General features: G+C 32.9%; 29 protein-coding genes, 1 long non-coding RNA gene, 1 other non-coding gene and 1 pseudogene across 50 annotated transcripts; 17 read left to right on the top strand and 15 right to left on the bottom strand.

The window, feature by feature from the left end:
- Positions 1–1,257: 1,257 nt before the first annotated feature.
- On the top strand, positions 1,258–7,360 carry LOC123910481 (probable magnesium transporter NIPA4). Its single transcript, XM_045961595.1, has 9 exons — positions 1,258–1,826; positions 2,557–2,613; positions 3,157–3,247; positions 3,320–3,480; positions 3,567–3,694; positions 3,798–3,935; positions 5,178–5,270; positions 6,577–6,682; positions 6,824–7,360. The coding sequence occupies exons 1-9, from the start codon at positions 1,664–1,666 to the stop codon at positions 6,919–6,921; spliced, it is 1,035 nt and encodes a 344-aa protein (XP_045817551.1). The 5' UTR covers positions 1,258–1,663; the 3' UTR covers positions 6,922–7,360.
- A 742-nt stretch (positions 7,361–8,102) lies between these two features.
- On the top strand, positions 8,103–12,701 carry LOC123910480 (protein EI24 homolog). Of its 2 annotated transcripts, XM_045961593.1 has the most exons (11): positions 8,103–8,552; positions 8,740–8,890; positions 8,981–9,033; positions 9,627–9,761; positions 9,847–9,910; positions 10,040–10,125; positions 10,206–10,288; positions 10,772–10,848; positions 11,230–11,345; positions 12,138–12,243; positions 12,397–12,701. In XM_045961593.1, the coding sequence occupies exons 1-10, from the start codon at positions 8,398–8,400 to the stop codon at positions 12,202–12,204; spliced, it is 987 nt and encodes a 328-aa protein (XP_045817549.1). In that variant the 5' UTR covers positions 8,103–8,397; the 3' UTR covers positions 12,205–12,243; positions 12,397–12,701. The 2 variants fall into 2 exon arrangements, 1 of the variants encoding a protein (XP_045817549.1); XR_006810224.1 differs by having other exon boundaries at positions 8,257–8,552; positions 11,230–12,243.
- A 5,636-nt stretch (positions 12,702–18,337) lies between these two features.
- Positions 18,338–20,846, bottom strand: LOC123910479 (transcription factor TCP8-like). Its single transcript, XM_045961592.1, has 2 exons — positions 18,605–20,846; positions 18,338–18,428 (listed from the first exon to the last, which is right to left on the bottom strand). Exon 1 carries the CDS (start codon positions 20,175–20,177, stop codon positions 18,630–18,632), a length of 1,548 nt encoding a protein of 515 aa, XP_045817548.1. The 5' UTR covers positions 20,178–20,846; the 3' UTR covers positions 18,338–18,428; positions 18,605–18,629.
- Positions 20,847–25,827: 4,981 nt separating this feature from the next.
- Positions 25,828–29,733, top strand: LOC123910478 (zinc finger transcription factor YY1-like). The gene is made up of 6 exons (XM_045961591.1): positions 25,828–26,117; positions 26,362–26,420; positions 27,221–27,420; positions 27,854–27,943; positions 28,517–28,660; positions 28,980–29,733. Exons 1-6 carry the CDS (start codon positions 26,032–26,034, stop codon positions 29,529–29,531), a joined length of 1,131 nt encoding a protein of 376 aa, XP_045817547.1. The 5' UTR covers positions 25,828–26,031; the 3' UTR covers positions 29,532–29,733.
- Positions 29,734–31,479: 1,746 nt separating this feature from the next.
- LOC123910477 (60S ribosomal protein L27) lies at positions 31,480–32,144 on the bottom strand. The gene has a single exon (XM_045961590.1). The coding sequence runs from the start codon at positions 32,083–32,085 to the stop codon at positions 31,678–31,680; it is 408 nt and encodes a 135-aa protein (XP_045817546.1). The 5' UTR covers positions 32,086–32,144; the 3' UTR covers positions 31,480–31,677.
- Positions 32,145–40,061: 7,917 nt separating this feature from the next.
- Positions 40,062–42,479, top strand: LOC123904560 (COBRA-like protein 6). The gene is made up of 6 exons (XM_045954209.1): positions 40,062–40,065; positions 40,245–40,339; positions 40,670–41,126; positions 41,428–41,581; positions 41,676–41,944; positions 42,075–42,479. Exons 1-6 carry the CDS (start codon positions 40,062–40,064, stop codon positions 42,356–42,358), a joined length of 1,263 nt encoding a protein of 420 aa, XP_045810165.1. The 3' UTR covers positions 42,359–42,479.
- Positions 42,480–43,959: 1,480 nt separating this feature from the next.
- TRNAR-UCG lies at positions 43,960–44,033 on the bottom strand. Its single transcript has one exon. It is a non-coding gene; the product is annotated as a tRNA-Arg (tRNA).
- A 1,716-nt stretch (positions 44,034–45,749) lies between these two features.
- Positions 45,750–47,980, bottom strand: LOC123910476 (multiple organellar RNA editing factor 1, mitochondrial-like). Its single transcript, XM_045961589.1, has 5 exons — positions 47,536–47,980; positions 47,333–47,430; positions 47,178–47,243; positions 46,296–47,011; positions 45,750–46,090 (listed from the first exon to the last, which is right to left on the bottom strand). Exons 1-5 carry the CDS (start codon positions 47,907–47,909, stop codon positions 46,079–46,081), a joined length of 1,266 nt encoding a protein of 421 aa, XP_045817545.1. The 5' UTR covers positions 47,910–47,980; the 3' UTR covers positions 45,750–46,078.
- Positions 47,981–52,807: 4,827 nt separating this feature from the next.
- Positions 52,808–57,114, top strand: LOC123910474 (MLO-like protein 4). Of its 2 annotated transcripts, XM_045961586.1 has the most exons (15): positions 52,809–53,100; positions 53,533–53,590; positions 53,953–54,176; positions 54,289–54,405; positions 54,629–54,692; positions 54,839–54,930; positions 55,146–55,220; positions 55,317–55,402; positions 55,515–55,564; positions 55,661–55,701; positions 55,803–55,973; positions 56,053–56,088; positions 56,202–56,269; positions 56,389–56,449; positions 56,564–57,114. In XM_045961586.1, exons 1-15 carry the CDS (start codon positions 52,975–52,977, stop codon positions 56,954–56,956), a joined length of 1,662 nt encoding a protein of 553 aa, XP_045817542.1. In that variant the 5' UTR covers positions 52,809–52,974; the 3' UTR covers positions 56,957–57,114. The 2 variants fall into 2 exon arrangements, with proteins under 2 accessions (XP_045817543.1, XP_045817542.1); XM_045961587.1 differs by lacking the exon at positions 56,053–56,088 and having other exon boundaries at positions 52,808–53,100; positions 56,564–57,068.
- A 549-nt stretch (positions 57,115–57,663) lies between these two features.
- LOC123910475 (ferredoxin-A-like) lies at positions 57,664–58,391 on the bottom strand. The gene has a single exon (XM_045961588.1). It carries the CDS (start codon positions 58,272–58,274, stop codon positions 57,816–57,818), a length of 459 nt encoding a protein of 152 aa, XP_045817544.1. The 5' UTR covers positions 58,275–58,391; the 3' UTR covers positions 57,664–57,815.
- A 676-nt stretch (positions 58,392–59,067) lies between these two features.
- LOC123910473 (transmembrane 9 superfamily member 1) lies at positions 59,068–64,372 on the bottom strand. The gene is made up of 12 exons (XM_045961585.1): positions 64,145–64,372; positions 62,929–63,121; positions 62,737–62,841; positions 61,988–62,005; positions 61,800–61,897; positions 61,562–61,714; positions 61,298–61,432; positions 61,032–61,198; positions 60,709–60,803; positions 60,237–60,610; positions 59,719–59,992; positions 59,068–59,595 (listed from the first exon to the last, which is right to left on the bottom strand). Exons 1-12 carry the CDS (start codon positions 64,214–64,216, stop codon positions 59,528–59,530), a joined length of 1,752 nt encoding a protein of 583 aa, XP_045817541.1. The 5' UTR covers positions 64,217–64,372; the 3' UTR covers positions 59,068–59,527.
- A 732-nt stretch (positions 64,373–65,104) lies between these two features.
- On the top strand, positions 65,105–69,607 carry LOC123910472 (transcriptional corepressor LEUNIG_HOMOLOG-like). Of its 3 annotated transcripts, XR_006810222.1 has the most exons (10): positions 65,130–65,404; positions 65,630–65,679; positions 65,996–66,048; positions 66,325–66,434; positions 66,604–66,899; positions 67,013–67,088; positions 67,210–67,318; positions 67,683–67,810; positions 67,889–67,968; positions 69,259–69,607. XR_006810222.1 is itself a non-coding variant. In XM_045961582.1 (9 exons), exons 5-9 carry the CDS (start codon positions 66,637–66,639, stop codon positions 69,280–69,282), a joined length of 600 nt encoding a protein of 199 aa, XP_045817538.1. In that variant the 5' UTR covers positions 65,105–65,404; positions 65,630–65,679; positions 65,996–66,048; positions 66,325–66,434; positions 66,604–66,636; the 3' UTR covers positions 69,283–69,607. The 3 variants fall into 3 exon arrangements, 2 of the variants coding, with proteins under 2 accessions (XP_045817538.1, XP_045817540.1); XM_045961582.1 differs by lacking the exon at positions 67,889–67,968 and having other exon boundaries at positions 65,105–65,404; XM_045961584.1 differs by lacking the exons at positions 65,130–65,404; positions 65,630–65,679; positions 65,996–66,048; positions 67,889–67,968 and having other exon boundaries at positions 66,061–66,434.
- A 2,751-nt stretch (positions 69,608–72,358) lies between these two features.
- LOC123910471 (serine/threonine-protein kinase SRK2A-like) lies at positions 72,359–75,900 on the top strand. 2 transcript variants are annotated; one of them, XM_045961580.1, is made up of 10 exons: positions 72,359–72,550; positions 72,775–72,940; positions 73,121–73,195; positions 73,558–73,659; positions 73,940–73,993; positions 74,089–74,181; positions 74,277–74,369; positions 74,868–74,972; positions 75,082–75,180; positions 75,358–75,900. In XM_045961580.1, exons 2-10 carry the CDS (start codon positions 72,821–72,823, stop codon positions 75,670–75,672), a joined length of 1,056 nt encoding a protein of 351 aa, XP_045817536.1. In that variant the 5' UTR covers positions 72,359–72,550; positions 72,775–72,820; the 3' UTR covers positions 75,673–75,900. The 2 variants fall into 2 exon arrangements, with proteins under 2 accessions (XP_045817536.1, XP_045817537.1); XM_045961581.1 differs by having other exon boundaries at positions 72,471–72,486.
- A 554-nt stretch (positions 75,901–76,454) lies between these two features.
- On the bottom strand, positions 76,455–81,619 carry LOC123910470 (thiamine biosynthetic bifunctional enzyme TH1, chloroplastic-like). Its single transcript, XM_045961579.1, has 10 exons — positions 81,487–81,619; positions 81,080–81,397; positions 80,923–80,997; positions 80,120–80,195; positions 79,949–80,024; positions 79,496–79,630; positions 79,009–79,073; positions 78,740–78,867; positions 78,312–78,568; positions 76,455–77,368 (listed from the first exon to the last, which is right to left on the bottom strand). The coding sequence occupies exons 1-10, from the start codon at positions 81,526–81,528 to the stop codon at positions 76,837–76,839; spliced, it is 1,704 nt and encodes a 567-aa protein (XP_045817535.1). The 5' UTR covers positions 81,529–81,619; the 3' UTR covers positions 76,455–76,836.
- A 382-nt stretch (positions 81,620–82,001) lies between these two features.
- Positions 82,002–83,553, top strand: LOC123910469. Its single transcript, XR_006810221.1, has 3 exons — positions 82,002–82,694; positions 82,814–82,898; positions 83,432–83,553. It is a non-coding gene; the product is annotated as an uncharacterized LOC123910469 (long non-coding RNA).
- Positions 83,554–85,313: 1,760 nt separating this feature from the next.
- LOC123910468 (ATP-dependent DNA helicase Q-like 4A) lies at positions 85,314–93,879 on the top strand. The gene is made up of 25 exons (XM_045961578.1): positions 85,314–85,637; positions 85,731–85,883; positions 86,105–86,153; positions 86,487–86,786; positions 87,263–87,433; positions 87,520–87,650; positions 87,852–88,200; positions 88,311–88,442; positions 88,721–88,807; positions 88,898–89,025; positions 89,125–89,245; positions 89,358–89,509; positions 89,582–89,717; positions 89,959–90,082; positions 90,163–90,233; positions 90,311–90,379; positions 90,465–90,593; positions 90,682–90,840; positions 90,957–91,037; positions 91,145–91,306; positions 91,478–91,533; positions 91,827–91,956; positions 92,034–92,128; positions 93,050–93,127; positions 93,202–93,879. Exons 1-25 carry the CDS (start codon positions 85,624–85,626, stop codon positions 93,584–93,586), a joined length of 3,462 nt encoding a protein of 1,153 aa, XP_045817534.1. The 5' UTR covers positions 85,314–85,623; the 3' UTR covers positions 93,587–93,879.
- Positions 93,880–94,305: 426 nt separating this feature from the next.
- On the bottom strand, positions 94,306–101,028 carry LOC123910467. The gene is made up of 11 exons (XM_045961577.1): positions 100,418–101,028; positions 99,505–99,629; positions 98,661–99,105; positions 98,426–98,541; positions 97,475–98,240; positions 96,752–97,201; positions 96,384–96,572; positions 96,049–96,276; positions 95,497–95,833; positions 95,219–95,402; positions 94,306–95,116 (listed from the first exon to the last, which is right to left on the bottom strand). The coding sequence occupies exons 1-11, from the start codon at positions 100,613–100,615 to the stop codon at positions 94,639–94,641; spliced, it is 3,516 nt and encodes a 1,171-aa protein (XP_045817533.1). The 5' UTR covers positions 100,616–101,028; the 3' UTR covers positions 94,306–94,638.
- A 10,907-nt stretch (positions 101,029–111,935) lies between these two features.
- Positions 111,936–116,408, top strand: LOC123910466 (serine hydroxymethyltransferase 6-like). Its single transcript, XM_045961576.1, has 4 exons — positions 111,936–113,353; positions 114,096–114,501; positions 114,758–114,859; positions 114,964–116,408. The coding sequence occupies exons 1-4, from the start codon at positions 112,322–112,324 to the stop codon at positions 115,185–115,187; spliced, it is 1,764 nt and encodes a 587-aa protein (XP_045817532.1). The 5' UTR covers positions 111,936–112,321; the 3' UTR covers positions 115,188–116,408.
- Positions 116,409–123,584: 7,176 nt separating this feature from the next.
- On the bottom strand, positions 123,585–125,097 carry LOC123910465. The gene is made up of 2 exons (XM_045961574.1): positions 124,552–125,097; positions 123,585–124,335 (listed from the first exon to the last, which is right to left on the bottom strand). Exons 1-2 carry the CDS (start codon positions 124,915–124,917, stop codon positions 123,715–123,717), a joined length of 987 nt encoding a protein of 328 aa, XP_045817530.1. The 5' UTR covers positions 124,918–125,097; the 3' UTR covers positions 123,585–123,714.
- Positions 125,098–129,174: 4,077 nt separating this feature from the next.
- On the top strand, positions 129,175–131,405 carry LOC123910464 (CRS2-associated factor 2, mitochondrial-like). Of its 2 annotated transcripts, none has more exons than XM_045961572.1 (6): positions 129,175–129,853; positions 129,969–130,096; positions 130,233–130,458; positions 130,543–130,670; positions 130,774–130,950; positions 131,080–131,405. In XM_045961572.1, exons 1-5 carry the CDS (start codon positions 129,436–129,438, stop codon positions 130,864–130,866), a joined length of 993 nt encoding a protein of 330 aa, XP_045817528.1. In that variant the 5' UTR covers positions 129,175–129,435; the 3' UTR covers positions 130,867–130,950; positions 131,080–131,405. The 2 variants fall into 2 exon arrangements, with proteins under 2 accessions (XP_045817528.1, XP_045817529.1); XM_045961573.1 differs by having other exon boundaries at positions 129,254–129,853; positions 129,974–130,096; positions 131,080–131,368.
- A 50-nt stretch (positions 131,406–131,455) lies between these two features.
- On the bottom strand, positions 131,456–138,443 carry LOC123910462 (potassium channel AKT2/3-like). Its single transcript, XM_045961571.1, has 11 exons — positions 137,841–138,443; positions 136,958–137,176; positions 134,820–134,978; positions 134,651–134,708; positions 134,241–134,558; positions 133,873–134,112; positions 133,245–133,562; positions 132,957–133,142; positions 132,466–132,541; positions 131,788–132,357; positions 131,456–131,641 (listed from the first exon to the last, which is right to left on the bottom strand). The coding sequence occupies exons 1-11, from the start codon at positions 138,059–138,061 to the stop codon at positions 131,502–131,504; spliced, it is 2,505 nt and encodes an 834-aa protein (XP_045817527.1). The 5' UTR covers positions 138,062–138,443; the 3' UTR covers positions 131,456–131,501.
- Positions 138,444–142,975: 4,532 nt separating this feature from the next.
- Positions 142,976–147,011, bottom strand: LOC123910461. The gene is made up of 7 exons (XM_045961570.1): positions 146,740–147,011; positions 146,556–146,655; positions 146,226–146,346; positions 145,849–145,970; positions 145,074–145,195; positions 144,828–144,987; positions 142,976–144,011 (listed from the first exon to the last, which is right to left on the bottom strand). Exons 1-7 carry the CDS (start codon positions 146,864–146,866, stop codon positions 143,903–143,905), a joined length of 861 nt encoding a protein of 286 aa, XP_045817526.1. The 5' UTR covers positions 146,867–147,011; the 3' UTR covers positions 142,976–143,902.
- Positions 147,012–150,338: 3,327 nt separating this feature from the next.
- Positions 150,339–159,504, top strand: LOC123910460 (importin-4-like). Of its 2 annotated transcripts, XM_045961569.1 has the most exons (22): positions 150,339–150,386; positions 150,419–150,764; positions 150,871–151,003; positions 151,402–151,538; positions 151,647–151,692; positions 153,793–154,005; positions 154,105–154,608; positions 154,716–154,853; positions 154,964–155,179; positions 155,259–155,348; positions 155,424–155,668; positions 155,761–155,849; positions 156,276–156,316; positions 156,904–156,934; positions 157,026–157,148; positions 157,226–157,443; positions 157,522–157,617; positions 157,720–157,832; positions 158,014–158,149; positions 158,324–158,428; positions 158,536–158,870; positions 159,248–159,504. In XM_045961569.1, the coding sequence occupies exons 2-21, from the start codon at positions 150,490–150,492 to the stop codon at positions 158,734–158,736; spliced, it is 3,150 nt and encodes a 1,049-aa protein (XP_045817525.1). In that variant the 5' UTR covers positions 150,339–150,386; positions 150,419–150,489; the 3' UTR covers positions 158,737–158,870; positions 159,248–159,504. The 2 variants fall into 2 exon arrangements, with proteins under 2 accessions (XP_045817525.1, XP_045817524.1); XM_045961568.1 differs by lacking the exon at positions 150,339–150,386 and having other exon boundaries at positions 150,418–150,764.
- Positions 159,505–162,512: 3,008 nt separating this feature from the next.
- On the bottom strand, positions 162,513–164,883 carry LOC123910459 (uncharacterized RNA-binding protein C1827.05c-like). Of its 2 annotated transcripts, none has more exons than XM_045961566.1 (10): positions 164,751–164,883; positions 164,457–164,548; positions 164,228–164,342; positions 164,073–164,128; positions 163,856–163,903; positions 163,653–163,750; positions 163,224–163,293; positions 162,991–163,101; positions 162,851–162,902; positions 162,513–162,730 (listed from the first exon to the last, which is right to left on the bottom strand). In XM_045961566.1, the coding sequence occupies exons 2-9, from the start codon at positions 164,541–164,543 to the stop codon at positions 162,855–162,857; spliced, it is 633 nt and encodes a 210-aa protein (XP_045817522.1). In that variant the 5' UTR covers positions 164,544–164,548; positions 164,751–164,883; the 3' UTR covers positions 162,513–162,730; positions 162,851–162,854. The 2 variants fall into 2 exon arrangements, with proteins under 2 accessions (XP_045817522.1, XP_045817523.1); XM_045961567.1 differs by having other exon boundaries at positions 164,732–164,819.
- Positions 164,884–165,219: 336 nt separating this feature from the next.
- LOC123910458 lies at positions 165,220–166,781 on the bottom strand (annotated as a pseudogene).
- Positions 166,782–168,996: 2,215 nt separating this feature from the next.
- On the top strand, positions 168,997–175,879 carry LOC123910457 (membralin-like protein At1g60995). Its single transcript, XM_045961565.1, has 14 exons — positions 168,997–169,348; positions 169,789–169,851; positions 170,017–170,457; positions 170,612–170,693; positions 171,419–171,480; positions 171,668–171,762; positions 171,989–172,068; positions 172,207–172,290; positions 173,137–173,253; positions 173,563–173,648; positions 173,751–173,857; positions 174,089–174,180; positions 174,282–174,358; positions 175,306–175,879. The coding sequence occupies exons 1-14, from the start codon at positions 169,196–169,198 to the stop codon at positions 175,795–175,797; spliced, it is 2,031 nt and encodes a 676-aa protein (XP_045817521.1). The 5' UTR covers positions 168,997–169,195; the 3' UTR covers positions 175,798–175,879.
- A 1,223-nt stretch (positions 175,880–177,102) lies between these two features.
- LOC123904559 lies at positions 177,103–178,876 on the bottom strand. Its single transcript, XM_045954208.1, has 3 exons — positions 178,739–178,876; positions 177,650–178,248; positions 177,103–177,550 (listed from the first exon to the last, which is right to left on the bottom strand). Exons 1-3 carry the CDS (start codon positions 178,874–178,876, stop codon positions 177,103–177,105), a joined length of 1,185 nt encoding a protein of 394 aa, XP_045810164.1.
- Positions 178,877–186,796: 7,920 nt separating this feature from the next.
- LOC123910456 (probable receptor-like protein kinase At1g11050) lies at positions 186,797–189,664 on the top strand. The gene is made up of 2 exons (XM_045961562.1): positions 186,797–189,094; positions 189,614–189,664. Exons 1-2 carry the CDS (start codon positions 187,167–187,169, stop codon positions 189,630–189,632), a joined length of 1,947 nt encoding a protein of 648 aa, XP_045817518.1. The 5' UTR covers positions 186,797–187,166; the 3' UTR covers positions 189,633–189,664.
- Positions 189,665–189,994: 330 nt separating this feature from the next.
- On the bottom strand, positions 189,995–196,687 carry LOC123910454 (chaperone protein ClpB1-like). Of its 6 annotated transcripts, none has more exons than XM_045961556.1 (8): positions 196,584–196,687; positions 196,224–196,347; positions 194,173–195,332; positions 193,865–194,046; positions 192,989–193,614; positions 192,277–192,754; positions 191,346–191,998; positions 189,995–190,687 (listed from the first exon to the last, which is right to left on the bottom strand). In XM_045961556.1, the coding sequence occupies exons 3-7, from the start codon at positions 195,320–195,322 to the stop codon at positions 191,684–191,686; spliced, it is 2,751 nt and encodes a 916-aa protein (XP_045817512.1). In that variant the 5' UTR covers positions 195,323–195,332; positions 196,224–196,347; positions 196,584–196,687; the 3' UTR covers positions 189,995–190,687; positions 191,346–191,683. The 6 variants fall into 6 exon arrangements, with proteins under 6 accessions (XP_045817512.1, XP_045817513.1, XP_045817514.1 ...); XM_045961557.1 differs by having other exon boundaries at positions 194,173–195,329; XM_045961558.1 differs by having other exon boundaries at positions 196,307–196,347.
- Positions 196,688–198,868: 2,181 nt separating this feature from the next.
- LOC123910453 (UDP-glucose:glycoprotein glucosyltransferase-like) lies at positions 198,869–214,893 on the top strand. Of its 2 annotated transcripts, XM_045961555.1 has the most exons (37): positions 198,869–199,253; positions 199,378–199,812; positions 200,661–200,814; positions 200,901–201,072; positions 201,603–201,676; positions 202,509–202,605; positions 202,714–202,826; positions 202,912–203,027; positions 203,260–203,317; positions 203,678–203,830; positions 203,927–204,025; positions 204,127–204,273; positions 204,368–204,436; positions 205,040–205,131; positions 205,560–205,722; positions 206,361–206,495; positions 206,576–206,675; positions 206,767–206,861; positions 206,986–207,098; positions 207,240–207,450; positions 207,560–207,628; positions 207,754–207,899; positions 208,339–208,440; positions 208,627–208,774; positions 209,524–209,580; positions 209,662–209,792; positions 210,944–211,032; positions 211,172–211,521; positions 211,621–211,710; positions 212,115–212,179; positions 212,343–212,445; positions 212,541–212,699; positions 212,859–212,999; positions 213,126–213,169; positions 213,265–213,379; positions 214,028–214,180; positions 214,311–214,893. In XM_045961555.1, exons 1-37 carry the CDS (start codon positions 199,096–199,098, stop codon positions 214,482–214,484), a joined length of 4,890 nt encoding a protein of 1,629 aa, XP_045817511.1. In that variant the 5' UTR covers positions 198,869–199,095; the 3' UTR covers positions 214,485–214,893. The 2 variants fall into 2 exon arrangements, with proteins under 2 accessions (XP_045817511.1, XP_045817510.1); XM_045961554.1 differs by having other exon boundaries at positions 198,875–199,253; positions 209,524–209,792.
- A 1,355-nt stretch (positions 214,894–216,248) lies between these two features.
- LOC123910452 (protein FAR1-RELATED SEQUENCE 11-like) lies at positions 216,249–219,639 on the top strand. Its single transcript, XM_045961553.1, has 4 exons — positions 216,249–216,412; positions 216,689–217,689; positions 218,106–218,549; positions 218,695–219,639. The coding sequence occupies exons 2-4, from the start codon at positions 216,709–216,711 to the stop codon at positions 219,310–219,312; spliced, it is 2,043 nt and encodes a 680-aa protein (XP_045817509.1). The 5' UTR covers positions 216,249–216,412; positions 216,689–216,708; the 3' UTR covers positions 219,313–219,639.
- Positions 219,640–221,978: 2,339 nt separating this feature from the next.
- On the top strand, positions 221,979–227,199 carry LOC123910451 (DEAD-box ATP-dependent RNA helicase 42-like). 6 transcript variants are annotated; one of them, XR_006810216.1, is made up of 5 exons: positions 221,979–222,186; positions 222,502–225,969; positions 226,340–226,435; positions 226,639–226,711; positions 226,877–227,199. XR_006810216.1 is itself a non-coding variant. In XM_045961552.1 (3 exons), exon 2 carries the CDS (start codon positions 222,511–222,513, stop codon positions 225,964–225,966), a length of 3,456 nt encoding a protein of 1,151 aa, XP_045817508.1. In that variant the 5' UTR covers positions 222,061–222,186; positions 222,502–222,510; the 3' UTR covers positions 225,967–225,969; positions 226,340–227,199. The 6 variants fall into 6 exon arrangements, 1 of the variants encoding a protein (XP_045817508.1); XR_006810218.1 differs by having other exon boundaries at positions 222,061–222,186; positions 226,643–226,711; XR_006810217.1 differs by lacking the exon at positions 226,340–226,435 and having other exon boundaries at positions 222,053–222,186.
- The last annotated feature ends 5,129 nt before the right edge of the window (positions 227,200–232,328 follow it).

The raw sequence follows: 232,328 nt of genomic DNA, 5'->3' as shown, positions 1-232,328 counted from the left end.
TTTCAATTGATCTCACAAATGACATAACGACGTTCAAAAGGGCTGAAAGTGAAAGTATTAAGTTTGACAACAAAGGTTTGCGGATGGGGTATTTTATTGTATGTTTTATTTTGTGATTGAAATGTGTTTTTTTAGAATTAGGGTTGAAATGAGTGAAAGAAAGAAGGAGAAACGTGGGTTCTAATTATTTTAGTGAAACAGTGGAGTTTGAACTTCATTTATTGTGACAAATTGTAGAGCTTATAACATATTGAATTAGTGTGCGGACTCGGAATCGATTTGTCTTATGGCGGTAGCGGCTTCTGAGTTCATAGTAGGGCTGGACATCGGTTGGTTTCGGTCGGGTTCGGGTCGAAAAACTCAATACCAACAATAATCGATCAATGAAAAATGCAACCCATCTCCGACCAATTGCTTGTGCGGTTTCGTCGGTTGGCGGAGGGATCGGGTTGTGGATAATTTCGGGTGGGTTGATCGGGTAACAAAGATCTTTTGGTGTTTTTAGTAGATCAATTAACAGAAGAAAAAAAAAAGTTAAGATCTCTTGTTAACTCCTTTAATGGACAGTGACTATAAGAAAAGTATACATAGGATAGTACACGTGACTTTAGAAGAAGATGAAGAAGAAGAAAAAACAATTTTAGATGGTGAATTTTTAAGTGAAGTTGAACATTTTGAGATGATGTTGATGGAGATGAAGTTTTTTTTTTTTTTTTTTTTTTTTTTTTTTTTTTACAGTTTTTACTAATAGTGCATAAGTTTAAGTTGTAAGAATGCTGCAACTAGCGAGATTGTGAGAGTGACATTTATTATTTTATTATTGCTAGCTAATTTATTTTATGCTGTTTTTCCAATCAGCCATTCGGAAAGACTGTTGATGAGCCATCGACCAAAGACTATAGAGGTGGAAGAGCCGCCTCATCCAACATTATTCCTAGCAGCACTGGCACAACCAAGGTGAGAATGTTAACTATGTTTTCAGACTCTTATTCATCGATATTGTTGTTGATTGTCAAAATTTTTGGATGTGATTTTCATTTTTTCTTTGTCTCCCTAAGCTCTTGGCAAAGTCCTTCTTACTTTGAATGAAAAGTCGATCGGAATGACTTTTCGTGTCCCAACTGTGGAGTATATTATATATATTTTTGGTCAACAATAGTATTTTCTTACTAGTAAAATAAAAAAGTAAATAAATGCAATTTAAAAAATATTGAGTACATAAAATTATAAAGTAAATAAATGCAATTAAAAAAAAATGAAGAACAAGAAAAGAAAAGGAGGAAGAAGAGAAAATAGAATCGTATTTGAGATTAGGGCAAACAAGAGAGTAATCCTGAATCAAAGTACTTGATTAACATAGAATCAACAATGGAGTGTACCACTCATCTATCTTCTATCTATCTACATCATTAGTTAGTGGTCTCAGTTACACTGTAAAAATTTATTATTATCATTATTATTATTTTTCCAATAATAATAATAATAATCTCTCTCCCACTTTTTCCCTTTCTGAAATCCCAAATTGCAAAGCAAAGCATTTCCGATCCATAGAAACAAAACCTTCTCTTCTCTGACAACTGTATCGACCGCAATTTCAATTTCTCTGGATTGGTTTCTTCACAAGTGGCGAGATCCATCTCGCTAGGGTTTTTGTTTCCGCGAGATGGCGACTACTTCATCATCGAGTCCTAGTTGGCGCGAGGGAATGTCATCTGATAACATTAAAGGTCTAGTCCTTGCTCTTTCATCTAGCTTCTTCATCGGTGCTAGTTTCATTGTCAAAAAGAAAGGTTTGAAAAAAGCCGGTGCTAGTGGAATTAGAGCAGGTATCATTCTTACGATCTACTTTAATTACTTTGCTTAATTATCTTTCTTTACTTGCCACTGTCTACTTCCATGGATTGTCTTATGGTAAATGGATTATTTCTTTTTCTCAAGATCTGGATTTTTGAGGTTTTTACCTTTTCTCAAATGGTTAACTTTAACTGTTTTTGAAACTGGATTAGTTACAATGTCAAGCTTTTCGTGTCTTCTCATTATAATTCACAACTTAAATTTGATGTAGATTTGGTTCATTAGGTAGATTAGTTCCTGTCTCTCAAAATCAGTATATGTTTTCAATGTATACAACTCTTTGGTACTCTTTACTTGTGCTATTTGTTACGGAATAATGAGTGATTGGGATTATTCTACCGTTGTCTCAATTGGGATTCAGAAAATGGACTTTTATTTGGCCCGCTCCTGATGTTAATGTTAAAATACGGTGAAAAAATTATCTACAACTTCAAATGTTTTTCATCTCGTTGGTACTCATCAGTATGGAGGACAAATAATTATACTATTTTAAAATTAAATGGATTCTTGTCAACTCTATTGGCTCAGCTTGGTTTATATATATTATACTATACGGAGTGAGTAGGTGGCAGGTTTCGTTTTTCAAGGAACTATGTTATCCACAAAATATCTGATTTTTGCGTTATATTTGTGTTTTTAGCATATACTTGATCAAATCGTGCGCAACGGTAACTAACTTCCGAAATAATTATCTTTTCGCAGGAAGTGGAGGCTATTCGTACTTGTATGAACCACTTTGGTGGGTGGGCATGATAACAAGTGAGTCATTCATGGTTCATTTATTGTGGAAATTAAATAGGATGTTTGTCTATATTTTCATTGACAACTGTTTGTGAGACATCTTATTGTTTGACGTTGCTGAACTGTATCTTTGATTTTTCTGTGCATCCCCACGACTCCTTTTTCAGCTTCTAGTAGTTGCTATCTAAACTTGTTTAATGTTAGTTCCACGCAGAACAAATCTAAATAGGGGGTGTTCTTCTATATGTTTTCTCTCATCTCTGTACAAATTTTTAACTCATAAAAAGTTACAAGTTTAGGTCAAGTTATTTAAATTTTTGTAACTTGTCCAGATATATCGTAGAAGGAAAAAAGTTGTTAAAGATTGCACCTTTTCTGCTTTTCCTTCTAAACCTCTTACTTCTTTTTTGCTATTACACATTTTCCATGGAATATTTCTACATTCAAATCTAAGGATACCAACAAAATATCTATGTACGCTTTATTAATCTGAGTTGCTTACAGCTACTGATACTAACCATTGGATTAAAATTTCTATTCTAACATTTGCCATTTCAACAGTGATTGTTGGAGAGATTGCCAATTTTGCAGCATATGCATTTGCTCCAGCTATATTGGTCACTCCTCTTGGTGCTCTTAGCATTATTATCAGGTATGACAAAATTTAAGCTTCATATTTGTGCTTGACTCTTTGTAAATTCTGATTTGCGATGCTGTCTTGCAGTGCTGCCCTTGCCCATATTATCTTACGGGAGAGACTGCATATATTTGGAGTTCTTGGTTGCGCTTTGTGTGTTGTGGGGTCTACAACAATTGTTCTACATGCCCCTCAAGAACGGGCAATTGAATCAGTGCCGGAAGTATGGGATCTTGCTATGGATCCAGGTAGTCTCAACCTTGAAATGTTAGTCTACTCAAAATATCATATCGTAATTGACTACTAACCAAAAGACACAATCTTTCTTTTGCAGCTTTTCTCTTTTATGCAGCTTTGGTTATAACAGCTACCTTTATTCTTGTCTTCCACTTCATTCCTCTATATGGCCAAACACACATAATGGTTTATATTGGTGTTTGTTCCCTTGTAGGTTCATTATCGGTATGTCTCATCATCTTTTTGTTGATGAATTGTCCTTGTTTTCATCTAGTTCTCTGTTTTTTCTTTCTTTCTGTATTTATATTGTCAGCTTCTCCTTTAATAGGTTATGAGTGTCAAGGCTCTTGGAATTGCCATAAAGTTAACTCTGTCTGGGATGAATCAGCTAATTTACCCTCAAACTTGGGTTTTTGCTTTAGTTGTAACTGTTTGCGTTCTTACCCAAATGAATTATTTAAATAAGGTATGATAGCTTCTCTTGTTTCTTCTTGATGTTTACATTTATTTGAAGTATCATATTGTATTTCCACCATGCACTTATTTAGTTTAATTGACTCTTCAATATGCTGTTGAAATCTGTGGAAATATAACATATTTTACATTTTATGCTCTTTTTGTAAAGTGTAAAACGCCTTTTGATTTTACATTTTATGTTTACTTTTTTCTTGATTGTACTTATAAGAATATTAAATTGTTCAAGCAGGGAGTATTTTTCTTCTCATCTGGCATATGAATGATGTTTTCTTGAACCATTACTCTCTCTCTCTCTCTCTCTCTCTCCCTCCCACCCCACCCCACTTATCATTCTAATTAGAAGTCTTTAATCACATTACTACCCCATACAACCTTGTAATCTTTTAGCAAACTTCCGCAAATGATTGAGAATTTTATCCACTGATTTAAAAAGATTTTTTTTTGTCATATCCACTGTTTAATGAATAAATAGTATAAAAAAATGTAAACAAAGGGAACATTTAAAATATACGTTTTCAAGGTTTCACCTTTGTGGCATGCCAACTGCTCAAAGCCTGTGGAAATTCAAAATGTCGCATGCTTTGAAAATGTGTGGCTTCGTATGAGTGAGATATAGGTACTAACTTGATTCATAGGAAAAATTGTTGAAATGAAATGAAATTGGAAATTCATAAAGTCACTTAATGAAAAGCAATTCATAAAAATAATCTAAAAAAAAATTAAAATGAAGAGGAAAAGTAACGAATCATTATCCATAATTCCATTTTGCACTGTGGTGAAGTTATTTTGCAGTCTGCCGTGGCAGTTAAGCTCTAATAAATAAATGCTATGATAAAGATAATGGTTTTCCTTGAACACTCCATGTTTTACGTCATTATTTATGAAAGAGAATTAGTGCATTGAAGTTGATGCCTTATATTCCAATGGCTTGCAGGTGGATAATGAATAGGAAGATCTGATGATGCAAGTGTAATGAATGGTTTAATAATTTAAATGCATATAAATGCAAGTTTAGGTATCTGAATGGTCTATGTGAAAAGCTCATTAATTCTATAGCTTAGAACTAAATGTGTAGGATTAGCACTTCAATATACATTTCCTAATTCTAGATGTTGTTTTGGCCACGATCCTGCTATATATTAATATTGTAGAGTAACTTTTACACATTGATACATCTTTTCTGAGTGGCCAGTTAATTTATGTGATACTTTTTTTTTCTTCTCTTAATCAGGCATTGGATACTTTCAATACAGCAGTGGTATCTCCCATTTATTATGTTATGTTCACAACATTAACCATTGTGGCTAGTGTTATCATGTTTAAGGTAAGTTTTGTTATGAGACCAATATTGTTGGCCATTACTTTGTTGCTTTATTTTTATTTGAATGTGACTCCATAAATTTTTTTACAATATCCAGAGTGCCTGCATAATTTATAACCTGTGTTTCTGAAGCCTATTGTCTAACTGATTTATTTAATGCATAAAACATCTTTCTGTGCACTATGTATTATGTATTATTTCATGTTTATGTTCTACTTGCTTTTAATGTAATGGCAAAATAGAAGCATTAGGGCCCAGTCCTAGCTGTCATCAGAAACCTGCTGGATTGATGTGGGATCAGCAGGAAACCTGTAAGAATGTGGGATTGATGATCTGATGGGCAATGTTGTTAAATTTGTGATTTAAATTGCAATATAGTGCGGTTTTACGATTTTGCACAAGTCTGGTCATTCAGATCACATTCAGAATTGTATTCTGCTGAGATCACAGTATTTTTTTTTTCTGCGAAGATGGTGAGATCACAGTCCCACGCCATTGTCTGGAAAACCAGTTTCCCCTGATTGTTTATGGGTCACACACACATGACACATCTCTCTATCTTTCACTTTCCATTTGTCATCTCCTGTTCTATCTCTACTGTTGCTATGCTTTACCTCTCACAACCTTTCTCCTGCCCCTATCGCGACCTCTCTATTTGAAGTGCTGCTGTTGATGGAGGTAGACGGTTAATGAGAGAAAAGAAAACCAGGGTAACTTGAGAGAGGGGTATTGGGCTATTTAGGACCAACCTTTTTCTTTTTATTATGGTTTTATTTGAAACTTTATTTGGTAGTGGCACGCCCAACGTTTGAATGGAGCATTGTGCCGTTCCGAATGCTAATTTTATTTATAGCAAACCTTATATACGATCTTTTGTTTTATGATATTTTTTCTTGACAACATTGGTGATCCATCATGTTCCACAAATCAGGTGAAAAAAAACTTTGATATTCTCTTTATTTCATCTATTCTGATCTTATTTCACGCACCCAAACATATCTGCCCTTTCAAACCTCTCAAATCCGTCTCTTGAAACTCTTCCTCTTTTGATAATCTTGCCTATGGGAAGACTTGCTGTATGATACCTAGAAGTATGGGAAGATTATCAAAGTGGGACCCACATATATCTAATAAACTGATTAAGAGAGTCAATGATTGTCTGCAGTCTGTTATTACTACCTTCAACAGGGGGTTTAAAACTGCTTTCTTTTTCCTCATTTCTTTAACAATTTACATGTCAAATATCTGTCTGTCCGTTTTTTGCTATTTTGAATATTGATTTTTGATTGAGTATTATACTTGATATCAGGACTGGGATAGGCAAAGTCCAACACAAGTTATCACAGAAATATGTGGGTTTGTGACGATACTTTCAGGAACTTTTCTTCTGCACAAGACTAAGGATATGACTGATGGTATGCTCTAGTGACCCCCATGTTGTAATTTCACGTTACTTTAGAATTCCTTCTATTGGGCTCACAATACACTTTCGGGTGTAAGGTCTTGCCATCTTAAAACATGATTATTAATGTTATCTTCTTTTACATGTTTACAAGGTTCATCTGTTAGACTTAATAAGCATTCAGAAGAGGATGACTTTGATGATGGTGAAGGGATTCCCCTTAGAAGGCAAGAATCTATGAGGAATCCATGAGATCACAATGATATATTCTTTGCACCACATCTTGAATATATCAAAAGCTTGAGGCGCTGGGGAGGGACTTTGCCTAGTCTTTGTGTATTTTTACTGATTATTTCCCTCCCCATAATATTTTTTTCTGATACAGTTTGGAAGTGGAAGGATGAGAGATTCCTATCATTGTTGTTTTGGCCTCTCCTGATGATTGTGCTTTCTGATCTTGTCTTGTACACCTCTCTACACTGCAAACAGAAGACAAACACCAATGTAATTTTCTGCACGCTGATTATATATAGTGTACCCCAGTTAAATGAAAGTATTCTTCATTAAATTTTGGACTGGACAGCGTGGCAATGTTAATGTAACTCCCTCTATTCCTCTTTGCACTCGTCAGAAAAATATTGGACTCGGATATGTAGATTTTAAAGTAAAATGAAATGAAATGTTTAAGAAATGCCAGTGCCTGATTGTTTTAAAAATAAGTAATCAGTATTATATTGATTCTGCACCTCACGAGTAACCCCTCTGCAACTGCTCTATTTGCTGTTTGGGAAATAATTAACAAAATCCATAAGCCCGTTGTTTATTTTCTAGTCACCAGGTCAATAGATTAACATTCTTCACAGCCATACCTTGGTGATGAGCTAGTTTTACAGCGGAAATCCTTTGGAAAAAATCAGTATGGTTGGTTGAAATAATTTGTCTCCATATAACACGTTCTCAAGCGCATACCCTGGGATAATTATGCACTACAGTATTTCGAAAATTGGAATCATAATCATCATAATAATAATATTAATTGGGGGGAAGTGCTAAGAACTCTCCTTTTTCAACAGACTCTCTAATAAGATCCATCATTTTATGCGAGACCCATTTTTAAAGTATGCGATTCACAACCAATTTCTATTTTATTTTCTTATAAGCAATGTTAATCGTTAATTTTACAATGTTATGTTAGTTTTTTTCTCCTTTATCATGCCTTGAATCTTGGATCCTCTACTCCTTAACCCTTAGCTCAACTAGCTTAACCAGTTGAACTACCCATTCCAACCGAACCAATTTCTATTTATTTTTTATGATGTGTTTCAACATTTCACACGTTAGGACCAATATGTGTCAGTTTTTTATTCAAATTTCACGGCCATCATGGCAAGGATTAAATTGACATTGAGCATCAAAGTTTTCTCAATAAAAACAAATACACTAAAATTCTAAAAATTAATCCAAAATCCATAAAACTCATCTCCAACCACACCCCCTTTCCCAAAATTCATCTATTCACAGCATTAATTTTAAAAAGAAAAACATAATAAAAATAACAAACAAGTCTTCAATAAAAAAAAAAAAACAATTTTAGAGACATTTTTTTTCTACTGGTGTTATTTTCCGAAGTTTGTTATACTAGATTGAAAAACAACGCTTTGATTTGAGTCTTGTTTAGTAAAGTATGAGAAAAGGTTGAAGTAGTAAGTTGCGATCGATCGATCAGGAATGGAAAGGTTAAAGTCAGGTTGTATTCTATGGTTTGAGGGTTTGAAAGAAGCTTGTTGTCTTCATCGCGTTGTTATTCTCTGTCTCCGCTCAAATTCTCTATTGCTCCGAACAGGCCAATGTTTCCTCCTCAATGGTTTCATCTTCTTAGGAAGGTTACTTACCTTACCTTATCTTTTTTTTATTATCCTCCGAGATCATTCAGTTCATAATTAGGGCCTCTTTAGATTGAATTATATTTGAGCTTATCTACTTACTTAAATCAGTTTTGTGACTTATTATGATTTATGACCATAATCTATGTGTTTGTTTGTTGAATTGAACATTTAAATTTCTGTGCAGTATATTCCTCCTAAACTCGGTTGTCATTCCTGCTTTGTGGTTGATATTACCTGATCAATGCTCACACCTGGTTTCTCATCAACTCTGTGACTTAGCTACAACTTTCAAATTTTATTCTTTCTTACGTCTTGCACTCATTCAGCTCTTTTATGTAAGTATATAATATATATATAGATTGCAATGCAAAAGCTTTGAATCAATTTGGTTTTCAAACTAAATTTTTTTCATTGTCTACTTGCAGGTGCTTTGGTTTTACCCATTATATGTGTTTAGCATAGTTCTAAGCACTATCTGGTAATTTCCACTTTTTAATCTTTCCTCCCCATTTTTTAAGAGAAGAATTAGATGCATTTTCTAAGAGATCATAGAACACCACAGAGTAGATACATAACATAGCTGTCTAATCCCATTTTTTATTCATGTATGCAATCCTACCATATGAATATCTTGGACTGTTTCTTTTTCTATCTAAACAATGCTGTATTGAAATTCTTGCTGGAAATGTTAGCTTACAACTCCCAAATAAGTGTCGAATGCATCGATATTTCCAAATAGTGTTTGGCTCCATAGGGAAATGTTTCGGTTGACTGTCATGTTCTCATTGCAATCACAAAGAAAGTATTTTTATTATTATTTTTTTATTTTGGATTTCCATATCTAATAAAGTGAGCCAATGAAATTATTTCGGAGTTCTTTCCTGCTGACATCTAAGCTTTCAAGGACTCAGATTTGTCAACAGGAATGGTATATAAGAAATCTGGCAGCTCAACCAAGGAGCAGAGCCTAGCACTATAGCAATAGGCTATATAATATTCTATTTCCTCATGAGCTAGTATGTTGTTTTGCTATGTCTTTTCTAAACGAAAGTGCTAAGGGTATGGTTTCAGGTACAACGACATTGCCAAGTATGGGTATGCTGCAATGGGAAGATCTAAGTTTACAGTGGACAAAGTTTCCAGCCAAAACAACGCACCAACTACGCAAGATGCTTATCAAGCAAAAAAACCATCTGGCCTTGGAGGGTAAAGTTCTAATTCATAGTTACTTCATGCTGCATATTTTTTCTTTCTAAATGATATCGATTCTTACCATGTCTGCTTAACCCAGGGTCATGATTGGAATAGGAGAGCAGGTGTACTCGATACTCCTTTTGAGCGTTTTCTTTCTTGAGGTAATAATAACTTATGCTCCCAAATTGATAAAGATATTATATATGCCTTATATACAGTAAATTTAATTTTGGTTTTTTTTAATCCTTTCTAGTTGACTAAAATCATGCAATTTCTAATGTTATTTCCAGGTCTATGCAACTGGTTTCATACCATACATAGGGAAGGTGCTCAATTTTTTACTCCTTTCCTGGATGTATGCATATTACTGCTTCGAGTATGTGGTCCAAATACATATTTGCTTAATGTCTTTCTTCACCAATTAGATACATGTTTTAAAGTATGCTTTTTGATTAGGTATAAATGGAATTTCAATGAAGTGGCACTTGACAGAAGGCTAGACTACTTTGAATCTTATTGGCCATTTTTTGCTGGTTTTGGTAAGATTTTTTTTCTGCAATAGTTTTATTAAGTACACCTGTTTGTTCCACTAAAGAAAAATATATGTTTAATATATTGCCATCTCTTGTTTTGATGTCCCTCAGATAAAACATCCTATTTTACAAACATTAGGAAGAAGAACAGTTCTTTTTTCTCTGTATATTTGATAATAAAAACTAAAATATAACCAGTCTTAAGATGTCTGCTGAGTGACAATATTACAGGTTGTTTGTGAAAAGATAGATTGGGTGTATGGGAATGGGGATTGAGGATTTTCAACTTTGGGAAGTGAGCAATTACGAAGCAGTATGCCAATAGTCCAATATATGTTGTTGCCTATGAGGCCTGTTGTGGTTTAAAATCCAATCTAACACCATTTTGTTGAAAAATGTTGAAAACAATTTTTTTTCTATCATGTATAATACTTTTATCCTATGATTTCCCTTCATATTTGATATTAATAATGATTTGTGCCATTACAGGAAGTCCTTGCGTTTTGGCTATATTCTTTTTCTCTCCTCTTGTTGGTTATGGGATTATGGCTATACTTTTTCCACTGGTATGTATGACTGTGTTGGGTGTGACCCTTCTATTTCTTCTTTCCTCCTCCTTGATTTGGATCTTTTGACGTTAAAATTTTAGTGTCATGTAAGTTTTTGTATCCATCTCTCGTTGCATGTATTAAATATCTGGGACCTTATTAACCTTTATTGATTTTTATATAGAGGGAGAGAGAGAGAGATACGAATTTCACAAGACAGTATTCTGAAACTTTAACATGAGAATCCAAACCCCTTCCTCCCACATTGAATTTGACATTTTATGCGCTTTTTGCATTTTTTTTGTTAATCAAAATGAAAATATCTTGTTATAGTATTATTATGAATGATATTGATAGGCTATCATATACTAAATTAGTGTCATACATTGTGTGTTTCAGTTTGTTCTAACTGCAACTGGGTCGGAGGCTGAACAAGAAATCTCCTTTGAAAAATATAAATGGAGAGCTGCAGGAGTGGAAAGGCTTCCAATATTTTACGTTGCAAATAATGTGTCGTAAGTTTTTCATTACTTATTCCTTCACTAGTGAAGCACAGTGCGTTTATCTGTAATTATTTGACAATTTTGAGGTTGTCAAATCCTTGTTAGTTGTCACACACTTGCATCATTTGACTCTCGTCTTATATGCTGTCTCTAGATGCTTTGACTTGTTAAGTTGACATAATATTAAAGCTATTGAGTACCGAGTATTGTCTGTTTTTAAAAAATATACACCTGATGTGTTGCTATTGATGAAACTTGCGACTCCTCGTGAAATGAATTGGTTCAAACTTATTGATATTGTTTGTTTGTTTCATTATTTGGCTAACATCAGTGTTCTTGAACTTTACCTTTCTTTATTTTATACTATGTTGCAAATTCAAAAACGAATTGTCTAATGTTAATTCCGAGTTTCAAATAAAAGATCAACTACCTTAACAAGTAGTTCTAACTCTAAGATATTGGTAAATTGATCTCATTTTTAATTTATGATCCATATTTTGGTGATCAAAGTATCTTTTACACCTCTCATTCTGTTTTTCTGTGAAATTAGGACTTGGTTGGGATGCTCTTAAGGGGATAATGAAACAATAATAAGTAGTTCTAATATTGGTTCTCAAGTTCTTTATCAGATATCTTTCTTATTCAGATTTTTTAATTAGGGTACAGTGCGTTTATGAAATCTTTCTGCATTTGATTACCAAAATTTCTAATAATGAATAAATGGCATGCTTGATTGTATAATAAAGCACCTGTGGAGTTATTATCATTGTACGTAGTCACATACTTGGATTTTTGTTTATGTAGGATGTGGATTTTATCTCTTTTACCCCTGGAGAAACGGGACCGTATGCAAGACATGAAAGCACAATAAGATTATTGTAGTCAACGATTATGGCATAACTGACAACTGGTAAGAAACACGGACTGCTATATTTTCCACCGAAGCCATGTCAATTTTATACTTACAGTGCTTTAATATGCTATATTCATTGGAATATTTAACCCTCTCACTACTTTTATATTTTACTTTAAGTGAGTTAATTTGTTTTGTTTAACGCTGTAGGATAAATTTATTTAACACATCGATGCGGGTTGAACTACACACTACGCGACTTCATAATTCAGGTGCAGAAGGTTAAAGGCTTAAAACTGCTGCCAGAACTAAAGTCAACCATGTTATTGGGAAATTCTACTTTGTATAGGGTCAGCACTAACTTGGAGTTTGCGTTCTAGGAGTCCTTCGACTGCTACCTTCTACATTGTATAGATTATGCTGAATTTGGTTGTAAGTTGCACTCCAAGTCTTAATTTGTGCATAACATTTGTAACTCTCAAAATATATTTATGCAAAATTAGTCGAGTTTAAAACGGTCCCTCCCCCTCCAGTAGGCAAGCTTAGAGACTCAACCAGACCAATGACCTCCACAAATCATGCTTGGTGATTCTTCTGTGGTTATATTTAAAACCTAGGTATTTTCCCACATATGAGTATTATCATTAATCTTATCATAGGCTTATCATAGTTAACTTTCAAAATAGAGCAATCACAAAACTTATCCAAAATCCCAGAAATTAAATTGGCCATAAGAGACCTTAGCCATTGCAAAAAAGGAAAGATAAAAAAAGTAAAAGAGAAAGTGTGAAGACCTTAGTCCCCATTGGCAAATACAGCCACAACCACATATTCTCATCAACTGCCTTCAAAGTGATACCAACTAATCTCTTGTGCATATGCCTGACAGACATGGAGACGGGGTTATCTTGAAGCAAACATCTCTTTGGAGAAAAGCTCTCAATCTTGTTACTATTTTTATAATAAAAATAGAAGAAGACTAAATTTCATACATAAAAGCATTTTTTGAAAATCATTTGATATGTTATTGAGACCATCAAAATTTATGTTATTGAATAAACCGTTAATCTTGATGTGTTTCAATAACGTATCAAATGATTTTCAATTTTTCTAAATTTTTCTATGGATAATCTATATGATCTAAACTTTCAATATAACGGTGAATTTTGTAAAATTCGTATTCGTTATAATGTTATTCATAACTGGTCCACTATGGATCATTTCATCAAGTGGTCCATATTAGAATTTACCATGATTGTCAACTCAATCATTAATTTTCTTCAAGTCAAGTTTAAGAATCTAGTTCGCTTTCTAACTCATTTCCTTACGTAAATGATCAACCATCTCTTGCAAAACAACACTAATATTATTTCTAGTACTTTCGCTCGAAATAAAAATTTTAAGATCAGAGTAAATAGGTCATGCTATTAGGATACATGTTAAGGAGTTAAATATAAAAATAATTTTTGAAATTTATGCTTTCAACTCTTTAGAGCACATATTAGCATTTTGCTATATCATATCCCGAATATATCAATATTTAATGAATCTAAGAAAACATATATATATTTTTTTCATATTAAAGACTATTCCTTTCCTATAACTAGAATATTTGAATTTTCTCTAATTTTTTCTCTTATATTATTGATCATGTTTTTAGTAATTTTAGCCATGAATTCATTTTGCTCTTTGTGATTTATTAGATTAGATTAAAAAAAGAGATAACATAATAAGGAAAATTCAAGAGGGTCCAAATTCTAACTAAAACTAGCAAAATTAAAACAATGGAAAAAGGACAAGAGATAAGAGAATCATTGTCCTTGTCCCATGTATGATATGATATTCAGAGCCCACGCGCGGTATTGCAACTAACACGCACTTGCGAGCCAGTCATATAATTGGACCATGTGAAGCGCGTGATACTTTATTTATCCTCATTCATTCATTTACTAGTATTTGGTGAGGTGGTCCCACACACTATACTCAATAAATCCGTGACCACAATTCATCCTGGCCGTCCTTTTCTTATTTAAGATCAACCATCAGAAATCTCTCCCTCTTCCTGTTTGCATCTCTTATCATCATTCTGTCTCCCTTTCCTGTCCTTAAAAGTGAACAATAATCAAAAAATATTTTTATTGAGTTATTATTCGGATAGTATATTAAAGATCGTAAATTCGAATTCGATTATCAGTTTTATCGTAAAATAAAAAAATATTTCATTTTAAGTGTCATTTTTAGAATAATTGACATTAACAAATGATACTCTTAACATACTTCCTCCGTTTCATAATATAAGTAAATAAAGTCAAATAAATTTGATGTATTTAATTAAAGATTTAGAACAAATACATTCACTTTTGTTGATTAACTTTTGCTTATATTTTGGGACGATGAGAGTACCAAAATAACAATAACAATTAACTAAAAATGATAAATTCGCGATTAAATGACATTTAAAAAATAACGAAGGGAATACTACATATTATGCAATCTGGAGTATATGGTGATTTTTTATGAAACTTGTTCGTCGGATACTAGGGACATCTTGTTAGGTGAGGAAATGGAAATTACTATTGTGGCTTAGTTTTTCTTTTCTTGGGATTTTGCCCTCACATGTATAAAAAAATTGCAAAAATGTGATTAGCGGAATTTGTGGTTTGGCGCAAAAACAAATGATGCCAAAGGAATCAAGGAAGAGATCAAGATAACCCGGAGAGTAAAAACTAAAAACTAAAAAGTGACTATGCTTCGTTGCCTCCTTTGTTTCATTATTTAATTAATTAAAAAAGATAATTTTTCTTGTAAAAAGTGGATGAAAGTTTAGTTTTGTCTGCTAATAAACTAAGTAGAAGATAGGTATGCTATCGAATATAAGAAAGTTGATCGTTCTAGAAAATTCATAAATAACTTTGCTTCAAATGCTGACATGTGTCTAAAGTAAGGATATTTGGTGTCCAAAATTTGTGTAACTAAACTAATATTGCTGCAAAATTAAAGAGCAAAATTATTTCACAGTTTTCTTTTAACTTTGTGAAACATTTTTATGAACAACCGAACCGATTCACAAACCAAATTTTCGTATCTCGCTGGATATAATCCTTTTCCTGGTAAATTGGATCATATGTGGTCTTTCATCTTAAAAAAAATAAAATATAGAAATAGAAAAAAATATGCGGTTAAATTTAATTTAATGGTTTGATTAAAAAAAATAACTCGGTGGTAAACTAATGACTAGAGTGAACGCAAAGTAATGCAACATCAGATCATTGAAGAGATTTAGATGAAGAGGATATAAGTTTTAGAAGAATAATTGTGAACATAATAATAATAATGATGAACATGAATATTGAGCAAAAAAGGAAACGTGATTATTGGACTAATAAAAGGAAGGAAATCATAAAACATTGTGGGAATAGTTAAAAAAGATGAGGTCACATGATTAGCAATTAAAATTGAATTTAATCCTTTAGATTAAAATAAAATGAAGGGTGAGGATGTGGAGTAAACCTAATGACTTACTCTTGGAGTCAATATATCTCTCCTCTTTTTTTTATGATATCGATGACATATATTGTTGTTTGAAAAGTATAAATTAATAATCATTCTTATTTTAACAATTAAAATAATGACTTAATTAAAATCAATTTGATTAAAAATAAAGATGTAACTTATATTGAATTTACATCAATCACGCCATTGTTTTAATCATAAAAATGAGCAAAATCAAAATTTTTTACTTTTAAAATATATTATTGATAATAGTTAAGATTTATGATAATTTTAAACATTAATTTAAATAATAGATTGTCTAGAGTTAAAATAACATAAACTGTTTATTTTATTGGACAATTCGAAGGAATAGTATACATGGCTCCGATTTTACTAGGAATGTGTGACAAAACCTCTTTCTAGAATGTGAACACAACAAACATGCAAAGGTTATAGTTATAGCTTCATGAATCAAAGTTTTTCTTGAATCAAGGCAAGATCTTAGGACAGAGTCTTTTCTTTTGGATGAAAAAAATGTTGTCCGATGAAAATATCTAATTAAAGTGGTTGATCAAATTCTCTAATAGATATTCCTCTTTGACAAAGTCGATAGCTTCATACCAAATAACATATTTTACTAATAAAATAGTAGTATTTATCTATTCAAGTCGTCATAAAAAAGATAAAAAGTATATTACATGAATACCCTCTTTTATTTAAATAAAAAAGAAGGCATGTCCAGTAGTGCAACCACATCTGAGAGCAAATACTAATAGTAATATAAATAGTAGTATTTTTGAAATATTTGGTCACAACTTGCAAGAGAAAAGCAATATAAAAAGAAAACGATACGTAATAATTTTTGCTACATGTATTTATTGGATATCTGTAAAGTTTTTAGTGTTGTACATATTAGACGCAAAAAATTACTATCAGAAATAAACTTTTCAATTCATACAGAAAAATTCAGACACTAAACTTATTTGGCAATATAATGAATTGGGAATCCAAGTAATACTGTTGTGCATAGATAGGAAATAAGGAGTAGTAAATGGTTAAAACTTAAAAGTGTGAAGTGGTGATAAAAAGGAAAGAATGATTGGGCAATGAACAGTGCTATGAAATTGACTGTTCAAGTCAACACCAAAGTCATTTTTCTTGCCCCCCTGGCTTGTAGAAAACGTTACCATCCTTTAATTAATTAATTAATTAATTATTACTACTATTATTATTTTTTATTATTATTCATATCCTCATTTTTCTTCTTGAGGTTTACAATTGATTTCGATTGCTTCCTTTTCCTATCTCCATTAAATGCTTAGCTTTTTCTTTTCGCGCAATTCATTTGACAAAACGTCCACTTAAATTATTTTATAGAATTCATTTGACAAAATGGAGTACTATATTATTTTGTTAATTTATATGGATTTATATATAACCTACATTTTCACGTAGATTATTACGTAGGACAAGCAATATATAATATACAAATACAACATTATTTTTTCTCAAAAAAATAAAATAAAAATACAACAACATTATTTGTATTTACATGAATAATTCAATTCAATTTGTTGCCTTTTTTATGCATAAAATATAAAAAGCACAATCATCGAATATGACTGGCATAATAAAGTATAATAAAGTAGTAATATATAATTGACGGTCGTCATTCGTCCTTTAATAATGTATATTTTCTAAAATTTATGACAAGGCATAGAAAAACCCAATATATATATATATATATATATATATATAAACAAAAAAGTTTTATTTTAGTTTTTCATAAATTCTCTCCACTTCATTTATTTATCAACAAAAAAGTTCTCCCTTTTGAAGTTGAAGTAATTCTATTGGATACATATCCAACATACACTAAATTGATTTGTTATTTTGCAAATTTAGCCTATTCCACTAAACTCTACTCAATTTATTACGTGGAATTTTGGCAGGGATATTATATTATATACATGCAAATGATCGGAGTTTGAACCTCGATCATCTCACTTATCCACCATAATTGTGGAATTTCTAGCCACTAGACTATTTGGCAAAAAAATAAACTCTACTCTATTTATTGGTTTTTATTTTTCAACTCAATACATATTCTCTCATTTTAGGGAGTAACCCAAAAAATAGCATAAAAATATCATTTGTGGAAAAACAAGAGGTAAAATGTTTGAAAATTGAATCAGGGAAAAAAATAAAGGAAATGGGAATTAATGCCTTGCTATTCCTGTGACCTCCCTTGTTATTATAGAGTTATCTCCAAAAACTAAGGCACACACATTAATAACTCAGATTTGTATAGTCCAGCTATGATCAATTACTATTTTCATATAGTATTCATCTCTATCCTAAATACTAGTACTATATGTTAACCTAAAAAAATAAGCAAGCAAATTTCAAATTTGTTTGAAATCCTTTTGTTTTGATGAATTATCATATGATACAGCTAGAGGCAAGAAAACAAAATAAATAAAAAATAGCAAGAGAAATTTCCTCCTATACAAACAAACAAATAAACTCTGTCAGTCTGCAAAGTTCCTTTGGACAAAAAACAAACCGTAAATAATCATACCATAACCATGCCATGTACCTCCAAATCAATATCAATAAGATTAAAAAAAAAAAAGCATCTAACAAGTCTGATGCGATATCATGATGCATATATTGGATCCATAGATGGAATTAATTTCTTCCAAAATCAAATTACTACTACTAGTTTTTTGAGATATTCAACTTGCAATCTGCAACAAAAAAAAAAAACCAATAAACTACTATAGCACTACTTTGGTGGCGCACGCACAGATTACAATGTAAACAAATTATGTAAGCAAGCGAATTAAGTAATATAATTTACATGTGAAAAACCATGCCATGCCATGCCATGCCATGCAATGCAATGAAACTTAACTAAACTAACCATGAATTGTTTGTAAAACTCTCTCTCATTGTGAGTTATTACTATTAGGAGCATCTTCTCCACTCTCATGATCATGATGATGATGATGATGATGATGACTAGGTTGTTGTTGATGATGATGATCTGAAGAAGAAGATGAAGAATTGTTGACCACATTGAAATGATGACCAGCAGTAGCTCTTGTATAAGCATTAAGAGCAGCCAACATACCCAAATTTGAATCAGACACTGCCAATCCAATATGCTGTGAAGGTTGATGATAAACAGATGAACCCAATTGTAAACCACCTGCACCACCACGTCCACCTTCAAATTCAACACCACCACTACCACCGGAATTACCTGTTGGAACATTAAACCGAGGCATGAAATGCAATTGAGACGACGGTGTTCCTTGTTGTTGAGAAGATTGTTGATTATTAAGATGTGTACTAAAAGGCCACATGTTTTGTGTCTGTACTGTCTCTGAATTCGCAGTCGCTCCGCCACCGCCAGTCACCGGTACCATCCATATTGTGTTTCCACTCCCTGCCGTGGCCCACATGGCTGTTGCCGGTAACATATTCGATGGTGGTCGAAGAAGTCCAGAAATAGAATTTCCAGCAGAAGAAGCAGAAGAAGACGATGAAGAAGCTCCACCACCACCACCTTCACCTTGTTCTCCCATAGTACCATCTTGTTGGTGGTTTGTTTTGAAACCTTTAGGAGAAGAAGAACCATCACCATCACCAGTTTCGTTGTTCTGGTTGTTATCGTCTTTGAAAAGATCTTCTCTATAGCGTTTTCTCATATAATTCTCATTTGAAAGTGCTTCACCGATTTGATCGGCGTTCATGAGTTGTTGATGAGGATGAAACCCTAACAGTGGCGCGTGTTGGTACGCAGCTTCTTCATAAGGATGATGAGCCAGTGCAAGTGCGCTGTGAAAACTATGAGGAGCTGATTTCGACGGCGGCGCCGACAGAGTTGAGCCGCTACTTCTGAGTGAAACGTTGAGCGTCGAGAAATTCGCGGGTATTGTTCCGGTTCCAGTAGCGGCGATTATCGCCGGCTCCGCTTGTTGAAGAAGCCACTCAATTGTTTCACCGTCTGATTTGTGACCTAATTCTCTGGTCAACTGAAAAACTCTTGCTGCACATGTCGCCGGCATTCGAATTCTCCGGCCACGACCGTCGACTTTAGTGTGTCTGTCCTTGGTGGATCGTTTAGGAGGATTAGCAACAGCAACGGCAGTAGTGGTGGAAGAAGAGAATTGTTGAATTTGGTTGTTATTGTTGGAATGAGGTTCAGATCTGGTAGCAATAGCAAGAGAAGCGTCAATTGCAGAAGCTGAAGCAGAGGAAGAAGATGAATTGGATGGAGATGAATTAGTGTTGTTGGTGGAGATGGAGCCCATAATGAAAGGTGATGGTCTTCCATCAAAAGGGACCACAAGATGGTGTTGTTGTTGTGAATGAGAATTTGAAGGTGGTGGAGATAATGATTCTTGTTGTTGGTGGTGGGGATGTGTGGTGGTGCCTCTTTTCTGCTGCTTCTTGTTATTGTTTTGTTGCAAATCTGATGATAGTTCCATTTATTTAGCTCTATCTATGTATGTAGGGAAGCCTCTCTGTTTACTTGCTTCAGTTTTTTCTTTTTTATATAATAATAATAATAATATTTATTATTATTATTATTATTATTTTCATTTCATAGATAGATAGATGATTCATGAGACTCATGGATGTTTCCTTTTGTTCATTGAAATTAGACTCAGAGAAAAAACAACAAAAGTGGGGTGAGAGGTGGGGGCAAGCAAGACAGGAGGGTTGATTATTAGTTGAGAGAGAGAGAGAGAGACACTGTGTTTCTGTGAGAGATAGAGAGAGAGGGTATAGAAATTCAAAAAGAGTGTGTGAACTGTGAAATGAGTGAGAGTGTGAGTTTGTGTTGTGGTTGTGGGGTTGTGATTGACTGCTGTCTTGTTCAGAGCGGAACAGACGCGCACAATAAAGTGAAGTAGTAAGTTTTTTAACTGAAGAGAGAGATAAAGTGAGTGGGGGGGCCTTATTAAGGGAAAAAACAACGTAACAGAAGGCCACTCGTGGGGTCTCGTAAAAGGAATGCCAAAAATTACCCTTTCTTCTCTTATTCTTACTCACAACCTATCTATCTTAAATGCCTGCTGCTGCAAAATTCTACTATGTGTGTGCAATAAGATATCATCTTCATCTTCTTCTTCTTCTTCTTCATAGTTTGAAAAGTCAAATTGTGTGTAGTGTGTGTACTGACTTACTACTAAAGTATAAGTAAATAAAAGTGTACATTTCCCTTTCTCTCTCACATCCAACCAAACACAAGTGGCCTAACAAATATTTTTCAAATCTTTCTTGTCTATTACTACCAAATTGCATTAGTCTCGATCTCCTTTTTGAAAGTACTATGTGAGATTCAAAATAATTTGATTCATTCAGTGTTAATTAAGTGATAATAATTAATTAATTAATTAATAATAATGATTGGGGGCAGTGGGTAGGGTTGAGTAGTGGGTGAGATGGTTAAAGGGAGAGGGAGAGTAGTAATCTAATCAAACAGTATAAATAAATAAATAAATAAATAAATAAACATGAATGAATGAAATTGCATAATAATTTGCAATATTGAAGAGAGTGGGAGTGCAGGTGAGACAGCAGAGCACAGCACAAAAAAGCATCTAATGCACTACTCGACAGCTCATCCCAACCAAAACCACATTCCTGCCTTTGTTTTTTTTCTTTCTCCTTTTCAGAATTCAATCCTTTTTTTGTTTTAAATTTCTCATCGTCAAATTTGGTTGGCTCCACCTTTTGCTAAGTGGACGGTCATAAAAGACCTAATTGTCCTTGCCCAATCATATTTATGAGTTTGATTTTTCATTCCAAAATTATTTTATGTATTCAAATTTTGCATTTAAATGATAATGTGTTTTTTTTTTATAGTATGTACACCATCATAAGAAGACACAATCAGCATTTCGAACTACTCCTCCACAAACTGTGAGAGCTCCATAATTAGTAACAGAACCATCACCATTTAATTTAACAAAACCGTCCTTGGGAGCACTCTAAGAAAAAACATTTTGACTAATTGAACTTGATTGATTGAGGGAAATATTTAAAGGAATCAGGTATGTCTTAGAAAATACCATTGCTTCCTAGACATAGCAACAACTAATTGAACACTATTAGTTACACGAGAAAATATTGATTCATTCCTCGGCCTCCAAATTCCATCAACCACCAATCTAAACACACCTCACTAATATGTCCCGTTAACAACTCTAATATTTCTAATTAACCATTCTTGAATATTTGAATTCCAAAATAATAATGCATTCATAGCATAAAATATTTAAATTTTGGATCTCTATAGTTGGATTTTACAAACTATTGGTCTTTAGGCTGAAAATGATAATTGTTTATGGCGAATTCGTGCTCCACCGAAGGCGAAGCATTTACTGTGAAGAGTATGCAGAGGTTGTTTGCCGGCTCGAGTTCGTCTTCGCGAGTGACATGTGAATTGTCCGGCCTTGTGTCCGCTGTGCTTGGGAGGGGATGAAGATGATTGGCATATTTTTTTCGGTTGTATGGAAAGTAAAAATGCTTGGAATGAAGCGGGGCTTAGAGCTGTTATTGAACCGCGGCTGCAGAATTTTAGTACAATGACAGAGGTACTGCTTGATATTTGCAATAAAGAGGACATTAGTCGCGGGCAGAACTTCTATGGTTGCGTGGGGAATGTGGAACAATCGAAACAATTGTGTATGGAACGGAATCGGCTGCTGGTTGTGCTATGTGTGCGCTGCAAAACTGGGCTGAATGGAATGCAGTTAATATCATTCAGCAAAGTCACACTGTTGCTGCTACTGTTCTTGTTATTATGCAGTGGCAGCGGCTTGCTATTGGGTGGTGGAAGTGTAATGTTGACGCAAGTATCAAATAGGAGCGTCGGGATGGGGGTGGTGTGTACGAAACGATCAAGGCCAGTTCATACAAGCTGAGAGCAGTTGGAATCGGGCTAATCTTACAATAATTGAAGGTGAAGCTATGCCGTTATTGGAAGCTATTCGTGCAGCAATCAATTAAGGATGGTCCAATATTGTGTTTGAAAGTCACTTTAAAATTGTTATCGATGCTATATAAACAAACCAAAGTGGAACCTCTAAATTTAGTTCCCTTATTTCATCTATTAAGTTGTTAACGAGTTTACATTCTAGCTTTGAGGTAAAGCTCATCAAGCGGCAAACAAACATGGCAGCTCATAACTTAGCTAGGGTGGTCATGTCTTGGCCTAGTCGCAAGTTATTTGATTTCGTTTCTCGTTATATTGAGAACATTATTATTAATGAAATGAGTTGAATTTGTTTCAGAAAAAAAAAAAAAATATCCTACGCCATTTGCAGAATTTGGTAATGTTCTCAAGCCATTTCTTATCCTTGCAACTTACGAGTACTTCACAAAACTCTACTATATTACTATTTGAAAATCACCATAGACGTAGTTGACAACAAGTCACAATAGAATCAAATAGAAATATATAAATTATTACATAACCACCACATCAACATAATTTTAATTTAAAATACACAAGATTTTAACATCATTAACATAAAGATTTGTGCTTTTGTAAAAGGAAAACATATAAGTTACGGCCTTGAAATTTATGAAATCCAACAAAACAACACGAAACAAAGACAAACAACTCGCAACACAACAAGAAAACACAAATATACAATAAGACTTGGAACCAAAATCGCTACCAACCTTAAACCAACCACCAAAGAACAACACAGATCAAAACTACAAACAATAGAAAAAAAAATATTATTTAGTTCAAATCATATAATACATAGTATGAATTCTTAACTAAAAAGGGATATATTAAATATGAGTTCTTAACACGGGATAAATTAAATATTAATTCTTAATTTATTGACGCTTAAAAATTCATATTCAATTAATCTTTTATTAAAAAATTCTAAATTTTATTGAGAGATTTTTTCTGGTCAAGTGTGGGAGATTTTTTTTTTTTTTTGACACATGCAAAATTAGTGCATTTTATCCATAATAATAAGTTCAATACAAGGTGGACAGTAATTATAAATTTGGGGACTAGCTATAAAACGAATCGCTTGAGCTAATTCATGAGATATCCGATTGGCTTGTCTCCTAACACACTATGACAAAGTGCAATAATGCTACCAAGCTCTGTGTTGTTTACAGACTGCTTTTTAATGGCTTGCTCGACCTGTAAACGATCAGTTTCAATACTAATTGGTCTTTCATTACCATATGATGTATGCAACCATTTCAATACTTCCAACATTCCAATTGCTTCAGCTTCTGCAATTTCTGGTTTGCCATCACAGCGTTTGACAAAAGCTTGCACAAAATGTCCATGTTCGTCGTGAATGCATGCACGATGCACCAATGCAATATATGTTTTGCTCCACGTAGGGCGCAATATCTATGTTGCATTTTAGTGATCCTCGGGTTTGGTCCAGCTATTTTCCTGCACACCATTACCTGTGTTTGATCTGCTGTTCTTTTCGATCTGCACCTTTAGCCAGTCATTCAAATTTTCTCTAGCTCTTCTAATAACTTCAAAAATTGTTGGGAGTTTATCATGCCAACACTTCTGATTGCGCCTCCACCAGTGTCCAAAGAATCATAGCGACATTAGCCACAGCTGTTGGCTCCAGCACGTCAATCAACTCAAAAACCAAGGCAGCAAAACCCATTGCATTTGTCATGTAGAGATTAACCTTCTGCCATACTTCCGTTTGCATCCAAACATCTTGTGCAGTTGTGCACCCAAAGAAACAATCCCATTCATTCTCTTCAAACTCTTCACAATGAGGACATTTGTTATTACAAATGTATCCCTTTCTGCACTAATCGACCTCGAACAGGAAGGCATCCGTGCAGTGCCCGCCACAACAGTAGTTTGACCTTCTATGGTACCCGCATCAGCCACAATTTTTTCCAATTCCCTTCCTCTTTAAGATGGCTATTGTCTATGACAACTTCCATGAGCTGATAGTAAGCTGACCTCACTGAGTAAGCTCCATTCATACTAAATCTCCATATTGGGACATCTTCATTATGCAAGAGATTGAGTGGAATTTTCACCATTTCATCACTATCTCTTTGGTTAAAATTTTGTTGAATTATGGCATGGTTCCACGTTCCTGTAGCTTGATTGACAAGATCAGCAACCTTCATATCCCCCCTGGGAGAAATTATTATAAACACGAATATAAAAATCAATTCAAAATATTAAATTAAAAGCAGAGACCAAAAAGTCGTGAAAAAATATATTTGTTGAGCAATTGCTTAAATTTTTTATAAGGACTAAAATCAAAATTTGAGATATTTATAGGGACTAAAAAGATATATAACTCTACTCTTAAATCTTTGGACTATATATCGGATATCTATTAAATTGGGGGTGATAATAGTAATTATATTTGCCTTAGTATAGCAAAATCAAAATTATGTTGATTTCGTTGGTGATACCATCCCCAAATCTAAACAACATCTCAGAGTTTTCAAGTTCTAAATTCAAAATATTAGTACTAATGTAATAGTGGGAAATAAAAAGCTTTTGCATAACATTAAGCTTTGACGACAACATTAAGTTTTTCATGTTCTAAATTCAAAATATTACTAGCATTGTTTTTATTAGAACCATTGTCACATTCTAATAAAACAAGTAATCACAATTTCACTATTTATAAGCAATTCACTGATTTTTTAAAATTTTTAATTAAAAAGTTATAATATTGACTATTATAAGAAATAAAAATTCAAAAAATATCAAATTTTATATTTTTGACAATTTTGATAAATAATATTTGATTATTATAATGTTTTAAATGATAGAAAAAATTATTTATTTTTAAAAAGATTGATTTACCTATCATTTTAATAACTTGATGTATCGGTACATTAAAAATTATCAAATGTACAATAGAATTTCCCTAATACAATTTTAATTTCAAACAAACTGAATTTTATAGTTTCACTTCTTCTTTTTTATTTTTCAATAAAAAAGAATAACGAAAACATATTTTACCCTAAAATAAATAACGGAAGGTTGTGGTAATAGTAGTAATTAATTAATTAATTAATTAATTAATTACAGCCACCTTAGTGTAAACGGGCCTATACTTTGAAAGTGCAGTCTCCAATAGCGGTTGAGAATTTTGTAAACCGAACCGGGTCTAGACCGGTTGAATCTTCATTTTGCGAAAAGCAGGAATTCGACATGAACATGGGATGGAACAAAGCTTCATCAACGAACAAAATACTTTCTCGTAATTTTTCTCTTTCCGTATCCCCTTTCAAACCCTAACCCTAAAATTCTTCAATCAATCTCAGAGAAACAAATTGTGAGAGAATAACTAAATGGAAACTCACTTCAATCACACTCTCTTCGAGAGGCGCCCCTTTCTCAAGTCCAAGGCTCCTGCAATTAAATGGGTCAAACAATGGTACTTCCCCTCTTTTCTTCATCAACTATTTTATCCTCAATTTTGATTTTTTTTTTGCTCAATTTGTGCTTGATCTCATAGTAGTGTGTTCGTGGTATGGTATAGAAAGAATTGGTATTTATTGGATTTATACACTGAAAGATAACATCAAAGAATTGAATAAGAAATAAGCAAAATTGAGATTTTTCTTATTAAAGTTTTGAATTCAATATGTTAATAATCAGAGAAATGATGTTACTATCAGGGTTCCCCAAGATGTTGTGGCTACTGGTGGGAAGTGCATGCTCTTAAGATGGGTAACAGGTCTGTCCTTTTTGCTCACTACTGACCCAATTATCTGATTTTATTTATGCTGTTATTATGTTCTATTATCTGATTTGAATGAGTTGAATTTGTTTCCCACAAATTGAGCCCCAAAATTTTCCCCTTAGGGTATTCATAATTCACAATGCTAATTTTTTATGGTTCATATTCGTAATGCTTCTGATTGACCTCTCCTGTTGATTAGACAATAGACACCATAATATTCATACCGTTCTTGGTATGTAGATCATGTCCTTAATTTAATGATAGTTTTTTATTTGATTTGAACTCTACACGTATGAATTGCTACTCTTCACCATAATTTGTGATTTGCTACGAAATAGCTCTATACGTATGAATTGGTTAAGACTTCTGGTGCTGATGTGAAACTCTAACAAAACTTACTATTGCCACGTAGCACTATTACAACCTGTCATATTACGTATGAACAGTAACCACCTAGATAACTATCTCAAATACTCACACACCCCAAAAAAATCTGTTCATAATGCTACATTTTTTCATTGGTGTGTAGTTTAAAATCTTTAGCATTTGTTTGTTATGCTTCTGTTATCAACTTGCTTTCCAGTTATCTTTTATAACCACCTGCAAAGTTATGTATTTCTAAATGGTTGTATTGATGCAAAAGGAGCAAATCATGTATTTTTCGTAGTTATAGAGCATGTGATTAGTTGAAGGTTATGCAAGTTTGGTTTGCATCCAAGGGACTATTTTATTTGATTTGAGTTTGTTTATCACGCGTTCTGCATTAACAATTTTCTGTGATTTGTTTTCCTTAGAGGACACTATAAAGGCCTTGAAAGAGAAGGAGAAAGAACCTTTAGCTCCTGAGCCAGAACCCGAGCCAACTACTGAAGTACTTTTCCTTTGCAGCTACGAAGGCTGCGGAAAGACATTTATCGATGCTGGTGCTTTGAGGAAGCATTCTCACATTCACGGAGAGAGGCAATTTGTTTGCCATTACGAGGGGTGTGGAAAGGTAATGAATCTGTTCTTCAGATTCACGCACTCACAAAGTGCACATATGCATGTTAAACTGTATGGTTGTAAGTTGTAACATACTAGGTTCACTGTAAATCCTTAACAATTTTTTTGAAGCTTCATAATATTTTTTTTATTCACACAATGTTTTTATTTTTTAATGACACAATGTTACGTCTTTACTCACACCTCTACTCCTGTCCTAGCTTCCATTTTTTGTAATATCAGGTCTATTTAGTAACACACATGTATACATATTATGTTGTATGGTGGTAACCCACAATTGCTCAAGATAGATCCTTATCAATTTTTCCATTTAGTTTCATAAAAAGTTTTTTCTGTCTAACGCTATGTCTCAATGTACAGCTCTTCTGTTTGCCTAGTGTCAGGTCTATTTAGAAATTTCTAAGAATATTTTGTTTCTGTTGCAGAAATTTCTTGACAGCTCAAAGTTAAAAAGACATTTCCTAATTCATACAGGGGAGAGGGATTTCGTGTGTCCTCATGAAGGCTGTGGTAAGGTGATGAATCTATCCATTGTTCTTGTTTATTGATCTCTAAGGTTTTAATGTTAGTATGTTGAATCAGTTTCATGTGTGGTATATTCATCATACCCTGAATATCAGCAATAACTCATTTTTTGTTATCATTCACTCTGAACCTAACCTACTGATCTGTTTTTACTTCCATTGGAATGATCAAATATTTGAGTTCTAAAGCTTTAGCTGCAATATGACTGTTCAGTAGTGGGTTACTTTGACTGCTGATCAATAATAGATTTGCAAAACCATTAGTTTAGAATCAATGTACCCAAAATATTGTTTGGTGGATGACTGTATTTTACTGTAAATCATTGTTACCATGGTCAACATGGTAGTTCATGGTTCCATATATATATGCGAAGATTTAGACAATGGTTCAAACCTTCTTTGTGGCAGTATAGGATCTTCTTAAACAAGCCAACACTTTGCATTCAGAAAAGACAACTTTAGTATCATATTTTCCGGATTCATTTTTAATTATATTTTTTATGAACAAATTTTAATTATATTAATCATTGGTGATTTCTAAGATTTGTTTGTGCCAATATGCAGGCCTTCTCCTTGGATTTTAACCTGAGGTCTCACATGAAGACACATTCACAAGAGAACTATCATATTTGCCCGTACCCGGATTGTGGGAAAAGATACGCTCATGAATACAAGCTAAAGAATCATATTGCTTCTCATCATGAAAAGGTTGGTTAATATTTCCCGTTTTTGAAAGCGTGATACATTTATATGCTCAATGTGCACAATAAGATAATGCATCCTGTCTTATGAAGTATGGTTTTAATACGTGCTCTTGGTTTTTCCGTGCTTTCATTTGGTGTGTGTAAATATGTACATGTTTTAATTTTAGTATTATTTTACAAGGTTTGGAATATATTCGTTGTCTATATAATATGTTTACAATTTAAACCTTGGCTGACTGCACGTTTGGTTGTAGCTAATGTGCATGGATAATGTTAAGTATCACCCAAACAATTTTTTATTGACAGTTTCAACCTCATTGCAGAGTACACCAACAATGGATGTGACGCCAAAGTATACCACTCCTCCTTCAGAAAAACAAACAAAAACTGCTAAACCTTCTGGGGCAACATACGGTTCAGCATCCTCTGATCGCCCATATGCATGTCCTTATGAAGGGTGTGAAAAAGCATACATTCATGAGTATAAGCTTAAACTGCATTTGAAGAGGGAGCATCCTGGCCACATAAATGATGAAAATGCAATGCTTGCTCTGGCTAATACTGCTGAAAATGAAATGGATGAAGCAAGTGATCATGATGCTTATGGTGGGAAACGTTCCAACGGTAAAAGTCAGAAGCAAAGTAGGCCCAAGCCAAACTTGAAAATGCCTCCTTCCAAAGTTGCGCAACGAAAAGGGTCCACTCAAACTCCTACTGCCACTTTTAATATGGTTAAAAAACCTTGGCCAGTGAAAGATGAAACTTATGATGAAGACAGCGAAGAAACCGAGGAGGATCGTGACAATGTTGAAGATGGTTGGAGATATGCTGCAAACAACGAAGATGATGATGAGGAAACAGAAGATGAAGACTGATATTTACTTGTGGCTTCTATGAATTCACTTCATTGTTACACTCCTACAATATTAGATTTTTCTCTCTCTTTCTATTTGCTTCAAGAAATGCATTTTCATTTTTTCTTGACATAGTACATTGGTTAGCGGAGGAATGAATAATAAGGTAGGTAGGATGAATTTATATTAATAATAATAAAATGTGAACTAATATTTGTGTGAATATTCTCCGAGTGATGCAATTTTGTACGGCCAAGCATGAACTATCCTAGGAAGGTTATAATTTTAAAGCAGATTTTGAATTTATTTAAATCTAAAATACGGAATATAAAGTCTGAACTGTCCAATCTTAATGGAACACCGAGTTATGTGCGAATGTGGTTAGTAATGTCAATGAGATTGAGGCCAAAAGGTTTCTTATTTCATTAATCATTTGCCATCAATTTTTGAATGTTAGTAATGTCATTAAATATAGATGTTTTTTCATTTTGATTATTGTTACATCGATTTTGGGTCTAATGATGTTTTTGGTTTTGCAATGGCTCTTGTAAACAAATTGTTGCAGCTCTTTTTGTTCTCAAGTGACAAGACCTGTTGATTACAATCTTCTGGGTGAAATTTCGCATGACTTTTAGAGGGTTTTGTTTTTCTCAAAGAAACATAAAAAGAAAAATTCCAAATGTTGGGTTCTCAAACAAAATACATATCTAGAGACAAACAAAGAGCAGGAAGGAAGAGAGATGTATGATGGTTATGACCAGAGGGGAAGAGAGGTGATGTTAAAGTATATTTGGTGTGGTAAATATAACTCTTGGATTTCTTTTTATTATTTGGTATTATATTATGGTTGTTGGATTTCTTGTCCTACTGAAGTGGCCTATCTCATGTTATATGACCTCCTGAATAATAGAATAAGTAATTGCAGTTTTGTTTTTGGACAGGGAATAAAGAATTACAATGTTAATATGATGTGTAGAAGTTAATAAATTACGGATACGACAATGTTGGTTTTTGTTACTCGCTGTTCTTATTGAGACTGAGCTTGACTGATAATTTGGTTGTTATTTAGACACAATTTGCATAAGGCATGCCTGCTTGGAAAACAAGAAACATAGTTTGCCTACAGAGGCACCATACTAAACAAAAGGAAACCAAAATGAAAGCTACTCAAGAGCAGCAAAATTACAGCACAGCCAAAACCATCCAGCCTATAGCAACTAAAGCGCAGACAGCAGCAGAGCAAAACTTTCATCGCATAGGTGAAACCCTCAACCCGCTCCATCTCCAAGTCAAAACTTTTATTTCGACGACAATTTCAGAGGAAAAAAATAAATAAAACTCAAGTATTTCTTTTTTATGATATTCACCTCAACAAGTACCATTTTGGAAGACGGAAAAAAATACGACAGTTATACCATCGCTGAATAGCTAATTCTGTATTTTAGCAGAATCCTTTCTATTAAACTTTCAAAAATGTAATTTTTACTAAATTATGACGTGATTTCACTAGACAAACTTATACTCAATCACAATTGCGCATATTCTTGCCAAAGCAAAATTCTACAATATATATGAATAAATTATGTTGATTAATTTTGATTAACAACATTGTGGCAACACATTAGGCTGACAAAGTATTACAAACAATGGTAGTATAAAACACAGGAATTGTGATAAAGAGTGGCACGCATCAAAAAAGATAAACCACACAATTCCTCATCACAAATTGCATCATTTTTTCCTCATTTAACCTTCCATATTCATCAACTGTGAAGATTATAACTTACAAATAAACCTAACTATCAATATCTCATTAATTAGTGTCGGAAATTCCATGTTGATTTCATTAGTTATTCCATCCCCAAATCTAAACAAATTCTCAGAGTTTTCATGTTTGCAAATAAAAAGTAAACACTCACAATTAGCACTAATCGGAGCAGACAAAAAGATTAATTAAAGATGCATAAAATCAATTCAAATTCAATTTAATTTCCAGCAAAATACTAAGATTCAATAAGCACGAATATCTCAAAACTGATAATATAGATCGATCATAAATCTCTTACTGATACAAAACTAACAACCACAAGTTCATTCAAGATTCATATAAAACTAAACAAAATGTATCACTGGAAATAAAACTTAAACAAAAAAAAAATTGATTGATTCAGAATCGAAGCTTGGTGAAAAACCACCTGTTCTTGCCAGTCTTGAACCTCTCCTCAAGACGCTTCTTAGTCTCCTTGAGAGCTGTAACCTTCTTGTCCTTCGCTTGAAGAACATCAGGAACAACAGTATCCTTCAGATCCACATCGAGAGTGTAACGAGTTGGCATCAAATGCTGATAGTTAACGAGCTTCACGAATGCTTTAACCCTAGATTTCTTCGCCGTCTTCTTTGCAGAGTCTTTCTTGATCACCTTGCTAGGGTACTTCTTGATTCCGGCGACAAGACAGTGTCCGTATGGCCTCTCACGGGTACCGTCATCGAAGGTACGAACAATCACCGCCTTTTTGCCGGCGTAACGGCCTTGAAGGACAATCACTGCCTTGTTAGGTTTCAAGAATTTCCCCATTGTTGCCGCAGTTTGCTCTACCGTTCTGCAAATGCAAAACCCTAATTCCAGTTTATATAAGTAGCTCTAAAACCTAATTGGATCCACATAGGGCCATTTTTGTTACCAGGCCGGTTATTAAGAGATTATCACGGCCCATTTTACATACAAAATATCTCAATCATAAAAATAAAATCAAATTCTTTAAAATCATAGTATTGATATATGTATGGGTAAACATTTCTATATAAAAATGTATTTAAATTTTTATTTACAATAAAAAGTTATATGATTTTTTAAAAATATCATTTCAATCATTTTTTATAATTTTTATTTTTTTTAGAGGCATTTATATTTTTTTCCGAGACATTTTTTCTACTATGGACTAATTAACTTATGACTTGTGAGAAATATTTCTTTTAGTGAATTTTTTTTTCTTCCTTTTTTAGGGACCTAAAGTCCTTACTTAAGTCGTCTTAACCTTAGGTTGGCGCTACTGATTTCTTGATTACTTGTGACTTACTCCCTCCGGTCCTTTTTATAAGGAACACTTTGAAAAAATCACACAGATCAAGGAAAACACATTTAACATAGTTATTTTAATTTAATACTCTTATAAATTTAAATTTATTCCATGTTTACCCTTATTTAATTACTTTTTATTCAACTAACTTACTTATTTTTAAATTCTCTTTCATAATAAATAAGGGCATAAGTGAAATTGAACATTTAGAATATTTGAAAATTGGTCAAAGTTTCTTATAAAAAAGACCAAATTTTTTTCCCAAAGTGTTCCTTATAATAAGGACCTGGAGGAGTATTTTTTAGTTTACAATGTTGATAATAAGAACTAAACCTAAGACTTAATGCATATTACTTAAACCATTTACTATTAGACCAAATCCAGTGGCTTACTTGTGAGTTATTATAATTACTTGTGAGTTATTATAACCTATGATTATTTATTTTGCATCCGTTAGTGGTGAGTTTAAGACTAAATTGGTAATACAATGTGAGCATTTTATACTTGAACTCATAATTATATAGTTTTGGGCTAAATCAGTTTTTTTTAAAGCAAAAAGATGAACAGAAAATGACCACTAGTTTTAGGTCATGGCATGTCTGGTAGATCATCATCATCATCATAAGATAAAACAAGGGATAATATATGCATTCTGATTCTACAATCTTTTATTTATTTACTAGTAAAAGGAAAGTTGAATTGCTCATAGGCCTTCATTGTGATGATGTGGCACCTCTAAAAAAAACTCCATAATTTTATTGAAAATTTACCAACTTCTCTTAATTATTAAAAAATTTACCAACTTCTCTTAATTATTAAAAATATCTAAAATAAAATTTATCCTCCACAAATTAAATTTCATGTCTAATGATTAATACATGAATAGAAAAAGAAACCCCCATAATTCCAAAAGACTATATTTTGGCATATATAAAATGATAAATATGGATTAATAGAAAACGTAAATGACTAAATAATTAAGAGTAACCTAAATATCCATATACTTGCCCAAATAAAAAACTTAATTCGTATATATGGATCAATAAAACATTCATACGTAAAAACCAAAAAAATATATCCATATGTCACTAAAATATGTACATATAAATTATATGTATATATAATTTTTAGTATTGTTATTAAATATATATATATAATCTAAATCTAATTTTCTAAAAAAACCAAGATAAATCATATTAATATATTATTACACATTGCAAGAGGTTAAATCAACAATCAAACGATTAGCTTATCAAAAAAAAAAAAAACAATCAAACGATTAATTACAAGGAATAAAAACAATTATGATTGACCCTTAGGTATTCATATGATGCAACTATAACTGCAAAATTATTATTATTATATTATACAATTAACCCTCATGATTGTTGGAGTTCCTTTCAATAATTATATATAAAAAAAAACTGTATGTTTTACCACAATGGTCTTTATAAATATTGATACTCACACATCACTACTTGCCCATGGTCTCATATTTTGTAATCTTATTTTTTTCTTTTTTGTGTTTTCTAACCTTCTTTGTAGTAATTTCATCAAGTCATGTCTACTCTTGAGTAAATCAACTACACTATCTTATTGTTTCAAGGAAAAATGTAATTCTATTTTCAAATGTATTTTTCTCATTGTTTTTGGGATGGGTTCTTTTTTTTCTTTCAAATATAGCAATGAAATGTATATTCAAGAATAACATTGCGACAATGAAAAATATATATAACTGCAATTTCTTAACTTTTTTTTAGTGGTACTTGGTTTTAATTGAGAAGATTTGGAAATGTATTACAAGTTGGTCGTATGAAGCAAATTTGGAAGAATTTAATCTCTACTTGGTTAGAGGTGTTTTCATATGCTTAATCATCTTGGTTATGATTCAAATTAGTGGATTGAGCTGGTACGAAGGTTTTCAAGTTTGCAATTGAGCTAAGTTGTATTTTAATTTCTTTATTACTTTTAGAATAAACTCATTTAAGTCACTAAGAAAAATCGTAAGATTCCATTTAGTTTCTAAAACAAATATTAAAAGTATCTCACTATCTACCTTAAATTTTGTTTGATTGATGAATGAAAAGTGGCGTAGCAATTTAGTCACTACTTTACAATTTATACTTTTTTATTACACCAACATTTTAACTACTAATTTTGATATTCCATTGCTTAAAAAGATACATAAAATTAAAGATGCAAACAAATTAAAGAGAGGATAGTGGCATAAACCTCACTAAGAAAAGTAAAATTAAACCAAAATAGAAAAGAAAAAGAATTAAGCATATGGTGAAAATGATAAACGAAACCACTAGCTAAATAATTCTGACAAATAAAAGGCAAAGAAATCTTAATAAGTAATATAAAATGTTATATTATATTTATCTATTTTATTATTTAAATTACTCTCTAAGCATAATAGTATTTAGGAGATAAGATATTATAGTTATGAGTGAGTACATAGTGAGATAGTCTTAAGAATAAGATGACATGTTGAATGTTAAATTCTTATAATATCATGCAAACTAAAAAAAGAAGAATAGTATTTCTTAATCTTTGTACTATCGAACAGGTGGAGGGCGTTGAAAAAACAGTTATACTAAAAAAATGACCAACCAAAAAAAATGTAAAAAAACAATAGACTTAAAAAATTGGGAATAGTAAAGTCTGGATAAAATTCCACAAGTCAATATGTGAAAAGAAACTTCAAAAGAACGAGAGGAAAGTTTGTAGAAAAACTACTTGATACCTTGAATTGCATAGAAGGAAATAAACAATTACGCTATTCGATATGTAATTTTCAAAAAACGAGATCACGCGGTAAATAAAAGTATTTATATATGCATGCTTCCAACTCTATTGAAATAAATAAGGGTTACATCAAAAATAAAAAGCAAGGCCACATTTTACTATACAATTGCAACTCATATAAAGAAAGCTACGATTACACTATTAAAATAAAATATAATGCATCTTTTCAAACTTATAAAATATTATAAGAGATCTATTACATTAAAATATAAAAAAAACTACAATATAAATCAATGAAAAATATCATTTCTAAACAACTTTTTTATTTATTTGTAGACACGGGCCGACCCAAGGGTAAAGCGGCCCAAGCCCTAGATTTAGACCCCCAAAAATAATTTTTTTGGTAAAGGATTTAGGCCCCAAATTTTTTTTATCACCTTTATACTATAAGAAAAGTTTACAATCTCTATTAAAAAACTTTTTCATCATCTCCTTTAATTAAATTAAATCATTTTAATTTTAATTATCAATATATCAAATTATCACTATATAATTTCTTACACAAGGGACCAACTAACTAAAATGAAAAATTAAATTAAAAGGGACCAACTAATATATAAGATTTATATAACCACAAAATATTCATGACTATTGAAATTCTTTCAATACTAATAAAAAAAAACGTGTGTCTCTCTTCATTGCATAGTTAATTGGTTCCTAAATGAAAAATTTAATTAAAAGGACCAATATAACCACAAAATATATTCTTTCAATACTAAGAAAGAAAGAAAGAAAAAAAGTGTCTAAGACTATTGGAATTCTCTTCATTTCATAGTTAATTGGTCCCTAAATGACAAATGAAAAATTTAATTAAAAGGGACCAACTATCGATATCGATTTATACATATCCATTAGAATTATCAAAAATTGGATGGATTTTCAAAAGAAATTGGATGTGGCACTCTATAAAAAAAGTTTCGATCTCTATTAAAACCTTTTCATATTTCATATAATAGAGTTACTCTAATAATAAATAATAAGCAATAATAATATATTAAAAAAAAAACTAACACAATTTATTGTTGTTTAATTGAGACAAAAATGAATTGCAAGCAATGAAAGGTGGAACGATGCATCATCTTATTGTTTTATTAATTGCATTGCAATATATTATTAAAATATATATTGTTTGTTATAATTCCCTATTAATGCAATTGAAAACAAAGAATTCTTGGAGACACTAATATTGAATATGTAAATTTAGCTAATTATCAAACACAAGCTCTATATAAAGTTAACCCAAAAGCTAATTATCACCACCATATTGAATATGTAAATTTACATTGAAGTCTAGCTTCTATGTTTTAACAAAATTTTAATTTATCTATCTCATGGCAAAAACTCTATGGTTTCTTTGTCTAACATCTCCATGAGAAAAAGTTATGCATCTTCACCTTCCATATGTTAAAGTTACACATTATAGTGTCTTGAATTGATTTAAAAGCTATCGTGTGCATATATATAGTTACATCATAAGTATATTGGTTTTTGTCCTTGGTAGGTGATAGTGTCTAACCTCTTAGAATATCAGGTATGTCTACATGTGATTGATTAAGAAATTGATATACATATATGTGATAGTTGCCTATTAATATGTTTGTAAATTGGAATTTTTCTACTACTCTGAGTTTAAAACATCTCTAATCATTTTTTATATTTCTTTTTTAGGTTGGATATTTTTTTAAATATCAACCGGTGTTTTGTTCGATGATTAATTAAACTTTGAGTTGAATCGATTAATATGAATATGACTATTTTTTCATGTGAAGGAGGAGAACAGGATAAAACATACTTCTATTTTTGCTTACGTTGCATCCTTGCTCCTTATAAAGCCTATGAAATGACACATCATGTAAGGATGTGTATTTAACTCTAATGGGAGTTTGTAAACCATCATTTTTTTTTAATTGATATAATGTTTGTAATTAGATAACTTTTCTTTTTCATTTATTATTTTATTAGTCTAATGTTTTAGCTTATTTGTTTCTTATTTTCTTTTTCATTTATTATTTTATATAAGGTAGAAGATTTGTATAAAAAATTGTTGATTAATAGGAATATAATTAATTTTTTTCATGTGAATAAGTTGAAGAGGATAAAAGAGACTTCTATTTATTGATTTTGAAGTGCCTTAAAATTTATATAGATCGAGGGTATATTGATGTTGGAGGCATTCAATTAAAAGAGGACAATCCAAATAATTTAGAAATATAAATATGTGTCTCATTTTTAAATATTATATTGTCTACAATGTGTAGGTGATCTACTTGATCTAGATCAAGAGAAATATAGAAACAAAAACAAAGTAGAAATTAAAATAAGTTTTTTTTTTGTAGTTGACACTCAAGTCATGCGGTTCTTATAATTGTAATACACGCAAGAAGTATATTGATTCAACTTGACTTAGAGGTTGTCCAAATATATAATCTTCATGCATTTATCGTATAACATTTGCCTAATTCTGGATGGTTCAATATGAATATATATGAATTTTAATAGACGGTCCTATTTTAATCTACGCATGTCATCTTATTCTTACAACCATAAAATGAATCGATGAAAATAATTGTGCTAAATACTTTTTCCTCCCACTTAGAATTGTACTAAAAACTTTCTAAATTAAATTAAAAAAAGACAAAAATTATTAAATAAAAATTGTTGATGCTCATTTGTCAAAATAAATTTTAGAAATTATTAAAACCGTAGATGTTAAAATATATTTACATATATTTAGAAAATATAATCACACATATATTTAAACATATTTACACACAACTAAAATTCATCAATAATTCAAAAATTATTAATTTAATTTACATAATAATATAATTTTTTGGATAAATTAAGTACATATTCTAAAATATTATTTACGTTACGGCTGAAAATAAAATAGTGGAATATTTATAAGAATAAGATGACATTTCTTTAAGCAAATAAGAAGATGACACATGTTAAATCTTAAATTCATCTATAAGACTTTCTTTACCTTAACCAAATAACTAAACCTAAATTCAAATATATAAAATCTTCGTCCAAACTTATATATTAACAACAACAAATATTCGAGTTTATATAATATAATAAGAAAAAATAAAATAAATGTTCAAGAAAATATTAAATAAGAGGGACAAAAACTAACAATAATTTTGAAGAGACACAAACCTCGCCAAGTAAAAGAAAAACAAACCAAAAACAAAAGGACCAAGCAAAAATAAATGTGAACCAAACAATAGACTAAAAAATTGGGACTAATAAAGTTGGAATAAAATTTCACCAAGTGAATAAGTGAGAATAAACTCCAAGAGAACGAGAGATGAGTAAGTAGATAAGCTATTTGGAACCTTAAATTACATAGAACGTAGTAAGCAAATACACTATTTGATACATAATTTTCAAAAAATGAGATCACGTGGAACAAATAGGCAAAGCCACCATATATGAATCATATTCTATAATCAAAACTTATTTTAACATTTCTCATGAGCAATATTGTCTACAAGTATAATTAGGTATGCATCCAACTCTTATTGAAAATAATAAAATAAGGAATACATCAAAAATAAAAAACAAAGTGACATTTGACTATAAAATTGCAACTCATATAAAGAAAACTAAAATCTTATATGATTACACTAATAAAATAAAAAATGATACATCCTTTCAAACTTATGAAATATTATAAGAGATCTATTACATTAAAATATAAACAAACTACGATATAAATTAATAAAAAATCTAATATTTCTAAACAACTTTTTTTTTACTCATATACTAATATTAAACATAATCATATTTTAAAATAATATATATTATTTAACTATATGTGATTATAGTTATCACAATGATTATTTTTTTATTTATAAAAATATTTTAATTATATATTTTAATCGAACCCGTGCAACGCACGGGTTTATTCCTAGTAATATATAATAGAACGGTAGGATAGGGCAACTAAATAATAGATGGATTTTGCGACATGGTGGCAGTACATGAGTTTTTTTTTTTTTTCTACAGTGAAATAAGTTTCATTCATTCGAATACTAATATAAGGATAATACAATTAAAAGGATTATGAATTGTCAAATTTTCCATCCACATTTTGAAACCAATACTAATAATTAAAATAGTCATTTACACACTAACAGTTTTATTCCTCCTTTATGCTAACCCATTATATTGTTGTGTAATCTATAATTGTGAAATCTTTTGAAATATAAATATGAAAAATGCTAACGAGTATACCATTTATAAGAACTTTAAATAGTATTGTAACTTTTTATAAAAAAGTTTATGAAAATATGTAAAGTCAAATGCATTGGAAATTAAAATATTTAATTTTTAATATATTCCAATAAATAAATAGTACTCACAAGATCTTGTTAGTTAGACATTTCCCAAGATCCAATATATTTAGTCAAAAAGGAAAAAAGATCCAATATACATGCATTAAAGGTAGCCTTAATTCCTTAATTTTTTTTTTTTTAAAAAAAATTTATTGTGCTGGATTGGTTGTAGAAAATGAACTAACTTTCATTCTGGTTGCTACAAATGGCATTGTACCTTTTAGGTTGTTACAGAATCTCCTTATGTAATGCAACACTGTAAACACACACTTAACACTGAACAAGTACACACAATTTGTTTTCCAATGTACACAAAATCAATGGGTAACATTTTGATTTTCATAGTCTTCTTCATCATTGTCTCCATAACACCCTCTTGTAAGCATTTCTATACTTAATTATCCATCCTTAGACCATTATTATTTTATTTGTTTAGGAGATACTTGTTTTTATGTAAATTAAATTAAATAACAAGAAAAATTATTGTTCTTATAAATTTTGAGTACTATTGAATGCAGATGGATATGATCCGTTGGATCCTTTTGGTAACATCACCATCACATGGGATTTCTTGTCCGATAACGAAGACACTATCGATGTAAGCATTTTCAATTTCATTTGCTACATTTTCTTGTTTGATTCTTACCAAATTTAGTTGAATAAAGTTTCAAAGATCCTTAACAACTTAAACAATGAGATTGTAAAAAATAAATAATGGTAGCTTTTACAATATGTATGACAATATAATACGTGGGGTGCACATAGTCACTTTCAAGGAGTCAAACCTTGTCTGGTGATACATAATTTATATTTATGGAGAAAAGTTAAAATTTTTAGTATTTGTTTAGTTATGAGGTAACAACCTTAATTTTATTAGGAAGCTATATTCTGATGTAGTATGGCTTTCATATATATTAATTATTTGAAGGTGAAGGTATCAATACACAATTTCCAACTATTTCGCCACGTGGAAGAACCTGGTTGGAAATTGGGTTGGACATGGAGAGGTCATGAAGTGATTTTGGCAATGTTTGGAGCAGAGGCAATGGAACAAGGAAATTGCACATTATTTAGAGGACAAGATAAACCTCATTGTTGTAAGAAAGAGCCAGTTATTATTGATCTCATGCCTGGTGCACCATACAACATGCAATCTGCCAATTGTTGTAAAGGAGGGGTCTTAACATCATTGACACAAGATGTTACCAAACATGTTGCATCCTTTCAGATGAATTATATGAAATCATCAACCTCAATTTCAGGTAGTAATTTTAGTATGCCTGAGAATTTTACACTAGGTCTTCCTGGTTATAGCTGTGCCAAACCATTTGAAGTTCCACCAACCAAATTTACCAAAAATGGACATAGGTGGCTGCAAGTCCTAGGTGAGTTGTGCTCTTGCTTTTATATCTGAGTAGTGCTCATGTGAATGTTAAGAAATCTCACATCGGTCGGTTGCGAGATGGCCTGAATGTGTTATCCTCACCTTACAAGCCGGTTTTGTAAGGATGAATAAGGCCACCTGTATACCCAATTCTAAGATGTTATTAGAGTCTCTCCACGATCCGTTGGACCACCTGTTATCAGGTTTCCGCTATCGTGGCCTGAATGCTCAGAATCACTAGATGTCATCCTTTTTTATTGAAACATGATGTTTTATTATCACATTTTGTGGACTTATTGCAGAAACTTGGAACGTGACATGTACTTACTCACCGTTTTTAACATCATATACCCCAAAATGTTGTGTCTCCTTCTCTGCATTCTACCATAGCGACATTGTTCCTTGCCCTTTATGCAGCTGTAATTGCCAAGGACAACCAAGAGCAGATTGCATAGAGTATAACTTGTTTGTTTTTCTTATTATACTTTTTGTTTTTCTTTCTAAATGAAATTCTTCTTATTAAATTACATTGTTCTTGAAAACTTTTCAGTTCTTATAAGACTTCAGTGTTGAAACTTCCACAAGCAAATGATGCAGAACCAGTTGTGAGGTGTTCACATCACATGTGTCCTATACGCGTTCATTGGCATGTAAAACAAAGTTATAGAGAGTATTGGAGGGTCAAGATCACAATCACAAATCTAAACATCATAAAAAACTATTCTCAATGGAATTTGGTTGTTTTACATCCCAATTTGCGAAATTTAACACAAGTTTTTAGTTTCAACTACCAACCTTTGCCAACTTATGGAAATTTCAGTAAGTCACTGCATTAATGCCATTTAAACATTATTTGATGATGGACTAATGTTTTGAGTATATGATTGTCAAGAATGATTACTGTTTTGAAAATTATAACATTCTTTTGTTTGCAATGCATAAATTTCAGATGATACAGGGATATTTTGGGGCCTAAAATACTACAATGACTTGCTGCTAGCACATGGAGAGGATGGGAATGTGCAAACAGAGTTGTTACTAAACAAAGATCAAGGAGAGTTCACCTTTAAAGAAGGATGGACTTTTCCGAGAAAGATTTCGTTTAATGGAGATGAATGTGTTATGCCATCTCCTGACCATTATCCAAGGCTTCCCAATTCATCTCATATTGCTACCAAAAGCCCTCTCATGTGTTTGTTCTTGATGTTACTATTAACAATATTGTTCTTATAATTTGAGTGAAAGGATGATAGTTTAATAGTATTTCATATTGTGTGAATTTTCTACAATCTTAGTAGAATCTCATTGCATAAAGTAGTATAGATAGATAGATAGTTAGATATTCGTAGAAGGATTTGTGTAATGTGCATAAATAAATTAGTCTTGATGTTTTACTTAAATCCAACTCGTCAACTCATGAGATGATTTCACTCCTCAGATGATTTCGTCAACAAAAAAAAAAAAAAAACTCATGAGATGATTAACTTGTGTGTCAATTGAGTAATGGCTCACTAACTTTTATTTCTACCAAGTTCAAAAAAAATAAAATAATCTTTGTAGTATTCAACAATGTATGAATCGGGCAAATTGGATTCCTTGTAGTCACTGACTGCACACATTCATTGACCGATTGAATGTATGATCTCGATTAGACGGTCGTGCAGTCACTGACTGCATGAATGCGTACAATAAGTGAATACGGGAAATCTTGGTCTAGAACCGGGGAGCATTTCGGAGATAGAAATTTAACCACTTTATAATTTGGAAATGATTAAATGAATGATTATAGTTGGATACCATGGATTTTGAGGGGTCAGTATAGAATGAGTCTATGCTGATATGAGTATGGCTTTTCTCCACCTTGACTAGGGTTGGGAATAGGCCAGGCGGCCTACAGGGGCCTTTGGCCTGGCCTGTATAAGTCTGGCCTGACCTGGCCTGATTATTAAAAATGCCAGGCTTAGGCTTTGAAAACGGCCTGTTTACATAAATAGGCCAGGCTTAGGCTTCTAAAAAGGCCTACGAAGCCTGATAGGCCGGCCTGTTTATAATAATAATTATTTATATAATATTATTATTTATATCTTATAAAAAAATATTATTTATAATAATTATTATTTTTCGTAATCGTATTTATTATTTTATTAGTTTTTAATTATTGTGTTAATCATATTATTAGCTTTTTCTTAATGTTGTAGAAATTATAAAAATTTAAATGTAAATTTTTTAAGGCCTGTTTAGCCTATTTAAAAAAACTATATAGAGAAGCTTTAATGTAACACAGACTTTTAAACAGGCTACAAGGCCAGGCCAGGCTTTTAAAAGGCTCAGGTCAGGCCAAAAAAAATAACATTTGATAGGCCGCAGGCCAGGCTCAGGCCTGAAAAAAAAATCATAGGCCAGGCTTAGGCCTGTCAAGGCCTGGCCTGTTCCCAACCCTAACCTTGACTCATATCTTGTGTTCCAAAACATATATTTCAGTCTTAAACACACACATTATTTTGGTTCTACAACACTAGAATACAATAATAAGCATATATAGTTCAATTTAATTACAGCAAGAACAATATAGAATTCATACAGCAGTATGATTAAAATGTTGCTATAGAATACAAAGTGACAAGCATTTTTGAAGTCCAATACCATTAATTAGATCATTTTAATACACAATAAGGACAATCATTTTAACCAGCATTCAAACTCACAAACAGTAAAAGCCTAAACGCACATTTCTATGTCTCAAAACAAACAAAATGAGAGAACTGAACTCTAATAAACAAGTTGAGCATGCATAATAACAGAGGAAGAGGCTCCAAAAAATTGAAAAAGATGAACGACCACAGTGGGAGTCGAACCCACGACCTTCTGATCCGAAGTCAGACGCGCTAATCCACTGCGCTATGCGGTCTTTGTTGTTGTTGTCTTCTCACAAATACCAAACATATAGTCTCCGAAACATGTAGCCACACGAATTAAGAAAGAAAAGTGACGAGAAATAACAAGGGGTTGTATTTTATGATTTAAGAAAATATTGTATGATTTGTTTAAAAAGAATAAGAAGAAAATATTGTATGGAAGGAAAATATTTTAACTTTTATTTCTCTACCTTTCTCTTTATCTCTCTCTCTCTAGATTTGTTTTTCTCACATTTTTGTTGTTCCATTTTAAACATCATTCCATCCTATCTATTTTATTCAAATTTTGCTTAAAGTCTCTCTACATCCTATTAGGCATGGCAATTAAAACCCATATTCGCGGATACCCACCCAAACCATACCCGCTTTGACGAGGAAAACTCGAGTTGACTGAGTTTGGGTTTGGGTTTTCCCCGATTTCAAAAGATGGGTTTGGGGCGGGTAATGGGTACATTGATACCCACCCCGAACCCGTCCCCGAACCCGCCCCGCTTATACTAAAAATTAGATTTCACCTTTTTTAAATTAGAAACGCTTAAACAATCTATTTACGTTCATATATTTATTTTTTATTTTAATTTGAGTATTAAAGAAACCATTTTCTCTATTTTTTTTTCTTTATTTAAAAAAATATTGTTGAGAGAAAATAATTTTGGACATTTAACTTTTTTGTTAATAAAAAAATACTAAAATATAATCTAAATTCATGTGGAAAAGAGGCGTAATGGGGATACCCGAAACCCGATGGGATACCCGATCCCCGTTGGGTATGGGTTTGGAGTTATCATTTTTATACCCGCTCAAATTTGGGATGGGTTTGGGGAAACCCGAACTTTATGAGTTTGAGTTTGGGAAGGACAAAACTCGTACCCGCCCCATTGCCATGCCTACATCCTATACTATACAGATGTGAATTATTTTTAAGGAATTAAAGGGTATGCATCGTTAATGTATGTTTTTTACACTAATATCCGATAAAGGGTCCACAACTTTGCTAAATTATGTCACATTTTATATGGTTAATTTGAAACAAATGTCACATGGAAGAAATGCGGTATCTTATTTGATGTTTGTAAAATGGTTTACAATAACTATGTACCCATTAAGCTTTATTTTTAAAGTGCAGTTATAAAATCGACTTATGCGACTTCACAAAAGGATAAATTGATGTTCATAAAGTGCAGAGTTATCTTTCAGAAGCAGCTTCCAATAGGGGTTTTGGAAAATACTTGTTCATAACTTCACATTTATTCAATCCAAAATTGATGTTTTTAAATGCTTTTTTATAAAGCAACAAGGAACTGAAAATGCTCAGTGTAACTCAATTCTGTATGGTGATGCTGATGCAATCCAAAATATGGGGTTCTCTTGCTTAAAGTAAAAGGGCATAGTATGATCTTATTTTATGATCAAGCACAGGGTCATTCAAGTTTGGATTAACTAGTTTATTAAAATCTATAAGTAAACATTGAAGTAGATAAAATCAGTTAATACTAATAGTCTCTAAAATATATGAAAATCTATTAATATAGTCTCTAACATTTTAATAGCATGCGATTAATATGACAAATTTATATAGTTTAGAGACCAAGTTATAGTTTATTCTTACATTATTCTAAAATGAACTACTTTTTTCCTTTAGGAATTGATTTACACAAAGGTTGCAGGGGACTTGTTTCACAAAACTTCTACATGTTATGGTAGAATCATGCAGGGAAAATTGAATGAAGTTAAAATAACATTTGGACAACAAAAAAATTGTTGTCAAATACAGTGTCATTTGCAAAGGATAAAAAAATGAGAGATAGAGAGATAAACATGCTGTCACATACATGTCCCAGTTCAAACATGTTTATCAAAACCAGGCGGCAGCTAGTAAAATCCTTCATACCACATCAACCTTTGTAAAGAAATCAAAACATGGACAGATATACAATGATAACTCAAATAGATTATATTTTTTACTCCATCGGCAACGGCAATGACATGCAATTTAGTAACTTCAATACAGGCCGCCCCAGCCAGTCTTAGACTACTATCAATATCTTCCCTGCATATGATAACAAAAACAAATCACATTTTGCATTGATTGAAACTAAGAGATTGCAATTTTTCCAACAGCACATTAACAAAAATATAAGTTCGCCATTTACAGTGTCGCATAATTCCTAAAACAAGGCGAGCATTACTTCTCTTCAAATAAAAATTGTTATTCGTACTTATATAAACTTAAATATTGCTGCATTCTACGATACCTCTCCAGTAGATTTTTCCTTCTCAACTTGTTCAAATTCTTCCATATATGATGGTTTGAAATCCCATCCACCTTCACTAGGCACAGGATCTCTTCTTTCTCCTTGTCTTGACGGACCAAAGTTCTGCTGTGGCACATAATTTCTTTCTCCCTGTCCTGGAGGTCCAAAGTTCTGCTGAGGAACATAATTTCTTCTTTCTCCTTGTCCTGGCGGTCCAAAGTTCTGCGGCGGCGCATAATTTGTTCTTTCTCCTTGTCCTGGTGGCCCAAAGCTCTGCTGTGGTGAAGCAGGACCATAGGTTTGTTGTTGGGGATAACTATGAGGTGCTTGGTTGATGTTCTGTGGGGGTGAATAATTTTGTGAAGGTTGACCATAGTTGGGTTTGGGTGGATAACCTTGTGGTGCTTGATTGTGGCTCTGTTCGGGTGGATAATGCAGCGATGCTGAATCAAACCTCATATTTGATGACTGTTGTGGAGGACTCTGCGGTGGTGGGCCATAGCCAGAGTTCTGTTGGGGTGGATAATTTTGTGACGGTCCGTAGTTTCTTCCTTCCCTTGGCACGGGACCCCGATTGTTGTAAGAGGGACTCCCTTGATTGTTTGGCATTGGATTATTTTGCTGATTGAGGTATCGTCTTCCTCCTTGTTGTTGATTTCTCCCGTAATGTACCGGTGGAGGTCGAGGGATGATTGTTCCATCAATGTACTGATCTCCTATATCACACATCAAAAATTGTTCTCATAATCAAAAGGGTGGCTTAGTATTTAAGAAATCATAAATAAAACAGCTTACATTGAAAATAAACTATAGCAACGAACGAATATCTCCAATCAACAACTAACCACAGCGCAAGTTAAGAAAAACAAATAAAATTCTTACCTCCATACTGCTTGTTCACAGGATCAATGTAGGAATCTGGTAGCACAAAGATAACTTCAGGAAGATCTGATAAAAAGCACAAAAATCCAAAATTAATTTCAATTATCTCAACTAAATTAGGTCAATGAAATCTAAGTAGGAAAAACAACAAATACTTTCAAATTTCTTGGACTCTTCTTCAGTCATAACAGCTTGAAATCCAGTGTAAGTGGTTGTGCTGCAAGCATAAATCTTCTTCTTTGCCTCTTCCACACTAAAAATCACACATTCAAAATTAAAATTTCCAAAACCCTAATACATAAAATATTCAGTATTCATAATCAAAAAATCCAATTTTTTTTTTATTAATGAAAAGAACCTGATATTGAGACCCTTAGCACAAGTTTCTTCATAGACACGAATCATTTCTTCAGGTGGAGGCTTGTTATCTCTGCCAAAATCCATGACGAAGAGCCAGTGATTGTAATCGCAACCCTCGAAGAGGATCGTATCAGGACCAAAATTATCGACGGTGATGTTTCTATCTTCATAACGAGAAGACAGAAGAGAAATCGATGTCGACCTGAATGAACGGGATTGAACGGTGAAATTGGGCGATTCAACGCGTGAAGGTGATGATGAAATCGAGTGGGTGATTGGGACTGAAAGTGAGGTGAAAGTTGCTGAGAATGAATGGTGGAGGCCGGAGAGTGGTCTCATACAGCGGCGGAAGAGAATCAGTGACGATGCCATTGGTGCAGTGATTGGAAAGAATGGGTTTTTCGGAGGTTTAGGGTTCTCAATTCTAAAGCCTTTGCGAATTGCTGCTATATAAATAAATCAATATAATAATTGTATTTTACAAATATAACCTTCACAACTAAGCCTATAGGACTGGAAAAAAAAATTCACAATAAAAAATTAGAAAAAAATATTTATTAATTCTCATGAGTTTTGCTGTAATTTTTGTTTCTAAAAAGAGGAAGACATTCGTAATTTATACTTCAATTGTCAATTTTTGAAACAAGTGTGGGGAGTATTTTAAGTGGTTGAATGTAGATTCAATTTCTTTTGAAGGAGGAATCATTTATTTGATTCATTTGGTGCATTGGTAAAAGGTAAAAGGTAAAAGTGTGTAAATATTCAACACTTAATTTGGTTAGTTATTACTTGGAGTAAGCGGCGTTTTTATAATAACATATGTTTAGAAGAGAAATAGTCAATTTATCAAAATTAGTGAATCAAATAGTTTTAATTCCCTAGTTTTAGTTTATAGGTTCAATAGAAAATAATTTTATCACATGAGTTTAACTCAAATGATAGGGCCGTTACATTATATATGTAGGGACTAAAATTTGAACTCAGATCATCTTATTTATCCACCTTATAGGTGAAATTTGTAGCCAATAAATAAATAAATACTTGATCCCAAAAAAATCTAGCAAGCTAAGCTACTTGACAAAATAATAATAATAATAATAATAATAATAATAATAATCTTATATGTGTGTAATAATTTCTAAATTTTTTTGTTTTTTTAACAAGGCAAAATGAGATATATTAACTAAAACAGCCTCCCCAGTACAAAACGTACTGAGGTCGACTACAAAGGTTTACAATGAGTCAGGGAAAAAAATCAAAAACAAATCATACAAGGCTCAAACACAACAAAGGACTAGACCACCAGCTATGGTAGTTTGAAGCTAAAGTAACACTCGTCGTCTTCAACCACATGTATGAAAATAGCTTGATCTTGTCCAACAAATGATGGGTGGTGCATGTTGAGCCTCTGAACAGACGATGATTTCTATCCGTCCACATAAGCCAAACGCAAGTAAGCCAAATGAGATGCAAAAAAGATCGGCACACCCGAGATCCACATGATGAATGAAGATTAGTGTAATAATTTCTTAGTTTGCCTTTCAATGCTCTAATGGTGATTATGAATGGTAAGGGTTGAGTGGATTCGGTTCCTCTAAAGTGAGTGTTTTTTTTTTTTTTGTGGACACTATAAACTAAGTGTTTCATTTTAGAGTGTAAAGTGGAAGATATTAAGCGTTAATTAATTAATAAAAATAAAGGTAGATATTATAGGTACATCATAACAAACCATGATGTTGTTACACTCACAACATTTGATCTTCTCACTTTAGACTTTACTCGCTTAGAAAATCCAAACCCGAATTGAGTACACCTTATACTTCTTATAAATGGATTTTTACACAAAAAGAATCCTCTGAAGTGAAAAAAACACTTAGAAAATAATGTGTTAAATTTAAATCCTTGAAATATAAAAGGAGATAATTTTATAATTTTTACAAAATGGAGAACAATTGTTTAAAGGTTGAGAACTTGAGAAAATTTTACGAGAGAAAAATTGAGAGATCCTTTTCCGGGCGCCTTAATCACCTACTAAGAGCTCGGCTTGTTTGATGGTCAAAATATGATAAAAATTTAAATTTATTTATTTTTTGACAAAAAAAAAGAGACTTAATTTATTGTTACAACGTCTTGCGTTGAGGCAATGTGTCGGGAAGTCCGGATGAACTTGGGAGAAATAAGGGACTAATGCTCCAGAACCACAAGAGAGGGAGACCACATCTCCACCCAAAACCTTAAGGTATTACTATTAGGTTAATCGGTCATCTCTCTTATAAATCCAACATTTGTGAGACTTAACCGCTAGCACTTAAAATGCAACACAATGTATGTAGCTTCCATTGTTACTACGATTAACGTGTCTTTTATACCTTTGAATTAATTGCGCATCGTGATCTTGGGTATTACCATGATGGAAAGAACAAAAGAAGAAAAAAAAAAACATTGAAGCCAAGCAAATCAAACCAGCAAATGAGATCAGTCACGATTACTAGATCAGTCACGATTATATTTTCAATGTGTAATTAATTTCTGTAGAATTTTGATTTCACGTGTCTATCTATATAAGTGAGTTATCTGATCAGTAAAAAAAAAAGGTGAGTTATCTGATGCCATGTGACATGTAGTGTTGTACGAGTGTCGGACACCGACACAGCTAACCTGAGGAGTTTTTGTTTTTGTCAATGGACTAAAGAATTCAAGGAGATCAATAGTGAGGAAAGTGATGAAAGAGCTAGAGAAGCAAAAACAACCGAAGCTTTAAACACTTTATGATGACTACTACTATGAGAGAAAGAGATTTAACATCAAAGCATATTTCATTGATCACTATCTCAAAATTTGAATGAGTATCTAACTAATCGTGCAACTGAAGCAGAAGAAATTGATGATATAAAATTTACAGCAGCTGAGACATATTAAGGTGAGCTAGAAGGAAATACTGATGGAAACAAAAAAAATAGCTCTCAAAGATAACTCTGAAACAATTTTGAAGGAAGAGAGGGAGGTTCGCGTCAAAGAGAAGATGGTTGCACACTGCATGAAGAGTTAGTAGTGAGGAGTTTGATAGACCGAGAATATGCGAGAAGAGTTTGTGGAAGAACTTTGCATATTGGTATTTATAGAAAGTGTAGTAAATCAAATGTAAGAGGTTCTAGAAAGTGTAGTAAATCAAACACTCTAACGCTGAAGTCAGTGTTTGCGTGAAGTGAGAAGTTCGAGCATAAGAAATAAGATGTTGAGAGGTTCGAGAATAATATATAAGATGTTTGATCCTTCTGCATGACAAAGATCTATATATCATCTGGCACAGAGCCAAGGCCATCAATGTGAGGGCGAATCTCGCGGCCTCAACATTGATGCCTGTGGGAATAATGGCTAAAAAGTCATGATTGGCTTCCGATGTTGGACGTTACAGAAAAGCCAACTTTTGTGACTGTTGAGCAGGAACGCGTGGCATTGGGTCCGCGACAGCGTGCTATTGGACCGAGACTGACTTCTAAGTGGGTCGTGCTCGACGCCGAGTTAGGCTTAGGTTCGGTCCATAACACAGCCTCATTATTTTAAATTCTGGTATGCAACCACAATTGCATCCGCATGTAATGTAATGTAATGTAAAGGATTTTGAAACCTCTGCAAATAGAAGTCCATCACTGATAGTAAAATTTAGCATCAGAGAAAAGAGTGAAGCAAGCAAGCATGTATTAGTATATTAGTAACTGCTATACTAACTACAAAATTCATGTTCTTTTTCTCTTTTCAGTTCCTTCTATATTGATAACAGTAAAATCTTTGTTATATAAAATAATTACACATGAATAAAAAGTAGACGGACAACAAAATATAAAAAAAATAAATACTTCTTCTAAATATTGTTTGGCCCTTCTTTTCCTTTTAAAGAGAAGAGAAGTAAAGAACAAGTTGGGCCAATCGCACATTTGACTACTTGTGTAGATTTTTTATGGTGGGGGTTGGGGAAGAATGCCTCATTATTGAATTGTGTCAAATTGATAAGTAATTGGCTGATTTTATTGACTCATTCCTAATTCATCATGGTTAAAGATCCAATTATTTGTTAATTGGCTCATTTTATGTTAAACTTTGTAATGAGACATGTATGTATATGTATGTATGTATGTAGGAGTATTATTATTATTATTATTATTTTTTCATTCATATGAATAAAAGAAGTTTTTACATTGGTTGAATAGTACTTCGTAAATGATATTACTAAATGTAGTAAAATTAATTTAGATATGCTAATGCTTCAGACCATAAAACTTGAAAGTTTTGTTTGTTTATATTTCAAGAGTCATGCTAACAATTGTTTTAAGCTTTAAAAATGTTGAATACACTACTTTTTAAGTCAAGATTATTATATTACTTCCTTAACAAAGGAGTACTAAGATACTACTCTTTAATGTTTTTAAGCCACTGGATTATGTCTAGTGGTGAAGAATTTAGGTAGTATGTTATAGGTTATGGGTTTGATCCCCAACTCATTGTAAACCAAAAAAATATTTTTTGATTCTGGAGAGTCTTGAGACAAGACTCAATATTCATTAAACTTTTATTTATAAAAATACATAAAATAAAAAACAAACCAGAAGAAACAAGAAGAAAGCAATACAATCTATGTCTTTTATTGGTGAACAAGAATTAATATTTCCATGATTAATATTCAACTTCCTTTTCCATTTCCTTTTGTTGTCTTTGTCACAGAACAAACTACTTTTTCACAGTTTGCTATATATATAAAAGAATTAATTATTCATAATGCCATATACCGGTTTTCTTTAGAGGGACCCTTTTGGTCCCTTGAAACTTACCATCTAAAGGTTGTTAGTAACAGCAACCTTGGAGAATGAGAAACTCTCCATGTGCATGGTTTGGAGATTGTGTTTGTGTGTCATAGACAGCACCAATACACTGCACGTAAGCTAGTCTTTAACTTTGACAAACAATAAACAAAGTGTTTAATTAATAATTTCTTAGATGATATCATAGCCTCTCTACCATCTGTTGGGCCGCCTGCAATCAGATTTCTGATCGGACCATCCACCATTTATATCCGCGCCCCAAACCCAATATCGCTTGCGAGATGGCCTGAGTATACGCTTATAAAGTAGAAACAATACTCACCATATAAGCTAGTTTTGTAGAGTTGAGTTAGACTTAACTCTCGATTCTAAGAAATTTATTATATGATGAAATCAAAAGTGATTAGGATCTATACCTGCAACTGCAATATTATAATATACTCTCTCCACATGCACCTTTCAACTAAACTAATCAAATAAAACAAAAAACACTCTCTCAAAGCTGCTAAGATACTTCTCTTTTCCTTCCTTTGGATCCCATCTGCTCCTCATTTCTGTGGATTCAAGAGAGTTCTTCTTTTTTGTTTTCAATGAATGGTTTCTTGATGTAAGAAGAAATAATGGAACATGTTATGGAGCAAGGTCGTTCTCTTGCTGAGACACCTACATATTCAGTTGCATCTGTTGTTACTGTCATGGTCTTTGTCTGTTTCTTGGTTGAGCGTTCTATCTACCGCCTTGGTAAGGTAATAATAACAAACACATTCAAAGGTTTAGATGTTCCTACTTGGCTTGATTGAATAGATAAGTGTTGAAAAATTGCTTTTTATTTAGTATCTTAGGAATATAATGTAGAAGTGACATAAACAGCTCAAGAAGCAATAATGAACTACTAAAAGTAATGACATGTTCCTATGCTCTCTATTATTCTGCTGGCAAATTTATTACATGCTGTTCAGATCTTAGGGTACTGTTTGATATTATTTATTAATTGTTTATTTTTTAGCTTCTATGTATGTTGGCTAGTTATTTTCAGAAGCTATCTCCTATAATATAAGTTTTAACTGGCTTCAACTGTAAAATTTAACTGTGGAATGTAACTTGGACAATAAAAATAACCAGTTTCTTGATTAAGTCTCATGAAGACGACATGAAACATATTTTTCTTGGCTGTGCAGTGGTTGAAGAAGACGAGAAGGAAGGCACTTTTTGCTTCGCTGGAGAAAATGAAAGAAGGTAAATTATACATGTTGTTCGTTCCTACCTAGCGCAAAAACCAGAATTAAGGACAACGCCGTGATTGTCATTCCACTATGCTTTATGTGATTTAGTTGCTAATTAATTTTCAACAACTGAGTGAAGATTGGAGAATGAGGAAAAAGACCGCTGAAATGTTAGTGATGTCTATGTATTTGAGAGTTCCTGTGGCAAAATTTTGATCTAATATTGATATCATATCGATAGGAGTAACGGAGAAGGCTTTTTCAGTGTGAATGTTCAATAATATGCTAATATTTTAATTTCCTTTCAGAATCTTTGACGTTTTTACTGTTTGTTTATTATGTATTTAATTAACTCGGATTGATTCTTCTTGTTAGAGTTGATGCTGCTTGGGCTTATCTCTTTGTTGTTGGCACAAAGCGCGAGGTGGATCTCTGAGATTTGTATAAGCTCATCGGTATTCAGCAGTCGATTTTATACTTGTGCCGAAGAAGACCTTCCCATGATTGAGAATGTCATAATTAAAAACTCTTCCTCTTTCTCTGATGAAACTAATATTCCAAAAGGGCTAATTACTGGTGCACTCCATCAATGTGGAGAGGTAATATAAAATGCTTCAATTTTTAACTTGTGTTGAACAAACTGAGATCAATTCTGCTTTTTCTTTGCAATACTACTAATTATCCTTATGATATGCTAATTGATAAATGCAGGGCCATGAACCATTTGTTTCATATGAGGGTCTTGAGCAGCTGCACCGGTTTTTATTTGTTCTTGGGATCACTCATGTTCTGTATAGTTTTCTCGCTGTTGGTTTAGCAATGAGCAAGGTCAGCCGTCAAAGTTTCCAGCTTATTATAAGACTATGTATACTATAAAGTAATCCACAATTGTTATACCTAAAATGTGTCAAGGTTCTTGCAAGTACTAATAACTACAGTATATGATATGAGTAGTGCCTTTATTTGATATTTACTAGCAAAGTAATTCACATTACCTACCATATGCTAAGTAAGGAGTGGTTTAGTTTTTATTTGTTGTGTGTGTTTGTAGATCTATAGTTGGTGCAGATGGGAAAATCAGGCTACCATGGCTGCTATCGACGGAAATTTGCAAGGTAAATGACATAAATAGAATGGCGCACGCTTTGTCGACCAACCTTTATATTGTAAGAACTTTATTAATGCAGAAAGAAATGACAAAAGAGAAAATTGTCTGAACTTTATTAATATTGCATATACTTTAACTAATTTTATTCTACAGGAAAGATAAACAAGGTGATGAGGCGGCAAACGACCTTTGTTTTCCATCACACTTCTCATCCATGGAGCAGGAATTCAATACTAATCTGGATGGTGATATATCGTCGACGTTAATTAATTATGCATCTTTACTTATTGTTTATCTAGCAATTGAACTAACCATCATTGCACCTTTCAATTTGAAAAATATCAATCTCAAAAGAAGTATGACAAGATAATGAAAATATTCTTTTATACTTCTAAATTCACTTAGTACACGAGCCATATGCATATTCAGGATGATGACAATTTGTGATCTGACATTGCAGCTATGTTTTCTGCGTCAGTTTAGGAGTTCCATACAAAAATCAGATTACCTTGCGCTTCGTCTTGGTTTCATCACTGTAAGTGTTTACTTGTAGACAGGAGATTCTTCCTCACTAATATATAATATTCTATACCACTGATCTTATAAGCTCCCTACTTTTGTAAATTTGCAGGAACATAGATTGCCGTTGTCATATGATTTTCATAAATATATGGTTCGAAGCATGGAAGATGAATTTCATGCCATTCTAGGAATAAGGTATGAATCCCTTTGAAATTTAATTTATGCTTATTAAGATTTATCAATCCATGCATATTTTTTCATGAAAAGCATGGTTTAGAGCTGAAAATTACCTGTTTCAATTTTGCAGCTGGCCGCTTTGGGTTTATACCATAGTCTGCATCTTTGTGAACATCCATGGTAACTTTCCTTTTCATAAATCATAATAGAGCATGTGTAGACTGAATGAAGTGTCTTTGTTGATTTTGTCTAATAATTGAATTTCTAAATTTGCAGGTCTAAATATATACTTCTGGTTCTCCTTTATACCTGCAATTGTATGTAAAATAATCTGTTTTCATTTTTCAACAAATCAAAATGAATTAGTCCATTGAAAATTATTATTTTGGATAACTTCTGATTTCGCTATGCGTAAAAGCTTGTGATGTTAATAGGTACAAAACTTCAACATGTTGTAGCCACTTTAGCACTTGAAATCTGGGAGCAGCAGGGTCCATCTGCCAGAACACAAGTAAAGCCACGCGATGGTTTGTTTTGGTTCAACAAACCAGAGATATTGTTATGGCTAATACAATTTGTGATATTTCAGGTAAAATCTTGAATGCATTTGTAATTGTTTCATCCTTCATCGTTGTTTTTTGTTCTTATTTTCTCTATTATTCATGCAGAATGCCTTTGAAATGGCTTCATTTATTTGGACATTGGTAAGATTTAGATTTTTCAAGAATGTATCTATATGCCTATATCTATTCCATTACATGAACTAATATACTAAGTGCAATCTTTGTTAAAACAAAATTGCATGTCTATTGTGTAGTGGGGATTTAAAGAACAATCATGCTTCATGAGACACCATTACATGATCATCATTCGGCTGACATGTGGGTAGGTTTCATCTCTCTCACGAATTCTTTGTTCTACATTATCGACTAATTTTCGAGATTCTACAATACTTAAATTTTCGGATTCTCTTACATTTTCTCATTTCTAAACTTGTTTTGCAGAGTTTTTGTTCAGTTCTGGTGTAGCTATATGACAGTGCCCCTTAATGTGATAGTTTCACAGGTTAGCTTAAACTTTCTAAGAAATCCTTACTCTCATATTTTGTAACATTGTTCCAACAACAATGTGACCTAAGTAAATTTATTTGATTATCATATTCATCATTGTTTACTGCAGATGGGATCGCGATGTAAGAAGGCTCTAGTGACAGAGAGTGTTAGAGATTCCTTACACAGTTGGTGTAAGAGAGTAAAACAGAAGTCTAAGCATGATCATTCTCTGCATTCACATACCGCTAGATCAATATGTTCCCTGGGATCAACAATCGATGAGAGGGATGAGATAACAGTGGTATCTGGCACTCTAACTCGAACAACTTCCTTAGACTTAGAGTCTTTGAATCAGATGACAGTAACTTCAGTAGACCAGCTGAATTTTCTGACTTCAAACAACCTCGATGATTCAACCGATTTGTCAGAATCCGTACATATTAATTCACATTACAATAATGTTGACAACGGAGAGGAAGCTAAAGTTGAGACTCTTCTTGATTTGTTTCACAAAACATGATCAATATTTTGTTTTATATCTTAAGTCCTACTGCATAACAAGTTGAAATTCTAGAGTATAGTAGAGATGTGCAAATCATTCTTAATCGCTATGAAGTATAGATGTACATTATATATATATATCACTATTAGAAGTAATAAATTTAGCACCAAAATTTGGAATATTTCTCTGTATTTTTCTCGTTGTTTTCTTCCCTCTTTTTTTTTTATCTTTAACCCTTTTGTTCTTAGGGGAAAGGGACTCTAATGCTCCAAGCTCAGACGGAAAATAAGTAATGTTGACCAGCGATTTCTCTAGATGAAATTCAAACGCGATTTCTTCCAAACCATTGGTAATTAAGTAAAACTCGTTAACCACTTGACGATAGACAATTAGATAGTATATGTCTCAATTTTAAATGATATATTGAATTATTAAAGCCATAGAAAATTGATCCCCCAACATTTTGGAAATCAAATCCTACACATAAACATCATCAGCTATTACTAGTTTTATCATCATTCAAGTTTTATGAACATTCAAGTTAAGAACATAATAGATTAGAAATGCATCATCATTCATCACCTACAATACAAGGTGAGACAGAAGAAAATCCATGCTCAAAACACAAAAATACTACGTGAGAAAAATCAAAATTCATATAATATTCAACCCAGAAATGAGGGGAAAAGAAGAATAGTGAGCAAAAAAACAAGGAAAAACACAAATAATAAAAACAGAACAACATTATTAACTTCACATGTTACAACAAACAGGTGAAGGAATTAATAGAGTTACTACTCATTGTAGAGAAAGTAAAACACAAAATTTAAAGGCAAAACAAACATATAACATAAGAGGAATACATTATACAATAGAATTAAGCAGTGAGTTCCTCTTCCTTGTGAGTCTCAATAGTAACATCAGATGTAGGGAAAGCAACACAAGTAAGAACCCAACCTCCTTCAATCTGTTCATCATCAAGAAAAGAACCATCTTCCTGATTAACATTACCATTAACAACTTTACCAGCACAAGAAGAACAAGAACCAGCTCTGCATGAGTAAGGAAGTTCAATTCCAACTTCCTCAGCATGATCAAGAATGTAAACATCATCTGGACAGTCAAATTCCTGAGGTCCTTCTGGTGTAATAAGTTTCACTTTGTAAGTAGCCATAGCAACTGCAAGGTCTCCACGTTTTGTACTAACACTTTTTAAACCAAAACCACTTGGAAATGCCTTTGTGGTGGTTGTGGTTGCTACTGACATAGGCACTGGCTGCCTCCTCATGAAGGAGGTGCTGACTGCAGTGCCATACAAAGCTGGTGTGGTTGCCATTACTATTTGTTGTTTTTTCTGTTTTGGTTTCTAAGGCAAACACTGCTTTGTGTTTGAGTTTGTGATGTGTTGATGATGATAATGAGATAGGGAATGAATAAGGGAGCTTGTGGAAATAGTGTGGTTACAACAAGCTGCTATTTGAACTGCATACAACCCTATCTACACGTGGCATCACTTTATGCCTCAATCTATCTATCTCTTTTATCACCACACCTTATTGCTCATCCTTGTTGGCAAAATCTTCACCGTATTACTCTTACTACTTTGCACTTTACAGTATAATAATAATAAATTAAAATGGAATATCATGAAGTAAGGTGGTACTGGTAACTAATTTCTCAAGTACATAAATTCAATATATCACTAATTAGTATTATCTCATCTATGTGTTTTAAGCCACAAAACTTCTACTATATGTTTAAAACGGATAGTTAATTTGTTTCATTATTATGATTATAATTAGTTACAAAGCAAAAACACTGAGGCAGTTGTGAAAATAGTTGTTTAATTTTAATTCTTGTCAAATTCTTACATGACTATAAGAGAATATCCCTGCTTAACACTTCACTTGGAAGTGGGAAGATGCTTTTCGTGTAGTCCATTGAATGTTTATCCTAATAGTGTTGCATTTATATAACCCATACATATTATTCTATACGAAACCTCCAAAATTATCTAAGCAGCAAGGATAAGAAGCCGAGCAGGCAGCAACACAGATTGTTTATCTATTCAATTGGGGCATTTCTTACAAGCTGACAGGAGACTATGAAAATATTCACATCCTCAAACATTAGAAGGCAAAAATAATTTAAAATTAAAACATGAAGATTGTGTAGGAAGTGGTCATAACAGATTTGATACAAAAATTCATTTCCGAGACTTCATCCCCTCAACGTACATTAGATAAACCGTGCAGGGGAATCCGACATCAGTTCGTCTATCGGGCACCTATTTGTAATAAAAAGATTTAAAAATAAACCACGAGTCTAATATTTTGCTAGCTACTATCTGAATTATGAATTATAAAGTTCAATCCCTGCATTCTAAATCAAAGGCTTTCAATTACTGCCAGGGGAAAAAATCTCAGGGCTTCCCAAATATAGAGAAAGAATACATTCTCATCCTCAAAACCCTGTCATACTACCTATAAACATTGCTTGGTCATCACATGACCAGAGACTTCCTTCAAGAATTCATTTCTCCAACAATAAACATATGGAACTGCTCTGGTCTCGACACACAGAGAAGCCTTAGTCACACTTGATATTCCGGTAGATTCTCCTCACAAACAAATTCGAACCAAGATGACCCACAGCTCCTGCACATTTGAAAACATAAACATTTATTACAAGGTATTCAGCAAATGATTAAGTATCTTATTTCCCTTCTACAGGGTGAATACATGATCCCAAGGAAGAGTAAAATTAAACCAAAGACTTACCACAGAGAATTCCCAGTCCAAGACAAAACATCATAGTGTATCCAAAATAGAAGCTAGTTTGGAAGAAGCCTGACATCTTTGTCTTCACATAGTAGTAGTATATTGAGTACAGATATACATAAACACCTGTTGAGGCAGCTGAAAGAAAAGATGTCCATTGCCAGTTGTAGTTCTCAGCATTTAACAAAAAGTATGTCCCCACAATTGTCACACATACAGTAACAACGATGAGAATCAGAAAAACCAGGAGCATGAAGCCATAGACATAGTACACCTGTTGACCACAGAGTGGGAGGAAAAAGAATGGGAAAAACATGTAAGATGCCAGTGCATGTGTTTATTCAGCTTTCATAGAAATATGAGAGTTACTACTTAAGAGCCATTGTATAGAAATATTTCCATGAGAAATAATTATTGGCTCTGCTCTGATATAGTGCAAATAAATCTTCACAAGACAAAATTAAAAAAAAAAAAAAAAAAAACTTTCTGCTCAAATAAGTCACGGCATTGTAATTCACCTTGTAATTCCAGAAGGAGGTAAATACAAAATACATCTCAATGAATATGCTGCCAAAGGGAAGCAATCCTCCCATCAGAGAAACTACAGAGGGTGTGAGGTACCACTTCTTCTCAGGAATGGGACGGGGAATGGTCTTAACGCGACAGGGATTATTTGGAGCACCACTCCAGTTTCTTCCAACAACTGTGCCAAGAAGTGCAAGAGGGAAAGAGATGAAAGCCCAAATAACAAAGACAACCACCATTGTACCGAAGGGGATTGCTGCTAGAGATCCATAGAATATAGCAACAGTGTTTAAGATAAATCCAATTCCAAAGCACATGAATGGGAACAGTGATGCTGTAAGGATCATGGATTTAATCCAACTTTTACCTAAAAAAGATAGCATAGTTATAGTCATCATAAAAGAGAGCAAGCCACCCAAACAAACTCAAAGAGAGCATACAGCAGAGGTCAATGCAAAGTCTTACCCCCATTACGTGAGTACATTCCCCCACTTACGTAACCAGAAATGACCGATGTGAGAGCATAACATACAATGAATGTTGTGACAATGGCTCCTCGACTGCAAATTAAAGGAAATTTGCTTAATAAAGAAGGAAGAAGAAATGAACGAAACAAAATACATTCAACAGGGAAATATAGCAATGGATCACTTGATGATAGTCAAGACATGCAACTACAAGCAGAAGATAACACATGCACCTGACCTAACTTCAAGTCCACTTTGTGCACAATCATTGATAAAATCATTCGGAGTAAGATTATAGCTAGTTTAAGGTAAAGTACTTACCCAACATACAACATCCCAACAATAGCCAACAAGATGACAAGAAGAATCAACAGTGCAAGCTGAGCACCTGTGCCCACTACAGCCGAAATAAGAGCCAAACTACGAGGAGGCCGAAAAACATCACCATGCACAAGTTTCCAGCCTGATTCTTCACTGACATCTCTTTCCTAAAAATTTCAGTGTCGACCAAGAATTGACCATCAGAGCCACAATGGAATTACCTTTAAAAATAATATAAACATGCACAAAAGTTAACAAAGCCTTACCAGAGTTTCCAAATCATCATCTTCCCGAGCATACTTTGCATAGTCATTTCTCAATGTTCGCATCAATATCATAGACACCAATCCAGTTAGGAATATGACCATCATAAAAGAGTTAAAAATGGAGAACCAATGAATCTACAAAAATCCGGAGAAGCAAAGTTTTATCAGTGGCACACCCACAAGAATGAGAACATAGCATGTAACCAATGGCGATAATAAACACCACTTCAACCTAAAATACAACATGCGGAATTTATTTTTCACCTGATGCTCAAAGAATGGATAATCAAGATATACATCAAACCGGTGTCTAAAAGTGACATTAGTGGCAATCCATTTGACAGAATATGTCATGTCCAAAGATCTCCCTACTTCCAAAGGTTTTGGGTCATCATGAGTGAGATTCACATGAATGATCTGCAAAATAAATACACCTAAATATGGCACTTCATGAACCCCAAAACAGCCAGCAAAATAGCAAAAATCCAAATAGTTTTCTCACCTGATCTTTATTGTACTTAACAATGATGTTCTTGTGTGTGTAAAGAACATGCTTGCCATTATCACTGTTCTTATCAGGATGCAGCTCCCCAACATACCCTTAAACATGAATAAAAGACCCTTTGATAATTATGAACAAGTGAAACACAAAATCATATCAACCAAGGAAAGAGGCAGTTGTAGGCATACCCCATAACGGAAGATCATCTGAACTTGTGTTTAGCGCATTGAAGACCAGCAAATATAACAACCAAGGAAAGAAACAAAGGCAAGAGTAAGTTATTCAGCATTTTTTTTTTAAATAAATACATTAAAATGAAGACAAACAATAAGAAACAACACCAGGAACGAATTCTCATTCACATTGTTATACTTATCAAGACAACAAAATTTCAATTCTCCAACAACCCCTAAGGCTGAAATTTGCTTAGTATATAACATTAAACAAACAATCTTCATAGTTTTGAAGGGAAGACTTGGTACAATGGCCTGAGCTTCTTATAACATATGTGTGGGATGGGAACGTGTGGCTTTCTATCAAATTGATATCTTTCTAACAAGGGAATCGGAAAGAAAAATTTTCAACTTTGCATAAATTGCAAAGTCATGCCGAGAGAGTCTAACCACCCAGCAGAATATTGGTAATGGATGCGAGGTTTGAGAGGAAAATTAATAGAAATAATCAAGTTAACAATCCTAGGATAAAGGCTCCTTCAAAGAAAGATATTTTACAAAAGAGAATATTGGGGAGATCCGAGGAAATGTTAACAACACGTGAAATGGGATCACAAAAGAGATTAGAAAGGTAGCCAAAGAGAATATTAGAATATAATGTAGCAAAAGCACCAACTTCTAAATATTCTTGATTATCCATAAGTACACTCGTTTTACAGATTCTCTGAGTGATAAGTAAAGGAAAGAAGCAACACATAACATACCCATGAAGAATTCAAACCAGTAATTATTTTCTATTGCATCCTTGAAATGTTTAACCTTTGCATCATCAAGATTCAAACGGCAAAAAGTGGTCTTTTCCACATTCCCTACAAGAAAAGGAAAAAACTATTAAAGCCAGTTTGTTTACTGATAGGTCTTATAGGAAATAAATAGGACAAAAGGAGCCTGCATACCTAGGAACTTTATCTCAATTTGGCTATCAATAAGTTCATTGCCCCCCAGGACCTCACCTAGACCACCCCATTTGTGTGCAGCATTACCCGGTGGACGGCAAAATGGGAGGCTGTAATAGTTGTATGTTTCTTGTGGATTATTATAAGGACCTACTTTGTTCACCCAGAGGGTAACTGGGTCCTCTGGTTGATACTGCAACAAAACAAACCACATGCTTAATGATTATTGTTCATTCAAAGCTACGTATAAAACTGTACATATTTTAATCATTATAATAAGCTCAAGAAAAGGAGAGGGGGTGTAAAAATCACAATTAGAATTGCTTAAAGACATTTGGTAGTACATTCCAGATATTAATTGAGACCATTCATGTAAGTGTGCTGTGTACAAGGAAATATTTTTATGTCATCATATGAGATTAACAAAATGTTCATACATAACACAAAGCAAAAGCACCCTCCAGCTGATGTGCGACCAAATATTGATAAATTCCTGCGAAAGGGAAGACTATGGCTCAAAGACAGAAACCCCTGTGCACTAGCTTATTTTCTAAACAATCTTTCCCATTGGACAGGTATGTCATATGTGCACCATTTCAACATTCGGAATGATAAAAATATAGCTAATAGACATGACAAAAAACTAAGTTAAGAACTCTAAAACCCACCAAAATTGCAATTTTCAACCAAGCTTGTATGTGGATATAAGCTAAAAGACTAAATAAAGCAATCAAACAGCAATGAATTTCCTTTTATGTTCAATGTCAGTAAATGCCTCCCAGAACACTAATCTTTAGGTTGATTCTTCATTCATGTATATAAAAACAATTTATGCATACAACATTACAACACTAAAATAAAAGGTGAATTTTCACACTCACACACATACACAAGTGAATTTTCATGTTTACTGAATTCCAAACGTATCAAATACTGCATAATGAACAAAAAAAAAAAAAAACTTGAAATTGAAATAACTATCTATAAATGTCACATGATAATAGCAATCATAAAAAAAAAAATTCACATGAAATAAACAAACAATGGCGTGCATGATGAAATAGAGTGAGGAAACAGTTAAGATCTGACGCCAAAAATCCAAGCATGTAACATAACACAAAAACGAAAACAAAAAGACGAAGCTGAGAAAATTGAAAGGTGGATCTAATTCAAAATAAAAGCAGATCGAGGAGTAAAATTGTGAAATCTGACTGACCTTGTGATCTGACTCGGAGGCGAACGCCGGTGAAAGGAGAAGAAGGAGGAGGAGAGAGAATCGGAAGAACATGGTGGTGGTGGTGACGGTGGATCTCCGAGAGAGAAAATAGAGAGAGAAACAAAAGGAGGACTTAACCTTGAAGAATCGAGACTCACTCTATTATCTCTCGACACTTTCTCTCAACAAAACAAAACCTTTGCAATTTTTTAACACTACTACACTACGTTCGATCCAATAAAAGTATAAATAAAAAAAAATAATATATATATATATATATATATATATATATATATATATATTAAAAAAATTGGCCGTATTATTTTAAATTAATTCAGTCAATAAATATTCATTTAATAAATTGCACAATTATATATATGTTGAATGGTCGCTCGAGCACTTTTTAGTTTTTAAGCATTCTAATATTTTTATCCCGAAAAGTATAAAAAATTGTTTTTTTAATACTGTATTAATTTTATCTTTTATTTTTGTTTTTTGGTATGTTTAACTAATAAGTTTCTCGGATACACCATTTAGGATACCTTTGTGGAAATTTTTTTTTCTACCCCAACATTAATTTTGAATAGACAAATTTACCCTCATATATAAACTTTGTTTATCTCTATCTCTATATACTAAAGGATGAGTGGTTTTTCAAGCACCAAATGCAAACCCTAATTTCTTGCCCAATCAATCTCCTACATTTTTCCATGTTGACCAATCACATATTGCCACCTCTAGGTTTCCATTTCATCTAACCTAATTTGCTTGTCCTTTGGTAACCCTAATATTCTATCCAATAGTTAATTGACACTTATTATATGCTTAGAAAACCACATGGTGGCAACTAGAAACTTCTATATGGTTGCAATGATTCAGCCTGCATCAATCCTGTTGGGCCTTTCCTTGCACCAATTGAAAAGCTCCACTAAACACAAGATGACAGCAAGTAAACCAAGTGAATCAGAGGTTCAGCCCACAGATTTCATCTCTCTGTTAAGAAAGAATCCCACCAATTCCCCAATGCTATACCCTCAAGGTTGTCAAACTCTTTCTCTCACCCTCCATCTCGTCCTTGTCCTTCACAATCGCAACCACCGCCACCACCACCACCACCTATGAGGGAGTGGCCGAGTGAGAGATTTGCCGGCGGGTGACAGAGAGTTCCGACCGATATAGAGAGTTCCGGTGGTGTTTCGCGGTAACACGGCGGTGTTTGACGACGGCGGTGACAGAGCTTCTTTCTCCTTCTTTCCTCTGGTTCGATATTTCTTTCTATACATTTATTTGCTTTTTTTTTTCTGTTGTTTTTTTTTTGTTGGTTAGGATGATTGAAGATTTGAGGTGGTGGTGAAATGTGGTGGTGGTGAAATGTGGTGGTTATGGTGGATGGTGATGTATCTCGAAATTCATCTTCTAGATTTCATCTTTCTCAATTTGTGAATATTAATCTCTCTAACTGGTTTTCTGTGTTGTTTTTTGCAGGCTCTATGAAAGAGGCAGCTCAGTTTCAATTTTTGGGTTCTCAATTTTAGGTTTGGTTTATGTTTTACTGTTTCTTTGCTGGGTTTTCTTCTATTTTTCATGTATCCTTCTTGCTGATTTGTTCATCATCTTCTTGCAAAGAAATAGAAGCCTCATCCCATCAATTTGAGTTATAGTTGTTTAGATTAAATAACATTCTACTTAAGTTATAAACAATAGAAGTTTTATCATTTCATTATCTTCTTGATTATGAATGATGACAAATTTAATAAGTTTGATTGACAGAACAATGACAAATTTAGAAGTATGGTTGATTTTCATGTTTGATAAAGGGTTCTAAAACTAAGTTTTTTTTTTTCTTTGCAGAGAACGCCAGTAGGTAAGAAACTAAGAAACAAAAGTTTCGACGGATCCAGTAGGTAAGAAACTAAGAATTAAGATTGTTGATCATTCTTTACTATGTTGTGTTAATGTGTTATCAAGAATTAGGTTAACATGTGTTTGTCAAGAATTAGGAGAGTTTTTTTTAGGTAAAGATGCAGAGAATTGATTTAATTTATCTTCTAAGCTTGCACGTATTTCTATTTAACGTTTTTTTATTTGAAATCATAGCTCAAAAGTTTAAATTATATGATATGATGAAAGCAGTGGCGCAACTGAGTATATACTGAGTTTGTAAGTTTTGTTTTTGATAGCAATTGATGCACCTGGAGGATTTCTTTTCGAGTGGTGGTCTGTCTTTTGGGATATATTCATCTTGAGAACAAATGAGAAACATTCTGAGGCTGCTGCCACTTACATTGAGGTGAGCTTATTATGTAACACATATATTTTATTTTTGTTAGGGTATGGCTACGTGTATCTATCCTCTCGAGGACCCCCCTTGGTGGGAACCTGGTGCACTGAGCTGCTTTTAGTTCTATATATTGGTTGGTAGCAAACTTGATCTTATGCATGTATTTGCATGTTGATAGACCCAGCAAACGAAGGCAAAAGAACAACTTCAAATGCAGCAAATGCAACTAATGCAACAACGCAATGTCCAGTTACAGAGAAGAGATCCTAATCATCCTGCACTGAGTGGACTGGGTGGTTCCTTAAATGCCATTAACTCTGAAGGTATGTTGGGGCAGCCACCAGCAAGTGTGTTGGCTATGAAAATGTATGAAGAGCGAATGAAACACCCTCATTCAATGGATTCAGAAGCATCTCCAAATCTTATCGATGCGAATAGGATGGCTCTTCTCAAATCAGCAACAAGTCATCAAGGGTAACTAACTTTGCTTAGTTTTATAGATTGTAGTTACCGTGTGCGAGAAAGTATCACTATTAAGTTGATCTATGGATCGAATTGCTAATAATTAGGGTTATTTTCCGTTTCAGTCAGCTGGTTCATGGTAATTCAGGGAATATGTCCAATGCATTGCAGCAACTGCAAGCACGGTCTACTTTAACCAATGTAACTACTTCAACCATATCCTAACTTAGATATTGCACATGTTTTTCTTAACTATAATTTTGAATTCTTTCTCTATTTTCACCACTACTATGATAAGAAAGTTGATAAATTAATTTTCCAGGACATCAAAGGAGATGTTAACATTGGCGCTGGTCCAAAGAATTTGCCTTTGGATACATCAGTTTATCGACAAGCAATTTTACAATCAAAATCTGGGTTAGGAAGTGCAGGTGTTGTTACTGTGCCCTCCTTCACATTTTTACTTCAAATTTCTGCTTTTTATGATCCGTCTTTGTATTAAAACTTTTTCCTTTCTGTGCGCACGTGTGTGGTGGTTTAGAGGGCCAGAGTGCTGTTTCATGCAGCATATTATGTTTTTTGTGATGAAAATAAAAGACTATTTCTGTTGATTTTCTTGATAATCCTTTTTCCTAAGTGTAAAATTATAATTTCCAACATCATCTTTAAGTGGCACGTGTATTATATGTTGATGTTAATTTTAGCTAGGGTGTTGTTGATTGGTGCAGCTGATTTTATGAAAATTAGAATTTTTTATGTTGTATATTTCAACTGGATTTTGTGACTTTGATATAGGCAAGAGGCAGGCTGAGGAAGAAGTACAGGCAGTGAGTGCAAAAAAGCAAAAGCTAGAAGAGGTTCATCAAAAGAAGGAAGCTGAGTTGAAGAAATTTAAGAATGATGAAAGTAGTTATGAGGAAGAGGTACTATTATATGCTTTAACTGTGTTTCTTGTGATGTATTCAAGATAATGCAGACTTATTTTAGTATTCTGCTTGTAGGTAGTACTAAGTTGAAAGTTGAAACTAAGCTTTAAGAATATATCATGGCTTCATTTCATAGTACAAATGTATAATTATAGGTATAGGTATTTTTTGACTCCCTCACTCATACAGTACAATTATTAGTGAAATTTTTACAACAATCTTATGCAGATTTTGTGCTCTAAACCCTATCCAAAAACAATTGCATTTATTTTCCTTGACCTCTCTATGTAATATGAAAAATATTTTTTTTATTACTATTTTTCTGAACTCATTGTTTAAATATTTGTGTAGTTTCAATTTTTTATTCAAAACATATACACATAAAAATATGATTAGAATGAATTGTATTGTGTATGCTGTCAAGTTTGTTTGGGTTTGTGGATAGTGTTTTTGTGATGCCTCTATCACCATATAAATAGATACTTTTAATTACTTTTAGTTTGATTTAGATATAAAGAATTATTGTGAGCCTTTGAATTCCTTACTTTAGTGACAATTGGTGAGGTACATAGCTTTGATTGTGTTTGAAAACTCTCTTTGATTGTGAAAGTGAGCACTCAAGGTGTTTGAGTAAATGTCTCGATATGAAAAATTGATGGCTTTGTGGTCTTACTATTTGTGCTTTTCTAAACCATCATTTGTATGCAATTAGTGAAAGAATTAGTGATAACTGATAATTTCTTAGCTTATTTATTCAGGTATGACAAAATTACTTCATTTTAGAAAGCAAAAATGTTAGCTTATTAAGTTTGCTTATTTAGAGGTGTTTCTCCATGGTGTATATATTATGCATTGGACTCCAACTTTATATGATCAGCAGACAAGAACATTAGTCCATTGTAAAAAAGCAGTGATGATGATTATTCATAGTTCTAAATTACAGCGGTGATGATTATTCATAGTTCGATGCTGAAGATAAATTTAAGGGACTAAGTTGTCCGAACTATTGAGTATCAATGCTAATTTACTCCTCTAATAAAAGCAGTGATGATTATTAATAGTTCTAAATTACAGTCCGCAATTACAATTGCAGCAGCATCACATGCATTTGTCGGTATTTTGCCGCCACAACCGGGAGTGCAACCATAGTTTAGAATCATATTCTTGCACTTACACAGTAGGGTAAGCCATACAACAGTACCGTCGCACTTATACTTTGTTTTCTGTCATAATATTAGTTGACTGTGGCAGCCGGGAAGGTTGTGTCCAGTATACCATTCACACATTAGGTCTCTAGACTCTAATCGAATAAAAAGATTCAATATAGCTATGTTTACATTGTTGCACTTGGTTGTGGAGTTGAAACCAATGATAAATCATGCTGGTAACATTCAATATAGTTATCTTTTTATCTCAGATATGATGAATTTCCAAATTTTATGCAGGGAATTTTAGATTGTAGGATATGATAGAAGACTATCAATTTGGTTTGGGGTCTTAGATCTATATGCGACATGATTGCCTAAAGAGGGACTTGGAGCTTGAAGTTATCAACCAAATTAATGGAAAAAAGGAGCTGTGATTATTTTTGAATTATTGTTTAGAGGAAGAGAGAAATAATGTACTATTGCATCCTTATTGTGCATTGAAACTTTTTTTTTCCCTTCATATTGTAATGATAATGATAATGATAATTTATGTGGTTGTTTTTGTAAATTGAATTTGGATATAATGAGATTGACCTAGAAAAGTCTCCTATATTGAAGAATACAGGAAGGATGAATTCTATTTTGGGACTTGCTATCATGTCCTTCACAAAATTCTTCTTAATTTAAAACATCCTATATTTGTAATAATATATGCTTCACTCACTTGATTGACAGCATTCATGATTGAAATAAATTTGACGTTCAGCCAAATGAACCAATTTGATTAATTTTTGTATGCTTATGACTAACTTCATTTGGCTCATAGCATCCATGATTGACAACAACCATGATTGTTATATATATGACGTTCTTCCAAACCCGTGCATCGCACGGGTCGGTTACTAGTTATAGAAAATTGAAACTATGTGCTGAAAAACTGGGCCCTCGTATTTGATGTGGGGCTAGATTGTTATCACATTTGGGGAAATGCTTCCTGCACCACCCTCTTTTTGTTTGATTTATTTTGGTAGATGTATGGGCCTAACTCCTAAGCCCACAAAATGAGGTCTTTTTTGAGAATTTCTTTTGAGCTTTGCTCCCCATGCTTCACGCATGTCTAGCTTGTTTTCAATTTTATTCTTCTGCTATTTAAATAATTGACGTTATAAAAAATAAGAAATTTGAAAGAAAAAATACATTGTCCATTACTTAAATACCGAACTCAGACCGCTACTTAAATAGCACAATAATATTTTGATCATTTCAAGAGACGCGTGAGAAAAGGGAGCGCGAAAAAAAAAACTCTCCTCTTTTTTAGGTACATCCAAACAATAGAAACTATAATACAATCTCTCAAGACCCGTAAGAAATTTTTCCACCCCCGGTTTTTCATTTTTGCCCTTGATTTTGGAATGCGTTTTTCGATTTATTCTTGCCTTGAAATTTTTTTTCAAAATGTGTTTACCGAATTTTTTGCGAAATTGAACTAAAAAAATTCCAAAAATTTTATACAAAGACAAAAATGAAAAAATGGGGTAGAAAAGAAACACATGTGATGGAAAGAAAAAAATTGTCTAGTAAAAGTCTTAGTCCTCAATCTCACATGTGATGAAACTCCGATCAAGTCCACTCATACATGTTTTTTTTAAAAAAATTTATATAACTTAATAAAAATAGTAAAAGTTATTTTAAATTCATTTGTTTCTATTTTTTTTTTTAAATGTGATTTTGATATTCAATAGATGTTCATGTAAGAGACTTTAAGGTAATAAAAATCACATTCTTTATTAAAAGATATCTCTCAAAATAATTTTTATGAAAAAAGAAGAGGGAGAAATTTATCCACTTGGAAAGAATGAAATAAGAGAAAAACTTGTAATTTAGTAAACAAAACAGTCAAGAAAAATTTTATCCACTGACATTCAGTATTGAAGTGGGAAAGGGAAGAATAAAAAGCTTGGTGGCTCTACTCTACGTCGTTTAGTAAACAAAGAAGTCAAGAAAAAATTGAAAGGAAAATCATTCTCTAATATGATAATCATGTTATATAGAAAAAGTGGATTTTGGAGTGATGGAGAAGGGAAGGAAATTCTAGAATCTATTATTAAATTGCATATGATGATGGGTCACGTTTTGGTTTTATTTTATGTATACTATATAGTTAGGAGTATTTCCTTGTTCACCTCTCCCACCAGACCGAAACCGAATGATACATGCCACTACCAGCTACGTTATTTTTGCGGCTGGTGCAAATCCACAACTCAGGTTGCCAAGTGTTCATACGACCAATCTAACATTATACATGGGTTATTCTTTCCCACTTACCAAGATTTTTATTCGCATTCTAAGTAGTGAACTTGTAGCAGTAAAAAATTAGTCTCACATGCAATCAAACTCTGGTGACATATGAACAAATGTGATTGGCCACGTGCGTGGTTGTCATATAGTATCAGCCAATCCGGTTGGTGGATGAATTATATAAATAGAAACCATTAGTGCGGGCCTGAACTTGCAAACCAAACTCTTTCATCGGACACTTGAAGATTTGTTTGGGGGGATTTTTTTTTACAAGTAGCCTAATGACTAACAATTTCACCTTAAATGTGAATAAGTAGAGTGTTCGGGGTTCGAACCCCCGCTCATGCACATATAATGCGATATATCTACCAATTGAATTAAACTAACGGGGACAACCTTTATTATTATATTTAATTAGAAGTAGAGATGCTTGATGTAATTTTTCTTTTCAATCTTTTAATAAAAATCAATTTGTCCGCTATTTCATTTTCCTTTCATTGTTGTTTTCATTTATGTTTAACCAACGGTGAAAGTGTTCACTACCTAGATATAGAACGATGTTATTTTTAAAATCAGGGTGTTGTTTCACCTGGGAGTTGTGAAGGGTGCAAAGATTGAGGTTAAGTTAAAAAAAAAGTCACCTGCTATATACGCAGCGAACTGAGCTCGCTACCCTAATAGCGAAGAGAAACATTTTGGACATTTTAGGGGATGACAAATGATGGGGCGCACAAAAAGAAGAGCATTTATATAATGCGATCAAGAAATAAGTAAAATTTGTTCAAAAATTATTTTCACCAAAAATAAGACTTAAATTCTCCTAAACAATGCGTACACACAACAAATAGTCTTTCTAATCTTCCATAAAAACATTTTCTTAATTAACAATAATAAATAAAAATAAAAAAGTTATTGATTTAAACCCAACCCATCAATTTATGTGTAAGATGTTTTTTTTTTCTAATAGTATGTTGTTAGAAATTTCACTTAAATAAATGAAGTGTTCGAGTTTAAACTCCGACTCACATGTGATGTCCCTACCGATCGAGTTTATGTGTATGAATTTTTAATTAATGTGTTTATTAAAAAAAATAAAAATATTGACGTTGATACGATTGTCGTGACATGAGAGAAAAGGAATGAATGATGAGTGAGAGGCGTGAAAGTGAAGAAGGTGCAGTTTTCAGAAGAAGAACAAGTAGATACACACTACTTCTAGTTTAGTTTGTATTGTATGTATTATTCATCTCTCTCTCTCTCACAGTACACAGTAGACACAGTACACACAGTAGTACGTCCCTTTCTCTCTTCTTGCATCGCATCATCCATCCCCATTCAAAACAAACTTCGGTTCCCATCTCCCTTTCCAAATCATTAATAATAATAATAATAATAATAATAATAATAATAATAATAATTTTATTTATTTTTTTGCTTTAATTTACTTTGCTTACAAACTCTCCCAAATCACCACGCATTAATTCTTTTTCATATTATATATATTCAAAAACGCAGAGATTGTATTGATCCGTGTAGTGTGGTAGCTGGATTTGGATCTTGGATGGAGAAGTACGAGCTGGTTAAGGATATAGGATCTGGTAATTTTGGAGTTGCCAGACTCATGCGCAACAAATCCACCAAAGAACTCGTTGCCATGAAATACATTCAAAGAGGTCCCAAGGTTCATATATTATCAATCACTCAATCCTTTCACTTTCATTTTTACACTATTTCTTTTATTTATTCATCTAATAATCCAATTATATATTAAATAAATTAACAACCCAATTTCTTATTAGATTATTACAAAACACGTGCTTTACTTTTCTTTTTTCTTATTATTAAATTTATGCTTTTCCAGATTGATGAGAATGTTGCTAGGGAAATAATAAACCATAGAAGTCTCCGTCATCCTAATATTATTCGATTCAAGGAGGTCTCTATATTTTTATATTTATATTCTTATATTAAGTGCGTGTGTGTTTGGATTCACGGTGAGATTGTCAGAATCACAAGGTTTGGAACTTCAACAAAATTACGGTGTCACTTTGGTTTTGTCAAACTCAAACCCACTATCAATCCAAACATACACTAATTTGTTTTTGGATGAACCCACCTGGGTTGGGTTGGTCTGGTGGTATTGGCTTGGGACCTGGGAGTGTGCTCCTCCTTAAGGTCTCAAGTTCGATTCTCTCTGGTGCCAATTTAGGTGGGCTAATTTAGCTTCTTCAACAAATTATTATTATTTTGGATGGGTTGGGTTGGGTTTTGTTTTAAGAAGGGATTTCAGTTTTGCAGGTGGTTTTGACTCCTACACATCTTGGTATTGTTATGGAGTATGCTGCTGGTGGAGAGCTCTTTGAGCGAATTTGCAATGCTGGAAGATTCAGTGAAGATGAGGTTCATTTCCACTCCGTCTCTAACTCTCTTTACATATTCAGATTTTCTTTCAAAGTAAATGCCATTTTATTCCAAAAGGATACATGTTAACTAACTCAAGTAACAAATTTGAACCATGATTATTACCATTCCTTTCTAACTTCTTCATTCCCTTTTCCTTTTTCTACTTGTTTGAAGGCACGAGCACGAATAACCTTTAAATTTGTACATTCTTAACAACCATGTTCTGAAAGATTCTATGATTTGTTTCTCATTATTGATGTATGCTTTACATTTGCAGGCTCGATATTTCTTCCAGCAGCTTATCTCAGGAGTTAGCTACTGTCACTCCATGGTAAATCTATAATTTATTTATTTTTCAATATGTTGATGATTTGGATTTTTGCCTCTTTTGGGGGTTGTTTTCGATGTAATTGTCCTTCTTTGCAGCAAATTTGCCATCGGGACTTGAAGCTCGAGAACACTTTATTGGATGGCAGCCCAGCACCGCGGCTCAAAATTTGTGATTTTGGTTATTCTAAGGTTCAGTTATGGGGTGATTTAAATGCCAAATGTTTTGATTAAGTTGTTGAAGTTGCACTTGAAGTTTTTCTTATGACAACATTTTGTTTTTCTAGTCATCTCTGCTTCATTCTAGGCCTAAATCAACAGTGGGAACTCCAGCCTACATAGCACCAGAGGTTCTTTCCCGTAGAGAATATGACGGAAAGGTAAACTATTCATTCTTACACGGAATAAGCTTTAAATGTGTTGGCATGGTTCAACACAGATACTTTGTTTGTCAGAGGAAATTCAGACATGGTTAACAATTTCTATCTATATGAGGCCATCAACCAGTATGCCGCGGGTAAATAAAGATGGGCATTATATTTGATGACTTGATGTATCCATATTTAACTGACAAAACAATATGGTCAAAATTGCAATCACGAATTGCTAGTCTGGAATGTACATTGTGGCAATCCATGTACCTTGTGTTGAATCTTTATAATTTTCAAACGCTCTACACAACTTAGCCATATAAAAGAATGGACATTTATTTTGTTTTTTCCCAACACGTGTTTTATATGTTAATGATGTTCTCATTTTCCGAGTTCTTCTGTTTTGTTTTTGTGGTGTTAGTCCGCCTATTCTATTATGTTTCTATGGCGTTAATGGTGTTCTGTACTGATCTTCTTAGTTCTTCTATTCTGTTTGTGTTTGTTCAGTTGGCAGATGTATGGTCTTGTGGAGTGACTCTTTATGTAATGCTGGTGGGAGCATACCCATTTGAGGACCAAGAGGATCCCAAAAATTTCAGGAAAACCATCAATGTAATATTATTGCATCACCTTAATTGTTAGTTTTATAAAATATGTATTCTTTCTAACTCTTATGTTCTTTTTTTGACCAAAAATTCTTGACCCTTATATTCTTATACAGCGAATTATGGCTGTTCAATACAAGATTCCAGATTATGTTCACATAACTCAAGACTGTAGACATCTGCTGTCTCGCATTTTTGTGGCAAATCCAGCAAGGGTATGCACACCTTATGTTGTTTAACAGCACTCCAGAGCTATTGTTTATCCAATTTATTTGAAAGGAAACATGTCACAATATTTGAAGCACATACATATTACCCCCCTCTCTCCTTCCCATAATATGGGAAATTTGCGGTATACTAAAATGTCATTGTATTTTTTTGATTTACTGCAGAGAATCACCATTAAGGAAATCAAGTCCCATCCATGGTTTTTAAAGAACTTGCCTAGAGAATTGACTGAAATGGCTCAAGCTGTTTACTACAGAAAAGAAAATCCAACTTATTCTCTTCAGAGCATTGAAGACATTATGAATATTGTTGAGGAAGCTAAAACCCAACCTCAGGCATCTAGGTCAATTGGAGGGTTTGGATGGGGAGGAGAAGAAGACTTTGATGAAACAAAAGAAGCAGAGGCTGAGGTGGAAGAAGATGAATATGAAAAGAGAGTCAAGGAGGCACAGGAAAGTGGAGAAATTCATGTCAACTAATAACAAAGAAACATTTATTTTAGATAGAGCAATAGAAGAAGATTCTTGGTTTCCTTTGCTCTTTGGTTAAGTTAAACTAGACAAGTGTGTTTTGTTAATGTATAAAATTCAGTTTTCTGCATAGGATATAATAGTTAAATAATGTCTGTAAAGTTTTTAAAATATTGTAAAAGTTTGTTAATTATGACCATATATATAAGTATTATTAAGTCATGTTTTTTGTGTGTATCATACTCTGTTTTTTTTCTATGCTTTTTTTGTGTGGTTAAAAAGTCATGGGCTTGAGTGTATTACTATTAGTATATCCTTGTGTCCGTTTTTTGTTTTCCATTTTGGTTTAGTTTTCATTTTTCATCCCTAAAGTGTTTTTTGTTGTCTAATGTGGCATTATGCCTGTTCTTACGTGAAAGTATTGCAGAAACTTTACATGGAGCGTTCTCTTGGTACTTCTAGGAAACGTGTAAAAAACTGAGGAATCTTGTTAACATCATGTGTCTTTAGGACACTTAAAAAAAAATTATATTGATTTGTTTTTTATTCTTTTTAAAAGTTGAATACACAATTACTAATACAATTTTCCATAATTAGTTCACTAATACTCCCTCCGGTCCTTATTATAAGAAACACTTTGACAAAATCACACAGACCAAGGAAGGTAAATTTTCTCATTAATGATTCTAACATTTTATGTTATATTCCAAAACTAACCTTTGACTAGCATGGGAAATAGGTCTCTCTAATTAATGCACTAGCATTATAATGAATTATTTGATTGCATTTAATAAGGGTACAAATGGAATTGTGTCAAAGTGTTTCTTATAAAAAGGACCAAATAAAAATTCCAAAGTGTTTCTTATAAAAAGGACCGGAGGGAGTATGTGCTTTAAGGGCACATGATAGATAAAGTCTCCAACACTCATTCTTGCTATGATTCAAGCATGTACCAAACAAAGGCAAACATATGAAGAACTAAATATGTTTTGCCCAGCCCAGGTATTGAGCATTACACACATTTTATTCAAAATTTGCATTTACAAGCTTAGCATGGTCTGCAAAGAATCTTCTGCAATTATGTATTTCCATTGAAGGTGAAAGCAATTAGGACTCTTGTTACCAGTAACCACTCCTTTGGTTAAATTAAATTCCTTCCACATTGCAGTTTGCTCATTGTATCAACAGTGCTGCCTCACTAAGTACCGTGTGCAAGTTTCTTGTCTCGGTCACTATGCATTCCCTATCAAATAGAGCAGACACAACAGCAACCCCTTTGAGATTTGGTACACCAAGTTCCATTACAGCACGTGCATTTGACATACCAATGCCACCAATTGCAACAACAGGCAGTTTAGAGGCCTTGCACACCTCCCTCAACCCGTCTAAGCCTATAGTACTATTGTTTGCTTTTGTATTAGTGGGATATACACCACCACTGCCAATGTAATCAGCACCACCGATCCATGCTTGATGTGCTTGTTCTGGTGTCTTGCATGATACTCCAATTATCTTTTCAGGACCAAGGAGAGTTCTAGCAAGATGTGCAGGCATGTCAGACTGACCGACATGAACACCATCCGCATCACAAGCAAGGGCCACATCTATACGGTCGTTTATAAGCAGAGGTACTCCATACCAACGGCATATTTCAAGGCATACTTTAGCAGCATCAACAAAGTCCCGTGTTTCAGCATCTTTTTCCCTGATAAAGCAATACAAGTAAAAAAAAAATCACAATCATAAGACACTTCAAACAGAGTCACACAACAAACATTTCTAATATCAAGAATATCAATAACCATTGATATGAATTAGGCTCTAGTCAAGTCATCATTGATATGAGAATTCACTAAATAACTTGGTAACGAAGGCACAAAAGGAACTAATGTCACATCGGAATGTTTTCCTTTAAAGAATAGTCTAGCATTGCTTCAACTATCAGAAAATATCTTTTTATAAGCAAGGACAAGGTTAGATGGCAAGCCAGAGATAGTTTGGTTAAGGCTAGTTAAGATAAAACCAAAGAAAGAGGTAGAGAACAAGGTTACTAAGATAATTGATTTCAAACAATTAAAGACAGCACCACAGGGAAGGTGGTATAACATACTTGCAGCATAATACGTATGCAGTAATGCAATTGAAATATAAAAACAGGTTTCCTTTGCAAGAAACAAGTAGGATTATATCATACACTTTGTGGATGCTTTTCCTGTCCTTTGTATTTAATGCCCCATAAAAGAGATGAAAAACGAATAAAAGCAGGCACCATATGCAAGAAAATAGAAATCTGGACCCGCGATAATAGAAAAGGATGCCAGGTGTAATATTGTTAGTTGATGATGTTCAACACTTAAACTAATCAGGCCACATCTGACTCTGTACTAGTGCTTATTTTATTTACTAGTTGGGGAGGGATGAAAGGGAAGAAGGTATGACAAAATAAGTCAAAAGTACAAGAACAGGATTGAACAAATAATTATCCTTATGATAAAAAAATCAAATATTAATTTCCAGATCTTTAGGACAGTCAGCTTGGCATATTATACCATAAAAACTATATATGTTAGAAAATATTTATTGCAAGAAACATTGACTGTGCATCACAATTGTCAATTAGAATATAAAAAAACAAGAAAGTAACAAACCTTAATTGAACAATGGTAGCACCGCCTTCTACAGCAGCCTTAACTGCTTCAGCAATAGAACGGCCCCACTTCCTATTCATTCCTGAATCCGTTACAGCGTAGAGAAATAAGTCATTGGGATTGAACCTATCCTGCCTACAAGAGCTCTGGTTGGTATTCTTAAGTGCCAAAAAATGGTCAAAAGGGCCTTGGACTCCATTTCCAATAACCAAGTCTCTGCTGTAATCCAAGGCAGACTCAACAAAACGTTTAGCTATCTGTCAGAATCCAGACATGTAAAGGTATTAGAATGATAACACATTCTATTTTTTATTTTCGTTTGCTCTTATCTAACTTTTTATTTTTAAAGTAAAAAGGAGAGATAAGAATCATGGTCGTTGCAATTTAGGTCCTCTGATATTTATGTGAATTGAGATAGCTGAACAAACCTTAACAGCTAAAAGCATTGATGAACCTTTTGCCAGCTCTGCTGCTATGCATGATGCCAAAGTACAACCAGTGCCATGAGTATTGCGAGTATTTACACGCGGTGAAGAAAGCTGGTAGAATTCCTTGCCTGCAAAACTCAAGACCTAGAAATGGAGTTCATTTGTAACATATATTTGGATATACATAGCGAAAAGTAAAAGCAAAAATGTTGTCTCTGAGATTTTCTTTTGGCGATTGTGTCTTTGAGAATTCAAGACTTCAACCTTACCATCATAAAATATATCAATAGCATCTGGTGAATTAGGGAGATCGCCACCCTTGACAAGTACAGTCCTACAATGAAAATTTATTATTTGTAAAAACACAATACTCTCAAGTTGGTTTTTTATATAAAAAAAATAAACATTTTTTGTGGCATCTGTACATGAAATTAGTACATACAACATAATTAGAAATTTCTGCTAATATAAAGTAAACGCATTAGTGGCCACCATTACTTTGGGAAAACAATTCAACGGTCCACTTTGGGCAGGTCAGTATATAAAGTTATGAACAAGTAGATATCGAATTAAACAATCACTTAATTTCCCAGAGGTTATCAAACTTCATCATTAGAACTAGTGCTTTCTACGAGATCTGTATAAAATGCAATGCATTCTGCTGGAGAGGTTTCTCTGATAACTTCTAAAACATGATTTAGATTGATCACACCCGAAAAGTACAAATAGTCTACAATATATTAAACAGAAACGAACCTAGGACCCAAATCATGTATCAATTTTGCAGCAGTACGCATGTCAGAAACTGACTTCATTGGAACATCACCAAGTAAAACTGATGCCTCTTTAATATTTGGGGTTACGATGTCCGCCATGGGAAGCAGCTCTTCACTGCATTCAGAAAACAAGAATTCGCACAATGAATATCCTACAGGCGACAGTTTTATTGATAAACTTGAATATTTAGAACCAGTATTTCTATCATAGTCCATTTATCCAGTGTTGTACAAATAAGGGTGAAAATAAAATAAAATTTTATATGTATACTACTTTTCTGCGTAAAACAATAAAACTAACAGACGGAAACCATATAAAAAATCTATGCATAAGATTACATAACCAGAGGATTTCAAACAGTGAAGGCTGAAGAGTCTGAAAATACTTTTATGCCACACAGATGCAGCATAGTTCAGGTTCAAAAAATCATACCGGAATCCAGCTAGAACAGAAGGACCAGCAAGTATGTCTCCACTAGTAGATATCATTACAGGATCAACCACAAGAGCTTCCTTCAGCAAAAACAAATCCAGCACATAAGTCACTCCGAATGCATATTTGCAAATGAATAAACATGTTAGAAATTTTTGTACAAGTGAATACCTTTGACAGGAAACTTCCTAAGACTCTGACAAAGGACCTTCAATACACTAAGAGAGGGTAGCATGCCTGTTTTGACCTAGAGACATAGCATAATCAATTCAGATAATGGAAAGCTATCAGTGACCACTACTAACCAAGATATCAATGGTGCATCATTCAAGGAAAACAGAAAATAAGCAACCCTCAATAACAAGTTCATGCTTTGAGAACCAGGCCCCATTTGGATAAAAAACTTAATTAACATTTATAGTATAAATGTTTATCATACAAGTGCTTACGGCATGGGTTGTCTCCCGTAGCAGTTTCACGGGAGGGAATAAAGTGTTAATCTATGCTATTCATTTTTTAATTTAACTAATAAAACACTTGCAGAAAAATATCAATGGTTGTAATTTCATGGGAGGTATAATTTCACCGGAGACAATCTCCTCCCAAGTGCTTATGTATAAGCTATTTATGTAACCAAAAAAAAAAAGGTCAAATTGTTCTCATATAAGTTTTTTTCATAAGCTATCATGGAAAACTTATGGAAATAAGCTGAAAACAGCTTATAAACATGGCATAAGTTGTTTCCAATTCCATAAAAGCTCTTCCAAAAAGTCTGAAAGTACTTAAACGGCTGTATAAGGTCAAATAAGTCGATCCAAACAGACTCTAAGTAGATCAATGTCAAGTCCCTAAAGAGTTTCATTGTTGCATAATCCGAGTCATCTTAATTTTTAAGAGTTTTCTTGAATAAAAAAATATTACAAAACAGAAAGAAAAAGTTACAACACTAACTAACAGCGACAATTTTGACTTACCACATCAACATTCATATCAGAGAGCACAGAATTTAACTGCTGTGCAACAAAATCTTCAGGCACCATGTTAACACCCTAAAAATTGCAACATATTTGAGAAAGAAAAAAAAGATGAATGAATGAATTTGTGAGAATGAAAAGAGAAGAGTGAAGTGACCTGAACTCCAAGAGTATTCTGTGCAGTAACAGCAGTAATAACAGTGGAACAGTAAACCCGGCGAGCAGAACAAGTTTTGAGATCAGCTTGAATTCCGGCACCGGAACCGGAATCAGAACCGGCAACAGTGAGTACATGTGGAATTTTAGTGTGTTGAGTATCAGAGACTCTGTTGATTGGAGTTGGAATTGAATTTGGTTGGAATTGCATTTTGAGAAAACCAAGTGTTGTTTGATGATTGGTGGAATGAGTATCAGAATTCAAAAATCTAAATCTGTTGATGACACGTTTAGACAGTAGCGGAGGAGGAGGAGTAATCTGGTAATGCGAGAGAGTGAAAAAAAGTAAGTAAAAAGGCGTGAAAAATGAGAGAGAGAGAGAGAGAGAGAGAGAAAAGGTACGCTTACGTGAGAATGAGCATGAAGATGAATCAAGTGGGCGGTGGCCATCAAATCAAACAATTCAGACTAACAAATTGTTGACTGCTGCCGATGGTAGGTATTAAGTTGAGTTCCAATCATATGATGTAAGTTGCTCAACATAAACTTTTTTTGTCAAGATAAACATTTTATTTTTATTTAAATAAATAAATTAATTAATAAACCTTCAATAATTATGGATTTCGATTTCATGATGTAAGGTGAGTTACATCTCATATTATTTATAAAAGTGAAAGTTGAATATTTTATAACCGAAATAACTCATAAATTTGATGCCTTAAAGTTTTAGGTAAATATATTATGTTAAAGTCACTCAGTATCTCATTTACTTCATAACCATCATCCAAACCCCCTTTCCGGTGACCTTCCCATTTTGGGTTTGCCTGTTGGCTCCTGCAAGTAATGGATTAATCTGCTTCGCCAAAACTCTTACTGTTAGTTAGAAACATTGATAATTATCGAGAGAATTGTTTCCGTTTTTATAACCCTGCCACTAGGAAACTTTCCGATGAATTGGGGTATTTTCGCTGCGATTTTAAGTTTCAATCTTCAATATTCATGTTTGCTTTTGGTTATGATGATTCAATTCACACTTATAAAGTTGTGGCCTTCCTTCTAGGGGGAACGGAGGTGAGAGTTTTTGACTTGGGTGCTAATAATGTTTGGAGAGATATTCAAAATTCACCTGAGGTTTCTTATTTTGGGATGAATGAATTATGGCGTGTATTTGAGTGGTAGTATTCACTGGACGGCACTTTCGGATGGCCAATTTGTGATTATTGCACTTGATCTGAGAGAACAGAGACATACACTAAGTTGCTGCTACCTAAGGAAGTGACGCTTAATGTGCCAATTCTTCGTGTTTCTAAGGGAACTCATCTTATTATATGGCAAATGACAGAATATGGAGTTGAAGAGTCTTGGACTCAATTACTTAAAATAAGTTTTCAGAATCTTAGAAATATACTTCATAACTTCGAGACGGGAAATTATTATCATTGGTTTCCACTATACCTTTCTGAGAGCTGTGATACATTGATATTGGCAAACTATTTAAAAGACCAAGCAATTCTATATAATTGGAGGGATAATGAGAGAACTAGAATTTCAATTCAAAAATCATTTTGGCATAGTGCCAAGGATTATGTTGAAACCTTGGTTTGGTATTGTTGAGAGTAAGTATCTCTTCCACAACTTACTGGTTTGAATTTGTATTAATTTGTGTATGTTATATAATGTGTTTTGTTATCGTTTTCTTATGACAACTTTGATTTAATTGTATTGTTGAATACAGTAGAGAGAACTAGAATTGCAACTGAAGAATCATTATGGATGAACGGCAACGGTTATGTTGAAAGCTTGGTTTGGTATTGTTGAAAGTAAGTTCGTCTTTGAGAACTCACTCGTTTGAATTTGTGTTAACTTTGATTTGACTGTATTGTTAAATATTTATCTATTGACAATCCCTGAATTAAATGATTTTTTTTTATTTTATATTTTTGATTGGGTTAGTCATTAGAACATTTAAATAAATCTTAAGTATGAATTTGACCTTCATTTGGGAGGATAGTGCCTTATTCCAATTTAAAATGCGAGAAACAGTTAAAAACATAACATATTGAATGGTTGAAGCAGAAACATGTTTACAAACAAGTGACCGATATCAGTAGGCTTGAAAACATTTAGTCTATCTATTGATCTATAGCTACACGAGAAAAGGGAAACAAAAAATTATTCTGTTTCTTCAAACCTATATTAATTTCATGTACTTGAAAACTTTGGTATAGATAATCCATTGAATAGACTGAAGGATCCTATTATGATTCTCAGAACTTAATTCTCTATTATACCCTATTATTTTTGTTACATTATTTCAGTCTCCACTCTAACACGAGTTGTTTTTGAATTGTAGATTTGCAACTCCAAGGACATGCAGTATTATTGACGGTACATGTACAGATTATAGGAAGAAAGGGGCTTATTGTAGATATAGTTGCTTCAGTTGTAGTTTTTATTTTCTAATTTGTTGGAGCTATTAATGATGCTATTGATTATATATCTTTTAGGTTTCTTCGAAAATATTTGTAGAACTTGCTGTGCCTAATAGTAATATCTGTTATGTTTCACTGCTCTTCTCTATTTTGAACTTCAACTCTTTATATGCAATGTAAGTGCAGTGTTGTAGGACCGTTTGGGTATGATCAGAATTTTATTGTAGTTGCACAAGATTCACTTAGCAATTAATTATCGCTAATTATGGTTGGACTTGGATGTTCTTTCTTATTTTTTCCTTCTTTTTTTGTTCCTTTGTCAAATAGCCACATTTTTACCCATTTATGATAAATATGTTTATGATGCACGTGTCAATCTTCCATGTTAGCTTAGAATATGGTTGCATAGGATAGTAGTAATACTTCTAAAACCTCAAGAAAGAACAACAGGCTAGGTTCTTCTAAAGAATAAGAGGCTTAGAAAATGTTTTATGTATTATTCATGGTTTCTACAGTTTTGAGGAAATCGTTATAATGTACAAATTTGTATGATCTGATTAAATATAATTAGATAACTATTATTCTTGTGCGAATGTGATGACACTTTTCACCAAGACATATGTGTTTTCATGTAATTTGTCAAAAAAATAAATGTGTTTTCATGTAATACTTCAACTATTTTTTATTTTTTTTTACAAATACTTCAACTATTTTTTACAAAACTGAATCATATAAATCTCCCCTAATAAATATCCACAACATGGTCTCACCTTTTATATGAGTTGGGATCCTCGCCATTTCTTATTCTTTTCATTTTTTTTATTATCAAAGTTTTTAAATATTTTGAGGTGTGTAAAAGATATTTGGACTACTTTTCCATTTATATTTTCAAAACTATATAATAATGGAGAAAATGAAAAGAATTAAAAATGGAGAGGATCCTAACCCCTTTTATATACTTTCATCTTTTATAGGATATACATGTATATCGTGAAGTATTTCATTTCATTGCTAAAATAGTTTTTTTTTTTTTAAATAAAAAACAATTTTGATACTTCTGAAATGCATGTATATTATTATTAGGGTTGATTTTCTTCGTGTGATCAATTAATTGTTATTATATTATAAATAAAAAGAAAATTAATATTATTTTTTTATTTAAAAAGAGTAGAAAATCAAACCCAAAACCTCGTGCATATTGCAACTAGACCAAACCTTTTTTTTTGGTTTACAATTTGCCGACTGTTGGGAATCAAACTCGGGACCTATAGAGTACTACCCAAACCCCTCACAACTAGATTTGACCAAATCTAGTGGTAGTTTGAAAAATTAATAGTATTGTTATTAAATACAGTAAAAAGAAAGAAAAAAAGAATATGCTATGACAATGTAAAATAATTTTACACTGACAACCAATCAGAATCATGTTTTCCGCACATCATCTCATTTAACTCCACTTTCTTTACATGACATGGAATTTGAAAAGTTAAAAGAGGAGTGCTAGCAACACACTCTTTAACAAACACACTCTAACACACTCTCTTCAATTGGTTAAAATTTATATGGGTCCCATAAAAATTATATGGGTCCACATTTTTTTATGGGACCCATGTGAATTTCAACCAATAAAAGAGAGTGTGTTGGAGTGTGTTTGTTAAAGAGTGTGTTGCTAGCATTATTCAAGTTAAAATATTCTTATTGGTTGTCAATGTAATTAATTTACACTGACGGTGTATGTCCGTTAAACTAAAAAAGAAATTAATATTATTTATTAAAAATAAAAAATTGAAAATAGGATTTAGTGGTGATTTTTGGAGGAGTAAGTTCTCCCGCCATTGAAATGCGACCGCAACGGAACATTTTTAAAACCTCTCTCTCTCACTCACTCTCTTCCACCCACCGTGCTCAATCTTCCACTTTCTCTTCGCTTCGTATTCATCCATTCATATTCATATTATAATTGTAATTAAATTAAATACTTAGGTTTTCGCTTTCTATTTCATTTCCATTCTCAAATCTCAATCGCTTCCCCTTTTCTCATTTTCTAGGGTTTCTTCAAATTTCCATTAACCCCTTTTCCCCGAATGCTTCATTGCAAATCCCTACTCAAATCATGCAACAACAACGGTAATTATTATGCTTATTTTCATTCAATCCTTTTTTTCTTTTTCCCATTTTTATTAATTTTAATAATAATAATTTTTTCTTTAATTTTCACAGTCAATCCAATTCAGCCCATGCTCCTCAGCACAATTGGTTGCAGCATGCTAATTCTCACAAGAATTTCTCCTGCCAGGCCAAATTTTTGAGCTCCAATTTCCTCTTTTCTGACCCAACTAAGAAACCAATCGATGCCGCTGCTGGTAACATCAGGTATTAACAATCTTTAGTTGAAAGTTCTTAAGCAATGCCATATCCGAATTATACATAGTAGGGATTTTTTTGCATATTATTATTAGGCATACAATTTAATTTCCAATTGCTATTCCTACTATGTTGGGAATTGGGGTTTGTTGTCTTTGTATACTAGATATAAACATAGCTGGATTTCTAACAAAATTTCAACTTGCACTCTGACACATTAATTCCATCAGGTTTGTAGTTCAACGAGGTCAAAATATTCAAAGAGCACATGTTGAGAAGGTATTGTTAAATAAATAAATGCTGTTTTATCACGAGTTATTTTCTGGGGTTAATATATTAGTGTTACAGTTTATTGGAGTTTCAACCTGCCATGTTATCAATAATCATTGTTGTCTTTGAAGTTAATATCATTTATTAAGATAATTTATAGATAAGCATAACCTGCCTTCTCTTTATGAAGGTTTTTTCCTCTATAATCACATTACTCAAGCTGAACTTGACATTTATTGGACTCTCTTTTGATTCTGAATTACTTAAATCATTGCTTAATTTTCTTATTTTAAAAAACTTCTATTGCTTGTCATTGACTTTTGTCGAAACAATTTCCAACAGGCTTGGCTTGCTCTTTCAAGTCTAAAGATATCTAGTAGGAATTATGTCCAACCTGGAAAATATGTTAAAGTTACTTCTCAGTTTCAACAAGACAGGACGACAACTTCCTTCCAAGGAAGCTATGAGAATGTCAATCTTAACCGGGCTGATGTCACCGCAACTCCAACCGTCATCAATCATACTTCTCGGGTTATAGATAGTTCAGTGAATTATCACACAAAGTACACAAGCCCACCCAACGAGTCTACAAAATGTGTAGCTGATAATATTATTAATGTCGATGACGACGACATACTCGAGGTAATTTAGTGTGCTTTGGTTGATCTGACTGGAGTCAAATTCATTTGAATATTTCTTACAAGCCCAATAGTATTGTGTCAAACATACTTGTTTTTCACGTGGTTGAACGACCCAATTATAACATCAATGGGGGTTACTAAATTTTTAGTTGACTCACTTTTAATGAAGATGGTTTAAATTTATGACTTTGCTGATGAATTAACATTTGAGTAATTCAACTAAAAGGCAATGTAGGTTTCCCAACTCTTTTGTGAAATTGAAACTGTTGAGCAGTTTTGACAATTCTATTCATTCTGTAATTCTGTCCTTTTACTCCTGCTTGTTTGCGTGGTTGTTCTGTTATCCTTTCCTTTTATTTATTTTTCCAAATCCATTACTCAAGTGTATCTTAAGTCTTAATTGCTTATATCCATATCATATGATATAGATACTGTTGTCTCTCTCTTAATTAATGTCATGTGTTTATTGTCTTTTAGAACATTGATGTTGACCAAATTGTTGAGAAATACCAGTCCACTTGCACTCCTCAACCGCCGGTGTCCAAATTTCCTCCTGTTACACCATTTGCAGATAAGGTTAATTTTGCTGGGCAGGGGGATACTTTTTTGCCACCAGAGCTGTGCTTGGATTGCATCCACGGCTACAAGGTATTGATTAGACATGTTTTTCCGTGTCATGAGTAATTATCTTGAACATGTTAGATTGATATGCCTAATTTTGAAACTGGGTGCAGTTAGGGCTATGCCCTGAAGCAGCAAGTCATTTGCAGGAATTTAAGGATAATCTTATTGCTATCTCTAACGAACTGATTGACAATGTTGAAAATCTCAGTTCTGTGCAGATAGCAAAGCTTCGTGAAGACAGGTGTGCCTTTACCTTCGAATTATTTCCCATGACATTTTCATTTTTTATATATACTGCACTCAAATTGCTAAAGGCTCCATCATAGTTACTTTCTTAACTTTTTTTACTAGGCTTCATTATTATACTTGGTAAAAAAATTGCTGCATATTGTTTTGAACTGAATGGCATTGGGGTTGAAAGTCAATTTGTTGCTAATGTTAGGTCACAGCTGAATAAGCAAATTCAACAACTTGAAAAATATATTCATTCCAGTAATCTTGAAGAAGAAAGACAAAAGTCACATTTTGCCACATCCATGGCACCACCTACATCTTTTGTTTATGAAACACCCCAGCGAAATGTCATCAGTAGTGGACCAAATAGATATGACGGCCAGGCTTATATGGGTAATGGTACATATGAGCCATCATACCAGTCTTCGTATGTCATGCCATCAGGTCCGGTGGAGAGAGAACCATTCATTCCAAAGATTATTGAAGTTAATTACATTGAAGGTTCTGGAGATAAACGGTGGAGCAGCCGGGACTTTTCTTGGACTAAAGAGTTAGAGGTATTTAAACTGAATTTTTTTTTTAACAAGATATTTAAACTGAATTATTGCCAGTTTCCAGTGTATACAACCTTAATTGTTATATCTATTTTTTATTTTGATGCTTTTAGGTTAATAATAAGAGAGTATTTGGAAATCACTCATTTCGCCCCAACCAAAGAGAGGTAATTAATGCCACAATGAGTGGATGTGATGTTTTTGTTTTGATGCCCACTGGTGGAGGAAAAAGTCTGACCTATCAGGTAATATGATTTATCAAGAGGACTTGATTTATGGCCTTCTTCCTTTCAATTTTGTCCATATTTATTATTTCATCTCAAACAGCCTTGGTATTATGATGAATTATGATATAGTTTCTTTGTTACAAATTTACAATTTTGATATTGTATGGCAATCCTCTGCACCCAATTGCTCACACAAGTCATTTAATGCAAGATCAATTTCCTATCATTACTAAAAAAGTTAGATTTTACCTCTCTTTTACTGTGATCTTACAATTTTGGTCTGTCTTGTGATACAGCTACCAGCTCTCATTAATCCTGGTATAACATTAGTAATTTCTCCCCTTGTGTCCCTTATTCAAGATCAAATAATGCACCTATTACAGGTATTAGTAATTTCCAAGTTATATGCTTTCATTCTTCATGTGTTTTTCTCAAAGATGTGTGCTTATTTGCTCCTTCTGGTTTGCAAATAGGCAAATATACCTGCTGCTTACTTAAGTGCCAATATGGAATGGGCTGAACAGCAGGATATCCTTAGAGAACTTAATTCTGATTATTGTAAATACAAGTTGTTATATGTGACACCCGAAAAGGTTGCCAGGTGAGTGTCATTGTTGATAGCTGCTTCGTATACGCTAATTTTCAATTAAGAGCCATATTTTTCATTTCATAACGCCTTTGATTTGTATATTGATTGCAGAAGTGACGTTCTTCTGCGACACTTGGAGAGTTTACACGTTCGTGAGTTGCTTTCAAGGATTGTAATTGATGAGGCTCACTGTGTGAGCCAATGGGGGCATGATTTTAGACCAGATTATCAGGTTGGAGCTTTTATTCCTTCCAACTTGATTCAATATCGTGTGATATACATTTTTCTGCAGAAGATCATGTGATATATTGTTTGAACTTTAATAGATTCTTTATTTCTCCCAGGGACTTGGTGTATTGAAACAGAAATTCCCAAATACTCCCGTTTTAGCTTTAACAGCTACAGCAACAGCTAGTGTAAAAGAAGATGTTGTGCAAGCACTCGGTCTTGTTAACTGCGTTGTTTTTCGGCAAAGTTTTAATCGCCCAAATTTACGGTATGTTAAACAAGTACCAACCTCTTATTAATAGTTTGAGTGGATGAATCATGTCTGATTTGAACATTGCAGGTATTCCGTTGTCCCCAAGACCAAAAAGTGTTTGGAGGATATTGATAAATTTATCAGGGAAAATCATTTTGATGAATGTGGCATCATCTATTGTCTTTCACGAATGGACTGTGAAAAGGTTGCTGAAAAATTACAGGTTGGTCTTTTCTTGTGATGAACTGTGTGATTTTTTTTTTTGTTTTCAAGCTTTTCTTTCTTTATCTTCCCCTTTTCATCATTCTTTGTTGTTTGTGTTTCATTGTCTCTGCATGATATGCGATCTGATAAACCATGACTGCACTCTTGTGACCTCCTCACTCTTAGTCTTATGTAAATGCGAAGGCGACATCTAATTGTGTGACTTGTGAATTCATTATCTGGTTTTGTTCATTGTTCAGGAATGCGGGCATAAATGTGCATTTTATCATGGGAGCATGGATCCTGATCAACGTGCTTTTGTTCAAAGGCAATGGAGCAAAGATGAGATCAATATAATTTGTGCTACCGTGGCATTTGGAATGGGTATGTTTGCATCTTTGCAACTTCTTTTTGCATTGATTAATGGAATGAAATCGTATTTAAATTTAAAATTGATGTTTCAGGTATTAACAAACCTGATGTTCGTTTTGTAATCCATCATTCCCTCCCAAAATCTATTGAAGGCTATCATCAGGTACTAGTAGATCTTCGAAGTATGTATTAGGCATGGATTTTGATTCATTTGACCAATTACTCTGAATTTCCTTTCAGGAATGCGGACGAGCTGGTAGAGATGGTCAGAGTTCCTCCTGTGTATTGTATTATAGCTACAGTGATTATGTTAGTATTGGTTATGACACTACTACTTGAATATAAATTTGGATGTTTTTATTTCTTATATTAGCTGTATATCTCCTGTTCACAGATCCGAGTTAAGCATATGTTAAGCCTAGGAGCAATAGAGCAAAGCCCCATGCCATCTGGATACAGTCGTTCAAATGCGATAAATTCAGGAAGGATACTAGAAACAAACACTGAAAACCTTTTGCGCATGGTACTATCTTATTAAGGACTTTGAAATACTACATTGCACACACACACACACATACATATTACTAAATCTTCATCTTGAACTTTCTCAGGTCAGTTATTGTGAAAATGATGTGGATTGTCGGCGCCATATTCAGCTCGTTCATTTTGGGGAGAAGTTTGATTCTTCAACCTGTCAGAAAACATGTGATAATTGTGTGAAGGTCACAAGTTTCGTTGAGAAGGATGTCACCGAAAGTGCAAAACAATTGGTCTGGAATCAAATTCTATCCATATATTTTCATCCCTTCACGTCTTGAAATTTCATTAGTTTGTAATATTTGTGTCCACTTGTACTCAGTTGTACTTTTGACTGTCATCTGTTTAGGTTGAACTCGTTAAGCTAACAGGACAGAAGGTCTCAGCATCTCATATATTAGAGGTGTATCGTGGTTCCTTAAGCCAGATGGTACGTCAATAAACATCTGATTTTATTTTTATTTTTTCACTCTTTGTTATTCTTTAGCTAAAAGCCTTAGTTATCTTTAATCTTTTTATTTTTAACATCAAAATTAGGTCAAGAAACACCGACATGAGACTGTGCGTCTTCATGGTGCTGGGAAGCATCTAGCCAAGGGTGAGGCTTCCCGTATATTGCACCATCTTGTCGTTGAGGATTTTCTTGCTGAGGAGGTAAAGAAAAGTGATTTTTATGGATCAGTATCATCAGTATTGAAGGTATCAGACTCAGTCTACTTTAATATGTCTGTATGCTGCAATTTTATTCCAAAACAAATAATATGTTCTTCTCACTGTGCTTCAAATATGTGTGATATAGCTTCTTAGTTACTTTCAACAAATTATATCCCAGTAACTGTGAGCTGTCTAATGCTTTAACTTGTTTTCCAGGTAAATGAGACGAAGGTCCATAATACGTTGTTTGGTGGCCAAAGAATTATATTGAGGTTTGCTCTTCCTATCAAGTTATTTCATGCTTAAATTTGTGAATCAGGGTGTCAATGCTCATTGGTTAAACAACTTTACATGAAAGTTCTTTTTTCCTTTGTTTGTGAAGGCTTGTATAAATATGATATCATTTGCCAGAGTTAGGGTGTCAATGGTGTAGGCCTCAGATATATTTAACTTGACCTCAGCTTCAACGGAATTTTTGTTTCAGCCTTCTATGACATCAAGTTCACATTGCATGCATGTTTTTATCTATTCATATTTTACTCAGTGGCATCTTTAACTTTCGCAGATTCCCGTCTTCTGTGAAAGCATCAAAGCCTGGGAAATGTGATATAACTCCAGCCAAAGGTTCTCTGACTTCTGGGAAGCTGAATCTTCCCATTGACATTCCTGACCAACCTCAAACTGAAGTAGACGTGGTATAATATTTTTTCCCCCTCCAGTTTTGTTGGAATTTCTACCTGTTTGAATTATACTTAAGAAAAATCTATTACAGAATCTAGCAGCTAATTTGTACACTGCTCTGAGGATGTTGCGGACAGCTCTTTGTAGAGAAGCTGGAGAGGGTGTTATGGCTTACCACATATTTGGGTAAGTTATTATTTTCATTGAGCAGTGCTAGGGTCACACCCTTTAACACACTCTTTTAAACACACCCACTTATCTAAAGCCACATCAGCCATTTTTTTTATTCTTTTACTTGGCTACCGGTTTTAATTTCTATCCATTTATTTTATATTATATTTTTATTTTGTGTAAAAAAAAAAAAAAACTCAACCTCTCACCTCCCACAACCATCTTCTCGCAAGTTCTCAGTTCTCACCATCACCGTGTACATGTTCAGCATAATCCAAAACAAACCCATCACCACACATGTTCCAGCACAACTTTTTTTTAAACTTTTTGATATAAACATGTGTGAACATTATAGAAAAAGGATTAAATAGAACAGGGAAAGGTTGGGGGATTAAAATAGAAGTGATTCACTTCTGAGCAGGGTATTTGCGACAACAGAGCTCACAGAGACATAAAAGATCAACGAAACGAAACATGAGACAGAGGCCGGACTGCGTGCGAGATGCGACAGATCTGAGCTTCCAACAAAGACCATAGAGTTCGCAGAAACAGTCATGTGACAAATCTCAGGACATAGATGACTGAAACATAAACGACCACAAAAGAGACTAACGGGGAGACAAAGGAACAGATCTACAAAACCATGGAACATATATGCAAAACCATGGAGCTGTTAATTTTTATTTTTTTAAACAAATTTTGTTGAAGCATGATTTTTTTTTTACGACCTGTTGAAGCATAACTTGTTTAGCCGGTAAGCAGGTAAACAAATTAAAAGAGTGGCTGATGTGGCTTTACATAATTGGGTGTGTTTTAAGGAGTGTGTTAAAGGGTGTGACCCTAGCACTACTCTATTTTCATTTTCTTCTAATACAAGAATAAAGTTAACTTTTAATCCCTTTGTATAAAAGGATCTGATAAGTTGTTTCTATTTAGCAATGCTACGTTGCAGCAGATAAGCAAGAGACTACCAAGAACAAAGGAAGAACTTCTTGATATCAATGGCATTAGCAAGTAAGTTCATTCTAGGAATTCTACAGTGTCCTTATTACTGAACCAGCTTTCATTGACGTTTTTGTATAATGTAGGACTAAAGTAAGCAAGTATGGGGATCGGTTACTGGAAACCATTGAGAAAACCATAAACGAATATTACAATACGGATAAAAACAGCAGCGGCAGCAAAGGCAGTGCTGATTCAATGAAAAGAAGACGAGAGACAAATAGAGATCCAGATTCAAATGCTAAGGATGATGATGATGATTCCTTAATCAAAAGTACCGGTCGCTCCAAGAAAAGGACGGTAAGGAGACAAACTAAAAAGGCTGAAATATATGATTCAGAAGAGGAAGATTATTACCATGGATGCCTTGATGAGGACCTAGACTGTATCAATATTGACGATGAGACAATAGATAAAATAACTGGTACAGATGCTGCAGGAAGAGTACTACCTCAATGGACAGCATCTTGATATGGTGTATATTGATTATCTTATTATTGTATATGTCCCTTCAGGATATGAATGTTGTTATTGAGTTTTTCTTGGATCAACCTCTTCCATTACATTAACTTTGTTGGAACAGAGTTTTGTTCCAACAGAGCATTGCAGTGGAAGATACACAGTACAAGCGGATCAATGAGAAAAAATGTGGATAACTTGATGGCGATGTAATAATAGTACAAAAGAAAAAAATTCTTTCTATTTTATTTATTCCTGGCATCAGTGTAATTGAATGATGTTGGTGAAAAAGTAGTCTTGATAAATTTGACATTTCAATTATGCTGTTAGTCTTTGAATTAGTCGAGACACTTTTTAGCGGGCAGGTTAATTATGTAAATGAAATATTCATAGTAAACATAATTTAATTATTATTTTTGGGATGACCCTAATTTAGACAGAATCACCTGCAACTTTAGTAAAAAACTATACTTTTGAATTTCAACAAAATATAGGCACCCCTATAATTTTCCAAATTTAGAATTATTTCAAACGTGAGCTTAATCTCCAAAAGATACTATTAAAGTTACGTAGATTTATCCATGGTCTGTTTATTCCTATACCAAGAATTCAATTTCTTATTAAAAAAGGATTTGTTTTATTCGTATAATTCTTACTATTTTTGTAAAAAGGAACATGTTGATTCACGGGCCTTGTTTTTTACGATAAGAATCATATAATAGCAAAAAAAATTTGACAAATCATATAATAGCAATTTAAATAACTCAATATTTGATTATTACATCAACAGCATTCTGCTAAAGACACGACCATGTTACTAATATTTACAAGCAGCTAAGATAAACATCTTACAACTTTATGATTAGATTACCAATCATATATTAGCAATTTAAATAACTTCAAATACCTATTTACATATTTGTTCATTATATCAAAAGCATTCTGCTAAAGACAACCATATCACTAATCTTTACAGGAACCTAAGATAAACATCTTACAGCTTTACACACTCCTATGTACATGTACGTGTGTAATATTTATTCATGAACTTGACAAATTTATGTTCATATGTTATCAGTCAAATATTTATACCATGGCCCGTGAACACCAACTGATATAGTAGCTGCTACAATCAAAACACGAGCAGCTTCCACTACCCTTTCGGTCAGAGCACCAGCCCCAACTTTCAGTAGTGCCATTTCAGCTAATTTCCTCCCATGGGCACCAGTTCCCCCAAGCACAACTCCGCGCAAAGCTGAATAGACAGCATTGAACACCCTCTCAAATACAGCATCCCCAGCTTGTAGGCTCTTTCCTAGCATTCTGCCAGCAACTGCCTTTCTTGACTGAACCTTCCCTACATCTTCACCATCGACTGATGGCAGATTGCAAATCACTCCTACAATATCATCAATATCAGCATCTTCAACACGGTCTAAGAGCTCCAATAGTTGTTCTGCACACGTGGACACTGCATTTTCCATATTTACAGAGCTTGCTACTGCCTTTTCACTCAGAATGATCTGACGGCATATAAGAACGCTGTGATTCCCAAAATAAAAGACATGTTACTATCATAACTGTATGTACCATACCATCTAAATAAAAACACAGCCTCTTGACAAAAATAATCATGCTGTTTACCTAGTAGAAATCACAACAATCTTCTGAATTTGAGCCTGAACAGACCTCAGTCTGGAGAAGTTAAGAGATAAAGTTTCTGGTAGATCGTCTTGTGTCAGACCAGATATTCCACTTACTAATTTTAGCAAACCAAGCCTCACAGCGAGATCAACTGGTTCTCCTTTGCATTCTGGTTGCTGATCACCTGATCAAATAACATACAAGCAGGTATAAGCATCTGCCTTAAAGTAAGGAACAGCTAACAGAAGAATCATAAATTAAACTTTTGTCAATATTACCCTGAGTGTTTGAAACATCAGGAGAAAAGAACATTGGACTGCCAGTACTTTTGAGCATAACATTTCCACCAGTTCTGAGAGCAGTTGAAGGAAGCCATGCTTGGGATGAATTATCAGCTAATGCTGAGGAGGAATTCACATGATCTACCCATTCCTGGTCTTTAAAATTCCAGGTAGATGAAAGCCATCTGAGTGTTGAAGGAAGAGAGGCACTGGCATCAGATGGAGAGCCATATTTGTTTGCAAAGGCGTTCCTAAGGTAGTCCACACCAGCAGGTCCCTTAAGCAAAGGCTCCATTAATCTTATGCGTGCTTTGCTTATCTCTTTCTTAAGAACCTGTCAAAAGATTTATCATGTCACATAACATACAACCAAAGTAAAACAAATATTAAAATTCCAAATCAGCTTTGTCTACAAACAAAGCATGAAAAGAAATACACATCTAGCAATGGTGTATTCAAAAGTGAAGCCCGTGCTTATAATCATCAAGGCTGCACCTGAATGAATAGATCAAATAAATTAGAGTAATAAAGGAATGATATGATAGACACCTGAATCTGTTCAAGGACAAATTGCAAACCCTTAACCAAGGCTACAACACATGCATTGTTTGATTCATCTCTAGAGTGGCACATTTCACCCAACTCACTGAGTAATGCCTTGTGTTTGGCCTTTATTATCTCCTCATTGGCTGGGGCGGAAAGCTTCTGCAAACTGACTAGCGAAAACTCGAGAATTTTACCAAGGTAATTGACATCCAGTTTACCAGATTTAAGCACCTTTAGATACACAGAAGACAAATATAATCAGAATTCAGAGAAGGAGAAATTATAGTTAGGTATATTCCAATAATGCGTCTAACAGGCTCGTGAAAAGAATATGCTACCTGAGAAAGAATATCTAAATCAATGGCTGCAATAATATCATCCTTCCAGCTTATTGGAGCCATCTCACAAATTTCATCCCTAACCTCTTCCATGAGTTGAATAATCTGGTCATAGTTGGGCTGATCTTGCTTAACAGATTCCATAACACTATCCCAAAAGGCCTTCTCCATTGTCTGCTTGATTTTCCCCTGCCAGATGAGATAAATAGTGAACAAGAGTTGGCAAAAGGATTGATTCTATATTAAAAAAAAATCTTAGTCGGAGGGATAATCTGAACAGAGTGTCAGACAGCAAAGGCATCAGGCAGAACCCCTCTTACAAAAGCATCAACCATAAGTTAAATGGAAACAAACAAAGATGTACATACCTCAATGCTGTTTTGAATGTGATCAGAGACATCAAAGTCATCAGCAAAACTACGGTGATGCTCATGGAGAAATTCATTTACAAGAACATCATTTGGTGCTACAAACTTTTCTGCGGTAGTACCGAGCTTGGTATTTGAACTGGTAATAGGTGAAGAGAAGCTTGACTCTACAGGGGAAGTGTCGGTCTCCTTAAAAAGGGAGCGAACCACCCGGCTTGTCTTATTGCTCTTATTTGAAATATTTCTTTCACTTGGGCTTGCAACAGTAGTAAGTGGAGTTGGGCTTGGAGGCATGTATTGAGTCATTGGAAACCCCACTGGGCTTCCGCTATCCTTTACTCTTATGTATCTAGATCTTGTTTCAGATAGTGCACTTTCCATGCGCTCAATCCCCGCATCTCCACTCAGATGCATCACCTTTTCTCTCAAAAGTTTTTGATCTTCAGAGACCTGTATTAAAAAACATAGAAAGAAGATAAAGTTAAAATCCTCTCTTGCAATAATAATAAAGCCAAGCCATACTTTTCAGAATTAAAATGTAACCGGGAGAAGAACATGTTTGAGAAGGGAAATTTTACTAAAAAAACAGAAGCTAATTTTTTTAAGTCTATCAATCTTAGTCAGCTTTTGGGGTCATTTTGATGCTCCATGACATTACTCAAAAAGTTTGTCAATAAAAGCTACCATTCAAAAGGAAAACTAGCTATTGACATAGGAAATTACCTGATGCTGAATAGCTTTCATATCATGACTAATACCAACTCCTTCTGGAGTTAACTTGCAAGTTTGAATCATAGAAGCCTCTAGCTGGCAAGCTGCCCTAACCAAATCATCCTCCAATGATCGAGCATCCTTAACCTTCCAGACCACAAAACAATTCAAATATGAGCACCATGCTTTATCAAAAGCAGCAAGCTGGGATCTGAAGGTGCATCGCTTCATAACAACTGAGGCAGATTCGTCATCAGAACTTTCTATTGGCCCTTCTAGTATAATCTTTATCAACAGCTCGAACATGTGGACAAATTCTTGAGCAGACTTGGCCAAAGCAATCTCGCGTTCTCCCATTGTACTGAAAACTGCATCTGGGTGACCCAGTATCATATATGCACAAAGAACAACTCTCACTTGATACCTTGATAACCTATTGTTTGTCTCCTTGACTAAATCTGCTTTTTTTGCCGGGCTTCTTGCAGAACTCCTAGGAGTAGCCCTTTTCTTGGGGGACACAACCCGTTTAAGAAGGTGATCAATGTTATCCAAGCTAGAAAAATAACCGGCAGGAACAACAGCTGTAAGCACTCTGAGGCGGCTTTCAAACCGGTCCAGCAAAGTTTTCACAGTCTGAAGAGTAGAAGCTGATTCAATTAGAAGAGCAAACTGCTCAAATGGCAATGACTTGACAGATTTCTCGTTGATCCCGAGCACAGCATATGCCTTCGTCAAGGTAAAGGTTGTTCTCTTCTGCCTCAAGAACTGCCTCCAGCACCTTAAAGAAGCAAATAGTCAGAATCAGCCATATAGTAATATCCAGTAAAACAGAATTTAAATGCAAAAAAGGTGAACTAAAACATTGCAAACAGTTTTAAGGCCTTCTCCGAAATGGTTACAATTGAGTAAACCAGTGAAATCAAAGCTACCTAACCAGAATATATGTATTTAAATGCAAAATACCTTGCTAGTTTTCTAGAAAGATATTCTGCCTGCTTTGACATTGTAATCCAATTCTCCCACACATAACCACGCAATCTTCCCCTGTGCCTGAGATATTCAGCTCTTTGCCTTTTTGCCTGCTCAATATAAATTTGGAGACTTGGTTATACAAAGCACCACTGAGGCCACCATGTAACATATGAAATTTTTGAAGCAGTGAAAAGGAACCCAAAAAACAAACAAACTAACACCATACCCTTTGTAATCGATCTTCCAACTCATCCTTCTTTTTCCTTCTCTCGATCTCACGCTGGTGAGACACAGACTTCGCCACATGTCTCGCCTGCAAGACTTGAGCGTGCGCCCTTTTCCTCTCAGCTTCCAACAACCGAAGTCGTTTTGTTTCAGCAGCAGCTCGTTTTTGGTGAATTGCAGCACGTACACGCTCCTTGTATTTGCTCTCTCGAGTCATTCTCCTCATCAATGACTGAGACGACCTTTCTCTAAGAGACGCCCTTCTTTGCCGGTGAGCCTTTAGGATAAGCATCCTATTAGCCTCTGCCTGCTGAACACGTGTTTCCACTTTTGTCCCAAGCTTCACACGTTCATTTGCATGACGCATTTCAACTCCATTTTTTGCCGCTTGACGCAGTTGATCCTGCCTTGCTAAGCGCATTTGGGCCTTTGTCAAAAGGCTCAACCTGTCAGGAAAGCAAAAACTCATCTTGATTGTAAAAATGAAGCACAAGTCACGTGAATTAAAAAGAAATCAAGTCTTTCATACTTTGAAAAATAAATTTTCAATTATCAAAACAATCAGATACCAAAATAAGATCATGTTGAATATGTAACTGCATCTTGTACAGAATTAATTTTTTATATGATTGAATTATAAAATTATTATTATATTTTTATATGTTAAAAAATTTACAAGTATATGTATGCATCCGTTTTAGTGATTTTAATAAGATGTGTAAGCCCACCCGATATCATAATGCTCCGACGGTTTATTTAAACTTAAAATTCCTTAAAAAAAGACTACAATGGTGGTTACAGTACACAACACAATACCCAAGCATTCAACCTAAAGAGAAACCCACCTCTTCTGTTCAGCAGCTTGCAACTTTGCCTCTAGTCGCTGACCAAGATCCTCGTCCTGAGACGAACATCGAGAGGGGCTTCTCGGCTTTGCACGTGCCTTGCTTGAAAGTTTCTCATAGTACTTCTGCAGTCAATAGAAGTTCAATCAAGTAACAGAAAAAACCAAACTCAATAACTAAAAATAAAAATTCAAAAATAAATACTCCCCCTAGTCCTAATTATAAGAAAAAATTCATTTTTTAGATACATTGAAAGTTTGATGTATCTAGTCCATATTATTGTCCAGATACATCAAACTTTCAATGTATCTAAAAAAGTGAATCTTTTCTTATAATTAGGGCCGGAGGGAGTAAACAATTACATGAGTAGAAATTGAGATAAAACTTAAAAAGGAATAAACCAACAACAAAAACAGAGTATTTGCCTTACAAGAAAAGAAACTATCAGTATGCTCAAATGAAAAGGAAGAACAAAAATTAATCATAATCATAACAATAACAATATGCTATACACTAAGAATCATAATCATAATAATTTGAATTCCAACAAATACGGAGAACAAAAAGGGTTGAAAGCTTGTAATTTAGAAATACACAGAACCAACATTGAAGATGAAACAAGAAAGAAGAAGAAGCCAATTCACGAGACTAATCAATCAATCAACAACAGAGAAGTGTAAAAAAATAAAAAATAAAAAATAATCCTAAATTAGAGATTGATTAATTAATCTCTAAGTACTCTGTTTTGTGGTTGAAAAACAAAATAATAATTACACGTGTTAACTAAACTATGTAAGAAGAAAAAGGAAAAAACTTGAATATTGAAGTTGAAGTCCCTTAACTTTCTCACCAACCAAACAAATCACAAAAACTTTTTACAATAGAATCGTAAATAACACACACACGCACAAACCTGTCTACGAATTTCAGCGTCACGAAGCTTGGTTTCGATTTCCTCCACCGTACTCGGTGACTTACACTCCGTATCAAGAAGCCTTCGCCGGAGTCTCTTCGGTAATCTAACCGGCGATGACAGAGATTCATCATCGCCGACCGGAAATTCCATCATAATTCCAGTTTTACCCTCCGGTAATTCAACTCCGGCAGCCATACTTCAATTATACGATTAAACTAACGATCAGGAATCAGTACCGTAACGGAGCGACGGCGATGATGAATTTATTTCAACCAACGACGTCGTACCGTACGAAAAAAAAAATCGCAACAATGAAGAAAAAAAAATTGAAATTGATGTGATCGATGATTTGATTTATATAAAGAGAGAAGAAAATTTGAATTGGTAACGATACGATAAGTGAAACCAGCTTCGAGAGAGAGAGAGCTTCGTGTTTGTTTTGAGTTTTTAGAGAGAGAAAGTAAAGAGAGAGAGAGTTTAAGAAATGAAAAAAGGTGAAGGACGTGTTTGGGTTTATAATAACCAAATGGGTTTATAATGGGCGTAATCACGTTTATTTAACACAGTAATCTAATCAACAGAATTAAGAACAATGTGTTTGCCACGTCAGCGTACACATCATAACGGCACTATGTTTTATCGCGGACTTTAATAACCTTGACAAATTCTTTATAGGTTTTTGTCTAAAACTTTCACATGTTAAAAACTTAAAATAGCTAAATTATTTTTTTTTTGACACAAAAATAGCTAAAATTGTATCATGAATTCTAACTCAATTGATAAAATGTTAATGTCGTGATCTGGATTCGAACACGATATCAAAAAAAACGGTCCTTAATATAAAAAAAAAACTACTTTTTAAATTCATTGAGAATCTAACGTATTTAGTCTAATATATGGATTAGATACATTAGATTATCAATGAATCTAAAAAATAATTTTTCTTTAATATTAAAGATCGGAGGAGATATTATTTTGTACTCCTACGGACTACAATTATAAGCAAAAATTACATTTTTTAGATTCGTTAAATAATTTATGTATCTGGACTAAAATACGGGCCAAATACATATATTAATCAATAAATCTAAAAAGAAGACTTTTCTTATATCTATAGTCGAATCGAGTACTTTTTAACATGTGCAAATTTATAATCACTCTAGTCATTATTATAAAGAAAAAATCACATTTTAAATTCATTAAAAATATAATGTATTTGGGTAAAATGTAATGTATTTGGGTAATATTATTGCTCAAATACATTACATTTTTAATTAACCTAAAAAATGATTGTTTTTTATTATAATAGTGATCGAAGTGAGTATATTATAGAAAAACTCAATTTTTATTTACTATACTGCGGCTATGGCCCCACTTCCTTCTTGATTTGGACATTAACTTTTATTTTTTTATTTTAATTTTGGAATATGATCTACTTTTACTCAAAGTTGTGGTTGTTTTTCGCCGATAAATTTAATTCAGTTGATAAAAACGTCATATTATATATCGTAGTAGTTGGACATGAATTATTATCTTAGAAGAAATATCTATTTATTAAAGAGACTACTTGACAAAAAAATATTTTGTTGCTTTTAGTTTAATTAATTGGATCATTGTAAAACTTAAAATGTCTTCAAGAAATCATTGAATTAATTAAATATTTTTTTATAAAAGAGGGTCGAAAATGAAACTACAAAATTAGACGAACATTTATAGGAATACAAAGCCAGAATTTATACTTTTGGATGCACTGCAATTCATTATCTCTTTATATTTCATATACTAAAACTAAACTAGTACTTGTCAATGTGTCATCCTTTTATTATACTCATTGGTGCCAAAACAGTCACTGTTGTATGTGAAGATGAAATGTGTGGCGGATAAGGGGCGATGTATATTTCCTTTTCCTCTACCTAGCTAGCTTTGGAGATGGGTTTAGGGTGATTCCATTTCCATCTAATGAATTGATTAGAAAATATTTTTTTGTAAAATACTATTACTAGAACATATTTTATGAATGTGTGTCAAATAGGTTTTTCGATGGAGATTAGTTATCGTTAATAATAGTGAAAATTTCGTACAAATATCACGGTAATAATAAAAAAAAAAAAGTATGTGAACTGTGAATAACTCAAAGTGGAGAATATCAAATTTCACTAATAGGAAATAATAGCTTGGGACTTTGTTAAAGTTTTGCTTGGTGAAAAACGTCAAAGCAGCTGTAAACAACTGTTAAATTTTTGCCGTTAAAGAAAAAAAAACTGTTAAATTTTGGTTTAGTAAAGTTGACAAAAGCTTTTTCTAAAAAAAAAAAAAAAGTTGACAAAAGCTTCGACTCAAGTATTAATTTTCTGTTTATTTAATACTTTTATTTTCTTCCACTTAAAGTTAAATATTGTTATAGTTAAAAATTATTTTATCTAGTCTTTAATATAAGAAGTTGACTTTTTAGATATATTGAAAAATGAATGTATCTATCTAATTTATAGTCTAAATAAACCAATTTTTCAATATATCTAAAAAGTGAATTTTTTCTTATTAAGGGAGTATTGAAAAAAATTATTTAGGAAGAATTTTACTTAGAAGAATCAAATGTCTAAGAGTTGGGAGATAAATTGTACAATAATTGTTTGATTACATACACCAAAAGAAAAAAGAAAATTTTCTCGGAATAGAAATTATAGAATGCTGCACTGCTTTGTACTCAAAGAATTTATTGAATGACACTTCAATTTGTCCTGTATTTTTGTGATAAATAGCAGATATTTGACCAAATTGATATCCATTCCCAAAAGCAAGCAAAGGTGTTATCTCACCACCACGAAATTATCATGTGGCCACCTCATGTTTACATGACTCAAACGAAACAACAAAGATAAGGGTGATCAGGACTAATTAAATAATGGGTCATGTTAACTTGTGTCCTAAGGGCACATGTTAAGCTACCTAAAAATAGAAATATAGCATTTAATGATACAAAAAATTTAATGTTTAGATAATTGAATACACCACAAGTTCAATAAATTTTTTCCACATTTATCTTCTTATCATGTGCCCTTAAGGGCACAAGTTAACATTCTCCTTAAATAATTGTGTAAAAAAAAGAGTAATTAATTGTGATCCATGATGCCTTTTGAGTATTGTTCAACTTTATGCACACACGCCATCAGAAATTAAGCTCTATGTGATCTATGGGAGTATTATATAAGTTCTTATTTTATTTTTGGTAGAAGTCTTTAAATATTTGTTTTTTTCTCATTTTTCTTAATTTAATGGTTGATAAATCACAAAGAATATAAAAGTATTTAAGAAAAGAGAAAAAAATTGAATAAATGGCTAAGATTAGTATAACATGATCTACATGAGGAAAATAATTGGAGATGATATAAATTTGGTCTTCGTACATAAAGTAAAAAAATGCATGCCATATCATGAATGAAAGTGAAATTATTTACACTTGCATCAAATAATATCTCTATAAAATTGATTATTATGAATAACTAATACATCAAAAAGATATAAAAAAATAATTGAATAAACAGGAAAAAAAAAGTAAAATGAAATTGATCGGGTTTGGCCCATTAACCCACATGGGCCGAGCCATGCTTGATAATTGGTAGCCCAATAATAATCGGGTCAAACCAATCTGACTCTTTATTTTGTCTGACCCATCAGGCGTTCAGGCTACATCAGATTGAGTCGGACCAGCCCATTTGACAACTCTAACTTGTACCTACATTTATAGATTTACTTGATTAAAAACAAAATTAAAATCAACAAAAAAAAATATTGTAAAAATGAACATGAACTTTAAAAAATTAACCATTTTTTGTTGTCAAAACTCAAAACCAAGAGATATAGGGACCTGTACTCTCAAATAAATATCACAATCTTGCATGCAAACTTGTGATAAATTTTAGAAAGAACAAAGAAAACTAAATCCGTTGTCCAAAAACAAAACAAAATTTCTATCATTCTATGTTGCTTGGTTTGTGGACCTCAAGTTTGATGCACGATCTCAGTTTTTATTACTAATGTTTTTTTTTTCTATTCAAAATAAGTTGTGATAAAACAGCCAACCAAGATCACCTACGCACGTGATGTTGCAAAATCTTAGCCGCATGAGAATGTTGGAGTCAACATTCAATTTCGATTAACTGACCTATTTAGAGTTTGCGTCGTTTAACATGATTAATTTCTATTGTAAAATTTGTAGAACATATGAAGTGAATTCTTTTTCTAATATATATATATGAAGTGAATTCTTTTTTTTAACCAATTTCTTTTCCAAAAAAATAAAATGACGCATCTCTAACTTAGAGGCTATAAGCACTTAATTAAGGAATTTTTTTTTTGATAATCACTTAATTAAGGAATTTAAAATAGTCCAGAAAAAAAATTAAAGAGTTTAAAATTCTTATATTACTTAGACCAATTAATTATTAATCCGATCAACCAATTTTATAACAAGGAGACAACAAAAAGTAAAGAGCATAGTTTTTTTTTCTCCTGTGTTAATAGGTAATTGTTCGACCCTAGTTTGCTTCACATCTTTGTGCACGATTCACCATCAGATTTGATGCAGTGATTAGGAATATCACCGTTTGAACTTTGAAATGACATTTAAGATTAAAATTTCATGTAATATAAACTAGGGGTAAACCCGTGCGTTGCACGGGTTTGATTAAAATATATAATTAAAATATTTTTATAAATAAAAAATAATAATTGCGATAACTATAATTACATATATTTAAATAATATATATTATTTTAAAATATGATTATATTTAATATTAGTATATGAGTAAAAAAAAATGTTTAGAAATATTAGATTTTTTATTAATTTATATCGTAGTTTGTTTATATTTTAATCTAATAGATCTCTTATAATATTTTATAAGTTTGAAAGGATGTATCATTTTTTATTTTATTAGTGTAATCATATAAATTAGCAGAATAACCCACTTGGGGTTGGTCGAGTGGTGTTGGTTTGGGCCCTTGGAGTATGCTCCTCTCAAGGTCTCAGGTTCGATTCTCACTAGTGCCAATTTCGGTGGGCTAAGTCCATACAGAGCAAAAAAAACTCTGGCTTTAAATGGGTCCCCCGCAAGTGGGCGGTGGGATTGGTCCACTTAGATTAGTCGGTCCTAAGGCCGGATACCAAGTTTTTAAAAAAATAAAAAAATTAGCAGAATAGTTTTTAGTAATATGAAATTTAGTCAGGAGATAAGAAATATACATCAAGTATTATTCAAATTAGAGATCAAATTCGAATACTCATAATCAATAATTTAATGTTGAATTCAATCTTAAATTAAAGATTTTACTTTTAATTTAAAAATTTAAGTGATATGAATATTAATTACATAATATATTTAAAAAAATTAATTTTAAATATTAGATATTTCAAAGAAAGTTGATTTTGTCTTATTTGCATGAATGAAATATGAATAGAGTCATGCATTTTATCAACAAAGAACACCAACAACTATATTATATAGAAAATTAATTTTATCTTATTTTCATGTATTAACATGACTCTTTAAGACATGCATGTCGTGTGAATATGAATATTATATATGACTGAAATACAAATTAATTATAAATTTTAACCCTGTTATTTATTTTATTGTTATGAAACTTATATTACATTTGTGTATTTATTATTTATCAAATAACTTATTATAATTAAATAATCGCATAAGATTTTATAATATTCTATTATCTTATAAAAAATAATTAAGTCAGATTTGAAAATGTATCGGTGTAAAAAATTGTTATACTCTGATCATTAACAAATACTATTATAAAGAGCGCTACAAATTGTTACACCTTTAACTATTAACCTATATTATTATAAAAGTGTATATATATATATATATATATATATATATATATATAGGGGTTTTCTAACTTAGACCCTAGTTAGGTCTAAGTTAGCAAGGTGCACCTTTTCAATTGGACCAAAATACCCATTCTTTTAATTTTTGAAAGAATAGAGCAACAGGGGCATTTCTGTAATTTTACATAAAAAAAAAATAACAACACGCGCCCCACCTTCTTAAACAATTAATAGACGTGGATCCAGTGTCGCGCGCGTACGGAAGGACCATGGTTACAGATCGTTGATTTCCATCAGACAGCCAAGATGTGATCTCATTAAGACTGTCTGATCAATCAGACAGCCCAGATCATCCTGATCTATCAGATCATCCTGTCTGCGCCACACTAGATTATAAGCTGGAGAGAGAAAATTTTGCTTTTGAAAAAGGCAGCCACGTGTCAGCATATGAATGGGTCTGCGTGATTTTTTTCATTTTATACTTTAAACTCGATTATTTCGTCGTAAATTAATTTTTTATTTTTTATTTTTTATACCAAAATTCATAATTTTTTTTTCTCTACAAATAGAGACTTGGTTCGTTTGATTTGGACACCGGAAAAAAAACGCAATTTTTCACTACTTTAAACTCGATTATTTCGTCGTAAATTAATTTTTTATTTTTTATTTTTTATACCAAAATTCATAATTTTTTTTTCCCTACAAATAGAGACTTGGTTCGTTTGATTTGGACACCGAAATCCTTCTGAAACCATTTATATGGTAGAATGGTTTCAGAGAGTTGTAATCTGAAACCATTTTGCTGGTAGAATGGTTTCAGTAAGTTGATTATTAGTTATTTGCTTCTGAAACCATTTAGCTTGTAGAATGGTTGCACATAGTTGTATTCTGAAACCATTTTACTGGTAGAATGGTTTCAGTGAGTAATTTATTAATTGTGTTTGCTTCTGAAACCATTTATCTGGTAGAATGGTTTCAGAGAGTTGTAATCTGAAACCATTTTGCTGGTAGAATGGTTTCAGTAAGTTGATTATTAGTTATTTGCTTCTGAAACCATTTAGCTTGTAGAATGATTGCACATAGTTGTATTCTGAAACCATTTATCTGGTACAATGGTTTCAGAGAGTTGTAATCTGAAACCATTTTGCTGGTAGAATGGTTTCAGTAAGTTGATTATTAGTTATTTGCTTCTGAAACCATTTAGCTTGTAGAATGGTTGCACATAGTTGTATTCTGAAACCATTTTACTGGTAGAATGGTTTCAGTGAGTAATTTATTAATTGTGTTTGCTTCTGAAACCATTTATCTGGTAGAATGGTTTCAGAGAGTTGTAATCTGAAACCATTTTGCTGGTAGAATGGTTTCAGTAAGTTGATTATTAGTTATTTGATGAGATTAAGGTAGTGAAAAATTGGGTTTTTTTTTTCTGTGTCCAAATCAAACGAACCAAGTCTCTATTTGTAGAGAAAAGAAAATTATGAATTTTGGTATAAAAAATAAAAAATAAAAAATTAATTTACGACGAAATAATCGAGTTTAAAGTAGTGAAAAATTGCGTTTTTTTTTCGGTGTCCAAATCAAACAAACCAAGTCTCTATTTGTAGAGAAAAAAAAATTATGAATTTTGGTATAAAAAATAAAAAATAAAAAATTAATTTACGACGAAATAATCGAGTTTAAAGTATAAAATGGAAAAAAATTAACGCAACCAATCACATCATGACACGTGGCCTGCCTTTTTCAGAATTTTCTCTCTCCGCGTCATCCAGCAAGCACCACGCGCGTTTGTCGGCGCGTGTGATGCACGCGCGCTGATCTTGTCCACTAACACGCTGCCACGTGTCCTGGGGGGGAAAAAGAAGTGGGGGCGCGTGTACTGTTGCGTAAAATTACAGAAATGCCCCTGTTGCTCTATTCTTCCAAAAAATTAAAAAATGGGTATTTTTGTCCAACTCAAAAGGTGCACCTTGCTAATTTAGACCCAACTGGGTCTAAATTAGCAGCCCCCATATATATATATATATATATATATATATATATATATATAACAGATGGATTTAATTGATATGCACCGACGGTGTAAAATAATTTTACACTGTCAACCAATATCAATCATGTTTTCTGCCACATTACCCCATTTTTTTTATATGACATGGCAAAATAATAGTTGTTTATTGGACGATTGTGTAAAATTATTTTACAATGTCGATACATATCAATTAAACTCTATAACAAATATGAACTAGTCTGTCAAATTTTAGAGAGTGAAATAAATACTTGGAATGTGAATTGCTCTCTCCTCTCTCTTGAATCCTTTGTGGATATTTTATCTCACCTGTAATCATATTTCTAAAACCCAGACAAGTGATTGATTCGGTCAAAGTACTGGGTCACTGAGTTATTGGTCGGATTGGTGAATCACTAGTCAGACCGTATAACTGTTACCCGATCTATGCAATAACAACAAATAAAAAAATCTATCACTTAAATTTGACAATTATAAAATTTAATAAAAAATTTCGTTCAATTTTTTCTTAATAAGTATTCATATATTTAAAATATAAAAGCTTATCATTTCTTTCTTTTTTTAATTTTGATTCACATATCTATTAAATCATACTTTTTGATATATAGTGTTGTCTTTACTTATTTTTAATATATAATTTGGTGTGAACTAAACAATTATATATCTAAATTAATGTCTTTTTTTTTTTTACAGAATCAAAATTGATGTCTTAAGAAAGGAACCCATAAAGTTTTTTTTTTTTGCATATAATATTGACATACGTAGCTCCATAAAGTTTTTTTTTTTTTGCATATAATATATGATTGTAAATCATGAGCATACTAATTTATATAATTATTAAAAATGATAAATCATGAATAACGACCATATTTACAATTATTTTAATTAATAAGTTATTTGTAATTAAAGTTCAAATTAATTATGAGCAACTTAAAATTGGAGTTACTTGACACCACTACTTCATAGGAATAGAAGTTAATGTTTTTACCCGATTCACCTAGGTACAATACCCTTAAGTTTTGTTCATCCTCAAAGATCTTCAACTCTTGTCTCCAAGTATCAACATTTGGTGTTAATAGGAGACTATTCTTGGGTTCAGTCCTATATTTTTTTGGCCTATTTATATTCTCATATCTCATAGTGACATCAATATCTTTCATCAACTATACATTGGGCATAATCCCTCTGCGAATAAGTGAAGAATTCTAGTCTGATAAGGCAGCATCATTATTTTTGAATTTGCAGCATTTTTAGAATCTTTTAAATAACATATTTCAATAAAAAAGAAACATTTGCAAAAAAAAAAATATACTTAAATGTGTAAGCTTAATAAAATGGACACGTTTACCTAAAATTAAAGTCTAATTGATATTAAAGATTAAAAAAAAAACCTAATTGATATCTAGTGTTGGTGTAAAAATTATTTACACTTGCATCAAATAATATCTCTGTAAAATTGATTATTATGAATAACTAATACATCAAAAATACATAAAAAAATAATCGAACAATAAGGGAAAAAAGTAAAATGAAATGGGTCGGGCTTGACCCATTAACCCACATCGGTCGAGTCATGCGTGATAATTGGTAGTCCAATAATGATCGGGTTGAGTCAGTCTGACACATTTATTTTATTTGATCCACCGGGCCAGATCAGGTTGAGCCGGACCAACCCATTTGTCAGCTTAGCCGGTACCTACATTTACAAATATACTTGATTAAAAACAAAATTAAAATCAACAAAAAAAAGAAATTGTAAAAATGAACATTAAAAATTTAACCATTTTTTGTTGTCAAAACCAGTTTTTTACCAAGAGATATAGTACCTGTCTCAAATAAACATCACAATCTTGCTTGCAATGCAAACTTGTGAGAAATAACTTTTAACTTATTTTACTGATTTATAGTTTATTTTTTAGAAGTTATTTCAAATAGCTTATGAGCTTATAGCTTCCTCTTTTACCCTTATTATTTTAACTAAAATCCATATTTACCCTTTATAATTTATTATCATTAGAATTTAAAATAAAATAAGTAAATGCATGTTTTAACGCTGCTTCTTTTAAAATCATATATATATATATATATATATATATAGTATGTTTTAACATTGCCTTATTATCTATTTTAAAACATGAAGGCTAAAACATTTTTTTTATCAATTTATAGGTACGTATCTTACTATATTTTTTTTTGAAACAACGTACCTTACTATAATTAACCATTATACTATATTGTCAATATATTTTGTTGTTATTTTTTATAAAGTATATCAACTGAAAGGAAATATTTTTTTTTTTTAAATTTAGCATATAAAAATTGGTTTAATAATAAGTCACTAGGTTTGGTCTAGTGGTGAGACGTTCAGGTAGTATGTTATAGGTCCTAAGTTCGATCATCAACTCATTGTAAACAAAAAAAATAGTTTAATAATAATATTTGAAAGATATATTTATTGAATTAATAAACTTAAAATATTGTAAAAAAAAAAAATCAACTTAAAATATTAAATTCTAAGTATCTTAAATAGTATTAATTTGATAAAAAAAAATTATTGAATTAAAGATGTCCTTTTATATCATTTTAAATGTATCAGTCAGTTGAACCGCTAATTTTACCAAATATTTCAATCAACTTATCAGCTAAAAGCTATCAGCCATAAGTTATTTTTGCCAAACAGAGCTTTAGAGTTTCCGTTGTTTAACATGATTAATAGTATTTAGTAAAAAAAAAATGATTATTAGTATAAAATTTGTAGGATATATGAAGTGAATTATTCTTTTTTAACCAAAAATAAAATAAAATGGCGAACTTCGTGCTGATTGTTTCTGAAAGTACAATAATGTCCTTATGTTACTAGATTTTTCAATCAAAGAGAAGGGTAATAATAGAAAAAAGAAAAATATCATCTGTGTTACCTGCATTATCATCTTTGAATGGAAAAGAAAAAAAAAATCATAAACATCCTACATGTTTTTATATCTATAAGCAAAAAACACATTTTAGGTTCATTATTTAATCAGTGTATCTGACCTATAATATAGAACAGATACATTGAATACGCAATGAATTTAAAAAGATAATTTTTGCTTATATATTATCACTGATGGAGTAAGATAAATACGGTCCCTTAAAATTTAGTCACAATTTGGTCACCCATATAAAAACACGTATTATTTAATTATTTTAAAACACATATTATTTAATTACTTTCTTTTTCTACCTTTTAATGAACCATAGAGATAAAAAGACCATGCAAGTATTTCTCACAAGATAAATGACCATTTATCTTCAACTTCTCTCACAATTTCTCTCTTTATCAAATCGCCCAAACCAATCACGTAATGTATTTATTTTTGCCACCAAAAAAGTTACTTAAGTTACTTATCTACTATTAAAGAATGAAAATTAGTATAAAATAATTAATAATAAAGTTCTTTTTGACAAATTAATATCCCATTTAATTGTTAATGTAAGAAAAATTTAATTTTTAAATACATTGAATAACTCAAGATTAGATACATTAACCGGTTAATGTATTAAAAAACAATTTCTCTGTTATATTGGGCTGAAAATAGTAATAAATTAATTTTGTACAAATACTACATTTATTTATCGACCAAAAGTGAACAAATACCATGAAGTATGGAAAATACAAAATGCAATGAAGGAAGTATTTGATTTAACCACATCACACAGACGTCAGATAGTATACAGCAAAGCATCAACAGCGTCCAGGTGCATCCCCTAAACTAAACTAAACTAAACTAAACCCGATTCATTCTTCTCATTAATTAATTAAGGATTAGGGTTTGGGTTTTCTTCTTCTTCTTCCTCAAATCACTTCATTCTCTTCCTTTTTCCTCATCCAATCCATATTCAATCACCACCGCAAAACCTCTTCTCACTTCCTCTGTTGTTGTTGTTGTTGTTGTTCTTCTTCTTCAAAGGCATAATCAATCAATCAATCAATCAATCAATCAATCAATCGAATTCCATTTCTTCATTTTCGCACGCAAACTGTTTGTTTAATGGACCTCTCTCACCATCAATCCAATTTATCTCTCACCTTTTCATCTTCTCACTCTTCTCCGCCTCGCCGTCCTCCGATTCCCGACGACTCCATTTCTCTACATCTTGAATCCAGTTTCCGTGATCCATCGCACCCTGTCCCTACGGTTCCTCTTCAGCTCATGGAACCTCAAACGGATGCTGAATCGAACAACAATAACAACAACAACAACGATGATGATGATGATAGAGAAGTTGAAGAATTTCGCATTTTAGGTCATTCAATGTGTCTCAAAAGACGAAGGGATTGCGAATCCTCTACAATTACGACGACCAAGAGAGCAGCTTCCCTCGAACCCAATCTCGAGGCTCGAAAGGCTGCAGTTCGATCGTGGGGGGATCAACCATTGCAGGTAGCTGATCCTGATATCTACGAGATAATAGAAAAGGAGAAAAATCGTCAATTCAAAGGGATTGAATTGATAGCTTCTGAGAATTTTGTGTGTAGGGCTGTCATGGAAGCTCTTGGAAGCCATTTGACCAATAAATACTCTGAGGGAATGCCTGGTGCACGTTACTATGGAGGAAATCAATACATAGATGAAATTGAAATGCTTTGTTGCGACCGTGCATTAGCAGCGTTCAATCTTGATCCTAAGTGTTGGGGTGTGAATGTTCAGCCATATTCGTGCACCTCTGCTAATTTTGCTGTGTATACAGGATTGTTGTCGCCGGGGGATAGAATCATGGGGTTGGATACTCCTTCTGGAGGGAATACTAGTCATGGTTACTATACTCCTAATGGGAAGAAAATTTCGGGGGCGTCTATATTCTTTGAGAGTTTACCTTACAAGATTAACCCTCAGTCAGGTTTTATTGATTATGATAAGCTTGAGGAAAGAGCACTCGATTTTCGTCCTAAGATACTTATTTGCGGGGGAAGCTCTTATCCTAGAGAATGGGATTATGCTAGGTTTAGACACATTGCAGATAAATGCGGAGCTGTGTTATTGTGCGACATGGCCCAGATTAGTGGGATAATTGCAGCTAAGGTATGAATTATCTTCCTCCCTATACCTGTTGATTGTCATGGCTTGTGTCGGTGTTCCTTCATGGCCGTTGTGGATTGCATTTAGTTAATTACTTATGAGATTATAGCAGTTGTGTTATTATTATTATTTTCCATTTATTTTATATGATATGATTATTTGCAATTTAATCACATTAGTCCTTATAGATCAGTCAATTTAGTCCATGAAATTGTTCTTAAGGGACCAATGTGATTGAGAATTTTTAATTTAAGGCTATACCGTACAAATTCAGGGGCTATATTGGTGTCCCACTCTTTTCAAATCAGTACCTAGAATGGTTATTTTGCAGTTCAGAAAAAGATTTAATTGTTGTAATGTCTCACCCATTCACAAGGCTCACAAAGATTTCTGTTTGAATTAATGTCAGAGTCCATTTATTGTGGTTAATAGTTCTGATCATGGAATATGAGAATACTGCTTAGTTTTTGAGGCTTGATATCAATTATTGGATCCCTGAGCAGGCTACTGGTTTTAATAAAATTTTCCGCTAATCTAAATAAAAATTTACCCGTATTGATTTTAACGTGTTGTCACACTTTTAAGTTAATCCTAGTAGGTCATTTTCTGGAATTACTGGACGGGTGTTTGGAGTCCATCAATGGAAGTTGCACAAATACTACCTAATACTAATTTGTGTACTTTCAATTTTGAACATATATATACCCGTTATTTTTTTTAACATATGATTCTCTGGTCTTTGCAGGAGTGTGTGAACCCGTTTGATTATTGTGATGTTGTAACTTCGACAACTCACAAGAGTCTTCGAGGTCCAAGGGGAGGTATAATTTTTTATAGGAAGGGAACAAAACCAAGGAAGAGAGGGATACTTCTAAGTCAGGGACATGAAAGTGATCAATATGACTTTGAAGAAAAGATAAATTTTGCTGTTTTTCCATCATTGCAAGGTGGGCCTCACAATAACCATATTGCTGCACTTGCTATTGCCTTAAAACAAGTGGCCACTCCTGAGTATAAGGCATACATGCAGCAGGTGAAGAAGAATGCTCAAGTTTTAGCATCTGCTTTATTGAGAAGAAAATGCCGCCTGGTAACTGGGGGTACAGACAACCATTTAATACTTTGGGATTTAAGGCCCCTAGGATTGACAGGTATTATATGGTTGTGTCATATTTTTATGATATATTGCTGATTGCATCTTTGTTTGTTTAGTTCTAACTTGTCAACTAGACTCATCTATTTTGCATGCTTTCTGCACTTCACATTGGTTTTGAGTTTGATAGCCACTTTGTGATCAAACATTATGCTTGAGTCATATGGTTCAAGCTGGACAGTTGTTAATGTTTGATTCTTATGTTTTTGTATATGGTAATAACAAGACCTGTGTTTTGTTTTTTTGGCTTGTAGGTAAATTTTATGAGACGGTTTGTGAGGCATGCCATATTACTTTGAATAAAATTGCTATTTTTGGTGACAATGGAACTATAATTCCTGGAGGAGTAAGGATAGGTGAGCGATAATTTATATGCTTGTATCTTCTATGTTTTGTATGCTCAGAATATTTGATAGGCGGTGCATTCTTATGAGACAGTTTTTTATGTTGTATTACCAAGGTACCCCTGCCATGACTTCAAGAGGGTGTTTGGAGACCGATTTTGAGACAATGGCTGATTTTCTCTTTAGAGCTGCACAAATTGCAAACATGCTGCAGAGGGAGCATGGGAAGTTGCAGAAGACTATTTCCAAGGTACTTGAGAGCAATAGGGACATTCTTGAGCTCCGGGCACGGGTTGAAGCTTTTGCAACTCAGTTTGCATTGCCGGGTTTTGACATTTGAACATAATGCATCTGGTGTGCAATGTGGTATAAAACAACAGTACATAATTGAGTGTTGCCATTGAGGTTTTTTGGTAATCAAGCAACCTGTTCCTGCCTTGATGGACCGTTCCTGCTGAACGCAGCAAGTTGGCCATTACAGGGGTTGGAACAGAGATTCTTGACCAACCAACCTGAGTACAAAATTCTTATGAGGAATCTGCAGAAAATAATTAATCTGATAAAGGTTAGTCACCTTAAATTCTTTTACCTTCTGTTTCATGATGAAAGCAATGGTAATCCTGTTTTTACTTGCTACATATTACCCGTTTTTTTTATATGATAGTTGTACTCCTTTTCAGCAACAATACAGTGCCGAGTTAATTGTTAAATATACAGGTTAATGTGTTGAATAAGTGATTACTTTGTATCCTTGTATAAATAAAATATCAATTATCATTTATTTTCTTAAAAAAAGCTTGATGATTCTTTTATAGTTGTTGGTAATGGAAACATCTTTCAGAAGCTCTTTTGAGTTCATTCAACTTCTGTTAGTGCGATATTTTTTTATTGACTTGTACTAGAGGATTGAAGTATTTTGTGTCATTGAATGGGAGTTGTTACTTGTCCGGTCTATATGTTTATTAATTAGATACTTAGCCACACTTACTATATTTTTTGAGAGAGGGTGTATTTGGCAAATAGTTGGAGATCTTGAATTAGTCTTGTAAATGTGGTAAGACTATCTAATGGATCTCAATATCTCATTTTTCCCCATAATCCCCCTTACGACAGTGTAAGTTGTCCTAAAATAAATTTAGAATGTCACTTGTAAATATCTGGTTTAGTGGGACTGTAGGAGATATGAGATGATTGTATGTATATATGTATGCGTGTAATGTAATAAACATGAGCATTTCAACTATTTTAAATGAATATAATCCTCAGTATATTTTATGACACTGAATCTTATTAGAAATTAATCTCATTTCTCCACAGCATAGTTGTATTGGTTAAGAGTATGGGTATGATCACGCTTCTTTGGTGGTGTAACATACAGCGGATTCTACCGTGGGCGAGTGTTTCATATAACTCACCGGTGCATACTAATAAAATAATAAATCAGGACCGTTCTTTTATGAGGGTACACAATAAAGTGCATGTATTTTATAATTTTTCATTATTCACACTCTCTTCCCTTCCTTTGATGTCTCAAGTTTTTCAAGCAAACAAATCATTGTAGAAAAATGTTGAATCAATAGTGTGTTTCAAAAATTAAAATCAAAAGCGAAAACAAAGCACGAGAGAACATAGTAATTTTGAAGGGTTGAAGAAAAAATAAATGGATATGTGAAAAAATTCTGGGTATTGAAAAATTCAAGAGAGGAGATTAAAAAATTCTTGTAAATAAAAAGATACCCATATTTATTCACCTCATTATCCACACTTTTTGAAGAAAAATATGTTCTTAAATGCAGCAAGGCTTAGTTTAATTGTACTGGTGGGACTGGTATGAAAATGCATGTAAGTTTTGTCCTTTCTCTCCTGTGTGTTAACCGGTAATTGTTCGACCTAATTTGCTTTACATCTTTGTGCACGAGATTCACCATCAGATTTGATGCAGTGATTGGGAATAACACTGTTTGAAATGACATTTATTTAAGATTAAAATTTCATGTAATATAAATTAGCAGATTAGTGACTTGAAAATTCTTGCTGTTTCATTCACAAGTCCATAGAGGAAATTGGTTTAGTTTGAGAAAAATTTACCCAGAAGTATTATAAAATTTCCACTTGCCATAATGAAAAACATGTTAAAATGAATGATATAGTATTAATTATTATATTAGAAAGGGGTAAAGGTCAAAGAAACTAAGCAGGGAAAGCCGACTCTCGTAGATTCGTAGAGTTTACCTCATATTAAAATTACATGTATATAATTTAATTTATTATAAATTTAAAATATATAAAAAAAAATCAGACCATTTATTTCTAATCCAAATGCTCATCATTGAAATTTTTGGTATCTTCGGCCAATTAAAATAATTGTGCCCTTTATAATCATATCATTGGAACCGTTTCTTTATACACAAAGGAAGAACTTGAACAAGAAACTTGCGCGTGTCAAAGCGAACATAAAAGTAATCACCAATGTAATTATGAGAATTGTCAATTATTCGGGAAAAAAATAATTTATATCCCTCCAATTCTCAAGGGAAATAGTTTTTAGTTTCTATGTTTAGTTTTTACTTAATTTTAATCTCTATTTTTTCTTACACAATGTTTTCTTTTGTTACCATGATACGAAATTTTCACCGTCGTTAGCAATGATTAATCTACGTCGGGGAACTTATGTGACACACAAAATGAGTTTTTCCCTTCCAACCGAATTTTCTTCGTACGCATGAGTCAGGAATCTAACCCCTAACCACATACTTAAGGAGACCAAAACCCTTTACCACTTGAACAAATTCACTGTTGGTTCTTACACATAGTTTTAGTCCCTCCTAAAACTAAATTTGTTTAATTATCATTAAAATCTTTAATTTTTAATGATTTTTTATAGGCATGTTTAAAATATCATATAAAGTTTATTTACTAAAATTTAGAATTTTTTAACATGATACGAATTAAATATGATTTTTTTAAACAACAAAAAATCTAGATAAAAGTAATGAAAATTATGACCTATAAATCAAATTTTGAGTTCGTTTTTTTTGGAGGATGATGTTTAAAATATACCTGCAAAAGAATCATTCTAAAATACAAGTTATCTTAACATTAGGGACCTAAATTGAGGGCATGATTATTTTCTAGGGGCTAAAAATTTAATAAAAAATAAATAAGGAGTAAACTAAGAAGGTCACTATTCTGTAAAGGCCAAAAACATATTTAGTCCTTAAAAATATATGCATCAAAGTGAGTTTTATAGTAGGATGAACTCATTAATTTTTTTTTATTCCACCGGAGGAACCTGACGTGACAAACTGAATTGCATAAAAATTGTAAAAATACCTTAAGTAAATTACAATATCATCCCTGTCTTATTATTTTACCATTGGATAATTACTAGTTACTAGTGTATGAAAGGTCAATCGGAGATCTTCTAAAGACAAGTGAATTAGTTAACTATAAATATTCCCTCTAATTTTTCTAACCTACAAAATATTATTAATGGATTTATCTGTATACCTTACATCTTTCATAATTTATTTTTAATGGGTGGTCCATAAAAATTATATGGTATACATCATGAAAGCTACCTTGAGCGGTAGGGTGGTAGCAGTTTAGGCTGGGAAGTTGTTCATGACTTAATGTGGTCCATTCCCAATCAATTAATCATGAAGGCAACATGGATTGTAAGATTTTGGTAACATTTGAGAAGAATAAAAGTTAACCCTATTTTGGTATTGTCAAAAAAAAAAAAAAAAGTTAACCTATTTTGGTGACATTATAAGGTCTAAGCTATTAACTCTGGCCTCTGGCAAAAGAGATTATCATCTAAGTATAAAGTATGTACTGTACTTTGGAGCCATATCTAGACCATGCATTCTTTCTATATACAGTAAATCTCGATGGCCACTTCTCTGCCATATAATTTTCGTGAATATTTCCTAAATATTTGATCATCTGCTTTCTCATCACTCTCTTTCACTTTTCTAATTGTTGGCTTATAAAACAGTATTAGTATATCAACGAGTCTTTAAATACTTCAATGAAGGAAAAAGTAAACATTGTATTTACGTATTTGCTTGATTAAATAGAAAATCAAGTAACTTTTTTTAATGACATCATTTTCCGGTAGATAAATAAGATATATAAAATAAAAAAGAGCATAATATTTTTTTTTTTTAATATTATAGAATTGGAGGGAGACATGATTTCTTGAGTGATGTGACTAATTTATTTATTTTTTTAAAATTTATTTCATCTATGAATATGAATGTGTGCCCAAATATTTTCATTTAGGCTTGTGCCTTTCTAAGTGTTTCTCTGAAAGATGATAGTTACTTGGTGTGAGTGTAATTAGTAAAGCAATGGTAGCTAGCTAGCTATAGAGGTCACTGGAAATGGAAGAGATACTACCGTGATATACAAAGTAAAGTAGTATAGTCATATCATACGCCGGAAAACATAGAATATTCTTCATTATTGCTTAGTGAATCAATGAATGAAATTAATAAATACTCAGAGAAGAATATTGTGCATTTGCAAGGGAGAGATCTCAAATTGCCAGCTAGTAGAACTAGTACTATATATCGATCTGTTGATACTACTCCTATAATAGTACTAACCTAATCAGACAAAACAAAAAGCCATGGCGGAAACAGATTTTCTCCGGTAACTACTGCATCGCAATTATAGTATAAACTGATTGATCTTTTTTTATTGCATAAACCGTCTGATTTGAATGGATGACTGAGATCATAGTAGTATATCTAAACTGTTTGGTGTGAAATGAATGGTTGAGATTGATTACTGCGTTAAACTGTTTGCTTTTTTAATTACAACAAATCTGATTCCTCTTATAGCTAGTTATTTGTGTAGTGCGGTGGATATGATACGAGTTAAAATCCTGTCCATTTTTTATTATTATTTTCATTTTCTCCATTTACTTTATTTTTAAAATATTTTAGGTGTATGTGTCAAAAAAAATATATATTTTAGGTGTATAAAAGAAATTTGAATGTATTTAATGCTACATTTTTAAAATTATATAGTAATAAAAGAAATGAAAAAAATATAAATAGAGAGGATCCCATTGTGGCATTGTCTTACTCATTGCAAATTTTCTTCATTATTATTTCCAATCACATCACTATAATATATATAGAGGCCAGGAATCTCATTATATAATAAGGTACATATATATGCATGTGTGAAGGACATTATATCCATTTCAAGGTACAATATATATATGGTAATGTCAAACATGCATATACTGCAAATATAGAATTATCACCACTCTTGTCAGAAAAAAGAAAAAGAAGAATTATCACCACAAATTCTATGTTCCCATGGAAAAATAAAAGCACTCAATTTGGTTCACATATATAATATGTGAGATCTATCCGGTGTTTAATTTGTGACACCCATAAATTTAATGTCCTAAAATTTTAAGTGAGATTCAATATTCAACCAATCGTGAAGCTCAATATTCAATGTGTTAAACTCCCCTCCCACGCCCAACAATAATAGTCAAGAGAGCTTTAATTTTATTTTCCTAAAATAGAATTTAAATATATAATTTTTTTTTGGTAACAAAAGAGAAAAAGAAAGAAAAACAAAATCAAAAGAAAGGGGGGCTACTCCCTCACAACAGATATCCCCCAACATCCTTCAGCAACAAACTGACAAGCTCAATAGGAGGTTCTGTTAACATCACCGGTGGCGAATTCGACGATGCTTCCGACTTGACTAAAAGATCTGCACACCTGTTACCCTCCCGAAATGTATGCTCAAAATTTAAATATAGAATAAAATAAGACTAACAACATCTTTTATAAAATAACACTAACAACATCTTTTATGCCTCATGAAATCACTTTTAAATGTTTTTATTTATTTGATGAAATTATGTTGAATATTGTATCTAAATACTTATAAATTAACCATAACTTTTTTACTCAATTTCTTTGTTTAGATCCTTAAAAGAAGTTATGAAGATGGTGCATCCATTTTTAATGGTTGTACCGTTTACTCATAAAAAATGTTAGCGCACTCTTAACATAATTTAATCAATTTTTTTTTGCTGTTGAGATCTTAATTACTTTAAATACAAGATTAAGATTTGTCTCATTAATTGAGTGATATTGTCCCATGAAAAGTGATATTGTCGACCAAATACTACTTATGATATATAGCAAGGTAAATACTAATCGACCATATTTAATATTTTAGTGGAGTCACAAACGTGTGGGAATGACATTCTTCTCTTCTTCAAAAGTTGAAATAGTAACATTTATTACTTTTCTTATAAGCACTTTTGTTAGTACAAATTTAATTTACAAATGAATCTGGTCTAATTGAGGGGATTATACTCTGATTTGTTTTTTAAAACTAAATAGTAAATATTATCGCATATCTTTAAAAATTAATCTCTTATATATATATATCTATGTTAAGGAGTTGACATCCCGCGCTATAGTATTATTGGTAGAGTTAAACCTAACTCAACCCTATAAAACCTACTTGTAAGGTGAGGATAAGGGTGGACCTGTAATATTAGTTTAGAGTTTATTATTAATAACCGTAAGTCTTTTGGTACATATTTTAAGTATTAATAATGTAAATAATAGTTTATATTTTATTATTGTTAATTTCAAGTCATTCGTTATACATAGTGTATTATTTTAAGTTATATACTTTATTTTAATAATCAAATTTGACTTTGTTTGTAAAAAAGAAATTTTGACAAACAAAGTTTGTTAGTTTATTATTATTTTTTTTAATAGAATTTTTTTGGATTGTTGGTGTTATTTTTTTTGGATATACATGTCGTATCAGTAGTAATTTTATATATTGTTTGTTGTTTAACCTGAATTATTGGGACGATGATGAATTTTTTTTAGTAATACTAAAAAATTTAGCCCCACTAATAATTCATGGCTGGGTCCACCCCTGGGTGAAGATAGAATTATCTCTACGTTATAATCACATATTCTAACAATCTCACAACCGATGTGATACTTCTTAACAAGCAGTAGCTTATTCAGACAACTTAAATTGAATCAGCAGTAGCTCATCACTATAATTTAAGCTAATTAAATTGGATGTGAAATAGACAATTAGACAACAAAAAAGAAGGTAATTAAAAAGGGATGACACAAACAAAGGTGAAAAAGGATATTTGTTATTTCATCGAAATATTAATTTGTTTCATGAATTTCTCACTTTGTTCAGTAGTAGGCAGGCAACACAATCCTATTTTTCAATGTTATAATCATGATCATTTTCCACTTTCTAATTTTCCATGTGGAAGCACTTTTGACTTTTACAGAGGAAGATCTTCTCTTGCTTCTAAGATATCAACTACCCTAACACTAGATACATTAGGACTTTTATTGAAAGGTAGTTTTCAAATCTTTCTACATTGAAGTGTCGTTTAAGATTATGTCTACTATTTACAAAAATTATTGATAAAATATATAATAAAAACAAATCGTTAGTTGTTTTAGTGGTGATTAACGTTGAATTTGGTAGAGAAAACTACAGTTCGATTCCCTAAAAATTTCTTCACCATATAATATTTTTGTTTCACTTTTTTACAAGAATTAATTTGGACTAAAATTTAATTTAAGTTTATTAATCGGTTTTTATGTTTTTTTTCCTTTTTACTTTTTTTTCTTCTGTTTTCAACCAAACAGACCCATAAACTACAAAGTCATATTTTAAATTCAATAAAATAAACACCACATTACTTAAAAATTGCATTCTAACTCACATATATTAGTAAGCTATATAGCTCGTACAATTTGATTGAGAACATGATCATGACAGAATAGAATCATGGTTCCGAGTTGTATAATCATAATCACATTCAATTGATTTTTAATTACTAACAGACCATAATTGAGTAAATCCTATATATATATATATAATATTAAAGATATGCTCCCTTCATCATTTTTTACACCAAAAAACACTAAATGACAGACACATATATAAGATTCATTCAGAAGTTTTATTCTTAGCTAACTTTAAACACTCACTCACTAGAATACAAAATTGTAATAGAGTGGAAATTCTGCCACATAACAGAACAAATTAGTATACTCCTCATAATATCTAGTTATCTAGTTACTTCACAAAAAGATTCTCATTGACTCTACTCAAATATTTTATATTTTAATTTTAATTTTAATAAATAAACAACTAAGCTGAGTTATATATTTTTATAAGTAAAAAAATATTTTAAGTTTATTGAATAACCAATTTAACTGATGTTGTATCAAATATATTAATTATTCAATAAATTTAAATAATTTGTTTTGCGCGTATAATAATGATCGGAGCATATATCTTCTGGTTATCAGAGGAAAGGACGCCGATAATTATGAATTCGGTCGCAAAAACATCAATTTAGCCTCCCAAAAAAGATATGAAGAAAAAAGCAGCTGTTTAACAAATACAGGTAGAAAATACTGCCCTTGGAATAGAAAGATATTTTTCTTTCTCTTGAAGTTACCAAACTTCTAAATATTCTGTATTCTTATCTAAGAATAGTAATGTTTGCTTTTCTTTAAAGCTATGGAATCACATTCTATTCTCTTGCAAAAATTTATTTCTTATACCACTACTACATCATGCATAAAGGCTTCTTCAAGGCTCAAACAAATATTCTCCTATAGCTAGTTGTTTAACAATAATTTTAAACCATATATAATAACTTAATATAATTATTTTTAAAAAATAAATAAGAGAAAGACCTTAGATTAATGAACAAAAAAGGGATTAGGATTTAGGATTACATTGCTTCATTAAAATTTTATGATAACATAAAAAAATAAATAAAAAAAAGTACTAGTTATTAATTTCTAGTTCTAGTTCTACCTATGGCTGCACATATCCAAAAGTTTCTTCCTTCCTTCAACTATTTCATCAAAGAAATCATCAAGTTGTCCTGTTATAGTCTCTACACCACATCTCAACAATCCAAAACAACTCTTCACATTCTCAACTTTTTCTTGAATAATCTCACCACCATTATTATAACATGTTATTCTTTCCAATTCCACTTTCAATTCATCCATTGCAATCTTTGCTTGTTGAAATTCAAACATCATAATCCCTTGTTGAACATCATTGTTGTCTATTTCCTCTGCCACTTTTTGTTGCAATAATGACATTGATACCATGAAACCAGATCCAAAAACCATGTGTCCTTCATGGTATCCTTGTCCTAGTCCTTGGTGAAAACAAGTTGAAGACCAACAATAAGCAATTCCAGTTAGTAGAATCATTAGAAGTAATGAACTAACACTCCTCATTGCGAAAAGAACACCTCTAAAACCACTGAATCCATTTAGTTTTGAATTCGAATCCGAAGAGATGTTCGTGTTTTGGTTCAAACATTGAGATAGTTGTTCAATCCTTGTTTCTGTTAAACTCTTGTTTTCCTCCTCCATTCCTAGAATCTCCCTTTGACAAACATTTATCGCGCGAATAATCTGTACATATTTTTGTATGCATTAATAAAAATATAGAATAAAAATATGATTGCTATTTGCTCATTTATTTATATAACAATGTCATTACTATTAGTACACATTTTTAGAAAATATTTTATATAAAAATTAAATTTATAGAAATGTTGAGAAGACAATATATGTTCACCCGTGCATCAGTTGTAAAATCATGCACGGGTGAATATATTATATACTCACTTGACGTGACAATTCTGGAGTAAAGTGATGGTAGCCATCTAAAGAAGAAGATATATTTGTGGCAGATGAGCAATAGTTGTCCATTCCAGAAATGGCAGATTTGAGGACATGACAAGAATCCCAAAGTCTTGAGCTTTCATCCATGTATTCATCAAGCCATTTTCCTCCAACGGGCAACCGAAGTTTGCGAACCAAAAGGGTGAGTTGAGAATGGAAGGATTGGAGAGATGAGATAATTTGTGAAAGGAATTGGAAAGACATGAAGTTATGGGAGAGAAAGGATTGGTGAAGCTCATTGAGTCCTTGGTTAAGCATATTGTAGAAGCCATTTATTGAAGAGTTTGTGCATGAATTTGAACTCATCATGCAAAGGTAGGTGGAAAAAGAGAGTTTGTGTGTGGAAGTTTATGATGGAGATTGGTGGATTTATATAGTTGCAAGATTAAGGAAAAAGAGTTAATTCAAGCTATATATCAATCAATTAGAAGTTGGTATAACTTAGGAGCTGTTGGGTGCAATTATGAGTGTTTCCTATACAGTGGAGGAGATGATTGGGAATCTCTTGTTTTATTGTGAAAAAAGAGAGAAAAAGAAGGAAAAAATTATTTATTTTTTTTTTTTTTTATGAAAAAAAGTTTTGGTGAGTTAAATTTTGAAAGCTCGTACTATCGTTACAATAGACTTTAAGACTTATAGAATGTCGGGTTTGAATCTTCTCCGGCTACTGAATGGTACTATTCAATCACAAAATTTGATTTTCATTAAATATTACCAGTCAATATCATAGTATAATTGATTGACAGTTCAGATTTGCGCAAGACATAAAATTGGACAGGAAGGCCAAGAGAAGAACCAGATCCGACAATATCAATAGAGATACACACTCTCACAAGTATGAGTCAACTTCTTATCAACTGAAAAAGTCTTAGTATATTTGCAATAAAACAAAAAATTTAAATATAAAATTAAGGAAAAAGAGAAGTATAGGTATAGATGATTTTATAGAGCTAGCACAAAACTATGCAACATGAAAACTTGTGTTTTTATTTTTCAATTTCTATGTCTCACATATAATTTTAATTTTATTTCCTTATTTGTTATTCCTTCGAGGGCTATAAGTACAAAGTGGTGGGAAAGGAATATTAACAAAAATTGAAGCTCTTCATATACGATATATGTTGGATTGTGTTTCTTAATTGGGGTTTCAAGTTTGACTACTTTGACTATAAAGATTCTGTTTCTCATTCTTCCATTTTGATTTGGTTCCCTTTTGGATTAAGTACAAAAAAATTCTCTTTGGCTTCATTCTTCCCTATGTTTTAATTTTCTTAAGGATATATATTGCATCCTTTGTTGTATTCTTGAAAAGAGAAGTGAATGATGATAGGTTATGTGTGTGTACTAAGTATTTTACACATAACAATGTAGATTCTTCTTTCTTCTTTAGGACCCAACATTCTATTGTGGCAATAAATTAAATCACCATTGTTTGCATGAAATATTATACTATAGAAAAGCCCAAACATGTTGCCAAATGCCAGCAATTCTTGATAGATATAGTGCACTAGCTAGTATATATCATATATGTGATGGGTCCTTCTTATATATATTATATTATATAGGTTTGAATGAATTTAATTGACAAAGATGTAACTCAATATTTTATGCTTTCTTAAGGTGATATATTTTGCTTAAGAAAAACACATAATTTTACAAACAAAATGATGCAACTAATTTTTTTTGAATAATAACTCATTTTTTTTAATTCATAAGTGTTCTGCGTTTTTGAATCGTGTGAAAACTGTCTTGACTCTGGTGAGTTTTTTAGACGCAACTCACATAATTTTATCTTTTGTATACATAGATGTGATAATAAGATGATTGCAAAATCTGCTAGCTGGAAGTTGATCATCTTCACTTTATTTGGTATGAGCAAATCAAGCCAACATTTTCACCTTATTGTTAGTATATTCACTAAGCTGTTTGCTTAACATAAAATATTCATGGTTATATTAATTAATTAATTAATTAATTGATATTTGCTATGGGACATAAAACAAAGTTGAATATTCTCTTTGAGATGTTAATTTGTGGTTTATTTCGATCAAATCATTGAAGAATTTGGTAAGGATTTGCACGGGTTGTATTGTAAAGGAAAATACAATGTACCCAAAACAAAATCATCAAAGGGATATCTTGAAAGGAGGACACTTAAATTGCTCTTTCCAACTTATTAGCTGATTTTAAGGGTAAATGCAACCTTCAAGGGAAACCATATCAAATATTCACGGATATTGATCTTGTTGCATTGCATTATAAAATCCTTCCCTCCTTTTAATAATGTAAGTCTTTCTTAAGCTAAGGTGCCCACATTAATTAAATATACTATTCCTCATATCATTATCCATTCCATGTTGGGAAATCAATTCAAATTTCCAATGAAATGTAAGAAGATATTTACTAGGTTAATTATGGCAATTCATCGTGTTGATTATTCCTAATTAGTATGACGTTTGTGAGCTTGGGACTTACTATTGGCTCCATAATGTTGGTGTGTCTTTCAATTTCATAGACACTATTGATAAATTAACATTTAAGATTAGTACTAATAATTCTTTGTAAGTGGGCTCCAAATCAGCTTGACTCACAAGCCGCTTGATGACTATTTGGTTGGTGGTAAATTAAAACGAAAGTGAAGTGTAAGCTGAGATTCTTTGTTTTTAGATCAAGTACTTATACTCCCTCCGTCCCAAATTATAAGGGAAAAAAGCCCATTTTTTTTGTCCCAAATTATAAGAGAAAAATCATTTTTAAGAATGTTTTTTTCCTTATTTTCATAAAATTAAATGCAAATTGCATTTAATTTCTTCTCTCTCTCATTTTCTCAATAAACAACAATCAATAAAAATTGTTTTTACATCTTCCTATGCAACTTATTCCAAGGAAAACCCACAAAAACATACTTCAAATTCTTATATTTTACTTTTTCTTAATAAGTGTGATTTTTTTATTTTCCCTTATAATTTGGGACGGAGGGAGTACAGTATTAAGACACCAAACAACTAGAGTACTTTAAATGCATTACATTTAGAACAACAATGAGTTAGTAAGGTAAATAAATTAGTAGTATTAATTAAGAATATGTTTTAAAAATAAAAATAAATGCATATAGAAAATTGAATTGAAAGAGAGCTTATTGAAGGACATTTTATATCTTTTTAAAAGGACGCTTATAATTGTTTTAAAAAAAAAGACGCTTATAATTAGAGACAAATGAAGTAATATTTATTTAGAGTCCGTTTGTTACGGATTAAAAAAATAGTGATTTTGATCTAAAATAATTTAGAGATTAGTTTTTAGAGATTTTTAGAAAAGTTGAATTTACTTTGTGTTTGTTTATTATAATAAAAATCATTTTTTTTCAATAAAATAATCTTTAGTTTGTTTGAATAGAACTTATAAAAGTGGTTTTTTTAATTATAAATAATTTTTTTTTTTAACATTTTTTTTCTCTCTCCTCTAAAAAAAATCTATTATTTTATAAGCTACTCTTAGTAGCTTCTTATTTTTAACTGTTTTCTGATTATTTTTAGTTTTTGATTATTTTAAAAATCTATAACAAACAAATGCAAAATAATTAAAAGTGATTATTTTTATAAAAAAAATGATTTTTTTTTCTAAAATAAACTATAACAAACGACCTCTTAGTCAATTTCTATTTGATGTGGGACTAACGATAAACACTTGAATTTCATTAATTTCTTTCTCAAGTATGTGTAACTATACTCGCATAGTTGTTATCAACCAACAAAATATGATATCTTACTCCACATGTTAAGAAGACATTCGAAACAAGGATCCATTTATAAAAATTAGACTCTAAAATATTTATAAAAATATAAAATAAAAAAACTCCAAAACCAGTTGTTGAAAAACTGAAAGAATACCGGAAGTGACAAAATGCTAAAAAGAATGAGAGTAATTTCAAAACCATAACATGTTATCAAAATAATAAAAAAAATTAATCCAAACTAATAAACCATAAAACTTATTTTAGTTGAGATGTTGTTAAAAATCTAGGCCTAATGTAGATTAACTTCTAGTTTATGGAAACATCTAAATTAAAATAAGTTTTATGGTTCATTTTTTTTTATACAAAAGAGGCCTAAGCCCAAGTGAAGAAACTAAAAAGAGATGACTCTAGGGGTAGTAACCCCCATTACATCCATAAGCAACAAACTACTCAAACTAGCCGGACATTATTCATAAACACGTAGTTCAGGTCCATGATCGCATCCCATGTTGGCAAGAGCATCCGCACATACATTTGCTTCACGGTATGTGTGACAAATTCTAATCTCTCAATCCAATGCTAACAATTGACAGATTTCCTGAATAAACCTTCATCCGGCAGTATTACCAGTATTAGTACTGTTTAGCATCTGACCACAACTCTAGAATCCACTTGCACCTTCAACTTGGTGATGTCGTGTTCCCGCGCAACTCTAGTTTATGGTTCATTTAGTTTATGGAAAAGTGTTAAGATGTCTAAGCTAATTTCATTTTATTTTTTTTAAAATTTTATTTATCAAAGAAAAAAATTTGAAAATTACAACTTGTATACAAAGATAAATTTGTTTGTGGTTTATCTTACTTAAATTTAGAGGTGAAATTACTGATATATCCCTAATATTTTAAGAAAATTCTTCTTCTTCACCCGCGGTGCAATCATCGTCCCTGCTGCGACTGCGCCACTTCACCTCATACCTAATTTTCATCATTCGATGGAGTTTCTTTAGTTTTTCAATTCAATACTAGAGAATGAATTGTTGTTTACTTTGAATAAAATAGTTGCAGAATTTGGGGTTTGCAGTTTCTTGCTGAATGCGGAACCGGCTCTTTTCCTTCCGTCGATATCTAAGCCAATCAATTCAACATGACCTATACGATCCGCCATTTTCCCCCTCTACGAAAATCCAAAAAAGATTGACTCTGAAATCATCGATGGAAGGAGACACTCTGAAATCAGATCTTCCATTCCAGTTCATGTACTCTTACTCAGAAACTGACCCCTCTATAAAACCAATAAGCTTCCGTGAATCGCCCAAGTTCTCTCCTTTTGGACCAGGCCGGCTCGACCGCAAATGGACTGGAATCTCCGCTCCGGTTCACCATGAAGTGGACCGGAAGAAGATTGAAGAGGACCGAAACAGGGTCCTTGGTGCTCCGCTGGATGATCAAGAGGTTGCGGAGCTCGTTGAACGCTACCGTCACAGTGACTGCTCTAGGCAAATCAATTTGGGTCAGTAAATTTTTTTATTTTATTTTATTTTTAGTTAAGGTTGTTTAACATAATAATATTCTTTACCTAATTTATTGATTGATGGTTGATCCATCTTGATGTTATGCTGTGCTAGGGAAGGGGGGAGTCACTCACAACACTTTGGATGACATCCATAACCATTGGAAGAAGGCTGAAGCTGTGAGGATCAAGTGCTTGGGTGTGCCAACTCTAGACATGGACAATATTTGCTTTCATCTTGAGGTCGGTCAACACAATTGTTTTGCATTTTTATTTATTTATTTATTTATTTATTTATTTATTACCTGAAGGATGATTGATTGATTGATCGATCTTTCTAAAATAGTTTGTGTTGAAATGCTTGTTTATTTCCCTATAGGACAAGTCCGGTGGGAAAGTTATCTACCGCAACATCAATATACTGCTCTTGTATAGAGGACGACATTATGATTTCAATAACCGTCCAGTTATACCTCTTATGCTGTGGAAGCCTTATGCACCAATATATCCTAAGCTTGTGAAGAATGTGATTGAAGGTTTGACACACGAGGAAACAAAAGAATTGAGAAACCGGGGTTTGAACTCCCATCCTCTGATGAAACTCAGTATGTAAATATGCGATTATCTTTTTACTATTCCGGTTTAAAGTAGTATTATTCGATATGCTAAGTTGTGGTTTTCATGTTCAGCTAGAAACGGTGTTTATGTGAATGTGGTGGAGAGGGTGAGGGAAGCTTTTAAGACTGAGGAGGTTGTGAGACTGGACTGCACTCATGTGGGTACAAGTGACTGCAAAAAGATTGGAGTGAAGCTAAGGGTATGTATGTGTGTCTATACAATTATAAAATTCAATGCTTTTAATCTTTAGATTGAAAATAAAATGTGTATGTTGTGGTTAATGTATTTTCCTATTAGCACAGGATTTAGTGCCATGTGTCCCGATCTTGTTCAAGGATGAACAAATAATCATTTGGAGAGGAAATTTAGATCAAGAACAATCTTCGGACCCATAATGGAGTGTTAAAATTAGAGATGTTTCCAAGATGGTGTTTGATTCAGGCCTTGGAAGGATGGTCTTAATTGACTATAGTGCAAAGGTAATATTCTTTTTTTAATTGAAATTGTTGTAACTTGTATGGTACCATTTCTTTGACCAATGAATTTGACATAGACATAGTTTGCTAGTCAGCATTTGTATTCATGAATCATAATCTGGTAATCTGCAGGAGGAGAAATTCATTGGTTCATGATTAAAATCACTCAAATCAGCTTGCCACCTGTCAGACAAACTGTAAGACTTTCGTAGCCGGATTATTTCCAGGAGTTGATTATTCATTTGTTTTTGAAATGACAAATGTTAGTTGTTCTTAGTTACTGTATTTTGTTAGTATCCTCCTGTGTTAGGCACCCACTGCGTTCACTGCTTTAAGGAAATGTTTATTTTGATAGCTTGAATGAAATACTATATGTTGTTATGTATTTAAAGCAATGAATCAGACCATTATACTATTCAAAGTTTTTCTTATGATGTATCAAATTGTTTATTTTCCTATGAATCAGACAAATCATACTCCAATACCACTTTTTAAGAAACCCGAACAATGAGAAACAAAAAAAAGACACAATTCTATTGTGCAATAGTATATATTTACACTTGACGTTTTGCATCAATAGGCTCTTCAACAAAAAAAAGTTTATCATTATCTCTGATCACATCAATACTGTCTATTTCTGCTCCTTCTTCATTTGTCACCATTGCACCTCTCGCATCAAACCCAAATTTTTCACCTGTGTTGTACACATGTATGATTATATATCAGGATACTAAGACCTGCATATTTTTTCTCTCAAAAATTATGGTTTCTCACTTTGCCGGGATGAAAAACAACATACAGGGACTAAAACTAAAAAAAATGGGGAATCTGAAATTTTACCTGCAATACTTTTGAGCTTTTCCAATGAATCAGGCAGCCTTATTAACTTTCCAGCTTCAATAAAACCTTTTTCTCTTCTCACTTCTGGGTGACCTCTATATATGCTTACTCTCGGACACTCTGGTCCATTAAATCTTCCCCAAATTTGCTTCTGTTCTTCTTGATTTTTCCCCTTTAATACAAACTCACTAGGCATTGTCTCACTCACATTAATTAGATGCCCGATTTCGCGTTTCTGCAGCATTTCATTTAAGGTGGATGCAGAAAATTCGTGAACATGTACATCAGCGACATCTGAACCGTTCATGACAAGCAGTTGAACCATATCCACAAGATTTTCTGCCATAGCAATTTGTATAGCTGTCATGCCATGTCGATCTTTGGAGTCAATGTTTAGTCCTTGTTTTAAAAGCTCATTCATCACTGTTAAATCATTTCTTTTTGCTGCCTCACATAGGATATTTCCTGCTGTGTATGGATCGGAAAGAGCAGATAGCTGATAGAGGATTCTGAATATTGAGTAATGATTTGATGCTATAGCATACCACAATGCAGTATTGCCATTGATATCTGACAATAATGGTAATGTAAATCACTACATGAATGTAAAATATCAACCTTAAAAGAGTAAAATAAGAGAGAATTATATGTCTAAGTTAAAAGATAGATATCTGGTACCTTTTATATGTATGTTGCATGTATGCTTGAGCAAGACTTTAACACACTCTTCATGCCCGTTTGAGGCTGCTATGTGCTGCACAAAAACCAACAAGTTGATAGTTTTGACAAATACTTGTTTGATAATCCCTTATCAGTTTTGAAGTTGTAATGATCAATACTATAGTAAAGGAAGGGAGTAACCTAAGAAGTACTCCTACAAACACAGACATCAGAAACGACACTAACACAAACACTGATTATAAATGCAACATAATGAAATTAATTGAATGCAACCACATGTGTTGGTGTCGTATCAGTGTCAAACACTAACAAGTGTCGGAAACCATACAGATCATCGATTTGAAGTGTTGTTCTACATACGAAGTAACCTATTTCAAAGGTTAAAATATCAAAAGTATTGAAAGGGCAGATACCACAGATGCAATATCAATTTTTAAATGTTAGATATTTGATTTGATTTTAAGAAATATAGACATGAGCATACATACCAATGGAGTTTTCCCTTTTGAGTCTCCAATGTCAGGATCCAAACCTGCTCTCAGAAGCTCCTCAAGAAAAGCAGCATTACCTGTGCTGGCCACAGTTAACAAATTCACAGCCATGTTAGGGTCCTCTTCTTCCACATTTTCCACCATTAAATCTTTGATACTCAAATCCTTAAGCTGCTTGAAATGCTGCAATTGAATCACATTATACATTGGGCTTTAGAATTGAAACCATAAGCATCATTATTACTAGTAATTACTCGCAAGTCACAAGCCAAGACAGTAACCAACCTGAAGGAAATTTTTGAGTATTAGTATATTGTCTTCTTTTTTAATCTGCATTGCTTCTATAAGAGTATTGGTTTTCACCCTCAGAAGCTGTGTGAGAGTCTTGGTTCTGTAGGTAAAGCTCTGAGGCCTGCAACAAAGTGCACCAACTTCTCCAAACATGTCTCCTGTTGTTAGAGTCCCTAAAGTTCTCTCTTTCTCTATAACACTATCAATGATCTCTACTTCTCCTGACACTATAATATAAACATCATCTGGTGATTCATTTTGCATTATAACATCCTCTCTAGGTGGTATGTATTCTGCCTTCATTTTTGCAACCTGCAGCACATTCACAATTTATAAGGGACTGTTTGGATTGGCTTATTTGAACTTATTTACTGACATAATCACTTGTGAGACTGCTTGTGAGAGTTCATAGAAACAAAACAACTTATGACATGTCATGAGCTGTTTTTACCTTATTTCCATAATCTCTCCAGGATAGATTATGAAAACAATTTGACTTAATTTTATCTGTGTTATGGAAATAAGCGATTAATTAAGCTATTTATCCAAGCAGGGCCTCTATCCATCTATTCATTTTGACAATCATCAATATAAGTGTAAGAATCAAAATTTAGTATCTTACTAGGGACAAAAGGATTTCTTTTGAGACGCCTTGGAAGAGATAAACTTTCTCGACAGTTGGAAAAAACAAATGCTGGCAGATGCTTTTGCAAATTGACTTTGGTAGCTGTTCAATTAGTTCGTGTTGATTCAAGCTCTCTGCCTTAAATCTTAAACACATGTAAGCTAGGATCTGTTCTTTTAACCTTGGAGGCAACCGGTTTCGGCACACAAAGTTTGATGCTGCTTCAATGCTATTTCTCTGCAACAAAATCATATGCAATAAACGGCATTGTCATGAAGTTCTTGTGACATGAAACAGTAGTATGTAATCTCTTGCAGTAGTAATGAATACTTTCTGTCAAAAAAATGTAGTAATGTAATACTTACAAATTCCATGGTGCGGCGAGTTCCTTCAACAACAAGATTTGTCATGTTACCAATCAAGTAAGCAGTTAGACCAAGGTTGAAGAGCATGTAGAAAATAATGAAAATCATTTCCATGGTGTTGACAGCATGAAGGTCACCATAACCAACAGTTGTCATGGTAGTGATGGACCAGTAAATGGCTGAAATATATCTGATTCGAGGGCTTGTCTCTCTAAAGTTTGGAATCACTGCTCCAATCCATGTCTTTCCTTCATGAGGGTACATATCAGCTAGCATGTAATACAAGCACCCGGCACAATGAACTGAAAAAAGTGTTACCTGCACCAAAATTTATCAACTAAACCATTAATTTTACCGAACATTTCATATTTATCGGCTATAACTAGCTTATACACGAAAATGTGACATACAGAAAGAAGCCTAGCACATCTGACCCAGAAATAGCTGAACCTGATGTCTTTCTCAAGCCTGGCAAAGTAAATGAATGCAGTTGAATCAATTCTATTATTCTAACGTACATTTACAAAACTATATGGTAAAGTGAATGGGACATTAATTAAAAAGAGAAAGATTGAGAACCTAGTGAAGAATTGCTTGACACGTCTGATTCTCCAAAATCTTAGCATTCCCAAGAGGAAGTAAGGTAGACCCAATTTGTGTTTTCCAGTTAAAAAAAAGCCTATTGCTTCATATGGTATAGTTGATGCCACATCCATTAGGAACCATGTTGACAAATACCTACCTCAACATTTAACATCATCATCAATTCATCATCATCATCATCATCATAGTAAAAGAGTCTTGTTAACAATTCTTTAAGCTCATGATCTAATGCTTATTTAATATAAATTTGTTTTTTTAGTTATTTCAAAAGTAAGTTTTGAGTAATTTTTTTAATTATTTTTAAAGCATGTATTACCAAATCCTTGACCATTTGTCTCAAAGGTGTCAGTTCAATGGTAAGAGTTTAACCTTGTAATCTCATATGACGAAATTCAGTGTCACTAATATAATTTCCCATATAAAAAAATATTCCCCCAACACTTAGCATATAATTCATAAAAATATGATACAAATTATTAATCCAGTGTGTATATGATGAATAATATGATGTTACCCAATGACTTAATATCACCTTTCTTAATTTTGTTTTTAATTGTATATGGTAATTCTTTAATTTAAGTCAATCTTTTGTCACATGGTTGCAACAACTAGATAGTTTCTCTTCACAACCCAAGTTTCTCTTCTGACACAAAAAATGTAGAAAATTTCGGTAAATAGAAATCGAAGTTTTCTGCGTGTTTTTGTGTGCGAAGAAAAACTTGACGGTGGGAAGAGAAACTTTCCAACAACTATTTTTGGACTGAGGCTCTAACATTTATGGATCATCCTGATTGCTTTAGATTACTGGGCCCTATATTTGAATTGGACTGGCCCACTTAAATTTCTAGTACCCACTGATTGAAATTTGGTGGACCCTGGCCCATACATATTTTTGTGGTTAAACATAGACCAGGTGTTCACTATCTTATCTTATTTAAATTTAATTTAATACTCCTACAACTTAATCATCATTATTATTAAGACAAAGACATTTTTTGGTTGGATTAGATTATTCAAAACCGACAACTGAATAGTTGATCTAACACATGAATGTTATCAAACTTAGGTTGGAATTAGGCCATAATGTTTAGCCTCTCCAAGAATATATGAATTTGGAATTTAGGAAAACGAATAAGTACAAGCAATCCCTCACGCATGAATATAAATTAGACAAAGAATAATAATAATAATAACAAATCAAGTTCTTTCTGATCAAAGAATGTCAGATAGTATTATATTCGGGAAATGGAACTTTTGATCTTTTTCATTAGAATAAATAGAATAATAATACTACTCTATTTATGTTTCAAAGAATAATAATACTTTCTTTTTCCATAAAAATAGAATAATAATACTTTCTTACTTCTGAGATTGAATAATAAAATATTAAATTGTTTTTTATGGACAAAAATATTAAATTCTTCTAGTCACCTTTTCATGTTTTTTTTCGATAGACGAAGTGAATCACCACTATAAATTTATACACGCAATTATGTTTTGAGTTTGAATTTAAATGAAAATATTCAACCTAACAATATTTACAATTATCAGTTGAGTTGAACTTGACATATTTTATATATAAATTTATACACGCAATTATGTTTTGCGTTTGAATTCAAATAAAAATATTCAACCTAACAATATTTACATTTATCAGTTGAGTTGAACTTGACATATTTTATATTCAACCTAACAATATTTACATTTATCAATTGAATTAGATTTTATAAATTTCGTGTTTTCTTTTCTTTAAATAAACTAAGAAACTAACTGAATACTCCAAAACATGCAAACCCGCAAGATCATAAAAATTTATCCATTATTATTTTGCATAAATATTTCTAGATTGCCGAATAAATAAAGTTCATAAAAAATATTTTTATATAAAATAAATAAATAAGTGAACTCTGGTCACTAGGTTACTGGACAAAAAAAATAAATAAATAAATAAGTGGTTATGAGATTTATTTTATTTTTTTGGGAAAAAGTATTGAATTGTTCTCGTCATTTTTTTTTCTTTTTCTAATTGGCGTTTACTACACAAAACAATATATAAAATCCAAGATTGCAAAATAAAATAAAAAAAGTGATTTAGTCATTTAGAAATTAATTACCTGACAGCAATTTTTTTGGAATCTCGTACAAGTAGATGAGTTGTTCGATCTATGTATGCGACGAAGAATGTCAAAACAATATCAACAGCAAAGAAAAGATCAACAATATTGTCCACCTTATAGAGTTTGCTATTTGGAGATGAATGCATGAAAGCAACTTCAAAGGGATAAACCCATGCAGAATAAGCTACCAAAATAACCATAAAACTCTCCCAACCCCTGCACATTAATTCATCATATCATTATATATCAAAACCAAAAATAATACTTTAATTTAACTAAGATATTGAGCTCAAATAGTAAATGAACTTCCCCTAGAATAGATTGTTTGAGAGAACCTGAGTTCAGTTTCTAGAAAAACAATTCTTAACCAGATTTTCCTAACCTAGCAGCCGAACTCTGGATTACCACGACCTCTTCCCTTAGATACTTTGAATTTTTACGAAATCACAATGATATATTTTGATTATGTTCAAACCTAAAAGTGTACTTTTTGTTAAAATTGGTCCAACACAAATTGAAGTGAGTTATTTAAAAATTAACTATTATAAAATTAGTGGTCTTTTGAGACTATTTAATTTTTACCAAAAATATAATTTGGACTTTTTGTTCTTACAATGTTAAACAAGTATTAAAATATGGAAAATGTTAAACGGTGCCCCTTGTGTCAGCTCAATTTTTACTAAAATTGTTGTTGAGAATTTGTCAAATTCACCGTAAATTCAAACATACATTAATTACCGTCAAAATCAAGTATTTACCTAAAAGGAAGTCCTAAATGGTATCAATATAAAATTATAAAAAGCTTAATTATAATGTTAAGAGAGAAAGGGGTTGAAAAGATTAATTAACTTGCTCTCAAAAAAATAAACTAGCTCTCTACCTGTATCTAGAATCCATTGGGGATATGATCCACCCTTTTGAGCAAACTGGATTTTGCTTTGAAACACCAAGTGGAGGAAGAATGAGCTTTGAAATATTCCTTAGATTGAAAGATGAAGAAGATGTATAATCTTCATGAAGATGCTCTTCATGATGGTGCTTTCTCTTCAAGCTAGAGGCTAAGTCATGAAGAGGATTATATGAACTGAAATTGTTCTCCATTCTAGCTACTTCTACGTGTATACAACTCACAAATTCTAAAATAATGGATATGGAGATTTGAGAATAGATCCTAAAATAATGAACAAGAAGAAGAATATATTGGTTAAAGGAGAAAAGAAAGAAAGGGTAAACTCAACACAAGGAACATGATGATATTATTGTGCGGTCCTTTCATTTAGCACTATATAGTGACCCCAAAAATTGTGGTTTTGAATATATAGCTGGTTGTTAGAAGCACATAAAATTGAAGTAATAATTGATTGTGTTATATGATATATATATATGGTATACTATACTATATAAAACCAATTTCAATGAATTGGTTCAAGTAGTAACCAGTAATGATCTTGATTCCCCTTAAGCATGTGATCATAAGTACGATGTCTCATACATGTGAAGAAAATTAAATTAAGAGGGTATAACTCATCTTATGTGTCCCACAGATTTCCCAACGAAAATTAGTCATTGTTAAATGTGGGATGAAATCTTTAATAGTGCACTGTTGGTGGAAGCCAATGTATATTTTCCATTTTTTAAAAGTAAGAGTAGAAAAAGTGGGTTATGTCCTCACGAATGTAGCTCAGTTGACTTTGATATTGCATTATATATATCCACCGTGAAATTGAAATTTCGGACTACTTTAAAAAAAAAAAAAAAAAAAAGGATTATTATGCTAAAGATATTGGTTTGGTCTATGGTACATATCCGCGTGACACTCTCTCTCTCTCTCGTATAATTGTAACATCATTTTCTGATGTTACAACATGCATTATTTGGTCGACTACTTACTGGCTAGAAAACATGAAAAATGAAAAACTCGTACAAAGTGTGTAAACTCAAAAGCAATACTAAATTATGTGGTTATTATATATTCAAAAGGTGTTACGGTAATAATAATAATAATAATAATTCAAAAGGTGTAATAAGGAAATGGAATATATATCATCTATCATCATGACCTCCATGTGTATTGCAAGAATTCATGTCATCATACAAGAAATATCTTGAGTATAATATAAACAAAAAGGTAATTTCTCTTTGTTTTTTGTGGAATTTTGAGTTTTTGGACTTGTTAGAAACACATAACATGATGTACCAAAAAAAAAAAAAAAAAAGAAACACATAACATGTGAAAAAAATAGTAGTGTTGGAAATTTGAGTAAAGTACCAATATGAAGTCCACACACTCGATCTCTTAAGAAGACAAACTCTAAGAGAAAAAACTGCAACACCATGCGCAATTGCGCATAATTCAATTATAGGCATATAAATTTTAGAAATGTTACTAAAAAAAATGTTTTGGAACTTTTTCTGAGGAGTCTCTAATATCATTATAGCAAAAAATTTATAAATAAAATTAAAGATTAGTACGTTTAACTAATTTGCGCTTTGGTTTTCTTCACATACATGTCTATAGGCTTACATAACATGGATTATTATATGAGTTTATGGATTTGGATCCTCTTCAATATTTTTTCTTTTTCCGCGGTTTGATAAATATTCATCTTTTATTTCAATATATATTTAGCTTATAGATAATAATGTTTAAATAGGTATTATGTGGTTATCACTTTGTGATTGTTTACTTTTAAGTAATTTCTATGATTATTTTCTCCTTTATTTATCTATATAAACTTATTATATTCTCTCCGTCTAATAAAATATTTATCTTGAATGGTCTTAAATAATATAAACAAATATTAACTATTTCTGCTTATTTATGTTATTATTTTTTAAATTACACTTTAATTTAAATAGTTTGGATTTTATACTCCAGTAAAAACTTTATTCTAATTAATAAAAAAAATTCCAGTAATTTAGAAAATACAAATTTTTTGAAGCAAAAATACAATTTTTTTTAATAGCCCACTAAATGCTCAAGATAAAAATAAAAAAAGAATGATATAGCGTTGGAAAAGTCTAATGGAATTTGTGAAGGGTGTCACATTAATACTCACTCGATATGGGATGGCTCAGAATAGGTATTTTCATGTTTATGCCTTCAGTCACCTCATGCCATGCCATGCCATGCCCTCCAAGTGCAGTGTAAATTACGTGTTATCGACTACTTTCATGTCTTTAAGAACCTAACTAGTACTAGTATCTATCAACATATTTGTTGGAACATTTGGTGATATGATTCTCCTTTATTAAAAAAAAAAAAAAAAACTTAGACTCTTAAAGTTATCAAATTTATAAGTGAGTCCAACTCTCTATAAGAAAATTATCAAAGTTCTGTTACTAATCTGAAAAAATTGGTCTTAAATCTATAAGGACTATGAATTATACGGGTCGATTCACTCGACAGAATATAAAATAGTGTCTTCCCTTCAAACTTGCAAATAAAACTTAAGTTTATATTCCATTTTTTCAATAGAAAAAAATGATATATTTTTTTATATTTAGAAGACCAAAGTTAATAAATAAAAGAGACCATAAACTTTGCAAGTAGAAATAGTAAAATAATGTACATGTTTGAATTTATGGTAAAATCAACAGAATCAAACTGAAACACCACAAATAAAATAACCCACTTGGATTGGTTAGGTGGTATTGGCTTGTGATATGGGAGTGCACTCCTTCTTAAGGTTTCAGGTTCAATTCTCTCTATCAATTTAAGTGGATTAATTTAGCTTCTTAAAAAAAAAAACACCGCAAATATTATTTTCTGAGATGAAGTATTGTAGTTATAATAAAACCTCCTTGAAAAATTAAATAAAACTACAATGTCAACAATCACCATAATTTAATAAAATTCACCCCACCTGCAAACATAAAAGAAAATTGCATCTGAGGCTCTGAGCTATGTTATTGAGAATGCATGTGCTTCTGTGGCATAAAAAGGGACAGCATGGTAACACTCACTATCAAGGTAAAACAAAAGGGCTTTTTTATGTGGCAATGCATCTTTAATATTCATTTGTTTATTTATTCTATATTATATAAAATAAAAAAAAGTGGGGTTGCATGAATAAAAGTTTGTCACGTAAGCATTGGTCCTTTTAATTCTGATAAAACGACGACCATATAACAATGACAAATTGACAATAGACATGTTTAAAGTTTGGCCATATACATTCTTTGGGACCTTCTTCCAACTTCAAAAGCCGTATAAATTAGTAAGAGTTGTATAATTTCAAAATTAAAATACAAACATACACTCCGTACATTTAAGTGCTATATTTAGTCAGATAATACAACCGTCCTCGTCCGTGCATTGCACGGATTCCTAACTAGTTAAAATACAAACATACACCCCGTACGTTTTCTAGCTTTTACAATGTATATAAGAAATTATTTTTTGTGTTAATCATTAATTTTTAAAATAATAAATTCTAATAATTCAGAGTTCAACCAAAAAATAAGTAAAACTTGATTAAAAAAATGTTTCACATATTAAAATTTTTATTGTATGATCTGACATGGATACTATATGTTTTTTTTTACTAAAATGGATACTACATGTTGATCACTTGGTTTTATGAAATTTTATATGGTTTGGTTTTCCTCTCAAGAAATTGTGGTTGGGTTAATTTTTCTAAAAAAATGAAAATAATGATTTTGCCAACTCCACCAGAGTATGGAAAATAGAAGATATTAGTGTCTCTAATATTAGAAGAAAACAAAAACATCAACAAGAAGACTACATCTATCAAACCCATTTTCGCTGCAAATTAGAAAGAAAAATAAATAAAAATGTGATGTGATATGAGAAAAAGAAAGAAATAAAAATGACGTAAATACCTAATGTAAAAGAAGAAAAATCGAAAAATAATTTGTATACGGAAGTACATGGATTTGTTTGGTTGAGTAAGGGGCATGATTTTCACTATGGTTGTCAACTTCTCACTAGCTTGATTTGGATCATGGTGCTTTTATTTTGTTCCACTTTTGAATACAGAATATATTACCAATGATATTGGAAAGAATACATTATGCCTTTTCGGTGTGACGAGGAGCCAGTACAAGAAACAACCAAGATGAACTTCATTCTCCAAAGACCACTATACTACTCACTAGTGCTTTTGTTAGGAATCAAAGGATTTGCGGGAAAAAGAAGAGTGAAATTCAAATAAAACCATTTCAATAAAAATGGTAAATTTTAGAAGAATGCATCGTGTATCGGATGAAAACCAAGAACGACGGCCAATCATATTACTCTGAAACACTTTGTGGCAAAGAGAACAGATGATCACCAAGAACAGTAAACCTCATCAACATAGGAATCAAAACATTGCATGGTTAAAAGTACAATGGTGATGGCTAAGAGATCAAATGATGACTAAGATGCTTTTGACATGAACAACTTAAGTCATTGAATAAACAGAGGATTCGATTATAACGATGGATTTAAGGTAAAAGGAGAAGGGGACCATTGAAAGCTTGAGGGAGAGTAAAACACACAAAGCTCTATTTATATAGAGCTTAATGCAATAACGAACTAACTAATGAACAATCTAAACTCTAACCCCCTCTTCTTCAAAACTTTAATGTTAATCTTCTGTCCTAAAAAAAGGCACAATATAAGAGTGGGGCTTAAATCCATAGCTGTTTCGGCTCCGGGGTGTCAAAAGAATACTTATTACATAGAACACAACTCTTTCCAGATTTTAGTGCTTCATTCTTTTCCTACAGCAAGATTGAAGTTTGGCTGAATAAATGACAGCAAGTTCAAATGAAAAAAAAAGGAAGTTCCCAATGTTTGTTATGTATAGTTGCTCTCCTATTTTTCTTCAAATCAAAATGGATGGCACTCCCTAATCAGTATTAACAGTACACAATCTAAATGTCCCGACCCAAATTCATGGTCGGTATGCAATGAGGGTAAATCATTGACTTAATACAATTCCAAACTATACAAAATACAAGCCTTCATAATTGGTAATTCACATAAATATTTCATAAACACCAGTGTGGTCATCAAAGGGCCTAAAGTAATTTCATATCAATTACTTCATACATAAAATTTCATCAATAATCAAATTCAAATATGCAATACACAAATAATTAAATAATTCTATAAATGTCATCTATTATTATACTATGGAGCTTCTAAGCAAATGTTTGGAAATGTTTCCCAAGTAAAATGCACTCCCCCGTAAAAACTATCTCTAATAACCTTGGATTGGAGGTGTGTTAGATGGCTTGTGAACATGGTTCCAAAAACACGCTGAATAAGATTTATAATAAATGCAAAAAATAAATGTCACAGACGATAAGACAAGCTCGCCAAGGATAATCATATCCAACTCATTTGCAGTGTCTTTGGAACCAAGTTCTGATGGAAAATCTCATGCCCCAAAGCACATTTAACCGTTAATTTGAAAAGCTACAAACTAGAGTGGTAGCTCAGCTCATGTTCTCAACGTAAAACTCAGTTTTTTCCATACGCATGCTATATCACTTTGGAGAGTAAAACCCAAAACTATTTCTTTAAGATACTTTGCATCAATTCAGAGCGACTATAAGCATATCAAGATATCAGGAATGTCCTAACATCTATATCTTACCAGGTAAACCTCATAAGTTCTGTAAGCACGGTCTAACATATCATTGGAATAGTTGGAACAATTTCTCGTGCCAACAAGCACTACAAGTGTATGAAGCAGGTGGGACAGTACCATTATTGAACTAGACAAGACATCACATTCAGATCTAAAATGGTCCTTGCTATTTGATAAGGATCAGGAACTATACATATTATAAGCTAATTACAGTTAATGTTGTATGAAAGTTAGCTTACTGTGGTTTGTTTTACCGAGTCCATGATCATGTGTTACAGATATTCTGCAATAATCTAGTATAAGCATTTCTTGTGGTTGATGGAAATGTAGACAGACATTACTGTGGCTCTTCAACCTCCACCCTGGAGTAAGTGTAGCTCTCAACATTTGAGTCTCCATCTTTGACCTTTGTCCAGGAAATCCTCCATATTGTATACAAACTTTGCCTGCATGTAGACCACAGCAATCATAAAACATCAAGACAGTGGTCAAACTATGATATTGTAATTGTAACTCAGTGTTCCAAACCAGCAAAAGAAAATGAACAAGTTCTCCAGTAATGCTACAATCATGGGTGGTCGGTGGATATTGATTCAAAGAAACAAGATAGAAACAGTTACTTTGTTGATTAAATCGGGGTTCCTAAACTAGATGCATGTGTAAATCCCCTTGCTCTTATTGACATGGGATAGGAAATTCTATAGTAAGTCTGTCGATTTTGCAACTCAGGTTTATTTGGTTAATAGTTCAAATATATGAAATATAAGGTGCAAGAGTTATAATTATATAGTATCCTTTTTTTTACAAGAGTTATACATCCTGGTAAGGGAAACAATTAATTTAAGACAGAAATAAATGCAGCAAGTACAGGTATTTAATATTTTTATAGTCCTTATAAAATTAAAAAAAATTAAGTTTAGTTCCTAGATAAATTTTATTCGACTTAAATCTCTATTTTTAGTAATTTCTACATAAAATGGGTGATTTTAGTCTCTGCATTTAGTCCCTACAAAAAGAAATATAAGCACTACAATTGAACAATTTATACAGGGACTAAACTTGAAAATTCATTAATTTTATAGGGACTAAAAACATATTTAATTCAATTTTATAGAGCACATAAGGGCCTAAGCCTGATGCCAAGTCATTTTGAGTTAACTGCATATTCCCATAATTGGGGAATGTTCTTCCACACAATTCAAGCTCGGTTATAATTAAGTCCATCAATAATATGCAGTTTACTGCTGGGGACAAGCATATACCTCTCTGGTTCCAAACTCCTCTTTGCAAGCATGAATGTCAAGAAGACAGGAACCATTGCTGCAAATAAGTGCTTAAGTGTATGACCGCTGACAATATGGTAAGTCCATTTGTAGACGACATCATCAGTGGCCTCTAGTACCTTAGCTAGAAGATAAAATCCTGCGAAGAGTTTACTGAAAAACCTTAGAACGTTGGTGTTTATAATTAATCTCGAGATAAAACAATACTGTAATAAAATAACAAACCTGCAGCCCAGAGCCAATAAGTTGAATGAGTGTACATTGGAGGCAACAAAATAGCCATGAGTGGAATGGCAATGCATGGTACAAATTGGATCAAAGCATACGGACGGAGGTCATCGAAGAACCTGAGGATAAATGTAAGACGGGTAATTATTTCATGAGTTAAAATTCAGTTGAATGATCGAGTACTTACATTAAACCTCAAATGGGTACCACAAATGAATAATAGCATTAAAAAGGACTAGTCTAACTTCTGGCATTCTGGACTATTTTGTGATCAATGACTCATATAACTATAAATAAATGGAAAATATATTTGCAGAATTCACAATGAGTTTTATGTTGTATCCATATGAAGAACAACATTCTTCACTTATCGTTGTAAAAGAATGAAACATGTCAAACAAGAGGTGAAAGTAAAAATAATCCATTACAGGTTCTTCATCAATGACTGAACTTCCAATAACAATATGAGACAAGCAAATGAAAAATTGTGAATAAACCATCATTTTAGTCCTTCAAAGTGTCAGGAGCTATCTCTATAGTCCTTGAATTAACTAAGATTACAAAACCATCCTCAAATTTGTTTCTCGTTAGTTATTTTGATTTTTGAATGTGTCTTCCTTTACTCCGTTTGATCTATCAAATTACTAACAAAAGATACACTCCATGATGCTTTCATGGACTATAGTGACACAATCTCACACTTTTAGGGACCAAAATGAGTGTTTAAACTAAAAACTGTACACAAAAGAAAATAAAAGGGCAGTGAGCTTGCCTCCAATACACAATGCTAATTACACCAGCCAAAACTAGAGGTACAATAGAGATCATTCCTTTCCTCTCATCAACCCGCTCAATGATGAATATCGCAATGATTGACGTAAAAGCAATTGTCATCTGAAGTGATAAGCAAATTAGGAATTAAAACTGACAGAGACTAAAAAGAAGGGGGGGAAGGGGTATTAGGGCCTGTTTGGATTGGCATTTTTCATAAGCTTTTCCAACTTATTTTCATAAGTTCTCAAAGATAGCTTGTGAAAACAGTCTGTAAGCTTATACATAAGCGCTCGTGCTATAAGTTGTCTATCCAAACAGGACCTAGCAGACAAAAATTGCATCTATAACTAGTACTACAGAAGGAACTGAACTCACAGGTAACCTATCCCACACAAGAGTATCATCATTTGGGTTTAGATGATAGTATGAAGATCCAAATGCAACAGCAGCCACACCAACATAGAAGCATGTCCAACCCCATAGTTCACCTTGTAAGCTTTTGGAATGAAAAATTATTCATATCAATCATCAATAATAACAATAGCAACACAACATATAATAATATTCATATGCCATCGGAGCAGGCTGAAATCACTTGATGTCAGGACTGAGCCCGAACCATATTAGACGGTCCGATTGACCGGATACTATGATGAAAACCAAAATACAATAATATTAATTAATTAATATGAAAAAATAGAATACCTTAGCTTAAAGTAGTTCCCATAATGACAAAGTACAAGTCCAATGAGACCAATAATGAGAAAAGGGAAATTGGATATGACATTAAGTGCATTAGGAATGCCTACAAATTATGAAAATAAATCAAATTAAACTAAAATCATACGCAAACAGAGAGTAGAAAATAGGGTTTGTTAGTTAGTAATACCTAAAAAGGTGCGTTGATCGGCGAAATTATGGTAATCTTGGGACTGAGGAATAGCTGGGGTTATAATCATGAGTACTATGAAGCAAATAAGAGCTACGGACCAAGCATAAACGCTGCGTTTTCTCATTTTAGCGTTCGAATAACTCAGATCAATACGATAATGGAACCAACAGACGAAGGAGGAAGAATGGAAGATATCTGAGAAATGCCGTGTATAGTGCGGTGAATACAACTCCCGTGGCGGTTTGGATATTTGACTTCAATAATTAATTATCATTTAATATTGTGCAGAATAATTTATGAAAAAAAATTTATAAAGAAAAACAAAAAAAAAAATTATAAAGACACGATTTTTGTTAGTAAAAACTTGTAAAAATTTATTTATTTAGAAAGTAAGTCAAGTTCAAACCGGTAAGGAGGAAAAAAAAACCTTAGATAATATGAATAAAAATCACACATGTAACTACATAAAAATAAATAAAAAATGAATCATCGTTTTATCTTGAGCAATTGTGCTTAGCTGATGTATTAGGATTATCTACTCCTCGTGTTATTTTCTTGTAATTTGTTTTTGGCTTATGCCCTTTCTATTGCAATAAGAAAAAAAATTAAACTATAGTGTTTTCTTTTTCTTAATGTGATTTTTTTATTACCAAATTGATGTGATTTTTTAAAAATTGCTTTTTAAGTTAATATAGGCTTTACCACTTTCAAGTGATTGTTATTGTATTTAAAAATGATATTTAAAATATCTGAAATATGTTGAGTGGTTGGAAGTATCGATGCTTCAGTCTACCTGACAATTATTTTTCTTAAGTCGGTTGTTAAATCTACTTAATATTACAATATGTAGTATACTATGATTCCCAAAATTGTTTGTGATGAGATTTAAAAAATTTAGTGTGGTTTTTTGTGGGGGGTATTGAGTAGGGTAGGAAGTCTCACTTGGTGGACTTAACATGTGTTGTCGATTTAATTCACATAGTTAATATGGTTTTAAGAGAGTGTACCTTATGAATGATATTTTTCTCGTGAAAATGATGTAGAACATCGTTAACATGCTATATGATATTTGGTGAATGAGTCTCCTTAACAAGTATGAAGAGGCACCAACACTCATCAATTTGTCATATATAGTGCACATAGGTTGCCGCATGGGACTATTCGAGCTATTGATTACCATTAAAAAACTTTGTGGGAGTATAGAGGACCCCAAATACATTCATACTTTCATATGGTCGATTGTATGTTACCGTATTATGACAAATTTTTACATGAACAAATGGAGAGTGAGAATTTCGCCTTTTTGCATTGTTTGTAAGAGATATGTTTAAACATTCATCTATGTGTTGTGAGATATGCTAATGCCATTAGGCATAGCTTCACCTTTCCTTTTTAGTTTTGGCACTAAATCCTTTTATATGGATTCTAAGAGTTGAGTTTTAATTAAATCAATAAAAGTGGGATTAAGGTTATCAATATCAACTAACATGTAACTTTGTTATTTGTCGGGTCTTGAGGATGTGGAGAAACAAAGTAATTTTTTAAGAAAGATAGATATTTGTACTACTCAAATACTTCATTGTAATCATAATTTAAATGAAAACGATTTATATTGGATTGGGGAAAAAGCTTTTGAATGACCGAATAAAGCTTAATAGTAGGAGGGCTTATATGGGTTGCAGAGATATTGGGATGCAACAAACTATTCCGCAACCTTGAAGGAAGATGAATAAAACATTCAAATGCCATTGAAGTGTGTCACACGCTCACACCCTTCCTTCCAAACATAAACTTTTAATGTATTAAAAAAGTTTTTGTATTTTCTTCGTGAATATTTGTTACTTAAAAACTTAAAGGACTTATAGATGCATTTTGCCAAATAATATTATTTAAAGATGATAAGTAGAGTGTTCGAGGTTCAAACCTCGACCCATACATATAAAATGCGATGTTCCTACCAGTTAAGCTAAACTCACAAAGTCAATACAAAAACTTTTTTAATAAATTAAAAGTTTATGTTTTCTATCGTATATTATTTTGTGAATAATTACCTTAATGTTCCGTTTAGTTGGAATGAAGGAAAGTAGGAATGAAGAGAAACATGAAAATCGATGAATAAACTTAAACTAAGGACTCGTCTGACCCAGTTTTTTTTAGAGTTTATGCAAACAACTTATACAATATAAATTAGATTTTATGCTATTTTATAAGTTCACACTAGTGAAAATTGTAATTTTATAAGTTATTTTATCATAAACTACATTGACAAACTTATAATAATATGAATAAGCTGTTTGCATAAGCTCTAAAAAAAGTTATGTCAAACAGACCATAAATCTTACTTCAAATTCATTCATTGATTTTCGTATTTTTTTCCTTCTCAATTTATTTCCTTTCAACCAAACTTACCCCTAAATGAAACCCTTTTACTACTCAATGTTTTAAAACCTGGACCGGTGATCGACCCGGCCAAGATACTGGGTCACTGGTCGGACCAGTGGGTCACTGATCAAACTGCATGACTATTGGCCCGGCTTATGATTTTTTTTTTAAATTAATGTTCATTCTCTCCCCAAAACCGGTTTGGTTCGCGCGCGGGTTTCAACGATTCCCGGTTCAACCAATGAACTGACCGGTTCAAGGCGGGTTTTCGCTGGTCATTTTGTAGAACCGGTTTTGCAGCTTATCCGAACCGCTCATGCACCCGGTTCCCGCCCGGACCGGTCAGATCGGCCGTTCCGGCCCGGTTTTATAAAACTATGCTACTACTACCGTACATAGTAGTACATACCCATAGGGGGTGTATATGGATTGAGCAAATCCGGTCGACCCCGTCAAACCCACCCAATCCAACAAAAAAAAGTGGGTTGGGTCGGACAATTGGGTTGATATGGATTTCAAAAGTGAAAAACCCATAAAAAAATTAGGTTCCGGGTAATACCGGACCCAATCCAAAAAACTCATTGACCCACTAGTGTTATGTTTTTTTGAAATATTTTTTATAAAAATACTAAAGGTTTTGTCATTTAATCGTTAAATATTTTTATTGTAAAAATAACTTATACTACTTTTTAAGAAAATAAAAAGATTGAATAATTTTTATAAACAAATATGATAATTAATCGCACTATTTAAAAAATAAATAAAAAGATTGAATAATTTTTATAAATAAATATGATAATTCATTGCACTATTTTTAATAATGAAATAAAGTTACGATATTTTTCAAGAAAATACAAGGGTGAGTTATTTAACTTATTTTTATGGAAAAATATGATGATTCTTCATTTAGATGTTTAATATTTAAAAAATAGAAAAATAATTTGAGTAACCCACAACCCAACCCAATTCAACCCGGAAATTACTGGATTTTTATAACCCGACCCAATGTTGTAACGGATGGTTATTTTATATAACCCAATCCAAAATACCCTATATGGTTCTGATTTTGGTTTTGACCAAACCCAACCCAAACCGAACCACGTGCACCCGCTACATACCCACTCGTAGAGACATAGACACACACACGGGGGCACGGCACGAGCGAGAGTGACTGATAAGTGATAAATAACAGGTGAGCAACAGCAGTAAAGTAGTAATTTACCAGAGAGAGAGAGGGGAGAACCAAAACCCTGTTTTGCGGCAGCAATATTTATTTAATTAATACACTACTACTAAAGTGTGACTATAAAACCTTTCTTCCACCAAAGTCACTTTGTGTGTATTCAAAGCAAAACCCTCACAAAAATGGCGCAGTCTCTCGAGCTTTTGTTGATTCAATTCCTTATGCCAGACAACGACGCTCGTCGTCAAGCAGAAGACCAAATCAAACGCCTCGCTAAAGATCCTCAAGTCGTTCCTGCTTTGATTCACCACTTACGCACCGCCAAAACCCCCAACGTCCGTCAACTCGCCGCCGTCCTCCTCCGTAAAAAAATCACCGGTCATTGGTCCAAACTCTCTCCTCAAATTAAACAACTCGTTAAACAATCTCTCATCGATAGTATCACCATGGAACACAGGTTCAGTAATTATCATATTTCTTAATCACTTTATTATCAATCAATTTATCACACATTTTAGCTTAATTGATTGATTAATTAATTAATCTTTTTTTTATATGTGCAGTCCTCCTGTTAGGAAAGCCAGTGCCAATGTTGTTAGCATTGTTGCAAAGTATGCAGTTCTGTCCGGTGAGTGGCCGGATTTATTTCCGTTTCTCTTTCAATGTAGTCAGAGTCCACAGGAGGATCATCGAGAAGTACGTTACAATATTTTAATTTGCTTTCATTTTACTTCAATTGTAATTTAAATCATGTATGTTAAGCGTTCCGCTAATGTTTCTGCTTACCATTTAGCTATATTTGCTTTGGATTCCATAGACTCGGTTTGGATTAAGGATTGCTCTCCTTTGTTTAAATTGATTTAGCTGCTTAATGAAGTCATTTTCCTGAAAGAAAAAAAAAAGTTAGATGAGAACAACTCTGGCATATAACTATATTAAAATTGGATATATATATTATACTGCATTTGCATTGGCTATTTATTTCATTATTTGGTGCTGCTATGTGAAATCTGTAATGGAATTTGAGAAAAAGACTTGGATCTTAGAGAAGAAAATTTCTGACCTAGCTTTTGTTGATATTGGAATGTTATTAGGTGGCATTAATTCTATTCAGTTCTTTAACCGAAACAATTGGGAATGCTTTTCGGCCGCATTTCGCAGATCTGCAAGCTCTTTTACTCAAGTGCTTGCAGGATGAGACTAGCAACCGAGTTCGAGTTGCAGCTCTCAAGTAAGTTAGCATCTGTTATTGGTTCTATTGTATATGTACAAACCTCAACGCAATTATTTATTACAATATCATGTTTTTGCTTACGAAGAACTTTGCCAATTTTGCCAGGGCGGTGGGATCTTTTATGGAATTCACTCATGACGGGGACGAAGTGGTATGTCAGTGTTGTTCATGTGATTGCAACTATAATAATAACGTTTTTTTTCCTTACCAAACTATAATAATAATGTTTAATATTTGTTGTTTCTGTTAATTTTCATATTTTTTTCTTCATGTTAGCGAACTTTGTGTGTTTCATTAGCATACAGTATCGGTATTTAATGAAGGATTTCCATGTTGGGTGTGATAAGTTCACTATTAAGAAATTTAATATGTGACTATTGGGAACTCAAAGAAAAAAGAGATGGAAAACCATATAGGAAGAACCAAAATATCAGAGTTGTGCTATTGAAAACTGAATAAAAAATGTGAATGGATGTCCCACTAGGGTTTCCCCTTCACAAAGGATCTCTTAAAACTGTCAAATGTACTGAACGAGTCTCCCTAATCTGATTTCCCCTTTATTTTTTTTTTATATCTAATCAATCTCCTCTAACCGATCTACTAATGGGCTAACTAACAGAAAGAACAGTTGGCCTTATTCTATCTGAATCTATTGTAATGATACATCCTAACAGTGACACATTGGTAAAATTAAATTTATTTACTGCAATCAACTCCCTGTCTAGAACTGTTAGAATATAAGAAAATATATGAATACTCTATTAGAACCATTGGAAAAATGGTAAAAAGAAGGAGAATAAGAAGAATAAACAATGTATAATAATTTCAACCATACCAGACAAATTTGCATTAAATTTAAAGCCTTAGATACTCCTTCATGTTTCATAGGCCTTCTAAATGTTTATTTTTTGTTAAGCTCATGCGACTTGTGGAATTATCATAGGGCGCCAAGAAATATGTTGACACGAGAAGTATATTAGGAGATTTCCACATTATGAGTGATTTCTTGTATAATCAGCATTTTTAGGAATTTAAGTTACTTTAGTGGTGTCAATACAGGGTCTTAGTGACAAAATGTTAATCAGCATTTTTAGGAATTTAAGTTGAGAAGTGCTATGGTCAAACTCTCAAACACACTCCATTCCTCACACTCTCTCTAATTGGGCCACGTCATTATTTTATTTTAATAATTAATTTGTTACAGTGGTTTATTTTATTTTATTTTATTTTTTTCTTTCTAAAAAACAAACACTCCAACACGATCTATCACCATGAGTCCATCACCCTGCAACCTCTATTTTTCTTTACTGGTGCACCAATCTTGGTATCTCTGCCGCCGCATGACAGTGCTTCCCTTTGGTGATGCGGCGGTTATGATGCTCTGGGAATTCGACAACGACGATGACAGTGAGAGGTATAGACATGGGCGACTTGTCGGTCTTGATGACATGGCGTAAGGCGGTGCCACAGTGCACGGTGGGTTGATTGTTTTGTTTCCCTAATTAGAATAAAAGGAGAGTGCAACAGCGGTAATACGACGTCGGGCGTTGTTGTGATTGTACACATGACAAATCTGATTTTGAATGGATGCGGTGGAAGAGAAGGTTTATGTTGGATTAAGGTTGTTCTGATGTTTTATTATGGAAAGATGAACAACAAATGTGAACTCAGTGTGGTTTGATGGAGGTAGATTAAGAGATTGATGAAGTATTGTAATTTTAGTTATTAACAATGGAGAAGGGTGGTTGGATGGAGAAGAGAAGACAACCAAACAAAAAAAAAGCCAATTAAAAAAAATAAATAAAAAACATTATAAAAGGTGGATGACGTGGCCCAATTAGAGAGTGTGTGAGGAATGGAGTGTGTTTGAGAGTTTGATATTAGCATTTCTCATTTAAGTTTCTTTATTGGTGTCAATACCAGGGTCTTAGTGCAAACTGCTGTACTCGCTACCCAATATTTTGCTTTCTTTTTTGGGTACTAGTGTGAGCTTTAGTGAAGAACATGTGTTGTCTGAAATGAATTTTCACCCAGCAAATTTTTTTCTTTCTCACGATGTTATACATCATTGGTAGTATTAGTAACTCAACATTGATGTTCTAATGTACATCACATTCATGTAAAGCTACAATGAAACTGGTTAGATGCTTGTAATCAACTTATCAGTGTATTGCTTATATTATGTTTGCTTTTCTGCTGCATATTGTATACTTAATTCAAGTTTAACTTGAATTTTATCATAAATATACAGGTTAAGTTTCGTGACTTTATTCCAAGCATCTTAAATGTATCAAGACAGTGTCTTGCCTCAGGAGAAGAAGATGTTGCCATAATTGCTTTTGAAATTTTTGACGAGTTGATTGAATCTCCTGCACCTCTTCTTGGAGATTCCGTCAAATCCATAGTACAGTTCTCTCTTGAGGTTTGCTCAACTCAAAGTTTAGAGCCTAACACACGCCATCAGGTTGGTTAGGATCATAAAGTATATTGCTATGACTTTTCATACCCCTGCTTTCATATTTGTTTTGCTCACTAGCTTGATGTTACTGGCTTTATCTAACAGGCCATTCAGATTATTTCATGGCTGGCAAAGTACAAGTCCAGTACTTTGAAAAAGCATAAGCTGGTCATGCCTATCTTACATGTTTTATGCCCTTTGCTTGCTGAATCAACCAATGAAAACGATGATGATGATCTTGCACCTGATCGAGCTGCTGCAGAAGTTATTGATACAATGGCTCTGAACATCCCAAAGCAGGTTTTCCCACCTGTTTTTGAATTTGCTTCTGTCAGCTATCAAAATGCAAACCCTAAGTTTCGGGAAGCATCTGTTACTGCACTGGGTGTCATTTCTGAAGGTTGTTTGGAACTCATGAAAACAAAGCTGGAGCCTATTCTCCATATTGTCCTGGCAGCTCTCAGGGATCCAGAACAAATGGTCAGAGGAGCGGCTTCCTTTGCTTTGGGTCAATTTGCTGAGTACTTACAGCCCGAAATTGTTTCCCATTATGAGAGTGTCCTTCCCTGCATTCTAAATGCTCTTGAGGATGCATCTGATGAAGTAAAGGTATACATTGGAGAAGAGAATGGTTTATCAATACAGTAGAATAATAGATTATCTGCTACTACCAAAAAAATGTCTGCACTTATGAGCATTACATTTAATCTGTGCAGGAAAAGTCATACTATGCTTTGGCTGCTTTTTGTGAGAACATGGGGGAAGAAGAAATCCTTCCTTTTCTAGATCCTTTGATGGGAAGACTGTTAGCAGCTCTCCAAAATAGTTCCCGCATTTTAAAAGAAACGTGCATGGTATGGGGAGGATTCTGCATGCTGTAAAGATTGCTATAATCACGATGAAACATCTTTTGAGTAATTATTTTGATATTTAATCTATACTTTCCTCCTTGACACCCTTGCAGTCTGCCATTGGTTCTATGGCTTCTGCTGCAGAGCAAGCTTTCATTCCTTATGCTGAAAGGGTTTTAGAGTTGATGAAAAACTTCATGGTGCTAACCAATGACGAGGATCTCCGTTCACGTGCAAGAGCAACAGAACTAGTTGGAATGGTTGCAATGTCCGTAGGGAAAACGAGAATGGAACCAATATTACCTCCTTATATAGAAGCTGCAATTTCTGTAATTACCTTTACATTATTGCTGATTTTGCATTTGATCTTCTTCCTGGAATAATTTGATTTTCTTCTGTTATTTTCAGGGGTTTGGTTTGGAGTATAGTGAGCTTCGGGAGTACACACATGGATTCTTCGGCAATGTTGCTGAGATTTTGGGTGACAATTTTGCACAGGTTTGTTTATATTGACTTAATGTAATTCCTATATCATGCTTACTCTTACCAGTGAAATTTTGTATTGTTAAACAGTATCTTCCTCATGTTGTGCCACTTGCATTTTCTTCCTGCAATCTTGACGATGGTTCTGCGATTGACATTGATGAGTGTGATGATGAAATTGCCAATGGATTTGAAGGGGTTTCATCAGATGATGAAGCTCATGACGAGCCAAGGGTTCGTAATATAAGTATTAGAACTGGAGTGTTGGATGAAAAGGCAGCGGCAACCCAAGCCCTTGGCATATTTGCACAGCATACAACCATCTCTTATGCTCCGTATCCTTTGCTTGAATTACTTTTCGTTTCATTCATTTCATGACAGATAATCAACATTAAAAGGTATATTTGGTTTCTTAAACCATGATAAGCTATTTGGAGGAGACACTAAGAATCTTAGTTAAACACTCTGGCTATTTTCACGGAGATGTCAGACTTCAGGCAATCATTGCTCTAAAACGTAGGTGGAAACTACTCTTTTTCCTGCAGTTTGTTTCATGCGTTTAATGCATGGAAGGAACTTTGTAGTTTTCGTAAGAAATTGTTTCTGGTTGTATCAGCAAAAAATGCATTTTATCATCTTTAAAATTGTTCTTAATAAAGCAGACCCTAGAATCCCATTCCAATACATTAAAACTTGCACTAGAACCATGTCATATCATATATTAATACAAAATCAACGAGGAAAAGAAAGAAGCGGATAATTTAGTAGTGGTAGTAGTGGAAGTAAACTGCCCATTCTACATGGTATTTTACAAGTTTACTTATGTAGATTGATATATGCACATTTTTCTATCTTATATGTGTTCTCATATCAGTTTTATTTTATTGACTATGTATATAATATAATCATTAAATGCTGACGTGTGCTTGATTTTAATTGCAGATGCATTAACTGCAGCCCATGCAATCTTCCAAAGCCAAAATGTAAAACAATCCCCCCCTCCTTCTTTTATCATTCACCTTTTCCTTTTTCGAAAATGAATTTTTGTTTAATTACCATTTTGTTTCCTGGTCCTATATTTTTTTTTCGTATACACTTACAACAGTATATTACAAATACAGGTGAGAAAGTCAATGAAAATGATAGGAAGTGAGAGAAAATTTTAGACAGAACCTGAGAGTTTCTTGTTGTAAACTTGATCTGAAATTGATGACTTTAATATAGAATGTAAATAATTACCCGAATTACTGACTAGCAAGTGAACTACTGACTAGCAAGTGTAGAAGCTGCTGAAAGCAACTAGACTACTCTACCAGCTAAATGCACTACTAAGTGCGATACATTTCTCATAAACACACCTCTCTCTAACACATTTGCAATGAGAGTTGTCATTTTGATTAGTTGACCATTGTTTTTCTTTTGATGATTGTTATGTGGAGAGGGTTACTACATAAAAGTATACAATAAAATGTGTCTTCTCTCTGAATTTAAATGTTTGCTCTTTGGTTTTAATTCTTTTTCTTACTGACATCAATCTTACTAACATCAAAATTTGCACCACGCTTTTCAGGAAGGGGCTGCCAAAGCAAAAGAAGTTCTTGGTGAGAACATTACCTGGAGTCTGGAATTTGTTTTTAATGTTATTGGATGATGTGCTGTTAATTTATCTACCGAGTCTGATTGATTTTACAGATACTGTGATGGATATTTTCATCAAAACTATGGTTGAAGATGATGACAAGGAAGTGGTTGCTCAAGCTTGCACTAACGTGGCCGACATCATTAGAGATTATGGTTATGCAACTCTTGAGCCATGTAAGCACATAATTATTTGACCTATCACTTAATGTTGTTTTGCTGAGTTGTTGCTAATGTGAGATTTGTGATACCAGACTTGCCGAAGCTTGTTCACGCAACTTTATTGTTGCTCCAGGAGAAATCTGCTTGTCAGGAGGTAGAGTCAGACAGTGAAATTGATGATGAGGACAGTGCACATGATGAAGTGCTTATGGATGCAGTTTCTGATCTTCTCCCTGCATTTGCAAAGGCCATGGGTGCTCAATTTGATTCCATTTTTGCACAGCTATTTGATCCTTTGATGAAATTTGCAGTGAGTTGGCAACCAATAAGTTTTACAGTTAGAACCTAGAATTAAATCAAAAACTAATGTCTTCATTTTGAAATTCAGAAAGCATTTCGTACCCCTCAAGATCGGACCATGGTTGTTGCCTGCCTTGCCGAAGTTGCTCAGAATATGGGTTTTCCTATTGCAGTTTATGTGGATGTAATTCTGTTGCTTTTTTTTTTTAATTTCTAATTTTATTTATCTGTATGAGCATTTTGAGAATTGTAATTGTTTTGTAAAATGTGATATTATATGTTTCAGAGAGTGATGCCTTTGGTGCTTAAAGAATTAGCCTCATCTGAGGCAACAAATAGAAGGAACGCCGCATTTTGTGTTGGAGAGTTGTGTAAAAATGGGGGCGATTCAGCTTTGAAGTATCCTTTTTCTGCTACCCATTTGATTGGTGTACACTAATCTTTCTGTTATTTTTGGTCTGCTTATGGGGTATGTTTATATCATTATTTATGTCAATCACCATTAGTTGTAACTTGTATGTAATTTATGATTGAATCATGTACCTCTGTATACATTGCATTTTCTTTAATCCAATACTAGATACTATGACAATATATTACGTGGGCTTCACCCCTTGTTTGGTGAGTCTGAGCCTGATGATGCAGTTAGGGATAATGCATCCGGTGCTGTGGCAAGGATGATTATGGTACACCCTGAGTCTATTCCTTTAAATCAGGTAATTTCCTGCTTTATTTTTTTTCCTTCTTTTCACTTCTCAGTTCTCACTTAATTAAATATGAATTTAGGAACACTGTAGCAATATAGCATATTTCACTTCTAATTTTGCTATGTTTAATTTTGTTTTTTTATACTTGATAAGGTAAATGTTTTGTTGTCTTTTGTTTTACAGGTTCTGCCTGTTTTCCTGAGAGTTCTTCCATTGAAAGAAGACCGCGAGGAGTCTTTGGCTGTCTATAGTTGTGTCTCTGCTCTTGTATTCTCATCCAATCCACATGTAATTGCTTCTTTATAGAAATGTTGAGATTCTTTGCTTCTTTTCTTGTTCCTCCGGCAGTAATATTGTCCCTACCTAATTATGTTTGTCCATTTTTAAACGCCCAGATCCTTCCCCTCATCCCTGAATTAGTCAATATTTTTGCTCAAGTGGCGGCATCACCTATCGAAACTTCTGAAGTCAAAGCTCTAGTAGGCAGAGCTTTTTGTCATCTAATTTCACTATATGGACAACAAATGCAACCCATTCTGAGCAACCTCTCACCAGCACACGCAAATGCATTGTCAGCATTTTCCACACTGAGTTGACCGTGCAAGCAATGAGCAAATTGAAAATATTATCCAATTCTTTGTTTTGCGTATCAAGTGTTTTGTGAAGAAATGACATGTTATAGTTTTAAGTGGAGCTGTTTGGGATGGCAGATGATCACCGCCTTTATCAGGTATGCTGCCTTTGAGAAATATTTAAAATTGTTTGACTGTTTAACGTCTACAGAACACCATACACATGGATTTGGATCCTCTCCTTCACTATTTCTCTACACGTCTCTCCCAACTCTCTTAACCTCACTCTCTTCATTAAAAAATAATAAAATTATTAAGAAAAAGTGAGGTTAAGAGGGAGATAAAGTTGGGAGAGAGATGTAGAGAAATGGTGGAGAGAATCCAATTTCTACACATATCTCTGTCCTTATGATCTTGACTGTTGTAGCAATTTCTAAACCCTCGCCTTTAAGTAGCGATTGTTGCTTTTTATTCAACTACAGTTTCTGTTCAATCAAACAACTTAACATGAAGGTTATTACTTTTATTTTTGCAGGTTGCTGCTGTTCCTTTCGGTGTCTTCTCAATATTTATTTTGGAGTCGCTGGTTTTTCTTCATGATTTTATTTATTTGTGTTATTATTTTGTTTTTGGTAATATTCATTTTTTCCTCTATCATGAAATTTTGATGTTGTCTTTGTTTTCACTAGTTTGGAGGGGTGAAAGTTGTGTCCTTGAGGTTTATGTCGAGAATCTGAATGTTTTAAAAAAGTTATACGTGATATTTTCACTAGTTTTGTGCGTGATATTTCATTTGTTGTCTGTTTCCAACATTTTCTTAAAATCAAGTATGGTTTCGATAATGTAGTTTTTGAATGAGGAAAAATAATCGAATTTTGGTCCATAAATACACAAAAAAAATAACGATTTTTTTGGATGTGCACTTCTAAAATGACTCTGGATGGAAAATACTTCCTCCTAAGAAATATTACTTCAGATCATTAGTTTTTGAGTCAGATCCCAAAGTTTTTGTAGAAGTTAGAAGTAGATCTTAGAACTTCTGATATGATCCCATAAGTACAAAATTATTTGACAACTACTTTGAAATTAGAACTCATCTTTTTTGATGTAAAAAGTCGTAAATTTTATGGCAAAGTGCATAGATTAAGACCAAAATTACAATACATATAAAATAAAGCCCAAAAAATCTGACTTAAAAAAATGGTCTATAAAATGCGATTCACAATATTAGCTTTAAATTTATCTTATAACTTGTTATATATATATATATATATATATATATATATATATATATATATATATATATATATAGAGAGAGAGAGAGAGAGAGTGTATTCGGTGAGAACTGATAACTATTGTGAGAAACGAGAACTATTATTAATAACCATCAGATTTAATTGACGCAATAGGTTAAAAATCTTCCACTCAATTAAAATCTCGTGTGATTTTATTTGTGCAAATTGAAAAATCTTTCTATATATATACTTTCCTAATTTACTTCTATAATCTTTACTAATTTATATTTATGCATCTATCCCACCAAAACTTACCACTCTTTTCTTTTGTGCCGAGAATTTATTTCTCTGACTTTTGGCCTTTTTTTTTTTTTTTGCCTTGTTCGTGTACGTATCTCTTTCTTGAGTCTTTTTTTGCATGATTTGTGTATCGAGCTCTTATTCTAGGGCCCTTTGGCTTGACTTTTTAGGTCTTATAAGCTATCAGAAAGATAAAAGTAAAAATAATAGTTTTATAGAAAAAAGCTAAAGTTGTTTTGGTGGTTGTTTTTTTAGCTTCAAAGCTACTCCCTCCGTCCCGATTTATAAGAGAAAAAAAAAACACACTTATTAAGAAATGCATTTAATATTCTAAAATCTATCAAAAACATAATTTTGTTTCCAAAAGTACCCCTATTAACTTATTCAATAAAAAAGCAAAATCATTTAATATCCTACTCCTAATTTCTAAGTACCCCTAATTTCTAAGTGCATCTCGGTACTCCATTTAAAAGTAACTCTGCAACTCCATTATATCATATTCATTCCATTTGAGAATTGCAAAACGTGACCCACACAAAATTAAACTCCAACATCGGTACTGTATTACCAGTAGCACTGCAATCCTAATAATTAATTGTTTTGGAAAATATAACAAGGGGTATTTTTGGAACTATAAAATTAAATTGGTCAAATTTGAGTATTTTTCCTTATAATTTGGGACAAAAAAAATGGTCTTTTTTCCCTTATAAATCGGGACGGAGGGAGTATTTTTAAGCTATAAGTTATTTGGTAAAATATATTTTTAAAAACTTAGTTTTTTTTTTGACAATCAAGCGTATAAATAAATATTTTAAAAATAAAAGATAAGTATTAAAGTATGTATAAAATTTCATAAATTATTATACAAAAAAAAACTCTGAATATTTTCTTAAAAGTAGGTTTCAAGCTAGCTTATTTTATTCAATTTTCCACATTGAAAAAAAAAATTGCTTTTTATAATTACGAGCTTTATTAAAAAAGTGTTTGGCCCAACTTCTCATTTTAAAGAGAATAAAAAGCTAAAAAAAGTTAGGCCAAACGAGCTCTAATAAATTTTTGTAGTATTTAGAAAACGTCTTCGATGGTATTTTGAAAAGTATAGTGAGAGCTTGATTGAATATGAATTACGAATACTACTTAGATTAGGCTTGGGCTGCCGGCTGGTACACCGACACGACGCCAACACTTCTAATTACACTGAATTTAATTATATCATTTTTTAAAATTATTATATATGTTGACGTGTCAGTGTCTGTGTCTATATTTGTGCAGTTGAAAAATCCTAAATTTATTATCACGATGTGAATTGTTATAATGAGCAGTTTTAATTTGAACCAAAATTGCTTTTGGATACATAATTACCAACTTGGATTTTAATGTGTTTTTCATAAAACAAAATTACTTAGTTAGATATAATATTTAAATAAAATCATACCCTTAAATTAAATTAGCATAATAATTAAATATTAGGGATCTAAATAAAAATAACAAATAAAGTATTAGATCTCCAAACTTTTTTTTTTCTAAAAGAAACAGTTAAAAAAACAACAAAAATTTAAAATAAAAAACTATCAAAATGTTCTTTTCTTTAAATTTGTCATTTAAGTTAATTAATGGGCTTGTGTAAAGAAAGAAAATTATCGGGCTTTTAGAGCCCAATTCCATCTTCTCTAACCTAGAGAAAGAGAGAGTGCTGTAAAATTGTAGCCGCCGTGCAACTGAGAAGCAGCGCTGCTGCACTCAGTGTAAATCTGGTAAGCTTATATACTAAGTGTTGCTGCTGCACTAATATTTGTTAAGTTTAATTTATTATGTTTTTTCCCTCTTCTCTTTGTTTCATCTACAAATCTGAGAAATTGAAGAAGTTATGGGTGTTTTGGTAAGTAAACATGTCACTGGAAAGTTGAAGATTGTACTCGCGTTTGATCTAACGCAGAAGCTTGGATTTGTGGCTTCAGTCAAACGCACGTTTGGCACTTGACGTACGATATATAGACTCACGTTTAGGTTTGGCCAAACATCATATGAAAAGTAAAAACTCACGGTCTGGAGAAAGAAACATGAGTTTGGAGATTATACACGCTCAACCAAACATACACTAAGTTGTATAATAACTATTAGTAATCAAGTGATGATGTACACTTGTATATAACTTTCTAGATTACTTGAATAATTAGTAGAATAAGTGAGTTCTAGATTTGTATTAGGATAACTATCAATTCCAGTAAACATGTCATTGCTAACGACCTACAATTTAGGCAAATATAAAGAGAATTCAATATTTATCAACTCGCCATAACGAAGGTGTTTAACTGCAACAAACACTAATGGATAACACTTCTACAAATATTTTTCATAATGTTTATAAAGTCTCAAAATTGGAAGCTCTTGCCCCTCCAAAGAGGATATTACATTAGTAATTTTTAAAATCCTAAGAACACTTGTCATCCCTCATAACATGATAGACCAGCATCAATCTTCATCTGGGGAAAAAAGGTAACAAAACTAAATCAGTTAAATGTGAACACAAAATAAATTCAGGATATTCTGAAAATCATCTATTTTGGAGCAGGCTGGAGGTTACACAAATGTGAACATGTTACCTACTCAGTCTTCGAACTTTATCTTCTTTGGAGCAGACTGGAGGTTACCGACCTAAACAACAATTAGACATAACATGAGAAAAATTTACGACATGGACTATCAAAACAACTAATCAGTAAAAGAAAGGCAAAAAGCTCACAATCTTGGGACATTCATATTCAATGCCAGCAGCCTCTATCCTTTTACGTCGTTTTTGGTCACGTTTCATAACCCTGTCGATCAACTTTCTGTGTTCTGCCAATGTTCTTTCCTGTAATGACAACAACAATGAATACACTTTCTTTTTATACAAAGCATCAGACTAACAGGATACAAAAGATATACTTTCACTTCTTTAAAAATACATATATACTTTCGCATCACACTAGATACCTTGTCATGTCGCTCTCGTTCAATTTGGAGAGAGTCCACGGGTTTGTAGCGGTAATTGAATCCTTTCCATCTACAAAGAAAAACCTCACTTTTCATTTATTCTTCTTGATGATATTCAGGAAAGAAACAAATTATTTAACCTCGGGAAAGAGATCAAAATAAGCATCATGTTTATCTAATATCTAGAATGATAGCTAAGCTTGTCTGCAGATATCCTTTCCTTTCCTATGACTCTAACCAACCCCCTTCCCCCAATATCCCCCCACCCAAAGATTGTGTATCCTCCCATAGAATTTCTTATTTTCTCATAATAAACAACTAGAAATAGAAAAGAGAATATAACAGTCTAACCATTAAGAAACTTGTGATGAAGCCTTAACAAATATATGTATCAATAAAGATTTAATGAACTACTAATTAGTAACTTACAATCTGGGATGAACATGTTCTAAAGGTACCACGGAAACCTGAAGAAGGTGTTCGAAAAGCAAATAATTGTGCATAGTATCGGCCACAATTTTTGCTACCTGCAAAACAAAGTAATATTAGCACAAACAAAACTTTACAATAAATATAATAAGCCAAAAATTAAAATTACAACACAATAATCAGAAAGATGAAACAAGTTTTACCTCAGGAGATTCAAATTCAATGTACCCAAAATGTCTTGACTTTCCAGTCTGTTAAACAGAAAAAAGACATGATCAATATCAATCGACAAGGAGCAATATATTAAATAATAATTAGATACAGTAAACAAAGCAAGCCACAAACAATTAAATTGATCACATGATACAGTACAAGTATAAGCAAATACAGGCACAATGAAAAGATGTTTATGAACTTCACCTTTTTATTTCTGGCAATTCTCAATCTCTTAATGGTACCAAATTGTGCGAAATAAGCTGCAAAAATCAATTCATAAGCATAGATCCCTTCAAGCTAAATCAAACAACAATCTAGAAATTGAATAAAAACAATAACCATAAACTGTAATCAACTACCTTCCATCTCCTTCTCATAGAATCCATGTGGAATCCTACCAATATACAAAACAGGGGAAGCATTTTCCAATGGTTTAAGATTCGGAAGTTTGTGAGCAGGACCGCCTTCCAACGGCTACAAAAAATCAGAATCACAATAATAAGCAAGCAACTAAACAACTATCAAATACACACACTATAGAACAAATATACAAAAAATCAAAAATTGTGATAAAAAGTGTTATCATACCAAAAAATCAGCAGCTTCAGATGGTTTAATAGCATTAGCCTTTTTCAAACTCTTCTTGACAGTAGCTTTCTTTGCTTTGGTCCCCATCACAACTATTAAAAATTGTAGAAACAACTACTACATAATTAGCGATAAATGAATAAGAAAATGGAAAAATCTAAACTTATGCTTAAAAACCCTAAAAACTTGGTTTTCAATTGATTTTACTAAAATTTTGACTGTGATAGCTTGCTCTACTGATAGTGAATGATTATTATTATATAGAATTTGATTACCCTTTCGGAATGAACGAACCTGAAACGGTGGTTGAAGGTGGCGTTTGTAACTGTGTTAGGGTTCAGAGCAAACACCGATTTCGTTACTTCAACAATTTAACTGTTTTCTTTTTCTTTTTCTTTTAACGACGATGAACCGGGCTGACCCGCTTCAGTGCTGCTGGTTAAGTGGGCCGAATCAAAAGTTGTATATAAAACTACTTTTACTCCCCCACCCCTTATTTCTATATTTATTTTATTTGGAGGATATTGATGTGAAAATGAACTAATATAAGATATATTCAGATAACTTTTTTAAGGTATTTTTGTTTCACTAGAATATCGACCCGTGCGGTGCACGGGTCTGATTAACTGTAAGATATATAATGATTAAATAAGATATGATAATTTCAATAATGCAAGGTATATGAAAAAAGTTGAGTAACATTAAACGATAGTTCAACAATAATTTTGGATAAATATTCATACAAAGAAAATTATGTTATATTACGGAAGACTTCCTTATAGACCACATTTGAAGTCTTAGTCGTATCTTCACCTTCGTCATCGATGATCAATATTTTTAATCCTTTTCTAGAAGTAACTCTTGAAATTGCAACATACAACTGACCATGTTAAAACACTGGCAATAGAAGATATATCACAACATGCTTAAAAGATTGTCCCTGACTCTTATTAATAGTCATCGCAAAAGAAATCATTATAGGAAATAGGAAATTGTCTCCGTTGAAATTTAAGAGGAATTCTCACGTCAGATGGTGTCAGAAAAAATCTAGGTATGAAAACCTGATCACCAATATTACTTCATAAAATAAAATTTCCTTCAATAGGACGTTTTCCCAATCTCGTAATAATAGGTCTTGTTCCATTGCATAATCCTAATTTTTTATTCAAATTCCTTAATAGCATAACTGGAACTCCAACTTTAAGTCTCAACTTGTGATTTGGAAGTCCCGACGTAGAAATTGTGTTCAAAAATTCGGGAGTATGAACATCATCCACTGTTTGACTGTCTACATTTTGTGTGAGTGGAGTATCATAACTCAAATATGTTTTTTCTTCACCAGGAATTAAATCCAACATATAATCATTTATTGTGTCGACTATTGAATTTTTAGGAGCTAGTATAGCTCTATTTTGGAAATACATTATATCGTTCATGTTTTGTAAAAGTTGAGGATATGTGCTTTCAACGATAGAAGCAAAATGATCACCTGAATTTGGAATCAATAAATCTGATGGAATGTCGAGTTCTAAATCATCGTCATTACCATCTCTAATTTCTCCATCGCCAACACCCAAAACCCTTTCAGAAAACAATCTTCTTTGTTCAACGTCTGCACTCGAAGCACCACCGAGAAGCCTCATGTTTTAACTCAATGTTAAAACTTCACAAAAATTCCAAAGAACCGAAGAATTAATAGTAACATGAACAACTTCGGGCCTTGTACCTTTGGGTATTACTGGTAGAATTTGTCTAAAATCTCTGCCAAAAACAACAACTTTTCCACCGAAGGGAATGTGTTTATTTTTTTTCATCAACAGACTTGAGAATATCTTTTAAAATTCGATTAACAGCTTCGAAACAGTGTTTGTGCATCATTGGTGTTTCATCCCATATAATGAGTTTTGCTTTTTGTATTAATAGCGCCAAAAGGCTTTTAGGAACTATGATACATGTTGAAAACTCGTCAACATTTAGAGGAATACAAAACCTTGAATGTACTGTTCTACCGCCAAGTATAAGCAATGCAGCGATCCCACTTGAGACAACAGTTAAAACTATCTCACATTTTGAGCGTAATGCGGCTGACATGGCCCTCAAGATAAATGTCTTCCCTGTACCGCCATAGCCATAAAGAAAAAACACACCAGGTTTGTTTTCGTTAACTCTTGTCATGATTGTGTCATGTACTTTACGTTGCTCTGAAGTCATAGTTGACATCAATCTAACATGTTCCTCAGCTAATGATTGTTTGTTATAATTCAATTCGTCGTGTATTAAACTATTTTGTATATCAGAAACTAATGATGTGTCTGCTCTAGGCATTGGAGGATAATCTTTTAAACTATTCCCACAACTACGTAACATCATCTCAATTTTTGCTAGTACATATTGTATCAATTGATTATCGGATAATATTAAATCTGCAATGTTAAAATCAAAATAATGAATGTGATTAGTGACATGACTATGGTTGTGTTTGGTTGTATTGCAAAAAAAATTGATTTAGCAGAATTGAGTTTGATAAATTTAATTTCGGTTAAAAGTGAGTTAAACAGAATTGATTTATGTTTGGATATATTAATGTAAAAATAAAGGGTATTTATAAAAAAATATCAATTCTTTTTCCATTATTTTTTTTGACAAAATTCTTTTTCCAATTTTAAAAAACTATAATTTAATAAACTGCATAATAAATATTTTAAAAAGTGATATAAGCAAGGTTACATGAGATATTGAAATGTGAAAGATGTTTTTTTTTTAATAGATTTCAATATTGTTGAAGGTGTTATAGTATGAGAATATATATATAACTTTCTAAATCACACGTGATGATAACTTTCCAAATCTCACATGATAATTATTCTCTAAATTTATGATCCGGTAGAAAAAAAACATTGATCAGGAAAGACATAAAAATATTTCGTGATGAATAATATAGTCAACAATAACTTCGATATGATATACTTTTAAAATTTATGGTGCTTATCAATTATTGCACATAATTTTAATCACAATTGGTATACTTGCCATAATGGTTGGAAATATTGCCTTGCACTAAAGGGTTGCATGTTCGAATCCTAGACAAGACAAAATTGTATTATTTTTTAATAAAAATTACATGATAAAATGGAGGGAAAACCGGTAAAACAAATTAGGGTTTAAGATTTGCTTGTGTATACAAGCTTATAATATAAAAAATATTTATTTTACTATGGATATTATGACATTAATTTAACTTTTTTTGTTTGTTTGGCGGGCAATTTTTTTTTTTTATAAAAGTTTACACACAAGTCTATATTTTTTTTTTTGTCTTAGATGAAGTGACAATCCGCTGAGATTAAACTCTCATATAATTGTGAGATCCCGGATTCGAACCCGGGTCACGATGTCCGGCGTAACAATTTCGGTATTTTGTCAGTTGAGCTAGCTAGGACTTATGGGACCACAAGTCTATATTTTTACGTATAAGATAAATGATTTATTTTTTTGTAATTTATACGGGGCCTACTTTTTTTTTTGTGATTTACACAAGAACTATATTTATATATTAATACAGGATCATATTTTATTTAACTTTTGACAAATACGGGATCCTACTTTTTTTTTTTATGTTATAGTTTTTCATTTTTCATTCTTTTTATTTGAGAATTATGAAAATTTTAATATTAAAATGTTAAATTTTTGACTCATTTTACCCGTGCTTGGCACGGGTCCGGATACTAGTTCAGATAAGTTCGCGGTGCGGTTTGTATCAATTTTTAGATAAACTGTTACCGGTTTCAAAAATAAATTTATTGTCACATGAAATATAAGTATTAAGTATTAGATTATTAGTATTTTAAATATTAGTTTTATTATATTACTCAAACGGAACCTAAGAATGAGAAAATCACTTATTTAAATAAAAAGAAAGATAAAACATCTGTTTGTTGAAGTCTAAGTTGTAATTTAATCATGTATAATTATATGTTGATCAACAATGTTGTGCGAATGTAACTTTCATTTTATACCTAATTCCATATTATGTAACCAAAAGAATGATTCGTATTTTTACTTTATATTGACATTGATTTGTGTCCGTGACGTAATTCGTATTGATATGTTACAATACTTTTTTTTGTTATTCAATCATATTTTAAATAATCATATTACTTAAGGAATTCATCAATATATAATTTCATTGATTTTCTAATGTCAACTTATCAAAGTCTAACTTAAAATAAATAACCCGTAACGTTACGACCCGTGCTATAGCACGAGTCTATTACTAGTTTAAATAAAAAGAAATATAAAACAACTAAGATGGTTGATCCGAAATCATCCCTCTTTAGAAGATGAACAAGAAGAAAAAACAAAAATTATCAGTATTTTTAATAGGGAAACAATTTTAAATTATTATCATTATTTTCCGTATGTTATCAGAAAAAGTATTAAATCATTAGATGAATTATTAAACCATTTTAAAATTTTATAAAAATTTGTGGAATTGATGTATTCAATGATATCTTTGAATTCAAGGAATGCGTCCTCTTTCATTATTATTAATCAGATATTATTACTTTACTGACTGAAATCAGATCAGAGTTTGGTCTAAAAAAACAATTATAAACCGCATCCATGTTTTAAACGCGAGCGAACACGATGATCATTATCAAAATCACTCGTTGGAAACAAAACCTTTAATTTTCTTTCCATCATCACTTTCTCGAGAAAATTAGTATTTTGAATTTGTTCCAATGGATCCAGAACAGACCTTCATCCGTGTTCAGGAGAGGTTTTCTCAGATGCTAACTCCAAAAGTCAGAGTTACTTTGGAGTATTTATACCTATTCATCGCCATAACCTTGTTCTGTATTCTCGTTGTTATGCACGCCAATTACGTTCAACAGGTTTCTATTTTTCCATCTCAATTTCAATTACTCAATTACTACTAGCTTTTCATCATACTACTTCATCATATAATAATAATAATCACCCTCAACATTGATTTTTGAATTGGAACTTTATTATTAGTGTTTTTGTATAATAATATATGTTCATTGGAATTAGTTACAATTTCTATAGAGTTTGGTTTAGAATGTTGTCATGTTATTTTACTTGCTATTTTGGTGCTGCTTTTGCTATCCATAACATTCAATATGTGATAGAGATTATTAGTAGGGTTAGGGTTCTTTTCTTTTTATGTTCATTGCAACTAAGTGAGAGTTTCTCAAATGAAGGGGAAATCATAATTATTCGCTATTTTCTTCTTGAATGTGAATCAACTGCAATTGTTTTTATTCAGTATTTTCTCTTCTGGTTTGATAATTTTATGTTTCTCTTTGTGAAGCCTGGGTGTTCAGGTGAGCTATCTGGAGTTCTCACATCAGAAGCCCAACTTATTCAGATTAAGGTATATATTGCCTGCCATTCTTTAAGTGTACATTATAGTTTTTGTTCTTTTACAATTTTCCATGAATCAAACTACGTCAATAGATAATAATAATATATACCTTAAGGTAATTAGAAATTTAGGGTTTCGGGTGAGATATTTTTATCTATGCTCCTTTGGTTGTAGATAACCAGTGCCGGCTTGTGGTATCACAACGATTCTGAATCAAACATAATAGATCCTCCTGAAACAAAAGCTGCAAAAGATAAAATCGAGGTTTCTGATGTCAATCAAGATGAATCAACATTATTTTTAGGGTCCATGTATTTGTGGAATTGGATTGGTTCAGGTGCTAGGAGGGGAAAATTGGCATTCAAGTTTTGGAAGACTGACACTGAATTTCTTGAACATCAAGCCGAGACCTCTACAAGCAACCAAAACTCCAGGCCACTGGTTGAAGATGCTGTCATCAAAATTGATAAAGAGGAGCCACAGAGTAGTTTTACCTTATCAGCCAAAGAGACACTAAAAGCGGCAATTATACATTTTGGTAAAAAGTGGTATAGGCGAATCTCATTCATTTGGAGACACACAATGCAGATAATTGGAAGTTTCCAGAAGCTGTGGGTAAGTAGAAATATGTTGTTTATTGGAGCTCGATTAGACCATATTCCAATTATTATGTTGCATTCTGGTTATTTGTAGCCTGGATTTTTGTAAAATTTAGAGCTAATGATCATATTTACTCAAATTTCTGCTGAACTTCAATTTTCAAGTGTAGGATATTGCTGGTGTACACCTAAATCTTGATATTCCCAAATGGATGCATATCCTTCATTTGGACAAGGTTAACTCTAATGCAGGTAATTACAATATTCCTCACTTTGAATCATAATGCATGTCAAAGTGGCAATTTTAAATACTAAAATATTTTAAGATTTGTATTCGAACTTTTTATATGAAGAGAAACAAAAACATGCTGCGGTTTTGTTCAATTCTTCAATAGCTCTGTGTGTTTGTTATGTTTTTTTTCCAATAGAGTATGGGTTTATATAGCTAGTATGTTCCTTGAAAAGTTCAGTTTAGTTTTTGGTAGTTTTCAATTTTACTTGTCTATTGGAATAAAATATATAACATGAAATACAAAAGACACAAGGCATAGGGAAGAGTGTCACCTTTGTAACGCTTTAAAAGACCGTATTATTAAGTTATGTATGCTGCTTTGATTTATTCCTATGTGAGAGACCTAGATGTAAAGACCTTCACTCTTTCAATGTTGCTCACTTGGGAAAATTGACATGCTGATTATGGTTGCATAGTGCAAAAATGGTTTCCTTTAACATTGAATTCTTTGAAATAATTTACATAGAAGTTTCATTATGAAACATAAATGATTTGTAGATGTTTTATTGTCGTCTTGTTACTTAAGTCTAGGATGCTTTACATAATAAAATACCGAGCATTTCATTATGTAGTTTTCCCATGTGAATCAATATGTGATTTTTGTCTCTCTTCCTCTTTTCTCTATCTTTCTCACGTTTTTATTTTGTTTCTATTATTGTCCAATAAGTTGTGTTTTCAATTTCAGTGCAATGGCTTAAAAAGAAAACCAAGTTGTCTGAACCCACATATTTGTACACTATGGAAAAGGTATATCAATCGTTATGTATTCATTAGACAATACAATATACAAGTTGATTACGTTGGACTCTGCCAGATATATACTTAATATCTGAAGTAGATTATGTCTGTTTGTTAAAGCTTCCTTTTATGTCGATTCTGTGACTTATTGAAGACTGGTCTTCTCTATTGTTGATCATGGAATATTGTTCTGCAGGGGTATTTCTTGTTACCTGAAAGTGCCAAGTCTCATCATAATATATGTACTGTGAATGTTAGCATATCAGCCTGGCACTCCTGCTTTGGAAATAGGTAAAGACTATAGCATGATTATCTGGTTTTGGTCCCAAAATTGACATGTTATCTCCAATGGAGACCGGAGAGCCACTTTTATGTAGTTTTGTTACTGATGGGTTTAAATTGTTTTGCTAATAGGGAAGTTGTTCTCTGCATTTCATTGATGTTATACAGTAATGTTTAAAATGTTCACAGTATTTGTTCTTTGTATTTTTCAATTGAATATGTTTTTCATTTCCAGGTGGCAACAACTACTCATAAACAGATTTGTAGGATATGATACAATTTTAATCAACAGTTTATTGAGTTCTCCTGGTCAAGGTAACTGCCTGCTCTATGGAAGTCTGGATAAAGTAGTGTATATAATTGTTCCACTGAAAACTACTTTAAACATTTATCGTCCACATTGAATATCCTGGATTTAATTATGGCTCAAATTCTTTTGCGAGGTAATGGCAGGTTATCTTTATAATTATCAATCAAAGGAATTCTATAACCTTAGTTTTGCACTCGAAGTTCCTGAAGTCCCAGCTAAGTTTGGAGGTTTGTTAATTTATCCTTCTATCGGCTCTGTGCAGCACTCCTCATTTGAAGAGATTGTTCTCAGGGTCTACTTTTGTTAATGGATTTCTTCTGTTTACCTGTGGATCTCCTGTTGGCCTTACTTGAATAATTTAGAGTGAATGACTTGTACAGATTTATATACAAGAGAGAATCTCTCAAGAATGGAAAAACATGAAAATAAAGAACCTGTATCAAGTTATTAACCATAATAAATAGAGAATAATCATATTTATGACTATTGTTTGGGTCCTTAACAGATTACAGTAGAAAAATTGAGAGAAAAGATAGAAAAGAAGTATGAGTATTATTGATCGTGGGGAGTTCCCCTTCAAGAGAATGAATGCATAGTCTCTCCCTCTTACTTCTATTTATACATGTCTAGGCTTTGTATAGTGCACCTTTAAAATGGGTAGTCTTATATTCCTAACAAATATAATCAACACTTCCCCTCAAGCTAGAGTAGATATATCATATGCATCCCACTTGTTAGTTGTTACATATATAATCAGTCCTAGGTCCCCGTAGGGATTTGGTGACTGCCTATTGCTAACTGCGGTCTCATCTGATCCGCCTGCTAACTTGCACTTGCCTATTGCTCTGATACCAACTTGAATAATTTTGGGTGAATAACTTTTATTTCACAACGAGGTTGTACTGATTTATATACAACAGAGAATCTCTGGAGAAAGAAAAATAGAAACTATATCAATGATAATAAATAGAGAATAATCATATAATCAACAGCCTTTTATAGGGACTTTCGTAAAATGTGAAACAGAACTTTTACTGTTGCCTTGTAACTTATGTGTTATTTTGCATGTGCAGATTACCTTGTAACGAAGTGTGGCGTGCTTATGATGTCCTTGTTTGTGTTTTTTACTACCACAATGTCTGTGTCATTTACATTGAGAGAAACACAGACCCGCATGCTGAAGTTTACAGGTAGGCATTACTTGCTCTGTGTACAGATGTTTCGGTATATTTAAACTGGTTTAGTGAGTTCTGCTTGCGTTGCATCTGTTATGTTATTCAGCCTGTTGCTCCATGTATTAATCCCTTGCTATATCTTATTCTAAAAAATAGAGATAAACTCCCCAATTACAATGATGTTGTTAACTTCTGAGTTTCTGCACCTCCTCAGCCAAAGGCTTCGATACTATCTCAAATGACAATATACTTCCCTCTCAAAACCTTTTGTTATTAATAATGTTATATTAGCTTTTCACATTCGTTAGTCATTACTCTTTACAGTGCAACTTCAACACCATGCTCGACATCGGCTTCCAACATTTCAGTTGATCTTTGTACATGTCATCGAATCACTAGTCTTTGTTCCTGTAAGCACTTATTTACCAATATTATTCATTTGAATTGCCTGTGATTTGTGCTATTTCTTCTTGTACTAGCTTTGCTGATAATTTTCTTATTGATTTCTGCAGATTATGATTGGTATTCTGTTTTTCCTCTTTGAGTTTTATGATGATCAGCTTCTTGCTTTCATGGTCTTGATTCTTGTCTGGTTGTGTGAGCTATTTACTCTTATTAGGTATCTTTATCCCTCCTCTCTCCCTATGCTATGAATCATAAAGGTTGTTGAGATTGAAACCACTGCTGAGACAGCATGTGTCTTTGTTGCTCAAAAACTAATTTTGGTTTTATAACCAGTTGAGGCTTGGTTGTGTGCCATTTCAGTAATGGATCACTGTCACAATCTTTCATGCACATCTATATTGTTATTCTATGATCAGCTAATGAGTGTCTTTATTCTAACTTGCAGTGTCCGAACACCAATATCAATGAAGTTCTTCCCTCGCTTCTTTCTGCTGTATTTTCTGGTCTTTCACATATATTTCTTCTCTTATGCTTATGGTATGTTGATACTGTTTTTTGTTTTTTTAATTTTAATTTTTTCGGTGTAGTAGGATTAAATTAATCTTATTTGGAAATGATGAACTTGTTTAAATTTCCAGGTTTTTCATATTTGGCTCTCTCTACAACTGCAGCTTTTATGCAACATCTTATCCTGTATTTTTGGAATCGGTTTGAGGTAATGATAGTAATTGGCTTATTAAAAGCCCAATATTTATTTTCCTCGTGTTTTTATTTTTTGCGGGGGGGGGGGGGGGGGGGGGGTGGGGGGTGGATCAAGAAAAGGCTGAAATCATTTCCCCGTATTAAATTCTCCCTCAGTTAGTATTAAACTTGATGTTTATCATCTCGGTTTGTTTGAAATTCTGACTGTTTTCTCTCCTATATGGGTGGTGTTTCGTTAAGCGTGTATGGGCTTATCTTGTGGCATAAGTGCTTGCATACATATTTGAAAGAACTTATGATATGTCCACTAGTTTTCAGCTTATTTTTAGAAGCTCCTCCAGTGTACTTATTGTCATAAGTTGTTTTAGTTTATGCTGAGTTTACCCCCAATCCCTTTCCGATTATAGAAAAAACTTAAGCTTTTAAATGATAAGCACTTCTAAGTGCTAAATTAATTGTATATCTAAACACCCCCATAGTTAAATTGCTCAAAATAGAATTGAGAAAAGGTGTACTGCCTTACAAGGCATCATGTAAATGCTACTTTATTATGTTGGTAATTTGTATAACTATAGACCCAATCAACAATAGCAAAATTTTATTTGTTGCAATAGGAATGTGTTTTCTTGTCTGGCAATGTATTTCTAATGTGAATCTTCATTGCTAGAATGATGGATTTTTATGTCTTAAGGGAGTTCCCAAGACTTGATGAGGACGATTTAGGGAAATGTGGGCTAAGTGTATGCTAAGAAACTACAACAAGCAAACAAATTCATTCCGGGATTAGGACAAGGAGCATAACTTTCAGATTTTAGTTCTTTTTTTTTTTTTTTTTTTTTTTTTGAGAAATCAATTATTATAGTTATTACTTTTTAGAAGCTTTCTTTCTGTTCATTTCATTATAGGTTTGCTTACATATACTCAATTGAATTTCAACCTCTGCTATGTTCACTGGTTTAGGTACCGGCATTGCAAAGGTTTGTGCAAAATCGACGTTCACAACTTCAACAACACCCAGACTTCCATATTACCTCATCTACTATTCTTGCATCAACGCTACACATCACAAGATTGAACACAAGGAACCAGGGATTAAGTGCCACAAATTTGCCTTCCGGGACAGGGTTCAGACCTGGTTTTGATCAATCAATGCCTCAGAACGGACCAGGAGTTACTGACCCTCAAGGGCAGTCAGAAAGTAATTCTGATAGGGTTGCCAACCCTACACAGATTCCTGGCCAAGCCGACATTCGACAAGCTGAAAGGGGTCCTAACCCTGGATCAATGAATTCAATTAGTTCTCTGTTATTATGGATATTAGGAGGAGCTTCATCTGAGGGCCTCAACTCGTTTTTCTCCATGTTCAGAGATGTGAGGGACCAAGGACAAGTATATACTGAAGCTCCTAGGCATGATAACCGTGAGAATCAGGAGAATGACAGACAACGATGAAAATATTCAGTTTAGTGAAGAACTTGTTAATACAGGAATGCCGTGATTGATATCATATATATTATTTATATTTTTTTCTTTATACATCGTGAATTTTATGCAAGTTTCGTCCCTGTGATAGTTCCAGGCTAAATAGAACAATCAATGTAAAATGTATAAATTTTAAAATATAAATTTCATTCAGTAGATAAGATTAACAAATATTTTAACCAAGAAGAGAAACATAGAAATAGTGCAAATTTTTTGGGTACACAAGATAGCATGATTCTTCTAAAACAGTAGTTACAATGCATATTCTCTCCCCCCCCCCCCCCCCCCCCCCCCCCCCCCCCCCCCCCCCCCCCCCCCCCAACCCCCATCATTTTCGACCTACGTTCTTTACTTATTTTTCCTAATCTATATGATTTGTTTGCTGTTATTATATTGGAAGCTTCACTGTGTACACACTTCCCCTTTCATTTTGTTCCACACTTTGCAATTTTGTTAACCACATGCTGTCTTTTTGCTAATGATATTCCAGCCAAAAAATTTCCCCTGCAAAAGAGTCTGTAGGTGTAGAGGGAAAGGGGCTAGCCCGAAAAATCAAAATATACTTGAATATTTCATATTCACAACCATACTATATTTGGATTGAGGTTGCTATACCTGGAATCATTGTATGAAAAAGGTTGCTAAATTTTCGGTTAATTTATTTTTTTAGATCTATCTCATGTCTTGTTTGGCTAAAATGAGGAAAATGGACATTTGCATGAACTAATTCCCAGCTGAAGTAGAAGTAAAAGAGACCAATTAGAAACTGTTGTTACATTTGTTAACCATTGTTTAAGAGAGATAACTGATATATTTGGAGAAATCCATCTCCTTAAATAATTGGATAGGTAAACACAATATATGGCCTATATGAATCAGTAACCTAGTGGTTAGTGCTGATAATGTTGAGTTGCATTCTGTAATCCCCACTTTTGCCTTGCATGGAACAAACTATGCTGATAGGGGACACTGTGACCGAAACTCTTGAAAACAACATCGACGAAAACAGTGTTGGAAGTTTCTTTCTTTTTCATCAGCGCCCAACAGCACTTCATATGAAGGCTAAACCAACATCTTCATTCTTCGTATGTGAAATGTGTGCATTATTGATGTTAATGGATAGAAGTACAAGACTGCAAGAAGTTATCAGACTATGTGGATGCATGCATTATACCAGTAACTTTTTTGATCTGATAGTAGAATATGTTTTGTCCTCTATCATGTTAATTTGTATCACATTAGTGCATCTTTTCATACATACAACTATAGTCATTATTAGCAGCAATCTTGTAAAATACTAACAGCTTCTTTCCTTTTTTCATCACTTAATTCTGTGGGGAAGTCAACAAAGAATTTGACATGAAGGTCACCTCTTGTGCTATTATCTTTGGGGTTTGTCATTCCTTGACCTTTAATAACTTTCTCAAAACCAGGATATATAACAGTATTCTCAAATGATAACTTCAGTTTTTCTCCTCCTAACAGAGGAATTGGTATGGTGCATCCTGCAAGTGCATCTACTAGAGGAATCTCAACACAAATTTCCAAATCATTGCCATTTCTGCTAAACAAAGGGTGTTTCTTTTCATCAATTAAAAATACTATGTCAGCAGGGAGGTAACCAGGTTTCTCATCACCAACTCCCTCAAATGTAATCTTTGTTCCTTTTCTCCATCCTGGCTTCACTTCAATTTTTAAAATTTCCTCCTCCTGGATGATCACCCTGTTGCAAAATGCATTGCATTTCAAATTTGTAAACTTTATGTTGCATTGCATAAATCATATATGTTAGTTTTAAATATCATTATACAAAAATACATACCCGGGGTGTCTGATAGCATCTCTAGTAACTTTAATCTTTTTGACACATCCAAAGCATAACTCCTCAAGTGTGAATTCAAGTGTTTTCTCAACTTCTGGTGGTTTCCTTCTTGTTGTTGTCTGTGAAAATATGATAGGTGTTGTGGATCTACGGCTGAGATTGCTTGAGAGAGACACTTTATGGTCATGGTGTTCTTTTTCTCTTAAACTTCTTATTACAAACTCCTGTATTGGAGAGGCTGCAAACTTAGGCAATAGCTCAGGTTCAGAAATCTCCAATTTGATATCGTCTCTTGATAAAGAAGCTGAAGAACTACTTCTTCTGCTCATAATTCTTTTGAGAGATGATGCAGCAATTTCTGTTGCACTTTTTCGACTATTACTCCGCGATAATGAGGTTGGTGTTTTGCATCTTCTGCTTTCATTTCTTGATAGAGGCCTTGTTCTTGGATTTGGAGTTTTTGATCTTCTACTTTCACTTCTTGGATTAGGAGTTTTTGATCTTCTACTTTCACTCCTTGACATCAATTTAGGACTCCAAATGTCTTCATCCACTCTTCTATTTTCGTTGTGATCAAAAGCTAAGGGTGTTGTTGGTTCCTACATGCACCAAAGATCATCACCACAGCATGCAATGATTTAAAAACCTTATATATATGCACAATTAATTAAGGCAAGAAATTATTGCGGCTTTGAATATGCGTCCCAACACATCAAATGTCTCACAACCTTTTACCATCTCCACTTTTATTACATTACATGCTTCTTATTTTGTTTTGTTTCTAATACTCAAATGAAATTTTAAACCAAATTTATTTTTTGTTGATGATTCAACTTTTTCTAGTAAAATATTGTCGAATGTTTATTAATTCATATGACATGTTTAGGATTTAATTTTTTTTTCTTTGAATGAATGATAGGATTTGTTACGTACCACAAAAATATATAGGTTGCATTTTCCATGGAGTTTTTCCTAATTAAATTATATATATGTGTGTTTTATTCCAAAATGAACCAACATTTGAAAAATGGAGTTGAGGAGCATATGCATGAACATATTATATATACATAATAAATTAATTAAGATTACCTCATTGTGTTTCTTGTCATGGTGCCGTTTTGATACAAATGTTTTGTAAACCTTGCTAACATCTTTCAAAGATTTAGTTTTTGGCATCTTAAAGATGTTGTGTAAATCCAATGGTGGGGAGCGTGGATGGTCTCCCATTGCATTGGAGAAAGAGGGGGGGTGCCAATATCAAAGGAAGAAAACAACAATAAAGATGATAATGGGAATGTAATAATAAGAAAGAGAGATGAAGGAAGGTAACAATATTATTATTCAGACAAAGAAAAGAGGTTTGATGGAAACAATTAATTAAGGTGAAGAAGCGTTTGAACAGGCATGTTTGTTTGTTTGATTGTTTGTGTTCATGTTTTTTCATATTAATTACGTGTACTTTATCCTATATTTAGTAAACACTACTTTTGCTAAAACGAATGAGCAGATTTACTGGGTATTTCAGTTCCGCGATTAGTCGTGTTGTAGTTTCCTTTCTTTTTAGGCTTTAAGGTAATAAAAAAAATAAAAAATCATTTCAAAATTTACCGAGGCTCCCTATCCCAAAAAATTAGAAGATTAACAGAAAGAAAAAAAAATCTGAATGGAGAACCAAACCATAGGAGTCCAATTGCACCAAGTAGGCGATTATTTTTGCCACCCTACTGATTCTGGGACGTGCTCTACGAAATTATCATACTACCTCTGTCCACTACTTAGGTCACGGAATACTGTTTGAAAGTTGTACTTTAAATGTGAGACTTTCATTGATTCTGTAAAAATGAGATTTTTTTGAATAAAAAACACCCTACCAAGATATTTATAACGTCCGCTACTTTGGTAGGGTGTAATTACTAAAAATTACTTATTTTTTACATGTCCGCTACTTAAATAGCGAAAAGGTAAAATGAAAAACTCGTAGGACGCGCGAGTAACCGGTAGAGTGGCAAAAGTAAATGTCATAAAAGTATGGTTTATAGTTTCAACCTTATTTAAGTATTAACGGCAACCAATAGGGCTTCTTACTTATCCAATACAAAGTATATCAAGCTCTTATTGGCATAAGGATAATTTTTTTTAATGAGAAATTGTTAGTACGATAATTGTTAAGTTAATTATTTTTACATCTTGTTAAGATTTGAATCATGGATTTTCAACTCAGGTAACTTTAGCTCAACGAGCTACCCATTCCATCCACTGGCATAAGGATGATTCATTCAATAATAAAAGTGTATGGATCTTATAATTTTTTATTTTTTTTACAATCAAACAATTTTCTAATTAACTTATTATATTATTTTTTTGACAAATTAACTTATTATATATTTTTCTTTATGAGATATTGACTCCAAAAGTAACTCTAAAGATTTCGTCAAAAAAAAAAAAAAGTAACTCTAAAGAGTTACTCCAACACACGTTAGACGCCATTAGTTTAGAAGATGATCAATTAATATAAAGCTAGCTTTTATGCTATCGATTTTGTTTGTCATTGGCTCTGGTTATGAAAGAGAATACCCATCTCCTATCAATATAGATTTCGAATGTCAAGAAAGAAAACAAAAACTTGGGAATTTTGGGAATTAAATCAAAAGGTTTACTTTTATTAATGTATATTAATCTATATAGGTTGGGTATTGAAAGTTGAAACTTATAACCATGACTGGGTAGAATAATCTTTTGATAACATAGTTTATGGTTGTGAAATACATTGATCGGATCGGATATTATATTCTCTTTTGTAAAAATTATACCTAATTTTTGTTTTCACATGATATGTATAGCCTTGATATTTAGAAAGGGAATGAATGAAACATTTGATTTCAATGATGCAATACATTTCCTTTGAGGGTGGGGATATGGAGTAAACTCTATAGAGTTAGTCTTGGAATCGATCACTTTCTTATTTTACATAAAAATAAATGCGGTAGCATATAGTATCACTCACTGGTCACTATTACAAGTAAATTTGACTGGAGGGAGTATGTTGATACAAATTATTTTTTATTTTTTTAAAAAACAAAGGAGGAAACCAAGGAGGCCGATCTCTAGAAACATATTATAAAAAAGAGAGAAGTAAATCTAAAGGAGTGGGAAACAAACCAACTTTTCTCAAGGTTAGGAAAAATAAAAATTAAGCAAACAAAACTATTTCTAACAAGGTTACTCCTAAAAACTGTGGGAAAAATATCAAACCATAATACATACTTCTCACCAGATACAAGCAATTGTTCCAATGAATGACTAGCCGAGACTTGAAAGCTAAAGTCAAGAGCTTGGAATCACACTTCAACCAAAGATGATTTCAACATCTCCTATGAGTAATTTCAGTACTAGTAATTGAACCAATAAGCTCAACAGAGAAAGTGTTCCTCGCACCCAGATTGGAAGCAAAGCAGTCTAGATCATTAGTTTCATTGTCTCTAAAAATCCTTCTACAAGCAGAAGAGGCAAGAGTTACCCTCTGAAGCACCATCTGAGTTACACTTAACCCAACTAAGAGTGGGAGGTTGCCAAATAATTTCAGTAATGATAGGGGCTTTAGGAGGGCGATTATGCACATTGAAAATTTTTAGAATATCAAAATTAATAATTGCAGGACCTAAATACATTGAAGAGTGATTACCCGACAAAGAAGCATCGAAAATGATCATAGAGATGGAAGATTTCCAATCAATAATTTTGTTTTTGAATAATTGATCATAGAATACAAGGCTTTTTTTTTTCTTTCTTTTTTTTTTTCTAATGTATACAAGTCTATATTTATTTACATATGTATTAGGATGTTGGACTATTTTTATTTTGTTATTAATTATATGTGGTCTTCATTTTTGTAATTTATGTGGGACCTGTATTTTTATTCATATATTAATATGGTGTCTATATTTTTTACTTATATATATATATATATATACACACACGGGATTTACTTTATTTGTAGGGTATTGATGTGTGCAATTAAATAATATAAGCTATTTTTGGGAAAACAAATTAGGTTATATTTTTCATATTTATTTTACTTTAAATATTTAATATTATGGAATTAATTTAACTTTTTTTGTTTTCTTGGGGGCCTATTTTTTAAAACTTTTATACAGGACAATATATTTTTACTCATATATTAATACATGAACATATATTTTTGTATTATTTACGGGGCCTATGTTATTTTATTTTATTTTTTGTAATTTATTTGGGGTCAATTTTGAAAAAACAAAATCATATGGGGACTATATTTATATATCAATATGGGGATCTATTTTATTTTGTTATTTATATGGATCCTTTTTATTTATAATTTATATGGGGTCTATATTTTTGCTCATATATAAATATAACAATTGTATTTTTTATTGGTATATTGATTACATGGAACTTTTTTTAATAATTTAGACGAGGTTATATATTTATTTATTTTTAGAAGAAAACTATGTGAGGTTCTATACTTATCTTAATTGAAAGGTATTGATGTAGAAATTAAATAATATAAGATATATTCAAGTAGTTTTTTTTTCATATTTATTTTACCATATATATTATGAGATTAATTTTTTTTTGTTTGTTTGGGGACTTTTTATAAAATGTATATACGAGTCTATATTTTTAATCATAAATTAATACAGGAGCTTATTGTTTTTTATAAATTATACATGACCTGTGTTATTTTTTTTTTTGTAAATTTATATGGGAAAACTCTTTTTATTTGTAATTTAAATTGAGACTATATTTATATATTTAATTTATGTATTAATACGAGGGTGAGGTTTGTAAAATATTATAAACATGACACTTATTTATAATTTTTAGAATGAAATAAATGTGGACAATGTGTATATTATTGCTAACTTTGTACTCAGGATGATGTCAACATTTGTTCATAGCAAGGTTATTAAAATCGGGCCGAACTACATGTTACTTATTTATAATTTTGAGAAGAAAATTTGTACCAAAATTTTTTTAGAAGGAAATAAAAGTGGACAACATGTATACCATTGCTAACTCTGTGGTCCGACCAGTTGAACCGGAAACTAGACCTATGTAAAATATAAATTAGGCTAAACAACCAACCAAAAATTAGAGAAAATTCGACAGAACGACGGTTCAGTTTATGTCCACTTTATTTTTATTTATTTTTCTGAGATAGATTTATGTCCCCATAGTTTCCTATTTTCCCTTTTTTTTTCTTAATAAATTTTTAGATTATAAAAAAAAAATTAAACAAGTAACACAATAATGATAAATAAGTAACACAATATTTATTAAATCTATTAAAAAAACATTCAAATGGATTTCTAGCCGTGCTTGGCACAGGTGTTCATACTAGTATATATATATATATATATATATATATATATATATATATATATATATATATATATATATATATATATATATATATATATATATATATATATATATATATATATATATTACACCGGTGTAACATTTGAGTAATGTTACACCGCTCAATAACGCTTCAACGAATAATTTTTTTATAAAATCCACCGTTGGATTGAAAGTTTATATCATATAGATCATCCATGTTCAATTTTACAAAAATCTAAAATCGTTTCATATGTTATTGAGACCGATCAAGATTAACGTTTTATGTGTTTTTATTGAATACCGTTAAGCTTGATCAATCTCAATAACATATCAAACGATTTTAAATTTTTATAAAATTTAACATGAATGATCTGGGTTTTCTAACTTAGACCCTAGTTAGGTCTAAGTTAGCAAGGTGCACCTTTTCAATTGGACCAAAATACCCATTCTTTTAATTTTTGAAAGAATAGAGCAACAGGGGCATTTCTGTAATTTTACCAACCATATACACGTGCCCCACCTTCTGAAACCATTAATAGACGCAGATCCAGTGTCGCGCGCGTACCGAAGGACCATGGTTACAGACCGTTGATTTCCATTAGACAGCCAAGATCTGATCTCATCAAGACTGTCTGATCAATCAGACAGCCCAGATCATCCTGATCCATCAGATTCCAGCGCCTGCGCCACACTGGATTACAACCTGGAGAGAGAAAAATTTGTTTTTTAAAAGTAGGACACGTGTCACACAATGGTTGGCTGGGCGTGATTTTTGTTCATTTAATACTTTGAACTCAATTATTTCGTTGTAAATTAATTTTTTATTTTTTTATTTTTATACCAAAATTCATAATTTTTTTTTGTCTACAAATAGAGACTTGGTTCGTTTGATTTGGACACCGAAAAAAAAACGCAATTTTTCACTACCTTAATCTCATTTTTTGTCTACTAAATACATTACTTGTGTGTTGTAATTTAACACGCACCACTCAACCAACTCACTGAAACCATTATACCAGGAAAATAGTAGATAATATTCTGGAACTTTTGGTATATTTTATGAAATTTTTGGAGACCTGAAACTATTTGTAGTTAATTAAATGAGATAAAACGGTAATTAAAAACTAATGTTTGCTTCTGAAACTATTTTACTGGTAGAATGGTTGCACATAGTTGTATTCTGAAACCATTTTACTGGTAGAATGGTTTCAATGAGTAATTTATTAATTGTGTTTGCTTCTGAAACCATTTATCTGGTACAATGGTTTCAGAGAGTTGTAATCTGAAACCATTTTGCTGGTAGAATGGTTTCAGTAAGTTGATTATTAGTTATTTGCTTCTGAAACCATTTAACTTGTAGAATGGTTGCACATAGTTGTATTCTGAAACCATTTTACTGGTAGAATGGTTTCAGTGAGTAATTTATTAATTGTGTTTGCTTCTGAAACCATTTATCTGGTACAATGGTTTCAGAGAGTTGTAATCTGAAACCATTTTGCTGGTAGAATGGTTTCAGTAAGTTGATTATTAGTTATTTGCTTCTGAAACCATTTAGCTTGTAGAATGGTTGCACATAGTTGTATTCTGAAACCATTTTACTGGTATAATGGTTTCAGTGAGTAATTTATTAATTGTGTTTGCTTCTGAAACCATTTATCTGGTACAATGGTTTCAGAGAGTTGTAATCTGAAACCATTTTACTGGTAGAATGGTTTCAGTAAGTTGATTATTAGTTATTTGCTTCTGAAACCATTTAGCTTGTAGAATGGTTTCAGAGATTTGTACTCTGAAACCATTTTCCTGGTAGAATGGTTTCAGTGAGTTGATGTAAGGTAGTGAAAAATGAGATTAAGGTAGTGAAAAATTGGGTTTTTTTTTTCTGTGTCTAAATCAAACGAACCAAGTCTCTATTTGTAGAGAAAAAAAAATTATGAATTTTGGTATAAAAAATAAAAAATTAATTTACGATGAAATAATCGAGTTTAAAGTATTAAATGGAAAAAATTAACGCAGCCAATAATAGCGTGACACGTGGCCTTGCCTTTTCAAAAAGGTTTCTCTCTCCGCGTCAACCTTCACCCACGCGCGCCTGTCGGCGCGTGTGATGCACGCGCGTGATTTTTGTGCAATCAGGAGCTGCCACGTGTCCTGGGGGGTGGGAAAAGAAGGTGGGGGCGCGTGTACTGTTGGGTAAATTACAGAAATGCCCCTGTTGCTCTATTCTTTCAAAAATTAAAAAAATGGGTATTTTTGTCCAACTGAAAAGGTGCACCTTGCTAACTTAGACCCAACTGGGTCTAAGTTAGCAGCCCCCATATATATATATATATATATATATATATATATATATATATTACACCGGTGTAACATTTGAGTAATGTTACACCGCTCAATAACGCTTCAACGAATAATTTTTTTATAAAATACACCGTTGGATTGAAAGTTTATATCATATAGATCATCCATGTTCAATTTTACAAAAATCTAAAATCGTTTCATATGTTATTGAGACCGATCAAGATTAACGTTTTATGTGTTTTTATTGAATACCGTTAAGCTTGATCAATCTCAATAACATATCAAACGATTTTAAATTTTTATAAAATTTAACATGAATGATCTATATGATATAAACGTTCAATCCAACAGTGGATTTTGTAAAATTTGTATTCGTTGAAGCATTATTGAACGGTGTAACATTACTCAAATGTTACATCGGTGTAATTTAATCCCTCCCCATATATATATATATATATATATATATATATATATATATATATATATATATATATATATATATTTGTTCGTTTTGTCTTTCACATAAATTCAAATACAATAGCATCATCACATATGCAATACTATATCAAAGTATTTGGATATCGACAAAACAAAACCATGAAATGAAATCTCTTATTATGACTCATACCTATCATTGATCATAACAAGTTGATAAATAGTATACCATTTTTGTTAGTATTTGTTGTAATAATTCACATGGCCCAAAGTCAGAAGAACACCTTTAATTTCTTGCTTTAGCAAATACTATTACCAATAATAATATAATATTTTGTAGCCGCCCACAAACTTCCAATTGCAACAGCGCGTGCATGTCACTACACTCTTTCTTTTTAAATTAATGCTTATTTTCAACTCCATCGTCATCTCCAACTTAATCAACATCTTTTATATATATCTTTTAAATAAAATCTCCAATTTCATTCTCTTACATATGAAAAATGTGATTAGGAGAAAACAAATGATAAGTGGATATTCGCTTAAGTGTAATAGAAAGAACAAAGTAACTGAGAGTTAAAAGTGCATAGTATTAACACTACACAATTGCACAATGGAAAAACTAAGAATTATATCATAATTTTTTTCTAAATATAAATTATCTAAAATATTAAAATATAGACTTGTTGACACAATTAAGATATCAATCGATAGTTGGTTCAGTAGTGATTGACAATGGACTTGACAGATAGGACCACATCAGAAGAAAACTAAAATCACGTGATGCCAGAACTGACCTCCGAATCAAATTAGACGGTCTAGTAGACCGGATTATGATGGTGAAAATAAAAGTAACACAATTAAGATCAATCAAAATAGTCAAACTGGTTTAGTCTACATACCAAAAGTAAACCAATTTGGTTCACTTCTTGAACCATCACTAACAGTTTGATTCTTTAGTGATTCAGTTTTCTTCATAAAAGCAACTCATGAAAACAATTGAATTTTTGTGATGACATGATGATTAGAAACAAACAAAATATCTGCAAGTTGATTTAGCGCGTGGTGTACAATCTCTTGTTGAAAAGTCAGTAAAACAACTTACACACACACACACACGACACACCTAACAACACAACCAGCAGCCAAGAAAAATGACAGAAATGAAAGATCAGATTTTGACCAAACTCACTCATTGATTGTAGTATTCATTTTCTCAACTCATTCATCTCTCTCACTTTCTAGATTCTTCATTTTTTTCTTCACTCACTTACCCTTTTCCTCTTTTGACTCATCAATCATCACCCTCACTTTCCTAAATACAAAGAAAGAAACTTTTCAAACAACATAAGAAAAAAACATCTACCTAAGATTGTGTGAAAAAACACAACACAATCAAAAGATGGAGAAGATTGTTTTTTTTATGTTTATGTTTCTTAGCATAAACATGATGAGTATTTCAGCAGCTCCATCTACATGTCCTATGGACCTTAACTATGTCCTTAGAATCCATTGGAATTCTTCTGCTTGTCAAAATTTTGACTCAAAAAAAGAAGTAAATTCACCAAGCACATGTTGCATATCACTTTTGTCACTTTTTGGAATAGGATTTGCACAACATCTTAAAGAAACTTCTCAATTCAATCTTCAAGACCTTCAAACTTCAATTTCATGCATGAATGATTTTCAATCAAAGCTTAATTCTTTATCACTTTCAAACAACCTTGCTAACTCTTGCTTTGACCCTCAACAATTTGTTATCTCTCGTAACTTTTGTGCAGGTATTGAAACTGTTCATGATTGGAATGAAAAGTTGGGTCAGAATACAAGTTTGAACACTGCTTGTAAACCAGACCTAACTGATCTTTCTCAGTGTGATGTGTGTTTAGCAGCTGGTTTACAGGTTAAGCAGAAGCTTGCTTCAATTGATGGTAATTCTGAAAATTCATTGAATTGTTTCTTACTTACAATTCTTTATGCTGCTGGAATTGTGAATGAGTTTGGACCTGAAAGTAATGGTGCTGTTACTTGTGCTTTTAGTGTACCTGTTTATTCACAAGTTGGTTCTGGTTCAAAGGGTCATCAGGGTCTTGTGTTTGGTTTAACAGGAGCTGGTGTTGCATTGTTTGTTATGTGTTCTTTGTTGGGTTTATATGTTTGGTTTGATAGAAAACGTATGAGGAAGCGAAAGCTTGAAACTTTTCAATTTGATTTTGATCCTGAGGAACAAGGTTCTAGGCGTAGACCAAGGCCTAATACAGGTTCAATTTGGTACAAAATTCAGGAACTTGAGAAAGCTACTGATAAATTTTCATCCAAAAATTTCATAGGGAGAGGTGGGTTTGGTTTGGTTTTTAAAGGAACTTTGGCTGATGGATCTGTTGTTGCTGTTAAGAGGGTTTTAGAATCTGATTTTCAAGGGGATGCTGAGTTTTGTAATGAAGTTGAGATTATTAGTAATCTTAAGCATAGGAATCTGTTGCCTCTTAGAGGTTGTTGTGTGGTTGATGATAATGAGAATTATGGTGATAAGGGAAGTCAAAGATATCTTGTTTATGATTATATGCCAAATGGAAACTTGGAAGATCATCTTTTTGTATCAAAGGATCCTCAAAAAGCAAACAAATCATTGACTTGGCCTCTTAGGAAAAACATTATTTTGGATGTGGCAAAGGGTTTGGCTTATTTGCACTACGGAGTTAAGCCTGCAATTTATCATAGGGATATCAAAGCAACCAATATACTACTTGATGAAGATATGAGGGCAAGAGTTGCTGATTTTGGACTTGCTAAACAAAGTAGGGAAGGTCAGTCTCATCTCACTACTAGAGTTGCCGGAACTCATGGATATTTAGCACCGGAATATGCGTTATATGGTCAACTGACTGAGAAGAGTGATGTGTATAGCTTTGGTGTGGTTGTTTTGGAGATAATGTGTGGGAGGAAGGCTCTTGATTTGTCTTCATCGGGATCACCACGAGCGTTCTTGATCACCGATTGGGCTTGGTCGTTGGTGAAATCGGGGAAAATAGATGAGGCTTTGGATGCTTCTCTTTTGAATGACGATAATAATGCTAGTGCAAATCCTAAGAGCATAATGGAAAGGTATTTGCTTGTTGGAATTCTATGTTCTCATGTAATGGTTGCTTTAAGGCCAACAATTTCTGATGCTTTGAAGATGATGGAAGGTGATATCGAGGTTCCTCAAATTCCAGATAGGCCAATGCCTCTTGGACATCCTTCGTTTTATAATAATGATAGTAACTGCAACACTTTTAGCATATCCCCGGCATTAAGTGGCCTCAAATTGCAAGCTGGAGACATGCTCAGGTAATTAATTAAGAAGTTACCTTAATCCTTTGTATCGCTTAATAAAATGTAGAAAGGTGGAAGCTGTTTTCGATCTATGGTCTGCCCCAAATATAGTCAAATCGAGGTTAATAAACAGTTGAGAATCTGTATCATGTTACAAATGAATTTACTTCCACCTCCACAATCTGTTCTCAAGATCTCGCGCAGTCACAATTGTGCATCACGAAACTGTATGTAGTGTTTTAAATAATGTCAACCATGAAGAAACTTAGCAGATAGGAGTAGATGTAATAGTTAGAATACTATCTTGTAAGAAGGTTGCATTAATGCCTTTCAGTCATTTTCTTGTAAAACAAGGCATGTGAAAATAAACCTGTATATAAAGGAAAATGTTTTGTTTGGTGAAAGGTTAGTTAGTTTTATTGGTGTTTTTACAAGTTTAACATGTTTTATAATGTTTGTTCTTAATTTGTCATGTGTATATTGATTGGAATTAAGTAAATGAAATGATATACCGTTTTGCTATGCTTAAAACAGGTCCATTAGTGAGAGATGAAATAGCCTCAAAGGGATCTGCAAAGTCAAGGATCTAGCTTATTTTGTGTATATGAAAACCATTAAAATGGAGCAAAAAACAATGATTTTTTTTGTCCCCTTAATTTTCTTTTTGCTTGTTCCCTATTGAAATAGTTTAGGTATACTTGTAAGTAGTTTATATAGCTTTGAAGGTTGGCAAAGTTTCTGTATAAAAAATATGTATATGGTTATGTTTTGAATTAGTGGTGAGAGATTTGGTGGTATATGGTTATGTTTAGATTCAAACCTCTCATTCTTTTGCACCTTAGTTTGCAAAGACACAAATTTGATTATTGCTCTAAGGACAACTTATAAAGGCATATATACCAACAATGTCAGCCAAGAACCTTATTAAATAACAAACAGATGGGAAATTGGTAGCAAAATACACTCACCCCCATGAAAATATTTTGAACGAGACACCGCCCGCAAGTTAAAATGTGAACTCTTCCTTCACCCATGAAAATATCTTGAATGAAGCACCATATGAGTAAGTGATTGAAAAATGCATATTAATATATATGCTATATACCTCCTGTATGTGTGTTTAAAATGCATAACAGAAAAACAATGAAAGGAGGAAGAACCTTGTGTTTCCACTCAACTACCAAAAACTACACAGCATGCTCAAATTTCTTCGCAATCTAAAAACTAAAATAATCCATTGTTCCTCAAAAACTTTTCCTGCCATGTTTCCAACATTTTCATTCTGGTTATATCTTCTTTGTGCTTTCAACTTTTCGTCTAAAACACAATTGCCTCTACCTTAGGAAAGGAGACAGATAACTTGGCATTGCTCAAATTCAAAGAATCAATATCTAATGACCCATATGAAATCTTGGCTGGCCTCTTGGAATACTTCAACTCACTACAAGTTGCATGGCTTCATATCTCCCCATGTCGGCAATCTCTCTTTTTTGATAAATCTCAACCATGCAAACAATAGTTTCTTTGGAAAAATCCGACATGAACTAGGTCGATTGTTCCGATTGAAGAAACTCTCACATACCAATAACTCCACGACAGGTGAGATTCCTACAAAATTGACAATTAAGAGATCAGAAATTTATTTATTTAACTTATTATGTTGTTTTTATGTGCCATGAGCATACATATGGTTACCAAAGTGTTTAATTTGTAAAAGCATGCGTTTTCACTTTTCAAAACTGCTACATATTGGATTAATTAACAGGAATATTGAACAAGAAAATTATGATCTATATCAACTAACCATATTAACTTAAAGAAAGAAACAAAAAGAAAATAGACCAAAAAGTACATATGAAAAGCCATAACATCAGATGGAGTACATGTGAAAAATATTATATAACTATCATGTAATTTGGATTTATGGATGTTTTCTTACATTTCTTATGATTCATGAAGGCTTCTTGCATGAGCAGACATGTTAAATATATAAAACCATTTATAAATTTGATGTGTCTCCATCCACTCAACAACTTTAAGATTTTGAGTTCCCAACAGACTCTAACTATGAAACATGTGATTTCAATTTTCAAAACTGCTCCATATTGGATTTGACAGAAATATTGAACAGAAAAATTATTATCTATATCAACCAACCATATATTACCTGAAGGAAAGTAAAATGAAAAGGACCCAAAAAGTACATATGAAAAACCATAACATTAAATAGAGTTCATAAAAAAACTCATAGCATCAACATATATACCTTGCAAAATGTAAATGATGCCATTCATGAAGCCCTTCTGGTGACTCTTCCATTCAATTTTTCTATCTGTTGGGGCAGAAAAAGATACTACTAGTTAAGGAATTGTGTTGTCCTAATAATATTTGATCTTCTGTGTTAAGAATACTTGATATGCTCAATGTGAAAACCAGCATAAGGAAATACAAGTTCTTTTATAACCATAAACTAAATTTATTGATGACAAAAAGCAAGGAACTTTCCATTCAGATTCATAACTTTAACAAAACTAATGTTCAAGAAGAACACAAACTAAACATGAGTAACTGTCCACACAAAAACTTGAGTACAACTAATAAAATTTATTCAAACATGTGTTTTTTCGTTGGCGGTAACTCTATCATTAAAAGGCCTTCGTCAATTTTCCTTTTATTGGAAGGCGGAGTAGAATCATTTTCTGGTGCATTTGTTATCTGAATCAAAATATCCGAGTTCATCTCAGTTTCAGCATTAATCCCTCCATTATTTTCTACACGGTATACCAAACGACTTCCCTCAGGATCAGCATCAATGTAAACCGTTGTATTCTCATCAATTTCTTTTCTTATAAGCATCCTCGACAGCTCTGTCACTACCTTCTTCTCAATCCACCTTCTAATTGGTCTAGCACCATACACCTACACAAGAACAACAATAAAACCTAGTTACAAGCCGTGATGTCAATCGCGGATAGTGGATTTGTTAAAATTCCCCTATGTAATAAGGCTATAGTACAGTACCACTAAGCCACTATTTGACAACATTTTATACTAAATAGTGTATTGCGAAACATTAGGGGTTTGTCCAAATCATGCTATGCTATAGTATAGTGCCGCTATAGCTGCTATTTAACAACACTTATAAGTAACTTTTTTTTATAAGAAAATGATTAAGATGATGATATAATAACACTTACAGGATCATAGCTCTGAGCAAGTATATAATCAAGTGCTGCATCTGTAACTGCCAATGCAACTCCTTTCTCAGCAAGACGATTAGCTACATCCTTCATTTGCAACCTTGAAACCTTCCTCAATTGCTCGTGAGAAAGAGGATCGAATACAACTACTTCGTCCAGACGATTCAACAATTCTGGCCTGAAATGCTTTCGTACTTCCTGCATTACTTGGTTGCGAGCAACTTCCATGGTACATTTTCCTGAAAGTCCACTTAGGAGATACTCAGCGCCGAGGTTTGAAGTCATGATAATGACTGTGTTCCTAAAATCCACAGTTCTGCCTTGTCCATCAGTTAATCTCCCATCATCTAAGACTTGAAGTAGTGTGTTGAATACAGATGTATGCGCTTTCTCCACTTCATCAAACAGTACCACGCTGTATGGCCTTCTCCTTACAGATTCAGTTAATTGTCCGCCTTCCTCATGTCCGACATACCTAAAAATTCAATTCAAAATAAGGAAGAGAGACACAGGATGCATATTTTAAACTCAAATTTAGTGAAAGACCGACTTTGCAACGAAAAGTACAAGGAGAGAAAAATTTAAGTTATTATAAGGGCCGTTGTTTCTCAGGACATTCAAAATCTCAGAACCGGTCTTGTTTATCTCCAAGCATTAATTTAGGCTTTCACTATAATGAAATTCAGCAGCTGCTAATCCAATAACTTACCCTGGTGGTGCACCGATCAATCTTGATACAGAGTGTTGTTCCATGTATTCCGACATGTCCATTCTAACCATCTGATTTTCATTATCAAAAAATTCTTCAGCAAGAGCCTTGGCAAGTTCTGTTTTACCAACACCAGTTGGACCGAGGAATAGGAAGGAACCAGTTGGTTGTTGAGGTCTTCCTAAACCGGCTCTTGATCTCAATACAGCCTCAGCAACAGCATCAACTGCTTGGTTTTGTCCCACAATTCTATTGTGCAATCTCTCACCAAGTCTGACCAACCTTTCTATCTCATTTTGGCCGAGCCGGGTCACTGGTATACCCGTCCATCGGCTAACAACCTCAGCTATTTGGTCTGGTCCAACAGTTTCTGTCAACATCAAGTTCTCCCCATCAGTGCTACCTTCAAGCTGTTTAATTGCATTTTCCACCTCGTCGATTGCACCATAACGTAGGTCTGCAGCTCTTGCAAGATCATACCTCCTCTCGGCCTCCTCTAAAGACAAGATCAGCTCTTCACGTTTCTGCTTCAGCCTTCGTTTCTCATTGATCCTCTCATTCTCTTTACTATGCTTTGTCTTCAGAGGTTGAAGCTTGTCTCTTAAGTCACCAAGTTCTTTCCGCACCTACAAATAATATCAACAATGAACCATCCAAGTAAGTCAAAAGTAAATAAAAACTAATCTATACTGTGAAAAATACAGTTTAAAACCATTGTCTCACAATTGCAGAAGCACAACGATAATATATTATAAACTTAAGGTTAAATGAATAATATTTGATTAGTAGTGTCAATCAATCGATAAATAAATTTTAATTGTCAAATACATCATCAAAACTTACAAGTTAAAACAAAAACTCAACATCCATACTTACATCTACAAGACGAGCTTTGCTAGCTTTGTCGTCCTCTTTTTCGAGAGCATGAAGTTCCACTTCCAATTGCATTATCTTCCTTTCAAGGATGTCAATTTCCTCTGGCTGACTATCAAGTTGAACTTTAACATTTGCACAAGCCTCGTCAACTAAATCAATTGCCTTGTCAGGAAGTTGACGTCCTTAACAAACAAAAAACACAAACATACCATCTGTTACCAAAACCATCCACATTCAATACATAGATAATTATAGTTAATATAAACAGAAACAATCATCAATCAAGAGAGTACAAAGAGCACGCATACCAGATATGTACCGACTAGACAACTGAGCTGCAACAACAATTGCGCGATCTTGAATTCTAACACCATGATAACCCTCATATTTCTCTTTTAATCCACGAAGAATACTGATGGTATCAGGCACACTAGGTTCATCAACATAAACCTGTTGAAACCTTCTTTCAAATGCTGCATCCTTTTCAACATATTTCCTATATTCATCAAGTGTTGTTGCACCAATGCATCTAAGTTGGCCGCGAGCAAGCATAGGTTTGAAAAGGTTAGCAGCATCCATTGCTCCTTGAGTTCGACCAGCACCAAGAACAAGATGAATTTCATCAAGGAAAAGAACAACCTTCCCTTCGGCATCTTCCACTTCTTTTAAAACTGTCTTCAACCTCTCTTCAAATTCTCCCAAATACTTAGCACCAGCAACTAATGCTCCCATATCCAAAGCAATTAACCGTACATCAGATAGATCTCTAGGAATATCTCCTTTAACTATTCTCTGAGCCAACCCTTCAACAACAGCTGTTTTACCAACACCTGGCTCACCTATAAGTACAGGATTGTTCTTAGTCCTTCTTGACAATATCCTCACAACCCTTCTTATCTCTTCATCGCGTCCAATAACAGGATCAAGTTTACCTGCTTGTTCAACCAAGTCTCTACCATAAAGTTTCAAAGCTTGAATTGTGTCACCATAAGCACTATCACCTTTCTCCCCTTCCTTAGCACGCTGCTTTTCGACCTCCGATTTAACGTTAGAAACATCCACATTAGATTGCTTCAAAAAGTCTTCAATTTGAGAATCCTCAAGAAGTCCCAATATCAATTGATCAACTCCTAAATGAGTGTCGCCGCATGACTTCTGTGCTACCTGTGCTCTCTTCATGACATTCATAAGCGAAGTACTTGCAGGTACATCATTTGGCGGAGGAGATTGAGTAGGCAGTTTCTTCAATGATTGTTTTATTACTCTATCGAAAGCGCGTGCAGATTCTTGACCACCAACATTGGAAATTGCTTGAAAAAATATACCATTGGGTTCAGAAATTAGAGTTGATGCAAGGTGTAGGGGATTCAGCAGAACATGTCCTGAAGTTATTGCTAGTTCATGAGCACTGGCAACTGCTTCATTTGTTTTTTGAGTAAACGTTTCTGGATTAATCATTTTTTACCTACTACAACACCAAAAAATATGCAAAATAAATAAATAAAAATACTAACTTGACCAAAGAATCATATATTTGTGAACAAAAAAAAGAAGACCTAAAACACATGCATGTTTGTTGTTGCATAGAATCATTGGAACCACCGTGATTTTGCAAAAACTATACCATAGTCACTCATATTATTAAATTTATGTTAATTGATATTATCAATCTGAAGTTTATATTAATCATAAATTAAGAGTCAAATTTCCATCAATGAAAAGTTGAGTGTAGACTGATAGCACATGAGTTTTGTGTATCATAGAGAGAAAACAAGTCACACATCAGAAGTGTACTTAGGTTCCTAAAGCAGTGGTTCGCCGGTACTTAGTTAGATTTAATGAATTCAAAGAGAATTTCGACGAACCAATTCTCAAAAGTACCGCGAACCGGTAGGCGCGAACCTTCGCGGTTCTTCACCTTTTGGGAGAATTATGTGACTATGAACTATACTCTGATTTTATTTTATTTTTGTTGCAAAATCATAGTGATTGGTGGCTCACTGGGATTCTAATACTTGTCGTGATACCAAGCATAGAGTAAATCATTGATCCGGTAAAAACCCTACTTAACTAAAACCATTGTGTCAAACCGAAATGCTATGTTCTTTTCTCGCAACTTACTATATTGTTCTATGTTATTTCTATGTTTTTGCTGATAAACAACCAATAACAAGTTGACAGAAAACATAGAAAAACGACTCTCACTTTCTGTGTTTGATAGTATTTACTTTTCAATCAGTTTTACATTATAATATTTGAAGGGAAAAAAAGGCACCAACAAAAACAAAGGGTGTTGAAACATAATAATAAGAGTTTAAGGAAAGCATGTATTGAAAACATAATAAGAGTTTAAGGTTACCTTAGATTGCAAAAGAAAACTTCAAAAGATGAAGTGAGTTTTATTTCTGGATGGAACAATTTTTTTGGTCAGATTATACTTACCTCGCAGCAGAAGTACTCCGAACTACTGGGGTTTCTCCCCCCTAAACGATAAAAAATGAAAAGTGAGTGAGTGAATGAATCAGAATATAAAGTCTCCTACTACTATAGTAGAACGGCGAAGGAAAATTCGCATTTTTCTAAATCTTAAGCGAAATTCGATTTTATTTTTTTCAAAAAGTAAAATAAGACGTTTGGCATGATATGAGAAAAGAATTGATTGAAAGTTAGGGTTGAGTTCCCGGAAAAGAGTTAGAGGATCTGTTTGAGAAAACGTTACCTGAAGAGGGAGGTTCTGCGACGGGAGAGAGGGAGGAGAAGAGAAGAGAAGCAAGCAGCAGCTATGGAAAAGAAAGAAGCGCGCGTATTTGTGTTTGTGTGATAGATTTGTGAAAATAGATACACGTTAACCTTAAATAACAAGATTAAAATAAAATCAGCGGTATTCGATTGAGATTTGTTCCTACTTTTAAAATGTCTATTGGTATTCAAAATCAAAAGCCTTGAGACTTTTTTGAACTCTCCAAGACTTTTTACTTTCATCTGTATAAAATTTCTACTTCTTTATTACTTTCACAGTTCATCATCACTGCACCCAATTTTTTCTTCTTTTCTTTGTTCACTTTTTCGACAATCTCCCCAAAAGCCTTGAGAATTTTTCAAACTCTTCAAGACTTTTTTACTTTCATCATCATTATACCGGTTTTTTTCTTATTATTCTTTATCTATCAAATATGTTTTTTTGCAAAAAAAATATTTTAACAAATTCTACATTTTTTTACAAAGTTTTGATTAGTTACAACGGCAAACAATTTTTTTTCGTCACACATTTATCTGTTTCTATTTTCCATCAATGTGGTGGTGGTGATAACCTTTTTATTGGTGATTAGAAACATATACGTAAAAATGTACGTAAAAAAAATTGTAAGTTTTTTTTAAAATCTTTGGATTTCAAAAAAATATAATTTCTTTTATTAAAATTTATTGATTCTTTTAATATTTTCCTAATATACAAAAGTTTCCTAATATATAAAGTGTTATGAAATCTTGATTGTAAAAAAGTCTTTTGAAAAAATCTCTCAAAATCCATTCAAATCATGTGTTAAAAATTTTGATAGTAAAAAAGTCTTTGTAAAAATTTTGATAGTAAAATAGTCCAACAAAATCTCATAAAATCATCAAGACTTTTTTTTGCTAAAATTGTCTCATAAAATCTCAATCCAATACACCCTAATAAACGATTGAAGTACTATGATATAAGTCTTAAGTTCGATCTTTAACTTTGTTATAAAAAAAAAATAGAAATATACAAAAAAAAAATTGGTGGAACCGTACCGTTAATCAATGGTGTTAGTGTTACGCCTGATATTTGTTAGTATAATTTTATTGGCTATATGGTCAAAGGCCCCTCCGTGGTATGACCATAAAGCCCATCCTCGTATGATTGTGATTGTGCTAGTGAGTAGTGACTATTTTTTAACCTGTTGTTCTTCCTCTTGTTCCTACAATTGCAATTCTAACTAATACGATTCTCTTCTTTTCTGGTAGAGGTAATGGTCAAGACTCTATTTCCCCTAATTCTACTTACATTCTCGACATTTTCTTCATTGTTGAAACGTAGAGAAATCACGAAGAAAAAAAAAACAACATTGAGTGACTCTAAATACATTTCAGATTTTAGAATCCGAACAAAATTAAAGCTTAAGAAAAAAAAAGACAAATTGAAAACACGAGAAAATGTGTATACTAACCTCTTGTTTGAATTCTGAAAACTTAAAAACGTTAATGATTAAAGGTGCATTTGATAAAAAAATAAATAAATGAAGGACCGTGATTGATTTGTTGAGTTTTTTTTTTTTTTTCAAGAGGTTTTAGAAAATGATAAAACAAAAGTGAGAGAGCAAAAGAAGGGGTTTGAATTTTTGAATTACATATATGATATATTCCGATTATATAATCTAAAAAAATGCATCCGGATTTTAAATTTCAAAAAAGATAATGTTTTGGACTGGCTCGTGGCTCAACCTAACTTCATCCTTAAACCCAAGATCATTGAGTCTCAATCCCTCAAGAACTTTCACACAACTTTGGACCCGCTCAAACTCTCAACAATCCACAACAGATAATTAATCCATAACGCCACTCAATCTCAATATTAATGAACACCGTCTCGTAACAGCCCCATCAATATCCAACGACTCCTCTTCAACGTCTATACAAAAAACCTTTCACAATAAGACAAATGTACGTCACTATATTACCTCTAAACTTCTCACTCTTACTCTCACACTGACTTGAGCTTCATAATCATTGCATATATTACCTCTAAACTTCTCACTCTTAAGTAGCGGTAGTGGAAGAGTAAAATGAAAAAGACGCATGACGCGCAAGTAACCGATAGGCGGCAAAAGTAAATCTCTTAAGCTGGAGGCTGGAGCAAACAAGTTCCACCTGGGCTGAACCCAAAAGCCCATTTAAGGTGGTCCGGCAAACTTCCAGCTGTAGTGTATGTCCCACTTCTTCATCCACGGAACCAATAACTATAGAGCTACATGTCACAATATTAACGACGTGGCAAATTACCATCAATTCCAATTTCATTAATTTTTTTTTTTTTTTCTTTCTCCATCAACAACAAGACCTGAATCACTGAGTCAGCGACCAAGACACACACATACAAGTGCAGAGAAAACAAAGAACAGACACACACACACACACCTTAATTTAACCAAACAAAACAAATCTCATATCCATGGTAATGTTATTATGTTAATAAAACCCTAATCAAAGAAATGAGGTTTAGATCTGTTCGTTGTTGTTGTTGTTTTCTGTTTCTAGTTGTAACCACTTTCTCTCTGCTTCTTGTTGCCGCCGATAATCGAAGACCCAAAAATGTCCAAACTGCCGTTCGCGCTAAATGGTCCGGTACTCCTATTCTTCTAGAAGCTGGGTACGTCGTCGTTTTGCTCATTCTCTTAATCTCTTATTCAATCAATCAATCAATTACTTTGATTAATTTTTTATCTAATTAATACTAATGTGATTTTGATTTGATTTTCTTTTTGCTTAAACAGAGAATTATTATCTAAACATCAGCAACACTTTTTCTGGAACTTCATTGATATTTGGATTAATGCTAATCCTGATGCTAATGATGATGTTGATTCTCATACTTACACAGCTAAATATTGTGTTAAGAAGATTCTAGAACATGGTAGTTCTCTTTTAAGTGAACCATTAGCATCATTGTTTGAATTTTCTCTAATTCTGAGATCAGCATCACCTACACTTGTACTTTACCGTCGATTAGCTCATGATTCTCTTTCGTCATTTCCACTGTTACATCATGATCATGAAATCATTGAAACAAAAAACAACACTACTCAATTCGACGGTGTAACTGTCCAAAGTCCTGGAGGGAAATGTTGTTGGATTGATACCGGTGAACACTTGTTTTTCGATGTTTCTGAATTGCAATCGTGGCTCCAAAATCAGAATCATCTTCAACAGTAAGTATTGTATTGTACTGCTATCTATGTTTTAGCCCTGTTCGGATAAACAACTTGTTTTGCAGCTTATTATATAACAGCATATTATATAAGCTACTCCCTCCGTCCCAAATTATAAGGGAAAATAAAAAAATCACACTTATTAAGAAAAAGTAAAACATGAGAATTTGAAGTATGATTTTGTGGGTTTTCCTCGGAATAAGTTGCATAGGAAGATGTAAAAATAATTTTTATTGGTTGTTGTTTACTGAGAAAATGAGAGAGAGAAGAAATTAAATGCAATTTGCATTTAATTTTATGAAAATAAGGAAAAAACATTCTTGAAAATGATTTTTTCTCTTATAATTTGGGACAAAAAAAATGACATTTTTTCCCTTATAATTTGGGACGGAGGGAGTATTTCTGTAACTCAAGATAAAATGAAGTCAAACTCTTTTTGTATAATCTATAAACTGTTTTCATAAGCTATACTGTGGTACTTATGTGTCATAAGCTGTTTTCATAAGTTCTTCCAAATAATGTCACATGTGGTTATGTCAGTAGATAAACTCAAGTAAGCCAATTCAAACAGGCTCTTAAATCTTAATTGAATGCTTATGAAATAAAGTTGTAGTGTTTTCATAAGTTATCATGGAGAGCTTATGGAAATAAGCTGAAAAGAGTTTATGCCATTTATCGACATGTCATAGTTGTTTTTATAAGCTCTCCCGAATAGTCTTGCAGGTGCTTATATCTCAAATAAGTCAATCCAAACATACCTCTATTTCAAGGTTGTTCTTGATTAATGTTTGTGAGGTGCATAAGTTCCAACTAAGGTTTGATTTTTTTTTTCTTCTTCTTGTCATCAGTGTTGGCGATTCGTTTCAGAGTCCTCCGGTGTTTGATTTTGATCATGTCCATTTTGATTCAGCTACTGGGGGTCCAGTTGCTATCCTTTATGGTGCTCTTGGGACCCATTGCTTTAAGGAGTTTCATGTTGCTCTTATTGAAGCTGCTAAACAGGTTAATTATAATTTACAAGTTATCTTAAATTGTTGTTAATAACAACTCTTACGTGCTTCTGATTCCTTCATGGTGATGCTTTTTAGGGAAAAGTTAAGTATGTATTGAGACCAGTCTTGCCAGCTGGATGTGAAGCACATATTGGACAATGTGGTTCTGTTGGTGCGAGTGAGTCAGTAAACTTGGGTGGTTATGGTGTGGAACTTGCTTTGAAGAATATGGAATATAAAGCCATGGACGATAGTGCAATTAAAAAAGGTTCGAATTATTTTCATGTTTTTAAAAATGCAGACTACTACATAAGGTTTTATATTTTGAATGTAGAAGTAATTTTGTTTTAGGCTTGCAATAATTAATGATAAATGTTTTATTCTCGTTTTCATTGTTTAACTTTGGTCCAAATTTTGGAAGTGCTGCTTCTAAAGAAACTATGCAGTAGTATTTCTTTTTGTAAAATTTTGTTTAATATCTCAAAGTTTGCATTGCTACTTGTAGAATATGATTATTTAGTTAATCCCTTTAATGAAAGTTCTCCTTTTCGGGCCTTTGCTTTTTCTTTTCACGTCATTTTGTAGTGTAATGTGTACTAATACTGATTGTCTACTAATTCTGTTTTGACTTTGGTTTCAAGTTTGGAAGCTATTGGTTTTGGAAACAGATAGTTGAAAATAAATGTTTCCCTATACAGTTCATTGTAAAATGGTCAAGAACATTTTTTTAATAATAAGCATAGGTTACATGTAGTTGTTAATAACTCTTATTAATACGATTACAAATTTGGGTTACAGGTGTGACTTTGGAGGATCCCCGCACCGAAGATCTTAGCCAAGAAGTTAGAGGATTCATATTCTCTAAAATTCTGGTTTGTTCAACACCTATATTTGTTTTTCATCACGCACATGAAAAAGAAAACTGATGTTTGTAGCCATTTTTTTAAGCAATTGTAGCCATTTTTAATTAGTTTATGTTATCTGTATCAAATTAAATTAGAATGGGGTGTTTGAAGGTAAAAAAATTATGTAATACATGCATGATAAATCCCCCCTTCTCTTTATTTCAAGTAATGTTCTTTAGTTTGGCAACTAGGAAAGTGGCTTTTAACTTTTATCTGCTTTCATTTGAAGAGAAAAACAAAATGACAGCTGCACCACAATAGAGATTGGAGAATTAATTTGTAAAGGGCCATACATTAGTTAATTTTACTGACAAATTATGTTGAAACTTGAGCATACACACCAATAGGCTCCTGTCATCCATTTTCCTAAATACGGCTTTGTTAGATTTTTATATTGGGCCTAACTCATCCTTACAAAATCCGCTTCTAAGGTGAGGGGTGCCACTCTTTATAAACTATAGTCAGACCTTATCTTAAATCAATGTGGGACTTGGTGAGTGAATATAAATGGTGGGTGGCCCGAAACGATAGACTCTGATACCATGTTAGATTTTTATATTGGGCACAAAACCGGCTTGTAAGGTGAGGGTGCCACTCTTTATAAACTATAGTCAGACCTTATCTTTAATCAATGTGGGACTTGATTTTTCCAATAGGCTTTACATTCAAGATATGACAATTCCGGGTTGTTCTCAACGATTATACTTATATTTATATATGCTTCTTATTATGTGTGCATAATGTTAGTCTGGCTCTATATAGTCTGGCTCTAAGTTTACCTTTGTGGTTTTGCTTGTAGGATCGTAAACCTGAGTTAGCATCTGAGATAATGGCTTTCAGGGATTATCTGCTGTCATCAACCGTATCAGATACACTTGATGTTTGGGAACTGAAGGGTATTGGAACCTCTTTTTTCCTGATTATAGGAATTGATTAATTATTTATTTCCATCTTAGTTTGATTTAAGAACTGTGTTGTAATATATATTTTTATAATGACAACAGATCTTGGACATCAAACTGTACAGAGAATAGTCCGTGCTACTGATCCTCTGCAGTCAATGCAGGATATTAATCAAAATTTCCCTACCATAGTTTCTTATTTGTCTCGCATGAAGGTAAATTTTATTGGATCTTCCGATACAAGGCATGTTTGTCGAAAATTATTGACAAATGTTCTTATGGAACTGTGATGCACGGCAGCTTGACGATTCTGTTCGAGATGAAATAACTGCAAACCAGCGGATGATCCCGCCTGGCAAGTCATTAATGGCTCTCAACGGTGCTTTACTCAATGTCGAAGATATTGACCTTAATCTGTAATATTTTTTCTTCCTGCTGATATTGTGTAAATTATGATGAAATGTTTTTATTTATATATCATGTTATGTTATAGGGATACAAAACTCGTAATCCTAAATAAATAGGGAAATCTTACAAGATGCTCTAAGATACTATAAGTAAAATAATGGTTATGGTGTAATAGGTGCATGTCACAAGTTAAAAGAACAATTTCAAACTTACAATGTTTTATTATTTGTCTTTTGTTAGGTTGATTGACTTGGTTCATCAGGATCTGTTGTTGGCTGATCAGTTCTCAAAATTGAAGGTGAATGTCATCTAATCTTAATTTTGGCATATTTTTAGTACTGGACTAATGTCTAGTTTACTTGTTCGTGTTTACAACTATTAGTGGACAGATAAAAATTATCATCCGATGCATTCAAATGCTTGGGAATATATATGGTCAGGCACAATACAAAAACTAGAAGTATATATGATGTCATGTATCTATCAATGATAGGTAGCCTAAGAAAAATTGGGAACAAAGTGGCAGATAAATGGTATTTGCTTTGGGAACAGTTTAACAGTGTCACATTACTCACATATTTTGCTCTTGATTGATGATGTCTTGTTATATATGTATATACTATATAGACTTTAAAATTGATGTTGCTAGTAATTACAGATTCCTCATAGCATTGTGCGAAAACTGCTGTCAACTTTACCTCCGTCAGAGTCTGATACGTTTCGACTTGATTTTCGTTCTACTCATGTTCATTATCTGAACAACTTGGAAGAAGATGGCAAGTACAAATGGTGGAGGTCCAATCTAAATGAGGTCAACTACTGCTTGATTCTCAAACTGGACAATAATATTACTTTCAAAATATCCATGTAAGTTTTCATCTGAACATAGTCTATTTTTATTGTGCAGATCTTGATGCCGGTCTTCCCGGGGCAGCTACGTCAAATCCGTAAAAATCTTTTCCATGCTGTTTTTGTTCTTGATCCAGCAACCACTTGTGGTCTTGAGGCAAGTTTATTTCCTCAAAATTAACATTTTCACGCTGTTCTTTGCATATATTTCCGAGTGAAATCTCTCACCGCATAGCTTATTATTTGAAAACCTTGCAGTCAGTTGATATGATCATATCATTGTATGAGAATAATTTTCCTGTGAGATTTGGGATTGTATTGTATTCTTCAAAGTACATCATGCAGTTAGAGGATCATTCTACCAAAGAGGAGGGAGATAAATTTGAGGACGACATATCTAATATGGTAACTTCACCGCAGCGATTTAAAAATATACATACATTTTTAGGAGTTTACCTGCAGAACTGTGATACGCTGTTTTTGTCATTTCAATTTTCAGATTATACGTCTCTTCAGCTATATCAAGGGGAACTACGGTATTGAAATGGCTTTCAAGTTTTTGAGCAATGTATGGAATTGTTCAGCATAAGCTATCTTCTGTCACGGTGTTTCTACTACCTTGTTGTACTGCTGTTTTTATTTAAGATTTAAAAACCAAAAAATTATATACACAAGATCAACGTGATTGAAATCCCGAAGAGCACATATCAGGAGAATATCGACAGATCAACTTACATATTTCATATGCGTATTCTTCCATTTATCTTGAAACTACCTGTCCAAGTTCATCTTCTGAATCTGTCGAGTTTTCTGTTTTGTCTCGCTTATGATTCACACTTTTTTCTATTCTTCTCCTTTCCTATAACTACAATATTTTTCTAGATAATAACTAACTTATGAATTCAGGGAATTATTACGAATGAAGCCATTAACCTAGTTTGCATGAGAATTCACGGACTCCTATATGTTTCATCCCTACCCTGTTAATAGAGAAAACAAGAAAAAGGCTTATTTATTTTTCATATACACCGCTCTATTTTGTCTGTAAGGTTCCAGTTTAGCTTGTTTTTCCTATTTGGATTAAAATGACATAACTGTACCATGGATAAGCTGTTTGTGAACATATGTTGACATTGTTCCGAGTCATCTAAAACTATGTGCATTATTATAGGTTAACAGATTACGCGTTGAATCAGATGATCATGTAGAAGATGCTCACCTTGAATCGCACCATGTTGAATCAGCATTTGTGGAAACAATCTTGTGAGTGTTTTTGGACTTTTTGTGGCCATTTGTCTGTGATTTCTCTAATATGACTTTTCTTTTTCAGTAGCATTATGTGTTTTTATTTGTCAGTTATGTAAAGACATGGATGATATGGTGCTGGGACTTCCTCTTAGAAAGGATGTACAGTAGTAGAAATAGGAGGGAAACAGGGGATGAGACTCCTGCATAATTGTGACAGATGTAACTGTTAACTGCAGTTAGTTAGTTAACTGTAGGGTGAGAAGTATAAAAGGGGGGCAGGGAGATAGTATTGGGTACCGAATTAGATCGTTGTTGTGAAGAGTACAGGATTATCGAACGCCTGAAAATCAATTTTTACAGTTATTCTATAAAGATTCTTCTTTCTTCTTACTTTTCTGATCTAGTTCTATCATTGGAGTAAATATTCTCACTATTTTCTGTAGACCAAAGGTAAAATCTCCTCCTCAAGAGATATTACTAAAGCTGGAGAAGGAGCCAGAGTTGAAGGAATTGTCCCAAGAAAGCTCCAAGCATGTATTTAATCTTGGTTTGTCTAAGCTTCAATGTTCTCTGTTGATGAATGGGCTTGTTATTGATCCGAATGAGGTAACGAGTAACGTCATTGTGAATGTTTTCCTATACCTCATCTTATTTCCATAACAACTAGTTTAAAAACCTGTCTGCAGTTCAGCTGTTTTTTTTTTTTTGTTAGTAATTTGGTCGTAGCTAACTTTGCAAAATTTTATACTTTCCTAGGTAGCTGGCCTAAGAATTGCATTCTCTGTTGATGAATGTGTTTTTCCTAAATATGCTCCTTGTATAATCACCAATGGTTAACCACTTCACATTACTCTATAATGTACAGTACACCCTTCTTAAAAAAAATGCACAATACACCCTGTACTGTGGAGGATCAGAATTCATTTTAGGTCCTGTTTGGAGAAGCAATTTAATTAAACATTTATAACATAAAACATTATATAAGTAATTATGTGTATGTCATTTCTATAACAAAAGATAAAATAAAGTTGCATTGTTTTCATAAGATATCCTGGAGAGCTTATGGACATGTCATGGACTGTTTTTATAACCTCTCCCAGACAGTCTCATAGGTGTTTATGCCCTTAGTACTGTGCTTGAAGTCCTGTTTAACTTTTAATATGCTTTATATGCTCAACTTTAGTTTCATTTACTAAATATTTTGTTGTTACTTTAATCAGTATATTTACAATTGATTTTACCAGGAGGCTCTACAAAATGCCTTGAATGATGAGACTCAGAGAATACAGGAGCAAGTATATTTTGGACAAATAAAATCTCACACTGATGTATTGGACAAGTTCCTATCAGAAGCTGGTATTCAACGCTATAATCCTCGGGTATAATATTTTAAAATTTCATATTTTCTGGGAAACTTGTATAATATGTTATGAGGCTAACCAGTTTCTGATTGATATAGATTATTTCTGATAACAAACCAAGGTTCATATCTCTTTCAATGTCTACTTTTGGAGAGGCGTCTATACTGAACGACATTAATTACTTGCACTCTCCTGGAAGTAAGTTGTTGATATACTAGAATAATAAATAGGTTAATTCCTACACACCGGTCTTCTGTCTTATCATTTGGACTGTTTTTATCCTATGCAGCAACGAATGATTTGAAGCCTGTGACACATCTTCTTGCTGTTGACATCACTTCAGGGAGTGGGATTAAGTTACTTCGCCAAGGCTTAAATTATCTGGTTAATACTGATTTGCATTTCTGTTGAATATTCTTCTACCTTTTAGCCTTATGTCAGTCCTGAGTTGGAGTGTTGGACCTACTTATTCAGTACTTCTATTTTTTATTTGCACATTATGCTACAGATAGAAGGGTCCAAAGATGCTCGTGTAGGTCTTCTGTTTAGTGGCAACCAAACTACAAATTTGTTTAGCCTCCTTTTTGTGAAGGTTTTTGAAATTACTACATCCTCATATAGGTTTGTTTTTATAATTGTTTAACTTGACTTTTAATAATAGATCGATCGGTACTGCATATTTGATTCTGCAGTTTTATGCATTCTTTTCTAAGTTTATTCACAGTTTTTTTATCTATTGTCTAAATGCATGGTTTTGTGCAGCCATAAGAAGAATGCATTAGACTTCGTGGATCAGCTTTCCTCAGTCTATCAGCAGAAATACATCCTTACATCTGCTGTGGAAGTTGATGGGACCCAAGAATTTATTGATGAGATCTGCAAGCTTGCTGAGTCTAATGGGTTACCATCTAAGGGCTATAGGTCTTCCCTCTCAGAATTTTCTGCTGGTGAAGTGAGAAGGCATTTGAGTGAGGTACTTCTGGTTGCTTTGCCCTTTCTGAACTCAATGTCAGCCTTTCAGTGACATTCTTTTTTATTCAGTAACCATGAACGTTTACACTAATGAGGCTTCTTTTTATCAGGTGGAGAAGTTTTTGTATATAGCACTTGGGTCTGAATCTGGTGTTAATGCTGTCTTCACTAATGGAAGGGTAAGGCTGTCTTTATCTCCTGCGGTATTTCTTGTCCCAGTTGTTTGTGTATTCAAATTTGATTAGTTTTTTGTAGAATCTCTGTAAGTCCTCCCTGTGTTAACCTTGGCATTTATGTTTTACAGGTAACTTGTCCTATTGACGAAAGCACATTTTTGAGTGCTGATCTGCATCTTCTTGAATCAATCGAGCTTAAGAAGAGGACAAACCATATTGTGGATATTATTGAAGAGGTGACATGGCAAGATGTGGACCCTGACATGCTGACAAGGTTTCACTTCTTCACTTTTGCTCTTTTAGTTATGTCTTGTGGTTATTACTTGATGTTCTGGTACATCTATCACCTTCCTTTCATAAACATTAAAGTTGAACATTTCTAAGTATATGGCCAGTTATCATCTCTGTGCAAATTATAATATGAACAGCTTGAGTCACATAAAGGTTATAAAAATCGCATTCTGGGTACCTCAAGTTGTTGTGCCTTTTGCTCAATATACCACAGAATGAGATAGGCACAAACATGTGTAGGTTAAGATGGAAATGATAACTTAGGAAGCGTGGAAGTTTGACAACACTTCAATAGTCTTTGTGTAATCAGACAATTTTGAAAATGGCCACAGCATTTTACTTTTCAGGCAATGACAGACAATTTTTTGCAAAAATCATTTATATTGTTGATTCTTTACATGTTTTTGCAATTTCTTTTGCAGCAAATTCATTAGTGATATTATCATGTCTGTATCATCTTCAATGTCTATGAGAGAACGGAGTTCTGAAAGTGCTCGTTTTGAGGTTTTGAGTGATCAACACAGGTAATATTTTAGTTACTGTGAACTCAATTCATATAGATAGAATGGTTAGTAAAAAACTAATGGCACAAATTGTGGTTGATTTTATCTTCCTTTTAAAGGTTTATTCATTTGTTGACTGAAGTTTTAATCATATAGTGATATGAAATATGAAAGTAATATTGTTATACGGTTGTTTGTTCTATGCAGTGCCATTATTCTAAACAATGAAAATTCTAGCATTCATATTGATGCGGTTCTGGATCCTTTAAGTCCAACTAGCCAGAAGTTGTCCGGAATTCTTCGAGTTTTGTGGAAATACATTCAGCCCAGCATGAGGATTGTACTGAATCCATTGGTTGGTTGATATCTATAGTTCTATTTAAATTATAATTATTAAATATTTTTGTTTCTCATCACCTAAGTTATACCTTCTTTAATAGTCTTCTGAAGCCTTTGGGATCAAAATAATGAATAGGAAAAGAGAATTGTAATTATTTTTTCTGATACCTGTAATTTGAAAAGACAAAGTGGTGTCCTTGTGGCTTAACTAGGAACTCCGCTCTAGTTTGGCTTTACTTAGGATAGAGGCCAGCTGTCATGAAGTTGTATGTTACTATGTTTAGGTGTTTTTGAGTTGGCCTTTGTATGTCAACTTCTATCTGAACTGATGCTATCATTTTCCTTGATCCGTTTGCATTTCTGTCCAAATAAGGTCGTAGAACTATCTAAGTTTGTTTTTAACACCGTAATCCATAATATATGAAAGTTGGAAATTATAATTCAAGCATTATATTTTGGCTTGACTGCAATTGTGGGGTTAAAGCTGCTTACATCTTACCCTCTAAAGACCCCACAATAGTAATGGAAACCTTTCGTTTATCTATATGTCTTGATTGCTATTTACATATAACCAATTGTATATCTGTTTCAAAAAAATTGTAACAAAAACATCCTGTCGCTATACATTTGGCTTTTATAGAGCATTTGGACCTGCAAGATTTTTTACCCTAATATGGAATTTTCTACTACCAAAGCTATATTTTCTTTAAATTTACCTCCAACACAATACACTAATATTCAATGATATTTTTCATTTTATGCCAGAGTTCCCTTGCTGATCTTCCTCTGAAGAACTATTACAGATATGTAGTACCGTCAATGGTATATCTTACACATTTGGTTTATAGATTATTCTTCACGCTATTTAATCCTTGGGTTCTTAGTTTTTTATTACTTTTGCAGGATGATTTAAGCAACATTGATTCTTCGATAAATGGTCCAAAAGCATTTTTTGCCAACATGCCATTATCTAAGACTCTCACCATGAATCTTGATGTTCCGGAGTCCTGGCTTGTTGAGCCCGTTCTTACTGTGTATGTATTATCTATATGCACTATCCTTAACATTTGTTTGATATAAGGCCACTTATGAGCCTCCATGTATCAGCTTTAGCTTTTAGCGGCATTATATCTTTGAAGATCAAGCTGTTGGGTGGGGGCTCAAGAAGATTGTCTGTTACTATTGATTTACCTTTATTTATTTTAGAGTAAATCACATTGACATCCCTTGTTTTAAAATTTTGGTATAACTGTTGCGTCCGTTATTAGTTCCGTGTTGGACATGCTAAACCGTGCTAGATATTAAAAGTCCCACATTTGATCAAATATTGCCTGGTAATGTGTTTGTATTCTCTTAACAAACTGGTTTTGTAAGGATGGGTTATGCCCAATATAACTTAATATGGTATGAGAGCTTATACAAGATCTTTTGGGCCACCTATTATCAGGTTTCCACTATCGGATCACTCGGGTCACACTCTTGATCCCAGTCTTGGGCATGGGGAGTGTGTGTTACGACTCCCACATTGTTTGAAATATGACCTGAGAATATGTTTATAAGTGGAGGCAGTCATCACCTTACAAGTTGGTTTTGTAAGGTTGAGTTAGGCCCAACCCAAACTCTAAGACTAGACATATTTGATGTTATTATATTTTGTTCAAAAGTACCCTTATATCTGACAATCAGAAGCATGTAATAGATAAGAATAAACTTTTAAACTTTAAAATGGTGTGAACTATGAAGAAGAGCAAATGGCCAAATATTAACATCAGAAAGTACTAAGTATCGCCCTAGGCTGGTGGTCCAATTCCAAAGATTAAAAAGAAAGAAACAGGAGGAGAGAAGAAGAGTGGGGGGGAGATAGACCTCTCGAATTGCCTTAGTGGGAGTAATTTTTTGTAGTTCTTGACTGGTTCTTGTCATCTCAGTCGGAACTGGATCACTTTCCTGTCAATAGTTCTTCTTTCCCTTTCTGAACTAGTCTAACAGAATGCTGCATAATTTCTATAATAGAGAAAATTCATTTGTTATTTATTTCTGAAATTAAAGGGGAAGTAGATGCTGTTTTGCCTTTTCTTGAGGAAGGTCTATGTAGTTAGCTTTAACTCTCTCTCTATGTGTATATAATGGCTACCTCTGTGAAATTCATTTTTTTTAGTTTTTAATGTGGTTCCTCATTCTGCAGTCATGATCTGGATAACATTCTGCTTGAGAACCTTGGGGATACAAGAACACTACAAGCAGTTTTTGAACTTGAAGCTCTTGTCCTCACAGGTAAAATTATATTATGTTTATTTAAAATTAAAGATATAGGCTGGAAATTCTTTACGATGTTCTCATTTGTAATTAAATAGCACTAAGTAATGCTTCCTATGAATCTGTTACCGTTCTTATCAATTGTTCATCTAATCAGGTCATTGCTCTGAGAAAGATCATGATCCTCCACGAGGTCTTCAGCTGATTCTTGGAACCAAAACCTCACCCCATTTAGTTGATACCCTTGTGATGGCCAATCTTGGTTATTGGCAAATGAAAGTCTCTCCTGGTGTTTGGTTCTTGCAGCTTGCTCCTGGTAGAAGTTCTGAGCTCTATATTTTTAAGGAAGATGATGACGGAAGTAAGAATAAACAATCATCAAAACTCATCACTATTAATAGTTTACGGGGTAAAGTGGTTCATATGGAAGTAGTGAAAAGAAAGGGCAAGGAACATGAGAAATTACTGATTCCTGATGATGATGACAATCTGCAAGATAAGAAGAAAGTAAGTGCTTGTTTTTAAAAAATTATTTTGAAAATTTGGTGTCAGGGTCAAAGAGAACATTATTATTCAAATGCAAATCATGACATTTGTTTTTTGTAGGGAAGTGGCTGGAATTCCAACTTACTAAAATGGGCTTCTGGTTTCATTAGTAGCAGTGAGCAATCTAAAAACGCTGAAAGCAATTCACTTGTGAGTTTCTTTTCTATTTTTTTTTATTTTCTTTTTTTAAGTTTCTTCATTCCGTCCCTATTTCATGAATTCATTTTTCTCGTGCTAGATTTTGTTGAAGACCTTGTTTTGTGACTCTTAAGTAATTAATTATCAAATTCGGTGGTGTAATAATTTGTTTTGATCTGATTGATGTTACTTTGAGTTATGTAATGCTATGCTTGAGAATTGAGATAGCTATAATTTAATTCTTGAATGAAAAGGCCATTGTTAGCCTTTGGGATGTGTCCAACCAATTAGGTATTATCAATATACATGATGAGTTTTGAAGTATTTTTTTTGCCCTCTCCCTTTTTCTATTTCGTCATATCAACCTACTCTATTTTACTAGAGTTGTAACCGAGTGAACCTATTTTTCAAAATAGGAGAACGGAAGAGGGGGACGGCATGGAAAAACAATTAATATCTTTTCAATTGCTTCTGGACACCTGTAAGTTGCTCTCTTGTTTCGATATGTTATTATATTTTGCTGTAAATTTTGGCCAAATAGGACTTGTCTCTTATATTTGCTTTCAGTTTCAACTTTTTAACATTTTTTTATATTTAATTTCTATCTTCGATTTCATTTATTTTGTTTGACACATTTTTGCCAGATATGAACGCTTTTTGAAGATTATGATTCTCAGTGTTTTAAAGAATACCAACCGTCCAGTTAAATTTTGGTTCATAAAGAACTATCTCTCTCCATCTTTTAAGGTTAGATATTAATTCTTTTCTACATTAGAAATTCAAAGCAGAATTTAACAAGCTTGCTTGACATGAACTATTTTTGTTGTCATCTGTACACACAGGATCTGATTCCCCACATGTCCGAAGAGTATGGTTTCGAATATGAACTAATCACATACAAATGGCCTACTTGGTTGCATAAGCAGAAAGAGAAGCAACGAATAATTTGGGCATATAAAATTTTGTTCCTGGATGTCATCTTTCCCCTTTCCTTGGAGAAGGTATCATGGTTTTCTTTTCTGCATCAAACTTAATGCTTCTTATATGTTGTCTCCACTCTCAATTTCATTGTGTCACATGCATCACATGTGACATTGACAAGTAATGACAAAGAAAATCCTATGTGAAATTGTGTGTTTAAAGTCTACCTATATTTGCAGGTCATTTTTGTGGATGCTGATCAGATTGTCAGGACTGACATGGGAGAGCTCTATGACATGAATTTAAAAGGAAGACCTCTGGCATATACTCCATTTTGTGATAATAATAGGGAGATGGATGGATATCGGTTTTGGAGACAGGTAAATGCCACTGTTTGATATTATTGTTTATTATATTGTACATCAACGCTTGGTTGTCATCACGCCCACACAATTAAATGTAGGTCAGTATTGAATGCTAATTTTTCTTTGCCTTGTTTTGGTTAGGGTTTCTGGAAGGATCATTTGCGGGGGAGACCGTACCATATTAGGTTGGTAGCTACTTTCTTGATGCTCTTGCCAAAAGATTTGGAGTATATAAATATCATTTCTCTAATAGTTGTTTCCCATTTCCGTGTACTTTCAGTGCTTTGTATGTCGTTGATTTGAAGAAGTTCCGAGAGACTGCTGCTGGAGATAACCTTCGAGTTTTCTATGAAACCCTTAGCAAGGATCCAAATAGTCTAGCTAACTTGGATCAGGTGAGAAATATTTTTTTTATTTTTCTATTTTCCTTTCAAAGAATCACTCAAAAGACTAAGTTGTTAAGTATGGCTGAATGTTTAGTAAAAAGAAAAAGTTTCATTTTTTTGGGTATCTTCCATATCATCAACTCTTCATCGTGGCCGCCATCATGGGTTTTTTCCATGCAAGACCAAACTATCTAGGGCAAGATTATGTTATCTATTCCTCCATATGCAATGTTACGTGATAATTATTTTAAAAAGATAACATAACTGCATGTACTTGTCAGCATATTTTACAGTGGAAGAACTTGATATGTTGGAATTAACACTTGTTTTTTATTACGTTGGAGCTGGCCTTCGCTATTTGCTACATAAAAATTGAATTATTGTTTCATAAAATCACATTAAAAGGCTCATAACTAGATAATTGTACAGTAGAAAGGGTTTAATTTTACACATACACAGGCAACAGTTTCATAAAATGATCTTTTCGTGAACGAATATTAGGTATTTTATGACCATATGGTTGATATATAGGTTTTGGATACCCATTATTTTATTAAGATGGAATCGTTTTCATTTACTTCCAATGTAGCACCCGTCATCATTGGTTAATTTTTGTTTTTTGAGGACCTCGGCTGAAATTTGCTCTCAATGGTTCAGGATCTTCCTAATTATGCACAGCATACTGTGCCCATTTTTTCTTTGCCACAAGAATGGTTATGGTGTGAGTCATGGTGTGGTAATGCTACAAAATCCAAGGCAAAAACTATTGATCTGTGCAACAATCCTATGACTAAAGAGCCCAAACTTCAGGTGAATATTTTCTGTTTCAAGTTTCTTCTGTTCTTTCTAGGAAACTTGCATTATATAACTGCCGATGTTTTTGTATCTCCACTTGTTTCCTGCATATACTTAATTAACTTTTCTCCACTTTGGTCTACAGGGTGCTAGACGAATTGTAGCTGAGTGGCCAGACCTTGATTTGGAGGCGAGAAAATTCACTGCACGAATCTTGGGCGATGACCTAGAACCTATTCAATCCCCTGACCAATCGAAGGATTCAACTAATGACGACTCATTGAAAGAAGAGGACTTGGAATCCAAGGCAGAGTTGTGATGCGTGGACATGATTGACAGAAAGTGTTATGTGCAGGTCAAAGTTCTTGGAAAAAAGCGTCTTATTTGATGCAGTCGGCACCGTATAGCATCACGGTATCTTAATTTATTACCATGGAAGGAGTGTTTGGTTGATATATTATTGGCATGCCACCAAACACTAACAACAGTGAATGCAATGAAGATTTGCCTTCTCTGTTAAGAATTTTTGGTTAGAGGGAAGTGTTGTTGGTATATTTAAATCTAATTTTGTAGACAGAGGTGTCTGTGCCATAATCTCATGAACAATCCTACACACCTCCAACTCTACCCCTAGTTCTTTTCAAGAATAAATCTTTAGAATGTGAGAAGAATGCTAGAATCACAATGTCAAATTTACCATAGTGATAGTGTAACTTTATTTTACATTATTTATCTCTTTTAATGGCTGCATAAACTACACATTCACTGAAGCAATATGATGGTTTAAGTCATAGTAGCAACTTTTAAATGTCATGTAAAATGATTCAATGACATGGAAAGTAAAATAATTACATTTAAAATTGATACAACAAAAATACTCCCAAGTGAACAATAGTGGAAGAAAAGTCTACTAGCACTTTAAACATTGGATGACTGTAATTTTGGTTTTAAAAATAATAAAATGACTAACATAATGATTTAGTGAACAATAATCAAAACCAACTCATGAATGGATTTTTTCTTATAAATATACTATTATACCTCACTCAGATTAAATTTCAAAATATCTCACATTTCTCATATGCTTAGACGTAACTTAATCCATACTAAATGAATGCATAATATTTTGTTTGTCTGATAAAATTGTTAGCATGACCCATTTATTAAGTACATTTTTTCTCAAACATATTTATTATTAATTTTATATAATTTCTCTTAAAATACTAAAAAGAAATTTATACAAAGTATACAAAAAAAGTTTTAATAATATGTACATACAAAATGACATTAAATTCAAACAGACTGTGTAAATTAAATTTTCGCGGACATCCAATAAAAATTTGCATATTCCTCCACATCATCTATTAAAGTGGAATGTAGGAAGATTTAGCAGAATATATAGTTATGGGTCATGCTAACTAGTGTCCCCAGGGTACTAGTTAAGGATACAAAAAAAAGCAATTTTTGCATTGGAAATGACACTTTTTATACTTTACAAACATTGACTACACAAGTTTCGATGTAATTTTACTATAATTAGTATCCTTAACTAGTGCCCCGGGGGCACTAGTTAGCATTTAGTTATTACTATGTGACATTGTAGAATTATTTTACACTGTAGGTGATTTTTTTTTTTTTAAAGATATGTGAGAAAAATAGTAGAGTTTAATGGACATAAGCCGACAAAATAAAAAACTTGACACACTAAATAAATAAGAATGTTTTAACCTTCTATGTCATATCAAAAAAGTGGAATTAATTGAGATGACATGGCGAAAAACTATTAGTTGAAAATGTAAAATTTTGCATATTCTTTTTTCTCAAAAAAAGTAAAAGTGGTTATATAAAGATCAAACAGAGGAGTGTTATCTAAACACAAGATTTGGGGACACAAAATTGACACACTTTTTTACCACTCCATGCACGAAAATCAATGCATGCAAATAATATTAAAAAATAAAATGTATATTTATTATATTTTTATTTGAAAATTGTGTTGGAATAACATTTTCGAAAGATCAATAGGAGTACTTTCCCAACTAGCACAAAACTAGTTTATAATTATAAATTTTTATTTAAAATTACAAAAATACCTAACCCCTCCAACCAAAATTTCATTCCTCTTCTAACTCTCGCTCTCACTGGTGTGCCTCTCATCTCTCGCGACCAAAACCTCTCCGCCACCGCCTAGCGCCACCGTCCACCATCGCCCTTCTCTCATCTCTCCGACGGACCTCTCTCTCCCAGGTTCTCTCTCTTTTTCTTATTTCTTCCGATTTCTGATTTTTTATTGTGTTGTTCTTCCTTTATTTTTCCAGTTAATCTGATAAAATATTCATTATTAGTCAATTTATTTATTGTTTGTTTGTTTGTTGAATCTTCATTGCTAAAATGCTAGTAGAAATTTGTAGGTTTATTTTGATTATGCCTATAAAAAATGCTAATGATATCATAGTAGTAGTGAATTATGATTCATCAAGTAATTTATGATTCAACCTAAAAATTTGATTTGTTTTGTGGCAGATAATTGTTCTCCATATATAATGTCGGAAGAGGTTGGATCCATGTTGGCAGTTTATGATGATCCATCTGACCAACATTCACTGTCTTTCGGCGGCGATACAAGCAGCACCGAGGAATCCCCCGGTGAAACTAGACTCTCCTTGCAACCAACTAATGATCACATTCCATACATTGGTCAAAGATTTTCCACCCATGATGAAGCTTATGAATTCTATAGTGATTTTGCTAAGAGTTGCGGCTTCTCAATTAGACGTCACCGTACAGAGGGAAAAGATGGTGTTGGGAAAGGACTTACTAGACGCTACTTTGTTTGTCATCGTGCTGGTAACACTCCTGCTAAATCAACGAACGAAACTAAACCTCAAAGAAATAGAAAATCTTCTCGATGTGGTTGTCAGGCTTATATGAGGATAAGCAAAACGACGGAGTTTGGACCTCCAGAATGGCGTGTCACTGGTTTTGGTAACCACCATAATCATGAACTTTTGGAACCAAATCAAGTTCGGTTCCTTCCTGCATATAGAACTATATCAGATGTTGACAAAAATCGAATCCTTATGTTTGCCAAAACAGGGATTTCTGTTCATCAAATGATGAGGCTTATGGAGCTTGAGAAGTGCGTGGAACCAGGATATTTGCCTTTTACTGAAAAGGATGTAAGGAATTTACTCCAGTCGTTTAGAAAATTAGATCCAGAAGAAGAAAGCCTAGATCTGTTAAGAATGTGCAGAAATATTAAGGAGAGAGATCCTAATTTTAAATTTGAGTACACACTTGATGCAAACAACCGTTTAGAAAATATTGCCTGGTCATATGCCTCGTCGATCCAATTGTATGATATTTTTGGTGATGCCGTGGTATTTGATACAACACATCGTCTGACTGCATTTGACATGCCGTTGGGGATATGGGTTGGAATAAATAATTATGGAATGCCCTGCTTCTTTGGCTGTGTGCTACTGCGAGATGAAACTGTCAGGTCATATTCCTGGGCAATAAAGGTAGTTAATGAAGAACTTATCAGTGTTTGTATAGTTTGGTTTTTTATTCAAATTGTGTTGTGGCCACTCGGATGCTGTTGCTTATTTGTGATATGACAACAAGGTTTTTTATTGTAGCTATAAAAAATAATGCACTGTCTAGGAATAGGATATACTAAATTGGAAGCTAATACAGATCACTGCCACTACAAAGTGTTTCTTGTTGAGTAGCCTACACTTTGTATGCAAACACCTTGTGCTAGTTTTTTTTTTCTTCTTTTTTTTTTCTTCCCAATTATATAACAGACTAGGTATTTTAATTATGGATGATTACATCTTTCTTTTACTTCCACTCCCTTGTGGAATGTTCGTTAATTTTTTAGAAGTTCAAGCATTCTTTAATTTACACTGGTTTTTTTTATTCACCTTCTTGGAAGGCTTTCTTAGGTTTTATGAATGGGAAGGCTCCACAGACTATATTAACCGACCAAAACAGTTGTCTCAAAGATGCACTATCTGCAGAAATGTCGATAACAAAACATGCTTTATGCATATGGATGATAGTAGCAAAGTTTCCATCTTGGTTCAATGCTGTTGTAGGGGAACGCTACAATGAATGGAAGGCTGAGTTTTATAGACTTTATAATCTTGAATCAGTTGAGGATTTTGAACTTGGGTGGAGAGAAATGGTATGTTCTTTTGGGCTGCATACCAATCGGCACATTGTTAATTTATATAGCTTGCGCTCACTTTGGGCATTGCCATATTTAAGAAGCCATTTTCTTGCGGGAATGACTACAACTGGCCTGTCAAAGTCAATTAATGCCTTCATTCAACGGTTTCTAAGTGCACAGACACGACTTGCTCACTTTGTTGAACAGGTATTATATCTTTCTGTCTCGTGTTTTGATACTGTTAAATTGGACTTTCAATGGCTATTCAAATTTAATAGCGACTTTTATCCTACTTTTTGGAGATATTAAATCCTTGAATTTCTGTAAACTTGGGTTTGCTTTGCACAACCAGGTAGCTGTTGCTGTGGATTTTAAAGATCAAACTGGAGAACAACAAACCATGCAGCAGAATCTCCAAAATGTTTGCCTCAAAACAGGAGCCCCCATGGAATCACATGCTGCTACGGTCCTCACGCCTTTTGCCTTTTCCAAGCTTCAAGAAGAACTTGTGTTGGCTGCGCATTATGCATCTTTTTCAGTTGAAGATGGTTTTCTTGTGAGACATCACACAAAACTTGAAGGAGGTCGCAAAGTTTATTGGTCCCCTCATGAAGGAATTATAAGCTGCAGCTGTCACCAGTTTGAATTTTCTGGAATTTTGTGTAGGCACACTCTGAGAGTTCTTTCAACAGGAAATTGTTTTCAGATTCCAGATACATATCTTCCCATTCGATGGCGTCGTATCAGCGTGCCTTCTTCTAAGCTTGTTCACAATGCACCCAATGATCATGCCGAAAGAGTTAAGTTATTCCAAAATATGGTTTCATCTCTAATTACAGAGTCTGCTAAGTCTAAAGAACGATTAGATACTGCAACAGAACAAGTTTCCATTCTTCTGTCTCGCATAAGAGAGCAGCCAATTTCATTACAATGTGCCAGAGATATTTCAACCATTAATAGGAATCTATGATGAATGAACTGGCAATGTATGGTTTGATGAATATGAGGTACTGGACAATATTTGTGAGAAAGTATGGTAATTGGATTTTGTTGTGATATATCAACACCCCTTCCTCAAGGTGGGGTGTCGCCGTGTCGTATCAAATTATCCTATGGTGAGATTTCCTTAGATTGGTAAACCTTAAACCCCAAATTGCATTGTATTGCAAGGATTCTGTTCTGTACAAAATGTATAGGAAATTTGTTCCCTTTGGTTATTAATTCATGTTTCCTTTAGAATGATATAACATTCATTGAGATTAAGGCAATATGATTAGATTAAGTTATAACTTTTAAATGACATGAAAAGTAAAATTGTTACATTTAATTCACAAATATATTGTCACATCATTAATTAAGTAATTTGTTAGCTCATTTTTTAAACTTGACAAACAAAAATATATCCAAAAAAAAAAAAACTTGACAAACAAAAATATGTCCCAAATTCAATAGTGGGATGGGAAATAAGTAACATTTTAAAAATTGGGGACTGTATTTTTGGTTTTAGAAACAAATGGACTGATTTATTTTTATTTTTGATAGAAAATGGACTGTGATTTAGTCAAAAGAATAATTGAAGCTAACTCGTTAATGGAATTTTTAAATAAAATATACTCATAATATACCTCATTCTCCAATAGAACATCAACATATATATCACTTTTTGCAAAGTACATTTTTAGAAATTACACTTTAAAATTGCAACTTCGTTTTTTCAAAATACATTTTGGTTAAGTAAAAAATTGGCTCAGAAAAATTATTTTGTTGGGTTAGCCCACACCGAATCTTAAAATAAAAATTATATGGAGATGAAATTTATTAGAATAAATGACAATAAATTAAAAATTAAGATTGCAAAAATATAAATAGGAGTATCTTTAATCAAGATACAACCTCATTTGTCACTCTTCTGACATGAAAGAAATTTAAATTTATAGAGAAATAATACAGTGATTTTTTAACAAAGGAAATATAGATCAACATATCATTTTTTTTTATCTCGGATGAAGTGATAATCCACTGAAATTAAACTCACATATAATTGTGAGATCCCGGGTACGAACCCGGGTCACGACGTCTGACCTAACAATTTCGACATTTTTACCAATTTAACTAAGACTTATGGGACAATCAACATATCATTTATAATTTTTAACAATATCAACATTAAGTGTATGTTTGGTTGTGTGTCACATTTACAAAAACCAGCAACACATAAACTTGATTTTATATCTTCTTATAATTCACAGTGGAAGCATGATGAATGTGCGTTTGTAGTTTAGATATGCACTGAGCTTGTATATATGGAGGAGGGAGAGAGTCCATTGAACATTAGAACGAAACGACTTTGAGATTAAAGTTTTTCAACAATCTCCACGCTCTTAAAGCACACACCATTGTAGTTGTTGCAATGTGTATGTGTACTATGTTCGTTGTGCCTTGAATTTATTTTTTATTTATATGAAATATTATAAATTATTAATTACTTTATCTTAGCATATCCATCTTATTATCATCTTATTATTAATTTTAAAAAATTTTCAATCTTATAAAATACCTATAGATTTATGAGTTTAAAGAATACAGAGTGAAGTAGAGTGACGTGGCGAAAAACATGATTATAATTTGTTGACAATTTAAAATTACTTTAAATTATTTATCCAAAAAAAAATTTAAATTATTGGTGCATATTCATTTTTCTCTAAATTTATAATATACAAACAAAAAATAATTTGTACTATTTGCACTATATAAGATAAGATTAAACAAGTTTTTTTTTTTTTTTATAGAAAGATAAGATTAAACAAGTTTTTACTAAAAAAAACCCCTTCAATTAATTTTGACATTTTTTTAAAGTAATTTTGACATATTCTTTGTAATATATAACCCATGAATTTGTGTTACCTGAAAAAATAAATCCCCGTCCGTCAAAAATAAAGGCTTAAATGCAGTTTTGGTCCCCTAAGTTTCACAATTGCTTAATTTTGGCCCCCCACGTTTCAATTGTTTGATTTTAATCCCTTAAGTTTCACAATTGCTCGATTTTAGCCCTCCAAGTTTCAATTGCTCGATTTTGGTCCTCCAAATTTATCCCTTTTTGCATTTGCTAGCCCCCGTTGAACTTTTTGATTAAAAATTGGTTATGTGGCATTTTTAAATTAAATAAGTATTTAAAAATATATAAATAAAATAAAAATTGTTTTTTTAAAAACAAAATTATAAATATTTTTTTTATTATATGTAGTTTATAAAATAATTTTGTTATATAAAAAGGTAAAAAAAAATTATGAACTATTTCTTAAAAACTTTGTAAACTTTTTTTAAATAAAAAACAATTATTAAACCTTTTATTAAAAAAAACAATTTTTAATACATTTTTATAAAAGCAAATATTATTATTTTTTTAATTAAAACATATTTTAATTATTTTTTAAAATGTCACATAAGCAATTTTTAGTCAAAAAAATCAACGGTGGGGCTAGCAAATGCAAAAGGGGTAAACTTGGGGGTCAAAATCGAGCAATTGAAATTTGGAGGGATAAAATCAAGCAATTGCGAAACGTAGGGTGTTAAAATCAAGTAATTGAAATGTGGAGGATCAAAATCAAGCAATTGTGAAACTTAAGGACTAAAACTGCATTTAAGCCAAAAATAAATAAAATAAATCCTTTCTTTTTCGTTTTTCCCCTCTTTTTTTTCTTCCATTTATTTACAAAAAAAAATAAATAAACTCTCTTCTTCTTCTCTTTTTCGTTCGCACAAAAGAAAGAAAACGAAAAAACGGCATCTTAGGGTTTTCTCACTCATCTCGACGCCATCATCAACTCGTCTTTCTCTCTCGCTGGTACCTCTCTGTCTTCTACTGATTTACAACTTTTATTCGTGTTTTCTTCACAATTTTTAGGTTCTAAATTCAATTCTGGAATTGATTCATTGTTTATTCAATTAGGTTATGAAATAGATTTTGTGTTTATTCAGTATTCTCAATTGTTGTGAATTCTACTACTTAGCGTAAAATTATAATAACTTATAAATGTGACTTTTATATAGTTGAAGTTAAATATTTTCAATGATACTGTAATTATAATTGCATCGGTTTTCAATGCCATACATACAAGTATATTGTTGCTGATGTGTATATGTGAATTTGTTTTTTTAGGATAAAGTAATGGAAGAAGGAAAACATAAATCGAGTGATTCTAAGAGGAGTCATCGAGATCGTGATAGAACTGGTGAAAGAGGTAAAGATAGAAATGATGGAAGGCACAAAGATAATAGGGAGAAGAGGGATCGTGAGTCTCGAAGACATGACAGAGAGAAAAGTACTGATTCTGAGGATAAGCATGATAGAGACAGGGAGAAGCGCAGAGATGGTAAAGAGAAGGATAGGGCACGGGTTCATGATGTCGACCGAGAAAAGAGAGATAGGAAAAGGGAAAGAGATAGAGAAGAGAAAGAAAAAGAGAGAGTAAGAGAGAAAGAAAAAGAGAGAGAAGAGAAGGAAAAGGAGAGATTAAGGGAGAAAGAAAGAGATAGGGAAGATAAGGAAAAGGAGAGAATGAGGGAGAAAGAAAGAGAGAGGGAAAGAAGGGAGGAGAAGGAGAGGATTAGAGAGAAAGAAAGGGCAAGGGAAAAGAGGGATCATGAGAGAGAGAAGGAAAAAGAAAAGGAAAGAGATAAAGGCAGGAGAGGACGGGAACGAGAGCGGGAGAAGCATAGAGATGTTGATAGCGATAACAGTGACGGTGAGTTGAGGGAGAGAAATAGAAAGCGACATAAGAAAGACGACGACAGTTATAAGGGGCGGGAGAAGGAAAAGAGTTCTAGCAAGTCAAACAGGAAAGTTGATGGAATTAACGGAAGCCCTAGGAGAAAGAGCGATGGAGATGACTCTGATTCCAAAGAGAAAGAGAAAAGACTTACCCATGAGGAGGAAATGGAAGTTGAACAAAAGAGGTTGGATGATGAAATGGAAAAGCGGAGGAGGAGAGTTCAAGAGTGGCAAGAGCAAAAGAGGAAGCAGGAAGAGGCAGAAAGAGAAAAACAAGGTGAACTAGAGTCTGGAAAGGCATGGACACTTGAAGGGGAGGAATCTGATGATGAAGATGGAACAGGTAGACATACGAGTATGGATGTAGACGAAGACGACAAACTTGCTGATAATGAACCTAGGGAGTCAATGGTGGTAGATATTGACAATGGAACAGTTGCATCCGATTTACAGAATGGAGATGCTGGTGCTCCTGCAGACGATGAGATCGACCCATTGGATGCTTTCATGAATTCTATGGTTCTTCCTGAGGTTGAAAAGTTGAACAATGCTGTTAACTCAACACCTTCTGATAAAGCTTCTGACTTGAAACCTAAGGATAAAGAGGACGAGCGTAGTAATGGTCGACAATCAAGGAAAGGTTCAAATAAATCTATTGGCAGGATAATTCCCGGTGAAGAGTCCGACTCAGATTATGCAGATCCTGATGTTGAGGGGGATCCATTAGATGAAGATGACGACGAGTTCATGAAGAGAGTAAAGAAAACAAAAGTTGAAAAGCTTTCTTTAGTTGATCACTCAAAGATCGACTATATACCATTCAAAAAGAATTTCTATATTGAAGTGAAAGAGATCTCAAAGATGACTCTTGAAGAAGTTGTATTATACAGGAAGCAGTTAGAGTTGAAGATACATGGAAAGGATGTGCCCAAACCTGTAAAGTCATGGAACCAGACTGGACTTACTAGCAAAGTTTTAGAGACAATAAAGAAGGCAAACTTTGAAAAGCCAATGCCTATTCAAGCTCAGGCGTTGCCTGTAATTATGAGTGGTCGAGATTGCATAGGCATTGCCAAAACCGGGTCAGGTAAAACACTTGCTTTTGTTCTGCCAATGTTGAGGCATATCAAGGATCAGCCACCAGTTGTTGCAGGAGATGGACCTATTGGGCTTATTATGGCCCCTACAAGAGAACTTGTTCAACAGATTCATAGTGACATAAAGAAGTTCACAAAGGTAATGGGTATCAGGTGTGTTCCTGTCTATGGAGGTTCTGGTGTTGCTCAACAAATCAGCGAGTTGAAACGTGGTACTGAGATAGTAGTTTGTACTCCAGGTAGGATGATTGACATACTGTGCACCAGTAGTGGAAAAATAACTAACCTGCGTAGAGTAACTTATCTGGTCATGGATGAGGCAGATCGGATGTTTGATATGGGTTTTGAACCACAAATCACAAGAATTGTTCAGAATATTCGGCCAGATCGTCAAACCGTTCTCTTCTCTGCCACTTTCCCACGCCAGGTTGAAATTTTGGCTCGCAAGGTTTTAAATAAACCCGTTGAAATACAAGTTGGTGGGAGGAGTGTTGTGAACAAAGATATAGCACAGTTAGTTGAGGTGAGGCCAGAAAATGAGAGGTTCCTTAGACTCTTGGAACTACTTGGAGAATGGTATGAGAAAGGAAAGATTTTGGTATTTGTCCACTCACAGGATAAATGTGATTCATTGTTCAAGGATCTAATGAAACATGGCTATCCATGTCTTTCTCTTCACGGGGCTAAGGATCAGACAGACCGTGAATCCACAATATCTGATTTTAAAAGCAATGTCTGCAATTTGTTGGTTGCAACAAGTATTGCTGCCAGGGGATTAGATGTCAAGGAGCTCGAATTGGTGATCAATTTTGATGTTCCAAACCACTATGAAGATTATGTACATCGGGTTGGGCGCACTGGCCGCGCTGGCCGAAAGGGTTGTGCTATCACATTTATTTCTGAAGATGATGCAAGATATGCACCAGATCTGGTGAAAGCTCTGGAGCTATCTGAGCAGATTGTTCCTGATGATCTAAAATCCCTCGCCGATGGCTTTATGGCAAAAGTGACTCAAGGATTGGAGCAAGCCCATGGGACTGGTTATGGAGGCAGTGGCTTTAAATTTAATGAAGAGGAAGATGAGGTGAGGAAGGCTGCAAAGAAAGCTCAAGCCAAAGAATATGGATTTGAAGAAGACAAGTCAGATTCTGAAGATGAAGATGATGGTATTAGGAAGGCAGGAGGTGATATTTCACAGCACCCTGCTCTTGCTCAGATTCTTGCTGCGACCAAAGCTCCTCCAGTGCCTACTCCTATCTCTGCAACCCAACTGATTTCAAATGGTGGGCTACCTATTTCTTTGCCATCTGTTGTTGGTCTCCAGACTCCAACAGTCTTGCCTGGTACAGGGCTACCCCTTGCTACACATGACGGGGCAGCTCGAGCTGCATTAGCTGCTATAAACCTGCAGCACAACTTGGCAAAAATACAATCTGAAGCATTGCCAGAGCATTATGAGGCTGAGTTGGAAATAAATGATTTCCCTCAGAATGCTCGCTGGAAAGTCACACACAAGGAAACTTTAGGCCCCATTTCTGAGTGGACCGGAGCTGCTATTACCACAAGGGGACAATATTTCCCACCTGGCAAAGTCGCAGGACCTGGGGATCGCAAACTCTACTTGTTCATTGAGGGTCCTAGCGAGCAGTCAGTTAAGAGAGCCAAAGTAGAATTGAAGCGTGTTTTGGAAGACATCACTAACCAGGCTTTGCAACTACCTGGTGGAACTCAACCGGGCAAATACTCTGTTGTATAAAAGGTAAGATTCTGATACATTTGAGTTTATTAATGCTTATTTTAGTTGCTGTTCTAAGCTTTATGTTAAACACTTTTGAAGGGAAATGTTGGCTGTACAGCTTATTATTTATTGATTTTTGTAATCTTTTCTGTTCGTTGCACCATATAGGTGCACATTATCCTTGGCTATGCCTATATGGTTTTATATGATTAAGTGTTTTTCTCTGTCTTCTCTGGGTGGATTCATTTAGGTTCAGAACTAGCATAAATAATCTTTTCTGAGTTTAACTTGGGAATAATAAACATGATATTTGTATAGCAATGTTCTTGTTTAGTTTTTTTTTTTTTAATTGAGAAGTTCTGCAACCTAAGAGTAAATCTACTTTTGGTAGTCAATCTGGAGCGAAAATGAGACACTGTTAAACACTCTTGTCTCGCACCCCAATCGGGGACAAGTTGCGCATATGACTGCCATGCAGCTCATACAGGTATGAGTATTATTATCATGGAAAGTAAACTGATTTTTTTTCTTCTAATTTTGCTATGTGTTTGCTTAGTATTGTAAATTCTTCTAAATTCTAATACTACTTTGCATACCATCTGATGCTGTTTGTTTTTATTAAATTTTAATTGCACAACTTTTCTATCCTCTTCATGGTTTCTTTTTTGTTCATCTTCCGCTTTGATGCAGCTAGGTCTTTCAAGCCTAATCTCGTATATTCAAATATTGTTCCGTCCTTGCACTTGCTTCGTGGATGTCTAAGGTGCCAGTCATGACGCAAAATTTTTCATCTAGTTCCTACTTGATTTCAAGCTAACATCCTTGAAATACTGATTTTTTTTTTTCCATGTTATTCCTTGTCCTCAAGTTGTGAGATATTTATGCTATTATTTGTTCCTTTATCTGATTTTATGTGTGTATTTTTCAGGTTTTGGTTCGATGACCGTTTGTCTTGAAAAGGGATACAAAATGTGGTTCACATCTCATGTAATTGGGGAGATCACACAATTCAGTGATTTACGTATTTTCCTAACTGCAATGATTTGGATTTCAGCACATGTACACCATAAAACATATCTTTATATGAAATTTACCATTTAATGGATATGTCTATCATGGTATCCAAATCATCAGTTTAGGCTCATAATTAAGTCATGGCACTTTGCACTTGTCCTTGTTTTTTGTGAACTCAGCAATTCTATATTTTGTGTTGTAATTCAAATCTGTCAAATTTTATTTGGTTTGCTGAAATTCAAACATTATCACATTTATTATTCAAAAATCTACGTTGTGTATGCTTACTGGTCTGTTTTCGTGGGTTTAGTAACTTTATGTTGGATCAGAAGTAGACAAGGTGTGCTCATTCTCTGTTAAACTTATTGGATCAGCTGTGCTCACCCTATCAACATAAATACATCCTTAAATCATCTGTGGAAGTTGATGGCACCCAAGCATTTATTGATTAGAGCTTATGAAGAGCACAAAACATGTGGAAATGTGGAAATTATTAAAGAGGTGAAATGGCTGACATGCTGACAAGGTTTCACTTCTTAATCTCTGCTCTTTCTGTTTTGTCTAGTAGTATCATCATCCTGTCAAAAATTAAACCATATATGCGCATCTTCCTGTCACAAATTAATTTTAAGTCGCTTCGTATATGTGATTTCACCAGTTATTTTCTCTCTGCAAATTCTCATACGATGACCAGCTTGAATCACAGGAAGGTTATCAAGATCAGCATTCTGGAGACCATATTGTCTTTTTCTTAATATACCACTCAATGAGCTAGACAAAAACATAAGGCGAGCATTAGGAGGAAAATGATAGTAGCTTAAAAGGAGTGAAAGTTTGACAAAACTGTTTGGCACAAATGGTGATTAACATACAAAATCTGAATTTACTTTAGTATGTCAAGTCTATGTTCATCATTGCTCCAAAGAAATACTGACACATGATGAGTGTACAAGTGAAAATTTAGGATTCTGATTGTTTTGTAAGCACTTGCTAAACACACCACAATGAAAACCTACATGCATACTCAAAGATTTAAAGTGTATAGTAGTGATATAACCAATTAGAAAGGTGATTTTATTTTCTAAATAACTCTTCATGGAAACGTTCCACGAGGGTAAAAGGGTTATTGGAAAATAATGACATTGAATCTGACAAAAGAAAGTGCTTATATTTCAAACCAATAAACATTGTTTTGTTTTGGTTATATTTGAGACTGGATGAACCGATGAAGTAATCTTTACCCGCGAACCATCTTTGATAGACATGCTTCAAATCTCTGCATTGTTTTCTTTTGTTTTTGTCAAATCGATGTAAATATTCTGTCTCTGTCGTGAAAGCGAAGAAAATAATAATCTTTCTTTTGGGTATTTGGTCAATTGTTCTTAGTGTCTTGGGCAATTTTTAGTTATAATTTCAAGGGTGATCCCTTATCGAAATTGTTTACGATAGAACTAGGGACAAGCTAATATGAACAAACTCATATTGTACGTAGTTGATAAAATGTTGTCTCCCTTTCCTTTTCTCTCTTTTGTCCGCCATCCAAATTGTCTCTTTTCCATCATTTCCGCCACATGCACTATTAGAACTATGGAAAAATTGAATGGCCTAAGCCACTTTAGTTGTGACTAAATTGTGATCATCCTTTCATTTCCTATAACAACATAACATAGCAAGCACAATCACCAATCGACCAAATAGGATACACAAATCAAAAGCAGTACATTCTCTTGTGAGAAATTTACAGAGTAGCAAAAAAAATAAAACTATAGGCAGAACCATAGAAGCAGACATACAAATTCCCTAACCATACTCTAGCTCACCCTTATCGTTGCCATATACAACAACCTCCACCACTTAACCACCATCAACCGCCTCACCACCAATAAACCTACCAAATTCCACAATGAGTAAATTTGCACCACTGTAGTCATGGAGGTACCTTAGGGACCATTGATGTTGTTGCTGATTTGTGCTTCAATTTAAGATAGATGTAATGAATTTCTACATACTAGATGAAAAGATGAAAGAGATTGATGAGGATATTAAAATAAAGAGACAATTTTATGAGATAATGCATATAAAATCCATGAACTCGTATATTCTAACACTCCAAAAATATGATCTATAACTATCCGGAGAGTTTTTGTTTTAGCAAAAAAAATAAAAAATAATGGTGTCCATTTAAAGCTACAACTAATTTTACACAATACGATTGTTATTAGATAACGGTGTAAAATTACTCTACATTGTCTATGTGTATCCTATTTTCTCAGTCAAATATGTTATTTATCTTTTTTCATGTCAATCTAATCTTTCATCTTTAAAAATATTTACATAATTTAACTAATTTTAGTTCTTATTTCTTATTTTCCTTCTCTTATAAATAAGAGATTGAAAAGAAAAAAGTTCTATTGTGTTTGATTTTATAACTATTTTCAAGATTGAATAAATTATGAAGCAAGAGGTCAAATAAAAGCTAAAAAATTCGACACTCATTAAACTCCAAGACAACTTTTTATCCCATAGGACATTAATTTTTGGAGTTTAAATTGTCACTTAAGATTTAAACAATTTATAAGTAATTTACACAATTTTACTCCAATGAGATAACACAATAAACAACTTATACCTGACTTCAAGTAATGAATAATTATTAATCTCCCACTTTTTTTGATTTGTTTCTTCAAGTAACATTAGTTCAAAATAAGCAATGCAATGTACCATGTAAGCGAACTCCAATGAAAAAACAAGCTACGCATCAGAACTCAAGAATAAGTAACTATCTAAGTTCAGGCTAATGCTACGTTCATTCTATTGAAAATGCTCTTGGTACACTATAATAAATTATTCAAAAGAATTTATCATGTATCATTTTTTTTAAGGGTCATGCTATGTTAGGCATACTTCAAATAGTAATTTTATCTTAAAAACAACAATGTTTGACTTCCACGTGTTATCAATGGTATTCTCCGCACACATGTGGAGACTAATCATCTCGAGGTAACTAAATTCATCTCTTCTAACAAATACTTCTACATAAGCACCGATCGAAATTCGAATCCAGAATCTCAAGTATCTACCACTTGTATCCCACTATATTTATCATGTGAAGATATTGTCTCCGGTTAAATTTGTCTCCCATGAAATCAAAACCCTTCGTTTCTTTTTTTAAATGTGCTTTAAGGTCCGTTTGGTTATATGAAAAGAAAGTGGAAGGAAAGAAAATTACGCAAACCAATGTATGAACTTGGACTAAAGTTAGTCTAAATTCATGCATTGATATACTTTACATCTATTAATGATTAAAATAATAATAATAATAATCAACATTTTATTTCCTCAAGGGGGATTGTCAACGAAGAAAATACATTCCCGTTTATCATGTATCATTTTATCATGTGTTTCATCATGTACTAATCTTTTGCAATTAGTGTTATACTACTCCCTCCCCGTCCCAATATATAAAACTTACTTTGACTAAATGTACTATTTATTTATCTTGTTTTGACCGTGTTTTTTTAATAACATATAGATGTAAACATTATCATATAAGATTTTTTTTTTGGTACAACATATGAGATATTGTTTGATTTGTTTTGATGAGTATTTTCAAAATATTAAGTTGTTATAGTTTTTACAAATAGACAATTAGAGATATTAGTGATCACAATTGTACATTGGCGTACAGTGGTCAACTGTATATTATACTTTGGGACGGAAGAAGTAATATTTTTGACCCAAGTAGATGTTGGGAACTAAAAAAAAAAAAACCGAAACACAAAAAACTGAAAAATTATTCAACTAAATCCTTTCACACGGCAAAAGTTAATATCCATAAGGGTCTTTTTATGCACAGTGCATAAGGCCTTGGCAACCATTAGATTTTCTTTACACGTGTATTAATCATAGCCTTCTTCAGCTCACACTCACCACTACGATCACGATCTATGCAAGAGGCGGAGCCACCGTGACCTCGCAAACTGAAATCAGACCACCATTCTGATCGCCACTACGATCACGAGCGTGAGCATCACAACCACCAACAAATTCAAGCATGTAACAAAACACAAAAATGAAAACAAAAAGCTTACTCAATTTCGGCCACATTTTACATGCGATTCGATCACCGATTTCGAAAATTAATACCGGAAACATTCATAAAATCGAACGACGATCAAAACGGTATAAAGAACGTTGAGTTTCGTTGATTATTGAGGGAGAACGAACGGGGTCGGTGAACCGGGTCGTCGTGACCCATTTCTGCAGGAAATGGGTGAGGAAGATGATGAACAGTGACGCGCGTCCACGCCCACTCTCACTGGCGGCGCGTGGGGACGCGTGCGGTGCCAAGGAGACTCCAATTTTTTTTATTATTTTTACATAAAAATAGTAAATAATTTTCTGAGAATTTTGGGACCAGTTTTGTATTTTTCTGAGACCTGAAACTATATTTAGTTAATTAAATGAGGTAAATATGTTTTTATAAATATAAGATATTAATAAAATTTTCCCAAAATTTTATTTAGGGTATTTGGAATTATTTGGAACGGTTGGGGATACCTCACTCTCTTCAGTTTTATATCGTCTTAAAAATTTAAATTTATTTCACAATTTTTATTAAGGGTTAAATATGTTTTTGGAGAACAACTCTTTGAAACCATTCCACAGCAAAAATGGTTTCATACCGTTATACACTGAAACCATTAGTCTAGTTAAATGGTTTCATGACGTTATACACCGAAACCATTATTATAGTTAAATGGTTTTATATGAGCATTAGTGTCAAGATGTTATACACTGAAACCATTTGTCTAGTTAAATGGTTTTGATACTGTTATACACTGAAACCATTATTATAGTTAAATGGTTTTATATGAGCATTAGTGTCAAGATGTTATACATTGAAACCATTAGTCCTTTTAATTGGTTTCAAGATGTTATACACTAAAACAATTTGTCTAGTTAAATGGTTTCATACTGTTATACACTGAAACCATTATTCTAGTTAAATGGTTTCATAGCGTTATACACTGAAACCATTAGTCTTGTTATTTGGTTTCAAGATGTTATACACTGAAACCATTAGTCTAGTTAAATGGTTTCATAGCGTTATACACTGAAACCATTATTTTAGTTAAATGGTTTCATATGGGCATTAGTGCCAAAATGTTATACATTGAAACCATTGTTATTAAGTAAAACATCACATAACCATTTTACAAAACCATGCTACATAAAACAAAAAATCATATAAAGCAATTAGGGTTAGTTTAGTTGAAAAAAATTTGGATAGTAAGCATGAGATATTGGATTCGATCATTTTTTTATTTTAAAGAAAAATCGATATATATATGTAATTAATGTAT

The sequence above is a fragment of the Trifolium pratense genome, linkage group LG2 (assembly GCF_020283565.1).
Source record: "Trifolium pratense cultivar HEN17-A07 linkage group LG2, ARS_RC_1.1, whole genome shotgun sequence".
NCBI lineage: Eukaryota > Viridiplantae > Streptophyta > Magnoliopsida > Fabales > Fabaceae > Trifolium > Trifolium pratense.
Note: the sequence above shows the minus strand (reverse complement) of the source record. Positions and strands in the feature narration are given on the sequence as shown.

Bases quoted from the DNA above. Each gene is read 5' to 3' on its own strand.
- LOC123910473 (XM_045961585.1), bottom strand. From the start codon at position 64,216: ATGTTCTTCCGATTCTCTCTCCTCCTCCTTCTTCTCCTTTCACCGGCG. The intron at 63,122-64,144 runs GTCAGTCAGATT...GTTTTGTTGCAG, and splicing joins CCTCCGAGTCAGATCACAAG to TATCAACCAGAGGACCCAGT. The intron at 61,715-61,799 runs GTGAGAAAACTA...TTTATTTTGCAG, and splicing joins TTAAGTACAATAAAGATCAG to ATCATTCATGTGAATCTCAC.
- LOC123910454 (XM_045961556.1), bottom strand. From the start codon at position 195,322: ATGATTAATCCAGAAACGTTTACTCAAAAAACAAATGAAGCAGTTGCC. The intron at 192,755-192,988 runs GTAAGTTATTGG...TTGAATTTTTAG, and splicing joins TTGATCGGTGCACCACCAGG to GTATGTCGGACATGAGGAAG. The intron at 191,999-192,276 runs GTAAGTGTTATT...GTTCTTGTGTAG, and splicing joins TTGCTCAGAGCTATGATCCT to GTGTATGGTGCTAGACCAAT.
- LOC123910476 (XM_045961589.1), bottom strand. From the start codon at position 47,909: ATGGCATCGTCACTGATTCTCTTCCGCCGCTGTATGAGACCACTCTCC. The intron at 47,431-47,535 runs GTTCTTTTCATT...TGTGATTTTTAG, and splicing joins GCTAAGGGTCTCAATATCAG to TGTGGAAGAGGCAAAGAAGA. The intron at 47,012-47,177 runs GTAAGAATTTTA...TGTGTGATATAG, and splicing joins TGTGAACAAGCAGTATGGAG to GAGATCAGTACATTGATGGA.
- LOC123910479 (XM_045961592.1), bottom strand. From the start codon at position 20,177: ATGGAACTATCATCAGATTTGCAACAAAACAATAACAAGAAGCAGCAG.
- LOC123910470 (XM_045961579.1), bottom strand. From the start codon at position 81,528: ATGGCCACCGCCCACTTGATTCATCTTCATGCTCATTCTCAC. The intron at 79,631-79,948 runs GTATGATTTTTT...TTCTGAATGCAG, and splicing joins TCTGTTCTAGCTGGATTCCG to TGAAGAGCTGCTTCCCATGG. The intron at 78,868-79,008 runs GTAAGGTTGAAG...TGAGTTTTGCAG, and splicing joins TATTGATATATTTTATGATG to GCAAGGAATTCTACCAGCTT.
- LOC123910466 (XM_045961576.1), top strand. From the start codon at position 112,322: ATGGACCTCTCTCACCATCAATCCAATTTATCTCTCACCTTTTCATCT. The intron at 113,354-114,095 runs GTATGAATTATC...TGGTCTTTGCAG, and splicing joins GTGGGATAATTGCAGCTAAG to GAGTGTGTGAACCCGTTTGA. The intron at 114,860-114,963 runs GTGAGCGATAAT...TGTATTACCAAG, and splicing joins TCCTGGAGGAGTAAGGATAG to GTACCCCTGCCATGACTTCA.
- LOC123910461 (XM_045961570.1), bottom strand. From the start codon at position 146,866: ATGAGAAAACGCAGCGTTTATGCTTGGTCCGTAGCTCTTATTTGCTTC. The intron at 146,347-146,555 runs GTATTCTATTTT...TCATTCCAAAAG, and splicing joins GGGAACTACTTTAAGCTAAG to CTTACAAGGTGAACTATGGG. The intron at 145,971-146,225 runs GTGAGTTCAGTT...TTATCACTTCAG, and splicing joins TTGTGTGGGATAGGTTACCT to ATGACAATTGCTTTTACGTC.
- LOC123910467 (XM_045961577.1), bottom strand. From the start codon at position 100,615: ATGGCTGCCGGAGTTGAATTACCGGAGGGTAAAACTGGAATTATGATG. The intron at 98,542-98,660 runs GTATGGTGTTAG...TATATTGAGCAG, and splicing joins TGGAAGATCGATTACAAAGG to GCAAAAAGGCAAAGAGCTGA. The intron at 96,277-96,383 runs GTAGCATATTCT...GTGTATCTAAAG, and splicing joins ATTTAGATATTCTTTCTCAG to GTGCTTAAATCTGGTAAACT.
- LOC123910452 (XM_045961553.1), top strand. From the start codon at position 216,709: ATGTCGGAAGAGGTTGGATCCATGTTGGCAGTTTATGATGATCCATCT. The intron at 217,690-218,105 runs GTAGTTAATGAA...CCTTCTTGGAAG, and splicing joins CATATTCCTGGGCAATAAAG to GCTTTCTTAGGTTTTATGAA. The intron at 218,550-218,694 runs GTATTATATCTT...TTGCACAACCAG, and splicing joins TTGCTCACTTTGTTGAACAG to GTAGCTGTTGCTGTGGATTT.
- LOC123910474 (XM_045961586.1), top strand. From the start codon at position 52,975: ATGGAACATGTTATGGAGCAAGGTCGTTCTCTTGCTGAGACACCTACA. The intron at 54,406-54,628 runs GTCAGCCGTCAA...GTGTGTTTGTAG, and splicing joins TTGGTTTAGCAATGAGCAAG to ATCTATAGTTGGTGCAGATG. The intron at 55,221-55,316 runs GTAAGTGTTTAC...GTAAATTTGCAG, and splicing joins TTCGTCTTGGTTTCATCACT to GAACATAGATTGCCGTTGTC.
- LOC123910468 (XM_045961578.1), top strand. The intron at 88,201-88,310 runs GTATTTAAACTG...TGATGCTTTTAG, and splicing joins CTTGGACTAAAGAGTTAGAG to GTTAATAATAAGAGAGTATT. The intron at 91,534-91,826 runs GTTTGCTCTTCC...TAACTTTCGCAG, and splicing joins GGCCAAAGAATTATATTGAG to ATTCCCGTCTTCTGTGAAAG.
- LOC123910480 (XM_045961593.1), top strand. From the start codon at position 8,398: ATGGAAAGGTTAAAGTCAGGTTGTATTCTATGGTTTGAGGGTTTGAAA. The intron at 9,911-10,039 runs GTAATAATAACT...TGTTATTTCCAG, and splicing joins TGAGCGTTTTCTTTCTTGAG to GTCTATGCAACTGGTTTCAT. The intron at 10,849-11,229 runs GTATGTATGACT...TGTGTGTTTCAG, and splicing joins TGGCTATACTTTTTCCACTG to TTTGTTCTAACTGCAACTGG.
- LOC123910472 (XM_045961582.1), top strand. From the start codon at position 66,637: ATGCAGCAAATGCAACTAATGCAACAACGCAATGTCCAGTTACAGAGA. The intron at 67,089-67,209 runs GTAACTACTTCA...TTAATTTTCCAG, and splicing joins CACGGTCTACTTTAACCAAT to GACATCAAAGGAGATGTTAA. The intron at 67,811-69,258 runs GTACTATTATAT...AATTTTATGCAG, and splicing joins AAAGTAGTTATGAGGAAGAG to GGAATTTTAGATTGTAGGAT.
- LOC123910451 (XM_045961552.1), top strand. From the start codon at position 222,511: ATGGAAGAAGGAAAACATAAATCGAGTGATTCTAAGAGGAGTCATCGA.
- LOC123904559 (XM_045954208.1), bottom strand. From the start codon at position 178,876: ATGGGAGACCATCCACGCTCCCCACCATTGGATTTACACAACATCTTT. The intron at 178,249-178,738 runs GTAATCTTAATT...TGGTGCATGTAG, and splicing joins ATGACAAGAAACACAATGAG to GAACCAACAACACCCTTAGC. The intron at 177,551-177,649 runs GTATGTATTTTT...ATTTTGCAACAG, and splicing joins GATGCTATCAGACACCCCGG to GGTGATCATCCAGGAGGAGG.
- LOC123910462 (XM_045961571.1), bottom strand. From the start codon at position 138,061: ATGGAGAACAATTTCAGTTCATATAATCCTCTTCATGACTTAGCCTCT. The intron at 133,143-133,244 runs GTTGGTTACTGT...ATTCAATTGCAG, and splicing joins TACTCAAAAATTTCCTTCAG to CATTTCAAGCAGCTTAAGGA. The intron at 132,358-132,465 runs GTACCAGATATC...CATTATTGTCAG, and splicing joins ATGCAACATACATATAAAAG to ATATCAATGGCAATACTGCA.
- LOC123910456 (XM_045961562.1), top strand. From the start codon at position 187,167: ATGGAGAAGATTGTTTTTTTTATGTTTATGTTTCTTAGCATAAACATG.
- LOC123910457 (XM_045961565.1), top strand. From the start codon at position 169,196: ATGGATCCAGAACAGACCTTCATCCGTGTTCAGGAGAGGTTTTCTCAG. The intron at 172,291-173,136 runs GTTTGTTAATTT...TTGCATGTGCAG, and splicing joins AGTCCCAGCTAAGTTTGGAG to ATTACCTTGTAACGAAGTGT. The intron at 173,649-173,750 runs GTAAGCACTTAT...TGATTTCTGCAG, and splicing joins AATCACTAGTCTTTGTTCCT to ATTATGATTGGTATTCTGTT.
- LOC123910453 (XM_045961554.1), top strand. From the start codon at position 199,096: ATGAGGTTTAGATCTGTTCGTTGTTGTTGTTGTTTTCTGTTTCTAGTT. The intron at 201,073-201,602 runs GTTCGAATTATT...TTTGGGTTACAG, and splicing joins CGATAGTGCAATTAAAAAAG to GTGTGACTTTGGAGGATCCC. The intron at 205,132-205,559 runs GTGAGTGTTTTT...TATTTTCTGTAG, and splicing joins GCATTTGTGGAAACAATCTT to ACCAAAGGTAAAATCTCCTC.
- LOC123904560 (XM_045954209.1), top strand. The intron at 40,340-40,669 runs GTAAGCATTTTC...AATTATTTGAAG, and splicing joins ATAACGAAGACACTATCGAT to GTGAAGGTATCAATACACAA. The intron at 41,945-42,074 runs GTAAGTCACTGC...CATAAATTTCAG, and splicing joins GCCAACTTATGGAAATTTCA to ATGATACAGGGATATTTTGG.
- LOC123910465 (XM_045961574.1), bottom strand. From the start codon at position 124,917: ATGATGAGTTCAAATTCATGCACAAACTCTTCAATAAATGGCTTCTAC. The intron at 124,336-124,551 runs GTGAGTATATAA...AAATATGTACAG, and splicing joins CTCCAGAATTGTCACGTCAA to ATTATTCGCGCGATAAATGT.
- LOC123910481 (XM_045961595.1), top strand. From the start codon at position 1,664: ATGGCGACTACTTCATCATCGAGTCCTAGTTGGCGCGAGGGAATGTCA. The intron at 2,614-3,156 runs GTGAGTCATTCA...CCATTTCAACAG, and splicing joins GTGGGTGGGCATGATAACAA to TGATTGTTGGAGAGATTGCC. The intron at 5,271-6,576 runs GTAAGTTTTGTT...ACTTGATATCAG, and splicing joins CTAGTGTTATCATGTTTAAG to GACTGGGATAGGCAAAGTCC.
- LOC123910460 (XM_045961569.1), top strand. From the start codon at position 150,490: ATGGCGCAGTCTCTCGAGCTTTTGTTGATTCAATTCCTTATGCCAGAC. The intron at 154,609-154,715 runs GTATACATTGGA...TAATCTGTGCAG, and splicing joins ATGCATCTGATGAAGTAAAG to GAAAAGTCATACTATGCTTT. The intron at 155,850-156,275 runs GTAGGTGGAAAC...TTTTAATTGCAG, and splicing joins GGCAATCATTGCTCTAAAAC to ATGCATTAACTGCAGCCCAT.
- LOC123910464 (XM_045961572.1), top strand. From the start codon at position 129,436: ATGCGGAACCGGCTCTTTTCCTTCCGTCGATATCTAAGCCAATCAATT. The intron at 129,854-129,968 runs GTCAGTAAATTT...ATGCTGTGCTAG, and splicing joins CTCTAGGCAAATCAATTTGG to GGAAGGGGGGAGTCACTCAC. The intron at 130,671-130,773 runs GTATGTATGTGT...CTATTAGCACAG, and splicing joins AGATTGGAGTGAAGCTAAGG to GATTTAGTGCCATGTGTCCC.
- LOC123910471 (XM_045961580.1), top strand. From the start codon at position 72,821: ATGGAGAAGTACGAGCTGGTTAAGGATATAGGATCTGGTAATTTTGGA. The intron at 73,660-73,939 runs GTTCATTTCCAC...TTACATTTGCAG, and splicing joins GAAGATTCAGTGAAGATGAG to GCTCGATATTTCTTCCAGCA. The intron at 74,370-74,867 runs GTAAACTATTCA...GTGTTTGTTCAG, and splicing joins GTAGAGAATATGACGGAAAG to TTGGCAGATGTATGGTCTTG.
- LOC123910459 (XM_045961566.1), bottom strand. From the start codon at position 164,543: ATGGGGACCAAAGCAAAGAAAGCTACTGTCAAGAAGAGTTTGAAAAAG. The intron at 163,904-164,072 runs GTGAAGTTCATA...TCTGTTTAACAG, and splicing joins GAATTGCCAGAAATAAAAAG to ACTGGAAAGTCAAGACATTT. The intron at 163,102-163,223 runs GTATCTAGTGTG...TTGTCATTACAG, and splicing joins AACGAGAGCGACATGACAAG to GAAAGAACATTGGCAGAACA.
- LOC123910475 (XM_045961588.1), bottom strand. From the start codon at position 58,274: ATGGCAACCACACCAGCTTTGTATGGCACTGCAGTCAGCACCTCCTTC.
- LOC123910478 (XM_045961591.1), top strand. From the start codon at position 26,032: ATGGAAACTCACTTCAATCACACTCTCTTCGAGAGGCGCCCCTTTCTC. The intron at 27,421-27,853 runs GTAATGAATCTG...TTTCTGTTGCAG, and splicing joins ATTACGAGGGGTGTGGAAAG to AAATTTCTTGACAGCTCAAA. The intron at 28,661-28,979 runs GTTGGTTAATAT...ACCTCATTGCAG, and splicing joins TTGCTTCTCATCATGAAAAG to AGTACACCAACAATGGATGT.
- LOC123910477 (XM_045961590.1), bottom strand. From the start codon at position 32,085: ATGGGGAAATTCTTGAAACCTAACAAGGCAGTGATTGTCCTTCAAGGC.